Source organism: Rattus norvegicus, chromosome 1 (genome assembly GCF_036323735.1).
Source record: "Rattus norvegicus strain BN/NHsdMcwi chromosome 1, GRCr8, whole genome shotgun sequence".
In the NCBI taxonomy this organism is placed as follows: Eukaryota; Metazoa; Chordata; class Mammalia; order Rodentia; family Muridae; genus Rattus; species Rattus norvegicus.
The window spans coordinates 89,796,125-90,073,250 of NC_086019.1; the positions used below are offsets into that span (position 1 = coordinate 89,796,125).

Consider the following 277,126-nt stretch of genomic DNA (forward strand, 5'->3'; position numbering starts at 1 on the left):
AACTACCCAAGGCCAAGGACAGGGAAAAGCCAAACATAAAAAGCAAGCCACATGAGGACAAGAGAACAGCATATAGGACACAGAGGTGTCTGAAGGTGGGGAGGCCAGAGACAGAGGTTAGAAGACACAGAAAGGTTCCTCAGAATAGGGAGTCAGCCATACACAGAAGGGGCAACCAGGAAGCATACACAGAGCCCAGAAAGCAAGGAGAGGTCTCCTAATGGAGATGGTCCCATGGGTACAGGAGACCCACAGACACCAGAGGCCCACTGAAGCAGGCACAGCAAGCTGGTGGAAATGGAACTGGAAAGAGAGGCTGAAGATGCTGAGGGGAGGAGGGTGGGGATTCTTCTTTGTGCCCAGAGAACTCCTGGGGACCTGTGGTGATGAGTAGGAAGCTAGAAGAGGCCCTTATCTTCTAGTCACCTGAGCAGTGAGGCAGTGGGAAGGGGTGACAAAGTGGCAGAGCTGAGAGGAGCCCTCTCTTAAGGAATACTGCTGTCTCCCTGAGGGAGCCCAGAAGGCCAGGGGGATGGAACAGAGAATCGACACAGATCTTCAAGTGGGGGTGGGTGGCGCAGGGCTGGGGGTGAAATTTGGGGGGGGAAGGAACATGACAGTTGGCGCTGAAGGCTGAGCCCGTGACTCACCACCACCCCCATGCTCGTGATGGGGAGGAGACACTAACACTCTCACGTGCAGCCCCCAGCACATGTGACCACATGCCTCGCACACACAGTTGGCACGTGGCAACTCAGAGTATAGCAGGTCTAGCTTGGTGAGGCTCTGACTTTGTGGGACATGCAACATGTGACACATGCATCTGATCCTGTAGGACCACCAATCTTGTATATACCTCTTTGTCCTTCTAGGGCTAACATCTACAGTCTCCTTAACACCCACACTCAGCTCTAGCCAAGCCTGAGGCCAGGATTGCATGCCTGCCTCTATATCTTTGCTGATCCAGGGATGGCATCATCTACCCTCTCTAAATATCATCTGTCCCAAAAGGTCCAGTCCAGTGCTACCACCGACACAATGTCTGTGCAGGGAAAGGACCTAGCCAGCCCAAATTAAGTTGGTATGCCCAAACAGGTTTATAGAGAGGAGCCTGAGAAGCTAAGCTGAGACCTCAAGAGGGAAAAGGAGGCCTCAGCAGGGACAAAACACTACCTGCAAGCCCAGAGCTTGCCAAAGCTCAGCATGGTTTGCACTTTGGCTCCTACACAAGTGACTTCACCCCAAGGGCAAACCCAGACTACACTAAGCAAATAGCTAGGCCCAGACCTTAGAGCTCACTACCTCCCACCAACTGGTTTATTTACCTTAATCTTTTATTTTAAAAACTGCTGTCTCGGGGTTGGGGATGTAGCTCAGTGGTAGAGCACTTGCCTAGCAAGCACAAGGCCCTGGGTTCGGTCCCCAGCTCCAAAAAAAAAAAAAAAAGAAAAAAAAACAAAACAAAAAACAAAACCCTGCTGTCTCCCCCACCCCCACCCCCATCCTGTGCTTTGCTCTTCCTAAAGTCAACCATTTACCCTATGACCCCAAACAATCCACCCACCAGGAAATTGAGCATTGGGACCTAGGCAGTCATCTCCCCGGGGTGGAAAGATGGCTTTCTTCTCTTCCCATGGGGACTTGGACACATGACTTCTCTGAACCTGTTTCTTAGCACCTCATGGTAACTGTCTCTAAGAGGATTGGTAGAATTAAGTAATTCATGGAAAACACAAGATAGAACGCCCATTGTCATTTAACACACTCAGATGTCAGCTACCACTAGGCACCTTGAGATACTAATCAGGTACTAAAAATAAGTCCTCCAGCCAAGTGTCCAGCCTGGACTACATAGTTTCAGGGCAGTCAGGGTTACATAGAGACGCTGTCTCAAAAATTAATTTCTATATAAGTGTTTACTTAGTGTCTCACAACCCTGGGACAAAGACTACCTACCAGCCCTTTTTCAGAGGTAAACAAACTGAGACAGAGTGGAGTTGTTTTGCCCAAAGTCACAGCTAGGAAGTGTCAGGGCCAGGATACAGGCTAAGAAGCCTAGTTGGAACACGTAGGCGTACTTGTTAGGGAGTCTATTGAGACGTTAGGACAGGGGTTGGGGATTTAGCTCAGTGGTAGAGCTCTTGCCTAGCAAGCGCAAGGCCCTGGCTTCGGTCCCCAGCTCCGAAAAAAAGGAAAAAAAAAAAAAAAAAAAAAAGAGAGAGAGAGAGAGAGAGAAGTTAGGACAACCAGTTAAGACATCAAAAGGAGGGCACACAAAAGGTGGCACCTGGAGAGTCAGACCTACCTATGGTTCTGTGTTCAATCCCCTCATAATTTTTTGGGCTTCAGTCGGGGAAATGAGAAATGGAGTTTGACCAGATACACCTCTGATTGCTCCCTTAACCTTGGCTTCAAAAAGGAGTTTCCAGAAAACTATAGCGTATTTGTGTGGAGTCCAAATATAGATATGGACATCTTCAGTCACTCAACACCATATTATATTCAGGCGTGTGTGTGTGTGTGTGTGTGTGTGTGTGTGTGTGTGTGTACACACAAATCATGGTATGTGCAGAAGTCAGAGGGCAACTTTCAGGAGTGAGTTCTCTCCTTCTACCTTGTAGATCCCAGGGACAAAACTCAGCACCAGGCGTTGCAAGTGCCTTCACAAGTTGAACCATCTCACTGGCTCTCCACTTACTGTTTGTTCTTTGAAGATGGGGTATGTAACCCCAGCTGGCCTCGAATGCCGTGTAGTCCAGACTGGCCTTTTAACTCTGAGAAATGTCAGCCTCCTCATTATTGTTGGGACAAGGTCTCTCACTGAACCTGGAGCTCACCAACTCAGCTAGGTTGACTAAACGGCAAGCTCCAGGGATCTGATCTGTAGTTCACCTCCACCCCAGTGCTATAACAGAAGCACCATGGGCCTCTTTTACGTGGGTGCTGAGGATCCGAACTCAGGTCCTCTTGGTTTGCAGTCCAAGCCCCTCTGAAAACATGTCCAACGGTGTTAGACAACCAACTCCCAAAGCAGAGACTGTATTTTCCAGAGTCTGTTCTCTCCTTCCACCTTGTGGATCCCAGAGTCAAAAGTCCAGATCAGGCTTAGCATGTGGCTTTACGAGCTGAACCATCTCTTTGGCTCTCCACTTTATTTTTGTTTGTTTGCTTTCTGAAGCCAGGGTCTCTCATAACCTGGAAATTCATGTGTTTCCATGGAGTCCTTCCCATGCCTAGGGGTCCTGAACTAACAGGAGAGGCGGAGTCAGGCAAACCTGAGGCCAGCCTGTTCACATAGTGGGACCCTATCTCAAACAAAACATGAACGACTGACTCGATCCCTACAAATCGGATAAACTTTTTCTTCCAAAGGACCTTACTAATGGAGCTTTTCCCTTTTCCTTCCATTTCCCACTTCTTGTCATGTTCTTTAGGTTTTCTTCTAACATCTTGTTTCCATCCAGAATTCATCCTCATTTTCCCCTTTCATCCTCTTAATAGAAAAAAAAGTCTTAAGCCGTGTTTTGCCCCTTTCACTGTGTGACTGCTGTTGCTTGGTTTCCTCTCCCATTCTCGTTGAGTGGTGTTTCTTCCCCCACCCCCCCACCCCCCACTGGCCCTAGGGTTTCTTGGACTGTAATTCGCCGGCCCTCAGGGAACTGCACGTCTCTACATCCCACACTGCCCAAATCCCCTACGCCGACGTTTGCCAGGCGCCTCCAAGATGGCGCCTACAGCTTCGTCCCGCCTCCCGACGTCATCGCGCCGCTCTCGGCTCAGCACTGCCCTTTCAAGCCATCAAAGGCGGAGTCCAAGAAGAGGTGGAAGAAGAAGAACCTCCAGGGAGGCTTAAGGAGGCGGGCACTATCCACTTGGAGGCCGACCAGTGAGGGAATATTGCTAGAGGATTGGCTAAGTTCTGCATGATTCCGCCCCTCCTTACTATTGGCCGAGGCTTCAGAAATTTGAGCATCGATTGGTCTAACGACAGGGGCAAGCAGTCGATGATTGGGCGCACTGTGCAGTCTGCGCAGCCGCCCAGGCGGAAGGTGGGAGGGGCGACGTTGAGGGCGGTCTAGGGTGAGAGCGAGGCTGTGGAGCAGGCGAGACGACGGGCCCTAGAGAGGACGCGGCGCTAGAGTGGCGGTGCAAAGGGAGCTACAGCCCGCGGCCCGGCCTGGGGCCGGCGAGACAGCCCAGGCGGGTGAGTTCCCGCGGGAGCGCAGAGGTCGGGCCCCACCCGGCGGCTTGCCGGTGTCATTCGGCCTGCACGCTGAAGGCCTGAAGGATCGAGTCCCGGGTGCGGAGAGCGGAGCGGCCGTTGGCCGCCGGGCGCGCGGGCCGGGCGGGGGCCGTGCCGGGGCGGCGGGTGGGATAGGTGAACTGGAGTTGAGTGTGGGGCTGAGTGAGGAGGGGCAGGGCTCGGGCTGCAGGCCGGAGGCCGACCTTGGCGGGAAGGGGAGGTCCCAGAGCTGCCTCGCCGGAGGGCTCTCTGATTGCATGGGGTATCCGGGCCACGGGTGGGTGAGCTGGGATGGGTCCAGGATCGAAAGACGGTTAGAGGACTCTTGGGTGCCGGGGTGGGGAGCTGGCCCGAGAAGGGAGGCAATTAATGCAGGGAGGAAAATCGATTTGTGCCTGGAAAGAACTGAGGCAGAGAAGAGGTTTTTGAGGTATCTTTAGAGCGAAGGGAGAGATCGAGTGTGGAAAACGGAGTTATGCTGACATGAAAGGCCAATAAACGCGTGAAAGTTGGGGTTCCAATACCCTGGAAAGTGTTGACAGCAATCTTTATATTCTTTATTATTTTATCTTTATTTTTATCTTTATATCCTATAATTCTCCAGAGGTTGAGTTGGAAGGGAGGGATTGTTTTGTCTTAGGTATAGGTAAGTAGGCCAAAGTGAATTTTTGGGCAATCCTGGGTGTAGTTGGAGAGACCAAGAGACGTTTGCTACAGAGTAGTCTAGGAATTTGGGGTGTACTATTACTGATAACTTTGGGGGCCTGGGTATCCCCAAAGTTGAATGCTGGTGAGAAGTAGAAGTATGAAAAGGGTCTTTTTTTGCAGTGTTCGAGTACAGATGGGGCTTCCAAGTGACAGGCCTTGGAAACCCTGAGTGAGATAGGTGGAAGGTTAAGCTTTGGTGAAGGATGGGGCTGGCTGTTCCTGGACAAGAGTACCACAAAGGAGAAATTCAGTTTGTATGGAATAGGGATCAAAGTTCCTGGAGTGGGTTAGGGTAGATTTGGGTCTGTTCTCAGAGAAAAGGTTTAGGTTGATATTCTGAAGGGGGGTTTTCAGCTGAATTCATTAAAGCTGCCCTGCAGCCTTTATGCAAAAAGGGGTGGTGTGGTTGGGGAGGGGGCACACAGTCATTCCTAGATAAGTTATGGTGGCCTCAAGAAAGGAGTCAAGTCAATGTGAATAGATGACAGGGTGCTCGGAATTAGCACAGCATACTCAGTCTTGATGGAGAGAAAAGGTGAATACTCTAGGTGCATGTCAGAAGGGCGGGGATCTGGCTGTGAAGGGTTAGGCTTTGGTGGAGATCTCCCTTCCAGGTAAAGGTTAATGGTGTGGTAGGTCTTTTTCCTTTTTGGTTTTTCAAGGTAGGATTTCTCTTTGTGACAGCCCTGGCTGTCCTGGAACTCACTCTGTTGACCAGCTTTGGCCTTGAACTCAGAGATCCTCCTGCCTCTGCCCTAGAGGGCTGGGATTAAAATAGTGAACTGCCCAGCTGAGGAGGTCTTGATATGCTTAGTTTGAACCAGTTTTAAGAGTCTGAGTATCAGGAAGCAGCTAAGGTGGGACAGTGTGGAGATGGGTTAGGTTGGTGAGAGAATATTTGGTAGCCGGGTAATGGGAGGATTGGGTAGCAAGAGGAGGGCTCAGACCACCAGTGCTTGGACACTGGTCTGAGTGTGAAAAGGAGTTTGTGAGCCTGCGAGAAGGCAGAGTCTGCAGGAGTGCAGCTGGAGGAGCAGGCCACATGAGTGTTTGATGACTCTGAGGAGCTTGGAAAGGAATACTGTCCTGTGCAGTGTAAGGAGTCAGAGGAAGTCTGTTGGAAGGAACAGGCTCCTGTGGTGGACGGGGCCTTGGGGACCTGTGCTGAGGTATGGGAAGTGGAGAGGATCAGAGAAGTTGTAGGATCTGCTGAGTGGAGTTCGATGCAAGTTAAATGAGCTGGGAGGTTTGGAATAGAGTCCCTGGAAGAGACCATTGGAGAAATTTGTGTTGGCTGCCCTATGTTCAGGAAAGGAGGATTAGGTAGGGCATTGGAGCAGAAAAATGCAATCAAGAAGTGAGAGGAAAAAATATCTGAGGTATTAGGTGGCAGTGAGAAAGGGATAGGCCTGCCCTGGGGGAATTGACTTGTCCCTGCCTTCCCTTCTCTCAGCCCAGGGCCTTGCTGCTGCCATGACTGAAGAGAGTGAAGAAACGGTCTTGTATATTGAGCACCGCTATGTCTGCTCTGAGTGCAACCAGCTCTATGGATCCTTGGAGGAGGTGCTTGTGCACCAGAACTCCCATGTGCCCCAGCAGCACTTTGAGCTGGTGGGCGTGGCTGACCCTGGAGTCACAGTGGCCACAGAGGCCACTTCAGGTACAGGCCTATATCAGACCCTCATACAGGAGAGCCAGTACCAGTGTCTCGAGTGTGGGCAGCTTCTCCTGTCACCCAGCCAGCTCCTGGAGCACCAAGAGCTGCACCTGAAGATGATGGCACCCCAGGAGGCAGTACCAGCTGAGCCACCACCCAAGGTGCCCCCCTTGAGCTCCAGCACCATCCACTATGAGTGTGTGGACTGTAAGGCTCTGTTCGCCAGCCAAGAGATGTGGCTGAGCCATCGGCAGACGCATCTCAGGGCCACACCCAACAAGGCTCCTGCCCCTGTTGTCTTGGGGTCTCCAGTTGTCTTGGGCCCCCCTGTGGGCCAGGCCCGAGTAGCTGTGGAACATTCGTACCGAAAAGCAGAAGAGGGTGGGGAGGGGGCAGCTGTCCCATCTGTGGCTGCTGCCACTGAGATGGTGACAGAGGTGGAACTGCTCCTCTACAAATGCTCTGAGTGCTCCCAGCTCTTCCAGATGCCAGCTGACTTCCTGGAACATCAGGCCACCCACTTCCCTGCTCCTGTCCCAGAGGCCGAGGAGCCTGCCACCCAGCAGGAAACTCTGGTCCCCTCACCCACTGAGGCGGCAGTATCTCAGCCTGACCCCCTGCCAGCCTCTGATCACAGTTATGAGCTGCGTAACGAGCTGAGAAATGGGGAGGCCATGGGGCGAGATCGCCGTGGGCGGAAGCCCCGGAGGAGCAGCAGTGGAGAGTCGGGTGCCACCCAGGAACTGTTTTGCTCAGCCTGTGACCAGATCTTTCTCTCACCCCACCAGCTGCAACAGCACCTTCGGAGTCACCGGGAGGGTGTTTTTAAGTGTCCCCTGTGCAGTCGTGTCTTCCCCAGCCCTTCTAGTCTGGACCAACACCTTGGTGACCATAGCAGTGAGTCACATTTTCTGTGTGTGGACTGTGGCCTAGCTTTTGGCACAGAAGCTCTCCTCCTGGCCCACCGTCGAGCCCATACCCCGAACCCTCTGCATTCATGTCCCTGTGGGAAGACCTTTGTTAACCTCACCAAGTTCCTTTATCACCGGCGTACCCATGGAGCAGGAGGTGTCCCTTTGCCCACAACACCAGTTCCACCAGAGGAGCCTGCTATCAGCTTTCCTGAGCCGGCCCCTGCAGAGACTGGAGAGCTAGAGGCCCCGGAGCTCCCTGTATCTGAGGAGAGTTCAGCTGAGCCTGCAGCTCCAGGCACTTACCGCTGCCTCCTGTGTAGCCGGGAGTTTAGTAAGGCATTGCAGCTGACCCGGCACCAGCGTTTTGTGCACCGGCTGGAGCGGCGCCATAAATGCAGCATTTGTGGCAAGATGTTCAAGAAGAAGTCTCACGTGCGGAACCATCTGCGTACACACACAGGGGAACGGCCCTTCCCCTGCCCTGACTGCTCTAAACCTTTCAACTCACCAGCCAACCTGGCACGGCACCGGCTGACACACACAGGGGAGCGGCCCTATCGCTGTGGGGACTGTGGCAAGGCTTTCACTCAGAGCTCTACTTTGAGGCAGCATCGCCTGGTGCATGCCCAGCATTTCCCCTACCGCTGCCAGGAGTGTGGAGTACGTTTTCACCGCCCTTACCGCCTGCTCATGCACCGCTACCACCACACAGGCGAGTACCCCTACAAATGTCGGGAGTGCCCCCGCTCCTTCTTGCTGCGCCGGCTGCTAGAGGTCCACCAGCTTGTGGTCCATGCTGGGCGACAGCCCCACCGCTGCCCGTCCTGTGGGGCTGCCTTCCCCTCGTCACTACGGCTTCGTGAGCATCGCTGTGCGGCTGCTGCCGCCCAGGCCCCACGGCGCTTTGAGTGTGGCACCTGCGGCAAGAAAGTGGGCTCTGCTGCTCGCCTGCAGGCACATGAAGCTGCCCACGCTGCTGCAGGTCCTGGAGAGGTCTTGGCTAAGGAGCCTCCGGCTCCCCGGGCCGCAAGGGCCACTCGCACACCAGTTGCTCCCTCTCCAACAGCCCTTGGTGGTACAACCTCTGCTGCCCCTGCAGCCCCTGCCCGGCGCCGGGGTCTGGAATGCAGTGAGTGCAAGAAGCTCTTCAGCACGGAGACATCACTGCAGGTCCATCGGCGCATCCACACAGGCGAGCGGCCATACCCGTGCCCAGACTGTGGCAAGGCCTTCCGCCAGAGTACCCATCTGAAAGACCACAGGCGCTTGCACACAGGCGAGCGGCCCTTTGCTTGCGAAGTGTGTGGCAAGGCCTTTGCCATCTCCATGCGCCTGGCAGAACATCGACGCATCCACACGGGTGAACGACCCTACTCCTGCCCTGACTGTGGCAAGAGCTACCGCTCCTTCTCCAATCTCTGGAAACACCGCAAGACTCACCAGCAGCAGCATCAGGCAGCAGTGCGGCAGCAGCTGGCAGAGGCCGAGGCTGCTGTGGGCCTGGCTGTGATGGAAACTGCAGTGGAGGCTCTGCCCCTTGTGGAGGCCATTGAGATCTACCCTCTAGCTGAAGCGGATGGGGTCCAGATCAGTGGCTAACTGGCCCCCATTTTTCTCTTCAGCATCACCAAGCCCTGGTGCTGAAGGCCCTCCAACAGCCCCTGAAAACCTATGTACATATTGTAGCCCTCTCTCCTCTCCACCACCACATGAGTTCTGTAACTGATTTTTTTTTTGAGGGGGTTGCTCTGGAGTCCTTGATATGTAAAGGACCCTTCTCCCCATCTTCCACCTGTTTGGTGGTCTCCAAATGAAGCAGTCAATAAAGACTGATTGGACATTTATGCTCTTTGTCAGGTAGCTGTGTAAGGTAGATTTGGAGGGTCATGAGGCCAGGCAATAGATCTGACTTCAGGCTGCATTCCTAGTGCCCAGATAGAACTTGGCAGATAGTAACAGTTTGCTGGATAGAAGAGAGGGCAGCCTGAGTCTGGGGCATGGATCTTTGAAACCAACCTCTTTTGGCAGATGAAAGCAGTGTGTCTTGCCACTAGAGGTCCCCAAAGCCTGAGGAAAATCTTGAAGCACTTTGTGGCTTTGGGGCTGGGGTGGGTAAAATCAAACTATAGAGAAACATTGGTGTGCTTCTCAGCCTGGCCCTCCAGGTCCATCTGATGTGGGTCACATCTGCAAAGCCATCAGTATTTCTCAAACTAGATCCCTGAGGACAGTCAGACTTTCGTCAGGCACGAAGGGGAACAGTGGCGGAGGGGAGTTCCTGGGGCCTCTACCTAGTAGCTGAGTTTGAAGTTGTGAGTATTAAGGACTAGAGTAGGGGGGCTGGGGATTTAGCTCAGTGGTAGAGCGCTTACCTAGGAAGCGCAAGGCCCTGGGTTCGGTCCCCAGCTCCGAAAAAAAGAACCAAAAAAAAAAAAAAAAAAAAAAAAGGACTAGAGTAGGAAGTTCCTTTGGTGGTTTCCCTGCCACCTCCCCGTACAAAGCTGTATCTCAGCCAGTAGATACTTACTGTAGGAAGAGAGTGATGGACTGAGTATTCTCCCAACTCACCCCACATCTATACACCCTGGATCTCTCACATGTTGAGCAAACACATAACCACAAAGCCGTGTCCCAGTCTTATATTTGAGGTCAGGTTTGCTGATTGCCCAGACCTCAGGCTTACTATATCCTAGGCAGGGTTTGAACTTGGCGGTCCTGTCTCAGTCTCTTGAAGAGTTAAGATGACAGGCCTGTGCCTTCGGGTTATTTTGAGTAGCATTCCAACTTAACCCTACAGAGGAGGCCTCTGGCATGTGACTAGGTGACAGTTCGGCCCAGGGCAGAGCTTGGAATCTTGTTTCATTTAGTTTAAGCATCCATATTCTGTGCTTCCTGTTACAAGGTCTTTCCCAACAAAAGAATGGAAGTGACCTGGTGGGGGTGTGTATTTGTGTTGCCTCTGAAACCCCTTATGCTCCTATACTCATGGAAAGGAACAGCTTGAAAGATAAAAAGAACTTGGGGTCAGAAGGCCTTAGATTGAGCATGCATATTATCCTGTGCCTAGATAGGTTGCTCGGGTGAGAAGGAAGAGATGAGGCTACACAGGCGGTAAGGTTCTTGACCCATCCTCCTGCTTTTTATGTCCTTATTTCAAAAAACAGCTGGAGAGATGGCTCAGCTGTTAAGAGCACTGGCTGCCCTTCCAGAGGTCCTGAGTTCAAATCCCAGCAACCACATGGAGGCTCACAACCATCTGTAGTGAAATATTGGGCCCTCTTCTAGCTTGCAGGTGTACATGCAGATACATTAAATAAACTTTTTAAAAAGCACCTGTTGGGCTGGAGAGATGGCTCAGCGGTTAAGAGCACCCGACTACTCTTCCAGAGCTCCTGAGTTCAATTCCCAGCAACCACATGGTGGCTCACAGCCATCTGTAAAGAGATCCGATGCCCTCTTCTGATGTATCTGAAGACAGCTACAGTGTACTTATATATAATAAATGAATAAATCTTAAAAATCTTAAAAAAAAAAAAAAAAAGCACCTGTTACGACCTGGCAATAGGGTCTTGCCACAGAAAGCTTATGACCTTCCTTGGATTCTCTAGAACTCATGATGGAACTGACTCCCAAAAGTCCTTTGACCTCTGCCCATGCACTGTGCACCATGGCCTGCATGCTCCTGCAGTCACACAGGGATGAATGTTAAAGAAGTACCTACAGGCTCCCTCACAGATCTTACGATTCTCCTATGCAGTTGATTTTCCACTTAGGATTTCTCAGTCATGGCCACCCTCTTGAGTCTGCCCTGCAGGGAAGACATGAGCCACAAACCAAAGTGCTAGGTCCTCCCCAGGAACAAAAGGGTACACGTGACCCAAGCTCCCCTTTGGAAGATCTATCTACTGAACAAGCCATCTCAAGGATTAGGATAGTAAGGTCCTTTATCCTTGCAACACTGGATGAAAAGCAACTGGGAAGGAACAGGAATGGGGAAACCATGAGGAAGCTGATAGATTAAGGCCACAATATTAAGGTGTTTGGGGCAGAGATTAACCCCTGACAGTGGAATGACCATCTTTCATTGGAGCCTTAAAAACAAATCTGGGCACTCCTGAGGCAGAGGCAGGCGCATCTCAGAGTTTGAGGCTACCCTGGTCTACAGAGCAAGTTCCAGGACAACCAGGGTTACACAAAGAAACCCTGTCTTGAAGAAAATACAGACCAAAACAAAACAAAAACTGACCAGAAAGGTGTTCCAAAGGACCCTTGTTGGGTAGCTTTCAACTGCCTGTAACTCCAGCTCTAAGAGGTCAGATGCCCTCTTGCATCTGGGCGCACACAAGTGGTAAACACAGACACGTGTATGCCTAAAAAGACAGTTGACCAACCCCCTGAGAAATACACAAATTGAGCGGATGCATCAACGTTGGCTATGACCCCTGCTAAAACATTGATGACCTTTTGAGTCAGTCCCTAAAGAAAGATAATACCTTTCTACTGGACAGACAAGTTCCCAAACTCAGTGGCTGTTTGATACTCCTCCCTAGATAGCATCCAGCCAGCGCATCCAAGAACAATCCAGGAACCTGTATTGTGCAAGCAACTCTTAACAAAAGTGACCTGGGGCCCTTTTAAGGAAGGCTTACCTAATACTTTCCCTTTGTGAGGAAGGATTGTGTGTGGCCCAGGCTACCTCTGCTGGGATTGCCAGCCTGTGTCATCTCACCCAGCTGCCTTGCCTACTTTAGAAGTTGCAGAAGCAAAGTAAGCAAGGGAATAGAACGCTGTCCCACTGGTGGCTTGTAACACTTGGCAAAAGCCAGCTAAGTAGACAGGGCATGTTGAGAAGAGCCTGCATGTTATTGTGCTCCAGGTAGGTGTGTAGTGGTTTCAAAACCAGAGTGCTGTGTGTGCGTGTGCCACAGGACAGTCTATGGTTCTAACTGCAGCCCCTTGAAGGCTGATGAAGATCTTCCTCCTCAACTATTACTGATTTAAAGGCTTTTTCTTTAATGATTCTGAGGATGAAACCCAGGGCCTGAGCTCATCCACAGTTCTACTTTTTGTCCCCTTTCAATCTTGCCCAAACCATGCACCATGCACTACTTTTCAAAGTGTCTAAGGCTCTCTCCCACTAATTTCTCTGATCTTCAGCCTCTCTTTTTTATCGGACCTCCTGGGTCCCAGCACCTGTGTGCCAGACAGGACATAACAAGGACAAAGGAAACCTAGTGGCTCTCTGCAGAATGTTTAAAGGCCAGTTCTGATTCTCAGTGGTAACATCTAGGAGTTACCCAGCCATGACCTGTGAAGTTACTACTGCAAGTGACATGTTCAAGATGGCAGGATGATTTGAGTTGATGTCCCTCTAAGGAGGTGCATACATTGTATCAATCAGACTTCAGAGTCTGGGGATTGAATCCCAGGACCTTGTACACTCACTAATGATGTACCCTTAGGCCCCTCACCTTTTTGAACCAAGCCTTACTAGATTTGCTTCAAATCCTCAGTCTTCCAGTCTCATGTACTTTTATATTTACTTTTGAGACCAGATCTTATGCACCCATGTTAGTCTCTTACATAGCCAAAACTGATCTTGAACTCCTGTCTCTGCCTCCCCAGTACTAGGAGTAGAAGTGTGTGTCCCCAGAATGGCTTAGATTTACCAATCCCCCCTCCCCTTTTTATTGTGTTTCGTGTTGCATGTGCATGTGGAAGCTTGATGGCAGTCTCAGCTGTTGTCCTCAGAAACTCCTTTGAGACAGGGTCTCTCACTGCCCTCCCCTGAAGTTCACCAATGGTGCTATACAGGCGGCTATCCTCTCCTGAGACATCCACCTCTCTCCACCCTCCCAGCCCCTAATGCTGGGATTCCAAGGTCATCAGCATGCCAGGCGTTTTTACACGAATTCTGGGGCTCTAACTCAGGTCCTTGCACTTCAGTGCAAACACAAGCAGTTTATTGTGTGAACTCTCTGTTCAACCTGTTGTCAACTCTGGTTTTGAAGGTCTTAGTTCCCTTTGGGGAACACATGGGTAGGACATGGGCAGTATTGGCTGGTTTCCTGGCTTCTTGGTTCTTACTGAAGACTGTATGCTAGAGAGCTATCTGTTCTAAGCATTATCTATCTACCCATCCATCCATCCATTTATCCATCTATATATGTATGGCTACAGTGAGACCCAGCTCGTGGTTGTGGGCCACCATGTGGTTGCAAGGAGGAAAAGATTTGAACTCAGGACTGGAGGAGCAGCCAGTGTCCTTAACCACTGAGCTATCTCTCCAGCCCCATCTTTGAAGACATTAAGCCTATGTTGGCCTTGTACTGTAACTCAAAACTAGCTTGGTGCTCAAGGCAGTCCTCATGCTTCAGCCCTTCAAAGCCTGGGCTCACAGGGCCACACAACCATTCTTGATCCTGTATTTAAACAGAGCAGTCTTCCCCTTCCCCACCCTGATCTTAACTCCCAGGACACAGGAGGCCAAAGGACACCAGACAACGTTTCTCTCTGTACAGTTTTTAGTTTTTTATTTTTTTGATGTTTGTGGTTCAGATGAATGACACAAGTTACAAAAACGGGGCCTTAAAAGAAGCACATTGTACAATGAACAAGCAGATTGAAGTTAAAAACACGGAAACACTAACCCGCTACCACAAGAAGAGACAGGGAAGGGATCTGGGAGGGGAGAGGAGGGGCTGCCAACACAGGGGTCTGACAACCAAAAGAGGAGCTACCTCGATGGGCCTGGAGGGAAGGCAGGTCACTCCAGGGCCCCCACCCTGACCCACTACTTACCATGGCTCCCCATTCCTGTCTCCACCTGGGCATTCAAGTGAGTTGGTGGAGGACAGCCTCACCAAAGGGTGGAGCCATCAGATCTTTACAAGGTAGCTGCTCACTCTGCCCTAGGGCCTTGGCCTTGGGAGGTGATTGTGGCTGTGGTGGGCTAATACCAGGAGCCAGGGTAGCTGATCAAAAGACCAGACCCCCAAAAATGCCTGCCCCCCTCCCCTGCCCGGCTATGATCCAAAGGACCTCTGTTCAGGAGAAGCCACTATCACCCTGCAATTACATAAATAAATAAATATTGAGCCCCTAGCCTTGGAGGACAGGTTGGGGGAAGGGCAGCAGGGCTAGAGAAGGGGGGCAGAGGAATGGGGGGTTCACAGACAAAGTAAGTAATTGTCTCCATCCCAGCAACACTTCTGGATTTTTTTTCCTTTGCTCCTTGTGTTTTTTAGGAAGGAGCTAACACCAAAGACAAATACTTAAAAATATACATTATTTTTTTCTTTTTCGCCTTTGTCATCATCGTCTTGCTTTGGAGACTGCTGAGGTCAAAGTTTAAACCGCACAAAAGAACCGCGGTTTGAAGTTTTTTGGGTTTTTTGTTTCTGTTTCCTTTTTTTGTTTTTTGTTTTCTTATTTTTTTTTTGTTTTTTTCTTTTGTTTGTTTTTTGGTTCTTTTTTTTTTAAGTTTTTATTCTAACTTTTTTTTCTTTTTTTTTTTCCCAACGTATAAAAAGGTAGCGGAGTTGTCTGTGGTTTTTTTTTTTTTTAATATTTTTTTTATTTTTTAAATGGTTAAATCTTTGGTTTGTTTCTTTTTCTCTTGGAGGCCTTTATCTCTCGCACTTGCCTTTCCCACTCAGAGACTGGTGGGGCCCGCGTGTCTCAATCTTGCACATTTGCCTCACTCAGTTCTTACTCGGGGTGAGAGGGAGAGAGGGGCACCCTGGGAACGAACTGGATGAGAGAAGCTAAGCCAGGTTAACAGGTTGCCCCCGACTTGACTAGTCCCAGGCTGGAGCACCCCAGGGGGAGGGGCTTGGAGACCCCATACCTCACCCTCCCCTATTCACACCCCCAACCCTTTCCTCCTGCTTCTAGTCCCTACCCTGACCCCCAGAAGAACAGAGACGTGGTTTGGTTGCTGGCATTATTTATTTATTTTTGGCACAAAAGGCCCACCATCAAGGGCAGACCAGCCTCTCTCTCTTCCTCCCTTAAGCAGGGGTCAGGACTGGGAGAGGAAAAATTCAAAGCTTTCTCTTCCCTGGTCCACTCACCTCTCCCTCTGGCCCAGGCCCCTGGTCCACTACCTGTCATCCAAGCTGGCCCAGGGTCTCCCTCCCCACTCTACGTAAAGCTCCCTAGCCTTCCATCTCTCGCTCACACACAGACACACGGACACAGGCTCTGTACAGACCACAAAATAAAAACGATGAGATAGTTTTGTTTCCTGGAGTCGGAGACTGGGGTGACTGAAGTGAAAGGGGCAGCTGGGTGTGGGAGGGACTGGCAGTCCCCCATCACTTAGCCAAACCTGGCTCCCCCCAGCCCCTAGCCCCCAGCCCTGGCTGGCCCCCAGCCAACGATATTTGGTTTCTTTTCTTTTTTTTTTTTTTTTAACATTAAAGTTCTATGAGGTATTTGGTGCCTTATCTCGAGTCCTCGAAGGAGAGGGGCCCGGGGTGGGGGGAGACATGGGGCTCACCTGCCCCTCCCTCCCACCCTCCCACCCCCTTCCCGATATTTGGTTTCACAGCTGTAGTTAAAGCTTGGAATTTGGTTATTTCCTCCACCCCCCACCTCCCAGGAATTTTTTTGTTTTTCATTTCCCAGTGTGGAGGTTGGATGGGGAGGGTCCCCACCCCACCCCCGCTGCATGGGGGCCCCTCCACCAATGTCAGGGCATCTGCCCCATCCCTGCCCCTGCTTCCTCCTCTCTTTGCCCCACTCCCCTACACTATGGTGGGGACTTGATCAGGAAGAAGCAGGATGAATTGGGTGGTGGTGAGTCCCGGATTTTCTTAACTTTTTTCCCCCTTTTTTTTTTCTTTTTTTCTTTGTTTTTGGTCTAGAATCATAGTTTATGTCCGAGTCATCTCTGCCACGCCTTCCAGGCTGCCTGTCTTCTCCGAGGGTTGTTTGTTGTTCTGGTTTTAGTTCCTTCATTCTGCTGTGTTCAAATGTCTTCCTATCAGGTCAGGAGCCCTTGGGCCCCTCTGCACCCTTGGGTTGGGTCCAGGCCCTCTCGCTAGCCGCTTTCCAAGAAATTAAAATGGACAACTTCAGAGGTAGGGAGAGGGCGAGGTGGGGGGTGCGGTTCGGTGAAGATGCTTACATTCCAGCGAGGATGGGTGGATGAGGTGCCCGGTGCCTGGGTAGGAGGTGCAGCCACTCCACCAAGGGCTGGGCATGGCACCCAAGGCCCCGCATTGGCTGAGAATTAGTTTCTGCTGCCTCTGTAACCCAGCCTGACAGTTTTGTTCTGGGTGAGAGAAGGGAGACCAGAAGAAAAGAGAACGCTGAGGCCTGGGGGCTCTGGCTGCCTCTCCTCGGAGTGTCCAGGATGAAAAGGGGGACCCAGCTCTCCCCTTCCTCTGCCCCTGCCCAGCCAGGGGCAGGGGCCACTCTGATTTCAATGGCTCGCGTCCTTCACAGCAACACTTTGGTTTGGAGGAGAGATCAGAAAGGAGGTCAAGAGATATGACAGAAGAACAAAGGAAGAGAGGAGAGGAGAGAAACAAATAAAAAATCAGGGAATCAAACCACCCAACAGTTGGTTTTCCTTCGTCCATTCTTTTTGCTTCTCCTTTTTTTTTTTTTTTCTTTTAAAGCTTTTTCAGTTGATTGGCGGGGAGGGAGCTTGGGGCTCTTCACCCATGTCCCTGACATCCTCTCTCAGCCCCACCCACCCGCTTCCATCCACCCTGGCTGAGGGACAGGCCCCGCCCCAGCCGCACCCCACTCCAGCTTTCTGAAGACAACGACGTCCATGAGGTATTTGTGAAGAGAAAGAAGCGTCCATCATTCCATCCACCTAGGCAACCAAAGGCCTGGATCACTCTGCAGGGCTCATTCTTGTCTTGAAGAGTCCTCATCTTCTTTCCCATATATATATATATATATCTATATATATATCTATAAATTCTTTTTTCTAGTTTTAATTTTATTGTTTGTTTGGTTTTCTGTTTTTGTTGGGTTTTTGTGTGTTTTTGTTTGTTTGTTTGGTTTGGGTTTTTTTGGTTCAAAACTTTGTTGGCCTCCATGATGGAAGGAGAGCATGGCGGCTCCTGGCAGCGGCTCCTCTGTCCACTGCTGAGATACGTCCAGAGCTAGGCAAATATAAGGTCCAGCCAAGACTCCTGGAGGTCTCGTGGGAGTGGTGGCCGCTTGCATGGGGAACCACAGGTCATGGTGATGTCACCACCACGCAGTCCCTGATGGAGATGCCATCCGGAGGAGTCCACCACTGGGCTGTGTGCGAGTGTGCATTGGAGGGTGGGGAGGGAAGGGGAAGGGAGAGGTATCTGCCAGTGTCGTAAGGGGCATAGGGTGGGCAGAATAAGGAGAGTTAATCTTTTTGGTTTCTGGTTAATGTGAAAGAACGTGAAGATCCCACGGGTAGGCACTGGAATATGATTTTTTTTTTTCAGGGAAACTGACAGACAGGATGGGAAGAAAGACAACTTGGATGCCCTCACCTCATCCCCCTTTGCTCGAGCCCACAACCTTCCCACAGGCTGGGGAGGAGGTAGACTCCAGAGCAGAAAGGTGACAGGGGCTGAGGAGGGGGCTTTTGAGAGCTGGAACTCGGCAAAAAAAAATGGCCTAGCCCACCCTTCAAAGGGAGAAAGGAAGGAGCAGAGGACAAAAATGTCCATTCCTAGGCCTTCCTCTGAACTCTCCCCAGGCTGGGGGTGCTGGGAGGGGGGTTTAAAGCAAGACCCCTGCCCTGTTGGGGAGAGCTGGGGGGCTGGGGAGAGGGAACACGTAGAATAGACACACATTCTGTTGAGCGCAACGCTAAAAACTCTGTACATCCTTTGGATGAAGCTACTGAGTATTTGGTGTAAGGTTGTTCGGGTCCTTTCTCTTTTACCTTCTGGAAAAGACCATTTGGTAGGTGGCTCTGGGCCCTGGGCCTCCTGCCCCAGGCAGTGCCTGTCTCTATTGGCCCAGGGCTGGGGCTGGGCCAGCACGCTGGCACATTCTCTGGTTCCTTCTCTGCCCACCCCCAGTGGGGTAAGGTTAGGAGTTGGTCCCACAGCCAGGGCTCTGCGGCATGAGGTCCGGCCTGCTGGAGGCCGCTCCGCTCCTGGCTGAGGGTTCTTATTTGGTGTCATAGCAGTGAGCACTCCAAGATCTGGCTCAAGACTGGTTTTTGGTTTGTTTGGTTTGGGGGTAGGGGTGTTTGGTTAGTTTGGAGGTGTTTTTTTGTTCATTTCTTTGTTTTTCTTCTCTGGTTCCTTTAGGGCAGCTGGTTTCTGTTGTGAACATTTTTTGGTTTTCTTTTTTGTTGGTTGGTTTCCTTTTGTTTGTTTGTTTGTTTGTTTTTGTTTTTGGTTGGATTTTTGGTCTTTTCCTCCTTCGTCACTCCTGCTCCGAGGATCCACTGTATCCCCCACCAGCCTCCTCACCCTCTCTTGGGCAGGGGACCAAGGTCAGGGGACTCAGAGGAGTAGGAGGGGAGGCATGGTGGGCTCTCACTCGGCCTTGGACCCTGCCTCGGGTCCCCCCGGGCCTCCAGAGGTCTGCGCTGCCACTTCACTGCAAGTGGAGGAGGAGGAGGAGGATGAAGACGAGGAGGAGAGGCCAGGAGACTTGCTGGAGATGGTCGCTGCCACAGCTGCAGCCGCTGCTGAGACCAGACCCACGCCTGGTGGGGCACTGAGCAGGGGCAGCCCGGTGTGGTTCAAGAAGAGAGGCGAGGTTACTAGGCTGGGGCTCCCTGGGGCCGCACCGGCTGCCCCCAGCACCAGGTTCCCGCTGCTATCAAGGCTGGTAAGGGGCAGGGTTCCACCAGAGGCCAGGGCTGGTGAGGAGAAAGAGAGGCTGAGCTGGAGGTACATCAGGCCAGGGAGACCTTGGCCTCTGTGGACCCTGCCTGAACAGCCCATCTCCTGTCTGTCCCACTGACTCCCAAGAAGCAGCACCCTCACACCTTCCCCGAAGACAGATGGTGATGAACAGGCGAGCAATGCAGTGAGCGGGAGGGCAGGATGGCATGGCTGGGGCAGCAATGGGGAGGGGGCCTCGAGGCCCAGGAGAGGGCAGGACTGGTGGCAATGGGGTGACATGAGGCAGCACGCACCTTGGATAGTGGCCAAAGGGTTGTTGCCCATGAGGGCTGGGCTCAGCCCCGAGCTCAACCCCACCATTGTGCTTCTGCAAGAGCAAAGCAGAGGCGTTAGCGGAGAGGGGCCGGGGGAGGAGCCCACGGCAGGACTGAGGTGCATCTCCCCACGCTGAAAGCTGCTGAGACCTCCCACTGGCAGCTGCACACTTACCCTGCGCTGGGGTTCAGGCCCGTCAAGCCGATAGCCGAGTGGCTGCCTTGAGGGCTCGGGTTTGTGCTGTTGGTGGTGGCCGGGGGTGGGGGAGTGACAGAGGGGATGGAATTGAGGGGGGGCGCGGCTCCGCCCCCACCGCCACCCCCTCCTGCTGTCCGGCTGGGATGGAGTGTCCCCACAGCTGAGGATAAGGTAGTAACTGCCAGGGAGAGACAGAAAGCAGTCTTCAGCTTCCTCTGGTCCCTTATCAAGAAAGTCAGGGTTATCTCTATTGTATACCCAGTGTCTCCTCCCAACCCTTCCCCAGAATCCTTGTGTCTCCATCCCATGATAGGAGATAATCTCAAAATAATCACGGGCACTGGCTGTCTGCAAACAGTGCCCAGACCATTTTAATGTGGACAAGAAATGGCTTGCCCAAGAGACTGAGTCCTATGACTCCCTCCAGGAGATGGAGATGAGTCGAGGCTACATCTGTGCTGTCGGACGATCAAGAGTGGCCAACTTGAGAGGGGTCACTGAGGGTCAAGTTGTGTCGATGGTGAACACACCAACCTCTCTGACCTTCAGTTCCCTCAAGGAAAATGGGACTAACTTCATGAGGCATATGAAGATTAAGTCAGTCCACATATTGTATGAAGGAGGACCTGGTCCAGTGGGTACCAGCCCCTCATAATTTATAATCCTCCATTTATTATTTCTTAACCTTAAAAGAGTGTTTGCCTTGCGTTATTAATTTTTTTTTTAAAACAGGCTAGAGAAGTGGTTTAGCAGTCAAGAGCACTGACTGCTCTTCCAAAAGACCTAGGTTTTTGGGTCTTAGCACCCACATCACTGTCAATGGCTCCAGTTCCTGGGGATCTGATGCCCTCTTCTGGTGGCTGTTGGGCACTGCATGCTTATGATGCAAAACAAACAAAACCCCCAGTTCATAAATAAAACAAAACGTTTAAAGAAATACGGAGGGGGTTGGGGATTTAGCTCAGTGGTAGAGTCCTTGCCTAGGAAGCACAAGGCCCTGGGTTTGGTCCCCAGCTCCGGAAAAAAAAAAGATCTAAAGAAATACGGAGGCTGGAGATGGACCCCAGAGCTCTGTGTACTAAGCAAGCTCCCTCACAGGGCATGCCCCTGACAGGGGCCAGGGGACAACGAGTGCTGCCTTCCAGCAACTTCCTCACAGGGAACTGAGGAGCTGACTAAAGGCTGCTCTGGCGAACAAATCAAGGGACTACCCCCTGCTCTGTTTGTCCTGCACCACCCAAGAGACTAAGCCTTGAGGTCCACAGCTGTCCAGAGCCACTGCTGAACCTCAGGTTGTAGCCATGCAGTGTGTGTCATCCCGGTCTCCCTCCCGGCCTGCTCCTAACCTGTTGTGCTCAGACTGCTAGAAGCTTGGGACAATGGTAAGGTTCCTGCGCCCCCTTGGGGTGTGACCTGGGAAGAGAAGAAAGTAGGGTAAGACACTACTGTCACAGGCAGCCGCGCTGTGTTTGCTATGCACCCGACTCCCATTGCCCCATTCACAGGGTGGGGAGACAGGGCTATAGGCAGGTCAACCTCCCCCATGTGTACCCCAGTGACCCTGAGCCACAGCAGGAAGCTGAGAGTTCCCCACGTCTCTTCTGACACTCTCCTGTCTGGCTAGTGTCCCCGCAGAGCTGGCCCTATCTTCAGTGATATACACTGCTCTGTGTAGTCCTGCTACTGGCTCTCCTAGAAGAGACTCTCCTGTAAGAGAGTTGGGCAAGCCTGGACTACATAGTAAGTTAAAGTCCGGCCTGGGCTACCTGTCATGAAATCTTGTCTTCAAAAAAAAAAAATTGAAGTTTGGGCACTCAGGAGGGAGAGGCAGGAGGATCACAAATTGGAACTGGACTGCCTCACAGAAGATAAGTGCTGGCAAAGCCTGAGACAGACTCACTCTGCCTAACCGTAAAGGCTGACAGTGTCTCTTCACAGCTCAAAACTCCATGGTTTAGATACTTGGTAAAACGTGAGGTATCCACTGGGCGATGGTGGCGCAGGCCTTTAGTCCCAGCACTCAGGAGACTGAGGCAGGAGGATCACAAATTGGAACTGGACTGCCTAGTGTGTTCCAGGCAACCTTGACTCAAGAGGAGGAGGAAGAGGGGGGGAGGAGGAGGAGGGGGAGGAGGGGGAGGAGGAGGAGGAGGAGTCAGGCTCATCTCTGTGTCTGAGGCTAGCTTTGTCTACAGAGTGCGTTCCAGGACAGCCAGAGCTACACAGAGAAACCCTGCCTCAAAAAAAAAAAAAAAAAAATCGGTGACAGTCAAGGCTACACAAAGAAACCCTGTCTTGAAAACTCAAACCAAATGCCCAACAACAAAAACCCAAGAGCAGCAACAAAACTCATGATGTATCTGCCGCTGCCAACCCTCCACTCCCAAGCCTATTCCCAGCCACACTGCATTGCACTGGGATTCAGTACATCTTAGCATCTAAGCCTTCATGCATGTTGGGCCTGGCAGAATGTGATTCTCTGGGTAGTCCTCCTCCTCTCTCTCAAGACTCCCTCCTTCTGCCCAGCCCTGGAGTTGAAGGGCTTCTCTCTAGATACCACAGCCCTTTTCATAAACAGAAATAAAGGGACAGAATAAAGGATAGCCCGGATGTGTCTGGTAACTAAGCTGCCTCATGTGTGTCTCACAGGTCTAATGATGGCCCTTCCTGCCACTGTGGGTGGGAACCTATGTATCCTGCCTGAACCATACTATATCCTCCTTTATGCTAATGTCCCTGTCACAGCTCTTGTCTAGCTATGTCGGTGTATCTATCTGTGGGAGCTTGTATCCACCACATCAGACAACAGTTTGGGGCCTGGAGATGGTTTAGTAGGTGAAGTCACTCCTAGCCAAGCCTGACGACCTGTGTTTGATCCCTGGGACCTACACGATACAAGGAGAGAACTCACACCCAAGAGTCTTCTGACCTCCACTCAGGTTGGATGGTGTGTTTTTCTGGAAACTGTATCCCTTTGTGATCGCTCTGTATATGACATACTCTCCCCAGAACCTCTGGGGACAACTCTCCTGTGTCTATTCTAGAAACGTTTGTGTTACACAGATGCCTACAGGCTTGTGCTCTAACTCCCGACCCCATTCCCACCTCCAACTCATAGCCCCCCAGCTCTGGGTACCAGGTGCGGGCTGTAACTGGTCGGCTTTCCCGGGCTGGGCAGCATGGGGGCCGCACTGCAAGGGTTGATGCGTTTCTCCTTCTGGCGCCGGTTGCAGAACCAGACGCGGATCACTTCCTTTTCCATGTGCAGCTGCTCTGCAATCAGCAGGATCTCCTCTGAGGTAGGCTTCTGGTTCTACAGGCATACAGGGTCGGTGAGCTGGGTTCTTCCACTTAATACCCTTTCCGGTCGCCAGGGGGCGAAACTCACCGCTAGGAAACTCTTCTCTAAGGCGAAGCGGACATTCGTCTCGATGCTGGTCCTCTTCTTGCGTCTCCGCCCCGGCAGCCCGTCGAAACCCAGGCTGGGGCTGCTCAGCTGGTTTGGGCTGGGTAGGCTTGAATCCACAGACATAGTCTCTGAAGACAGGAGATGACAAGAACGTGAGCAATTACTTCCAGTCCTGCCCCATCACCAGTCCCCTGTTTGGGGCGCCCCACGAGGGCCTCCAGCCAGGCTCACCTGCGTCGTTGAGCCACTTCTCCAGGAGGGGCTTGAGTTTACACATGTTCTTGAAGCTCAGGTTAAGGGCCTCGAAGCGGGAAATGGTCGTTTGGCTGAAGTCGTTGCCATAGAGCTTGCCCATGGCCAGGCCCACATCACCCTGGTGGTAGAGGAGGAGGTAGAGTTTGTAAGTTAAGGCGGGACCTCCGGGTCCGAGGCCAGATGCAAACACTCCACCAGTATTTGGACCTTTGCCTCTTTGTTCCTTCCCCCCACCTCCACCCGCTACTTCATAAAATGGCCCCAGACCTGTGTGAAGCCCAGCTTGATGCGGCGTTGCTTGAAGGTGCGAGCGAACTGTTCCAGCTCCTCCAGATCACTGGGCTCCTCCGGGTGGGATGGTGGCTCCAAGCATTTCGAGGGCTGCGGGTGTGAGAGGTGCGGGTCGGGCAGCGTGGGGCGAGTCATAGCCTGGTAAGGTGGGCAGGTGGATGGGATGCAGGATCGAGGACCCGGATGGAGCTAGGCAATGGTTGTGCACTTGTTTGCATCAGACTCCCCTCATCTGCCCCAGGCGTCCACACTAATCTCTAATCCTGTTAAAGGTTTCACTCTACTGCCTACCATGTTCCTCTCAACTACTCTTCGCCTCCCCTAAGAGATCCGAACTCTCAGAGGGAGCAGCCAGTGTCTTTTGCTGATGGCTCAGTGGGCTCAAAGCTGAGAGCTAGGGACAGTGGGTTCATCCGCCATCATCCTCTGGTACTGACTTGTCAGGCAGCTCAGCCTGAGCCTTAACCCTCCTGGGATCGACATTCCCTTCTGTTGAATAGAAACCATCACTACAACTCTGCCTGTCCATTGGGTTATCAGATTAAGGTTACTGATAAGTAGATTGTCCAAACCCGTAGGCAGAGAGTGACGCTTGAGCTTCCGTCTATAGATGTGGCAATAACATGTAGACGCCTGGACTACAGATGGGTATTATATGGGTCCGAGGATGCTGAAAAGGGGGAGGTGCTGCATGTGGGGGACAGGAGACATATGGAATCTATCTTGAGCTCAGTTTCACTGTGCATTTAAAACTGCTCTTAAAAAAATTACAGGCCTGGTAGCAAACATACAGCTGCTCGGGAGAGCAAGGCAGAGGGATTCTACTTTTAAGGTCAGCTTGGACTGCAGTGTGAGTCCAATGCCAGCCTGAGCAACTCAGAAAGACCATCTCAAAATAAAGCGTGAAAAGAGGGCTGGGGATTTAGTTCAGTGGCAGAGCCCCTGCCTAGAATCCCCCAATGAGGGGTTGGGGTGTGGCTCAGTGGTAGAGCCCCTGCCTAGAATCCCCCAATGAGGGCTGGGGGCGTGGCTCAGTGGTAGAGTCCCTGCCTAGTATACTCAAAATTATGGATCGACTCTCTAATACTACCAAAATATAAATAAAATAAAACAAAGTCTTAAAAATAAGTAGCTTGCAATCAGAGAAAAAGTACAGAAATGAATAGGGAGGTCAATTAGAGGGCTGGACAAGAAGCAACAAACTCTCCACGGTGATTCATGGAATAAAAAAATGAAAGATTGGAAGCCGGTGGTTGGTTCAGGGATTTCTGTCCCATGGATCCTTGGTGATCTAAAATCCTGGGGCAGGTATGTCTGGGAAGCCACGAAGACTTGAGGCTTGCTGGATTCAAGGTGTCGCTCTGTAATCGGTCACATCAACGGCTTGATAGCAGTGGCACTATCATCCCAGGAGGGAGGAAGGACGCCATGGCAGAGCAGGTAGAGCGGCTTGAGCCGCCAAATGACTTCTGATGTTTCTGTCTTGCGAGCACCTAGCCCTCCGGGGCATCTGGAACTTAGCCCTGCCCCTGAGACCTGTGTGGGCCTGTGAACTATTCAGACTTTCTGACAGAGTTCACCGTCGTGTGTGTGTGTGTGTGTGTGTGTGTGTGTGTGTGTGTGTGTGTACACAGGTGCACACGAGTGCATGTGAGTGTGGAGAGCCTGAAGTCACCATCAGGCAAGTGTCTTTCCTTGGATACTTGCTACGTTTTTAAAGTCTTTTAGTTTTCAGACAGGCTCTCAACGAACCTGAAACGTATTGGTTAGGCTGGCTGCCCAAGGATCTACCTGCTGTCAACCTTGGTGCCCCCAGGGTGAAGTGACTGCCACACTCAGCCTTTAACCTAGGTTCTGAGGAGTCCTCCAACTCAGGTCCTTGTGTGTATGCAGGCACTTTACTGAGCCACACACCTTCAGCCTCTGAGCTAAACATTTCATCGGACTTTCAAAGGCTTTGGAACCACTGGTCTGGTTTGAATCCCTTCACTGTACAAAGGAAGGAGCTGACCCAGGCACGGAGCCTAGCTTGTTGTGACTTCCTATGGCCACTTGGTGGCAGAGTAGAGCTGAACCTCAGGTCCCTCAAGTGCTCATGGGCATGAGTTGGGCCTATGGAACAGAGGGGTATGAGGTAGGCCGATGACTTTCACAGCTCCCCACCCCGACTCAGACACTCAGCCCTTGTTCACGCTGCGGCCAGTGGCTTGATAAACGCAGTGGACAGTCTCACCTGTGTAGGAAGCCCAGCCCGGGGCTGGGAGGTCAGGAGAGCTCCCTGGGTTTGCTGAGGTAGCTGGAATAGATTTGGCGTTGGTAGCAGCCCTAGGGAGACAATTAACACAGAAGGTGAGTGGGCGGGGGGGGGGCAGGAGCGGGTGGTGGAACACGGAAAACAGTCGGGAGACGATGTCAGCTGGGCTGAGGTCTCACCTGGCTGACTCTGCTGCGCTTGTGGCAGCAGGAACTGAGCAGGTGGCTGGAGGTGGTGGCCGGGGACAAGCACCAGCTGTTGGAGCTGGAGGAGTTGCTGTATGTCCTGGTAGAGAGGGGATGGACAGAAACATAGACTGAGTCCGGGCTGGACCTCCCCTGCAGCAGGAGGTGGTGGACCCTCAAAGGGTTGAAGCCACGAGCCATGGAGGCTGGTATAGCAGGCTCTGGTCCACTGGGCTTGGAACAGCTCACCGACGGACCGTGGGGCGCCTGAGAGTCCCGTTCTCCCGGCTGCGCCAGGAGGGCTCATTCTTTGCCTTTCCCTTCCTGGTGAAATGTTTGCCCTGCCTTACATTCCCACAGAACAAATAGACTTGTTTAAAAATGTAAACCAGACTAAGTCTTTCCTCTCTTTAAAATGCTCCCGAGGCAAGTGCTATGATGTCTGGAATTATCTCTGATGCGCTCCAGCAAATAGCAGGTGTGTGCTTTGGTGCAGCTGCTTGGAGAAAAGCTTTGGCCCTAATTTATGTGGAAAAGAGAGCTCAGAATGTGAATTGACTCGGAGACAGGGTCTTTGCAGATGATCAACTTAAAACAAGGCCACGAAAGTACATTCTAATGCGTTACGGTTGATAGTGTCATTAAAAGGGAAAACTCAGGCCGGGAGTGGTGCTGCATGCCGGTGGTTAAAAGCTTAATTTAAATGGGAGAGAGGAGCCTAGAGAGATGACCCAGTGGTTAAGAGAACTAGCTACTCTTTCAGATGGACCATTGACATCTGGCAGCTCACAACCACTTGTAACTCTAGGTCTGGAGAAGCTAACATCTTCTCCTGGCTTCCATGGGCACTCACACACATGTGCATCCACAGACACGCATGTGCACATAATTAAAAAAACAACAAAAACAAATTTGCTGTGTGCACGTGCACACGCACGTGTGTGTGTGTGTGTGTGTGTGTGTGTGTGTGTGTGTGTATAACAAGGTTTCTCTTTTGTAGTCTTGGCTATCCTAGAACTCACATTGACCACTACATTGGACTTGAACTCACAGAGACCTGCCTGCCTCTGCCTCCAGAGTGCTGGAACTAAAGGTGTGTACCATTACTACTCAGCTTTAAGAAAAGAATCTTTAAAAAAAGAAAAGGGCTGAAAGTGTTAGCTCAGTGGTACAACCCCTGCCTAGGATCCCCCAGTGAGGGGCTGGGGGCGTGGCTCAGAGGTAGAGCCCCTGCCTAGAATCCCCCAGTGAGGGGCTGGGGGCGTGGCTCAGTGGTAGAGCCCCTGCCTAGGATCCCCCAGTGAGGGGCTGGGGGCGTGGCTCAGTGGTAGAGCCCCTGCCTAGAATCCCCCAGTAAGGGGCTGGGGGTGTGGCTCAGTGGTAGAGCCCCTGTCTAATCCCCCAGTGAGGGGCTGGGGGCGTGGCATAGTAGAGAACTTGCCTCATGTTCATGAGACCAGTGACTTAACTGCCTAGTACTGCTGTGAACAAACAAACAAAAAGGCGTGCTGGCAAGATGGCTCAGTGGGTAAAAGGGCTTGCTGCCCAACCTGACAATCTGAGTTTGACCCCCTAAGTCACCTCTGACCTCTACACATATGCCATGGCACACTGGCACCCTTTATGAAACAGGGGACCATGTCAGGAAACTTGGTAAGGTAGAGTGCGTCTGAGACCCGGGTATCTAGGTATCCACCTGAGAGGGTAAACCCCTCCGTGTTCCCTATCAGATTGTCCCTGAACACGTGTCCACGCTCCCTTCCTGGACATCCCCCCAGTATGGATAAACATGGACTGTCTTTTTCATCGAGAACTGCCCTGGGGTGCATGGAGAAGGCCTTTGCCTTCAGAGCTGCAGCCTAAGTCTTCTGTAGAAGGCCCCTCTGCGCTTCCCGATAACAGTTGCTAAGCTAAGGACTTTCACCCATGAGCTAAGCCGAAGTTCCCCATCCCCCTCCCACTCTGCTTGTCCTCCTTGTCCTCAGCCCGAGGCCCTCCAATGGTCCAGGTCTTTGTCACAGACCCATAGATCCCCAATCCTTCATTCCTGACTCCTCTGTATGACACCCCAATAGTAACTAGATACCCAGGAGTCAGGGAATCCCGACTGCTGCCACATCTTCTTTTTTTTTTTGTTCTTTTTTTTTTTTCCGGAGCTGGGGACCGAACCCAGGGCCTTGCGCTTCCTAGGTAAGCGCTCTATCACTGAGCTAAATCCCCAGCCCCACTGCCACATCTTCGATTGCGTTTTCCCACCCCTTGAGCAGTGTCTTCCCTTAAAGCCCAACACCTAAAGCCTCCCAGTGGCTCTTCTACACCCCAACAGCAGGAGCGGGGCATAATGCGGACCCACAACCCACTACACACATAGAAAACTAATACTTGTTTTAAAGGGGGGCACATTTTTGATATAAATACACATAGAGCAGAGATGATGTAAACAGACTGAAGAAAGAAGACGTCTACAAGCCAAAGGGAGAGGACGAGAGGCGCTGCCCACACTCCTGGCTTCCAGAACAGTGAGAGAATAAGTGTGTACTGCTTAAATCACCAGACGGCAGCTCTTTGTTACCGCAGCACCAGCAAACCGATGCAAGCTGGACATGCACCTGCCTTATCACCCAACAGTTCCACTCCTGGCTGTGAGGCCACCAGAAATGTGTGCCGTGTTTTCCATGCAGGGCCTCCGCTCCAGCTCAAGGGCCCACCAGCTGCGGAACAGATAGATGAACCGATTCCATGGAATCAGCAACAACACAAACTTCCACACACGGCCGTGACACCCTACAGGATCCTGCTTATATTTATTTCCATTTGCACATTACAAACCGCAAAGGCTTCCGAGTGCCATCGGCATGGGGGTGCGTTTTTATTGGGGACCTGGTCTTTGTGCTTGTGATTGGCACGCTTTTCATAATTTGTTCTACGTTGGTGACCTCTCATCCTTCTTCCCCGGATAACCTAAGTCCTATAAAACTCCTCATGGCCCCCTCCCTCCAGCTGAGGATCAGTCGAGAAGCAATGAAGCTTAAGTGTCCATTGATAGTGTCACCTTCTAAGGCTCTGAACCCAGTTCTATGGCCTATGTTCCATGTCTCTCTGTCTTTTTCTCTATCTTTCTCTCCACCTCTTTCCTTTCCTCTCCCCCTCCCTCCCCTTCCTCCTTCCCTTCCTCCCTTCCTATCTTCTTCCCTCCCTTTCCTTTTCTCTCTTTCCTCCCTCCTCCCCTCCCCTCCCTAAGTACCTCTGTCTGGCCTGATACTCCTTGCCTTAGCCTATGAAAGCCCACTGGTCTTCCTCGCCTCCTCCTCCGAAGGGCTGGCATCCCAGGCAAGCACCATCACACCTGGCTGATGGTTCTTAGCAAAATAGTTTTCTTTCAAAGGCTCTCCAAGTGGTGCACCCTTCGGGGCCCACAAAGGCTTACCTATCCTGCTCTCTACCGCCCTTCTTACAAGGTAGCATGTTTGCTAATGGGTGGTCTTCCTCTGCTGGGCCCAGCCTCTAGCAGGCAGAGGCATGCTAAACAAACAGAACAAAAGAAAACAAAACAAAACAAAAAACAAATGAAGCCACACTCCAGTCTGTCTACTCAGACGGAGACTTGGGAGTCAACCTCTACTCCTGCCTTCCTTTCCTCTCTTGTTCCCATGTGTAGCCCTCACCTCCCATTTTTTTCTCTTCCCCCTCCACATCACTACCCTGATCCAAGTCACAGCACATCTACCCCAGCTCACGCGTTTCCTCCGAGTACCCAGAGAGGGTCTGATCGCAACAGACTTCTGCAATTTTTTTTTTCCTGAGTCAGAGTCAGCTTGGGATTCCCCATGTAGCTGAGGACGACCATGAAATCCCCATCCCCCTGCTGCAGATGTCTGGGCGTGGGTTCGGTGTGTGCACATGTATATGTATGTGTGTGGATGTCAGCATGAACACATGGAGGCCTGAGGAAGGAGGCCTCAGAGGGGGAGGGAGTCACGGGTGCTTGTGGGTCATTATGTCTCTTTGAGACGTTCTTGCCCTCTGACCCTTGTCTGGCCACACAACCTCTCCTTGTCACTCAAAGCAGAAAGAAACCTCCAGTGCTTGTCACTCAACCCAGGCCTTTGCTATTTTTGCTAAGAACCATCCCTACCACTTCATTCAAGTCTCCATCAAATGCTCTTCCTCAGGATGGCCACCCGCTCCCCTATTTCCCTTTTCCCGTCCTGCCAGAACTGCTTCCTGTCTGTCTCTCCAGCTACAACAGACACACAAAACCGTCTATTTTATCCTCACTAAGAAACACACCCCCTCATGGGGACGGTCACATACACCCCCACCCCCTTTGCCGAGTGAAGGAATAAATCAGTTAGAAGGGATTTTAGTGTGTATCGAGTAAGCTCGGCACTGGGCTCGACCAGTAGGAGGCCCCATCAGTCTACAATCCAGAGGCCGAGTGGCTCTCTTTAGCCACTTGGGGGTGCACTACTCCAGCCTCAAATTGTGGAGTTGAGTGAGCTGACAGTTGCTGGAGGAGGGCCCTGGATAGCAAATTTTATGTCAACTGCTTTGTCTCTAAGCAGCTGGGAGGGTTACATACCCTACTGAAGCTGAGAAGGGAAGAGACCAGCTCTCTTCTGCGTTGTTTGTTTGTTTGTTTGTTTGTTTAGACTCAGTTTATTATGTAGCCCAGGCTGGTTGGAAACATACTATATAGCCCAGGCTGGCCTCAAACTTGTTACAATCCTTTCTGCCTTGCCTTCCCAGTGGCGGGATTACCATTACCACATGCAGCCTGGGAAGGAACCAATTCTTGCTTCCAGTGCACACGCTGCCCAACAGGTTACAGGACAGTCTGGCTATGCTTTGCTGAAGACAGACCAGGGACAGACGGGCAGATACACGGATAACGAACTACATGGGTGATGAGGTGGGGGTGTAAACGATCACTTTCTCATCAGACCTAGATCCCCACTGGGGTGGGGGTGGGGCGGGGTAGGAAGCTACGTGAGTGACTGGGGAGAGGCTGGGGGCCCAGAGCTGGCCAGCTGCGACGATGGCCCAGGTGCTGTGCCTCACCCCAGTGCACAGAAGAGGAGGCTCTCACCCCCAAGCCTCCCACCCCCGAAAAGCCCCACCACCGTGACTGTAGGGTGTTGGCAGATTGTGGCCAGTTCGAGCTACAGCCTTGACTTGAGCCTAGGCTAGAGTGAGGAGGAAGAGTCGAACTGTGGGAACGGAGTGAGGAACAGCCCTCGCCGAGTTCCAGAGGAGGGTGCGTGGGGGATGGGCAGCAGAGTGACACTGTCAGTGGGTACAGTTTCGGTTCGATAGGAAGGAAAAGTCCTGTCGTTCTGGAACAGCAGGGAAGTAGCTGCAATTAATGACATATTGCATATTTCCAAACAGCTAAAGAGAGCAGGGCTGGGGGGGGCGGGGTTATGCCTGCAGTCGCAGCACCTCAGAGGTGGAGGCAGGAAGTTGAGGAGTTCAAGGTCAGTTTGGGCTACACAGAGACTTCCAGCCCAGAATGGATTACAAGATACTCTGTCTGAAAACATCAACAACTACTACTACTATTGTCAGTGCCAGGGATTGAACCCAGGACCTCAGACACGCCAAACAAGTGCTCCTCCACCAAAGCTGCAACTCCGCTTCCCCTCCCCACCACCCAAAGCCACACAGAAATGTTTCCACCACACAGAAATGACAAATATTTGTGGTAACAGGTGTGCAAAATGCTGGACTCTGGAGTCACAATTACTGAATCATTCCTGCCTCTGGGTCGCAGCTTTCTTATCTGTGAAATGAGGGGAAACTGGGTAATTCTTCCCTAGGTTTCGCCGGGGCCTGAGTGATGTCATTATTCAGAGAGCGCTTTAGAAATCTGAACACATTATGTACACACAGGTGCAAGCCGCCACTGTCCCCTCACGAATCCTACCCCATCGTGAGCTGTCAACGGTGCGAACCCCATCTGCCTTCCAAATCTGTCCTCTTAACCATGGACAAGGTCCAGTGCCCACGCAGGCTCTGTGAGTGTTAGCCAGAGATATCCACCTGCCTGCATGATGGCCCCGACTTGAGTAATTAAGAGACTCTCCAGGCTAGTTATGGAGGTGCACACCTTTAATCCCAGCACTCAGGGCAGAGGCAGGTGGATCTCAGTGAGTTAGAGGCCAGCCAGGGCTACGTAGTGAGACCCTGGTGGTGGTGGTGGTGGTGAGTTCAAAACCCAACAGGTCCAATGAAACACTTGTTTCTTTTCTAACTCAGAAAACGAAGCCAAATATCCCAGGAAATCAGTTCCCAGCCAATATAATCCAAGTTCCAACAGCACATCCTTCCTGTGCGTGCCAGCCTCCCCTCCCACCTGCGTGCCCACTTCCTATGGCTCCTCTGGATCCTACATCCAGATCTAGATGTAGATGGGCCCCTCTTCCCATCAGCCAGCACAAGGAGCCATAAGGGGGGGGGGGGAGGTCAATCAAACCATACCACTCCCATTTAATGCCTGGTTTAGTTGCCTGCCCGCCTGCCCAGCATGTGACAAACCCTAGGAATGGATTCCAGACTGCCCCATCTCACTGTGTAGCTGAGGGTGGTCTTGAACCCTTCTGATCCTTTTAGGAAGTTCCTCCTGCCTCGACCTCGTGAGTCCTGGGATTACAGGTGTGTGCCAGCACCAGAGGTTTATGCAGTGCTGTGGATGGAACCCAGGAACTCATGCTAGCACTCTTACCAAGCGGCCACGCCTCCAGCTAAAACAATTGTGTTTTGTTCTTTTGAGTTAGGGACACACACACACACACACACACACACACACACACACACACACACACACACACTGTAGCCCAGATGATCTCAAACTCAGGGCAGTCCTCCTGCTGCAGCCTGCTGCAGCCTGCTGCAGCCTCTTAAGTGCTGGAATTACAGGTATGTGCTGCCAGCCCTGGCTTTAGATTAATTTCTAAATTATAGACTAAAATCTGTCTTAACGCTCTTCCTTATGCCTGCCTCCCTGAATACTTATCTTTTGTACATGTGTGCCTGTGCATGCCTGTATGCATGTGTATGTACATGCCTGTATACATGTGTATACACATGTGTGCATGCCTGTATATATGTGTATGTGCATGTCTGTATACATGTGTATAGACATGTATGCATGTCTATATACATGTGTGTACATGTGTGCATGTCTATATGCATGTGTGTACATGTGTACATGCCTGTGTACATGTGTATGCATGCATGTAGGAACAGGGTGGCAGTCACTCCTCAATCACTCTCCACTTTATGTTTCGAGACAGGGTCTCTCACTGAATCAGGCCAACAAGTCAGCTAGGCTGGTGGGCCAGCAAGCCCCAAATGTCCTGTTGTCATAGAGCTAGGATCGAAGGTAAGAAAGAACTGTTCAGCCTGGCACTTTCACAAAGATTCTACGGATCCACCTGAGTCTTCCTCACGCTTTCTCAGCATGCTTTCATTCACCAAGCCATGTCCTCAGCCTGTGGTGGTTTTGTTGGTTGGTTGAGAGATTGTCTCACATAGCTAAGGCTGGCTTTGAGTCCTCATTCTCCTTTCTCCACCCCACGGGATGTGCGCTTGGCTTTCCCTCATCTCCTTGACCATCCCACTCCAGCTTCATTGCTTCCCTCTTTCCCTCTCTGCCTCTATCTGACTGTTCCCCGCCCCCCCCCCACCCTTTTTCTTTCAAAACTGACTCACCCAGCCTTCGGTTCTCAAAGGCCATCTTCTCAGAGAAATCTTTCCTAACCACCCATTAGACCAGCCCCTCCCTTTCCCACGAGGCCTTGTTTCGTTTTGTGAATCACCCTTCCTCTGAACCACTTGTTGCTGGTTTGTGTTTGTTTATGGTCTGTTTCCCTGCTAGGGTACACCATCCTCAAGGACAGCCGGTCATGAGTGGGCATGGCATACACAAAGGACTTCATGGATGGCACTTGCCTGGAAGTGATGATTTCAGTCAGTTCTAGGAAGGGTTCAGAGCGGGAAGCAGGAGGTGGGAGCCATGGCGTGTGCATACAATCCCAATATTTGGGGGCTGAGGGAAGAGTAAGTGTCCAAGGCCACTGTGGGCTATAAGTAAGATCAGAGTTAGCTTACACCATATAGATTCAGTTTTAAAACGAAAGAGGAGAGGTTGCGGATTTAGCTCAGTGGTAGAGCGCTTGCTAGCGCAAGGCCCTGGGTTCGGACCTCAGCTGGGGGTGGGGGGCACGAAAGAGGAGGCTGGAGAGAAGGCTCGGCAGTTGAGAGCCCTTGCTGCTCTTTCAGAGGACCCACGCTCTGCAAGAGCTCGGCAGGCATCTCACGGCTGCCTGAAATCTCAACTCCAGGACATCTAGCTAGCCTCCACAGACACCCACACAGACGTGGCATTTGTTCACATAAATACACACAGGTCCACATAAGATGAAAATAAATCTAAAACAACAACAACAAAAACTAAGTTTGAATAGTCAGGGAGGAAATTAAAAAAATAAAGGCAACAGAGGGACGGGGCCAGTGAGGCCCCATGGAGGGGCGGAGCCAGTGAGGCCCTATGGAGGGGCGGGGCCAGTGAGGCTGCACTGCTCAGGAGATCCTGATTGGGTCACCGAACAAACAGATATTCAACAAGGAGGAGGAAAACCTTGCGCTCAGAGTCTCTTGGCACGTGTCACTTTTTACTGGAATTCCAATTTACTGCACGTCCTGACCAGGAATCAGGAGGCGGGCTACCCTGACCGGAACTCCATAGCTCTGTCTATGTGCTGACCCTTTTTAAGACAATCGGGCTCCACTCCTCTATCTAGGCACTTGCATTGCCCCGTGCTCAGAGCTCAGGAGAGGCAGTTCTCCAAGGCTTAGGCACAGATTCAAACGAGGTCGATGGACACATCTGTTCCACCGAGCTGGGAGATGCAAGGGACCTTTTGCTTGCTGCAGAAAGACACTGAGGAGATGTCCCTGGGGCTGGCCCAATACTCCACAGCAGACCTTTCCAATGATCTGAGCCAAACATTCTGCTGCCTTTCAGTCACCTGGGGTCAGCTTTGGCCTGCGTGATGTTCATCCAAGCTCATCTACAGCTATCTCTCCTCACCACCTCGGCCCAGCTTCCAAGGCTGCCGGCGTTCTTATATCATGTCAACGCTTCCCATTGTCCGAAAGCCTATTCACCTGCTCCTCCACCTTTGACCTTCTACCACCTCCCAGTTCCTGGTTCCAGATTTCCACCAGACCAGACCCTGTGGAAAACTCATTCACTGGATCCTCTCGGTCTAGCAGATTTTCTAAGCATCGTGTCCTGTATTCCTTTCCAATTCAACCAATACAAAAACGATGTTTTCACAGTTAATGTTAATGTTTTCAGTCGATGTCAACCCTGCTCCAGGCATTATGAAAGACCCCCCTGAAGAGACACCTTCCCTTTCCTTGATTGAAACACTGTAACAACAAAACATCCCTCATTGATTTGATAAACATCCACATGGCTCCCTCAGTGGAACGCAACACCGGCTAGGCCAATTATCCAACTGTATGTAATATAATCGTCCTTTCAGAAGAACAGCTTAGAAACTGCAGGGAAGCATCCTGACAAACGGTTTACCTGGCAGGGGAATGCTCCCACTTTATTTTATATTATAATATCATTTTAAAGGGGGTGGGGTCATGAATCTTTTTTTTTTTCTTGCTTGTTTTGTGGTACTAGGGTTTGAACCCCGGCCTCATGCAAACCAGGCAAGTATTCTAGTGCCCTACTACAGAGCCATGCCCCCAGTCCCTCACTAGGGGATTCTAGGCAGGGCTCTACCACTGAGCCACGCCCCCAGCCCCTCACTGGGGGATTCTAGGCAGGGGCTCTACCACTGAGCCACGCCCCCAGCCCCTCACTGGGGATTCTAAGCAGGGGCTCTACAGTATGGTATACCCACAGTCTTAAGAGTACTTCAGAACGGATTTCTTAGTAGTTCCGAATTGTGACACATTTTAGTTTCATTATAAGCCAGAAGTCTCCTGGGAGACAAAGATGACTGTGACTCGTTCCTAAGTCCCTAGATGCTGCCAGGGTCCAACACACAGGAGGACTGGGGATGCTAGTGACCTGACTGCAAGGACAGAGCAGAGCAGGCAAAGGAAGTGGAAGTGGGCAGAGGAGATGGGATCTTAAGCCCAGGAGCTGGACTAGAGGGGTGGAGGCCATGGGCAGGAGGAGCTGTACCTGGTTCCTGTGTGCTACCCAGCACACAGAAGGTTGGCACAAACCACTCTGGAGCAAATGAGGCCTCAGGGCAACTCAGCCCAGGAGAATAAATTCCTAGATTGAGTGGGAAGATCCAGGAGGAGGTGGCTAGGAGGGAAAGGAGCGAGAGGAAAGGACTTGCAGGGAGAAGTACAGGAGACCTAGCCATCAGGGAGAGCATGAAGGGATAGCAGATGGCTGAGCATCAGCCTGGCAGTGGTCCTGATGCTGCACAAACACAAGCAGTGCCTATGGCTCACCCATGCCATGGTGGCATGGTCAGTCCTATACCAGGCCACCTAGCTCTCCTCCTTCCTCTACTCTGCTGAAAGATGGCTCCTCAGGCCCATTCAGACACAACCAGAACGGGAAAACCCACATGGAGTACCTGGATTTGAGCTGGGTGTGATGGCAGAGGAGGCGCTGTCCTGGTAAGGACGGGATAAAGAGGAGCCCTAACCCTGCACTGTGTGTGCTACCAAGCAAAGGATGTGCACCTGCTCAGGAGGCTCTGTTGGCCCTGGTGGGAGGGGACTGGAAACCATGTCCCCGTGAAGGATGCCTGAAGCAGGACCCATGACAGACAGGCAGGCTGTGTGGCTAGAGCTCTGAGCTCCAGGCCGACTCTGCCAACCATACTTGCGATATGACCGGAGGCATGCCATCTTGTCACCGCGACTGTCCAGCATTCTGAGGGATGACATGTGTCTTCAGAGGTGTCACCTTTAGACACACTGGCATGGTGTTTGGTACAAGTGCAACACCCACTTATAGCCACACGCTGAGCCTGGCATGGTTAGGGCTATGCTAGGAAGAGCCATCATGGAGCAGAATGCTTACTGAGTCTCTGCAGAGCCAGGCCCATGAGCAAGGCCAGCTCAGTGTTCAGGAAAGTCCCAAAGGGGTGCATCCGTAATGAGATGGACCTCCCAAAATGGGTAAACTCCCTGTGAGGACAGCCCCACAAGAGATGGACAGTTCCCCTTCATAGACAGCTCCCCCATGGGTATGTGGGGGGGGTGAGGGGGGATAGGAGATAGCATGAGAGAAGGGAGGTGAGAAACAAACCCAAGGGCAGTTAAAGGGTTTCTTCCCTATAGGATTTCCCAAAACTTTCAACACCTTAGACTGTGGTGAACTCAAGTGCTTGTAGAAACAAGACAGGCAGCAGTGGGCTGCAGAAGAAGAACCCATCTGAAGGGCAAGCCTGGGCTTCTCCATGACTGCTGACTTCTGTTTTCTTTTTACTGCGGATTTATTTAACTAGACCTCTTGCATGCATATTAGGTAAGCACCCTACCACTGAGCCACGCCCCCAGCCCCTCACTGGGGATTCTAGGCAGGGGCTCTACCACTGAGCCACGCCCCCAGCCCCTCACTGGGGGATTCTAGGCAGGGGCTCTACCACTGAGCCACGCCCCCAGCCCCTCTCTGGGGGATTCTAGGCAGGGGCTCTACCACTGAGCCACGCCCCCAGCCCCTCACTGGGGGATTCTAGGCAGGGGCTCTACCACTGAGCCACACCCCCATCCCCCTCACTGGGGGATTCTAGGCAGGTGAACTACATCTTTAGCCTATATTTTCACTTTTTATTTTGAGACCTAGACTCACCACCTTTTTTTTGTTTGTTTTATGTTTGTTTGTTTGTTTTGGCTGTTCTGAAGCTCACTCTGTAGACACAGTTGGACTCAAACTCACAGAGATCTGCCTGCCTATGCCTCCTGAGTGCTGGAAAAAGGCTTGCTCCACTATGCCCGGCTAAGTCTAACCACCTTTGAACCACCACCACTGTATGGAAAATTGATCGTCACTCTTGAGTCGAACTGTCCAACCCCTGAAAGATAGGTAAAAGCACTGACCATGATAGCGCTAAATACAACTAGGGCCTTTGCAGACATAACAAAGTTAAACTAAGCTCGAGAAACAGGCAACTAGTACCGTGAGTAGTACCTCGATGCGAACAGGAAATGTGGACAGAGACATATGCAGAGATGGAAAAGTCCACGTGGCAACACAGGCAGACTGTGGAGTGAGCCATCTGACCCGCTTCCCCCTTGGAACACTAAGGACCACTGGCGTCGCCAGGGGCTATACAGGAGAAAGGCTTTTCCTAAGCCTTTAGACGGAACATGGCCCTGCCAACATCTTAACTTCGGCAGTGCGGCCCGAGATAAGACATTTCTGGGGTTTGTTGGTTGGTTTTATTCTGACGTTTTCTAGGTTTTGCTAGGTGGCTCAATTTGGATTCAAACTCATCGAGATCCTCCTGCCTCAGCCTCCTGGGTGCTGGGGCTGCAGCTCTGCTCCAATACATGGAGCTCTGTTTCTGTCTTTTGAGACCTGGGTCTCACTAGCCCTGGCTTTCCTGGAACTGGCTATGTAGACCAGGCTGGCCTCAAACCTGCCTGCTTCTCCCTCCCAAGTGCTGGGATTAGAGGCTCGAGCTACCACTGCTCAGCTGTTTGCTTTTAACCACTTGATGACAGGAGCTCGTAATGACGACTCCAGGCAACAAACACAGCCACCAGCTCATGGTTTGGGGTCAATGTGCCGGATCCAATATTGGGAGGATGAAACTGGTTTTAAACTGACCTCTCTCATGGAAGATCATTCACTGGATGAATCAAGGCTCTACCTCTAAGGGGGTTTGGTTACTTGTATTTTGGTTTCGTTTTGTTGTCTGAGGCCGGTCTCCTGTAGCCTAGGCTGACCTCAGACTTAGTAAGTAGCCTCGAGTGTCTGATCCATGTGTCTTCACCTCCTGAGTGCTGGGATCCTAGGTGTGTTGCCATCACACTAGAATTATGCTAGGGTGCTTGGGTTTGAACCCAGGACTTTGGGCATACTGAGCAAGCTCTACCAACTTAGCTACACTCCCAGGCCTGCCTGGAACACTAATTCTGACTCCTGGCCTTTTTGTTTTATGCCCACACAGACACCATTCACGGGAATGAGGGTGGCAACTTCCGGTTATATGGTGAGCATTTGGAAGAGGCACAGAAACTGTGTAGCTCAACCCACCACGAAGAGGACTCGGGAACATGGACTACTTCTTGGGAGCCTTGCTTTGACCATCTGTAGAATGGGAAGGCACACTCTCCCAAAGCTTCCGACAGCTGAGGAACTGCCTAGCACACGGTTGGTGTCAGAAGGGCCCTCAGGAACCAGTTACCCCTTCTGCGTGCACACTCCCTGGCTTCAGCCTTGCTCTGGGGAGTGGGGTGTGGTGGCTGCCCTTACCTGTGCTGTGAGCTGGATGGGTTGGGACAAGGTGAGCTGTGGGGTCCCTGGGGGCTGGCTGGTAGGCTGTGATGGCGGCAGGTCGCCTCCCCCAGAAGAGGCTGGGGTCTGCGAGGTGGAGGAGGAGGCAGAAGAGGTGGAGGAGGAGGTGGAGGCGGCAGCGGCAGCGGCAGCAGCGTTGGCGGCAGCGGCGTTGGACTGCTGGACCGCGGCGGCCAGCAGCTGGGCCTGAGCTTGCTGAAGGAGAAGCTGCTGCTGGGCAGGTATCAGCGCTGAGAGCTGGGCGAGCAGGCAGACACAGCCGGGGCAGCAGGGGCAGAGAAGGCAGAGAGGGTTTAGGATCTGAGTCAAGCCGTTAGGAGACACATCTTTTACAGGACAGAGGAGAAGAGGCAAGTGTGAGAGAGACAGAGAGAGCAGCTGTGGCCTTGAGACTTGTCACCTGCAACAGATGGGAGGGTCTACCCTCCTCACGGTCCTTCCACAGATACTTACCCCAGCTAGCTGGCTGCCCGTCAACATGAGTTGGGCCTGGGGCAGATGAGGCTGAGCCGGCTGGGGGGGCGGGGGTGCTGCTGGGGCTGAATCACCACTGGGGTCTTCAGCCTTGATCTGGGGAGGAGAGAGGCAGGGTCCGGGACCCCAGAATGTTAAGTGGAGGCCAGAGAGAATGCCCACCTGTGAACCAAAAAGAGGGTACGTGTGTGGCTGTGGCAGCCCTAGGCTGGCACAGGGGAGTGGGCTAGAGGAGCGGCCAGGCCATGGCCTGAGGCCTCTGACCACTTCTCTGGCCTCAGGCTTCTCAGAAATCAGTTAGAGCTAACACCCCATCTGTGCCCAAACTCCCTCCACCTTTGGAAAGCACTTTCCTTCCCCTGGGATCAGTTCCTCCACCTGTAAAATGGGAAACACTGACAGTAGGAACCTGGGCAGGTCTCTAGGACTCGCACATGCTCCTCATTTGCTTCAACTTGGGGTACAACTATTTTGCTGTTGTTTTTTTGTTTTTGTTTTTGTTTTTTTGAGATAGGGTTTCACTATGTAGCCCTGGTTGTCCTGGAACTCACAGGCTGGCCTCGAACTCATGAAGAGCCACCTGTTTTTGCTCCCCAAGTGCTAGGATTAAAGGTGTGACCCACAACACCCAGATAGGGGGCTACAGCTCTCATTTGTCCTTTGGAATAAAATTTTGTTGAAGGGACTGGAGAGGTGGCTCAGGGGTTAAGAGCACTGGCTTCTCCTCCAGAGGACCAAGGTTTGGTTCCCAGCAACCACAAGGCAGCTCAGCCGTGGATTGGTAAGTCAAGTTCTGGGGGGATTGGCCCCTGTGGGCACTGAGCACGCACATTTTTCACACGGTGCACAGACAGACACACATAAAAATAATTGTTGAGAAGGAGGGCCATGGAATGGAAAAGTCACCACTGGGAACTGAGCAGAGTGGTGCACACAAGCTGTAATCCAGGCGCTTCGGGGGAGGCAGAGGCAGGTAGGCCGCTGTGAGCGCTAGGCCAGCAGGGTGCACACGAACTTAGGAATATATATATATAAACGATTAATGAAAAAAAGCAGTCGTGAATTTGAAAAAGAACACGGAGCAGTTAGTTTATGGGGAGGCTTTGGAGAGGGGAAAGGGAAGGGAAAATTATGTAATTATAATATCAAAAAATTAAATTAAATTAAGGAGTTTTAACTGAAAATAAAAAGAGCCAAAATAGTTAAACCTTACCAGCTGGAGTGGCTATGGAATGGGTACCTGTAATCCTCAGCACATGGGAGGCTGAGGCAGGAGGATAGGAGTTTGAGGACCAGCCTATGTTACATACTAATACCCTATCTCAAAAAAAAAAAAAAAAAAAATCAAAGAAACGGCTTGGCCCTTCGCGATCACACACCACTGTGGAGACAAGCAGACAATAGCCATGGGGCACATGGGCAGGAGCGGATGGAGCAGCCTGGAGGGACCAAACAGGAAGCTGGACCCCACTCATCCTGCCCTTTCGGGTCACTCATTTCTGAGTAAAAGAGTCCCAGCAGAGAGCAAAGCACGGCTGGTCCTGACCTGCAGACCAGCCAGAGGTGGCTCCAGCCCCTCGTCTCTCTCACTAAGACGTGGACACGGCCTGCACCACACACGTAGAGCCCACCGACGTCATCAAGCCATCCCGGCCCCTTCCCCTTTTCCACAAAAAGCTGAAGAGTGGGGACGGTTGGCTAAAATGATGCAGGCTGAGGGGGCGTGGGGGCGTTTGATAGACGCCGGACGCCGGAGCAGACCGGACATCAGGGACCATCTCTCGCTCAGTGTCTCCTTTGGCAAAAGGAGATCTAGAGACACCGCAGGAGGACAACAGGGGGTGGCTCCTGGAACGCAGAGGGAGATAGACAGACACATGGAGGCTCAGGAAAGGCCAAATGGCAGTCCTGGTGTCTCGGGTTATGGGATGGACGTGCCGGAAATGACACTGTTAGAAGTTGGAGACACGGGCTTTTCCTGGGAAGGATGTTAGAGGCTCGCTCTCCTGCTAGTTGTCGTCAGCTACTAGAAAAACATTTATTTTTATTTTATATTCTTGCATCTGCGTGTGTAGGTGTGCATATGCTGCAATGCACATGTGGAGGTCAGAGGACAAGTTGCAGAAATTACTTCTTTCCTTCCTCCGTGTGGGTTCCAGGGACTGAACTCAGGTCATCCCGGCTTAGTGGAAAGCCTCTTTATCCACTGAACCATCTCATTCCACTTCCCACTAAATTACTTTTTATGTAGCCCAGGCTGGCCTCAAACTCAATGCACTCTTCTTGCCTTACTCTTCCTGGGGCTGCCCACGCGTCGCCAGATCCAACAACACTCCTGGGGCGTGCTTAGTTTGGGAAAATTCAGAATGACACGCTAAAGATCCAAGATCCATATGGGTTTTGATAGGTGTTAAACACTGGAAACTTTTTTGTTTTGATTTTTTTTTTTTTTTAAGACAAGCTAGCCTGGAGCTTGCTACGTAGACCAGGCTGGCCCGGACTCTTTAGAGATAGACCTTCCCGTGCTTCCGGAGTTTAAAGGCGTGCTCTATTATGCTCAGCTTTTGTCTTTTGAAACAGGTCTCAGGCAGACCAGGCTGGTCTCAAATTCTCTAGGTAGTCAAGGATGACCTTCAACTTCTGACCTTCCTGCCTCCCCCTCCTGGAGAGATGTGTCCCTGTGCATGGTTTATAGAGCACTGGGGATCAAATCCAGAGTCATCACGAATGCTGTTCAAGGCAATGAAGTCACATTTCTGGCTTACTGTTTCGTTTGGAAACAGAGTCTTGCTAAGTTGCCCAGGCTAGCCTGGAACTTACTATTGCAGCCTAGGATTGGCCCCTCACCTCGGCCTCTGGAGAGCTGGGATCAGAGGCCCACCCTGTCACACTCAACTGTGATGACATTTTAAACAATTAACCAACGCCAGCTCTCTTCCCTTTCCACCAGTGGAGGAGAGGTTAGACCCTTCAGTACATGAGGGACTCTGGGTAGAGTTTAATAATCGTATTTATTTCCACGGTAAACGATTCTGGTTTTCCATTCATGAAATTTCCATTTAAAAACCCGTTTATTCAAGCTGTTGAAAAAAACCCGAAGCTGGTCGAGATTTGGTAATTGTTGGAACTGATTGATGGGTTCCTGCCGGCTGCTGTTTTTGTAACACGCTTCTATTTTTTTTTTTGTATCACATTTTCCATAATAAAAATGTTTTTAAAAATTGAGTCACTTAACAAAATTATTATGTAAATAATACACCCCAGCGGTGCACAGATGTGTTGGGCGGCAGCACGTATACTGCTGCATCTGGGGAAGCTCCTGTCAGAGGAGGTGGGGAAACTTGCAAGGCAAAGGCCAGGACCAGAGAAGCAGGGTGCAATGTGGGGGGTAGCCAGGCCTGGGAAGGGGAGGGAGGACCCTCACTACCTCTCACTGGCTTTGCAGAGAAGGCTGCTGCTGGAAGCCAAGATGGACAGGCACACACTGCTGGGGCTGAGGCAAAGGCCAAGCCTGAGGTCAGAAGGTCAAGCGCAGGGGCCCTTCTGAAGTGTGCCCCTGTATAAAAGACACCTGCTCACAAAGCATTTTGTCCCCCCAGCACTGGAGACATAGCAGATATGGAGAGGGCCTCAGAGGCTGTCCTGACCACCCTCCCTCCCCACACACTCTGTCCTGGCCCAGTGTTAGAGAAGAGGAAACTGAGAAGCCCAGAGAGGGGAAGTGACTTTCCCATGGTCACACAGCAGAGCTGCAGGGGTTGGGTGAAGAGCACTGCTGTGTCTCACCTCATCCCTCAGTAGCCTCTGGTCAGGGCTCTGTCCACGCCCCCATTCTTGCTTCTCCTTTTAAGCGTCTGAACTTGTCTGAGTCCCTTACTGCCATCAGGCTGAATGGACACAGGCCTCAGAAGCTCTAAGTCCCACAGTGCCTAAGCACAGAGTCCCTTCATCATCCTCTCCTTCATCCCCGTGGCTGTCCTCACTGGGTCTGTCAACGTCTCTTATCCTGCTCCCTGCTGTCTGTGTATCTGTCTGTGTGTCTGTCTCTCTGTGTTGGGGTACAGGGGTGCTTCAGGCCCCCTTTGGCCAGGGAAGTCGGGATGGGGGCGGGGCCTTGGCTTCCTGTTGTTATCGCCCTGGGGCTCTGGGGGGGATTTCCCTGGCCACCCCCACCCCCCTAGGGAAGGGGAAGGAGACTGGGTGAGTCACAAGCCTGGGGCGGGAACCCAAGGGTGAGAAAGGGCAGGAGGAACCTTGCCACCCGGTACCCTTGCAGGACCTCGGTCCACAGCAAACACACTAAAGACGCCCTTCCTCCAGAGTACCACCCACTTCACCTGATGATCCCACCGGTGCTTACCTTGGTGCTGGGGCCAGTTGGGGACACAGAGAATGGGGACGCTTTGTTCTGGGGGTTCTGTGAAGAGAGAGTTGGGGCAAGGGTGGTGGGAATGGGGTCCGGAAAAGTTCCAGACACTTGCCCCCCCCCTCGCCCCCTAACCACTGCTCCGTCCTTCCCTGCCCGCCCTCCTGGGCGTCTGAGCGAGCCTGACCTGATGGTTAATGTCGGGTCCATTTCTTTCAGTGTCTGCAAAGAGAGAAAGGGTGTGATGCATTCCTACATTCTGTTCCCACCCCAATCTGCCCAGTTCCCTGCCTCTGCCCACCCACATTTACCTGTGTGCTCTGACGGGGAGTCCAGACTTTGCTTCTCGGCCTCCAGGGGCTTAGACATTCTTATTTCTGCAACCAGAGAAGGAATGAAAATGGAGGGGAGGGAGAGGCAGCCAGGAGGGCTCCGAGGCCCCTTCTTCTGGCAGCCCCACCCCCACGGAGCTTTCCCAGCCCCACACCTACCCCTGGCGCTTTGAAGCATCTCCTCCAGAGAGTTCACCAAAGGGGACACCTCCAAAAGGTGGCACAGGAGCTGTCACCTACCGTGAGGCACCCATGGGGCGGGGTGGGAGGTGGGATATGGTCACACGAAGGCATCAGCCGGCTGGGAGGGGCCAGTGGGGTTCCATAAAGGAGCCCGTACAACCTCTGACCTCCTTCCCAGGTAGGTAGCCGGGACTGTGGCCTGTGCCTCGTGGGTTTCAGTGATACATGTTTTCCACTCTGAGCAGGGCAGGCTAGCTGTGATGGGGTTGCAGTAGCCCCAAAGTGAGGAGCTGTCAGATCTCAGAGTGTGTGATTCAGTCGTCCCTGACCCACCACTTTCCCTGTCCCCACGTAACTCCCACTGGCCTTCCATCCTGCATGATGTCACAAGCCTGGCAGCCGCGCCCTACCTTTCTTCGACCCCCTACACCACCCACCTCTACCCTGACCCTGCTCTTCAAAGCAATGTCTTCCAAAGCCTGGAATCCGGTCTGTGCTTTCAAATCAACCTGAGTCCTGTAGCTTCCAGACTCCAAGACAGGGGGCAGGCAGGGAGCGTGCTGACACCTGACATCAAAGTCTGCCACCACCCAGCACAGCACCCAACAGTACCCGGGAGCCATTGGTGTAAGATTCTCTGTCTCACATCGAGGAAGCTGAGGCTCCAGGGCTATCACCCCAAACCAAACGCTATGTCGGCAGCGATGGGTGTTCTGACCGAACCTTGGTGCACCCAAATCTAGGGCCCCTGCTTCTAATCTGAATTCCTTGGGGCTAACAGTCCCCATCTTTGACATTTCAGAGCCTGTTCTCATCGCCATCTCCTACCCAGCCTGGGCCTGGGCCGGAGCAAGATCTGGGCTTCTGACTGACCTGAGCTTTAACCCATACTCCAAGTCTTCTGTGTGATTTTGACTGTCAGTGGTCTCAGACCTTACCCACAACGCCCCTCCTGGATTACCCAAAAGCCCCAACAACATCACAGAATCCTGCCTTTCAAAGAAGGCGTCCAGTTGACCATGTTCTGCACCTCAGATGGTCCCAGAAGGCTAACACTCAGAGAGAGAGCTCTGCACAAGGAGAAACTGTAAGCGCCTAGGAATTTCACAGTTGAGGATTACTTGAGGTGAAACACCAGCCTCTCTTGTTTTAAACTCCTAATCCAAAGCTAGGTTGAGGGGGCAGGGGATGGCTCAGAGGCGAAGACCAAGTACTGCTCTTGCAGAAGACAGGGTTCACTTCCCAGCACCCATTTCTGGTAGCTCCCCACTGTCTGTAACCCCAGCTCCAGAGGATCCAAGCCTGCAGACGTGCACGTATTGTCCCCTACGTACATAACGAGAAGGGCAAGAGCCAAGCTGGGCGTTGTGCATGACTTGGGGGTGAGCAACACAGGCACTGCAGGGACAGCTGAGGAGGTGGCCACCCCCTGTGACCTGGCGCCTCCACTTCTGGGTGGCTGATGAGCAGAGGACTCTGAGCATGTGTCTCAGTGGGAGAGGACAAGCCTAGCACAGGGCCCTGGGTTCTATTCCCAGCAAGACAGACAGACAGACAGACAGACACAGACACAGACACACACACACACTACACTTACACACATACACATCAAACACACATACCACACACAACATACACACACACACAGAACATACACACACACTACACACACATATACATCAAACACATACACTACACACAAATACACATCAAACACACACCACGCACACACACCACACCCCAAATACACACACCAACCACACATACACATACCATATACATACCCCACACCCCACACCCCACACATACACACACACTACACATACACACATACACATCAAACACACACTACACACACACAAACACACACTACACACAAATACACATCAAACACACACCACGCACACACACCACACCCCAAATACACACACCAACCACACATATACACACACCATACACACACCCCACACCTCCCACACACATATACACAGGAAAAAGAATAATTTCCCACCAAAGACCCAGGCCCAAATGTTCAGATTTTGTACCGTGGCTCCAGAAAACATTCAAAAGCCCATATGTGAACCAGATAACCAAACTGGGGCCTGCCCATACAACAAACCGCACCACGTCACTGAAAAATGAACCAAGTCCTGCCTCGGCCACAGTGCTGAGTCTCACAGGCAGAGGGAAAGCGGACAAACACGGTGTAAACACGCGCTGGGAACCCGACACTGAACCTTTAACACCCAGAAAAGTAGTCCGGCCACGGTGAGAACTGCTGCCAACCCAGGGTCTGAGAGGTTCCGGATGAGGGTCAGGAGCTGAAAGTCACCTTCAGATACACTGTAGCTTTGAGACCAGCCTGGGCTAAAGAGACCCTGTCTCAAAACAAACGAACTGGAGCTGGAGTGATGGCTGGACCCACCTCGCAAGCCAGGGGAAAGCGAACTCCTGAAAATTGTCCTCTGGCTTCCAGGAACACCACACACATCACGTGCTCCAGTAATAAACAACGACAATAAAACTCACAAAAAGACAGAACAAATAAACGCCTTAGGACCCTCTAGGAGCTCGGGCCCCAGACTCAGGCAACCAAAGTCACGATGGAGCGCTTCTGAAGAGCACTGACCAGGAAAGACTGGAGGGAGTAGGCAGCGTCTCCGTCCATCGGAACTCACCCAGCTGTATGCTTGAAATCCAAGTGTTCTTCTGTTGGTTTGTCTTGCTTTGTTTTCAAGACCCGGCTATTCTGGAACTCACTGTAAACCAGGCCGGCCTCGAGCTCAGAGAGATCTGTCTGCCTCTGTCTCCGGAGTAAAGCTGCTACCGCCCGTTTCTGTTTCTGTTTTTGTTTTTTGTTTTGTTTTGTTTTGTTTTGTTTTGTTTTGTTTTTTGTTTTTTTGACACAGGTCCCATGTTGCCCAGATTGGCCTTGAGGGTCTCTATGTAGCTGAAGATGACCGTGAACTTCTGTCCTTCCACCCCTGGAGCAATGGAGCTGCGGTGTGCACCACCACACCTAGTTTATATGGTGCTGAGAATGGAGCCAAAGACTCTGTATGTTAGGCAAGCTCTCTGCCGGCCAACCGGGCAACATCCCTAGTCCCTCTTTTGTTTGTTTGTTTGCTTGTTTTTTGAAGCAGCTTCTCACTCTAGCCCAGGCTGGCCTCAAGCTCATAGCAATCTTCCTGCCTCAGCCTCTGGAGTGCTGGGAGTGCAAGGGTGAACCACACAATACTTGGTTTGTACACTATATCTCAATTAAACCCAGAAAGGATAGCCTGGGCTATTATCTCTGTGGGACTATCCTGGGCTTATCTCTCAATGGTATATATGGTACTTGCCTTTTGTGTGCACGGCCCTTGATGTAATCAATATCACTTCCAAAAATAAACAAACAAACAAACAAGACTGGGGAGACTATGTCAGTAAAATGCTCCCTATGCAGGCATCAGCACCCATGCGGAAAGCCAGGTGTGCGGTTTTAATTCTAGCACCTCATGGAGGGAGAGAGAGAGAGAAAAAAAAAAACCAAAAAACCCTAGTTCTAGCCAGTTAGACCAGCCTAATCCATAAGCCCCAGGGCTCAGTGAGAGAACCTGTCTCAAGAAACCAAGAACCCACATGGTGGGAGAAGAGAACTGAGTACCACAAGTTATCCTTTGACCTCTCCACATGCATGGATGGCATATGTGCACGCACACGTGCACAGACACACAGACACACACAGACACATAAATAGAAGTGGAAAAACAAGCCACTACATGTTTCCATAGCAGCATAGACTCGGGAGGGCAGGGGAAGGCAGGGGAGGGCTGAGGAGGGAAGGGGAAGGTGGGGAGGACTGAGGAGGGTCGGGAGGACTGGAGACAGATGTAGATGCTCAGGACCTTCCCAGACATGCATAGTGTGTGTGTGCGTGTGTGTGTGTACGGTATATGTGTGTGTGTGCGTGCGTGTGCATATGTGTACATGTGTGAGTGTGCGTGTGTGGTGTGTGTGTATATGGTATGTGTGTGCGTGCGTGTGCATGTGTGTACATGTGTGTGTGGTATGTGTGTGTGTATTGTGTGTGTGGTGTGTGCGCATGTGTGTACATGTGTGTGCGTGTTTGTGCATGTGTGTGCGTGTGCATGTGTGTGCGTGTGCATGTGTGTGCGTGTGCATGTGTGTACATGTGTGTGCCTGTGCATGTGTGCATGTGTGTGTGTGGCGTGGCAGTGCATGGATGACTTGCATATATACATAAGTGCCTATGTGTATGGAGGTCAGAGGTAAACTTCGGCGTCACCCCTCAGGAACGAGTTCTCCAGCTCAGGTCCAGTGCTCGGCTGCCAGTGAGAGACGCAGAAAGAAGCAGGGGCCAGGCACGGACCAATGCTAGTCATATCTCAGCCACCCAGGCAGTTCCTCACCCTCCCAGCCCCAGAATCCCACCCTGGTAGCATCCCTGAAACACAGCGCTCCCAATCGCCAGTGCGTATGCCCGACTCAGCAACCTTCCACCTCGCTCCGTCACTTCAGAACACACCCATGTCCCCTAGCCTGGCCACCACCCTTGGCACCATGCATGTGTCCAGCCCCTGCTCACTGTTCTTCAACACGGAGAACACCTCTCTGTGCTTGGGGAAATCCACCTGACGGGGCCACAGCTGGCACGTTCTGTGACTCCCACCTGCCAAGCGCCTCTGTCGCCCACAGATGGGGCAGCCTCTGACCTTGCCACCCCAGAAGTTCCACACGCATGCCCCTGCCTTCTGCTGTGAGGTAAGTTTGCCCCCCACCCCACCCCCACACACACCAAAAGCCACATGTCTGGTCTACTCTGAAGGTAACTGTATTTGGAGACAGAATCTTTTTCAAAACTGTTTTCCATTTCATAATATTTAATTATTCACATGTGTGGTGAGTGGAGGTCAGAGGGCAACCTGTTGGGTTCTCTCCGTCCGACATGTGAGTCCCAGGGATTGAACTCAAGTCTTTGGGCTTGGCTGTGAGGCAGCTTGCTGGTCTTATTTATTTCTTTTTCTGTTTTATTCTTTTGGGGATGAGGGGTTGTTTGCTTGCCTTTTTGGGTCAGGATGCCATGTAGCTCAGCCTAGCTCTGTAGCCCAGGGTGCTTTTTAACTTCTGATTCCTCCTGCTTCTACCATTGCCCGAGTGCCAGGATTCCTTGCAGCAACACAAGTTAGGAGGGGCTGAGGATTCAACCCAGGGCTTCACACATGCTAGGCAAGTGCTCTCTCTACCCACTGAGCTACATCTCCAACTGGATTAAAAATTTTTATAAAAAGACAGTAGCCCCAAATGGCTTCAAAGTCATGATCCTCCTGCCTGATCTTCCCCTAGACTGGGATTACAGGTATGTGCCACCCCTGATTTGAAAAGTAGGGGTCACTGATGAAATACATAAGATAAAGCAAAGCCATTATAAGAGAAAGAATTTCGCCTGCAATGCTGATGCCAAGAAAAGCTAAGGCAGGAGGATTGCTGAGAGTTGAAGAGGAAGGAGAGGGGATGGCAGAGAAGGAGGGGAGATTGGGAAGACACAGACACACAGACACACAGACACACACACAGACACACACACAGAAACACACAGAGAGACAGACAGACACACACAGAGACAGATGCACAGACACAGAGACACACAGACACACATGGAGAGACAGACAGACAGACACACACACACAAACACACACACACACACACACACAGAAACACACAGAGAGACAGACAGACACACAGAGAGACAGATGCACAGACACACATGGAGAGACAGACAGACACACACACACACACACACACACGCACGCACACACACACACACACACACACACACACACACACACACACGACCATGCAGAGCCATAAGGAGAATAGAGTCACTGACAGACACAGGCCTTGAATGGGCCCGGCCCTGCCAAAACTCCATCTTGAATCACTCACTAGTCTCCAGAATTACAGAACACACCAGCCACCTGCTCGGTGACACTTATATCAGCCCAAACCTCCCGTGGTTCCTGCCCTCTGGCTGTACCTCCTTGAGTCCTGGGACTGAGGTGTTTTGTTTAGGTCCCTCTTTCACAGGTGAGGACCTGCCCTGCCTCTGCCTCGTTACCAGCTCAGAGTAGGTCTTAGCTATCTGCTGGGGTCTTTCCCCTATAGACTATTTCTTCCTGATCTCTGTCCCTTGCTGCCTCCCCACAGCTCTCCCCTGAGGCCCTGATGATCTCATACTGGTACCTCTGCCTGGAACCTTGTCACTCACTCTGAGCACCCGTTCTACCCATTCATGCTGCAGGATCCAGCACAGGCTGGCCTCTAGGACAGCATCCTGATGGCCTGGCTCAGAGACAGGAGTCTTCCTATTATCTGTGCCCCAGGTCCCTCTGCCCCTTCATCTCCCATCACCATCCAGAGGCTGTGGCCTTCTGGGCCCCACAGGTCTCTCACATCATCCTAGAAACTCCTTGAAAGCAAGTCTGGTTTGATCTTGAGGTTGTCATAGCTGATGGTAACCCCAGGCCATGAACTCCCTCCAGGTCTTTCCCTCTGCTCCTCCCTATGCAAACCTTTCCTTCCTCCCCCAGCAACTCCAGCTTCTCTTTGAGGAGCTCAGTGTCTGCTCTTCTGCAAGCCCTCCCTGTGGTGAAAGTCAGCTACCATCAGGCAGTTAATGTCTCTCTCCTACCGCGGCTTCCGCACTGCAGTCCCCCTCAAACCCTGTCTGCTCAGGAAGCGATCCTGACTCTGCCTTTTGAGGGAACGATAGCTAAGGACAGAAAGTAATCTGAAGGAAAAGGCCACCATTCTGCTTGCTTTACTCTTTCTGAAGTTTCACCCCATGACCCAGCAGCACCCCACACCTGACAAGGAAAGGGTGCAGGTAATCCCATGGAGGGTAAATAGGGTTCCTTCACTGACCATTGATCAGCTGGAGTCTCCAACCACTCGGGACAAGCAATTTACCACTCTCCCCCTTTTGGGGACAGGATCTCATGCAGCAAAGGCTGACCTCACAACACACTAGGTTCAAGGGGTGACCCTGGACTCTTGGGGTCCCCTGCCTCTCCTTTGAGTACTGGGATCGGCTGCATGCACCAATGCTGTGTTTTATGTGGTGTTGGGGTTCAAACCCATGCTAGGCAAGAACCCTGTCAAGCTACACTCCCAGCCCTGGCTTTCACTTTTCCTTTCCAGATAGGGTTTTGATAATTTGTCCAGGTTGGCCTTGAACCTGTGATCCTCTTGGTCTCACCTCCCGGGTAGCTAGGATTATGGCCTGGGCTGCTAGTCCTGTCTGTCTTTTTTGCACTGTGTGTTGTTGTATGTTTGCTTGTCTTGTTTTTGGTGGGGGAGGATGGGAGGAGGTGTTGAGACAGGATTTTTCTAGGTAGCCATGTCTGTCCTGGAACTCACTATGTAGACCAGGCTGGCCTCAAATTTGATAGTCCTCTTGTGTTAGCCTGCTGAGCACTAGTAAACAAGCAGGAAGTAACACATGGTTAGAGCTCCATCTTCACGGTAAGCCAAATGATGCCCTGTCAAGGCTGAAGGGCATCAGCCATTGAAGGCTCTGCCCCAGCTTTAGTTCAGGGCAGAGACAGCTCAAGTCATAGCTTGGGGCTTTGTGCAAGCTCAGCAAGGGCTTGACCACTGAACCACATTCCCTTCCCTGGGCACTCAGACTTTTAGAAGTCCCTCCGGGCAATTTTAAGGTGCTCTAAACCCCTGGTACCTCCTGAAGCCTCTATCATATGGAAAGGTTGGGTAGCTATTTATGGTGGCCCCTCCCTGTCACCCCAGGGTCATGGGTGACTTTTTGCAAGGAAAAGTACCAGCTTCTCTCAGAGCTGCCGTGACCCTTAAATCCCACCGCACTCAGACCAGATCCAACCCAGCCTGCCCAAACTCTGAGTTCACCCTCACTTGCCCCAAATGGGCCAGGCCGGGGACCCTCAGTCCCTTCTACCCTCCCCGGCCCTCCCTCCCTGACTTTCACTTCTCCTCTGCATTTCCCCCAGCCAGTTTTTAGCAGGCTTAGTCTAGCTTCTCGTTAGTACTTACCGAAAACGGGGCTAAATATAGAGAGCCGGAGGACTGCCCCTCACCCTCCTGGCCCCACTTGGCCTGTCCCCTGGGTCCTCTGCCTCCACAGCCGTCATTGAGCTTACAGCCTGGGAGCCCCCACGGGCAGGGTTGGGTGCTACCGGGAACCTCTGTGGACCCAGTTGGCCCAGCCCCTTGTCTCTTGAGGAGTGCCACCTCATACCTCCCAACCCTATAGCTGTCCCAGGTGACCTGAGGGACCAACAGTGCTGTGCTGTCAGGACGGACGGATGGAGAGGGGATGGAGACACAGCAAGAGCGGCGGCACACAGCAGCTACAGCCAGCAGCACCAAACTACCCCCATTGGTGTGTGCAGATCCCAAAGAGGTGTAAGTGTACGCCCAGGGCATCATCCTTCACAGTCTAGGAATGAATGAATGCATGAAGGGTAGGCTAGGGTCAGTGCCATCCAAGGCAAGCTTCCACCTGCCACTGCCCTGGACGCCATACATACGTCCTAGGTTGCAAGGTTTGGTCCTGTCTATAACACCCTGATTTTTCCACCTGACATTCAAACGTCCACCCTATCCCCTAAGCAGTGCTTCCTTAAGCTCATAGATGGAGGGGCTGGGGAAATGGCCAAACACCAGAGTCTGAGTTCAAGTCCCTAGATCCCCATTATCAAACGTGGCTGCAGGGATGTGCGCCTGTAACCCCAGTACAGACAAGAGAGATGGCAAGAGATGGAGCAGACCAACCCAACCAGCCTGTGTCAAGGCAGAAGGCAAGGCCTGACATCCTGAGGTTGACCTCTGACCTCCACACAGACTTGCCCACACTCACATTTGCATGTCCTTGCACACACACTCGCACACAAAACCAACAGGGAAACACACTCAGATGATGCTATAGGCTGGTGTATGAAAAAACCCATCCAGATACGTGCACACACGCATACACTTACTCATATCCAGAGTGGCTCACAGACACACACACACGCTCGCCTGTTCAAAGGCACAGGCAATCTGATATGCATACACTCATGTCCAGAGTCAGTTCATTGTGAGAACCACACAGACCCTATGGGTGGATTGCCTGAGACCAGGCGGTGAGTGATCTGCCCAAGGCCACACGATGTATTAATCACATCCTGACGATGTATTGATTCTTGCCAAAGCTACACGGTGAAAACCCATAACAGTCCTCCTGGGTAGGACTTTTTATTTTTCACCCTGGAGAAATCCCCAGTAAAGGGACTAATGTCTCGTCCAGTGCCTGCAAGTTCTCACTTGAGATGAGTCGGGAGTGAAGCCGCAGAACGCGTGCAGACGGTGTGGACCACATATGTACACTGGACATACACACACACACATACATGTGTATACACACGTGCATACATGTGTACACATACATATATGCATACATACATGTGTACACGCATACATTCACATACATGTGTACATACATGTGCACACACATACATATATGCATACATACATGTGTACATACATACATACATGTGTGCATCCGCGCAGTCACCTTGGTGAGTGAATACCTGTTAGTCCCATCATTCTTTACATCCCAGCTCAGACAACTCCTCCAGGAAGCCCTCTCCGTTACCATGACAGCAGAACTGGATAACTTGTGGACTCCATCATCCCTGCTCCACCCCCACCCCACCTCTGACCATCACAGGATTACCCTTTCCACTGAACTCTCGGCTCCAGAAAAGCAGGCTTGAAGCTGCCTAGCCCTCATATATTTTCAACACCAATATCAGCATAGAACGGTCCACTAACCAGTGGTTGCTGAGGGGCTTGGCGATGCCCCCCGCACTGACTCACGTCGGAGGGATGCACGCTAAGCCATACTCACACCGTCAGTCACCCGGGAGCTCGACACACACTTGGTCAAAGCTTGAGAGCCACAAGAAAAGCAGTCATGAAGTACTGATCCTTGCCATATCCCAGCGTTGGGCTGAGCCGCACCGGTATCACCTTACAATTCCCAGCACACTGCTGAGGCATGCTAAGTCTGGGCAGAGATGCATACCTTCTACGAAATGAGTCCCCAAGTGCAAACCACCTGATACTGTGCCTGCATAGCATCCAGCTCACCCAGGCAAGCATGTACTAACTCAAAGGCATAATGCATGCGCCACGTAGAAAGTCAGGGCAGGATAAAGAGGCCGAGGGACATATAAGATTAGTGCCATTCTGCAGAATAAATGAAGTGAATCACGAAGAAATCGATGCTCCGGGCACACAGGAATGCCACACACAACAGCCCCCTTGCACACCCAGGAGCGGTATGATAAGCAGGGAACTCAAGACACCACACCCACACGCACACTTATGCACACTTGTACCACCCAAACACGACTGCTTGGCCTTCCAACCCTGTTGCAGCCCTGTGTCTAGAGGATCGCCCAAGCTGTCCAGCCTGCCAGTTCCCCATGGTAAAGTCCAGCCACCAACACATGACCTCCTCCTCCCTTCTCCTGTCCCCTCAGTGGAGAGACGGATTGGAAGCTCCCCGTGCCTAATGCCAAAACAGTCTGGAAGAGGAGCTGAGGAGGAGGAGGAGGCTAGGTGAAGGAAGAAAAAGATATTCCTAAAGCACGGGGCCGCCCAAACAAGGAGGACAGCTGAAGAGGAGGTGCAGAAAGGGTCTGCAGAGGTGGCCAGGAGAACGGCCCCCGATGTGCTATCTGTCCTCCCCACCCATGAGAAGGTATCAGCCTCTTACCTGGAGCCCCCATGCTGGAATGAACCATGCTGCCCGCCAGCCAGGGCTGGGGAACAACTTTGTCATCTCCCCGCCCTCTCTGGGGGCCAGCCCTCCCTGCCGGAAGTTCACCCCGGGAGGAAACCACAGGGCCGGTCCGCCCCCTTCAGAAGGGAAAATACCCTGGCCCACAGACCCGACCCCAGCAGCCCAGTCGACCCCAGATCATGATTGTATTTGAGAGGAGGGGGTTAGTCAGGTGGAAAGCCAGGATGCTGGAAGAACTGACTCTTGCAGGGGTCACACCAGGAGGTGTCTAGGCAGTCCTCCTGCCTCCTTCCCCCGCAGTACGGGGGCGAACACATCTGGAACAGGGCGTTTGAGGCTGCAAGAGAAGGTGAGGCTACACAAAAACAATGGCAAGCACAATTTGGGGTTTGTCTGAGGAGGGCTCTCTCACCTGCACCTCCCACGTAACAAGTGTCAAAGCTACAGGACAGTATTTTGTGCTTCGTTTCACGAACGACAAGACTGAAGATCAGAGAAGGGAGCAGCGGCTTTCTCAAGGATCCAGGGGCAAGAAACATCAAAGTAAAAAGCCAGGATACTCAGGATGCTGTGGACAGACCAAGGCCTGCAACCTGTGCCACAGGTAAGGCATCCCGGGCCACTACTAGGACGAAATAGTGCCCATGGGCAGTGACAGTTAGGGCGAGGGGTCGAAGTCTAAGTCAAGAGACAGCTAGAAGCCTGTCAGAGGGTAAACGCGTGCGCTCGGGGCAGTGGAGCTGAGCTTGAGTCCGCGAGGTTCCTGTGGAGCGCTTTCGGCCTGGCGCTCCGCTCTCAGCCCTGCGGTTTTCCTGAAGCCCGCCAGAGGGCGGCAGCGTCCAGTCAATGGGCGGGAGGGCGGGGCCGGCTTCAGAGGAGGGAGCCCCGCCCTCCGTTCCCTCCCGGCCCGCATCCTCCCCCCGCCCCGCGCGCACACCTGCGAGGGTCACACAAAGGCTCAGGACTCCAGCGCACAGTGGCGCAGACAAAGGAGGGCGCGAGCCAACTGCCCTCTTCTTCCTTCTCAGCTCCAGGGGTCCGAGTTGCTGGGCTGCCTTGGTGTCTCCCAAACAGCTCTCCTATCCACTAGGGCCATCCAGGACACTCTACACCCCAAATGGAGGGGTCCCCAAACCACACACGTGTACACGTACATAGACGGCCGGATTAATCCTTCCATGTACATGGGTACACTGAAGTATTTCTTCTCAGACCACCCCGCAACACTTCACACGATTGCACACAGATTCACTAGTTCATATCTCTGCAGATGGCCCCGACACCACCCCTCCCCGCAGATCAAGGTTCATCCTCCTTACATGCTCCTATTACCTCACACAGAGGGCACATCTTCACATATGGCCAGCCCAGGCCTGGCCACATGTAACCACATTCCCGTGGGCACAGCCAAGAAGGACACAAAGAACTACAAGCGGTGCTGTCTGCCCCCAACTCCGTGCAGGTGGACACCCCAAGACCTGGCAGATGGGCCTGGCCGGAAGGAACTCAGCTCTTAAGCTGCACACAGAGGGGACAGTTCCGAGGCATCTACACTCTATAACATCCCATTATCGGAAAGGCCATTTCGGAGGACATTTGCCGACCACACAGCGGCTGGCTGCAGATTTTCTATACACAAGGGTCTTCCCAGCAGAAGTCAGGGGGCAGGAGGGTAGTGGATTCTTGTCTTGAAGCCCGATTTGCTCAGTAAGCTCCATTTTCATTTAGGATTTATCTTTTTGAGGGGCTGGAAAGTAGAGTGGTGGTGTTACTTGGGACGCTATGGAGGGATAAAACCCAGAGGGGGCCCCTCCCCCATGGTCCACCCTTTACCAGTTCAACTTGGTGCGGGCCAGAAGCGCATGCACCAGGCGGGGCCCCAGATGGTGATCTAGGGAAAGAAGGGACACCCATTTCCAGCGAGGCCCTCCTGGGTCTTCAAGTGAGGCCAGAGTGGGAAGGCCTCGATGGTCCCCTAAGGATAAATTTTACTCCTATGGTCTTCCATTTGAACGCTGAGTCCGAGTCTCTGGCCAGTGCAGGGGACTCTGCAGAAGGGGTGAACCACAAAGGGGTAGAGTTTGGGACACATGTCTGGGGCGGGGGGAGGGGAGCTGGCTGATTGGAATGGGATAGGTAGGGTATGGAGAGTGTCTTCCCTGCTGAGCAAAGGGTCTGGATCCTCAGTGAGTAAGGTTGGTAGGGGACAGACATTGGGGAGCAGCGGGGGGCCACATGAGGTGCGGGGAGCCTGCAGGGAGGCAGCACAGGGGAGGCCAGGCTGGGCTCAAGGCTGAGCGGTAATTAAAGGAGACGCAGGGGGCTCCCCAGGGCCAGCGGGGCCGGTAACTGACACGCGGGCCCCATTGCTCCGCTCATATTTCTCGCCGGATCGATACGTTTGACTCCCGACAAGACAATAATCGCTTGTACGCGGCCGGCGAGTCGATCAAATACATTATTAGAGCGAGGTCCCCCGGGGGCCCGCCAGGGAGCCGTAGGGGGGAGCAGCCAGCCCACCGGGGACAGAAGAGTGAGATTCTTCACCCCTCAGGGCCCCCTGCCATGGCCTCTTCCTCCTGGCCACCCCTGGGGACCCTCTCCATGGCTCCGGTTCCTTCCCCTCTCTCTCTCTCTCTCTCTCTCTCTCTCTCTCTCTCTCTCTCTCTCTCTCAGCTCCCTGTGTCATTAACAATCTCGTCACCTAGCCATGGCCTTATCCTTGGTCTGCCCAGGGAACCAAAAGATCTGTCCCCACAACCCCTTTCAGTAGGGTTGAGGCATGTGGGTGTTCAGAGAGGCTCCTCAGATCCCCAGCCTGGTGAGAGATACAGAAATGGGGTCTCAGGCCAAGAATTTGGTAGTTGAGAGAGATGAACCTGGGCCTAAGAGTCAAGAGTAGCAGTCTTCAGTCCGGCCTCCATTCTGGACACAAACGTGGCAGACTTCAGGAGGGCCCGGGTCAAGGGGCAGCCTCTGGGGCATTAAGGACACTGACTTAGGGGCCTAAACAAAAAGGAAAACAGAATGTTAGGGGTGGAAACAAACTCACAGATAGAGGGATATGTCGCTGCTCTCGGTGCCCCAGACAGACACTTCCAGCCGTACTCTCCCTCAGCTCTGGGCTGTCTGTATCATGTGCCCATCTCTCGCCCACTCCTTGGCTTCTGGGCTCAAACCTAGCTCTTCTAATTTTCTGAAATATTTATTTTCTCTTACGAGTATGAACGTTTTATCTCCCTATCTGTCTGTGCACCAAGTGTGTGCCTGGAGCCCACAGAGGTCAGGAGAGGGCACTGGATTCCCTTGAACTGGAGTTACAGTCAGTTGTGAGCTGCCACGGGGGTGCTGGGAACTGAACCCAAGTCCTCTGCAAGAGCAGCCACCGCTCTTAACCACTGGGCCAGCTCCCAGCCCCTTAAACGTATCTCTAGTTTACATGGTTCTTTACCTCTTCGATGTGGGGCTCCCTCAGTATTGCTTCTCCAACGGCCCCAAGTCAATCATGCTCTGGAGCTGGGTATGCTATGCCCGCTCGGCATGGGCAAACCCCAGCCCCTCACAAAACTAGGCATGGCAGCACATACCTGCGATGCCGGCACTGAGGTGGTGAAGGCAGAGAGGTCAGAGGCTCAGAGTCTGCACAGTGAGTTCAAGGCCAGCCTGGGCAACATGAGACCCTATCTCCCTAAACAAGCAAACAAAAAGTCAAATGCTTTAAGGACTATCTACCGGCTTAAGATTCGGCAGTGGGCAGTGATGGTGGTGGTGGCGGTGGTGGAGATGGCAGCAGTGGGAGGAGGTGGTAAGCGCATTCCTGCAATGTGCTATTCCTGTGTCTTTATGACCGTCTAAGGATATGAGTTTGCTATCTCGTTTTCCAGAGGAATTAGTGCACAGAGAGGTAACATCAGCTGCCCCAAGTCACACAGCATGCGGCTGGTGGAGTGAGGATTCAAACCCAGGGCTTGCTCTCTCCGTGGGCTTCCTAGAGCTCCTGGGATTGAGGGATTAGGATGCAGCATTCACTCTACTATGGGCCTCTTTGTTAAACTCTGAAATCTTCCTGTCACCCGACAGCAAACAGGGTGCAATGCCCTCTGCCCTCTTGACACTGGGGTCCCCTCCCCTACAGTCGTAAGCATCTGTGTCTTTCCTTTCCTTTTTCTCTGGTTGGGGAAGCAGAGTTTTGCTATGTGAGCTCACTGGCCTCGAACTCACAGAGGTCCACCTGCCTCTGCCTCCTGAGTGCTGGGATTAAAGGAGTCCACTGTGGTTCCTGGTTTATTGTCTGTCTCTTGATAAGTAGCAAAGCACTAGGCTCCATCTGACCTCGTCGGCTTCCATGGAGATGGGGGTGTGGTTCTCTGCCAAGTGTTTCCAACCTGGTGATGGCTGCCTCTGCTGCCAACTCGGTTAGAGACAGAGGCAGGAGGACTTCAAATTCCAAGCCAGCCTGAGCGAGTGAGACCCAGAGTGAGACCTTCCCTAAAACTTTTTTTTATAAAGATGAGGTGGCTCAGTGGCCAAGAGCGTCTGCTGCTCTCCTTGAGGACTAGAGTTCAACTCCCAACACCCACATCATGTGACTCACAAACACCCGGGACAACAGCTCGAAGGGATCCAGCTCCTCTGGCTCCCATGGACACTGGGACACACCCATATCTCACACACACACACACACACACACTCACACACATATACACACACACATACACTCTCACACACACATACACACTCACACATATATACACACACTCACACAAATACATACACACACTCACACACACATACATACACACACTCACACACACATACACACTCACACACATACATACACACACTCACACACACATACACACTCACACACATATATACACACACTCACACACACATACACACTCACATACATACACACTCACACACACATACACACACTCACACACATACACACACATTCACACACATATACACACACTCACACACATACATACACACACTCACACACACATACACACTCACACACATACACACTCACATACATACACACTCACACATACACACTCACACACATATATACACACACTCACACACATACACACTCACACACATATATACACACATTCACACACATATACACACATACACACTCACACACACACACACACATGGTGTGCTGGAAGAAAGTAGCCCTGACGAGATAAATTTACACAACAATTTGATAGACTTCAAATTGGATGGACTCCAGAAGACAGCACATGGGAGGAAGGACTTTTCAGGCAGTGTGAACAGAAGTGGTGGTGGCCCCAAAGCAGTGGGGCTGAAGCACTCAGGCCTGGCAGCCATATTAACTCTGAAAGCTGGAGAGGTAGCTCAGTGGTAGAATCTAGTTAGGAGCTGGAAATGTGGCTCAGACACAGGGCACTTGCTTAGTATACACACAGCTCTGGGCTCCAAGCCCAGCAGCAAACAAGGAAGAGAAAGAAAAAAATTTAAATTTTAATCCAGGTAGAGTAGGAAGGGTTTTAAGTGGGAAGTGGCGTGATTCTGTGAACAGAGTGTGTGTGTGTGTGTGTGTGTGTGTGTGTGGTGTGTGCGGGTGTGTTGGCATTCTTCAGAAGCCATTCGCCTCAGTGTTTTAAGATGAGGTCTCTCGCTGGTATCATTTGGGTAGACTGGCTGGCCAGCAAGCCCCAGGCATGTCCTGTCTCCACCTTCCAGCACTGAAGCGCTTGACATCTGTACTGGGAATTGAACTCAGATCCCTGAGCTTGTGCTTCGGGCACTTTACAAACGACTTCTCTCCCAGCCCCTCTGTCAACATTTTTAAGACTTTTAAAAAGTCATTTTATGTGGATGGGTCTTTTCGTGCCTGTGTACGTGTGTGTGTGTGTGTGTGTGTGTGTGTGTGTGTGTGCACGTGCGTGTGTGTGTTTGTACCAGGTACATGCCTGAGGATTGGTGAACTGTGATGTGGTTGCTGGGAATTGAACTTGGGTCCTATGTAAGAACAGCCAGTGTTCCTGCGTTCCTAACCTCTGAGCCACGTCTCCAGCCCTTATGTGAACATTTTAATGAGCACTTATGGGTGCTGTGGAGGGCTACACTAAAAGGTACTATGAGGGCTATCCGGTATGACTGGGAAGGTCAAGGTCATAGCAGCAGCAGAGGAAGGGGGCAGGTATCCCTAGACACAATTTTGCCAGTAGGCAAAGCAAGATTTGGAAAGTGGCAGATGATGTGAGTTGGGGAGGGAACAGAGTGAAGAATAAACCCCAGGTACCTGGGAATGTCTTCCCATCATCGGTGATAACAAAGGAGAGACCTAAGCTCATTAAAAACTAGAACCAACAAAGATCACAACCCTGCAGGAGACGTAGTGACCCAGGAGAAGCTTCCGCACTCCCCCACCATCTTCCTCTTCTCCCTCCTCCCCTTCCTCCTCCTCCTCTCCAACCTCCTCCTTGTTCCCCCTCCTCCTCCTCTCCTCCTCCTCTCTTTCAACCTCCTCTCTCCTTCTCCTTCTCCTCCTCCCTCCTCTACTTTTGAGACAGGATCTCACCATGTAGCCCAGGCTGGCCTTGAACTTTTGATCCTCCTGTGTGCTAAGATTACAGGCATGTACCCCCACACTGAAGTCGATGGAAGTCTTCCACTAGATATTTTGAGTGAAGAGACCCCTCGGGAACTGATTTGGGTGAACTGGAGGTGAGATGGCTCGTGAGAAGCCTGGGACGGTGGCCCAGGCCGGGGAAAGATAGGGCCATGAGGATAACATGAACAAGTTCAAGGCAGGGTCCAGGGGCCTAAGAGGCTGACATGGGCCAGGTTGTCTCCAGTGGACAGAGGGGAAAGGAGGAGATGTGGAGGGGAAGGGCAAGTTAGCAGGAGCAGGGGATGATGCCAGGCAGTGGAACGGACTCCATAGTCCACAGACTCAGGCAGGCATTCCTCTAGATGCCACTGCCATTTCCAAAGCTCCAGTTTCTAGGCCACTTCAAGGAAAAAAGTAAAGTGCTGTAGTGTGGCCCAAAAATGATAATGTGGCTGGTTCAATCCCCAGAAACCCACATAGCAGCTCACAGCCACCTGTAACTCCAGTTCCAGAGGCTCTGACACCTTCTTCTGGCCTCCATGGGCACCAGGTGTACATGTGGTGCACAGACATACATGCAGGCGAAACACCTATACACCCACAATATTTTAAAAAAGTCTCAGTGAGTTGGCTGCTCCAGAACCGACCATGTGATGATTGAGGACAAGTTCCCCTGTGTTCAGTTTCCCTGTCTCTGGATAGGACAGAATCGTCTAAGTTCATTCTGTGTTCCAGTCTAGCCTTGAACTTCTGGCAATCCTCCTGCCACAGAGTCCTAGGATTACAGGTGAGAGCCACAGGTGTTTACACACCTGAGCACTAGGATTACAAGTGAGAGCCACAGGTGTTTAGACACCTGAGCACTAGGATTACAGGTGAGAGCTACAGGTGTTTAGACACCTGTGTACTAGGATTACAGGTGGTAGCCACAGGTGTTTAGACACCTGAGCACTAGGATTACAGGTGAGAGCCACAGGTGTTTAGACACCTGTGTACTAGAATTACAGGTGGTAGCCACAGGTGTTTCATTTGTGCATGTGTGTGGGTATGTATGTGAGAGTGTATGCTGAGGTCAACATCAGGTGTCTTCCTCCATTACTCTCCATTCATTTTTTTTTAAATAAAGAGAGGATCTCTCCCATTTTCTTCCTATTAAAAATGTGGTGTGTGTATGTGTGTCCATGCAGGCATGGGAGTGTATACATATGTCACACATATGTGTGGAAGCCAGAGGATGACCTCAGGCATCATCCTCAGAACATCTCATTTGAGACAGGATCTCTCCCTAGTTTGAAGTTCACCAAGTAGGCTGGACTGGCTGGCCAGTAAGTCTCAGGAATGCTCCTGTCTCTGCCTCTCAGACACTGGCATTATAAGATTGTGACAATGTATCCAGCATTCATAAGTCCTAACTCATCGCCTTTGTCTAAAAACCAAGCATTTTACTGACAGAAACAAGACCAGGACCCCTTTTGTTAATTTTTCCATGGGTTTTGTTTTGTATTATTCCCATTTTAATCACCAGAAAACTAAGAACAATCACGGAACAAAATCTCAGCGTCTTACTGCCCACAAAGATGCCTTTTGCTGGCCTGCTGGACTCGGACTATTGTTTCCTGGACAGAGTGAGCCCTTGGCACCCAGACTCACCAGTCTTCCAGGGAGCAGGCACCTGGCCCTGGGCCTTCCCTGGAAAAGGCATCATGCTCATCCCAAGGACCCCAGCACCTCCTGCTACACCAGACTCCTAACAGCCTACAGTGGCTCCCTGCTCTGCTCCAACAAACACTAGGTTCACACCGTCAAACACTAACGCAAAGGCCCAAAGGCCGGGAGGGCTCACCCTGGGCGGGGAGCTGTCCAAATGCTGAAATGTATTTCCCTGGACCAGGATGCTCACACGTGCCATTCCCTCCAGAATCTTCTATGAACTCCCCAGCGTTCCCACAGACAACCCCAGCCGCTTTGTCATGGTCTCAAGGGCCCTGTGGGATCTGTCTTCTTTTCCCTCATAGGCACCACACTCCCCAGTCACACGGAAAGAAGCCAAGATCAATCCCACAGTAGAGCCTGGTGCAGCCCCTGGCTACTGCCTGCTTCTTCCCAGGGTCCTCATCCCCAGGACTCATCTCCAAGGCCACAGCCTCCTGTTGCCACACACCCTGTGAATCGCTTTTGTGTTTTCTTCACAGCATCATGGAATTAGCCACTGCCTAGTCATGCTACTGCCTCTATGTAAAACGCAAGCTCTCTGAAAGCAGGTTTCATGATTTGTATGGCGGCTTACTGTGGGGTTCCTGGGAAATTAACTATGGCAGACACATAGTGGACACCTGAATCCCAAGGTTGAAGGAATAAATCTCTCCAAGCTCCCATGTCTGGTTCCAAGTCCAAGGCTGGCTCCCCAAACGAGTGTTATAGCACCTGTCAACCTCACCAGTCATTTGTTGTCAGACTTCCCTTTCACCCTCTGTTTAAGAATGGGGATGGGGCACGGCTGGAGAGATGGCTCAGCATTTAAGGGCATTGCTGCTCTTGCTGAGGATCCAGGTTCGAGTCTCGCATGCACACACACAAACACACACACACACACACACACACACACACACACACAGGGAAGCTCACAAACATCTGCCTGTAACTCGAGTTCCAGGGCATCTGAGGTCGTCTTCTGGCCTCCCCAGGCACCAGGAACACACATGGTATACATACATACATACATACATACATACATACATACATACATACAGAAAAACACTTGTACACACAAAAATTGAAATTAATAAATCGTTTTTAAAAGAAATTGGAGGCTTGTGAGACTCCAGTGGGTGAAGCACTGGCCATACAAGTGTGAGGGCCTGAGTTTGAATCCACGCCACCCTCCAAAGCCACATAAAGCCAAGGACTGTAATGTGAAAGGCAAGCCAACCTGGAGGTCTCCAGAAATAAAATAAGTTCTGTAACTTCTTCAAGTGCTCTGTGATACACACACACACACACACAGTGAGGATAGGGAGACAGACAGAGACACAGAGAGACACAGAGAGACACAGAGAGAGACAGAGAGACAGAGAGACAGAGACAGACAGAGACAGAGACACAGAGAGAGACAGAAAGAGAGAGAGACAGAGATGGACAAAGACAGAGATAGACAGAGAGACAGAGACAGATACACAGACACACAGTGAGAATATATGTGTCCTAAATCCCTCCAGCCTGCTTGGTCAGCTACACAGACTTTACAACTCCCATCCCATCTTTATAGAAGCCTCCCCTGGCCAGTGTTTTGTCTGTCTGGTTTTTTTAAAATTTATTTATTTATTTTATGTATGAGTACACTCACTGTCTTCACACACACCAGAAGAGGGCATCAGCTCTCATTACAGACGGTTGTGAGCCACCATGTGGTTGCTGGGAATTGAACTCAGGACCTCCGGAAGAGCAGTCAGTGCTCTTAACCACTGAGCCGTCTCTCCAGCCCCTGTCTGTCTGTTTTTTGAGACAGGGAGACAGGGTCTCTATATAGCTCTGGCTGTCCTAGAACTCTCTGTGATGACCAGGCTTTCCTCAAACTTATGGAGATCTGCCTGCCTCTGCCTCCCAAGTGCTGGGATTAAAGTCATGCAGCACCTCACCCAACTAATCACTCAGACTTGGGCTTGCCTGGTGGGCACTCGTATGGAGCAAACACCAAGGCAGAAGGATTTTGAGCTGTGAGCCCACCAGTGCACAGGAAATGTAGATAGCAAAGAACTCAGTGTTCACGCAGCCCCAGGGAACACTCAGGTTCAGTGGAGTCTGCACCAGCCAAAGCCACTTCCCAGGGAGGTTGTGCCTGGAGACTGAGCACGTTGAGGACATGGCTGGGCTTGGCTCATTAACCTCCAGTCTGGGCCCTGCACTGGGCTCACATAACAAGGCTTCCAGTACTTTGTTGCAGGAGGACACCTGCCCCACAGAGATCTATGCACAGGTGCATGATGACTGATTCAGAGGGTCATAGATGAGGTGTGGAAATGGGTTCCTCTATGCGTTTGCTACATACCCAAGATTCCCTTCTCTGAGCCTCCAGCTCTTCTGGGAAATGGGGGCAGTAACATGGGCTGATGGGAACGTCACTGAACTTCAGTAGAAACATTCCCACTATGCCTAAGTAAAAGGGGGCTTATAACATAAAGGAATGGGGTGTGTGTGTGTGTGTGTGTGTGTGTGTGTGTGAGTGTGTGTGAGAGTGTGAGTATGTGTGTGTGAGGAGTGTGTGTTATAAGAGAATGAATGTGTGAAAGTGTGTGAAATTGTATATGTGAGTGTGTATATGTGTGTGTAAGCATGTGTGTATGTGAGAGTGTGTGGGGGTGTATGTGAGTGTGTGTAAGCACTGAGAGTGTTTCTAAGTGTGTATGAATATATGTGAGAGTGTGTGAGAGTATTGTGTAAGCATGAGTGTGAGTATATGTGAATATGTGAGTGTGTGTGAGTGTATGTAAGAGTGTGTTGTGGTAGTATGAGTGTGAAATTGTATGTATAAGAATGTGTATACATGTGAGTGTGTGAGTGTGTAAGCATATGTGAGTATAAGTGTATATGTGTGTACTGTGAGTGTGTAAATGTGGATATGAGAGTACATGCAAATGTGTGGGTGTGTAAGCATATGTGAGTGTAAGTGTATATGAGTATATGTGAGAGTGTGTGAGTATGTGTGAGTGTATTGTGTGTCTGAGTGTGTGTGTGTGGTATGTGTACATATTTTGTGGCTGTGTGGGCCTGTGCACATGTGTGTGTTGAAGGCCAGAGAAGGATGTCGGGTGTTCTCCACTATCATCTCCCCCCTATTCTTTTGAACCAGTGTCTATCTCTGAACCTACAACTTGTTAGCAAGACCCAGTGATGATCTTGTCTCTGCTTCCCACAATGCTGGGGTTCGAGGCATGTGTGAGAACATACCAGCTTATCATGCAAATTCTTGGATCTGAACTTTGGTTCTAAGGTTTGAAATTGAGAGCACAGTGTGGTGGCACACATGTGTAACCCTAGAAGGCAGAGGTGGAGGAGCGTACCACAGCAGCCAGCCTGTGCTACATTGTGAGGCGCTGTGTCAAAGAAGAACTAAAATCCAAAATAATCTGAGATTAAGAAAAATCAGGAACAATCTTGATGTTACCAACAACACAGTGGCTAAGAAAATATAGTATATTTGAGCTTAGGAATCTGATGCAGCCATGAAAAGATAGCTTATCTCAGAGCAGATTACCACTCCCTCACTCCAGAAGCAAGAGGGTCTGTAGTTCAAGGTCATTATCTTCAGCTATATACTGAGTCCAAGGCTAGCCTGGGCTATATGAGATCCTGTCTTTTAACGAGGAGGAAGAGGAAGAGGGGGAGAAAGGGAACACCAGGCAAGGCAGTGTTCCCTTTAAAGGGTTGCTTTAAAGCACCCCTTTAATTCCAATGCTGGAGAGGCAGAGGCAGATGGATCTCTGTGATCTCAAGGGCAGCCTGGTCTACATCCAAAGTGAGTTCCAGACCAGCCAGGAGTATGTAGTGAGACCCTGTTTATTAAAGAAACAAATCAAACTAAAACCAAAGAAAAGGAAGGAAGGAAGGAAGGAAGGAAGAAGGAAAGAAAGAAAAAATAAGAAAGAAAAAAAAGTCCTGTAAATTAAAGTCTAAAACAGAGCTTAAAAAACAGAGCTAAAATGGAAGCTTTTGCTGTGGTGTGCACACAAAGCATCCTGTCGATTGGAGAAACCATGGTGGGGTATCACTTGAGTTGAAGATTAGCCCAACTCAAAAAAAAGTCAATATAGTAAGTGATACATTTTACTACAATAGCAAAGAAATGATCATTCCAAAGGTGGGGATCGAGGCTATTCCAGCAGGAGAGAGAACACACGCGGCGTGTGTACGGAGGGGGGCGCTTTTGGAGCCGTGAAGACACCTTTCCTCAAGTGATGGATTGCTATGTCGCCCAGGAACCGCTGTGGTGAGAGGTCAGCCTTACTGTAGGGGAGTATGGGAGCACTACCGTTCTCCCATGCCCTCTCAACATCACTGTCGGGAAAGAACGTTACTGAGTTGGGTAGGGTCCGCCCCAGCGCTTGGTACGCTCGGCGTCCGCAGCCGCGGCCGCGGCTGCTGTCCAAGGTACTAACAGGAAGGCTGCCCAGCACCTTTCTATGTAACTCAGGAGGTGGAAAGGACAAGGGTCTCCTTGGCTACACAGTGTGTTTAAGGGTAGCCTGGGATACAGGGCACCCTGTTTCAAAATAACGACCCTCTACATGCCCATAAAGAAATTGAAAAGAAAAAAATTACTCTCTCTAAAGGCTTGCCACAAAGGCCTGCCACTCTGCTGCTTGCCCCCAGTTTCCCTAAATCCCTGATTACAGTCACAGTGTGAACTGACCATCTCTCTCTGCAACCCAAACCAATGTTCTATCACTGTCTTATTTGTTGAGATAGGGTCTCACTGGGCTGCCTCAGCCTCTTGAGTGTTGAGCTTACATGAGTCATCACTATACTCAGCATATAGATTAAGATATACTTTATATACTATATGTAATTCATAATATATATATATATTTGTGTGTGTGTGTGTGTAGGGGTGCACACATGCCATGGCACACGATGGGCAGAGGACAAATTTCTTTCTGTTTTTTCCTTTCATCTTGTTCTCAAGGTGTCTCGTTTCTGTACACTTCTTACTCCAGACTAGCTGGCCTGTGAGCTTGAGTATGTGGGTTACAGATGTGTGCCACAACACCCATCCTCTTTGTTTAGTGTGCATATGCAAGGAGAGAGAGAGAGAGAGAGAGAGAGAGAGAGAGAGAGAGAGAGGACCTCCATACGTGCCACAGCAGTGTGAGTGCCCTGGTCAGAGGACATCTACAGAGATAATTTCTCTCCGTCCACCATGATAGTCCCAGGGATCAAACATATGCCATCACTTAGTGGCTGCACCTTTGTCCTGCCACCTTGATAGTCCAGCACCTGTCTTTTTTCATATGAAGCCCTGGGGATTGAACTAGGGTCGTCAGGGTTGTTCAGTGAGCACTTTTACCCATGAAGCTATCTCCCAGCCCCTATCCTCAGATTTTTTTTGTTTGTTTGTTTATGGACAGCCCCTGTTCTTTCCTTCCCTCCCCTGTTGATTTATTTATAGAAAGACCCTCACTGTGCATACAGCCCAGATGGCCTTGAACTTGAGATCTCCCTGCTTTGGTCTCCTAAGCACTGGCATTACAGTTCTGTGCTGTAGTACCTGGCTTGTTTTTGTTTTCGTTTTTATTTTGTTTTGTTTTGTTTTGTTTTTTTGAGGCAAGATTTCTATAGCTCAGGCTGGCCAGGAATTCCCCATGTAGCCAGTGACAGTCTTGAACTTCTAATTCTTTTCTCTCCACTTCAGTGCTAGGACTGCAGGCTTGTATCCTGCCCTTCTCACCTCCTCCCCTACTTAAACACTCTGACCGGTGCCTTCTCCTCATGCAGCCCTCCTAGTGCCTGCCTGCAGCATACACTGTATTTACTAAAGAAGCACACAAAGGGACAATGACCTCTATGCCGGTCCCACTCAAAATAGCCAATGGGAGTTCCAACCTGACCCTAATGTAGGTAGGTGGAGATGGAGGAAAAAAATCCCATGTGGTAGTGGTTCTGACCAAGAGGAGGAAACCGAGGCAGTGAGGATAATGCACCTGCCACCATGCCAGAGCAGAGCCCGTGTGTCTGAATGTCATGCACAGTCCGTTACCCCGTGGGCTCTTGGCACATGGTCTCCCAGCATCAGTGGGTCTGATTGGCAGCTGTGGGCTGACACTCACTGGATGCTGATCAAGCCACTTGCCTACTCTGACCCTGGGTGTCACCACCTGGAAAACAGGATAATGACTGCGCCTCCACAGAGGGCAGCGGGACGCAGAAGAGCACGCAAGGCAGGTGCCATCATTGAGCCGCAGCAAAGACTGCCACTCGCCTACATGGTGGAACTGCACAAATAATGGACACCACTAGTGGAGAGAGGAGCCTCGGCAGGAGCTGTGTGTGTGTGTGTGTGTGTGTGTGTGTGTGTGTGTGTGTGTGCACTCATTCACGTGCATGTGTATGTCAGCCTTGTTCACAGGCCAGCCTTCCCCAGGGCCAGCCCTGAGCCCTGAGCCTCCTCTCCTAGGCAGGCCCTTTACTGATAAGAAATACTCGATGGAAGGAAGAGTTTGCTCAGATCCGATGTGGGCTTGAGGGTGCACGCACTGGAGAGGCTGGGGCGTTCAGCCTCACTACATACTGAGTTCAAGGCCTGGAAAATACAGAGCAACAACAACAACAACAACAACAACAACAACAACAACAACAACAACACCAAAGAACTGACATCCGCTGGGGCTGGGTGAGGCGCTCGAAATCTCAGCCACGCAATCCCTGCTACTCGGAGGCTGAAGCAGGAAGATCACAAGGTTTGCAGCCAGCCAAGCAACTTAGAGACTCTTCTTTTTAAGATGTCTGAGGTTCAAAGCACACACGACTTTTGTTGTTGTTACCTTGTTGCCACTGTTGTTTGAAAGAAAGTCTCCTGTAGCCCAGGCTGGCTGAGAATGCAGTATGTAGCCAAGAATGACCTTGAACTCCTGACCTTGCCTCCCAGTGCTGAGATAACCACCAGGCTTAGCTCACCCGTAGTCTTTCTTTAATACAGTGGTCCTATCCATGGAGTCAGAGAGACCTCTCCACCACAGGACTCCTCCCTCCTCTGAGGTCAGGAAAGCAGTGTATTGCTCTAGTGAGGATATTGGGAGGGGTGAGATTTGGGCAAAGAGCAGCTTGGGAAAGATGCCCAGAGTCCTCTTCCCATGTGCCCCAGCTGTCAATTCTAGATCCTCTCACACTTCCAGAGTGCCCTCCTCCCCCTGCTTTCTCCACACATGGCCCCTGGACCCTTCCTCCTGATGTCACAGCCCCGCCCCAGGGACCTGAGTATGGGGGTGGATGCGGGGTCTTTCATTTGTTTTGATTTTGTTTATTTATGTGTATTCATGCTGTTTGACTGTGCACATGTTCGTGTATTTATTTATTTTGGATAGGTTCTCATGTAGCTCAGGCTGGCTTTGAAGTGTAATTGTAGTCAAGGATAACTTAGAACTTGTGATTCTCCTGCATCCACCTCCCACGTATGGGATTACTCATGCACATCACCATCCACACCATCTTTGGGGGCAGAGAGGAGGGGACCAAGGCTCAAATGAAAGGATGGAGTTGAGAAAAGCCCCACTTCATGTCTGTGGCAGACACAGGGACATCTCCCTTGGGATGTGGCTCTTCCTCTGCCTTGGAGTTCTCAGAGAATAAGAGAGGAAAGGGTTTTTTTTGGGGGGGGGGGACTATGACCATCCTATCTTCCGACTGAAGTTGGAGGCTTCAGGTCTCTGTTCATCCTTATGGTTGTGGGAGGGGGCTGAGGAGAAAGGTGGAGTGAGACGGGAATAGGAAGACAGAGGGGAAGGCAAAGCAGAGCAAAGCAGAACACACAGAGAAAAGAATTGGGGCGGGGGGGGGAGTCGGACGCTAGAACAGAGGGGTGCGTGAGGTCTTTAAATCCCAGAGGGGAAAAGGCTGCAATAAAGGAGAGAGTCGGAGTCAGACGGAAGGATAGAGGGGCAGAGAGAGGAGAGACAAAGCGAGGAAAGGAGGAGGGTGGGGAGGGAGCGTGCCACCCACTTGACACGGGGCTCGGATCTTTTGTAAACTGCTTGCCCAACACTCTCCTCCTGGCCCCTTCACACCAGCAGTCCTTTGAAGGGTTGTAGAGTTGTGCCCGGTCCTGGATAGACCCAGGGCATACGTGGGAAGCTGTATCAACTTCCTGTCTCTTCGTTCTCTCTTCACCCACCTGCTTCCCGGAAGAAGAGGCCCCATTCAGTGGAGAGGGGCAGAGGCAGGACCTCGGAGGTATGCAGAGGGCCGAGGAATGGGGCACCTGCCCCCTCAGATGCCCAGGCCGCTGCCACCCACCTGTTATCGTTCCTGTTCTCTGGTGTCCTCCTGACTTTGGTCAGCGGCTCCCTCACTGTGGCCTGCCTGCATCTGTGGTTGCCAACACCCTCCTGCCCTGCCATTGCCTCCTAAGACCACTAGCCAGTTTCTGCTCCCCGATGGGTTTGGGGTTAGGGAGGGGAGCAGAAGCCTAGGTGAGGATGGAAGGCTTGGTGTATGGTTGAGTATGTGCTAGGGACCTGCTGACATGGATGAGGAAGAGGAGGGGGTCTTGGTGATGGATGATGCTGATTCTTTGGTGAGGGGATAGTAGCAGAGGGGGTGAAGGCAGGTTGGGGGAGGGGTGGTGAGGAAGCAGGGTTGGGGGGGAAGCAGGACTCACATTTGCCATTCAGGGCAGCTGACAATAAAAATGCTTTATTGCCAAGAAACTGGATCGATCGGGGCTGGAGGGGGCCGGCAGGGGGGACGCGGAGGGCTCAGCACAGAGGCCGGCGGCCGGGCCTCCGCAGCGACCAGGGCCCCAGCCGCCCTCCCCCCTGCACCCCCCTCCCCGCCTCCTGCCCTTTCTCTCTCCTGCAGCCACCGCTTAGTTCTTATTATATTTTTTCTTATATATTTTCCCCCAGCTTCTCCTGCTCCTGTTTTTTTTTTTTCTTTTAATTTTTTTTAAACTCACTGTGCTCCCGATGCTGCAGGCTGGGTGGGGGTGGGGTGGGGGCATCTGCCCAGGCCAGGCCCTACCCATTGGCTTCTAGGGCCGCTGTCTATGGGATGAACCCTCGCTTTAACTTCATAGCCCTAGTCCTGGTTCAATCAAGCTCCCCCAGGGTCTGGCCCCACGTGTACCATCCTCCTTACCCATCCCTCTTAAGGGCTTCCTTCTGACTCAGGGTACCCCCACACCCACATTATGGTGGGCTCTCGGCCCTGGACAGACCCTCTTCCCCTCCCCCCTACCTGGCCCCTTGCTTCCTCATGGAGCCATTTGGCTGATGGTCAGAACTGTCCGTCACGGGGGCTCTGAGCCCCTGAGGACTCAGATGGGAGGGAGGAGGGGGAGAGGTCGAGGGTCAGGCCACGTCCCCTCAGCTCATCCCTTTCCCCTCCCCCTGCCTAACAAAGGGAACAGCAGACCATCGCTGGGGGTTGGGGGGCTGCCTGGTAGTCAGAGGGAAGCCAGAGAGGGGTTGTGGATGGCCATGGGCAGGAGGCAGGGTGAGGGCTGCCTGCCCCTCCTCTGCCCGCCCACTCGGGTCAAGGCTAAGGTGATTCCTCAGCCTCTCTGAGCTGGGAGGGGAGGACGGGTCTTCGAAGACAAAGAACCGGAGCCCCAGGGAGTTGGGGGCTGGCAGGGAAGCACCTGGGACCCACAATCTTGGCTTGGGGAGGGACAGCAAGCACCCTCCTGACTTTCCCGCCCCAGTGGCCCCGCCCCCATCTGCAACAATCCCTTTAGATCTCAGAGCTGAGGGAGGATTTGGTTGGGGCTGAGGGGGAAACTGAGTCACAGGGAGAATGTAGGGTGCAGGTGTCACCCTAGGGTTCTCAGCTCCACGTCTGCTCTTCAGCCTCTCAGCCTAGCAAGGGAGAGAGACCATCTCTCTTAGGCCTTTCTCTTCCAGGTCAGGGTTGGCCCTTGGAGGGGGCGGAAAACATAAGGCTGGTGGAAGAGGGAAGGGGAGGCTGAGGGGCTAGAGGGGTTGTCCTCTGTGTTCCGGGACAGTCAGAGAGGTATCGTGCTGTCTCTGGCCTGGGCTTGTGGTGAGAGGCAACTGGAAAGGACACCCCCCCTCCCCAGCACCAGAGAGGGTTCTCTCCCTCCCATTGTCACACAGCAAAGGTGGACCCCACAGCCTGGTCTGTCCTAACACACCTGTCCAGCCTGACTGCAGCTGGCAAGGAGGAGTCATGGCTGGCCGCCATCCTGACTATGGGAATAAAAGGCCACTGGGGAAACAAAAAAGAAATGTTCAAACCCTGGGTGTTTACGCTTTTCTACCAAGACTGAGGGGGCTCTTGAAGAGAAAGAGGGCTGCAGCCAAAAGGGAGTGGGGGGGCAGGGCATACATCTTTTCTGGGGAGGGGGTCAAATATGTTCACAGCTTGCCCAGGAGACCCTAGATGTACCCAGGACTAAGGGGTCCTGGCTGCCCTCCCCCAAAGCTCCCCTCCCTTCTCTCCCTCTCTTTCTCGCTGGCTATCGACCGACCAGGCAGTGACATGGTGGATCAATACAGCGGGGATATAAAGCCGGCTGCCTGCCTGCCTCTCTCTCCCCCTTGCTTCTCTTCCTTTCTTTCCCGGAGCCGCACCCAGGCAGGCCCCCACCCCATGTACCCCTTACCTCTACCTCCGAGGGGCCAGCCTTCACCCCATACTCCCCTACTGCAGGAGCGTTTAGGGGGGCTGAGAGCTTGGAGAGCCAGGAGAGGGGGTGAGTATGGGGGTGGACAGGGAAGCAGATGGGTGTGGGGGGTCACATTTGCAGGCTAGGTGGCTGGGATACACTGAGAAACAGTCCTTCAAGAAGAAAGGGGGCACCCCCTCAGTTGGGAGCAGCTCAGAGGGATGGGGCCCTTTGAGGGTAGGTGAGGGTGAGAGATGAGCCTTGGGGGTGGGCAGGGGGATGGGGAAATGCTGTCCTGAGAAGGGAAAAAAAAGGCCTGGATACCGGATATGGAGGGTAAAATGACATGAGAAAGAGGGGGCACCCTGGGCAAGCCTGTCGCCTACCACAGGACCTTGGCCTTACCCCAGAGCCTGGGCTGAATGTGTTGGGGTGTGGGTGGGCTTTCATAGTGTGGTAGACAGGATGTTCCAGCCAAAAGGCTGTGGAGTCTGAATGGATGCCATACGTGGAAGGTGGACACAGGTCCTTAAGCTGTGTTAGGGGACTCCACATTTGTCTTCTGACTGTCCTGACCCTTGAGCCATGTCTGTGTGACTGTGAGTCTGTGGGGTTTGTCCTGGGGACACTAGGGGTTGTGTATATATATCCATGGTGCCATGAGAGCTGGGTGTCCTCAAACAACCGTGTGGCCCTTGGGGAGATGTGGATGAATCCCACGAGGATACTCTCCGTCCCTAGGAAGGGTGGTGGCTAAGCGTCCCTGTGTGCTCTAGTGAACTGGATTGTAGTGAGTGTGTCTGAGTGTGGGTGTTTCGGTGTGGGTCTGTATGTGTCCCTGTGTCTGTGTCCCCGGGCTTCGGGACATGGCCTCTCTATGTGTATCGAAGGCTCTCCGGAGGGCTCGCTGTGTGTCTACCTGCTCCAGATGACCCTGTGTGTGGATGGCCAAGTACATTCCCATCAGTGGGATGGAGGCTCTGGGTGTGTCCCTGTGTGTGTCCATGGTGACTCAGTATACGTGAGGGGGACAGAGGTCACATCCTTGAGTGTGAGTGGGGGAGGGGTTGGAGCAACAGAAGCTGCCACCGAGACCCTGGCTAGTGAGGTTTTATGGCTGTATCATCTCCACATAGAATTTAAGGAGTAGTTCCCCTTCTTTCCGTGCCAGGATGGGCTCAGGCTCCCACCCTTCCTTCTCCCACCTTGGGTGGGGTGCGCCTCTGTCCCTCAGCACCCTCAGCTTTGGTGGACACTACCTCAACTCCACCAAGCGACCTCCGTCCCTCCCAACCCCCCCCAGCGCCACCCGCTCCCCCCGCCCTCCCCCCACCACAAGTCCAGTCCAACCCAGACAAAAGCAATTACTCCTGAGGTAGGATGTGAGTGTGGGTGTTAGAAACAGAAAAAAAATAGTGGGGGGAAGGGAGGGGGAGGGAGACACACACACAGAGGCAGGGATGGTCAGCCAGAGACCCAGAGAGACAGGACTGAAGAAAAAGACAGAGTGAGAAGGAAGGACATCCAGAGCTCTACAGGGGCAGAAGCTGAGAGACGAGACGAGAATGGACACAGATCCAGGAGACAGAGGCAGCAGGGAAAAGCCATGGAAGGCCAAGTACAGAGACCAGGCAGAGAGACACAGTAAAAGAGACAGGGGACACAAGGATGGGAGAAAGAGGACAGAGTTAAAGCTCTGGGATGAGGCACACAGGGAGAGGACACATGGGGAGCCCCAGTCCAGGACAGCCAGAAAACACAGAAAGGGAGAAACACAAAGAGTAAGAATGAGATCAGGCAGAGACAGATGAAAGACAGACACACGGACAGAGGCGATGGACACTAGTGAAGTAGTGAGGAGCCCAAGTCAGCAGAGACAGAGAGCGAGTTCAAAGCCTTCTCCCGAACACACACACAGACACAGACTCAGACACAGACACAGACACAGACACAGACACAGACACACAGACACTCTCTCTCTCTCTCTCTCTCTCTCTCTCTCTCTCTCTCTCTCTCTCTCTCTCTCTCTCAGCTTTCTCTCCACCCCCTAGGCCAGAAGTCAGGTGCCACCAAGCCCTCCCCATAGCCCTTGGTCCCCCAGAGCCAGACTGAGGAGGGAACAGGGTAGACAGATGCTCTCAACCATTAGACGAGAGCTGGGCTCTCACTGAGAGACAGTGCAGCACACCAGCCAGTTACTGTCACAGGACACGGGGAGCCCCCACAAGGCGCTTCCTTCCTGCCTCACAGCTGTGCCCTGGGCTCCCATCTTCCCTCCTTGATACCAAGCCAGTGGCCTTGTCCTACCACCTGCAGGGTGTCTTCATGGGCTCCAGCTTGGGGATACTGCTCCTGCCCTTCCTACTTGTCTCTACTTTCCTGTTCCCTACACCCCGTTTCCACTGCTTCCCTTCTCTTTGCTTTTCTCAAATGCTCCCCAACATCCTTCCGAAGTCAGATGGTGACCCCTCTGGAGCTCCTGTTGTCCAGGTACCTCAAGAAGAGTGTTTCCCCTTGGCTGGGGGTAAAGAAGACTACCTCCAGTTCCTTGTTTCTCTCCCCTCAAGCCCCGTACCTCTTTTCTTCTTCCTGTTCTTCCACCCTGAGCCCTGCCAGGCCCCACATTTCCATGTGGTCATCTCTGAGGCCAGAAGCTAAAACTCTATTTATACACCTCCAGGCTCAGGGGAAGAGAAAACACTCAGGAAGGGATGGAGAGGCGGACAAAGCTGAATGAAGAGTGCCTGCCGGGAGCACTGAGAGAAGCAGAGGACTGTGGAGGGAGCACTGAGAGAAGCAGAGCATTATGGAAAGCCAGGAGCAGGAGACCAGTGGGGCCCAGTGAGCTGGACAGACCTCTGCACTTGGTGGGATTCCCAAAGCTCCCGGGGTTATCCTGAGGTCTGCCTCTGTTGTGGATCAGAACTCTAAATTTGCAGCCTGCCTTCACTTGCTGCGGGACTGACTGTCTGGGATTCGGGGACTCAGGATCCTAGCCTGCTAAAAGAGGTTTCTATTTCTCCCCTCCCCCACATCTGTGAGCCCCACCCTGTGGGAAAGAGAGACTCCCAAACTACAGCACCCTCCACCCGCCCTGCTTGGAGACACCGACCACAGACAAAGGCATCAAGCCATCACTTGCTACCTCTTAGAATCCCGTCCTCAAACCTGGACTTCATATCCAGTAAGGAACGCAGCCCGCAGCCCGTTCACACAGTGTGGCTGGTACACAGCTAGCTAAGGAGCTGTCCCATCCCCCCAAACCAAGAGAGCTGTTCCACCACTGAAGCCCTGCCTCTGGCCCCTCCCTAAGCCACAAGCACACACCCTAGCTAGAACTAAAGTCGAGACTCCACCCAGCCCCATACCGCAGATGCAGCTCAGGAGATGGCTGAGTGGACCTGGGGGGTCTGGAAAACCTGTTGGCCTGCCTCCTGGTTCAGTCTTATCTCCACCCACCGCTCTCTGGTTTCCCCATCGAGGAAGACATCCCTGCCCAGTCACTGAAGACTCTGCCTCGTGAGGGCCCTGGGTTGTTCTTCCTTAGACCCAGCGATGCAAGGCTTGTCCCGCACAGCTGAGCTCCAGCCCCTGAGATCTTCGGGGCTCCTACACCCGAGTATAGAAGTGTGTCCTCATCACCTACAGATGTAGCACTCGGAGGGCATCAGGCCCAGGGGACTGCAGTTGGCCTCAGAGACCGCAAAGCCAGAGCAGGTTCATGGCTCCCACAGCTCATCCACCTGTCACCGTCACCACATCCAGAGCTAAACCTATGCTGGCTTCTCTGAGCCCTTCAGGAACACATTCCCAAAGTTGTCCTGGAGGAGGCCCTGCACGTTCAAGCTGATGAAGCTTTGCCCTGATTTGGGGGTGCCTCTGACGCTTCAGAAGTTCTCCTACTCCTCAGCTCCTCCTCCAGGCCTCACATGGGAGGACTCCCAGGGTGGGGCAGGGTACTGCAGTAATAAATGGATGGATATGGATTTGGTTGTGTATGTGTTTGCTCATTCATTTATTAGCCCAATAAATGTTTTCTAGGCACCAAGAACGACTGCAGGCATGTAGACAAATGGAGAGGCCTCCTTCCTATGAGGCAGGACAGATGGGGTGAAGCAGCTCAGGGATGGGGGAGGGGCTGCCCAAGAGCGCCTTAAAAGGCAGAGAGAGGGAGGGGGCAGGGAGTGAGCCCCAAGAAAGAACTAGTGATGAGCTAGAGGGAGCCATGCCTCAGTTAGGGAAGCCACAGTAGACCCAGGTCTGGGTGTCTCTCATTTTGGGGCTCATGGGGAGCACTGAGAAGGCCTTGGGACATATTTGGGGAGCCGGCTGCCTTCCTGGTAGAGCTAGAGGAAAGAGAGTGAGAGTGGGCACTTTGTGGTCTCCTTAGGCACATCCACCCTGCAGATGGGGGTGGGAGGCGAATCTCATCCTTGAACCACTGGGCATTGTGGCGACAGTCTTCAAAGCCAGTTGGCAAGAGACTCCAATGGCTGAATGCCTCTCTAGCACATGCCTGTCCCTAATTTTACCCAGTGAGCCTATGCATAGACCAGCATTAGCCAAGCCCTTCCACTCCAGTTAAACACAACTGTTGATAAATCAGATTCTGTTTTCCTGAAAGAAATTCACTCCCGTGGTTTCTAATGCTGGGGTGAGATTCAGGGTAGAGGATGAGAGCATTTGTTAAATTCAGGCAGTTCTGTGTTCAAATTGCACCTCTGCTGAGCGACTTTAGGCAACAGAGAACTACTTCAAATAAAAGCCAGCTCCTAGCAGCCCTCAAAGCCCCCTCTAACTCCTAACGTAGCCTAGAAGCTCCTAGAAGCCACCTTCAACATCGAGGGCACCTGAGGGCATGAGAAGCCGGGGAAGGATGTAATTTGACTCCTTAAAGAAGGCACTAGAGAGGCTCTGAGCCTGTGATCTTAGTAGGAACCTGAGGCAGGAGGATTCAGAATTTGAGATCAGCCTGGGCTACAGAACTGACCATGTTAAGGAAGGAGGAAGAGATGGATGGATGGATGGATGGACGGACAGACAGACAGACAGATAGTTTTGACCCTGTAACTAAGGTACCCATATAATTACCAGCTAAAATAATAGCGCATGAATGAACTCTGTGTGTGTGTGTGTGTGTGTGTGTGTGTGTGTGTGTGCCTGCGTGCATGCATGCGTGCCTGCGTGCATGTATGGGGGGACAGTGAATATCTCTGAGTCACTGAACAACTGGGTTAACACGGGTATGTGTTTTCCTGGGTCCCAGTCTGTAACTACTATAAAACTACACAAGGAAAGTAAAAAGTGGTTTGGACCACACAGAGATCTTTGAAATTTTACATTAGTCATTAGCATTTAAAACTGGGAGATGTCCCATATAAATGTTTGTTTATCCTTCCTTTCTTTCCTTTTCCTCTTTGAGACAGGGTCTCATGTAGCCCAGGCTGGCCTCAAACTCACCATGTAAACAAGGATGCCCTTGTCTTTCTGCTCATTCCGCCTCCACCTCTCGGGTGCTGCGATGGCAGGAGTGCCTATTCCGTGCAGTGCTGAGGACGGAACCCAGGGTGTGGCGTATTCTGAGTGAGCAGAGCGCTGGATTAACCAAGCTGCCACCCTAGTCCTTACCTTATGTTCCTAGTCCTTCTGTTTCTCTTGAAAACTCAAAGCCTAGCGACTCAGGGCTGTCTGTACAGCCTGGAGCTGCCCCTCCCCACTGTCCAGTGCACCATGATCCCTGCCTTGGATGACAAACATGGGCTACAACTGTCCTTAGCTTCCCAAAGTGCACCTGGGGTGATTCGGGGCCTGCAGACCAGGAGGCCCTGAAGGGTGACAGGTGGCTCTCCAGGACCCTGAAGCTGGGGTTCAGTTGCTCTAGTTAAACAGGGCTGTTAGCATGAAGGGGGGGTCCCCACATCACAGACCTCACTACCCACCACCCCTGCCACTCATTGCCAGGAGAAGGGATGACAGAGGGCGGAAGGTGTCAGAGTAGAGCCTGCAGCAGGGCGAATACCCAGGCCTGCGGTCCCCACAGTACTGAACCCCCTGGGAGTTCGGGCTTCATTCTGGGAGCCTTGCTGGGCTCTGAGAATCCTGAATTGTTCAGGGGTTGTTTCCAGCTGTGTCTGAGCTTCTGCCGCCTGGGTCTCCATGCTTTGGAGAGTAACCTCCTTCATCTTCACACACACCTCACCATGGAGGGAGCTGGGAACCCCTCTCCTCTGACTGGAAGAGGGAAACTGAGACACACCTGCAATCCCTTGACCTATCCGTCTGTCTTTCCTCTACCTTCTTCTGTCCTCACAATTTTGCATGAGATGGGCACGCTTTGTTACCTTGATTTTAAAATATCGAGATTTATTTACTTACTCTTATTTGTGTCTGTAGTGGGGTGCACATGCTACGGTTTGTGTGCAGAGGTCAGAGGATAACTAAGAGGAGTCGGTTCTCTCCTTCCACCATGTAGATCCAGGGATTGAACTCAAGTCCCTCAGGCTCGATGGCAAGCACCTTAAACCAGCACGCCGTCTTGCTGGCCCCTTGTTCTCATTTATAGATAACAGCACGACAGCACTGACTTTCTCAAATCCCTTGTCACCATCCACACCCGCCAGGGATGCAAAGTAAGCCACCACAGTCCGCGGTCACTGACACCCAAAGTCTGTCCAGGAAGCCACGGAATACGCCGAGGAAATAAAATGCCAAACAGAACATCACCTCTGGGGAGCAGAAATGGCACAAGCAATGGTAGCCACCCCCAAGGGGAGGTCAGGGGTGGGGATTCAGGAAAGCAAGAAGCCCGGAGCATAGAAACACACAACTTGCAAGCCACAACTCTTACCTCTTGGGCAGACGGAGCAAAGCTAATACATTCAGGCCACCAACCCGGTCCAGCCGAGAACCTGGAGGGAGAGGAAAAAGAGTGAGTATCCCTCTGCACTGGTCTGGACCTCGTGTAGGCTGAGGCTCCCCCTTGAGTCGAGAGGGTCTCCTCCTATATCCCCAACAGCAGCTGTAAATCCACACACCATGGGACCAAGCACCTGAGACTTAGGTCCTATTGGCTGCTCATTGGTCTCAGTGGCCACTCATAGCCTCCGAGACTCAATGTTCCCACCCTATAATGGGCACACTGGTACCTGCCCTTGTTGAACACCCGTCCTCCCATCAGATGGGAAGCTTTTGCTGTTGTCTTGGTTTTAAATTATAATTGTGTATTTTGGGTATGCCCCCCCCTCTGTGTGTGTGTGTGTGTGTGTGTATGTGTGTGTGTGTGTGTGTGTACAGCACACATGTCAAAGGACACACAGTACAGATCTAAGAACAATGGCAGGAACTTTCTCATTCTACCGTGTGAAGCCCACTGAACCATCTCTGCTGTGTGTCCTGATTTTGAGACAGGCTCTTACCATGCATCTCCAATTGGCCTGGAATTTGTGCATAGATCAGGCTGGCCTAACTCAAAGAGCGTCTGTTTCTGCCTCCCCAGTGCTGGATTACAAGTGTGAGCAACCACATCCAGCCCTATTAATTTTTTTGAGATCGCCTTTCTGTGTTGCTATGTAGCCCAGGCTGGCCTCAAGCTCATGATCCTCCTGCCCCAGCCTCCTGAGCACTAGGATTCCAGTGTACCACCAGGATCCCTGGTTCAGGAAGTCCCTGGGCGAATGAGAACTCCATGCTGCAATGTTAGCATTTGGCAGAGGACCTGGCAAGTTTGAAGCGCTCTATAAGATCATAAATGGATGGATGAATTAATTAATTAGAAAACCATCTTAAATGAGTGCTGGCAAGATCTGTGGAGAAGTAAATCTGAGAGGGTTGATTATTATGAAGCACCTATGAATATTGGGGACATGAAAATATAAGGTTGCAGTATTTCTGACGTGGATGGATGTTTGTGTATTCAATTGTTCATTTGCGCAACATATATTTCCGTTCCTTTCTTTCCCTCTCTCCCTTCTTCTCTCCCTTCTACCTCCCTTCTTCTCTTAGAGATGGGACCTTGATTGTAGCCCAGGCTGGCCTGGAACTCACTGTGCAGTCAGTCCACAATGACCTCAAACTCATGATCCTCCTGCTTCAGCTTCATTGGCGGTGGGAGGGACTACACGCTTGTGCCACTGTATTTGGCAAAGCACTGAGGTTTTTCTAAAGCATCTCTTACCCAAGTGTGGAGTCAAGACATGGATTAGACAAAGTGTCTGTCCACCCCCCCCCCAGGGTTAATGTACAGATACAGAGAACGGAGCTGTCACAGGTGTGATACGGTGAGCAGAAGGTGCCAGGGGACGCTAGTATTGCCTGAGGGAAGACTGAGGAAGCAACAGCCAACCAAATCTAGAAGATGAATGAACTTTGGTTCAGGTGGGCAAACCATCCCCAAGGAAAACCAGCTTCTAAGCCTCTTCAGTCCTATAGGCTGGAAGACAGAGGCTCCTACCTTCTCCACTGTGCAGGTGAGGCAACAGGGGCCATGTCTTAAAGCCAAAGTCCTATGTAGTTTGTTGAGAGACAGATGCAGTTCTATAGCTTGGGTCACCCTGCCTGCCACCGAAGCCTCCTGCATATGCAGGCTTCTCGGGAGAGCTGCCCAAGCCCATGGGAAGATCATTCCCTCCCGCCCCTGTCTGCAGGGGCATTTAGGGAAGGGGCAGGGACTGTGGGGCACAGGAGGTCTCATTGGTAACAGGATTTCTGGGAGGCGTCCCTCACATAGAGACTGAGAAACAGACAGTGAGCCATGCTGAGAGAGATGGGGACTAGCTGGGCATGAAAGTTCTCATGTTAGCATGTGGGAGCCTAAGGCAGCTCAAACCTAAGGATCATGAGTTCGAATCCAACTAGGAACATAGAGCAAGACTCTCTCTCAGAGTTAGAGGCTGGGGGAATCGATATGTGCTGACCACAGGAGCATCCCCCGAACCCACATTAAGAATGCTTGGTGTGGTGCTCACAATCCCAGTACTGGGGAGGCAGAGAGGCAGGAGGATCTTAGGGCTGCCTGGCCAGGCCTCAGATCCCAGTGAGAGACTACTTCAAAAAACAAAGTGGATGGCTAGTAAATGAATGACACCAAAGACCTCCACAATCACCCCATACACATACACCTACCTATACATGCCCATTCCACAAACAAACACTCGGTTACATACATATGCACCCATCCTCCCAACACACACTGTTGTGTAACAATGTCCTCTGAAAGAGAAGTATTCTGTACTGCTGGGGAGCTCCTTAAGCAGGAAAGTGAACAACTCAAAGTAGTTTCAGGAAGTTCCTAAAACCAACCAGACTCACTAGACCCCCTCCCTGCCAGAGTAAGCAATAAAAGCTGAGAGACCCTCTCAGAAAAGGGAAGCCAAACTGCCAAGAAGACTCCAAGACTAGAACAGCTGCCTAGAAAAAGCAGGAACCAGTTGAGCTGCTTGGGAGAGGTTTACAACAACTGAGGCACCTGCAAAAACACCTTCCAGTCTGCTGATCTGCCCAGCTGCCTACAGGCTGTGTACACATCACACACACACACACACACACACACACACACACACACACATCTGGACATAGTGGCTCGTGCCTGTAACCCTAGCATTTGGGAGTCTGAGAAAGGATGTTTAGTCTCAAGTTTAAAGACAGCCTGGAGTATATAGAGAGCTCTAGGCTAACCTGGGCTACAGAGTGACATTTTGTCTCTAAAAAAATAAAGAGAAATAACACAGAGAGGTAGAGACTTGAGAACCAGACACAAAGCCCAGACCCATGTGTGAACCTGTGGGTGTACTCCCAAGAAGGGAGGGGAGAGGTGGGAACCGCAAAAGAGCGGGCAAGACTAGCCGTGTGGGCTTTTATAGACGACTTTTCTAAGTCATGGCAGACAGGGCGGCGCAGATGCAAGACTGAAGCCCAGGAGATCAGAGGACGATTTGGGAAATTGGGAGAGGCATGGACTTGAGAGAGAGAGAGAAGAGAGAAAAAGACAGTGATGAGAGAGATGGGAGAGAGAAAAGACAGCAGAGGAGGGGTATAACTATACAAAGAGAACAGAAAAATCCCAAACAGGAAAAAAGGGGTCAAAGGAGCTTGGGGTCCCCCAAGTTCCCCATTCCCTCCTTTCTTCCTGAGAGTCTGGTCCGGCCTCTATCCTCAGGGGCAGGGAGTTGAGGGTCCCTGGGGGGAGGGAGGGATGGGGTGGCTCCCCTTGGGGGTTGTCCCCCCCCCACGTTACACACCCCCCCACCCCAGGGCTAATCAGTGGCTGTCATCTCCACGGTGAGGTCTTGGTTAAGGAGATTTAGGGCTGGGATCAATAGGAAATTTAAAAATCGATGCAGCGCGCAGGGCAAAATCGATGGCGTTTAATCGCCTTGCCGATTCCCAGTCAAAACAATTAGCCGCGCTGAGTGTTGAACACGGTGGCGACACGGCATTAACCGTCAATATTGGTGTAAGTGATGGCGGGCGGGAGGGGAATCCCCAGTCTCAGAGGAGCCCCCCTCAGTCAGACAGAGCCTTAGGGCTGGGGTCTTCCCCCAAGGCAGCTCGCAGGCCCTACCTGTGTTTCTCAGCCCTCTGCCACCTTCACCTGCACAGTGCCCCATGGTCAGCACCACCCTGGAGGGCCAACTCCAACTCTGCCATCCCACTTTTCAAGTTCAGGACTCCCACCTGTCCTCCGCAGCGGGGAGAAAGACCCTTTCCAAGCAGCTATCTGCAGGCAGAGCCTAGCGGGCCGTGCACTATCCTCTAACTGGTGCATGGATGAGCCCCTCTCATACACCTTGGCATCGTGAGAAACAGAGCTGGCTGTCACAGGCACAGGAAGCAGCAGAGCCAGGACCCGAACCTTGTCCCCTGAGGCTGCATCACAGAAGGCAGATTCCAGATTTCACAGGACAAAGTCAGGTCAGGTTTGGGTCCCCTTGCCCCTCAGTTTTTCTCCCAGTCAGTAGCTATACAGCTTGGCTGTTCCTGGGGTCATCTACCGTCCATCTGACGTAGAATGAGGTACCTGAGGGCAGGGCGAGGTCAGGTATGAGCCTCAGCATCGTCCAGAATAGGATGTGGCTGCACACTGGGACTTGAGGACAGACCTATGATGATGGTGTCACTTCTCTCCCAGGAGACAGCCTGCCCATATACATCTCCACTGAGGGACAGGGCAACACAAAGATATGACCACGCATGTCTCTATCAGTGCGGTGGATACTGCCTAACACAGTCTATACACCGAAGATTGTCGGATGTTCTGCAAGTGAGGTCGCAGACTGCTCTAAACTCCCGGTTTCACTGCAAACACACGGCTGAGGACCTGGAGACTCAGAAAGGTTAAGGCCCTCTCTCCAAGGTCACACAGCTGAGAGGAAGGCAGCGCTGACTGCCTGAGCATAGGACATAGTGCAACTGCACAGCAAGGGAGGGGTGGGACAGGCAGCCCATACCTAAAGAGACAGCCAAAAGTGGCTCATCTGGCCCAGGCTCCCAAAGTGGGGGTCCCGTGTGGGGATGGTCGTTGTTCCTACAGCCAGCTGCTCCCAGGCTCTGAAAGCAAGAGGGGACACGTGGGCTAGGGAGGAGGCCCATGAGATGAGCGGGGATTGAACTGACAAGGTCCTAATCAAATGGTCAATATCGCTGACCTGACCACTTAACCTATTGATAAGCTGGCAAGGATGTAGCAGGCAGCGAGTGGGCTTGGGGAACGCGGCAGCAAGAGAGTGGAGCGCTGGATGGGGTAGATAGAGTTCAGTCATCCAATGAGCATGGGTCTGGGTCTCGAGGCCTGAGCCAGGATGGTCTTCTCAAAGGCCCCTTCCCGCCCCTAAGAGGAGGAGTTGGTGGGGTTTGCTCTCTCCATGCTCCCTCCCCTCTGTTTGAGGCTAACTCAGGAGAACTATAACCATGCTATCCCTGTGTGCTCTCCATGGCGCTCACACTTGGGAGAGGACGGAACATTCCAGCCTCAGTCCCCTCACCTGTCACCTGGGGACCATGACAATTGGGACATCCGTGAAAGAACTCAGATGTCTCATGAGTGGCTGGGGGTCGACACAGTAACCGATGTCAAAGCAGCCACACAAAGGAATGCTGTGGGGCTAGGCAGAGAAACACACCTGAAATAAACTTACCAGCACAGACTTGTCAGTCAAAATCCATTTGTTGGGGAGAAATGTGATGTATAAATGTGAAGTATATAATCCCCCCCTTTTTTTGAATGAACACAGATACAACCTAAAAGAAGGAGGAGGAAAAGAAAAGGTCTGGTGCAGAAATCAGGAACCTGAGTTTGGAACCTAGAATTTGCATTCCAATAAGTTTTAAAGATAAACTATGCAGTGAGGATGGGGTAGGGAGTGCTAATGATTTGAGGCAGGGGATGGAATCAAAGGCTTCATGTATCCTAGACAAGCACTCTACCACTTAACCACGCCCCCAGCCCCTCACTGGGGGATTCTAGGCAGGGGCTCTACCACTGAGCCACGCCCCCAGCCCCTCACTGGGGGATTCTAGGCAGGGGCTCTACCACTGAGCTATACTTCCAAATTTGCTCTGATTGAGTTTGAATTCTTCATCCTCCTGTCTCTCCCTCCTGGGACGTATAAGTATAGCTGTGTATACACTCCTATTTTTTGTTTTGCTTTGTTTTTGTTTTTTCTTTCTTTCATTGAACTAGGCTACCCTGGTGTTTTTTTTTTTTTCTTACCACTAAGTCTGTGTCTTCTCCTTCTCTGCAATGCACACGCGTCACAGCTTGTTAAGTAACCATCAGAAGCAGAGTTTGAACACTCTATCAGCTGGACTGCAGCCAAGGGAAGAAGTGCTCCCCACCCCAGCCAGTCAGGGTCTTCTATGCCAAACCCAGCAGAGTTCCAGAGGTTTCAAGAATGTGGGTGGGGCCTTACATAACGGTCCACATCTTTAATCTCAGCACTCCCGGAGGCAGAGGTGAATGGATCTCTGTGAGTTTGAGGCTAGCCTGGTCCACACAAAGAATTTCAGGCCAGCCACGGTTAGGTTGTGAAGCACGATCTCCAAAAGAAAACAGAACATGGGTGACTCTGAAGTTCAGAGATCACCCTATGACTTTGGCTATGAATAAGTGGGCAGGATAGGACCAAGCTCGAGTCTGTCCCGCTTCCTTATCAGGAAACTGAGGGCTAACAGAAAGTCCCCCAGGTTTACACAGCTGCTCATTACAGAGCCAGAAGCAGGAACTGGGACTCCTGGCTCCTGCCATCCCAAGGCCATGAGGAAAGAACTATAAGAGTAAATGCTCACACAGACCATGGAGGGTGCATGCGCTCTCCAGCTGCAAGACCCCGAGTTAAAACTGATCCCATGACATGGCAGCATCTGACTCCAACCTCATCAGCACTTGAGCTGGAAGCAGAGGCATCAAGGCTGAGAGGCCATGGGCTGGGGGAGATGGCTCAGTGGGGAAAGGACATGGAGACGTGAGTTCGAGTCCCCAGCACCCACATGAGAAACTCGGCATGACTGTGTGTGAAACCATTAAGTTGGGGCTTTCACTCCAGTGAGAGACCCTGTCTCCCATCACCCCTGAAACAGGTTTTCTCTGTGTAGCCCTAGCGATTTTGGAATTCTCTCCGTAGACCAGACGGGCCTCGAACACAGAGATCCACCTGTCTCTGCCTCCCCAGTGAAGGGATTAAAATCGTGCGCCACCACGCCCAGCCCAGAGAGACCCTGTCTTCAAGGAATAAGGTAGAGAGTGACAAAGGTGTGTGGCCTCTTCCTGTGCCTTCTACACACACATGGGCAGACGCTGGTACACACACCCACACAGCACACAAATTAATCAACTGGTTAACTAATACTTAATTTAAAAAATTCCAGGCCAAACTGGGCTACAAGAGTTTCTGAAGCAAACACAACAAACAAAGACAGGAGATCTCCAAGCCCCTCACTGTGTGGCCGTGACTGAGTCGCATCACCTCTCTGAAGCCAGTCTGCTCGGGTGTAACGTAAGGAGAGTGGTACTTGTCTCGGAACGCTCCTGCGAGACATTGCGTGGGCAGTCTCTGCTCAGGAACTCAGCAGGGCACAGACACAGAGAGAGTAGCGAGTGCGTGGGCAGAAAAGATGATTTGCCGTGTGCCCCCGGGGGCGGGGGGCTGAGAAATGGCGGGGTAGGGAGGTCTTTGGTAGCCTGAGCAGGTGAGCAAATGCAATAGAGATACCTGGCTTAATATGCCCCTGTGTTCGTTCGTTCATTCATTCATTCATTCATTCAGCATTTCCCAATTCTGATTCTAGGCTAGACGTCCCAGCATCTGCAATCCAGATGTAAATAAAAAAATAAGGAACATTCCCGGTGTTGATAAGAAGGAAACCCAGACGACTGAAGCTGGCCTCTCATCTCTGAGAGTTGCTGTCTCAATGGCCCCTAAAGTCACCCTTGGGGCCTCTGCTAAAAAGTGCCGTCCCTCCCCGACCCCAGGCCTGACCTCTTTGCTGTTTCAGGTGCTGGCCGTTGTGGGTGTTCACCTTTGCAATGCACAGGGCCAGCACCAGGTCTGACTCTCTAAGGATCCCCCATGCCTGCATTTGTCCCTCCCTTTTTCTTCTTAAAGAACAACAAAACTGAATACTATAAAGTCAGGGGCTGGAGAGGGTTAGGGTTAGAGCACCATCTGCTCTTCCAGAAGACCCAGGTTCAATTCCCAGCCCCTACATGGTAGTTCAAAAGCACGTCTAACTCCTGTTCCAGGGGCTCCGATGACTTCCTCCGACTGCTAAGGCCCCTTGGCATACTTGGTGCACACATGCAGGCAACACACACACACACACACACACACACACACACACACACACACACACATCACACACACATAAAATAATAATAAGCAAATCTAAGTTTTTTTCTTAAGTTAAAAGCACTCAAGGCTAACAGTGATGGCACACACCTTTAATCCCAGCACTCAGGAGACAGAGGCAGATGGAGCTCTTTGAGTTCGAGGGCAGCCAGAGCTACACAGAGAAACAAAACAAACAGGCAAACAAGTTCAAAGCACCCAGAATAATGCTTAACCCCTGGCCGGCATTGAATAACAGTTGCTGTCAGTGTGGGCCCCAAACTGTGGCTGCTCACCAACCCCATGCAGAGGCCTTGTGTTCTCCATGAAGAGGCTCCTGACCTCCCTATAGTCTCACAGCCAAGACACAAAAGCAGGCATCTTAAACACACACGGAGAATCCCAGCACTGCGAGGCAGGGATCTGGAGTTCAAGGTCATCCTTAGCAATGTAGTTTGGGCCCAACCTGGTTTACATGAGACCCTGTCTCAGAGCAAAACAAAAGAAAACAGGGCTGGGGCTGCAGCCCTGTGGAGCACTTGCCTAACATACACGAAAGCTCTGAGCTGTACGCCAAGAACCACTTATACTCAACATGGCAGGGCACGCTTGTGATCCCAGCATTTAGGAGGCTGAAAGCACGTGGATCAGAAGGCAGGTCTGAGGATGTAGCTCAGCTGGCCGAGTGCCTGTCTAGCACCCACAAGGGACCTGGGTTCAATCCCTAGCACCCCATAAAGTGAGGGTGGTGGTGTACACTTGGAATGCTAGTACACAGGAGGTACAGGCAGGAGGATCAGGTATTCAAGGTCAATCCTTGGCTACTTAGTTTGAAGCAAACCTGGGCTACATTAGACACACCATCCAAACAAAGCCGCTTTGAGTCTCCAGCAGACAGGACACAACCGGTTTGTCGGTGTCTTCCGCAGCTTATAGACTATTATTCCCCCGGAAAGTGAGCCCCCTCGCTCGTGTTTGACATTCTTCTCCTGTGTGACATCGCTTGGGCACACACCACTGATAGATTGTTGAGTGTGCTGAACTGGGTGCTGAGATGCGGCCGTGAACAAGACAAGACCTCACCCTATGAATTTCTAGTGGAAGAAGAGATAGGGCAGGAAGAAAATACACGTGAGGACTACAGAAGGAAATGAGGCGGGCGGGGGTGGATCGAGAATGATATTTTAGATCGAATGGTCAGTAGTGCTGTCATTTGAACAGCTTCCCAAATGAGTGGAGGAGGTGAGGGCTTTCCTGCTGATGTTCACAACTGCAAAGGCCCTGAGGCAGAGGATGGGTTTAAAGAATGACAGGGAAGTATGTGGCTCCATCTCTGGGAGCTAACATAAAAGGAGTAAAATTCAAGCGGGCAGGCAGGCACCAGCTCACATAGGGCTTTTGTATGGGAGAGGGGTCCCATGTAGCCTAGGCTGGCCTTTAACTTGCTTTGTAGTCCAGGCTGGCCTTCAACTCCTGATCCTTTGGTGTCTACATTTTTGTTATTGATGTTACAGTCCTGGTCCACAGTGCCTGGGTTTTCTTTCCTCCTCCTCTGCTTTTGTTGCTGTTGTGTGTATATATGTGCATGTGCTGTATATGTGTCCATGCGTGTACACATATGTACAAGTGTGTGTGCATGCGTGTGTAGGTGCATGTGGAGGCCAGAAGTCGAGGTTCGCCGGCTTCCTCAATCTCTCTCCACCGTATTAGTTTTCCTTTATGATTATCTCGGGCAGGAGTGTGTGTGTGTGTGTGTGTGTGTGTGTGTGTGTGTGTGTGTGTGTGTGTGTGTGTGTGTGAAACAGAGCACAGTAGCATGCATGTAGACATCAGAGGACAACTTCCTGGAGTTGAGTTCTCTGTGGGTTCCAGGAATTGAACACAGGTAGGCAGGCTTGGTGGCAAGGGCTTTTACCCACTGAGCCATCTTGCTGGCCCCTTTCACCTTATATTTTGAGACAGGTCTCTCACTGAAGCTGGAGCTCAGTTCAGCCAGACTAGCAAGCTCCAGGGACCTGCCTGTCTCTGTCTCTCCAGCCCTAGACTGTAAGCATGTACCTCTACACCCAGCTTCTTAGTGGGTACCTGACATTACACAACCAACACTTTACCAACTGAGCCATTCCCCTGAGCCATCTCCCTGGCCTGTGGGTAGCTTTTCTCTGTGTGAGGAGCTGACAGCTCCCCCTAACTGTGGTGCTCCTTTGCCCTCAAAGCTGGAGTCCTTGTCTCTTCCCCATATAGACTATGGGGTGTCTGATCCACACAGCTCCAAGAGTCAGCCCCCCAAAGCTTTGATAAGCCTCCAATGTTCCTAGCAGGGCTCTATCAAGGCCCACCTCCCCATCCCAGGGATCCCTTCTGAAACAGAAAGGGGGCTGACTTCCCTCAGCCCGACCACCAGAGGCCTCAGGAAACTGTGAAGTAGCAGTAGCTGCTAGAGAGGATCCCAACTCCCATGCCCTGGCAAGTCTCCATTCGAGGGCAACTGACACCAGTTCGTCTCCAGCTGGTGGCCAAGAGTTGTGGCCAGGAACAAGGAAAGACATGAACACCACCAGGAAAGGCCTTCACCGGGGATCCCTGCACAGACAGGGACAGCAGAAAGGCGTGGATCTAACCCCTCTTCCCCACCAGGCTCTGAGCCAGCCCTGCTAGGCTTACTCCCTGGACCTTCTTCAGGTGCCAAACATGCCATCAGGACTGAATCCCCTTAGAGCTGTGTGAAGTCTCTTCCGTTCTCATGATCTTCCTGCTGTTAGTGGGACATTCCACTCTTCTGCCACCTCGAACCTCTACCTACCCACCTGTTCCCACGCACCTGTAGCTCTCCACCTGTCCCCACAGTGCCTCGCAGACGAGGCCTCCTAGAGTCTCCTTCCACGGTGCCTCTTGCGTTTTGTGTATCTGGTCACAGTCCCCAGACCTGGACCACAGCTGAGGGACCCCATAATCCACCTAGGGACACACCCAGAGCAGTCTCCCAGGGACAGATGTGCCACAGTGGGGGAGGCATGTCTGAACCTTGAGTTATTTATGCCTGTGTGGCTTTGAGGACGAGAGAGAGAGAGAGAGAGAGAGAGAGAGAGAGAGAGAGAGAGAGAGAGAGAGAGAACGAGAACCTACAACTCTTGGCTTGAACAGCCTTTCCTCCTCAAACCAGTGGTCCTCAACCTTTGGGTGGTGATCCCTCTGAGGTCAAACGACTCTTTCTTAAGGGTCACCTAAGACCGACAGAAAACACCGATATTCACATTACAGTAGCAGGATTACAGTTATGAAGTAGCAGCGAAAATAATTTTATGGTTGGGGGGGTCAACACAACATGAGGAGCTGTATTAAAGGGTTGCAGCCTTAGGAAGGTTGAGATCCGCTGTTCCAAGGTGTTACACATGACCTGCTTCCATAAGGTCCCTCCCCACCTCAATCCTGCAGCTTCCGTTCCTCTTCCCCTCTGGTTCCGGGAGGCCTGTGGGCACAAGTGTGCTCTCTAAACCGCTGGTTCATTTCCCCGTGATCAAGGATGAGACCTGGCACACGCAGGCACTCAGCATGTGAGCAACAAGCAAATTAACTCCAGAAACATTTTCGGACTTAAGCATCGACCCAGATTCGTTTCACTGTAATGGATCGAGGGCCAAGCAACCATGTTCTGTCACTCGGTGTGTCTGGTTTGGTCACCACAGGTGCCTTCCCCATGGCTTCGGAACTAAGCGGTGTGCGCTCACAGGCACATGGGCTGGGGCTTCACCATGTTCCAGTATTTGCCTTTTACGATCTCCATGGGAAAAGCCGTCCACAAGAAGAGCATCCTGGCATTTTGGTATTAGTCTTGTCTTGCTTGCCTGCATAGACGTCTGGCTTGTCATAGCCTTGTACAGAGGGTTACCCTTGTTTCCAAATCCTATGTGTCCATTTCAGCATCTCTGTAGACACACGCACCTATGTCTGTGTGGATTGGCTGCCTTAGGACTTACAAGCACGGCTTATGTATGACTTACTCATTTTCCAAGAGCCTCTCTGACGCAAAGCACCGGTAACCTGGGTCAGGGCCCGTGGCTACATGTGTTTGCTGCAAGAGTTGCTTTTCTATCTTTCCTGTTTTGGAGATGTGGTCTTTCAACTGACCTTGAACTCTCTGGGTGGTCAAGGGTGCCGATGAACTCCTGATCCTTGAACCTTTACCTCCTGCGTGCTGGGATCATAGGTGTGAGTCCCTGAGCCTGTCTTATGTGACACTGGGGATCAAACCCAGGGCCTTGTGCAGTTAAAAAGCACTCCATTGACTGAACCATGTCCCCAAGCCTGTCATATGGTCTGGAATCCAGGTGTCTCTATTTCAGAACCCATGCCTACATCTGCACGTGTGTCTGTACATGCATTCATGACTTATGAGTGTGTGTGGTGGGGGGACGCACGCCCGCTCGTGTTTTACAGGCATGTGTAACCTGTGTGCCTTTCTTCCTCTAGCTGCTGCCTGCCGTCTGGATGAAGTGCCTCCTCTCTATCTTGCTCACACACACCCATGCTCATATGCCCTGTGTGGATGGGGAGGGGGCCCCCCCGGTGTCAGCAAGCTCCCATGTCACAAGGTTAATTTCTCTGCAGCCAGGCAGGCTGGGCCCTGAGGGGAGTTGTGGGGGAGGGGCTGGTCCCCACAGCCCCTCTGATAAATATGTATTTGGGACTGCTGTGCTCAAAGGTCATGGGGGTGGGGAGGGGAGTGGTCTGCACTGTGCTGGGCTACTGGAGCCCAGCCGAAAGCCCAGTGTGGGTTGTACTGACCTCCCTCCAGAGGGATGAGGAGATTCAGGGAGATGTCCCCTTCATTCTCGTCTGCCCCACATCACCCTTGGCCATAGCCAGAGGGAGAGAGTTGTGGACACAGATATTCAAACTCTAAAACAGGAAGGCATATAAGCCCCCACCACCACCACCTCCCGCTATCCAGAGATGGGGAGACGAACGGATGCACAAAGCCGGCCTCGTGGACCACCAGATGCATGGAGAGTTGAGGGTATGGAGCCAGAATCATTCTTTCTCACAACCGTAACCTTCCCACCAGTGCAATATACGTAAATGTATATTCTACACATAAACATTTATGTAAGAACACACGGTATACAGTGAGAGCCGTCCCTGTACACTCAGCACACCCAGAGAGACACAAAGGTGCCCTGGTTTCGACCTAAAATGTTCCTCCGAGCACTCTGTGGTTGGGCTTTGCATACATGCAAGAGTGCACACCAAGAGTGCCGACGACACCAAGTTCTGCTGAGGCGGACACACGGGACGGCCGCAGTCGAGGGTATGAACACCCATGCACGTAAGCAAGCACCCTCAAACATACAAAGACCCCAAGACACCTACGCCTGCCAGGTTGCAGCACGCAAGGTGGAGTCAGGTCAGGAACCCACCCTGCGGCATCAGAGCCTGTCTGGCCCTTTCCTCACAGAGGTGAGAAAGGCTGCCTGGTCTCTGGTCTATGCAACACACACACACACACACACACACACACACACACACACACACACACACACACAAGCTTCAGCCAAATGCGCCATCATTTGTCCAGCTCTGAGTCACATCAATTGTAGAGCCTTCCCTCCTCGCTGACCAGCCATCTCGGCCATCAGCGGCCTCGGCCATTAGCTGGCTTCTGCTTTTGGCCTGCATTTGTTGAATCTCTCTTACCTGGCAGAACCATCCGGACCATCGGAGCCCTTTCAGGGTCTGCCTGACTCTTTCCTCAGGGGAATCCGATGTACCCTGTTGTGTGACCCTCGGCCCATGCCTCGGGGTGATCCCCCTCCTCAGCACACCGCTCAGCCTGTCATCCTTCAATGACCGCTAGCCAGAGTGGTTCTTGTGTATCTGAGTGTATGCGTGTGTGAATCAGCTTCGAGGTATGTGTGTACGGTTGGTGGGATGGTACTGCTGTGTTTTAAGTCAAAAGGAATGTGTGCGTGCGTGTGTGTGTGTGTGTGTGGTGTGAAAGAGAGAGACAGAGAGAAAGAGAGAGAGAGAAAAAGAGAGAGAGGGAGGGAGGGAGGGAGGTTAGGATGTCAGCAGTTGTAGTTAAAAGTCAAAGGGTGCATGAGTGCATGGTTTTGCATATAGGAATAATGGCTATAGCAGTACTCCACGTGTGAATGTATGAATCTGCATGTGTGTATGTTCACAAACGCATGCACAAGTACTTTAGTTGCAGGAGTGGTTTGCCACATCTGTCTGTGCGCGATGTGAGGACTGCGAGGGGCTCTCTGTCTTAGGCATGGAGGGGCAGCTCAGTATAGATGCCGGCTTCTTGAGAGGTTGCGGACAAGTGGAGTGTGTCTCTCAGACTCTGTGGCCTGTGTTTGTGAAAGTGACAGATGCCGCCTCCCTGGCCTCACTGCGGCGGATTAAGTCCATGAATGCCACATGAGTCCACACCCAGGGTGGGGGAGGGTCCCTGGCCTATTCCGATGCTCTTGCAAGTGTGGGCCACAGCCCGGCTTGTTAAAGGATGCAGGGGTAAAGGGCGAGCCTCCCCCCCAACCCCCACCCACACACTTCATCTCTGGAAGGGACGCTCTGTAGCTGTTGGCACACACATGAGCAAACTCGTGTTCACACATGACAGTTCCTGAGTGTCCAAGAAACACTGTCGTGAGCTGCATGTGTGTGTTTGTGTGTGTGTGTGTGTCTGTGTGTGTGTCTGTGTGTGTCTGTGTGATTATTCATGATTTACTCCCCTTCTAAGCCTCCATAGAAGAGGCTTTGCCATAGGAGACCAAATTCAGGTTCCACGACCCGACCTGGCTCCCGCGCCGGCAGCTTCCTCCCCACCTCCTTTGGCCATCTTGCTGCCCTCCCACTCTCTCCCTTCCTGACCCTTAAGCATCCTTTTAACTCCCATCCTCATAGCTGGAACCCATTTGTTCTTTCTTTCCTGTGCTCACGGCCAGGCGCCGGGCTGGAAGTTAGTGTTGGGCCAGGGTTGGTCCTGTTTGAGCCCAGGCCCAGGACAGTCAGTAGTTGGTACCTAACCATTATTTTCAGGTCAAGAGTAATTATATTACAATCCTAATTACCTCAGGGAACTTGACTTCACTCACATACCGATTTTTGCCACGGCAACAAATACCTATTAAATGCAAGGCCTTTGTATGGGGAGGTGGGTACCTCCAGCCTCCTTCTGAATGTGTCAAAGCTGGGGAAACGACCTGCCTCGGGGATCGAGTGGCATGGGGAGAGAGCACAGTGAGGAAAGGCATGTTTGCTACCCAGTACCACCACATGCTTCTGAAAAAGTGACCCTGGGCTCATCAGACAGGACCTAGGTCCTCCTCTGTACAGCTGTCTTTGAACAGGCCCAACCTAAACCATCTGACCGAGCAGGTTCAACCCACTCATTTTCCAGCTTTCCCCTCATGATGGAAAGCAAGACACAGGTCTTCAAAGCCCCCCACCCCAGAGTCACATAAGGCATCCATCACCTGACAGGTCCTTGGAGACAGGTCTGTGGTCTCCAGGCACAGGGAGGAGTTGGGGGAACGGTCCAGAACGTCACTGGGACAGCTGAGGAGGACTGGCAGTGGATTCCTGCACACAAAGCTCACCACCGGGAACCAAAAACCCCTTGACTCTGGCCCCAGCTCGGGGGAGGGGGGCTCATGGACTAAGCTAATCATGTGTCAGAGTCTTCATCTGTAAAAGAGATTACTGTCCAGGCTCCTGTGAGAGCCAGGGGATGTGGAGGGACCCATTGTTGTTAATAATAATATATGGAGAAGAAACCAAAGGAAAACAGTAAGGGACACACTTAGGAGAGCAGAGCTGCACGGGGGAACCCCACACCCTCATTATTTCTCCATACCCAGGCTTCTCAACCAGTTCTATCCTGATAAATCCTGGAAATTAACCGGCACACACTGGAGAGGAAAACTGGTCCCTGGCACCTATCAACAACATCTGGCCAGCTCTTGGCGTGGACATCTGTCACTAGCCTCCAATGGGTCCTCATTGTGCACCAGGGCTACAGAAAAGCTCCACCAGTAGCTGTTATTTTCGTGGTTTCGCCACCATAGGCCCTGAATGTAAGGAGGGGGTGACTGTGAACCGGGTGGGAGGTGGCCCAGAGTGGCCACTGAAAAATATCTGACCAACAACGACGATGTCTAGGATACGAAGGCTAACAACGCAGGACTTGTACGCACAACCTAAGTACAGGTGTGTCCATAAATATCCACGCAAGCACACGCAGTGTGACCGAGTCCTTCGCACCGCAGTACCATGGAACCCTCTACTTTCTATAGAGACGACCTACAGTGAGGTCCGAAGTGACGGCACGGCAGCCTTCCAGACGGGCAGTCAACAGCACCAGAAAGCCAGGGTCTAGATGGCTCCAAAATTCATGGCTGGGCCTCTGCCTAGAATTATCTACAAATCCGGTAGAAGACTGATTCTGGTTCAGCTAGAGCTACTGTCTGAGCCCCTGATCCATTTCTGTCTTTGCAGGCCACCGGCTTCAGTCTCCACAGAAGAGGATACTTTGTTACTACAGAGAGGCTAAAGGAAGGTTGTGAGGGGGGCAACTGTGGGAGGGTAGGTATTTTCTTGTTTTGTTTTCTTGAACCCAGCTTCATGGATGCTGGATGCTGTGCAAACATGATGTCCAAGCCCACCCAGCCTCCCACCTTCTTGAGCAAGCGAGGCACCTGTCCGCACTCCACCTAGACCTTGCTTTGAAAACCTGCCTACCCTCTTATCCAGGACCCACGGGAACTCCCAATGACAATAACAACAGTAACAGGCTGTGCAGAAAGGACATTTTCACATTCGTGACTCTGACATGCATGCCACATGTCCAGTAACCGCACATAGGAGCTTTACTCAAGCACAAGAGTCTTGTGTCCACCGCTGATGCCACACTTAAAACATGGCCCTGCACACTCACAGACACTGCCACACATGAGCCAGAGAGGGCCTCCCCCATGCACATAAAACGGATGGCACGAAAAATATAAGGGGAGAAGAAACCCGTCCAAGTACACACCAGACTCCCTCTTGTATGTGGATCATCCACAATAGAGGTATTAGGCACTTGACCCTCACTACAAACATCTGTCACCATTCTACACTCTCAGCTCACCTCTTCTACGACTCTAGAACCCTTCCTACAGTTAGCCTGTCCTGAACACCTCTTCGTTACTACGAAGACCTTGAATACACGCATGCTGCAGCCACGACCTGATTCTGTACACACCAGGCCCCCACCGTGCCACGGCTCTTCACTCTTCCTTTATAGGCTGTAGACTGGGAGAGAAATCCGTCTGTCAGGATGGCAAGAGTCTATCTACAACTGTGGAGCTTAAGTAGCTGACTGAAATTTCTTTAAATCTAAGACTTACGGTACTCTTACGCATAAATAAAATAAATAAATAAATAAATAAAAATCTAAGACTTACTGGTTCTAGTGCCCCAGACTCAATGGTGGAGGGAGAAAGTGGGGAGTGGTCAGCAGGCCAGGGCCTTTCTCTTGGGATCTCTCACCTGAGATGAAAAAGCTCTAAGGACCCTCTCAGACAGATGCCCTCACACCCCCAGTTCCTCCCGGGCTCCCTCCTGTGTGGTTTTCTTCTCTGTCCACACCCTTCTCTCTCAATGGGGCCAAGACCACAATCATGAGCCCTCACTTTGGTTCTTACACACACACACACACACACACACACACACACACACACACACACACACACACACACCAGGGAGGCTTCAGCAAGACTTTCCCAGAGGCCAGAAAAAGATAAGAGGTGGTCCCAAGACCCCAGGACAGCCCCGAGCCCCCACCACTGGTAAACTCAGCATGGCGATCTGTGGGATTTGGTGGTAGAGGTTAGAGTCTGGTGGGAAGTTAGGGGGCCCTTGCCTAAGCATGGAGCCCCTCTCCCTGGCACCCTGTTCAATGCTGAGGCTGCAAAAGTGTTGGATAAATGAAAACTGAGGGAGGGGGAGGGGATGGGATAGGGGAAATGAGTGGGAGGGGGAGAGAATGAAATAAAGGGGGGGAAGCTGGTAGAAAGAATGGAAAGAGAAAGGAAGACAACCTGGGGGAGGGAATCTGTCAGTGAGAAGAGGAAGAGGAAAAACTGGGGGAAAGAGAAGACATAAAAGAGAGAAAAGAGCATGAAATGACAAGAGGGAAAGAAAGGAGCAGGGAACAAGAGGCCGCCAACGGGGTTCCCCAAGTTACAGACTTGGCCGAGAGAGCTGAGGGGTGCGCTGCGGCTCCCTAACCTCACTCTGGGGCCCCTGGGCTCCGCTTTCCACATCTCTTCACGCCTGAGAAACACCACCGCCTCTCCGCGTCCCATCCCGGCTGCTTCCACTTCCCGTTCTCTACCCTTTCTGCTGGCCGAGGCACCCCATTCCTTTCTCTCACACCCCCATTCCCACCCCAAGCCTTTTCTTGTTCCCAGTCCCCTTACCTCTCCCCCCCATGCACCCTGCTTGCTTCCGAGCTTCAGACAGCATCACCAACCATCGCCACACTAAACCGGCCCCCACACCCCCAGGAAGGAGGGGGGAGAGGAAAGAAAAAAAAAAAAAAGCAAGCGATACCGCCACCAGTCCTGAACCCTCTCGTCTCATTTTCTTTACGGTTACCCCTTCCTCAAATGCTGGTTAAAATAGGGTATCCCACCCAGCCCTGGGAGCCTCTCCGAAGCCACGACCAGCCAGGAGCGGATACCACCTCGCCTCGCGTCTCCAAGCTCACTCCTTTTTGTGTTCGGTGGCCCCAGAAGCGATGTGTTTTGTTTTCAACACCTTTTTATTGGTGTGATTGTCCCCCCCTTTTTTCCCCTTTTCTTTATTTTTTTGGCTTGGGGGGCGGCGATGATGAAGCGCCCGCCGCCTGCCTCTTTCGCCAGCTCCGGGGCTGTCTCCGGCTCTTTCTCTAGTCTGCGCTCCCCGCCTCCCTCCCTTTTTCTTCTCTGTCTCGGCTCTCGCTCTTCCGTCCTTTCAGCTCTGTCCTCCGCCGGCTGCCTTCTCTCTCTCTCCCGCTTCCCCCTTCATGCCTCTTCTTTCCCCATCCTTTTTGCCTCCTCTCTTTTTTTTTCTTCCCTCTTCAACCTCTCAATCCCCATTTTCCCCATCCCAACCCCCCTTCATCTCTTCTTTGGTTCCTTCACTGCCATCAACAGCAAGCCGATCTCCCACACCACTCTCGCCCCCAAATAATAAAAATACCCAGCCGGGGGCAAAGCCTGGGTGCGAGCGCCGGGAGGGAAGCGAGAGGGCCGGGGCCGCAGCAGCGCGGGCAGCCGGAGCGCGGTGCGGAGCGAGCGGCGCCCGCCCGGCTCCCGCCCGGAGAGCTCTCTGCAATAGGCCGAGCCGGCTGCATTAAGCTTCTTGCAATCAATAAAGCGCGGGTCAGATTATGCAAAGCGCAGATATTAATATGCAAAGTTTTAAAGATTTTTAAATGGAAGGGCGAGCGCGGCGCGGGCGGGCGGGCAGGGGCTGCGAGGGGAGAGGGAGGAAGGGAGGGCGGGCGGGCGGGCGCGCAGGCGAGCTGGGGAGAGGAGGAGGCTGCCCGCCGCCCGCCCGCCCGGCTGCGCCGCGCCGCCTTGCCTTACCGCTGCTCCCATCGGTAGGCGCCGCTGTCTTCGCCATGCGCGTCAGCTGCACGGCTCCGAGGGGATGGCCGAGGAGGAGCCGCCGCCGCCAACGCTACCCCCGCTCCCGCTCCCGCTCCCGCGCCCGCTCGCTGCCTGCTGCTGGCGCTGCTCTGGCCGCTGCTCCTCGCCTGAGCTGCCGGCGCGAGCCCAGGCGCGCGCCATCCCCGGCTCCCACCTTGTCCCCATGGCAACCCCGGGCCCAAGGATGCTCAGAGAGAGAGCGCGAGCCAGAGAGCGAGGGGGGGAGAGAGGGAGAGGGAGAGGGAGAGGGCGGGGAGCGCAGGGGACACTTAGGCAGGGAGAGGCCCGAGACCCACAGAGACACAGAGACTCAGAGATATGCAGAGATACGCTGAGATAGAGACACGGAAATGGGAAAGGAGAGAAAAGCAGAAGGGGACACCGACACAAGGGGAAACCCTGACACACAGAGACACACAGAGATATCAGAGATACGGAGAGATACAGAGACATAGAAAAAGGAAGAGAAGTCGTGAACAGAAAGGAACTCACTCAAAGACAGGGAGAGGGAGACCCTCAGGCCCAGAGACACACAGAGACAGAAACAGAGACGATGCTCAATGACAGAGACACAGAGACACCAAAAAACAAATAGATGCGTTGGAGAGAGAGAGAGAGAGAGAGAGAGAGAGAGAGAGAGAGAGAGAGAGAGAAGAGAGAGTGGAGACTCAAAAGCAAGAAAAGGCCCTAAAGCCGAGGTGCAAAGAGACACCCAGAGACAAAGAGAAAGAGAAAGGGAAGAAAGAAGAGCGAGGGTAGTCCAAGAGGTAGAGAAATCCAGAAGCAGAGAGAGGTCCAGAGATGTACAGAAATACACAGACCCAGGGATGGAGGCGTGGGGAGCAAACGGGGCATAGAGATAGAAGCACCAAGAACCACAGAGACACCCAGAGACAAAGAGATAAGGAAAAGAGGTACACGCAAGGGAGAGATGAGAGACAGGAAGTCAGCACTGAAACGGAGCCCCACAGAGACAGAAAAGGGCAGACTGAGAAAGAGGGAGAGATAAAGGCAGAGAGATAAGGGTCAGAGGCCAACGAGAGAAGGGAGGTAGGGACAGAGCACTCCGAAGACGAAGGTGCAGAGATGATGGAGTTAGACCTGGGTAATGAGAGATGAGGAACCAAGGAACGCAAGAAGAACGGGCAGTACCAGAGGGACCCCAACAGAGACCAGAAGATCCAGAGACACGGAAAATGGCAGAGTGTGGAAAAGTGAAAGCTAGACGAGGGACAAGTTAAGATGAGTGTGTGTGTTGGGGAAGGGGGCCAGAACTATGCATGGGATGAAGAGTCACGGAAAGACATGGCGGGGAAGACACAGAAAGTAAGGTCTCAGCCGCAAAACAGGTCTAGAGACAGACGCTGAGAAACACAGACCTTGGCACTCCCGAAAGGAGAAGGCCTAAGGAGACACAGGGAGTGCCCGGTGGAGGCTGACCCTGGACGGGGGCTCTCTGATGAACAGAGGTGTGTAAGGAGAGTTGAGGTAGAGACAGGGAGAGTGGCAAAGTCCAAAACAGAGACCTGTACAATGCGGGGAAGGGGGAAGGGACACAGGGACAGAGCCCAAAGAAAACTGGAACGGAAAGGGTGGACTGGGATGACAGCAGAGCCTTGGCGGGGGTGGGGGGGTGACAAGCAGGGGGACACCGAAAGGGGGAGAGCGCAAGGGTGTGGGGAGAGCGAGAGTAGAGGACCCTCTCCTGGGGAACAGTACCCGACTGGGAGAGGACCAGGGGAAGGTCCTCACTGGGTCAGCAGAGGGCTCAAGGCTTCCACCCCCTGCTGGCTGGGGCGTGGAGGTGCAGAAAGGAAGATGGGATGTCTTTGGTGCCCAGACCTGGGAAGGGATGCTGCTGAAGGGAGGAGGAGGCCAGGACCGCACGTGCTGCAATATCTTGCTACTAGCCGCAGCCACCACCCTCTGCTTTGTTACTGAGGTTTTCCTGTTGCCCCATGTATACCGAGTGTGCACACTGGATCCTTGCGATACGAGAAAAATACCACACCATCACCCCCATACTGCCCACGTGTACAGAGAAGCCTCCCGGGACCAACACTGCAAGCGCAGTTCCTAACAGAAACAAATACAGGAAATACCTACCCCGCAGGCGAGCAGAGTATCTGGGACCGGTTGAGCGTGTGCAAAAACGAACACGGAGCTACTCACTACTCCCCGATCAAGCGGCCCCGTGGGACTCACACGGTGTGCGCGAAACAAACGAACTATCTACCCCTTGCGTATAAAGTAGGCACCGCGTCTTAGGCAGTATATGCCCAACCACCTCGCCATCACTTAAGAGCGCCTGCAGAGGGGACTCTGCGGTTTGTGCACAGCACAAATAAATAGAGAGGTTTCCCCACCCCACCGGCACACAAATTAGTCATATCGGGCCCTCAGAGAATAACTGTAAGGGACATGGAGCCACCTGGTATGTTAGGTGTGATAGTGCACTCCTGCAATGCCAGCACTTTGGGAAGTGGAAGCAGAGAGATCAGGTGTTCAAAGCCAGTCCCAGCTACCTTGCAAGTTCAAGACCTGCCTGGACTACATGATACCCTGTCTCAAACAGAACGAAACAGCTCAAACAAACAAAACAAAAAATAAAAATACCACAGGAATTGGAAATATAGATTGCACAAAAGCCCTGGGTTTCAGACCCAGAACTAACAGGAGTGATAGATTATATTCGTAATCTCGGAATTTCGGAGAGCAGAGAATCACCATAAATTTGAGGCCAGCCTGATCTACATAGGGGCTAGCAAGATGGCTTATCTGGTAAAGGGGATTGCTGCCAAGCCTGGTCACCTGTTTAACCCCCAGAATTCTCATAGTAGAAGATGGACTCCCAAAAGTTGTCCTGACCTACACTCATTCACACACACACACACACACACACACACGCGCGCGCGCGCGCGCACACACACACACAATAATAAACAAACTTTTAATCTAAAAAATTTAAATTCTTTTAAATAAAAAAAACTAAACAAACAAAACAAACTCCACATAAATAGGCCCTGATGATTCCCGAGAACTTTGTTCACAGACAGGAGCACCTGGAGATTCCAGAGGGAAGTTTCGAGCCACAGAAGGGGTCAAGGGTATATTTGCATCTGCTGACCCTTGGCATCTCCAGAGCAAGTCCTGATAATCACATATACAGCAAATGGATGCTCAGTACACAAGCCCTGGAGCTAGGGATAGAAGAAATGTCACGGGATACGTGCTAAGCGCTGTAAGCTTTCTGGACGCTTTCTGGACAGTGTGTGCACAATTGCTTTGGGAGGGTGTTAGTGTCTAAAAGTTGTTTAGTGTGTGTAGGTACATATGTATGTGAGGGTGTGTGTGCATATGTGCACGTGGGGGACAGAGGTCAACTTCCTGTGGCTTTTGAGGGCTGTTCATCTGTAACAGCGTCTCTCATTGTCCAGGAACTCCACAGTTAGGCCAGGCTGGATGGTCACCGAACCCCAGGAATGCACCATGTCCCGGAGGCTGGGGTTGCAATGCAGCCATACATATTCCACAGCACCTGGCCCTTCTAGAGGTTGGAGGGTCACATCCGGAATCCTGTGCTTGCAAGGCTAGCACTTCACCAACCCAGCCATCTTAGCCTGGGGGATTTTTGTTTTAAGTTGTTGGTTTTTTTTTTTTAATTTATCTTTATGTGCATTGGTATTTTGCCTTAATGTATGTCTGACCCCTTAACGGTGTCAGATCTTGGAGTTACAGACAGTTGTGAGCTGTCATATGTGTGCTGGGATTTGAACCCCAGTCGTATAGAAGAACAGTTATTGGCCTTGAATCACTGAGCCCTCCAGCCTTTTCTGCTTTTTGTTGTTGTTTTAAAAGACAGGGTTTCTCTGTGTAGTCCCGGCTGTCCTGGAACTCAATCTGTAGTCCAGGCTGGCCTTGAACTCAGAGAACTGCCTGTCTCAAGTGCTGGGATTAAAGGCATGCACCACCACGGTCCTGAATATGCCTTATTCATTGTGTGTATGTGCATGTGCGTGTGCACAAGACCAAAAGAAGAGGTTGAACCCCTAGGAGCTAGCATTTCAGGCAGTTGTAAGTTGTCTGATGTGGGTACTGGGAATCAAAGCCAGGTCCTCTGGAAGAACAGTCAGTGCTCTTAACAGCTGAACCATCTCTCCAGCCCCAGGGGTTAGTTTTGTTGAAAGCCTCACACAGTAGTCCAGCTAAGCTAGCCTGAATTCATGTCAACCCTCTTGCCTCTGTCCCCTGATTGCTGAGCTACTTGTGTGGCTTAGTATGTCCGCTGGTGTTTGGCCTGCATGTATGTCTGTGTGAAGGGGTTGGATCCCCTGGAACTTGAGTCACAGACAGTATGAACTGCCCTGTGGTTGCTGGGACTTGAACCTGGGTCCTCTGGAAGAGCAGCCAGTGCTCTTGTCTGCTGAGCCAGGGTCCAATATCTCTTAATTATCCAGAATGTCCACATCTAGCAGACACAGCTTTCCTCACTTACAAAAGAAGATTCCACAGGAGATTGAAGCAAGCCCTGGATACCACTTGTCCTACGTAACTTTCTAGGAGTCCTCTTGCCCTGAGTTATGATTCCAGAACACGCCAGGATGTGCAAGGCATGCTGGCCACAACACAGAGATAATGAGTGCGCCCATGCTTCTGGGAGAGCCCTGTTTCTAGAAGTACCATATCCTCAAAGGATCATGCGTGTGTCTGAGTGAGCACACTCCCTGGACACTCCTTAATCTGTACGTTCGTATTTCAGAAGCACATGGAAAACAACCATGTCCCGGGCAGCTGAGTTGGCTCAGCGGGCAAAGGAGCTTGCTGTAAAAGTCAGGTGATCTAAATTCCGTCCCCAGAACCAACTGGACAGAAGTTATCCTCTGGGGCTGGAGAGATGGCTCAGTGGGTAATGCTCTTCCAGTGACTCGGGTTCTATTCTCAGCTTCCACACGGTGGCTCATGACCATCTGTAACTTCAGTCCCAGGGGATTCAGTGCCTTCCTTTGACCTCCTCAAGCACTAGACACATACATGGTGCACAGACATACATGCAGGCAAATCATTTAAACGTGTAAAATGAAATAAGTTGTCCTCTGGAATATACAATGTACACTAGCCTGCAAGCTGTGTTCTTTTCATTTTTTTAGGTGTGTACTTATGTGTGTGAGTGTGTGTGTGTGTGTGAGTGTGTGTGTATGTATGTGTGTGAGTGTGTGTATGCGTATATGTGAGTGTGTGAGTGTATATGTGTATATGTATGTGTATGTGAGTGTGTCTGCATGTGTGTGTGTGTGTGTGTGTACACAACTTTCAGGACACAACTCTCTTTTCCAACAAGTAGATGCTAGGAATTGAACTCAGGTCATCAGATTTGGCAGCAAGCACCTTTACCTGATGAGCCATTCTGACAGCCTTTCCTTCCTTTTCTTCCCTCCCTTCCTTTCTACTCTCTGTTCTCTCTCTCTCTCTCTCTCTCTCTCTCTCTCTCTCTCTCTCTCTCTCTTTCCACAAATATATATGTTATATATGTGTGTGTTATTTATATATGTTATATGTAAATAAATACATATTCACACACATACATACACACACGCCTGTGTCTGCCTTAAGGGCAGGTATGTATGTATAACTAAAGTTCCAAGCCAGCATGTTCTGCAATGTTCTATCCAAGAAAATAAGCCCGCTACAGTGGCGCTCACCTGTAACTCCAGCACTTGTGAGGCAAGGTTGCCGTGAATTTGAGGATAGCCTTGGCTACATATCAAGTTCCTATCACAAACAAACAAGCAAACAAATCAAAATCCTGAGGGAAGCTGTGTGTAGGATTACGTAATGTCAAACTGTATTCACACGGAATTCTAGGCAGTAAGCACTGTGGTCACAGAAACGCAGTCAGTGCAGAGGGCCAGAGTGGAGGGACAGGACCCAGAGCAGGATGGTGAGAGTCCCAGGTTCATGGAAATATTTTGTATCACGATCATGGCGGTTACATGGCTCTGTGGGGGGGGGGCATGTCAAACTATACCCCTATCAAACAAATTAAAATTTGTGAGTTTGTGTCTGTCACGGCATTGCACGCCATCCCGGCACTTGGATGACAGAGGCCGACTGTTCACTGTGAGCGGCTAAGCGTACCCACCCTCTCTACTCCATTCTTTCTCTCTCCATACATATTTCTTCCTGTGTATGTGTTACATGTATTAAGTAATACTTTGAAACTTGGAGAGTTCTGGGCTCGTGCGATGGCTTAGTGGGTAAAGGTACTGATAACCGGAGTTTAAGCCCCAGGGTCCACATGGTGACAGGAGAGAACCATCACCTGCACATTGTCCCCAGCATCCTCAGGCACACCATAAGTTAGAAAAGAGCAGTCATTTTCAACTTGCTGACACTGAATGCACAGAAACCATACTGGGTGCTGGAAGCCTTCTGGAAGGAGATGATGCCTGAGGTAAGACGTGAACAAGAGGGAGAAGGCTGAGGCGTGTTCTCCAGTAAATAAGAGCACTTGCAGACATGGTGGAAGACACTGTATTTCCAGCACTTGGTGGGTAGACGCAGGAGGTTCGGGCCCGAGATCCAAGCTGCTTAGGAAGTTGAAGCAGAAGGTTTATAAATTAGTCCAGGAGCCTGCTTCAAAACAAAGTGTGGGGAAATGGCTGCAGGAAAATGCTGAAGAATGTGTATTGTCTTTGTGGAGGATCTGAGTTCAACTCCCAGCACCCACCCCAAGCAGGTCACAATCCTCTGTAACTCTAGCTTCAGGGGGGTCCAACAGCTCTGGTCTCCACAGTTAGCCCCACATAGTGTGCACACAAAACAACACACAAACACACAATTGGAAATAATAATACAATAATAAATGGGAGAGATGGGACTGGGGATTTAGCTCAGTGGTAGAGCACTTACCTAGGAAGCGCAAGGCCCTGGGTTCGGTCCCCAGCTCCGAAAAAAAAAAAGAACCAAAAATAAATAAATAAATAAATAAATAAATAAATAAATAAATAAATAAATAAATAAATAAATGGGAGAGAATGAAGTTCAAGGAAACAAACAAACAAAGTTAAATCTAAGGATGTAGCTCTTGGCTTTCATTCACAGGGTCCTGGGCTTTCTCTGTGCACCAGAAGGGAGAAGCTAAAACAAGAGAGGCTTTCTTAAAATATCCTTGACTACGTGCTGAATTCGAGGCCAGTTCGGGCTATGTGAGTTGATATCAAAGGAAAGTCAGGAAGGAGCGGCTGGAGAGTCAGCCCAGCTCTTCCGGATGACTCCCAGCGCTTCACATGGTGGCTCACGACCATCTGTAACTCTAGCTTCAGGAGATCTGGCGTCCTCTTCTGGCCTCCGCAGGCACCAGGCCAACCATGATACATACACATGCAGGCAAAAGCACCCATACACATCGAATTTTGTAAAAATTTAATTTGAAAAACAAAACCAAAAAAGGACAGGAAGAAAAGCAAAAACAAACAAATCGGGCATAGGGATTGTCTACAGTCCCTGCGAGGCTGAGGCAGGGGGATGGAACATATAAGGTTATCCTGGGCTACATAGACAGACCTTGTACTAATAATATTAATATTGATTAATATTAATTGTTAATTAATTAATATTCGTGTAGAAAGATGTGGTTAGTGCACACCTTTAATCCCAGAACTGGAGAAGCAGAGACAGGTGGGAGGTGGGTCTCTGTGAGCTCAAGGCCAGCCTGGTCTACATAGAGAATTCCGAGACCAGCCAAGGCTACACAGTGAGAACGTTTCAAAACAAACAACCAACCCCCCCCCTAAACTTAAACAAAACGAAAGTAGAGAAAACCAAGAGACAAACTCGGGGCTACTGAGGCATGGTGTTAAATAAGCTATCTTCATCCCCAATGGTCCATGGGGACAGGAGTGGGAACTGTCGTCAAAGAGTCTCCAGACATCTTTCTCGGCTCCCTTTACTTGGGAATGTCATCCAACTACCAAGCAGCCTCAACTGCGGAGGAGCTCCCTAAGTCTCTGCCCACATCCTCCAGGCTGACTGGTCTCGGTCAACGCTCTGGATTCCATGTGGCTGCTGCCCCCTGGCGACCAGAGTGATACATTACCAACAACTCCGTGGCCTGGCCAACCCAACTTTGATCGTTCAGGAGCCCAGGCCAGACCACTCCCATCACGAGCGTGCTCAGGCTACAGGCCAGCCCACTTCTTAAATCCAACTGGAGCTTTTCAACCCTACCTGGCATTCCTTCTTTGCAGCATACAACCTCAACCGTATTCAAAAGTACCCTCTCCGCAGCCAAGAAGGCCTGCTTTCTCGGTTCTCTGCAAGCATGAATCATCCCGTCCCACATCTGCTGTCTCCACGAAAGCGATCCTAAATTTGTCTACAGTTTAGCACTCCCTCCCAAAGCCCCTCCCGAAAGCATTTCCAAGTTAACACCTCAAATCTGTGCATGCAATACACCCAGACTCAGGCTCCTGCCCTCCCTCCTCTAACCAAGTTAATTCAGACAAATGACCCCCATCCTTGACCTGTTTCTCTTCCTCACATCCCGTCAGGCTTGAAGTTCCAGCCAGTTCTCCAAACGCCTTCCTTAATAGTAAAACGAACTTTAGCTGTCCGTGCCTGTACTCTTCACATCGGGAAGGCTGAGACGGGTAGATGGAGAGTTCAAGGCTAGCCTGAGCTACACAGTGAGACCCTGGAGCACGGTGGCTCAGGCCTGTAATCCCAGGAGGATGAGGCAAGAGACTGGAAACACAAAGCTTGCCTGGGCACTTCCATGAGAATATCTCAAACATAGAGGTGAGAATGAATATCGCCTTTGCCTTTAGTCCCTGCACTCGGGAAACAGGCAGAGTTTCGTGAGTTCAAGGACAGCCTGATCTACTTAGCCAGTTTCAGGCCAGCCAAAGCAACACAGTGAGACCCCCGTCTCAAACAAAACAAAATGATAACAATGAAAAGGGAAAAGGAGGGCCAGGTGGGTGTGAACACCTTCACACCTTCAGGGGGCTTCAGGAAGATCATTCCTTTTTCAAAAGGCGTGTCTATGTTATATTTATTTATATTTTATGTTTATTATTTTTTTTATTTATTAGGCAGCAAGAATATGGCAGTTAGAGAGCAACCTGTGAGAGCCAACCTCTGCTTCTTGCTGTCAAGGTTTTACAGTCCAGTAAGAGAGGAAAATGCATACAAAATTCCCAACAGCAGAGTTGGCAAGATGTCTCAGCAGATAAAGGAACTTGTCTCCAAACACAATGATCTGATCACCAGGACCCTCGTGATGGAAGGAGACAACCGAGTTTCATGAGGCGTCCTCTAACTTCCACACATGCACAGTGACATACTCACACACCTATAAATATGCTCGCGCGCGCGCGCGCACACACACACACACACACACACACACACAATATGTAAATTGTTTTTTCTTCAGTTACAGCAATAGAGTCTTCTGGCACACAAAACTGACCTGGAGAATTTCCTTGAGGTTTTTTGGTTTGGATTAGGTTGGTTTTTTTTTTTTCAAGACAGAGTTTCTCTGTGTAGCCCTGGCTGTCTTGAAACCAACTCTGTAGACCAGGCTGGCCTTGAACTCAGAGATCCACCTGCCTCTGCCTCCTGAGGGCACCACCACTGCCCAGTAGGTTTTCCTTGAGTTTTAAAAGGGAAAAAGTCTTCCAGCAATGAGGAGAAAAGCGTTGACATTAGAGAGAGCATCGTGGACAGCATTCCTGCGAGGATCAGTTGTTTCTGTGCCTTCCGCAGGGTTCCTGAAGCCTAACTGTAAGAGAAAGGTGCTAAAGAGACTGCTTGGGGCTCAAACATTAAATATCATTGGATATTAGACGACACGGAGGGGAGTCTCTGAAGTTTAGTCTTGTATTCCTCTTTTAAAGATTCACTTATTTATTTCATGTATGTGAGCACACTGTCACTGTCATCAGACACACCAGAAGAGGGCATCGGATCCCATTACAGATGGTTGTGAGCCACCATGTGGTTGCTGGGATTTGAACTCAGGACCTCTGGAAGAGCAGTCGGTGCTCTTAACCACTGAGCACTGGTATCAGTGATTGAGTCTAAGAACCCACACATTCTGAACTGGGGGCTCTACCACTGAGCCACGCCCCCAGCCCCTCACTGGGGGATTCTAGGCAGGGGCTCCACCACTGAACCACACCCCCAGCCCTCGTTTTACTTATTTTAAGGCAGAGTCTCACTGAATCTCCCAGGCTGGTCTTGAACTCACTCTGTAGGCCAGGCAGTCCTTGAACTTGCAATCTTCCCGTGTCACCTTGTCAGGTAGCTTGGATTACAGGCCTGTATTATCAGGCCTGGAACCCTGTAGGACCTAGTTCAGGGAAGCTTAGGTAAGAAAGATCCGTTTCCTGTTTGCAGTGGCCATTGCCAGTGTCAAGAACCACAGAAAACACAGGTATATGCAATGCATACCTTAATTCATAACAGTAGCAAAATTACAATTACAAAGTATCAATGAAATAATGTTATGGTTGGGGGTCACCACAGCATGAGGAACTGTATTAAAGGGTCCCAGAGGGGTTGGGATTTAGCTCAGTGGTAGAGCGCTTGCCTAGCAAGTGCAAGGCCCTGGGTTCGGTCCCAGCTCTGAAAAATAGAAAATTTAAAAAATAAATAAATAAATAAAGGGTCCCAGCATTAGAAAGGTTGAGAACCGCTTCCCTGTCTCAAGAAACGGTAAGAAGCATAAAGTTAATAGGTGAAATCCTGTAAGTTGATGATGTCTTTCAAGAGAAAGTGTGGGGTTGGGGATTTAGCTCAGTGGTAGAGTGCTTGCCTAGCAAGTGCAAGGCCCTGGGTTCGGTCCCCAGCTCCGAAAAAAAGAAAAGAAAAAAAAAAAAAAGAGAGAGTGTGTAGATCGTGGGCCTAGAGGATGGCTCAGTGTTAAAAGCATTTGCTACATCCACATAGTGGCTTACAATTACCTATGACAAGTTCAAGGGGACCCAACACCCTCTTCTGGCCTCCACAGACACCACACATTCACACAAGGCACATGCATACATGCAAGCAAACTCCTCGTGTGCATAATGAAAACATAGATCTAAAAAGAGAAATAGGGGCCTGCCGAGGATGTGGTTCAATTGTCAGAGCCTCCCTAGCTTGCACAACACCCTCCCTGGGTTTGATCTCCCTAGAAACCGGGTGTGGTAGCACACGCCTGTCATCTCAGCACTTGGGAGGTAGAGACAGGAAGGTCATCCTCAGCTATATATGGGGACCTAGGCTAACCTGGGAGACATCAGACCCTGGTGGAGGAGGAGAGGGAGGAAAGGGAAGAGGAGAGAGGGAGGCAGGCTGATTATGGGAGATGGGTGTGGTGGTACCCTATAGTCTAGCACTCGGGGCGGAGGGGGCGGGCGTTGAAGTAGAATAATGAAAAGTTCACAGCCATTCAGGACGGCAGAGCAAGCCCCTCCCGAAGGAAGGAAGAGGGAAGAAAGGAGAGACAAAAGAAGGGACAGGGAGCTCTTTGCTCTTCTCTTGTCTGGTCTCTTGCCCTCTTCCCCTTTGTCCCTCTCCCTTTCCCCCCACGTGGTCATGGCCAGCCTTTATTCCTCTCCTCCTCTACTCTTCTTCTCTCGTTAAACCTTTCCACGTGGGGAAAAAAAGAAAGAAAGAAAGAAAGAAAGAAAGAAAGAAAGAAAGAAAGAAAAGGGACAGGGAAAGCAAGATGGGCTGGTGAGATGGCCCAGCGAATAAAGGTGCTTGTCACTAACTCTGACAACCAGAGCTCAATCCCTAGGATTCATACGGTGAAAGGAGGGAACCCGTTTCTGCAAGTTGTCCTGACTTCCATGTGAATGTCTGTGTTCCCAACACACACACACACACACACACACACACACACACACACACACACACACACCTGCAAACCAAGGCCACGCTCTTTTTAAAAATAATAGTATATTTATTTCGAGGTGTAAGTGGGACTGTGTGTGTGCCCTCTTTCCCCTCCCATTAGTCACAGATCTGTGGAACTGCCCAGCACCTAAAGGCTTTGGAAGAAATGACAACCTCTCAGTCAAGCTGTTTCTGAATTCCTGACCCATAGGCACTAGGAGATGGTGTTTGTGAGGTTGAAATGAGACTTTTGGGTTGGTTCCTTATACAAAAGCCAAGGAAGGAAATATTTCGAGAGAGAGGATTGGTGGGGAGAATTAAAGGCTAAATCGAGCATGGGGTCATTGGATGTCTCACATTGAGCCGTAGGGAGGTGGAGGACCGGGCGGTGAGGAGATATGGGCTGTCCAAGACATCCATTGTTTCTCCCTTTCCAGCTCGGCTCGCTCGTTGATCACAGCTCCCCGGCTTCTCCCTTAAGTCACCACCAAGGGCCACTGAAAGCCATTTCCATGAGACTGTCCATCAAGGAACCCAAGCCATCTACAGGCCAAGGGGAGACCACATGACTCGAGTTGCACCAATCAGAGCCTCTCCCTGGAAGGGGAGACCACATGACTCGAATTGCACCAATCAGAGCCTCTCCCTGGAATTTGAATCTTGAGCTTGCGTGACAGAAGGCCCGAACCTGGCTGAAGCTGATTCATGCTGCAGTGACGACCCTAAGGGGACTGCCATTCCTCTTTGATCTACCTGGCCTCCATCCAGCCTTCCCTGTAGTCTGCTTCCTGGGTACCATTCTCATTTTATCTAATAGATAATGTCTTAGTCAGGGTTACTCTTGCTGCCTTGAAACACCATGACCGAAAGCGAGTAGTGTTTATTCGGCTTACACTGCCACATCACTGTTCATCATCACAGGAAGTCAGGGCAGGGACTCACACAGGGAGGGAACCTGGAAGAAGGAGCCAGTGCAGAGGCCATTGGGGAAATGCTGCTTACTGGCTTGCTCGTCATGGTTTGTTCGGTCTGTTCTCTTACAGAACCCAGGACCACCAACTCAGGGATGGCCCCGCCCACAATGGGCTGAGCCCTCCCCCATTAATCACTAATAAGAAAATACCCTATCCATACAGGCCTGCCTACAGCCCAATCTTATAGAAACATTTTCTTAATTGAGGCTCCCTCCTCTCAGATGACTCCAGCTTGTCAGGTTGAGATAAAACTAGCCAGCACAGAAATATTTGTTTGTTTTTGTTTGTTTAGCAGGAGTCAGTCTCTATGGCCTGTAGCCCAAGAGCCGTACCATACATATATATCACATATAGCCATATATCATACATGTTCTTTTAAGAATTAGGGATGAGAGGCTGGAGAGATGGCTCAGCAGTGAAGAGTGCTGACTGCTCTTCCAAAGCTCTCAAGTTCAAATCCCAGCAACCACATGGTGGCTCACAACCATCTGTAATGGGATCTGATTCCCTCTTCTGGTGTGTGTGAAGACAGAGTACTCATGTATGTAAAATAAATAAACAAATAATTTTTAAAAAGAATTAGGGGTGAGGCATACACCTAGCTGAGAGCTTGCCATCCAAGCCTGACAGCCTGACAGTGTGAGCTCCCATCCTAGAACCCACAAATTGTGCAGAAGAACAGATTCGTTCCAGTTGTCCCCTGACCTCCGCAGGTGCCCTATGGCACATCCTGCTTCTCTCCACCCCAAACTAATAAAGAAAAAAAAATATTTTAAAGACTTTGGGAGCTAGGTGTGGTGACATTCACCTTTAATCTCAGCGGGAGACAGAGGCAGGTGGATCTCTGTGAGTTCCAGGCCAGCCTGGTCTACAGAGCAAGTGCCAGGAGAGCCAGGGCCACTCAAAGAAACTTTGTTACAAAAAAAAAAAAAAAAGCTTGGGATGAAGGCAAAGTATGACAGCTAGGAGAACGGGACAGCTAGGAGAACGGGACAGCTAGGAGAACGGGACAGCTAGGAGAACGGATGAGGGGTGGGTAGGGGTTGGGGAAGCCCAAGTGTCTGGAGCTTTTATTTCTCTTGTTTTTGTTGTTGTTTGTTTGTTTGTTGTTGCAAGCTTTGGGGTTTCTTTGTTGCAAAGCTACATTCCCAGTTGACTGTGGTTTTTAAGATGGTAGAAATTTGCACACTTTTACCCACTGAGGAGAGAGAAGAGGGAGGGATTCTGAAAGAGGAGGGAGGAAAAATAGAATCCCGGATTCTAGTGGTGGAAAGAGGAAGGCTCCGGGCCTGAGCAGAGTCCTGGAGCTGAAGAAGAGGAGATGTGGACACCTTTTGGGCTGAAGTCCTTAGGAAGCTGAAGGAGTCTGACTGAACTGTCTGGACTTCATTTGTTAGGACTAAAATAGTGGGGCAGGAATGACCAAGGCAGAAAAGTGACGAGAGGGGTGGCTAAGAAGTTCAAGTAAGGGGTTGGGGATTTGGCTCAGTGGTAGAGCGCTTGCCCAGCAACCGCAAGGCCCTGGTTTCGGTCCCCAGCTCCGAAAAAAAGAAAAGGAAAAAAAAAAAAAAAAGAAGTTCAAGTAAACATTTGCTTCCGTTTATTTTACTCCCTGGACCAGAGGACCTGTCCGTGCTGCTAAGTGAGGCAGAAAGCTGTGGGAATGAGGGAGCATGAACTGGTCATTTCCATTTCCCCAACCCCCCTCCTCAGGGTCTCACCATGGGCCAACCTCCAATCCATGTGGGTAGCATCATATGGATAGCATCTTTTTTTTTTTTTTTTCCGGAGCTGGGGACCAAACCCAGGGCCTTGCGCTTGCTAGGCAAGCGCTCTACCACTGAGCTAAATCCCCAACCCCATGGATAGCATCTTATGGGCTCCCTTGACTTGTTTTTTAAAATGAGGTTTTAAATATATGTGCATGAGTGTTTTGCCCCCATGTGCGTCCGTGTGCTACAGGCATGCCTGTAGAAGTCAGAAGGTGTTTGAGCCCCTGGAACTAAACTGTAGATGGTTGTGAGGCACAGCTTCCTGTGCTGAGAACTGAAGCTGTGTCCTCTGGAAGAGCAGCCTGGTCCTTTAACTGCTCGGCCATCTTTTCAGCCCTTACCCATTTCATGGTAATGGAGATTGAATTTTCATATTCTATACAAGTGCTCTGTTGCTGAGCCACACCCCCAGCAACTGGGATATTCTAGGCAGGGGCTCTACCACTGAGCCATGCCCCCTCAGCCCCTCACTAGGGGATTCTAGGCAGGGGCTCTACCACTGAGCCACGCCCCCAGCCCCTCACTGGGGGATTCTAGGCAGGGGCTCTACCACTGAGCCACGCCCCCAGCCCCTCACTGGGGGATTCTAGGCAGGGGCTCTACCACTGAGCCACGCCCCCAGCCCCTCACTGGGGGATTCTAGGCAGGGGCTCTACCACTGAGCCACGCCCCCCAGCCCCTCATATCCCAGTCTTCCTTACACTTTGTAATTTGTGTGTGCACACCCACTGGAAGTTGACTTTGGAGGGTTCGTCAATCACTCTTCACAGCATTTTGGGGTTTTTTGTTTTTGTTTTTTAAGATTTGTTTATTTATTATATATAAGTACACTGTCGCTGTCTTCAGACACACCAGAAGAGGGCATCAGATCTCATTACAGATGGTTCTGAGCCACCATGTGGTTGCTGGGATTTGAATTCAGGATCTCTGGAAGCACAGTCAGTGCTTTTATCTACTGAGCCATCTCTCCAGCCCTCACGGCATTTTAAAGCCGAGGTCTCTCACTGAATCTGGAGCTCGTCTGCTTGGCTAGACTGACTAACCAGCAAGTCCTGGGATCTACCAATCTCTGCCTCTCCAGAAACTGGGATTGCAAACAAGTCTCCCGCTTTTGACACGATGCTAAGGTCTCGAGGAGCTTGTATGCCAAGCACTTTACAGACAACTGTCTCCCAGCCCCTTGCTTCTATTTTGAGACAAGGTTTCATCATGTAGTGCAGACAGGCTTTGACTTCTCAAGCCTCCTGCCTCACTGCCCAAGAAGCCTGGCGCCACCCCTCTAACATTTCCATCTTAGCATCCAATTAGGTTTTCCTTGAGAAGCGCCAGCAAGGCCTTAAAGCAGGAAGAGTGTGATTTTCAAGCATCCCTCCTACTCCCAGCTCTGCTCAGTCCCTCGGCTCTGATGGTAACTGTGTGGTGCCTTCCACAGCCCCACCTCCTCCAGGCAGGCTCATGGGTTCCAGTGATAGCATTTCATGCACCGTCCTGCCAGTCAGACTTAAGGGCAGTGTGGTCAGTTTCCTGTGGTCCTACCCTCCCTCCAGGTTCCCTCAACCATGTCTGCACCTCTGTCAACAGTTCCTTCATTAAATTATCTTTGCTAGTCAAGTCCAGCTGTGGTCCCTTCTGTTGCTGGGGTTCTGACTATACAGAGGGTTAGTGAGAGAGATCAAAAGGTTTGCCAGAAGACGGTAGCTGTGTGGGGGAGAGAAGCCAGAGGGATCTGGCCCACTGGTACACAACAGAAGGATCATGAGAGGAACTGTCACAGATGTGACATCTAGGAAGACCTGTCAAGTGGAGATGGCAGATGCTAGGATCAGAGATTGGGATATTGGAGTTGGAAGACATGTTAGACTGTATAGCATTGGGATCAAACTCAGGAATTTGGGGTCGGTGAGAAGGCTTGGCAGGTGCTTGCTGACAAGTCCAATTACCTAAGTTTGATTTCCAGGACACACACACACACACACACACACACACACACACACACACACACGCACGGCAGGAGTGAGTGAACTTTTACAAGTTGTCTATAGACTTCTACATGTACACTGTGGCATTCATATACACATCCACACAATGCAACACACACACACGCACAAACAAATGTGACTTTTAAATTTTAGGGACTGGAACGATGGTTCAGCAGTTAGAGTACTTTCTGCTTGGTGTCAGCACCTCATGACAGCTCGAAACTATCCAGAACTACAGTTCTAGGGGAACCAATGCCAGAGGCCCCTTCTGAACTCTGTGGACTTCTGCACATATGTGGTGCCCTCACATACACTCAGGCATACACACATACATAAAATAAAAATTAAATATTAAATATTAAGAAAATAGCTGGGCAGTGGTGGCACTGAGCCTTTAGTTCTAGCACTCAGTAGGCAGAGGCAGGTGGGTCTCTAAATTTGAGGCCAGCCTGGTCTACAGAGTGAGTTTCAGGTCAGCCAGGGCTACACAGAAAAAAACCTATCTCAAAAGAGAAAGAGAGAGAGAGAGAGGGAGAGAGGAAGAAGGAGGAGGAAGAAGAGGAGGAGGAAGAAGAGAAAAAAGAGGAAGAAAAGAAGATGAAGAGGAGGAAGAACAGGAGGAAGAAAACCAAATATTTTTTTAAATCTTTTAAATTTTTGAAAGTTTTTTTTACTGTATGTACATGGGTGTTTTGTCTACATGTAAACCACATGTATACCTGATTCCTACAGAGGCTGGCCACCCTTGAAATCAAAGTGACAGTCATGAACTGCCTTGTGTGTGATAAGGCTCGAATCTGTGTCCTCTGGGAGAGTAGTCAGTATTCTCAACGCTGAGACCAAAGTCCAGTCCCAAACCCCAGAATATCTATGTGGCCCTGGGTCCTTGGACACACTCAGCAAGCATTCTATCAGCAAGCGACATTCACGCCCCTAAGAATTTAAATTTGGCACTCGGACAATCCTGCTTGTCACTTCACTGTGTCATTCAGACAAGTGGCCTCGCCTGTGTGTGTCTCATACAGCTTAAATGATGAGGGAATTAATGCCAGCCTTGCAGGTTTGTGTGAGGGATAAATGCACGCAAAGCCCTTGGCACAGTGCCTGGCACACGGTGTAAGTATGCAGGAAATGTCCCTTTGTCTGTTGTACACTTCCAGGTAATGAATGACTCAGTCCAAGGTGTGGTCCAGGGAGTGGATGGCTGAGGTGAGACAGAGGCTAGTCAACAGATGAGGGGGAAAGAGAATGTGACGCTGTGTAACAAGAAAAATAGGTCATCACAGGGCGGTCGAGTGTGCAGCAGGGTGCACAGGCTGGGGTGGAGGGGAGTGTGGGATGCATGCCTGCTCTGCCCACTTCACTCCCTCACACTCTCGACTCAAGCACAAGCAGAAACCTGGTTGGTGAGATGGCTTCGTGCTTACCAGACAAGTGTGTTAACTCTGAGTACAATGCCAGGCACCTACATTATAGGTAGAGAGAACAGACTCCTCAAAGTTGTCCTCTGGTCTTCTCAAGTGCACTGTGCACACGTGACCAAATATAAAACAGACCCTCTCTGTCTCTCTCTCTCCGTCTCTCCCTCTCCTTCCCCTCCCCCAAAATATACTTTAATTAAAGAGTAAGTAGAAATTAAACCAGGCAATAGTGGCACACACACACACACACACACACACACACACACAAGTTGAGCAGTCAAGAAATGGAAGAAGGGCTGGACTTCAGGGCCAGTCTGGGCTACATAAGACTCAGACTGCTGCGCCCTACCTACTCCCCCTGAAAAAGGACAGGCAGAAACCAGCTGGGCATGGTAGCACACTTGTAATCCCCGTACTGGGTAAAACTAAGGCAGGCAGACAATGATAGCAGGCCAGCCTGGACTACAGAACAAAACCCTATCAGGAAAGGAGGAGGCTGGAAAGATGGCTCAACAGCTAAGCTCTTGTCTTTTGAGGCTGTTCTTGCAGAGGACCAGAGTCTTGTTCCCAGGAGCCACTTGGGTAGGTCACAAACTCCTGAGACTCTAGATCTAGGGAATTCAATGTCCTTTTCTGGCCTCCAAACACATGTACACACACACACACACACACACACACACACACACACACACACACACACACACACACACACCTTAAATAATGCAAAATATTTTCTTAGAAGAGCAGAAATTAGTCACAGGAGAGAAGAAAAGTAAGTCAGAATGATCCCACTACACACCCAACAGATGAGCAAATGAACACATCTAACAATAGCAAGAACTGGTGAGAAAGAAGCAGGGAATGGCAGCGTTGGTGACAATGTATCTGTATATCCACTTTAAGGGAAAGGTTCCAAAGAGAAAACAATGTAGCAGGCAGAAAAAGATGCTCACTGTAGGGGCTGAGAGATGGCTCATGGATTAAGAGCACTGGCTGCTCTTCCAGAGGTCCTGAGTTCAATCCCAGCACCCACATGGTGGCTGATAATGTGTTAAATCACTGTGTCTGTGGGAGCCTACTCAGGATTATGGGGTGCTGGGTTCAGATGGTATCTACCAAAGCCGAGTCTATTCATAACCATGACCAGCAATTCTACCTCGAGGGAGATCCCAGTGGGAAAGAAGGATGCGTTCACACACCATCAAGTAAACGAATACGCTTGACAATGTTCATAGCAGCTTCAAATGGGGACAACTCAAAATACCCACCCAGCACATGAACTAGCAGTGTATCCACAAACTGGGATAACACATAGCAATACAAACACACTGACTCCCTCGCAGCATAGCAGTGAGCAAAATAAGACACGACACAAGACATATGAAAAATAAAAATATATTGTACCAGCCAGCTGTGGTGTGCCGTGCCCTTAATCCCAGCACTCAGGAGGCAGAGACAGGTGGATCTCTGAGTTTGTCTGAGGCCAGCCTGGTCTACATAGGGAGTTGCAGGTTAGCCAGGGCTACATAGTGAACAGAAAAGCTAGTAGGGGCCTTCTGAAGAGATGGCTTGCTTTTTCTTTTCCTTCTTCCTGACATGGGTTACACAAGAGATTTACATTACAGGTACTGTCTTCTGTACTCTTCCCAATGTTGTATTTCATAACTCAAATGTTACTCAGTGATGTGGTAGTTTTTTGTTTTTTTTTTTTTCTGTCACTGTTGCTTTTGAGGCAGGGTCTCCAGGAAACCAGGCTGGCCTCAAACTTGCTGTATTTGAGGATGACCTTAGACTCCTGATCCTCCTGCTTTTTCCTCCAAGCTTGGGGGGTTAAGAGCCATGTACTGTGTTGGACCTAGTAGTGTTAGTAACAGGCCATAAGTCTCCGTTCACTAGCCTTTGGGCGTCTCCAACTGCTGTCATAGCTGGCTGGTCACTCTGGCCTGTGAGTCCCAGGGTGCCAGTCTGGGGTATCAACAAAGAAAACAGGGTCTCTTCTAGAGCCCAACCTGGGATCCCCTCAGGTCTTCAGTTCTGCCCAGCTACATGGAGGTTTCATAGAACAGTTGCTGTCAAGCTCCATGTGCACTAGGGCCACCTCAGTCACTTTTTGTTATCGTTCCAAGGGCTCTCATCCATCTCTGACAGTTCTCTGATCCCCCATACAGAAGGTGGAGGCAGGTAGACTACAGACGTCTCCTTTGTTGTCTAGTCACTTTACATCTAATTCAGGATATTCCGAGGCCTTGGTAAGGACCATTCTACCCCTCAACCCCGACATACTGGGATCATTCTGGGGAACTCCTCATCCCAGGGCCAGCCCTCGGCTTTGTTCCTTTGTGGAGTGATGGGCCACTATCCTTAAGTCCCAACAGGGTCCTATCTCCAGAGCTAAGACCCCGTCTGCATTCTGCCCCCCAAAATCCTGATTCTGGACTTTTGAAGCTCTTGAGCTGTCTTCATGGTCCTGGTGTATTTGGAGATCCTCTAGACCGCTTTTGTATTCAAAACTCTCTGACAAGCCCAGGAGGGACCCATGGTAAGGTTTCAGGTGTGACAGGGCAACACCTCAGGCCCGTGCCACTGTAGACTTCTGGGAAGACACTCCACCTGCACAGGTCCCTTCCCTCCAACCTAGGTTAACTTCCTCCTGGTGCACATGATAGTGAGAGCTGATGGGGTGAGGTGGGGGTAGGGTGGAGAAAACAGGCAGGAGAGGCCTCCAGAATATGTTGGGGGAACCGTCAGAGAGAGGACTGGAGAGAACTGGCCTGGAGTGGGAAACCTGCCCAGTCAGAAGCCTCAGACGGTAGCTGAGGGAAAAGGAGAGCTTCCTCAAGGCTTGAACAGAGCCAGACCTGGGCTAAGGACAGTGGCAGCTTCACCTCCAGGTACACTTAAAACTCACACAGGGGAGAGCCTCAAAGCTAAACTCTGGTGGGAAAACCTAAGGGTGTGGTGGCGCACACCTTTAGACCCAGAGCTCTGGAGCAGGAGGCAGTCGGACCTCTGAGGTCAGCCTGGTACACATTGTGTTTCAGGGCTACAGGGTGAGACCCAGTTCTCAAACTAACAAAAGAGCCTGTGCTCTTCCTGGGTCAGACAGGGAAGGGCTACTTAAGCAAGCTTCACCACTGGTCCAGCCCACCTGCAACTACTCATCCCCCAGGGCGTTCTCTTCGCTGAGCCCACGCAGTGCAGTACTGTCAGACCACCTAGTAGAAATTTGCCCCAGACTGTAAAAGCAGGCTCTGAGGACACGGAGGACCATGGGACCCGCCTCCACTCCTTGACAGAATTCAGCCCCTACATCTGCCATTTTCTTCCCTGTCTGCCAACCTTTAGGGGTCCAGGAAGGGCGCTTAGGCCTTCTTGCCCCACTAAAGGGCAGCCCTTGGAATCTCTACCCCCACCCCCATCTCTCCAGTCCTTCCCTAAGGTGGAAGACTTGATTTTGGGTAAAGAGCACTCTTGAGCCTTTGCCTTCCAAGGGGAGAAGGTAGCCGCGTGCTCCCCTTAGGCCGCACAGTGGCAAGTAGTGCTTTAACTCTGGACCCTGAAACCCAGGCCAGAGCGCGAGGGTTGGGAGCCCCAGGGGAAGCAATTGCAGGCTGAGAATCCCTGGTTGTCTCCTCTCCTTTCCTGTTTCCCATTCTGGTTCCAACAGTTTTGGAAACAATCAGTTCCTCTCACTGAGAGGGCTAAAACTCCCAGCATCCTCTTCCAGAGGACCGGGGTTCAGATCTGAGCTGCCATGTCAGACAGCGCACAACTTCTGGAGACTTGAGTTCCCTTGGAGGGGGGAGGGGACGACTCACGACTCGGGCATTCACGGGCACTACACTCAAGTGCACGTGCCCCGTGCCCCCTCCCCCCATCTGACCAATTGAAAATGGCTGGAGGAACGGCTCAGTCGTTAAGATCGCTGTCTGCACTTCCAGAGGACCCAGCACCCTCACAGTGACTTGACTGCTTCTCTCTAGATCCAGTGCATGTAACACCACCTTCAGGCCTCCTTGGAGGCCAGAACACATGTGGTGCACAGAAGCACATGTGAGCAGAACACCTGTACACATGAAACAAGATTTCCCCCCATGAACACACAGACTTCAACAGAGCACACATGTGCAGGCTGGGGGTCCACGATGCTGAGGTTAATGGTTAAGGGAAACGAGGCCCAAGGAATGGAGATGCCCGCGGCAGATGTGACTGGCAGACGAGTTAGCATCATGCTCTTCTCCAGCCTTTCCCCTCGTCGACCAACAAAGGTACCGGAGAGCCTCGACGCCCACCTGTGCCCTTTCCAGGGCAGGTTTATTGGCACAGTTTGTGAAACATCTTCCCATCAGCCTGAGTCCTCACCTCCCTTCACGAGGTGGCTGGGTCTGGTCCTAGCTCTGTACGAAGCAGCTGCCTTTGACCTGATGTGGCCTCAAAGCCCACATGGGATAGTCTCTGTTAAAGGGCCCAAAGGCAAGTCTGTCTAGTTCCAGGGAGCAGGGGAAGGTGACGAGAGTTGGATATCTGTGTGTGCCTCAGGCAGAGCCCTGGTTGGTGATGAATGGGCAAGGTGTGCAAGCCCCATGGGCACCCCTGCTCCAGAGCCCACTGCTGTGGCTGAAACCCACGTGGGGACAGTAAATCTGAGATCCTGAGAAAGTAGCCTTAGGCTAAAGTGTGTGGGGTCAGACAGCATCAGCCCAGGGTGACAGACATGATGTGCAGGGGGTTATGCCTCCCTACTTCAGGGCTCTGTGACCCTGGGTCCCCAAGGCTGAGGGAATCCACCTGGGAGTGGGGAATTTGGGATGGAAGCAGCTAGAAGTGGTTTATGCCTCAAAGCCCACATCATAGGAGAGGCTATCATGGAACCTGCAGTCCTGACGAAGTCCTGATGCAGTCCTTGTGCGGCTGAATCACAGTCATCTGGGGGCAAGATGGTCGCCTTTCGGGTGGCCTGGAGACTTGGAGGTGGGGTCAGTCCTGCCAGATCCAGGATCAAGAAGCCTCTGTCCCACGCCGCCCCTCTTCCTCCTCCATCAGCAACAGGCGGCGCCGGCCAGCCTCATAGTCAGCCTCGTCCACACTGACCAGCAAGCGGACAGCCTCTCGGCCTACAGCCTCCCGCAAGGCCTCAGTCAGGAACACGCCCCGAAGAGCCTGCAGCAGGGCACCGCTCAGATAGTCACCCCAGAAGGCGTCCAGATAGGAGAGCTCTGAAAATTTGATGTCACACACCACAGAGCCCAGGTCTCTTGACCGCAGCACAGCAGTGGCCTGTCCAAACACATCCAGCTGCCGGGCCAATGCCTGAGGTCTCCGGGATGCCACGCCCTGCTCCAAGGCTGGTCCATGCTCGCAGTACTCTGCCCGAACCCGGAGCCGGATGTCTGCAGGAGAAGGAGGGGCTCATCAGCAGGAACCTCATTTCCCCTCCCCTTGCCCCAAAACCCCTTCCCACAGCCACACCGAGGAAGTCCTGTCACCTCCTCCTCCCTGCTACTTCCGATGTACAGCATCCCCTCCAATCTCAACTCCTTGCTGCTCCCTTAATCATAAGGCAGGCTCCTCCATCCAGTTCAACACCGCCTCTCACCACTCAGGGTTATTCCCTCCCCAGTTCCTACAGCCCTTTGTTCCGATGCTCAGTTCCCAGTGAGGCCCACTCAGATCCAACCACCACTCTCACTCTCCGGCAGCTCCCCAGCTCCCCAAGCCCAGCTTGGTTTTCCCCAAGGTACTTGTCATCTTCTAACCTACTCCAGCAGCAGCAGCAGCAGCAGCAGAATCCCAAGTTCCCCCAGTAGCAACACCCTGAAGGCCTTTGAAGGCATAAGAACTTGGTATTTGTGTCTGTGAATGAACCAACACATAAGCCAAGGGACCTGGTTTCCGGCAGCCAGCCTCATACCCACCTCTCACACAGAGAGACTCTCAGATCAAACACAGCCCATCCTCCAAGCTCAAGGGTGCTAGGGGCCTCAGCAAAGCCCAGGAGACCAGGCTCTGCTGAGCGTACAGTATTCTAGGACAGCAGGGTGAGTCTAAGGCTGCTAAGTGCTACCGGGTCACCCAGGGAAGAGAATGAAGCCCACACAGGGTCGAATGCAGAGGGAAAGATCCCTGAGTTCATCACGTATCAGGAAGAAACCATCAAGACCAGCAGGCACCACCATCAGACTAGCAGGCACCACCATCAGACTAGCAGGCCCCACCACTGGTTCTCAATTTCCCTTAAACACTTTAAGGTAAGTTCCTGTCATTTAACCTCTACTTGCATCTGCCCAAAGGAGGTAGCAGCTCTGTTCAGGGGACAAAGATGGTCCTCTAAGAGTCACTGAGAGCATGGGTTTGGGCTTGTCACCTCTCTACTGGGGCATGGTTGTGCTAGGTCCAGATATATGTAGGAACCAGAGCAGCCAACACTTTTATAACACCAACAACCGCCAAACATCCCAGACTCCAGTGTGAGTGACAGAGCTCAAGCCACAAACAACCCTCTGAGGCAGGACCCTGTAACCCCATTACAGCTCTGAAGCAGAGTCCAAGGTCACACAGCCTGGCAGGGCCTCTGGGCCAGACAGCAGTACCCCTGGGCAAATCAGAGCCTTTGTAAACAGCTAGACCAGGACGTAGCCCCTGCCTGAAGGGCTGGTAATGAGAATATAACAAAGACAGAGGGGACAGGGAGCACTGAGCCAGCAAGGAAGCTGCAACTCAGGGGGTGTTCCTGAACCGCAGTGGCCAAAGACAGCTGTGACTGACCCTGGGCATGTCCCAGCCCTGAAGTCGGGAGCCACCTTCAACCCAAAAGAAAACCGGAGCCCTGAGTAGATGGGTCTACCACAGTGGGCGCCCGTCACCTTTCACAGCCATCCACAGAGAGCAAAAAGTAGAAGGAAGGGCCTCGAACCCCAGACGACTTCTTACCACACTCACTTCCTCCTCCTCCCCCAAAGCCTTCCTCTTTCTACCTTGAGGGGAACCCCATCCTGTCCACTGGAGGCCCAAAGAACTCAGCCCAGAGGGGTCGGCCGCAGCTCCCAGGGCTGCTCGAGGACCCAGCCACCTTCATCCTAAGCCAGACAAGCCCTCTGGGCTCCCATCCTTCCCAACTGAGGGTGGGTACCATGCGAGTGGGGGAATCAGAAGCTGCCCAAGGCCACACAGGGCTGGGCAGAGGCAGAGGCAGCTGGTGGGGTCCCACACACCTCAAAGCGAGTCCCAGCTCTGCCACACTCTGGCTGTGGGGCCTCAAGCATGTGACCTCACCTCTCTGAGCCTGTTTCCCCATCTGAAAAACACAAACAAGAGGTCCCTGCTACACGGTAGTCACGAGGATTAAATGAAGCAACTGGTACAGTGCCAAGGTCAGGGGCTCACAGCACATGAAGGCCACAGAATCAGGAACTGTGATTTCAAAACCCACCTCTCTCCCCACGTGACCCCTACTCTCCACTGGGTCCCTAAGTCAATCTCCTTCTTTACCAACTCTCCCAACCACCACCCCACCTTTCCACGCTCTGCCTTCCCTCACACCCTCACAGAATGGTCTGCGCACCTCCTCTGCCCAGAACAGAACCAACTGACCCAAAGCGCTGCAGAAGGCACCCATGTCCAGCCCGGCCAGGCCTTCCTGACCCTCTCCCACAGCACACAGAACTGACCAGCAAGCATCCATCTACTCAGAGTGCTTGCCGAGGGAAGGTGGAAGAGACACCCAGCAGTCTCTCACCAGGTATTTACATCGGGGATGAAGAAGGGCATGCCACAGGTGGGCAGGGGTGAGCTGCCCAGTATTAACACTCTCCTCCCAGGCCGGGCCCACCCCTGGGGGCTTTTCCTGTCCTACCCCATCTAATTCTAAGGGTCCCCTCATCACTGCCATTTACAGAGGAGGAAACACTCCACCTACCAGCGCACAGTCCACCTCTGACCTGGAAAAGGATCACAGGAAAGGGAAGGACAAGAGGCTCTAACAATGAGCTCCGCCCACCACAGTTCCACCCTGGCCCTGAATCACCTGCTCACCACACAGCCTCTCCTTTACCCTGAGCCCGCATGAACAGGTGATACTTGCGTGGACTGTCTTCCAGCTGCCCCGGACGGACGCATGAACCTTGCCCTGAGCCCTTTGATCATGCTACAGCTTTACGAGGCGATACTGAGGCTCCTTTTTGTGGATGAGGAAACTGAGGCCCAGAGGCTGAATCACTGAGCTACACCATTCCAGAATTCTATCCCAGGTGCCCGGCTCTTTTCAGAGCCCAAGTTCTTCACTGTCGAACCCTGTCCGCTGCCGCTCACACGAGCACATACAAACACGCAATCAGAAGGCACTCTAAGGCCAGGAGGGAAGACAACAGGCGGGGACTTTCAGTTAGGGTTCCGTTCTAGGAAATGCACTTGAAGTGAAGTGTGAGGAGTACACTGGATTAGCCAGGAAGACCAGAGAAGTGGGAAGGGTGCTGTGTCTGGGAGAAAAGAGCTTAGGGCAGTCGCCAGCCAAGGGGACAGTGCTGCTAGAAGGCGGCAGAAGGTCACTGGCAGAGGGGTTGGGAGGTCTGGTCTCATTTAACAGCAAAGCATCTGCTGTGGACATCTGGAGGTAACCACACCTCTCCATAACTCAGTGATCTCTGGTGAGCACCGAGGCCCAAAGCATGAGTGATGTGAGGACAAGGCCACCCGACTCAGGTCAATCACCATAGCTGCTGGGCGACAGTGGCAAGCTGGCATGAGCCAGGACAAGACAGCCAGGACACTCAGAAGGAAAGACAGGCAGAGAGAGAGAAGGGCGGGCCCGGCTCAGGCTGCCTACAGCTCTGTTTTGGTAGAGCTGAGGATATGCAGCTACCCAACGGGCTCTGCCTTCCTAAAAAAGGGAAGCTGTGTCTGCTTCCTACACATATGGACCGGAGCACTGCCCTGTTCCCATCTCACTTTGGGGACAGAAAAAAATGCAGACGCGAGAGGGACTTCTCAAGTGGGCATCAGGTTGATGGAGGGAGCAGGTTCCAACTGGAGGCTCACGTTGGTGTTACGGTGGTGAGCATAGCTGCCTTCCAACTGGAGTCTCTGAGAGCCCTGGGATGAACCTCCCTTGGCCTTCCTGGGTGGGCGTGCTGAGGGCTCTCACAGCACTCAAGATCCCAGCCCAAGTGGCCTCCGGGGAAATATACACCACAGTAAGGGCCAACCTGGATAAAGGTCCATCTGGAGTCAACAGTGGGCTCCCGCTCCAGCTGCCTGGCTCTGTGCCAGCCAGTCTCGTCTTTTCCTAACTCTATCACCTGAACTAGACTAGAGAGGCTGCCCCTAAGCTTCAGAGAGTGTTTAGTGGCCATTGCCTCCTGATGACTGAACCACTGAGGCCCAGGAAAAGAGCCTGAAAACTTCAATCAGCAGAGTGCTGACATATGCCTGCAATCCTGACAATGTGGGCAGCTGAGGCAGGAAGACTGTCACAAGTTCAAGTCCAGCCTGCTATCCTGTCTAAACACTTTTTTGAAAAGGACATTACATCTATCTATGAAATAAGACAACTGAGATAACTGTAAAACAACACGGCACACGGAGATGACATCAGTCACCACGACAACTGGTATCAAAGGGCCCAGGGTTATCAGGTCATTCCTTCTGCTATTATGTAATTTTCACTACAAAGTTGTAACCTGGGCATGGTAGTACAAAACGCCTGAAGACAAAGGCAGTTGAGTTCAAGTCCAACCTTGGCTAGGTACCAAGTTCTAGGTCAGTTTGGGCCACATGAGAGACACTGTCTCAGAAAAGCCCCCTCCGGTCCCCCTGCTGCACCCACAAAATGATGTGGAGCCAGACGATAACTCCTGCTCAGGAGGCAGAGGCAGGGGGATCTCCAGAAGTTTAAAACCAATTTAGGTACAGAGCAAATCTCAGGCTAGCCAAAGCCCCAGAGCAGGACCCTGTTCTTGCCTGGCCTCCCCTAAGCAGTCTCTCCCATAGCTCCACCAACCCATCACGGCCTCTGAGCCTCCAGAGACCACACGGGCACATGCGCACTGAGATGCTTCCTGCCCCAGCTGAAACCTCTGACTTGGCTTTCCTCATACCAGAAAACAGCTCACTGAGAACAGTGGCCCCTGAAGGCTCTCTGTAGACACAACAAGTCTGTTTCCTGCCAAACTCTGGTACTGGGGACTTCCTCCCCTTGCCCTTAAACACATTCACACCATGGTGAACACGGGCCCTACTTCAATAGTTGTCTTGAAAAGTAGAGGTCAGTAACACGCCCAGCATTGCCCACTGGATGGCCTTGAGGTGTGCAGACTCAGGGCCCTGTGTCCAAACCTAGGGCCCCCAAGGGTTTCTTCTTATACCCTCAAGGGCTTGGTAGTGGGGTCTGTCTCTCAGTGGGGTCAAGCATTTTGGGTTTGTAGGAGCAAGAGTAGCCCTGTCTTTCCTTTGTCGGACCAGAAAAGATCACTGCCTTGTTAAAGAAGTCATCCCTACTTTTCTGAGGGAAAATGAGGGCCCAAGTAGGGAGAGCCTTGGCTGGCCACACCCCGCCTGGTGACTCAGCAGTCAGACTGGCAGTTCATGGTCCTTCAAGTACCAGCCACACCTTGGCTAACAACCTCCTGGCCTCAGGGAAGACACTTGAAGCCTGGATGCTCCCCAGTCTGCCCAGGCCCTCAGGGCAGTGACTCCCTAACTTACCCAGCCAGCCAGATGACTGGTAATTGCCTGACTCCCCGCACCCGGCAGCCACCCCCTCAGTCAGCAGCGCCTTGTGAGGCCAGGGGCTGGCTATGCTGCCGGTTGTACCCAGCACAGGTATCTGCCATCTCATCTCTGAAATGGGCAACACCCACTGCCTGGGAGGCCACACAGGCAATGGGAGGGGCAGGTGTATGCAAACTGTGCTTGCTTGTACAAGAGAAGAGGAGGCACCCCCCACCCCTGGCCAAGGCCTCCGTGCATCCTATAGACTCAGAGGAGCCCAGTACCTCCTTCTGCCCTATCTGTCCCCTAACCTCCAGCTTCTAGGAGCCCCTTTGCTGTGCCAGTTGCTCGACTGACAGCATGCCACTGAGGGCTCCTGCAGCTCCTGGCTGCCATCGTGACACCTCCATCAGGGTGTCCCTGCAGGCCCCCCAGGCTTTGTGCTAGCTGAGATCACATGACACCTTGGTACTGTGAGTTATTTACTTCACACACTATCACGTAAACTCCTGGGGGCTGGGGAAGGCAGGGACTTCCCTACCTGGTCTCACTTGTGTCCTCAACACCTACAGTGCCTGATAAAGAGATGCTCCAAAGGGAAGAATTATATGAAATGGTAAGTGGACCATTCTGGGGCTCTGCAGCCCCAGAACCACCAGTCCAGCGAAGCCTCTGCTTCCAGCACTTGACCCCGCTGGACACTCTCCACAGAGGTCACGTGGGGACCCCCGCCCAGCTCCTCTGCAGCACCCCTACACCCACTGACTGTCGTGTCAGCCTGGCTACCATGTCCCTTATCCAAGCTCCCACAGCCTACAGACTCTGGAGTCTGAGACCGTACCAGAGTCCCTTTGTGTCCCCAGGTCTACCTGTTCCCCAGGGACAGAAGGACCAGCGATGGCTGTCAGACCCAATCCCCCAGCCCACCCCCCAGAACACAGCGCAATATCTCATGGGCAAAGACTCATCACCAGAGACAAGGATGGTGGTTACATGTCTACATAATTTAGCACTAGGGAGGCTGAGGCAAGAGGATTCCAAGGTCAAGGCCAGCTTTGTGACTATATATTGAGTACCAGACAAGCCTGGGTCACACAATAAAAACCTCCACCAAAACACACACACACACACACACACACACACACACACACACCGCAAAAAAGAAAGAAACTGGAAGCATGGGCAGAGACCCTCACTCCAGCCAGGTTGCAGCCGCCCAGCATCCAGCTACGGTCCGGCTGGCTTCCCTACCAGCCCTTGGCAGTGCCCATTATGGTCTCCGCTCCAATGGATTGTCACCCGACTGCAAGGTCAGCTCTACAGCGACACAGTTTCCCTGCACAGACCTCACCCGGCACGTGTCCCAGCCAGGCACTATGGTTGACTGTCTCTTCTGACAGCAGCAGCTCTAGGCAGGAGCACTGGCATCTTCCTGTACAGATGCAGGACATGACCCCGTCCCCCACCCCTGTCACCTGCCCGAGGCTGGCAGTTCTTTAAATGCCACAGCTGAAGGGGAGAGAGAGGTGGTGACGCTCGCCTTTAAATCCCAGCACTTTGGAAGCAAAAGCAAGTGGAACTCTGTAAATTCAAGGCCAGCCTGGTCTTCTACAGAGTGAGTTCCAGGACAGCCAGGAATACAAAGTGAGACCCTTTCTTGAAAAAACGAAAACAAAAGGAACAAAAGCCAAGGGTAAGACCTAAGGAATGTGGTGTGGCTCACCCTCCAGCCCCTTGGTCCACCATGGGCACTATAGCATTCTCAAGGCCCTCGGGTACGTACCACAGGTCACCTTGCCTTCTGAGGACGACCTGCCCGGCTCCTGTTGCTGCTGTTGCTGCTGCTGCGAGGCTGCCAGGCCCGCTCTCCGCCGCTGCCTGGCACCACTGCTAGGGCGGCCCTGACTCCGACGCTGCCGCTTGGTTGGTGGGGAGCCTAGGAGACAAAGAGGCAGCTCAGGACCAGGAAGGAAGAATGCCAAGGTGGGTGCTTGGGAGAAGGTCTTAGTGCAGTGAGCCTTGTGGGGGGGGGGGCTTCTAAAAGAGGAGCCACTCACTCCATCCATAAGAGTGAGTGTGCATACACCACACAGTACACCCTCGTGGGTCTGACCCCAGAGGACAGCGACGCATTCACGAAGGAGACAGGCTTGACAACTGCCACCAGGGTATGGTGGCACACACCTGTAATTCCAGCACTTGGGGTACAAGCAGGAAGATAAGGAGTTCAAGGCCAGACCAGCTCTAAGAGATCCTGCCATAACTCCTTATCCCCTGGTTCATTCAATCTCTGTGGGTGTGTGTGTGTGTGGGGGGGGGGGAGACAGACAGACAGACATCGGCACGTGCACACCCACACATATGCACAGTGGCTCAGTGGGTAAAGGTACATTCTACCAGGCCTAAGAACCTGTATTTGATCTCTGGGATGCTTTGTTTTTTAAAAAGATAAAATGGACAACATAAGAATGCAACAGTCGGGCTGGGGATTTAGCTCAGTGGTAGAGCGCTTACCTAGGAAGCGCAAGGCCCTGGGTTCGGTCCCCAGCTCCGGAAAAAAAGAACCAAAAAAAAAAAAAAAAAAAAAAAAAAGAATGCAACAGTCTATCAGGGAGGAAAAATTTCCATGTAAACTGTTGAACCCAGTAAGGAAGCAGGAGCCAGGCAGAGTCCCCCGCGCCTGCATTCTCTACACTCAGGAGAAACAAACAATCCCAGGCTAGGCTGCTCTACACAGCAACCTTGCCTTAGAACAGAAATACAGAGAGTCTGGAGACGAAATAAATGTGTAGAGTTTGCAACACTTTGTCTAAGAGAGGAAACCTGAACTCTCCTGACATTTGTTACTTTTGCTGGAAGCCCTGAAAGGACACATTAGAAAGAACTGAAACGGCTGCTTAAAATGCTTTCAGTTTTGCTTTTCCGGTCATGTAACTGTTTTATACACTTCAAGACGTAAACTGAGGGGAAGAGGAGGGTAAAGTCGGGAGGGTAAAGTCAAAAGGCACAAATGAACTCAGTGCACACATGATTGGTAACACCAGTATTCTGATAAAGAAGTAGGGCGGGTACCTTAGAATAGGGTTCTCAACCATCAGATGTCACACGACCCTTTCCCATGGGTCACCTAAGACCATCTGAAAACACAGACTCCACATTACCATTCATAACAGCAGCAAAATTACAGTTACAAAGTTGCAACTTTTAAGGTTGGGAGTCACTACAACACAAGCACTAGGAAAGTTAAGAACCATTGCCTTAGAACATTTGTGACTGCAAACTAGGCTGGATTTAACCAAATACATACAAGAACAAATACATACCACACATCTTTAATCTCAGCGTTTGAGGCAGAGGCAGGTGGATATCTACGAGTTCAAGGCCAGTGTGGTCTACATAGTGAGTTTCAGGCAAGCCAGAGCTACCTAGTAAGACCCTTTCTCAAAGGTTCTTACACACACATATACACACACACACACGCACACACGTGCACACACACTCCAGCAGTAAGATTTTAAAGAAAAGCAGAGCTGGAAAAATTTACAAAAGCTGGAAAAAAAAACAACTGTAACAAAATACAGTTTACAACACTGCAGGAGAGGAAATCGGAACACTCCAGAACACTCCTTACATGTCTCTTCTGTTGCAAGCCCTGAAAGAATACATTAGGAACAAATGAGTCTCTACTGATAAAATGTGGTGTTGCCTCACTACTGTTGTAAAACAAAGGAAGGAAATCTATCTCAGAACCAATAGCCAAGACTCCTTATAACAGAAAACAGTCAGCAGTTAGCCTGCACATTGCTCTTAAGCCAAACCTGAGTTCAGCTCCCAGCATGCCCACCTAAGGGGGCTCACAAGTGTGGTAGGTAACTCCAGCTCCTGGGGGTGTTGGGGAGGGGATCTGACACCTTCTTCTGGATTCCCTGGGGATGAGCACCTAAGTTATAAACCCAAACACACACATACTTAAGAGTAAACTTAAGAACATCAACCTCCTGAATGCCCAGGGGAATGCAGGCCCTAGAGAGCCATCAAACCCGGCTCTTGAGAACTCTCTCTCAAAAGCAGGCATCCGATTTCTCCGTTCAGCCCAGAGAAGCTGGTGCCCTACACACCCAGTGTCAGATATTTGGTGTCTTAAGTATCGAGGTCCCTAACAGAAAGAAGCCAGGCACCTTGACAAGCAGATGACTTTGGGTGAGTGTGGGACACTCTGGAGCATCGTAAAGCACAAAGCAGGCCAAGAGTGAAGCTTAAGTCCAAAGGACAGAGTCTTAGCAATCCAAAGCTTGGTAAGAATGACAGACTATTACAAAGTAAACAGTTAAGTAGCTATACAGTGATACTTGGAAGTAAAGAAGGGAGGGGAGATGAGGAAAGAACTCCACCTCAGGCACAGAACAAAGGGGTGGGGGTGGGGTGACTCACGCCTGTAATTCCCACACTTGGGAGGCAGAGACAGGTGGGTCTTGTGAGTTTCAGGCCAGCCAGGGCTACTTAAGATACTCTGTTGTTAAATTAGAAAGAAAAAAAGGAGCTGTAGACCAAACAGCTCAACTGTAACGCTCTGGCCTCAGGGGACACCGCCTGGTGAAAGAAGCCCCTGCTGAGCTTGCTCGAAGCCCTAGGTTTAATGTCTAGTACCTTAGGAACAGAGAAATAATGAAAACCAACAACAACAAAAAACACATTTTAGGAGCTGGAGAGATGGCTCAGTGGTTAAGAGCACTCACTGCTCTTCCAGAGGTCCTGAGTTCAATTCCCAGCAACCACATGGTGGCTCACAACCACCTGTAACGGGATCCGATGCCCTCTTCTGGTGTGTCTGAAGAGAGTCGCAGTGTAGTCACATAAATTAAATAAATAAATCTTAAAAAAACAAAAACAAAAAAAAAAAAAAAAAACCCGTGCTCGCTTCGGCAGCACATATACTAAAATTGGAACGATACAGAGAAGATTAGCATGGCCTCTGCGCAAGGATGACACGCAAATTCGTGAAGCGTTCCATATTTAAAAAACAAACAAACAAACAAGAAAACCCACGTTTTAAAAATTACTTTGTTCCAGTCTCATGGCACAAGCCGGATTCCAGCTACTACATAAGGCTGAAGCAAGAGGACACAGGCAACTGAGAACCTGTTTAAACTTGCCCATTCATTCATACACACACACACACACACACATCACATACCAATACACCCACCCCCCCAAAGGAGTCTCTTCCCGATGTATAAATCTGGCCAATGTGACCATAAATGCTTCACTGCACTTCCCTATTCATGGTGAAAATGTCAGCACAGGCAAGGTGTTCATGGTAGATATCTGGATGCTATGGGGGGAGAGAGGGACAAGTGACAGGATACACCATCATGTAACGCCGTCACATGACAACCAGAAGCAGTCAGAATGCTGCACACACTAATCAGCCCTGTAGGGTAGACAAAACCAGAGGAGTCTGGGCTGGAGAGGAGGGCTGTGAACGCAGTTGTGGTTTGGTGGTATAGAAGCAGTCGGTACACAGGAGGCCCAGCCCCACACAGAGGGAGCAAGGTGGGTCTGTCTGTCAAGAAAGAAGTTTCTACTCTACAGAGATCACAGAGATAAAAAGTCCTGAATGCCAGTAGGCATAGGGGCTCACGTCTCTAATTCCAATCCTGGAGAGGGGAAAGTCGGGGGATTACCTCTAGGTCAGTGGTTTTCAATGTTCCTAATGCTGAGACCATTTAACATGGTTCCTCGTGCTGTGGTGACCCCAACCATAGAATTATTTTTGTTGCTACTTCGTAACTAATTTTGCTGCTGTTATGAATCATAATGTAAATGTCTGTGTGTTGTGGTTGGTCTTAGGCCACCCCATCACGCGGTCTTGATCCACGGGTTGAGAACCACTGCTCTAGTTAGAGGTGAGTCTGGGGTACAAGGTGAGTTCCAGGTCAGAATGAGCTACAGAATGAGATTCCACCTCAAAAGAGTAATAATTATTATCTTTAAACTGCATGCACAACGAACAATATAAACAGACTCTGAAACCCCACAGACCTTAAGAAGTCTGAAAGTGGACCATGAGGAGATCAGAGAACTAATATCCATTTTCTTAGGGGTGATAATGGTCTTCAAAGGGTAGAGGGACATCTCATTCTCAAATTGTGCTAGCTAATTCAGAGGCAGATCTAATAATATCTGTAATTTACTACCAAAGGGCTCAACGAAAACCTCAGAATTACACACACACACACACACACACACACACACACACACACACACACAGCACAAGTCACAGAAGGTTAGCCATCCCTGAATCCAAGTGAAGGCGTTCTCTGTACTATCTTTTTTTTAAAAAAGACTCATTGATTTATATGTGTATATGGATGTTTTGTCTGCATGGCTGTCTTCATACCAGAAAAGGGCATTGGGCATAAATAGTTGTGAGTCTTCATGTGGGTGCTGGGAATCGAACCCTTGACCTCTGGAAGAGCAGCCAGTGCCCTTAACCACTGAGCCATCTCTCCAGGCCTTTGCTGCTATCTTTTAACTTCTCCAGGTGTTTGAAATTTTATGTAATTAAAAATCAGGGATTTGTGTGTGTGACTACACTGAGTAGAATACAGTAATTTAACAAGTTGAAGAAGGCATCCACCGTAAACTACATCCAGCCACAACTGCCGGGTCATAGGCCATAACGTGATGCTACCTGAGTGAGTCCTTGTGACCCAGCCCTGTTGCTTCAGGACACACACTTCACAATTATAAACACAGGCACACTACAAAACACGACAACCCTTCAGGCCACTTCCTTGATGGACCAGGATGCAGGTTAGTCACAGTGTCGACTCACCTGTGTCCCACTGACTCTGAGGAGAATGGGAAGAACTGCTCGCCCGTCGCCGACACCGGCCACTGTCCTCTGTCCTCTTGGAAGACGAGCTGGAATTGCCATAGCTGTATCGCTCAGGGGACACTGGGGGAAGGAGAACAGAAGAAGCTTTCACAGCTTCCTTACCTCCCAGCCCAGCATCCTAGAAGAATGCCTGGACCACAGGGTGCCTGACCCAGTCACTCAGAGGTCACACCCAAATACCCACGCCTCCTCAAGCACCTCCCAGGACAGAGTACTCATGGGACTGCCCAACCCGTGCCAACAGCTCCAGCTGCCAAGGTTACTCTTTCAGTAGCCCAGGTCCCTGCAATAGCCCCTGACACCCCCCCACACCCCAAGCTCACTCTGGAGCCCCCACAATATATAAGTAGGCCTTTCTGCTTCTAGAGTCTGACACTCAAGACAGTATTTTTCCAAAACCAGACAGCCTTATCCCTACAGATGGCCATCTATCTGCTCACACAAATCCCACAAGCTTATTTTGGGACAGGAAAACTCATAAGCCCCCTGCCCCCAACTCTGCACTGTATCTCTCAAGAAAGAAGCCAACAGCCTAACCTACAGACAGGCTCCTGGCCTACAGACAGGCTCCTGGTAACCTGACCCCTCCCAGCTCCTCCCTTTTTACCGAAGAATCAAGAGCCTCAACCCTGGAGACAGGCCAGTCAGGTTTGAATCCTTGGTACATATGTTAGGTGTGTGATCCATCTTCAGCCCTCCCTTCCTCCCTCCCCCTTCCCCTCCAGGCCCCATTTCAAACGCCATCTTCTTAGGAAAAAGTATCCCTTCCTTGTTACCCAATTTAAGGTTACCTCCCCTCATTCTGGAGTACTTTACCCCTCTCAGTCTAGGGCCATATCTAAAGCTAAGTTCCTTATTTACTATGGACTCCTCCACTAATGCAAGTTTTATAGAGTTGACATCTTGGCTGTCATTTCTCTGCGGCCTCACATACAGCAAGGTACTCAGTACTCTGAACCTGTTGTTTTCCCTGGAGGCGAGTAAGAGAGGGCTGGCAGGTGACAGTTCATATGAAAGGCTTACCTCTGCCTAGCATAAAAAGTTCCACAAACAGTGGCCACAAGTCATTACTGATATGGCCGAATCCCACAAGCTTACTCCTACCTAAGCCATGTCCTCTCACTTTTGGGTTTCTCGCTGTGGAATAGGGGAGACTGGAATCCTTATCATTGCACTACAGGAGCCCAGAGGGAGCAAACCCTACCTGGCCGGCGCCGCTTGCGAGCCAGATGTGGCAGTAGGTCGTGACGGGCTAGCACGCGCAGAAGTTGGCTCAGCAGCCGCAGGTTGCTCTCGTCGCACTGCCCGCGGCGTTCCAGCTCCAGAAGCAGCTCCAGGCCGCTGCGGGCGCGGGCCAGGCCGCCGGGGGCGCCGGGGGCCTCATCCAGCAGGAAGGCCAGGAGCTCCAGTTCGCACTCGGTCAGCTGCCCGCCCACTACCTCGAACATACGGTGAAGCGACAGCATGCCGTAGTAATCCAAACACTCATCCTCCTCCCAGCTCGGGGCCGGGGTCGACCCGGACAACGCCATTCCCAGGGGAGGGGTGCGGAACAAGCTCAGAACCAGGGCCTAGAACCCACACGGCGGGGAGGAGGTCGTGGTCAGCGACACAGTGGCCCAAAGACCACAGAGGCCAGCGCGTGGGCACCGCGAGGTGTCTCCGGGCAGAGTCGCCCCCAAACCCTCAACGGTCTCAGCCTCTCTCCCTCCCACGGACAGGAATGGTATCGCCCGAGATCCCATAGTAACAGGTCGAGACGCTAGACCCCACCGGTCCACCGACTAGTCGGGAGGGCCAAGCCCAGATGCCCCTCTCTGGGTAATACGTTCCGAACTTGCCACCGACTGACCTAGGCGATCAGCTGGAATGAGCTACATGGCCCATTGCAGGGCACCTTGTCCACTGCCCGGTGACTTTGGGTGGCAAATGTCCGGACGTAGCCCTTGGGTTCTGTCCACTATTATCTTCCAGCTAGCTCCTACATCCCATCCAAGTGATACCTTTCAGAAGTGACCCTCCGCCCCCTGCTAGTGAAACCGACCAAGACAACCCTGAGCGACACACAGGTGGTACTGTCTGAACCCGACCCCTCTCCCTGGAAGGGCGATCGGTCCTGCTCTCATCCCTGCTCTCACCCCAGCACCCAAGTGGTTCCAGCTACCCTCCATCAGTCGCCATTAGGCCTCTCTGATCCTCACCAGATTCCAGCGTCCGATGACTTCTGGGCGACGGCCGCAGCCACTTGTTTTGGATCTTTCTGGCACCTTCTCTATTATTACGCCTGCGTCACCTCGCTCCTCCTCTTTCGCCCAACTCGCGCAGGTGCGACCGCCACGCCCCTACTGCGCAAGCGCAGAATGAGACCGCCAAAGCCCCACCCCTTTCAGGACTCCTGATCCGCCCCTAACCTAAGCGTCAGGACGCGCCCGTGCTGCGCTTGCGCAGGGGCAAGTTCTCGCTGTGTCTTGCTCTTGATGGTGATTTGATGCTCGGTGTGTGTACCCTGAATCTCATGACACGACCTGATGGAATTACTCATGGCCCCACAGACTACATCTTCCTCCTGATCTCGACCTAAACACCCACGTGACCAGTGCCACCAGCTGCCAGCACAAAGTAAACCAGTCACGAGGGTCCCGACTCCCAGGGGCGCTCAAGGCTCTTAATCAGGACTTGTAATACAGTACACCCCATTCTTAGGTCGCAACCAGGAACTACAACTCAATTCTGCTGTCTCAGATCCTATATGGAAATTCTTACTCATACAGCTCCCCAGTCGCAATTTATAAATTCTCCAGTCGCAGAATGATACATCTTCCCAAATCACCCCTCTGTGCCCATTCAAAAGACGTCCATCAGCACCTCCTATCGTAGACACCCACACCCACGGTTAGAACAGCCTTTCTACAATCGCTTCTGTGCCCTCCTGAGTCTTGGAGCCACCTAGATGCTCCCCCAACCTGCACTTATGAGAGCAATCCTGTCACAGAAGTGGAGGCTAGGGTGTCTTCATGTCCCCTACACGAGGCCTTGAGCGTGACGGTCGCTCCTCCTCCCCACTTAGGTGATTCAAAGTCAGGGCCAGCACGTGCCTGAGACAGGTCTCTTCTAGGACTGGTTTCCGCCCCCGGAATTGTCTCCCTGTGGGGCGGAAGACCTGTGTGGGAGGCTGTGGCTCAATACTGGCTGTTTGTTTCTCTTTTCTAGGCCTTAGCTTTTCCACCTGTGAAACGGATGGCAGTGGAGTCCTCGGTATGGGCCTTCTGTGTGAATATCATTAAATCAGACAAAGAAGGAGAGGAAGGGAACGCTATTTATAAACGGGAAAGCTTCTGTGTTGGATGTGTTATAGTAAGTATTGCGGTATATCAGGCCTCGACCCGAACATCTTTTACATGTATGATAAAATCCAATGCCTTCAACAGCCTTTCGGGAGGATGTGATTCCAGCCCACTTTGCATGTAAGCAAAAACTGAGGCGGCCCGCCCAGGAAAAGTACCTCAACTGTGTCTGGCTTTTTAGTTACGCTGTCAGAGACGCTCAGTCTCTTCTGCCACGAGATAACACCTGTCAAAGTCTCGCGCCACCAAGTTCATTTATGTGACCTCGCTCTATAAGGATGCACACCTTCTCCGCTGAATTTTCAAACAACAAGAGAGGAGCGGCACCGGACAACTGCGCAAGCGCCTCTCCTGGCCCTGGACACCGCCTACAGGGTACTGGTGTCTGTGTGGAGAAACTCGCGGAGCCCCGCCTGAATCTCAACACGCAGGCGCAAGGGCGCGTGCCCTGCGCTACCAGCTTTGATTGGTTGCCTAGCCTGAGAGCACCGCCCAATGGGAGGCGTGGATAGTGAAGGGTCCCACACTCCTGAAGCGGAGGGTCTGTGTCAAGAGCGGCAGGGGCTGCTTGGAGGTAAGAGAGATGGGTGAGGGCGCCGCAGGGTGGGCAGGGAAGACAGCGCTGGGTATAGCGAGAGAATGGAGGAAGAGGGAAGGACACGCTAAGGGTCGGAGAGCCTTGGGGCCTGCGCTTGGGGCTGGAGCTGAGCGGGATGATCGACAGCTCCTTCCTGTGTGCCCTAGAGGCGTCGGTGGAGCCCCTGCTGTGTGCTGGACTCAGCTTGAGCTCTCTTGCACACCCCACCCCTGCAGGGGGCTCTCACGCTGCGGAGCAGAGGAATCTGGTAGGAGGAAAAAGGAGTGTAGCGGGAAAGTTGAACTTTCAGGCCCCTGGTGGAGGTGCTTAGATATATCTACTTTCTGTATACAGAAGTAATAGCTAAATTCCACCTGCCCCTTGACACGGTGTAGGATTGGGGGACAAGGAATGCAGGTGGAAAAGTGCCCAGTGCTACTTTCTAGAAAGTCAGTGTTGTTAGAATTGTGTGCATATTAAGTGAGTTTTGGAAGGATTATGTTGGATGAGATTCAGTGAACACATGGTGGATTGGGTCCTCTGCACCGTGTTTTTTCTGTGTCTGAATTCATCCGTACTTTGTCAAGTTTGTGTATCCACTCCTTACCTGCCCCAAGCCATGTAGCATGTTCTGATCCAACCGAGGGGAGTTCTCTCTTGTCAGTGGAGCTGTTACCAAGGCAGAATGCTATCCACCCCCACCGCCAGCCCATTTGATTGTTTGTAGGAAAATCCTTTATGGAATGGTTCAGACTTAATGACGGGCCAGGTGTAGTGGTACTTGCTTTCAAAGCAAGCACCGGGGAGCTAGAAGCCAGCAGAGTTCTGTGAGTTTGAGGCCAGTCTGCTCTACGTAGTGAGTTCTAGACAAGCCAGGGCTATATAATGAGTGCTTCAAAACAAACCCCACTTAATGGTGTGTTAGGAATTGGTAGATAAGGAAAGTTTGGTTCCTGAGCTTTTAGCAACTCATTTATCCATGGATCATTTATTGGTCAGCAACTAAAAAATAGGGCCTTGTACTGGGCTGCGTCGTGAAAATGCATAAATGGGAGAGTTCGGTGGGTAGATGAGTAGTGTAGTGTGCACAGGGATGGTTGGTTAAGGTCCCAGGACATCACTTCTACAGGAGCCTTAGTCACTACGGAGTCTGTGTATCTGCTGTGTGCTGGGCATCTTGGCACTGGAAACACCTCAGTGGTGAAGAAGCTAAAATTCCTGCCCTCTGGGAGCAATATGAGCGAGCAGCTTGTATACGAGGGCTACCAGCATAAAGTCCACATGCTCCTGGCATGAGCGGAATAAAAGAGGTAAAGACGGTGGCCATCGGCACGTGGGAGGCAGAGGAAACAAGACTGAGAACCAGACTTTCCTGTGGACTTACTGAGGTCAAGGCCAGCCATTGTATATAAACTCTGTCCCCAAAACAGAACCAACAGGGTGGTGGTGGCACACTTGGGAGGCAGAGAGGCAGGTGGATCTCTGTGAGTTCAAGGCCAGCCAGAGCCACACAGAAAATCTGTCTCAAACATCATCAACGAAAACAGGCTATCTTGCTGGCCCAGAATGTAAAGGTGTGTGCGGTGCTGCCCTGATGACCCCAGTTCAATCCTCGGAACCCACATAACATTGGGAGGAAAGAGGGAGCTATGGACTCCATAAAGATTTCCTCCATGCGCTACACGTGTGCCTGACTTGAACTCACGCATGCAGGCACACAGTAACATAAGCCAAAAAGTGGTGGGGGCTCAGTAGGTAAAGGCAACTGGCACTGAGCCTGATGACCTGAGTTTGACCCCAGAAACCCCATGGTGGGAGGAGAACCAGATGCAGCAGTTATCTTACCTCCATACACATGCTCCCTCTCCATAAAAAAAAAAGGTGTAATAAAATAAAATCTCCTCAAACTCTAGGTTTGGAGAAGGTTTAAAGGAGGGTTCATGGGATGGACTGTGGCTCCTGTTGTGTGAAAGGGGTTGGATTAGGTTGAGACCAGACCAAGAGCCTAGGACAGGGACTGACAGATTGGAGAGTTTTGTGTCCCAGGTGCTAAGTGTGGTAGTTCGCACACAATCCCACTGCTGGGAGGCGAGGCAGGATCACTCTAAAGCTTCCCTCCACTGCGTAGTGAGTTTGAAGCCAGCCTAGGTTCTAGGTTGCCTACAAACCCAAGTGTTGGTGTTTGTTAACCAACTGCCCTAGGCCTTGCGGTCAGTCTGACTTTAGTTCCATTTTATAGGTGAGAAAACTGATCTCGAGAGAAGAAGTGGAAGAGCTCAGATTCAAGCCGAGGGAAGTCTAGTTCCCACTGTTCTCTTAAATACTTTGCTGTGGGAATACAGGAGAGAAGAAAAGGTGTTGCACAGAGAGAAACCTGCCTGGGTAAAGGCTGAGGGACCAGAGGGGAGGGAGAAAGAGTGCGTGCGTGTGTGTGTGTGTGTGTGTGTGTGTGTGTGTGTGTGTGTGTGTGTTCAGAAAGGGCGTCACTGGGCCTCTGAGAGACGGCAGAATTAGAGGCCAGACTGCAGGGTGTCCATACTCTCTTGCAGATACCTAACTATAGTGGCTACACAGGCTCAGAGACATGGGACCATGAAAGGCTGAGGCATAAACCTTGAACTAAGACTTGATTGACAGACAGGTGAGTAGTGGGATGAGCTAGGGAACACCTGAGACATCCCACACTCCACTTGGGTTCCTGCTGTGCCACTGGCTTCTGCCCTTCTTTCCCCAGGCACTGCCTGCCCCACAATGGCAGAGATGGTGGCAGAGGCTGAGATGCCCACACAGTCACCGGGAGCAGTGGAAATTTCAACTGCGGTGTCAGGGGAGCTGGCAGAGATGACAACAGCAGTGACTGAGATGACCTCTGGGGAGGCCCTCGCCTCCTCCCTCTTCTTCCAACATCACCAGTTCATGTGCTCTGAGTGTGGCAGCCTCTACAACACCCTGGAGGAAGTCCTCTCCCACCAGGAACAACACCTGCTCACCATGTCAGAGGAGGAGACGCTGACCACCCAGGACACAGGCCTGGAGTCTGAGCTCGTGCCTAGCACTGGGGAGGGGCCCTTCCAGTGTGGTGAATGCAGCCAGCTCATCCTCTCTCCCAGCGAGCTCCTAGCCCACCAGGATGCCCACCTGCAGGAGTCTGCAAGCCAGATCCAGTACCAGTGTGGAGACTGCCAGGAGCTCTTCCCCTCACCCGAGCTGTGGGTAGCTCATCGCAAGACTCAGCACCTTTCCAGTGCAGCAGACGAGCCACCACCTCCTTTGCCTCCCCCAAACCCCCCACCCCCGCCACCAGAAGTCAAGATGGAGCCCTACGAGTGCCCTGAATGTTCCACCCTCTGTGCTACCCCTGAGGAGTTCTTGGAGCATCAGGGCACCCACTTCGACTCCCTGGAGAAAGAAGAACGAAATGGGTTAGAAGAGGAGGGGGAAGATGAGGAAGAGGAGGGGGAGGAGGAGGAGGATGATGATGAAGAAACCGATGAGGAGGAAACATCCACAGAGCTCACTGCTGATGACACAGAAGGTGACAGGTCCACAGCTGACCCGGCTCGGAGCTGTGGAGATTGTCCTCAGCACTGTACCTCTTCAGGGGCACGTCGCAAACACCGAAGGGCATCTCATGGCCCAGCATCAGCCACCCACCCCTTCCACTGCAGCCAGTGTCAGCGCAGCTTCAGCTCAGCTAACCGGCTGGTGGCTCATGGCCGGGCCCATGTGGGTGGGACCTATGAGTGTACCACGTGCTCCAAGGTCTTCAAAAAGGCAGCCTCTCTGGAGCAGCACCAGCGGCTGCACCGTGGGGAAGCCCGCTATCTATGTGTGGACTGTGGCCGTGGCTTTGGCACTGAGCTCACACTGGTGGCCCATCGGCGGGCCCATACTGCCAACCCACTCCACCGCTGTCGCTGTGGCAAGACCTTCAGCAACATGACCAAGTTCCTATACCACCGACGAACTCACACTGGGAAAAGCGGAACCCCCACCAAGGTAGCAACTGTCTCCCCAGCTCCAGCTGAGCCCACACCCATGCCCCCACCCCCACCTGCCCAACTGCCCTGTCCACAGTGCCCCAAGTCCTTTGCTTCAGCCTCCAGGCTCTCCAGGCACCGGCGCGCAGTGCACGGCCCCCCTGAACGCCGACACAGGTGTGGGGTCTGTGGCAAGGGCTTCAAGAAGCTTGTCCATGTGCGCAACCACCTGCGGACCCACACAGGCGAGAGACCCTTCCAGTGTCACTCGTGCGGCAAGACCTTTGCTTCTTTAGCCAACCTCAGCCGCCATCAGCTGACCCACACAGGAGTGCGTCCCTACCAGTGCCTGGACTGTGGCAAGCGTTTTACACAGAGCTCCAACCTGCAGCAGCACCGGCGGCTACACCTACGGCCTGTTGCCTTTGCTCGTGCCCCTCGCCTTCCCATCACCGGTCTCTACAACAAGAGCCCCTACTACTGTGGGACCTGCGGCCGCTGGTTCCGCGCCATGGCAGGCCTTCGGCTGCATCAGAGGGTCCATGCACGGGCCAGGAGTTTGACACTGCAGCCCCCAAGATCACCCTCTCCAGTCCCACCCCCAGCCCCAGAACCTCAGCAGACTATCATGTGCACGGAGCTTGGGGAGACCATCGCCATCATCGAGACATCACAGCCGCTGGCACTCGAGGACACACTGCAGCTATGCCAGGCGGCACTGGGGGCCAGTGAAGCGAGCGGACTGCTGCAGCTGGACACCGCCTTTGTGTGACAAGCGTAAGAGCAATGATCAAAGGGGTTGGTTATAATCTTGAGTCTAGGCACCTCAGGGGAGAAGAGGACCCCTCCTGGCCACCTAATCTGGCACCCACATGGCAGGGTCCACCCTGCTGGCCTCTTCTAACTGCTGAGTCCTCAGGGTTTCTCCTGTCACCTTTCCCTGCCCCCGGTGAAACTGAAGCTCTGAGAAGTGATGTGATCTGTCTCAGCCCTACAGCTGCGCTGCAGAACGGGGTCTGCCAAGGCTCTTTGCACGGCATCACCCGGTGCTCAGCAACATCAGGTAACCTTTCCTGAGCACCAACCACACGCCAGGCCTGTGCCAGACACTCCCATGTACCTCTTCAGGTCTCTCGCTTGTCACTCCCCACCCCCATCCCCATCCTTCTGGACCTTGGGTTGCCTGGTATAGGAAGGCACTTAGTTTCACGGGGCTTTTTTCAGTTTTGACAGTATGGAAGGAAATCTGTAGGTAACCCCAGGACTCAGCTCGGCCTGGGTGACGTTGAAGACCCAGGCATGAGCCAGTCACGCTGCACACTCAGGCATGCTCAGCCCAGTGGGCAAGGGACTGAAGTCCAGACACCTTCCCGCACACACAGCTGCCTGCGGCGCATTCAGCCCAGAGCTCCCCTCACATGCCCTGGTGCTGCAGGCTAAAGGAGAGTCAGGTCTGAGGATCCCTGGGCCGAGGCGAGGATGTGCAGGGACAGTGGACCTGAAGAGACTTTCTTGTGGGCCAGTTCCTGAAGTAAAAGTGGTAATCTATCAGCACAAGAGGAAGATAACCCTTCAGGCAGGCCGTCCAGTTACAACTGCAGTACACACCCAACTGCCCAGCAGTATCCGGCAGGACATTTAATGTCCCTTAGGCCTGAGGTGGACCTGTGTGCACATCCTGGTTGTATGAGGAAGGACAGCACAGAGAACTGCCCAGGGTCTCAGGCTGTGAGATGGGAATCAGTTCTTAGGCCATCTCTGCTGTTCTGAGTAAGACCTGACCCCTCAGTGACCACAGAGAACACTCAGTCCATCCCTTGACGCAGAGCAGCCATGCTCACCCTGCTTTGTAACATGTCTGAGCAAGGAGGATGGAATCAGTCCTGCAGGGCAGAAAGGGACCTCTGGGGCAGACGTAAGCATCCAGCAAGGCCCAGAAATCCTGGACTCCCCTCAAGGATATGTTCAAAAATTACTTTTTCTGCATCAGTAGAATCTATCAAGAGGACCCAAAGTTGCTCCGTCCCAGGTCCCCTCCCTTTCTGGAGCGTCCTGCCCACTCACTGCTTGGCACCATGTAGAGACAGCATTTCCTTCTGCCCATGGTCCCCGCCATCTGGCTCCAGTGTATTTTAAAAGTCAAGGGGAACAGCCAGGCAGAGTGGCACAAGCCTGTAATCGCAGTGTTTGGGATCCTAAGGCAAGATGATCTTGAGTTCCAGACGAGCCTGAGCTATACCGAAGACCAGCTCAAAACCAGAGAGGGAGAGAAGAAAGGCTAAACTCTCAACCTCCACCTTCCCAAGGTTGCCACTTCCCAATACCCCCTAAGAAGTAAAGCAAGTGGGTCCCATGCTTCAGACAGGGTACCTTAAGCCTTGGGAATCTGCCTATGCACATATATACCTGTGCCACCAAGTCTACAGGCAATTAGATGTGCAGCCTGAGACTCGTCCCCCCAGGTCTTGCACTGAGCGCCCAGGTGTGCATCATTTCTGCCACTGACAGATAGTTTGTGCCAGGAAATGGGTGGGCTCCACATCTGTGGTTGACAAGTCCCCCTAACTGAGGTGGAACTCATTCCAAACCCTGAACCCCCACCTCTGTGGAAATAGGCAGCCAGACAGGAAGAAGGGTTTCATGCCAATAATTTATTGAACGGAGGTCTGTACACAGGCAAACCTTACTGTGGAAACTAAGACACCAGGGGCTCTCCCTACTCCCCTCCTTGGGATGGGGAGAGGGAGGAAGCCTTGGGAGCAGAGGACAAGAGGGGGGTACAGCTGAGGGGGAGGGCAGGTTGGATGGTGTGAATCGACGTTTTCTTTAAGAAAAAAATTATAACAATCTATTTACACCCAAGGGGCCAGGAAGAGGATACGGGCTGGGCTGGTTCTATTTACAAGGGACATGGGAGGGGGGGGGGGAGGAGTGGTAGCCTGGGGGAGGGGAGGGGACCACGGGGGTAGAAGGTCCTCATACCCCCAAACCCCGTCCGTCCTTCTCTTCCCTTCCCTCCCCCACAAACAGTTAAAATCCTCTTTAAAAAGCCCACCACAAAGGTGAGGCTGGTGAGGGAGGCCTAGATGCTGGGTAGTTCATTTACCTCTGCCCTCAGTCTAGGGGCCCAGCCAGGGCAGGAGCTGGATGGGCTATGGCCCCCTTCCCAGCCCCACTTGAGCCTTCCCAGATGGACGTGGAGGGGTAGTCGGTAGGGCCCTCAGGAAGAGTTAGTGAGGGTAGGTGTGGCATCAGGTGCCTGCCAGTCTTGGCCAGTCTGAGTCTCAGTTAAAGCTGAAGGAGGAGAGGGAAGGAGGGACAGTTGGCCTTTGCATCACACCCCATGCCCACGAGAATAACTTGCTTCAGAACACTATGCAAGAGTGACAGCTGTCACTCTGGGCTCAGGGTTACAAACTGATGCCAAAGGACCAGCTTGACACTGAAGTGGCTTAACAAGGAGCCAGGCTCCATGGAGGGAAGGGGCACTGGAAACAGCTCCAGCTGCTGTCAGGAGAAGGGCAGACCCATGGCTGCCAAGCCTGACCTTCTTTCCCCTAAGAAACAGGAAATCTGGGTTTTTACCCAGAATGGCCCAATCTTTAAATGTGGGCAACTTTTTGTTTATTTGTTCAGACCAAAGAAATGTTTGGACTTCCAGCTGGCATTTAAACACAACTGTGGGCAATATCACCCTATAAAGCTGGTTGCTGACATACTGTAAAATATGCCTCTTATGCTGTCAGATGTCAACAGCTCAGAACCCACAGAAAATGCTAGAAGCCAAGAACAACCCCCGCTCGACCCCTCTACACATGTTCCCCAGCTTACCTTGTGAGGACGAGGTGAGGGTAGCAGGGCCTGATGGGGACCTCAAGTGAGGAGGGATGAGAATGGCATTGAGAGACGGTTGGATGGAAAGTTCTAGAGACAAAATTGACATCCCCAGTTAAGGAGAGGCAAGGCTATGGAAAGCCAGTTAAGGTTAGGATGAGGAACCAAACAAGGACCCAGATACTGGCAAGGCCAGGTGGAGGAATCTTTAGCCACAGGACTCTTAGGTGGAAAAGTAGAAAAGGCCTGGTATGCAGCCACAATGTGGAGACACCTAGCTGAGCCCAGGACCACCTTGTACCCTCTTAGCTCCCCAGTCTTGTTCAACACCAAGCCTCTCCACATCCCCAACACCTCCACTGGCCCCAGCTATGCTCACCACCAGGACTGAAGTTGAAGAGGGGGGGAAGCGGGCGGTTGTTGGGGAGCTGGGTTCCGAGACTCCGCAGTTCATCAAAGAAACTGTGGGCACAGGCCTCTAGTGGGGAGAGCCTTGAGGATGGAGTGTACTCCAGCAGGCTAGAGCAGAGTGCGATGGCCTCAGGTGGTGTCCGAGATTTGAACACCTGTGGGTTAATGCAGAGGGGCGAGGTGCTGTGACACCGTGTCATGTGCTCCCCTGTGGCAGCCTGCTTCCCAGACACCCACCTCCCTGGTAAGGAGACCGACACAATGAGATGGGTGCTGGCTCAGGGTCCATGACTTGTGAGTCCTAATGCGTACGTGCCACCATATAAATGGGAATCTTGTATTTACCTCTGAGTTCTCAATTTTTAAAATTCTATAAACTTCACAATCTCAAAGTGTTGACTGCCTCCCTGGATAACTTCAGAGACTACCCCCACCATATTTCTATTTTTCAATGTTTACCTATGTATATGAAAGCTTTGCTTGTGCACATTTGTGTTAACACATGCATGCCTGTAAGGATCCCCTGAAACTGGCTTACAGGTGGCTGTGAGTGCTGGAACCCAAACCCAGGCCCTGTGTAAGGGTAACAAGTGCCCTTGGCCTCTGGGCCAGCTCTCCAGCTCTGCAAACCATGGTTTTTATTTTATTTTATTTTTTTTCAGAGCTGGGGACCGAACCCAGGGCCTTGTGCTTGCTAGGCATGCGCTCTACCACTGAGCTAAATCCCCAACCCCTCAAACCATGGTTTTTAAACCAGGTCTCCAGAGCAGTTGGTCTACAAGGGGATCCAACCTTCAGCCATGCCATGCAAGCCCGTATTTCTGCCCCTACCTTTGTCCAGGGGTGAGCTTTGATCTGGGGGAACTTGAATTCTGTGTAGTTAGGGTTCATCTCTCGGATTTGCTCCCTGGTTGGCGTCCCTAGTACCTGGAAAGGACAGTGAGGGTTTGAAACAAAGGCCCTTTCCTTAGCCCACCCCTGCTTTCCCTCGCCCTGGCCCTGCCCCGTCCTCACCTTGATGATCTCCACAAGCTGGTCTACCCCACTGTCCCCAGGGAAGATGGGCTGGCCAAGAAGCAGCTCAGCCAGTACACAGCCAGCTGACCACACATCTGAAGGGGAAGGAAGAATGGAGGTAAGCACTAGACGGCCAAGGCCAGCAAGCCGACCCCTTCACCAACACCGCTTCTCACAGCTATCCCAGAGGCACTGCAGCAGCGCTGTCTCACAGAAGGTGCCTGGCCCAGATGTGCTCTCCAGTCCAGATACGCTCACATCCTCATGCCCTTGGTGAGTGATCCCGAGGAATCCTTTGAACATTCTTTACTTTTCTGGACTGGCACAAGGCCTGGCCCTGCCAACTGGCACATGCGTGCTCTGGGCCAGAAGGAAACCACCTATCCTGAACTAGCTGTTACCACCTGGCCTCTGGCCTGCTCACCCCTCCCTGCTCTGTACCTTGACCTGCACTGGTACAAGTTCACACCTGAGGACCTCACCAGCTCCTCAGACTGACTGACATCCTCCTTCAACCCTTCCTTCCATGTACACACTCCCATCTCAGCCTTCCCCTCAAGCTTGGAAGAGGGTAATGCCATGCTCGGAAACAGAAAGGACAGGCCCTGAGAGCAGGCCATGCCCTTATGCTACTTACTGCCCACCCCTTCCCTCGAACTGAGAACAGAGGCTCACTGGGAGTCTCTAAGTGGAGGTGGACTCTGGAGCCAAGTCAGATATGGAGTCCCAGCCCTGTCCTGAGCAGTGCTCTGTCCTTTCTACTGTTTAGCTGCTCTAAAGAGATGCGGCAGTTCCAGCCTCAGCCTGGGAGGACCAGTCAAGGACAGAAGGCAGGCAGGGCCTAATCGCCAAGCCTGTCACTCCCCAGCCCCTCCCCTAACTGACCGATGGACGAGGTGTAATCTGTGGCTCCAAAGATGAGCTCCGGAGCACGGTAGTACCGAGAACAGATGTAGGACACGTTGGGCTCCCCCCGAACCAACTGCTTTGCACTGTGGGAAGAGATGGGCAGGGTTAAGCATGAAACCAAACTCAAGGATCTTTGATCCCTTCAGGCACTCCACAGGCTGCAGGTCAGACCTACCTGCCAAAGTCGCAGAGCTTGAGGACAGCAGTGTCAGGGTCCACAAGCAAATTCTGGGGCTTGATGTCACGGTGACACACACCTTGGGAGTGGATGTAGGCCAAGCTCCGGAAGAGCTGGTACATGTACACCTAGGAGGGGCAGGGCACAGCTCAACTCCAGCCCACGCTTCCCACAGAACACATTGTTGGCCCATATTATGCCACTGTCCAGGCTGGCTGCCCCATGGCCTCAGCTCCTGAACTGTTGTAAATCCTTGGCTTTGGAACTCTAATGCCTGCTACAATCACAGACTTAGGAAGACAGGCCACTGGGCCTGGCCACACATGAGGAACTGCTGCTCCAGTTAACCTAGGATGACTGACACTAGAAGGTCTTGCTGTGACGCAGGCTGTGGGCCAAGTACTCTGCTTCCCTTCTCATCAAACCCGACAGCTCTGGAGGGCCTCAGCCCCCAGCCCACCTCGCTGACGGCAGCTCCCTCCCATGCACAGGTCTTCTCCAGGTTCTTTCTGCCTCCCGCTCCCACTGACCAGAACCAAAGTAAGGTTTTCAGTTCTGATTTGTTTTTAATTTATGTAACAGTTTGGTTGTGTGTACACGACTGCCTCTGGATTTAAAGGGGTTATACATGTGCCATAGACCACAAGTGACAATCGGGACAACATGCTCTACAGGTTCATCATTTGTGGCCCAGGAATTGGCCTCAAGCTTAGCAGCAAACACAATTACCAATGGAACCTTTCTAGGGTGAAAGACTGGATTCCAAGCTGGTCCTGGACTTGAAATCTTCCTGCCCTAGCCTCCCTAGTGCTGGGATTACAAACATGCACCACTACACACAGCCAGGACCTTGGAGTTGTAGCTCCTGAGTCTCCTGGGCCTAAGCCGGTACACGATGTTCATTCATACATTCATACATGTATGTACACACACACACACACACACACACACACACACACACACACACACTGCTCCTTGTGCCTCCATGACACTACTACTCTCCCAGCCTTGTCACCTTGTCACTACTCCTCTCCCACCATTCCTTCATCCTTGTCACTACTCCTCTCCAGCCTTGTCATCTTGTCACTACTCCTCTCTCATCCTTGTCACTACTCCTCTCCAGCCTTGTCACCTTGTCACTACTCCTCTCCCAGCCTTCCTTCATCCTTGTCGCCCCGGAGCCAGGCAGATAGGGCTCTGTCTCCAGCCCTCACTGTGGCCTTTCCAGGGCAGCAGCTCCTAAGCTTTGTCATTTCCTCTGATGGCGCCTGTAACCTCACCAAACACAACTCTTTTGTTTTAAAGACAGGGTCTCTATGTAGCCCTGGTTGTCTTGGAGCTTACTATGTAGACCAGGCTAGCTTTGAACTCAAGAGATCCTCCTGCCTCTGCCTCCTGAATCCTGGGACAAAAGGTGTGTGCCACCATGTCCAGCCAAAAATCTCTTCAAAGGCAAGGCCTGGGTCTCAGCTGTGTCTCTGGACCTGCTCTGCACTTGGCTGAGCAGAGTAACAGTCACAGCATGGCCCTTACAACTGAGAGTTCAAGGCCCTTCCCAGCATGTGAGCAGCAGCAACCACAGCCCAGCCCACAGCAGTGTCCGCTCGCCCAGGTGCAGGGCGCTGAAGCCACACAGAGCCAACTGAGAGGTGACACGGGAGAGAGGCCTGATGGCTCCCCTGGCACATCTTTCCTGCCACTATGTCTTCCCAGCCACCCCAGCCCCAATGACACTGGTCCACTGTGGAGCAATTCCTTTTCCACCCCTTTGGCCTTGGCCCTCTCCCAGGCTTAGCCAAACCCATTTGTAAGCTACAGAGCAGAGGGTAGGGAACATAAGCCTCCAAGACCAACTGGGAAGAGGAAGGAACCCATAGGCACATTGGCCCCCGACTCCCTGGCCGTGGACCTGTGCTCCAGCAGCCCGCCCACCTGCCCGCCTACCTTGACATAGATGATAGGGATGATCAACTTGGCCTTGGTAAAGTGACGGGCCACTCGGTACACCGTCTCGGGCACATATTCCAGCACCAGATTTAAATACAGCTCATCTTTCTGATGAACAAAGGAGAGATGTGAGCTATTTTAAGAAAAGAGGAAAGTGTGCAGGAACAGTGAGGGACACAGAGGACCGTTGGGAAAGACAGGCAGGAAAGTGGACAGCATCACAGTGTGGGGGGCTACTACACACCTTAGATTCCCAGTGTCTCACCTTCTCCCCACTGGAGTAGAAAAAGTACCGTAGCCTCACGATATTGCAGTGGTCCAGCTTACGCATAATCTGCAGCTCTCGGTTCTTGAGGAAAAAGGGAGAATCTCAATACATCCAATCCCCTGCATCCTCCTCCCCCCAGTACCCTCACCGCCACCCTACACTTAATTTCTGCTAGTAGAGCAGGCAACTGTTCTGTATCTGAAACTCAAGGCTCCAAGGCCTGTGGGAGGGTGATTTCTTCAGCCCTGGCCCCTCCCCCCATATGGAAGCTGCAGGTCTATGCAGGTCAGGTGGGTCAGTCCAGGGCCACAAATGCCTTTACTACTTCAACCTGCTTTTTAGAGGTTCTCTGACTACTAGAGACATGGAAAGACCAATTATTTCCTTCATAACGCCAATCCTCAGCATCTCTTGAAAAATTTGCTGAAGTTAGCCTGATGGTTGCTGGTCTATAATCTCAACCACTCGGAAGCATAAGGCAGGAGAGTTGAGTTCAAGGACTGCTTGGGCAACTTAGGACAGCTCTGTCTCAAAAGTAGAGAGTGCTAGGAATCTAGCTAGCTCAATCCCACATACTATCAAAACTAAAGAAATCAGACCACATAGACATTACCACCTGACACTGGCACAGGCAGCAGCAGACGGGCAGTGGCTGCCTGGCTTACCCCGACCCCTGTCACCTTCCCTGGAAGTACAGGGGGCTCACAGCTCTAGCTTAGATCTGAGTCTCTAGACTTCCAATCTCATCTTCTACTCCACACCAGGAACTCTTTCCAATGTCCAGTTCTCTAGGGCCTCAGAACTCTCCTCAGATCCCTCTCAGTTCTCAGCTCAGCTTCGTTCCACCAAGGTCTGATGCCCCGGAGTTCTTCCTGTGCAAGAGCATTCACTGCCCAGGTCCTGGCCAGTTACCTCATCTGGTCTGGCAGAGTTCTCCAATCACCACATATCCCCCCACTGCCCTCTCTTTCTAAGGTTCCCTAGGCCTCAGCTAGCTTACAGAGCACCCTTCCCTCCAGGGACAGCCCTGCAGCATGACAAGTGGCTTAGTGAGCCCTGGAAGGGCTGGACTCCATTCTAAACTACCTTCAGAGCTGCCAGCAGCAGCCTTACCAGTTTTTCTCCTGGAAGAGATGTGACCAAGGGGCTGAGGAGGACTTGTGAGTCACACAGGCCAGAGCCTCCTCCAGAAGGGGCCTTACTATGCGGCTCCATTTCTGCTGACTTACAACAGTACCTGCCCTCAGAGACTCCTCAGGTGAATTAAATTAGAAACTTGCCTGTCAAGCACTTACGCTGAGGAAATGCCCAGTAAACCTTAGCTCTCGGCTGTTCTGGAATGTGCATCCCCTCTTCCCCTGTTCATTCTCTTCCTTCCCCTCTCCTTGGGCCCAGCTTGAACCCCAAGCTCAAGCTGCCGAGGGCTTCAGTAGGTAAAAGTGCTTGCCGTGCAAGCTTGAAGATCTGAGTTCAGTCCCTGGACTGCAGCGGAGAACCACCAACTTCCAACAGCTGGGACTTCCACATACAGACCATGGCATACGCATGCCAGCCACACTTACATACAGACAGCATACATATGCACACATTAATAAATACTGAGAACATGAAATTCCTGGCTCCAACTCTATTGCTGGGCACACTCAGCAGTCACTCCCAGTGCCCAACCTCCAGTCTACCCAAGCTACCTTGAACCTTTTGTCCTGAAGAACCTTCTTGATGGCCACCAGTTCCCTCGTTTCTGCCAGCCGTGCCTGGTACACTACTCCGAATGAGCCATTGCCAATCACTTTGATGTCGGTGTAAGCCACCTCTTGGGAACGCTCTGGGCCTTGGCCTAGAGTGGCTACCACTGTGGTCACCTTCCCGCTGTCACCTAAGGAACAAAGGGAATACAATCCCTGATCTTTCCTCTCTAGCCACCATAGCCCAGGGAAGGGAAGCTGTCAGCCAAGTGTAGGGATGCGACAGTGATTACCCCATGGTAGAATGACTGTCTGGCACACACAGGCCAGTACCTGGGGTTTAGTACCTAAGCATGGGGAGGTCACGTCCTAGAGCCTCCTCCAAGAAACCCCAACGTCTGCCTTCCATATAACACCAACATCAAACTCACTCTCCGTCGGTAGGTAAAGCACCTACAGATTTCTACTTCTAGCAAACAGCGAAATCATTTGGATGGGGGGGGGGGGGGCACCAATACCTCAAGTGTAGAATCCAGCCACACTGGGTTCCCCAGCCTTTTTTCCCTTCTGCAGGGCAGGTACAAGGTGCCAGCTTCCACACAAAGGAGCAGAAACTATGGGGGTGTTCCTTCTTCAGGAAAACACTTATCAATCCTCACAGCCAGAGAGCTCTGGCTTCTAAATCCTTCCTGGCAGAGCTTCTAAGTAAAGGAAATGAACTGGTCTGAAGAGCCCTTGCCTTGATCCTCACTGGGTAGGGGCTGGAGGGTTGTGGGTCTGTTGTGACTCTTACCAACTACTTTGCATTGTTATGAGCACTGGCCTGGCCTCCATGTGCTCCAGAGTGGTACCTAGCCTGAGAATGAACAGCGCAGCTAATTCCACAACTGCTGAAGTGTATTCCAGCCTGATGCCTTTGGAGGAAACCTTTGATTTCCAATTCCCTGTCTCTTGAGTAGCAGCAAACCTACATGCCACCCATAGGGCCCCCGCTACCTTTGGGAAACTTATCAACAAATTCAATTTGAGAGAGGGGCAACTGAGGGTTATTTGGAAAATAGTCCACATGGCTGTTAATTTTTTCCAGAGCCAGTACCAGCCACTTCAAAACCTTTATAATAGGTGTGACCTGTGTGAAACCCCCACCCCAATTCTATTTTTGCTAAAGAGCCCTGCTCCCCGACCTTGTTTTAAAAGAAAACTGGCAATGAGCTGGATTAGATGTCCATATTGATTTCCAATCTGTTCTTATTTATAAACAACAGTGATTATTTACTGCCACTATTGAGGACTGACTACAAGTCTACACGTTTTCAGTGGGCTAGGTGGTAATGTCAGGCCTTATGGTTTAAACCTGGCCCTGTTCTGGGAAACATTAATAATCCTGAATCGGTGTTTCTAAAGGATATTCAATCCAAATGCCCATTTTTGATGGAAAGGAAATGAATAGCCCCTTTTCATACAGGATGGTGGCAGCAATCATATTCTTGTCTCTTAGGGGACAGCAATCCTAGATCACGACTGGCAAGTAACTATGACCTCTGATCCTATTCTCCAGTGATGGCAACGTCGTCAAGTACTCGAGACCTTGATAACTGGAAGAATAGGACCTGTGACCTCTGTTTCTCGGGTGCTGGTAATTCTGATTCTAAACTCCAAGTGATGGTAACCCCCAAACTCCTTTATCTGGGAAACAGAAAGCTCAGATCCCGGCTTGAAGAAGCACGGTGACCTCGAGTTTCTATCTGGGTACATGAAAGAATCTGATCGCCGTTTGATGCGCTTGGGAAACCCAGATCACCACCCCACAGGGCGCCCCTAAGTACTCACGGCCCAGCTTCACTCCGGGCGGCGGGAAGCTAGTGCCCGCGCCGGGGCCACCGCTGCCTCCTCCGCCGCTGCCGCTGGGGCCACCCCCAGAGCTCGAGGCTCCCACGCCCCCACCCATAGCCCCGACTGACGCCTTCCCGCCGCCAGTGCCTCCTGGGCCGGAGGCCGAGCCCCCGGGGCCGCCGCCACCGCCTCCGCCTCCGCCGCCTGGCTCCGCGAACGAGCTGGTCCGCGCCCGGCCCGAGCCCCCAGGGCCACCTCCCGAAGGCCCGCCGCCGCTCATGGCGCCGAGCGCAGGCCCAGGCCGCGGGGCTCGGGCTGCCTGGGCTGCCCCCGCCGCTGCCTCTACCGCCGCCTCCCTTGGGCTCCGGCCTCTTCCAGGCCGCGCCGTTCGGGCTCCGGCTCCGGCCCAGCGCCCGCCGCGGGGCACGCCGGGAGATGAAGTCCCTCTGCCGTCGGCTTCGTTGTCACCACCCTCGACTCGCACAGCACGCCGGGAAATGGAGTTCTCAAGACCTCAGAGTAGCTGACCGCTGGGGGCGGGGTGTGACGGCTCGCGCTGCACACCGGGAAATAGAGTCCTGGGTAATGTCACCCGACTCTGCCAAAAGCCAACTTGGAAGCACTTTGAAAAACATAGTCAGAGCTACACACTCACTACACAGAGGCAAAAGCAAGTCCCTTAGGGTATTTCAGAAATGAAATCTTAGCCACTCCAATACTGAGCGTCATTCAAGCCTAATGCACACCGGGAAATAGAGTCCAGCCACCCGCCTAGTCTTTGGGCGGTCGGTGACTTCCTGCACGCGTGCATTCTGGGAAATCGAGTCCGCACCCGTGATTACTTAGTACTCCGGTTGTGAGGCACTCTGGGAAATGAAGTCGTCACCACGCCCTCACCGCATTGCAGGTATAGAACGGTTGATAAAGCACGATAGGAAATGAAGTCTCAGGTGGTCCTCAAACCTTAAGTAGGTACTGTAACTGGAAGGCATAGGATAGGAAATAGAATAGGCATCGTGCTCTCTCTAGCCAGTTAGCGGCGTCGCAGTTCCTTCCGGGAAATGTAGTCGACACCAAGAGTTAAGCGCGTCGCTTCTGTGAGTCTGGTGTCTTCTGGGAAATGAAGTTCAACACTGCCTCACCATTGACGAAGCGGAGGGGAGCTACCAGCAACCAGAAGCATGCTGGGAATAATCCACAGTGGACTCTGACTTTTCGTGAAGCTAAGCTCTGGGGCTTGGTGGGAGCTGTAGTCTAAAGGGAGTACAGTGGCTGAGAATGTAGGTGAAAGGTTAAGAATGACAGTTCCCAGGGGGAAACTAATGTGTTACAATGTCTCCTCTGGTCCCTAGGACTAAGACCTAAACTGATAATTGAGTGCTGGAAAAAAAAAAAAAAAGTCCCAAGTGGCCACATAAAGAGAAGAGAAAAAGGTCGGCTTGCATTCTCAAAGGATTTAGTATTGTAAACAGTCCAGACCGTGTCTCAGAACATCTGTTTTCGGATAGTCTACCTTTCCCTACCAAGAAGATGAGCTGCAAGATTTAAAGAGAGAGAATTTCTATCCTGAACCCCAACTCAATTTTTTTTTTTTTTTTTTGCGTCTACCCTCTTCCTAAATTACAGGATTCCAATGACACAAGAAGGAGCTTCAGCTTTCCTGAGTATGAATCTCCCGTTAACCAATTAATACCCCGGGAGATCGCTCCAAAGTAGGAAATACACTGTCACCACCACCACCACCACCTCCACCACCACCACCGTGAGGTAGGGGTGTGTGTGTGTGTGTGTGTGTGTGTGTGTGTGTGTGTGTGTGTGTGTGTGTATCAGAGACAGAAACACAGAGGCAGAGATCAAAGTGCTGTCAGCTCTCCTGCCTCCGGAACGGAGTCTCTGTGCTCTACTTTACTCGTAGCCTGTGTTCCGTCTAATTGTTAGGGCTTTTCTGAAGCCTAAAGTCTTGTCACTCGGTCATTTGCTGACTGTGGACAGGGAACGCAGTCTAAAGACTACGTTATCCAGAAGGCAAAGCGCGTGTACTTCCGCCCTCTCTGCACAGCCTCCAGACTCTTCACGCTCCATTGGAGAGGGAGTTTCTGGAGTACCGCAGTCGAATGGTGGCTGCCGCCCTCTGATGGCTGCTCAGAGTTGAAAAAGTGAAGTCAAGCCCTAAGGTATAGGAGCAAAGAATCTCACTAGGGTGTGTGTAGGAGGATAGAACAGATTATTTAACCGCCGGAACCCGTGAGACCTCCCGTGAGGCCTTGAAAGCTGAGGCACTGGAGGGCAAATGTCAGAGATCTGTGAAGTGTTCCCTGAGCATCTAAGAGAGTCCGAAAGATGTTTGGAGAATTGATGGGGATCCATGAAGAGATGAAAGACTTTGATAGGCTATGAGCAGTGCAAAACAATTGGGGCATTATGGAGAAATCCCAAGGGGTATTTGTGAAAGGTATGAGGGAAAATCTCTAGCAGCCTGTATTAGTGGGGATGGCTGAGAAACGCAAGGAAGAGACTTCGGGAGAGTCAGCTGTGTAGGTACTTGGGAGGAGGGCTGTTGCAAATGGGATTTTAGTTGGAATGAATTCGTTTGTAAAATGCGAAAGGTCCGCGGAGGATTTTCTGGTTGGAAGCAAAGATCTCAGGACCAAAGTCATGTGTCTTGTTTATGTTTGAGACCAGGTGTCATGGGGCCCAAACTGCCCTCAAATTCACTATGAAGCTGAAGACATCTTCCTGCCTGCCTGTATTGTGCTTGGGTTACCGACTAGTACCACCAAGACAGTTTTATGGTGTTGAGAATTGTGTGCTAGGCAAGCACTCTACAAACTGAGCCGCATCCATCCCCAGCACACACACACACACACACACACACACACACACACACACACACACACACACACACCCCTTTAGTTCTAACATTTAGGAGGCAGAGGCAGGCAGAATCTCTGAGTTCAAGGCTAGCCTGGTCTATAGAGTTCCAAGGCTACACAGAGAAACCCTGTCTTGAAAAACCAAACTGGGAGAGCAGCAGTGAGGAGGAGGAGCCATAGTTCTGGACCAAGGCTAGCCTCAAACTCACAACAATCCTACTTTAGCCTTCCCAGCATCCAGGAGGACAAAGGCAGGAGCCACCACACTAAACTCGGGCATCTTTTTGCAGGAAATGTTCCAGACCTCCAAATGGATTTAGGTGGGCGATTAAAGACTGGAGGAGCTGCTGTTTTTAAGGCCAAAAAGCACCCTCTGACATCCCACACGGCCAGAATCTGGGTCGACAAGTCTGATTAGATCATGACCTGTCCTCTGGAAGGGTTCTGAGGCTGAACGCTTTGATTAGAGTCACATGATTAGAGGTGCTTTGAAGGCCCAGCGGTGACTACACGTGCCTTTGATCCCAGCAGGCTGGGGCAGGCAGATCTGTGAGTTGGAGGCCAGCCTGGTCTCCTTGTGTGAGTTCCTTGACAGCCAGAGCTACATGGAGGAATCCGGCCTTTAAAAAATAAATAAAAATAAAATAAAATAAAAAAACACAAGACTTTGAGGAGTTCTGCTGAGGGAGGATACTAGCCAGTGCTGCTTCTTTCTTGCAATGACAACATCCGCCTTTCTGTATCACCCCACTAGCAACTCAGCTGCATCTATGTTGCCAGGAGATATGTCTCATCCCAACTTCCAGAAATAACCCAGTGGTTCCCACCCCAGGGAATGTGGCTTACATCACCCAGGAGAGGGAGCAGTTGCCCACAAGCTGCCACAGGCGCCTGTTTCCTGCCAGTCTCCCGGTCCTGGGCAGCAGAATCCTGGAGCACCCACTCCAGGGTTCACACACACTGACATTTCAGTGCAGGGGTGCGAAGCAGTTGCCAGCTCCATGTCCCGTCCCCCTTGGGGCTGCACAAGGTGGAGTCTTACAGTGAAGCAGTGGGCCTCAAGTCCCACTCTTTATCTCTCAGCAACTGTATGGCCTTGAGGGAACCCCTTTCCCCTTTCTGGGCCTAGGGCATCACACCTGCACTGCCCAGGTGGGGCCTGTATCCTCCAGCAACCAAAGCCTGAATTCTTCCTGATTGTTTTATCTCCTTGAGGACTCAGCTCTCCAAACTCCTGGTTTCTTAGCTCTATACGATCATCATCATCATCATCATCATCACCATCACCATCACCATCACCATCATCATCAACCAAATTCCAAGATTCCAGATCCTTTGATCTGGACTGGGACATCTTGGCATTCCACTGGAAAATCCAGTTAAGACATTAGATTAAAGGGCCACTTTTATTGAATAGCTCAACTCTTAGGTCCACAGGCAAGTTTAATGAAGGCCTTTGTTGTTGAATGCTTAAGGAACTAAAACGACGGGCGGGGGCGGGGTGAGTGCACGCAGGCCTTTTAATCCCACTACCCAGGAGGCCCAGGAGGCCGAGGCAGGTGAATCTGAGTACGAGGCCAGCCTGGTCCAACAGAGTTCCAGAACAGCAAAGGCTACACAAAGAAACTGGCTGGCTGGCGGGGGTGGGAACCTGAAATGTTTACCTTGCACAAAGCAGGTCAGTCACCATCTTAATGCAACAAATCCCTCTCAAACCCTGCTAGGTGGGAGGGAGGCTCGGTGAGACAAAGACTACCAATTACTTTCCAAGGTTCCTTTAAGACATAAGTTTTATTGGGGCTGGAAAGATGGCTTGGTGGCTAAGAGCACTTGCTGCTCTTGCAGATGACCCAGGGTTGGTTCCCAGCACCCACATGTCGGTTCGAAACCATCTTTCTGTCCTTCCAGGACATCCGACGCCCTTTTCTGACCATCTTGGGCACAGAGCACATGATACATGGATATGCATACGGACCAAACGTTCATATGCATAGGTATAAATTTCTTAAAATATTTTTGTTAATGTGTCTGAGTAAATGTATGCCAATTCTGTGTGGGTGCCAGAAGCTGGATCCCCTGGAACTGGGGGTGCCAACTGTCATGAGCCACCCCACGTAAAGTACTCTGAAATGAACTGAGGTTCTCTCAAGAGTGGAAGCACCCTTGAACACAGAGCTGAGCGGCGCTCCAGCCCAAGGGCTGCATTTCAAGACACTCCAGGCCTCCGGGTCCAAGGCTCCGAAGCAGGATCACACATTTCCCTTTTACATGGTCCAGGCAGGCCATAACCTTAAACTTCCTAACACCAGTGCTGGGGGGATTACAGGTGTGGACCACTAAAGCCTCTTCCGTACATTTTGAGGGAGATGAGCAAGAAGCTGGCCTTGGTCCAAAATACACGACCCTTCCTTCCCTGGGGCCCTGACGGGTGTGGCTTAGCAGCCAGAGCTGGAGGGCAAATGCGATTCAGGTAGGAGAGCCAGGAACAGCAGGGTCATGTTAAGGGTCCAAGAGGCAGATGAGATAAGGAACCAGTCAAGGAAACACAAGACTAGAGAAAGCCAGAAACCTTAATCATCCGCTCCGAGGTTTGTGACATCTGAAAGTAGGCCAGTAACTCCCCAGGCCTAGCTGACCTGTTCAGGTGGAGTCAGACCTTCTGGCCACAGATAGAAGCAGGTGTCTAGACCTGTCCAGAAGCAAACCAAGTCTGTGTTGATACTGTGGCTGTACCCAGCACCTAGGATGCATTACCACATGCAAAGGTCCAAAGTTTTATTGTTTTGAATACATTCTCCAGCAGCCCCCTCATGTCCCACCCCACCCTCCATTCCCAATACAGAATAAGGCTTGACCAAAACCCTCCAGCCCACCCCTGGGGCCCCAGCTGGGAGGCAGAGAGGGGCTTCCAGTTTGGTTTTGAGGGACCCCCCCTTCCTGTCCCTTGACCCACCTGCCCATGGGCCAGACCTAGGAGCAGCTGGGAGTGGGTGTGAAGGGACTGGACTAGTACTGGGGTGGTGTAGGGAACAGGCACTTGTAGAGATTTGTGGCCCATAGGCGGCACCCCTCACCTTCCTCTGCCCCCCACCCCACCACCCCCCACAGAATTTTTGGTTTATAAAATTTGTCCCTCCTGCCTCTGCTGCAACCTTATGGGGTATAAGAAACCCAGGCACTCACAGCCCCTGGAGGGGCAAGGAAGGCAGGGTTAGGGCTGGGGGAGGGGCACGAGGGGGGGAGAGGCAGGACGAGGTAAGAGGCAGAGAAGAGGGAGGGAGACAAGGCTTTACTTCCTACGATTGTAATAAAAAAGTTCCTGGGTTTTAAGGCCAAAGCCTCTGTTCAAATAGAAATCCCCAGAATGGAGGTGCCCCCCCTTTAAGACCCCCCCTCCCACCCCCCACCACCACTTTGCCCAGAACTTAGAAACCCAGAGAAGAGGAGATTAGCCCCCAGCTCTGGGCACCCACCCACCCTACCATTAAAAAAAAAATTCAAAGTTTTATACAAAATGTGGGGGAGGAGAAAGGGAGGAGGCAGGGAGGAGACTAAAGAGAGCTGCCCTCACCTCCAGGGCTGGGGGGGGGGGGGTTAAGGCAGCAAAAGCTCAGGGGGAGTGGGGTAGTTGGGGGTGGCGCACCGGGCCCTTGCCCACGGCTCTCAGGAATCTCGGTGCTCCAGGGAGAGCTGGGCTGTAGCGTGCTGGAGATCAGAGCTCACTCGCCGAGGAGTGAGGGGTCCCCCAGGCTCCCCAGGGCCCATGTCCCCACGCACCTTCTTGTCCTCACCCTCATCCTCAGGGCCCCCAGAGAGGCACCCGCCCCCCTCCAGGCGACAGTCTTCACTCCAGCGCCTTTTAAAGCGCAGTTTAAGAGGCATGCACTGGGCTGCCCCTGGTGCCTCTCCAGGCTCTGGCTTGGGGGGAGCGGGTGGGGCACGGGGGGTCTTGAACACCTCCCCATCTTCCTCATCTTCGTCACTGATGTCAGTCACCTCCACCTCCTCCGACTCGCCCTCTGAGATGGGTTCCACCTTAATCTGGGGTGGTGGTGGCGGTGGGGGGGCTAATGCGCCTGCCCCCTCGGCCAGCCCACCAGAGCCACTACCATCACTGCTCTTGTCAGTGCCCCCTGGAGCCTTCTCTCCAGCTGCCCGCTGCCGGCGTCCTAGCGGGGGTGGCTGCAGCTTAAACTTGAACGGGGATGAAGAGGAAGAAGAGGAAGACGAGGCTGAGGAGGGAACCGGCGGGGTCTCCGGTGCCATGGGCGGCAGTGGGCACTTGTCAGGGCGCTGAGGCTGGGGCACCACCAGCCCTGGATAGTGCAGGAAGGCGCGGGGACTGAGGTGGTAGTTGTAGACGCTTTGGGTGTGGGCCTGCAGGTACCGTTTCATGTCCTCCGGACTGAAGGAGAAGTGGGAACCCCCCCCTGAGCCACTAGGGCCCCCGCCACCACTGGGGTACATAGGACTCAGCGTGGGTGAGGGTGTGTAGGCCAGGTGGGTGGGAGTCATGGGCAGAGCTGGGGAGAGTTGAGGGGGTAGAAGGGAGCCAGGCCCAGCCAAAGGTGACACAGGGAAGGGACTTAGGGGTTCAGGACCACCCCGAGGCCGAGGATAGACACGGAAGACACCAGGATCATGTGGGAGGCGGGCCAGCGGGGGCCCTCGGAAGGCACCCAGCTCCGGAGGGCCAGGTGGTCGTGCCCTGGGGTCCTCCCCCAGAGGCTCCTCCAGCTCTGAGGTGCCATCACTGCAGTCGCTGACAGAGCCTCGGCCCAGGCGTCGAGCAACCACAGCGGAGAAGAGAGAAGAGGACGATGAAGAACAAGCTGGTGGAGAGCGGGGATCCTCGGTGGGGGACAGCACCTCGGAGGGCGTCGAAGGAGGGAAGCGGAAATGGCTGCCGCCCGATGGCACTGGAGGGGCACTCTGGGGAACAGCGCCCCCTGACAAAAGGAAAGAGTTGCATCATGATCTCCACTCCACTCTGAACACAGCAAGACCCACCTCTTCACTCCCTTCATTCAGGCCACTCGACCGACCGACCGACACTCACCGGCCAGCCCCACATCGATGAAAGGGTAATTAACCAGCACCAGTTTGTTGAAGTTGAACTTGTAGGTGAACCGTTTCCCCTTGGTCTTGTGCAGAATGCGCTTGTTATAGTAATAGCTGTGGGCATAAAACACCATTGGAACGTGAAGCTCCCCTCCAAAGGGCCCAGGCGCCGTGATGTGGGGCTGGCTGTCACGCATAAAGGGCAGCTCATAGCCTCGAAATCAAGTAACCAAAGAGTGAGGACCACACCAGAGCACCAGCGATCACTACGTCTCTCTGCCTGGGACACCTCTGCATGACCTATGGGTTCACAAGACAGCCAGAATTTGCCCTTGTTCACACAGCTAGAGGATCTAACAGAGCTAGCTAGACATCGAACCCAAACCCTGTCCGCACACACCAGGAATTTCCAACCATGGGGACCTGTCACCTGTCCTCTGGGGCCCACAGCCCCTTCTCACCGCAGGGCCCGGCTCAGCTTGTCGTAGTTCATCTGGGGTTTGCACTTGCGGACCCCCCAGAGTCGGGCCACCTCATCAGGGTCCTTGATGACAAATTCCCCGTAGTCTCCCTGCCAGGCGATGACGCCCTGGTACTCCTCTTTCCGAAGCAGCTCCAAGATAAAGTGCCACAGCTGGATCTGCCTCGAGCCAGGGGATGACTCCGGCTTGTAGGCCCAATCTGGGAAGGCAAACCCTAGGGACAGGAGACAGGGAGTTGCCTGGGGTCAAGATGCCAAGGTGGGGTGTCTCTGGCTTCTACCCTGGAGTTTACGATCTGCCCCACCCCTCAGACTTCTACCATTAGGAAAGCCCTCTTTCCTCAGCCAGATGAAGACCCAAATCAAAGAGTAACAGTATGTGCATCTGCGTGAGGGGGCTAGACAGGAGCTGGGAGGAGGGGAAGCTGGAGCAGACTCCAGCGACACCGGGAGAAACAGGAAACCAACGGCGGCGGGTCCCGGGGCCAGTGCCAGGGGGCCAGGCACCAAGCCAGGATGGCGGGCAGGGCTGCCAGTGAGGGAGGGGGAGGGGCAGAAAAGGGTACACGTGGCCAGCAGGATGAGGGCATAGCCCCCTATGTGTACCCCAACTTCCATTCAAAGCTAACAGTGCCCCTCAGCGTCTGTGGTCCTCTCCTCAGAAACATATGATCTTTCCTCTCAGGTTATAGAAGCTCCTACTCCCACCCAGGACTGGAGAGGATTTTTTTTTTTTAAAAGGACCAGGCCGGGTGGGGTGGCTGGTTGACGATGAGGTCAGCGCTTGCACACACAGAGGCTTCTGTCTTCCCTTGAGAGTGAAACCCAGACTGTCTGAGAGGCCCCCCCAACCCACACAGCAATGTACCCTCTGAACCATAATGCCCTCCTCCCCAAGTCCACCCTTAGGACCTGGATGGAGGGGACCTGGCCCAGACAGAGCCCAAGCAGGCTCAGAACTGTCATCTCCTTGCCTCTTCTGTCTTCTCATTCTCTGCTGACTCCCAGCCCACCTGCTGGCCCGCCCCCAGCATTAACCTTGGGTGGAGGTTGGTGGCGGGCTGACTTGGTCCCAGGAGGGGGTGGGCAGCCTGGGGTGGGGGGGCTGCGGTTGTTGTCATTTCCCAAACCCCCGGGTAATCAGGGGCCATCAATAATTCAGCACTAGGCAGCCGGTAATGGAGGGGTGGGAGGAGGGAAAGAGGAGGAAGGCAAGGAAGGGGGGAGGCAGATGAGGGGCCCTGGCCACTATAGAAGGAAGACCAAGGTATATGGTTAAAAATGGGCGGGGTCCAATTCAAACAGAAAAGCAAGCAAGACTCTGTGCAAGATTCAGCCTCCCTAAAGCCTCAACCTCAATCTGAAATCCAAAGGTGGTTCCTTTGCCTCCTTCAGAGAGCATCTTCCCCAACGAGTAACTCAGCATCCTCTGCACAGGCAGAGTCAGTCGGTGGGTCTGTGGAACCCTGGGCCTAGGTAAAGTGATGGCCTGCTCAACGCTCCCCACCTGGTCCATAGTCCCATTCAGAAATCCCCATCTCAAACCAGTCAACCACTGCCAGCTTCCAGAAGAGGACTTCCAGCTGTGTAGGATGCTGGGCCCAGAGTCCAACAGCAGCAGTCCTCAGCTTAGCAGTGACAGCCCCTGACAACCCCTTGCACGGACCCCAGCGTCCATAGCCTTATCCTTCTCTTGGGAACCCAGGTGTTCATCGCATTATCTTTGTCCTGATATAGAAAACCAAGGTCCCGGAGTCCCCTTGGGGTCCTGAGGTCTTTGGGAACCCAAATCATCAAGTCACCCCTCCATATACCCTGGAACCACCTCCAAAAAAAAACTCCTGGCTCCCTTCAGGGCATGAAGCTCTACAATTCTATCTCAGTTCCAATCTGGCTCCCTGTCCCAAGAGGGGGGCTGAAGCCCCTAACACATCAATGTGGAGGTGGAGGGGTGTACTGACTTCCACCCTCCCCCCAAAACTAAAGCCACCCTTCCCAGCCCACCAGCCCCAGCCTCCGTGTCCCGGTAACCAGGCAACGTGTGTGCAGCGACAGTCCTGGGAGCGGGGGAGCAGGAGGCTAAAAATAAACTTTGCAGAAGAGAGGGAGTGAGAGAGAGAGACTACATGCAACACAAAGGGAACTCGGAAAGGAGGTGGGGGGGCTCTGGAAAGGCCTCAAGCCCGCATTCTGGGAGCTGTCCCAGGCCCCCTTGCTAACCTTCTTCCCTGAGAAACACCACCCCCAGGGCCTGGACCCTGGTTGCTACTTCTGGCAGAGACCCCTCCTCATGCCAGGCCCACCCAGCACCACCCCAGTACCGGCTTTCCTCATCGGACACAGCATACACGAGGGCCTGTTCCCAGCTTTGGGGAGGGGACGGAGTGGGGGTGACGTCAGGGTGTCTCAATGGGGCTCTGTTCCCCAGGCCTTGGAGCCAGGAGCCAGGCACGGGCAAGGAGACCATGTGTGTGTTGTATACGGGTCCACGTGCTTAAATCACGGAAACACCAGCTCTGCAGCAAGAAAGCTTGAGGGTGCAAGACCTCTCCAGCATGGGGGGTCCAGAGAGGCTGGAAGAAAGCAGCTACACTGAAAGAGGGCTCCAGAAACGCAGACAGGGTGTAGAGGTGGCTGCAGACAGGAAGGGCTATGATGGCTGGGTCCCAGAAGGCACACCTGGATATCCCAGACTGTGCAAGCCTGGGTCGGGGCATAAGTTCTGGGAAACAATCCCCAACTCAACATGACTGCCTAAACTTTTTTATGGGAATATAGGGGTCAGATAGGAGGGGTGGTGGTTGAGGAAAAATACGTCTGCCTCCCGGGGGGCCTCAACACCTCCCCCACTCCAGGCAGACCTCGATGGCGCCAGAGCCGGGAAGAAAACAGGAAGTGGGAAACAGCCACGGCGGAGCAGAGAAACGCCGGGATGGAGGATCGGATGGAAGGGCGAGCAGTGGCCGGCAGTCAGGAGAAACAAACCGACCTCGAGGCCGTTCTGGTCCCCCGCCTTCCCATGAGAATCTACACATGACCGGGACCCCAGACAGGGTTGCAGTGGCCTTACAGGTCCCGTCAGGCCAAGGCCCGTAACATAGAGGGAAGACAAGGCGGGGTTGTCTGAGCGCCTTGGTCCCCTCCCCGGGTGAGGCGAGGCTCCTGCTGCCCCCAGGGCCCCGCAGCCCCGGAGCCTGTGAGAGTCCGGGAGTGGGGGACTAAGTGGGACGCACGTGACTGACCCTACGGCACTGCGCACCCCTACCCCACCCCCGACCCCCTCCTCAGCCCCAATCCTCTGGCGCCTGAGTCCTGCTCCGAGCCCTTTAAGAGCCGCCCCCACCCGCCGAGCAGGGAGGTGGGGTGGGTGGGCCGGTCGGGGCACACACCCGCACATAGGAGCCGGAGCCGCGGCCGCCGCCGGGGGAAGGAAACAAGTTTGAACAGCGGCGCCCGGCCCCCTTCCCCCTCCCTCGTCCCCGCCCCGGGCCGGATTCCGACGGGGCAGACGGGCAGGGGGCGGCGAGGCCCCCTCCCCCCCGCGCGCCCGGGCGCAAAGTCCAGCCTGTGCAAGCCCGGGGGCGGCGGGGGAGGGGAAGGGGGAAAGTCCGAGTGGGAGGGGGGGGTTAATCCTGCTGCCCCCCGCCCAGCGATCGGGGGGGGAGGGGAACCCTGGCCCCTTAAGGAGGAGCAACTTGGCGGGGAAGAGAGGGGCGGAGGGAAAAGACGGCCCGCTGAAAGAGGCGCAGAATCGGTGAGGGGGGGAAGGACGAAGAGAGAGCCTCTGCATCCCCCCCCCATCTTTCCCACCCTCCTCAACTCCCAAGCCTCCGCCCGCGTCGGAGGAGAGTACCCAAGTCTCCCCTGAGCCACCTTAAAGCCGCGCGTTCTAAGGTCGGAAACAAAAAGTTCCTTTTTCGAACGTTCGGGCTGCGCTTTGGAACTTTGCGACTCAGTCCGGGCGGGGGAGCGAGGAGACGGACGGGGGAGGGGCGGTGCAGCCCGGACCCCGAGTCCCGTGTTCCCCACTCACGCCCAGCTCCAGGCCATCCCGTATCCCGCTCACCGGGTGCTGGGCACGCGCCGCCGTGAAGGTCACGGGCCGGACCGCGCAACGCAGAACCGAGCATAGCGGGTCCCTATGCAGAACCCCCACCTCGCCCCGCACACGTCCCGGCCCCCGGAGTGCAACGTGACAGAACGACAGGGAGGGGACTCTGCCACCCCAGTGATCCCGGGAGAACCCAGGTTGCCCGGTCCGGGCAGGGAAAGAACAGCACCCGCAGCACCCACACCATTCCGAAAAGACCCACGGAATTGGGGCTTCCAGGCAGCACCCCAGCTCGCGCCGCGAGAAGCAACAGGTCTCGAGTGCTTGGGGGTCCCCAAGAACTGGGTATCAATCGGGCTCCCCAGAACCCCTTCAGCCCCCACCCAAAGTTTTTCCTCCCGGTTTCCCGGGGCAACAAGTCTCCCCCACACGTGCTGCCCCCGCCCCCACCTGTGTCCGCTGGGGTCTTCATGCTGGGGGGCCCGGGGCAAGGCGCCCCGACTCCGGGCCGCTGCTCCAGGCGCCCGCGTTGCCCCGTCCCGTCCCGCGCCCGTTGGGACGCCCTCGCCGCCGCACCCGGCCTCGCCTCTCAGAGCCTCTCCCCTCCCCGCCGCCGCCTCCCGGGTTAATATCGCACTCCGGGGCCGGGACGCCCACGCCCCCCGGCCGGCGACGTCACCACCGCGTCGCCATGGAGACACTGTGCCCGCCCCCTCCCGCGCACTCACACACGCTTGCCGGCGCGCAGCCACTGAGGACCGGTCGGCTCTAGGCTTAAAGGGCCCGCGCGGCGGGGGGGTTGGGGGGGCGGAAGGGGAGAAGAGGGCAGAGAGGGGCTGGGGGGTGGTCCTGGGGGTCACGACCCTTCTTGGAGTCTCTAAGTCAGAAGAACTTAAGTCTTCAGCGCTCAGTACCTGCTGCCTCTCTTCTGCCCTTTCCTGGCTCCAGAGTTTCTTTTGGGACCTTTTGGAGGAAAGGAATTTTATGAAGGGGGACGATTAGAAATTTTTGTGGGGAAGGGGCAGAATCTTCTCTGCAGGGGGGCGGAGTCTGGTTCTTGGAGGATGATCAAGAGCAGAGCCATTTCCCAGCCTGAGTTTACCCAACCCCCCTCAACCCCGAGCCTGAAAGAGGGCAGCTGTCCAGGGGTGGGGTGGAATGGGTGGGAAACATTTCCCAGCATCGGAAATGGGGAGGCGGTTGTACCCTCGACTCCTGTGGAGATGGGGTCTTGGCCTTCCTGATAGACCCAGTCCAGCTGCGGAGGAAGTGACCAGAGAATGCATTCGGGAGCCCCCACAATCACCACGGTCCCTAGGCTGCAGCTGTCCTGGGAGCCCGGCCGGAGGTACCCCACCTCCACACTGGAGCAGGGGGTTCCGGAGATAGTGCCAGGATGCTGGGGGCGACCCAAGTCTGAACAAATGTGCTCCGGAGGAGCATTGGGGGTCGCCAGGAGAGAGGAAGACAGGGCTTAAGACCAAAGGCCTGAGCGTAGGGGAAGTGTTAAGTCTGCGTTCGCTGCAGCAGATGGGAAGAATGGATGGAGCCTGAGGCTCGGGAAACAGGAAATCGGGGTACCGATCGGATGCAGGTAGGCAGCCTGCTGCTGCTGGGTAGAGGGGAAACAGAAGCTATACTCTCATAAGCTAAGCCTGAACATTCTCAGGGAAATAATGAAAAATAAACCGGAGTGGCCAAAGGAAGAGATATGGGGCTAGGAGACTGAAAGGATGATGAATCAGAGACGCAGCAGGCAAGAGGGAAGGCCTATCTGGTTCAGGCTATAGGTGCTTAAGGCTTCAAACCCAAACTTCTCCATTGCCGGTTTCCTATTCAGCCTTTAAACCAGCTCACGGGTGCCGCAGAGAAGTCTCTTGCCTCCTCCTTAGGGAGACCATGGCCTCCAGGGAAGTGTCACCCCTTTGGGGAATTATGTAACCTTGCCTACGGACAGTGCAGCTCCCCACGGATATTGTAACCCTCTGGGAGCAGCGTGGTCCAGCAATAATCATCATTGTTACAATAACAGCTCTCAATCCTGAGTGCTCACGATGTGCCAGGCTGTGAGCCAAGCATTGTCCGTAACATCTTCATACTCATAAAATCCCAATGAGGGGCCTTACTATTGTAACCCCTACCACAGATTTAGAATAAAAGGCTCTTTCTTCCAGGGGAAATCAATCTGCCAAAAATCTACTATAGCAAGGAAGTGGTGGGATCAGTAATAGAGGCCCGATCCGTACAATTCCAGTCTCGCCATTGTACTGCGCTGTTTAAAATAGATTCCTAACACACCCCGTGTCCCCACTTCCTGACAACAAACACAGCCTTGAGTGGCAACTCTACTTCTGCTACCCACTCTCTTACCTTAAACAAGTGAAATCACCTCTTTAAGCCTCATCTGTAAAAATGCTATTTGGTATTTATCTGAAAGATAAAATCATTATTAAAAACCAGGTCTCGATGTAAACGCACAGTAATACTTGGGGTGGGGTAATAGCTCAGTGGTAGAGTGTGTCTCTGGCAGGCTTGGGAGTCTCTGTTTCCCTGCCAGCACCAATAATTAATTAAATAAAGCTCTGCAGGCTAGCTCACTCCTGTAATCTCAGCACCCATTTTAGGACCAGCCTGGGCTACATGAGAGTTCAAGGCTAGCTTGTGCTACAGCATGAAACACTGTCTCAAGAAACCAAAATAAGGAGGGTAGAGAGGTGACTCAACAGTTAGGAGCACCTCTTGCTGACAACCCTAGTCAGTTCCTAAGGCAATATCTGGCAGCCCACAACTACTTGTCTGTGCATCCCACTTCAGGTAAATGTAATACACTCTCCTTCCTCCGCTGACATTCTCACACACACACACACACACACACACACACACACACACACACGCACATGCACAATTTTTTTAATTGAGTATGTTTTTAAAGATTTATTTATTTATTTTATGTATGTTATGTATGTGAGTGCACTGTTGCTGTCCTCAGACACACCAGAAGAGGCATCGGATCCCGTTACAAATGGTTGGGAGCCACCATGTGGTTGCTGGGAACTGAACTCAGGGCCTCTGGAAGAGCAGTCAGTGCTCTTAACCACTGAGACATCTCTCCAGCCCAGGTATTTATCTATCTATCTATCTATCTATCTATCTATCTATCTATCTATCTATCTATCTATTTTAAATCATGTCTCCTTGATTTATACTTCTAGCCGGTCTAGAACTCACTATGTAGAACAAACTGACTTGGAACTCACAACACTCTGGCCGCCTCTGCCTCCTGAGTGCTGACAGTAACAGCGTGTGCCACCCAGCTAAGTATTTATTTATTTAGTTAGTTAGTTTTTGTTTTCTTTTTTTTTTTTTTTTGGTTCTTTTTTTCGGAGCTGGGGACCGAACCCAGGGCCTTGCGCTTCCTAGATAAGCGCTCTACCACTGAGCTAAATCCCCAGCCCCTTGTTTTCTTTTTTTAATATGTATTTATTTTATGTATATGGAAATACCATTGCTGTCTTCAGACACACCAGAAGGGGGCATCGGATCCCATTACAGATGGTTGTGGGCCTCCATGTGGTTGCTGGGAATTGAACTCAGGACCTCAGGAAGAGCAGTCGGTGCCTTTTTTTTTTTTTGGAGCTGGGGACCAAAGGGGGGGGGGCGCTTGCGCTTGCTAGGCAACCGCTCTACCACTGAGCTAAATCCCCAACCCCACCCAGTCGGTGCTCTTAACCACTGAGCTATCCCTCCTAGTTTTTGTTTTCAAGACAGGGTTTCTCTGGGTAGCCTTGGCTGTGCTGGAACTCACTCTGTAGACCAGGCTGACCTCAAAATCAGAGACCTGCCTGCCTCTGCCTCCAGAGTGCTGGGACTAAAGGTGTTCTCCACCACTGCCCAGCTCAAAATATTTTTTTTCTTTTCTTTTTTTCAGAGCTGGGAACTGAACCCAGGGCCTTGTGCTTGCTAGGCAAGCACTCTACCACTGAGCCAAATCCCCAACCCCTCAAAATATTTTTTAAAATAACAAAATACATATACAAATGAGATCTATAGTGGTAATAAATATAAATAGTAAGAAACATGTATATACATGCTTTATAAGTGTATATAGTATGTGTATATGCAAATATATCTACCTCACTGATGTGAGCACCCTATGCCTTACAGACACCCAACTATAAATAACACACATAACACACATTACTGGCACTGTGAAGTCGATGATGGTTGCTGGTAATCCTGGTATTTGGGAGGCTTGAGACAGAGTACCCTAAGTTTAAAGCCACTTTGGAATATATAGCAAAACCCTGGGGGTTGGGGATTTAGCTCAGTGGTAGAGCGCTTGCCTAGCAAAAAAGAAAAAAAAAAAAAAAAAAAACCAAGGTAACTGGCAAGACCCTACCTCAAGCAAACAGAGAGATTGGTGTTGATTAACTATCCTGCTGACTGTACTCTTGCAATGCACTAAGTTAAATCCTTTTAAAAATAACTATTATTATTACTATTATTGTTGCTATGATTTTCTATGTATCAAGTGTTTTGCTTGCATGTCTGTCTGTGTGTATGACATGTGCCTTGGAGCCAAAACACCAGAAGAGAGTGTCATACACCCTGAACCTGGATCCAGTTAAAGATGGTTGAGAGCCACCCTGTGGGTGCTGGGAATTGAACCTGAGTCCTTTGAAAGAGCAGCCTTTGCTCTAAACTCCCCAAGCCATCTCTCCAGCTTCAAAAGGTATGGCTAAAGTAAAAGGAGTCAGGGACAGGCTGAAGATGTAGTTCCGTTTTGATAATGCTTGCCTCTTAGGCACAAAAACCTTCATTCCCTCTCCTGACCGGAGTGAAACAGGACATACATTCTCCTCTATTTCCTGCACTCAGGAAGTGAAGACTGGAAGATCAGAAGTTCAAGGTCATCTTTAGCTAGATAAGAAGAGATTTGAGACCAATCTGGGCTATCTCAGGGCTCAGGCAGGGTAATATGCATATGCAGTCTGAGCTCTTGGAAGGCTGAAAGCCGGAATAAATAAATACTCAAGTGGCTGGTAAGATGGCTCAGTGGATAAAGGTACTTCCTTGCCACTAAGCCTGATAACCTGAGTCTTATTCTGGGACCCACAGAGCAGAAGGAAAAAGTCAAGTCCTTAAAGTTAACCTCTGACATCCACATAGGTTACCATGGATTCAGGCATACGTAGGTACAGTTTATGCAGTGTGTGCAGATTTCCTTGTGTGGCCTGGAAGGAGAGCAGTTCGTCTCTCCCTCCTGAGTGGCTGTGACTAAAGGCATGTGCCACCACTGCCTCGACCAGAGAATGGGAGCCAGGGGCCGAAAATGTCCCCAGGTTTTCTGTCTTCTGCGGTAACTTATTTACGGATCTTATTGTAACTTCTTTCTCCAATCCATGTGACTGCCGTGTGATTCTCAGCCTAAAAGGTGGTAACAGTTGTGAACCCAACCATCTCTAGGAGAGACACCCACATAGTCAAATTTATAATCAAAACTACTGTTGATCAATGGCCATTTCTTGCAAGGAGGCCATTGAGTCCTCATGGGCCAAAGGACCCTCCGATGCTTCACTGGTACCCTGTACAAACCTCTGCCTTTTTCTTTCTCTTTCTGTTTTTTCAAGACAAGGTTTCTCTGTGTAGCGCTGGCTATCCTGGTACAGGCCGTCCTGGACCTCCTGGATGCTGGGACTAAAAGCATGTGTGGTCAATCCAGGGAAGTGGCCCACACTTTTTATCTCAGTACCCGGGAGGCAGAGGCAGGTGGATCTCTTGAGTTCCAGGCTACCCTGTTCTACAGAGCGAGTTCTAGGACAGCCAGGGCTACATGCTAAGACTCCGTTTAAAGATGATGAGAAGGGAGAGGAAGAAGAGAAAGGAGCTTTGCTTCTGTTACCATGAAAACCAGTGTAAATAACTCTGTCCAAATGACAGAGAAGACAACCTCCTCTCATGGGCCTGGCACACTTCATTCCATTACCACCAGGACACAGATGACATCCTCTTATTTTTTTTTTTAATTTTATTCATTGATTATATATAAGTACACTGTAGCTGACTTCAGACACACCAGAAGAGGGCATCAGATCCCATTACAGATGGTTGTGACCCACCATGTGGTTGCTGGGAATTGAACTCAGGACCTCTGGAAGAGTAGTCAGTGCTCTTAACCACTGAGCCATCTCTCCAGCCCGACATCCTCTTATTGTCAGGGCATGGACAAGAGTTGGGTGGGATGACTCACACCTGTGAGGTGTAACGGTTGAGAAACCGAGACAGGAAAACTACCACAGTTGCTTATACGGTGATTTCAAGACAGCTTAGGATTCAATACGGACTCCGCAAAAAGAATCAAAACAAACAAGCAAACAAACAAAAACAGGTGGTGGTGGCAGAGGAGGCACAGGTCTGACCTTTAATCCCAACAGTCTGGAAGCAAAGGCAGGAGGCCAGCCTGGTCTACAGAGCAAATTCTAGCCAAGGCTACCCTGTCTTGAAAAACAAAAAAACGGGGCCGGAGAGATGGCTGAGGTTAAGAGCACTGGCTGCTCTTTTGAAGTCCTGAGTTCAAATCCCAGCAACCACATGGTGGCTCACAACCATCTGTAATGGAATCCGATGCCCGGTTCTGTCATGCACACATCATGAAAATGTTGTGTGCACTCACATAAATAAATACATCTTAAAAAGAAAAACAAACGTCAACAAACTAGACCAAAAACATGAACAGAAACCCTGCCTGGAAGTGCCCAGCCAGGACAAGATAGACAGCAAGGTCAACGGTTCGGTTCCTCAGTAGTCCATTACGCTAACACTGTGTGAGCCGCTAGATTCAGTCTCCATGACCACAAAGAGTAGCGAGAGAAAGACCTATTAAACCCAGTGAGACCCAGGACACTGCAGAGCGTAAACAGTGAGATAGACTGCAAACCACATGTTCCCCACACAGTTCTTTCCTTAGTGTGATTTATCAAGCAGAGTGACTCCCACATTACTTGGATTCCTTTGGATTTGGGACCAACTCCCGAACAACATATACATGACTACATATAGACAGTCATGTAACTAGGCTCACTCTCAGAAGCTGTGTGCTTCCCGACCAGAGAACCCCATGATCAACATGCCTAGGTGGCTTCAAGGTAACCAGCCACACGGCAGAATGTACGTTAAAATAGATGGGCTGTGTTAGTTAGGATCTAGTCAGAGAAGAGCCTAGCTATATAGATAAGGTATTTGTAAATATATTTTGACCCTGAGTCTTATTTCTGGAAGCATGGAGCCACCAGACCTAACTTTTTTTTTCTTTTTTCTTTTTTTTTCAGAGCTGGGGACCGAACCCAGGGCCTTGCGCATGCTAGGCAAGCGCTCTACCACTGAGCTAAATCCCCAACCCCCAGACCTAACTTTTACACTGAACCTCAATCAACAGTGGTTCCGGGTTGGGGATTTAGCTCAGTGGTAGAGCGCTTGCCTAGGAAGCGCAAGGCCCTGGGTTCGGTCCCCAGCTCCGGAAAAAAAAGAACCAGAAAAAAAAAAAAAAAAAAACAGTGGCTCCAATAAATTCTAGTGAGAGTATTGTAGTTTCATTCCAGTCTTGATTAATAGATACCTCATGTTCCAGTTAAATTCCTTGGGCCTTCGAAGATTTTTATTTACTTATTTTATGTATATGACTACACTGTTACTGTCTTCAGACACACCAGAAGAAGGAAGAAGGCATCGGATCCCATTACAGATGGTTGTGAGCCACCATGTGGGTGCTGGGAATTGAACTCAGGGCCTCTAGAAGAGCAGTCGTGCTCTTAACTGCTGAGCCATTTTTCTCCAGCTCTTCATAGGCTTTTGTAACCATACAATTATATGATCTGTTCATCTCCACCAATTTTAGTTCTCCCATTAGAGGTAACCCAACCTCTCTTCTATACACACGCAAGTTAAGACACTAGGATTCCCCTTGAAGGTGAAGTATCCTGTTATTTCAAGTGAGCTCTCCCATAAAGGTGAAGGAGGTGTCATGGTTACACACAATAAGCAACACACCTGAGAGTTGGAGGCAGGACGATCGATCAGGAGTTGAAGGTCATCCTCCTCATTATATCCAGTTCGAGGTCAAGAATAGCAGACAGCCAGGCAGTGGTGGCACTCACTTTTAACCTCCAGGGTTGCCTGGTCTACTGACAGAGTTCCAGGCCAGTCAGGGCTAACCCAGAGAAACCCTATCTCCAAAATAATGATGGTGATGATGGTGGTGGTGGTGATGATGGTGGTGGTGGTGATGGTGATGGTGGTGGTGATGATGATGATGATGATGATATGATAGATGGGATGGCTGAAGAGATGGCTCAGTGGTTAAGAACATGTCTTGTTTTTCTTTTTTTTTTTTTTTTTTGAGATGGGTTTTCTCTGTGTAGCCATGGCTACACATGTCCTAGAACTCACTCTGTAGATCCGGCTGGCCTCAATTTCAGAGATCCACCTCCCTCTGCCTCCTGAGTGCTGGGATTAAAACTGACTGGTTGTTTTCGAAGAAGACACAGGTTTGGTTCCCAGTGCACAGAGGCGGCTGGCTCACAACTGTGAGTGACTCGTTTCAGGCAATCTGATGACATCTTCTTACTCCCTCCATAGGCACCAGGCACAGACATGGAGCACTGACATACCTGCAAGCCAAACATTAAAAATAAGTAGAATGGGGCTGGAGAGACAGCTCAGCGGCTAAGAGCGCTGACTGCTCTTCCAGAGGTCCTGAGTTCAATTCCCAGCAACCACATGGTGGCTAACAACCATCTCTAATGAGATCTGATGCCCTCTTCTGGTGTATCTGAAGAGAGAGACAGTGTACTTATATATAATAAATAAATAAATCTTTAAAAATAAATAAATAAAATGTTGTTAAAGAGGGTGTGTGTGGGAAGAAGGGAGGTTAAATATCCTATTTTATCATTGCCTCACCTTGATGATAGGGTCACTTAGTGACCTGTATCCAATACCACTTCCTGATGGGTGAGTTGACTCATCACGCAGATTTTCTCGGCCCTAGAATCCCTTCCCCAAGACTCATTTCCAGAGCACACACAAAGCACGGACAAGATTACTAATTAGATCCTGACGGCATAAACTATTTGAGACAGTATCTCACCGTGTAGACCAAGCTGACCTCAAGTCAGAGCGATCTGCCTACCACAGCCTCCTGAGGGCTGAGATTACAGATGCCTTTGTCTCACGGCTATGTGTAGACTCCCTAAAGTGTTAGGCCATTCAGGCGTGATGAGGCATGCTGCAATCCCAGTGCTTAGCGGGCAGAAATAGAAGAGTCATGAGTTCAATGCCAGCCTGGTCTATGTAGTAGTTTTAAGGCCTGTGTCACAAAACCAGGAGACTTTCTTCTTTGAAAAAAAAATATTCAGAGGCTGAGGGGTTGAGCAGTAGAGTACATGCTTAACATGTCTGAGACCCTTGGCTCCCTCCCCACCACCATACTTGAAAAAAAGAAGAAATTGAAAATGGGCATCATTGTTCGGGTCTGGGTTGCCTGGAATCCATCATGTAGACCAGGCCAGCCTCCATTTACAGAGATCCTGCCAGCTGCTCCCTTCCCTGTGTTGGAATTAAAGGCATGGATGACATTACCCTTGAAAATATTTTTTTAGAAATATTTTATTTGTGTGTGTGTGTGTGTGTGTGTGTGTGCGCTCGAGTGTGCTTGTGTGTGTGTGCATGAGTGTGCGGGCACATGTGAATATATTCACGTGGATGGGTACCCAAGGAGACAAGAAGACAGCATTAGATTCCCTGGAACTGAAATTACAGACAACTGTGGGTTGCCTGATGTGGGTGCTAAGAACTGGACCCAGGTCCTCTTTGAAGAGCAGTAAGTACCCTTACTATTTCTTCAGCCCGAGATTTATTTTTAAACTTATTTTAAGTTACATGCGTATGTTTGTGCATCTGTGGGGTTGTGCGTGCCTGTGAAGGCAGGTGCTCTTGCAGACGCGAGGGGTCGGATCCTCTGCAACTGGATTACAGGCAGACGTGAGCCTCCTGATCTGGGTGCTGGGAACCGAACTTCTGTCCTCGGGAAGAACAGCAAGTGCCGCTAGCCACCATGCTTCATTTCCATCCCACCCTCTAAAGATTTTCTCTTGCTGTTCGTGTATGAATCTTTTCCTGTGTTTTCGCAAGTGCACTGTCTGTGAACAGGAAGGCGCTGGGCCCCCGCATCTGGAGATTTCAGACTCTTAGTTGTCTCGGTGATGGGAACCAGCTCTGGGTTCTTTGCAAGAGCAGCAAGTGCTCTTAAGAGCTAGGCCTAGGCCGTCACTTTAACGCTCTGAAAATACTTGTAAGCAAAGCGCAGTGGGTCAAGCCACCTCTAATCCTAGCACTCAGGAGGCTGAGCCGGGAGGATTTCAGGTTTGAAGTCAATCTAGGTTATCTACTGAGGTGAGGCTAGCCTGATACAGCGTGAATCCCGTGAATCCCGTACAAAAGAACAAAGGGAAAGGTGGCCGCAGAGGCAGAGGCTGCCTGGTGCTTTCCGGGCACTGTAGGGATTTGGGTTCAGTTCCAAGCGCTCACATTGAGCCTCGCAACCATCCATGTCCTGGGAACCCAAAGCCCTCTTCTGACCTTTATGGGCAATGTACACACAATGCACACTGCCACGCATATACATAGAATAAATATATCTGATAAAAAGGTAAAGGGAAAAAAACAGGTCGAGCCCGGTATCCTGGCGGCACATACCTTTAATCCAGCCTACACAGAGGAGGCAGGTGTAGGAGGATCTCTGTGAGTTTGATGCCAGGCAGGCTTGTCTACAAAGCCAGTTGGAGGACAGCCAGGGCAGCACACTGAGACCCTGTGTCCAAAAGAGAGAGAGAGGAAAAAAAAAAAAAAAGAGAGGAAGGAGGGGAAACTACAGTCAGGAGGTAAAATGATGATGATTTAAAAATAAAGTAAAATTAAGTAAAAATTTCAGCTGCAAAAAAGAAAAATAACACGGGATTGGGGATTTAGCTCAGTGGTAGAGCACTTGCCTAGCAAGCGCAAGGCCCTGGGTTCGGTCCCCAGCTCCAAAAAAAAAAAAAAAAAAAAAAAAAAAAAAAAAAAGAAAAGAAAAGAAAGAAAGAAAGAAAAGAAAAAAAACCCACAAAAATGTATATTTTGGTGTTTCCTTCCACCCTTGGGTTTTGTTTTGTTTTGTTTGCATACTTTTTTTGGGTTTTGTTTTTTAATCGTTTCATTTATTTATGTTCTAAATGTTGCCCCCTATTCCTGGTCCCCCCCTCCAAAAGTTCATCACCCCTTCCCCCTCCCCTTTGCCTCTGAGAGGGTGCTCCCTACCCCACCCCTTCCCTGGGGCATCAAGTCTCTACAGGATGAGGCTTATCCTCTTTCACTGAAGCCAGACAGGGCAGCCCTCTGCTACTTACTTGCTGTAATGGGGCGGGTGGGGAGGGCTAGGTGTTTGTTTGTTTGTTTGTGTGTTTGTTTGTTTTTGACCAAGTCTTGTGTTGTCCTCGTTGAACTCACTGTGTAGCTGAGGCCAACTTTGAACAAACTCCTAGTCCTCCAGCTTCCAGCTCTGGAGTAGAGTGGGATTATAGGTGTCTACCACCACGTCCTGTTCTTATTTTCACTCATTTGTTTTGTTTGAAACTGTCACTGTGGTGTAGGCCAGGCAGGCCTCAATCTCATTCAGTCTCATGGCGGTTCTGCCTATGTCCTAAAGTGCTTTGTCTGTCTGTCTCTGTCTCTCTCTCTCTCTGCCTCTCTGTCTCTCTCTCTCCTTTTCCTCCTCTTCCTCTTCTTCCTCCTCCTTCTCTCTTTCTCTCTCTCTTACTTCCTCCCCCCTCCCCCCGCCACACACACACACACACACACACACACACACACACACACACACACAAGATTTCTCAGTTCTCAGTGTAACCAGTCCTGGCTGTCCTATCCTGGATTCCCACTGTAGAGCAGGCTGGCTTTGTACTCCCAGAGATCTGCCTGCCTCTCCCTCCTGAGTGCTGGGATTAAAAGGCTTGCATCACCATGCCTAGCTGTGTGTTATAATGTTCGAAGTCTAACACTTTAAGCAAAGTATTCTTTTAAAAATACTATTGGACATGGTCCATCCCATTAATCCCAGCACCTGGGAAGCAGAGGCAGGTGGATCAATGTGAATCTGAGGCTGGGCAGCCTGGTCTACCTATCAAGTTCCAGGATAGCCAAAGCTATAAAGTGAAACCCTGTCTCAAAAAACAAAAACAAAACTGTCACCACTGTCACCTCCAAAATTATTTAATTTGTATGTTTTGCCTGCATGTTTGTTTTTTTTTTTTTTTTCGGAGCTGGGGACCGAACCCAGGGCCTTGTACTTGCTAGGCAAGCGCTCTACCACTGAGCTAAATCCCCAACCCGGCCTGTATGTATTCTTATGTATCAATGTATCATGTGTGTGCCTGGTGCCCATGGAGTTGAGAAGGAGTTGTCAGATCCCCTGGAACTAGAGTTGCAAGTGTTTCTGAGCTGCCTGGCAAGTGCTGGGAATTGACTGCTGATGCCCTGGAAGTCCAGTCAGCACTCTTAAATGCCATCTCCCAGATTCTGCTCTGTTTTGTTTGTTTTTGAGGAGGGTGTTTAAAGGGTGTTGGGACCAGTCTCATTGTTAGCCCTGGCTAGCCTAGGACTCAGAGAAATCCATGCTGGGGACAAGACATGTATGTGCCACACCAGCCAAGTGAAGTTTAGAAGACAGCTTTCAGGGGATGGAACTCTGGGACTCAGGCCTGGCAGCAAGCATCTCTACCTAGTAAACCCTCTCCCTTGTCCTCTTTTCCTTTTTTCTTTCCTTTTTTTTTCCCTTGGAGCTGGGGACCGAACCCAGGGCCTTGTGCTTGCTAGGCAAGCGCTCTACCACTGAGCTAAATCCCCAACCCCCTTGTCCTCTTTTCTACTGTTGTAAATTTATTTATTTATTTATTACAGTGTTGGGGATGAAACGATGTCCATGCTAAGCGTGAGCCCCTGTACAAAGACACATTCCCAACGCATTAAATAAATAAACATAACTGGTGATAGATCGGAGTAATATTCTGAAATATTCATACATATATATCACAACATACGAATCAGATTAAATAAATACTGTTTCTCAAACGTTTAGCATTTTTTCTTTCTCTTTTTGCTTCTTCAGATAAGGTCTGATTATGTAGCCCAGGTCTCGATGATCCCCCAGCACCAGCCTCCCCAACGCTGGGATTACTTCCTGCCTTAGTATTTCTTCATGATGAATATGGTTGTTCTTCTGGTTTCCTTGTTGTTTCCTGAAATAGGGTCTCCTTTAGCCCTGGCCGACCTCCAGCTGGCTCTCTAACCAAGGCTTTCCTAGAACTCCTGACTATCTGGATCCTCCCACTTCCACCTTCTAATACTGCTATCGCAGACGTGGGCCTGGGTCTCCTTTCTTCTTCTTAAAATTGAGGAACTTCATCCCGCTGTTCAAAACGCACTGGCTTGAACTGCTCTAACTCGTTATGCCTTCCTAACAAAGCCATCAAGGCCTTTTGTGCCTTTTTCTTCTTTTCTCTGCCGGGAATTGAACCCAGGACCTCAAGCGGAGGTTTTGCAAATGCTCTACCACTGAGCCACACCCTCGGCCCTATTCCCATTTTAAAAGCGGTGGAAATCAAGGCACTGGGGGATTAAGTGACCTTCCCCATATCACAGTTTGGGAAGAAGCCCAGCTGCGATTTGACCCGGGGCAACCTAAGGCAGGACAGTTTTACCTCGGGGAACACCACCCCTCCCCCACAGGACAGTGTAACTGAGTATGTAAATTAACTGTAGTTTATGTAATTCTCTCAGCCGCAGGATTCAGCTCCCTGAACACACACCTTTCCTCCAATAAGCCTTGGCCTGTGTAAATGCCCACTAACAGGTCTCCCCGCATGCCTGCATGCTGTAACATTCACGAGCCGTATGGGAGGGTGGGGGAAATCCCCTCCATGGACATCATAATCACACTAGAGGCAGAAAGTCTTTGGCACTACAGCAGAACATTTCCTTGGCAGGATGTGTTTGTTTAATCCTCACACCTGATGTGAACCGACAGAGGAAGCACACCTTCACTGTGATTCTATTGAGTCTCTTCCACAACACAGGCTTGTATGCACAGTGGGAACTGTGAACTGCCCAGCAGTCGCCTCCCTGCGGACAGCATAATCTTCTTTGTATTCAAACCTACCAAGGCCAGTTTGCATTTGCAAACTCTTAAGAAGTTTCTGTAGCTGTCCTGAACCCAACCCCCGCCCCACTTGGCGACCACCTGGAACCACTCGCTAGGGGGCTATCTAAGTGTATTTTTGTTTGTTTGGACGACAGGGTCTATATAGTCCTGCCTGTCCTAGAACTAACTCATTTACTGTAGACCAGGCTAGCCTTGAACTCAGAGGGTCCTCCTGCCTGTGCCCCAAGTGCTAGAATTAAAGGCGTGTGCCACCACTGCCCGGCTGGTATGTGCATGTTTTTAAGTTTTAAATATGCACGGCTGTTTGCCTGTATGGCTGTGAACGACCTGTGTGCTTCATTATGCCTGCAGAGACCAGAAGAAGGTTGAATCCCTAGAACTGGAGTTGCCCCAAGCTTATGAGCCGGCACGTGGATGCGTGGCATCAGATCTAGGTCCTTTAGATTAGGTCCAGCGCTTTTAACCAGCCCAGGCGTGGCTTTAATGGTTTTATTTCTAGCACTTGGGAGACTGAGGTAGGAAGATTAACTCCAGTTTGTGACCAGCCTGGACTACATAGTGAGGGCAGAGTTCTACAATAGCATGGGTAATAGACTAAGCTCTCTGTGAACTTGTAAGGACCTGCCAAAAATTCTTGAGTCCCCGTGGACAGTGGGGACTTCCTATAGATATTGAGAAATTGCCTCACGGTCAGTGCCATAGATAACCGGTTCTTTTCGCTTGCTCTGTGTGAAGCAGCCATATACCACAGAACATTCTTTTACGGATAGTGCAGACATTAGGACAGTGTCTTACTGCTGTAGTCAAGCAAACCAAAAGCAAGTCCATGAGGAAAGCATTTATTTCACCTTACATTTCATTAAGCCCATCTGAAGGGAAGTCAGGGCAGGAACTCAGGCAGAAGCCCTGGAGGAGCCTTACATAATGTTTGCTCTCCATGGTTTAGCCTGCTTCCTTATACATCCCAGGACCACCTTCTCAGAGGTGGCACCCACCCACAGTGGGCTGGACCTCAATCACTAAGATAGCACTGCACTGACTGACTGCCTACAGGGCAATCTTTTAGAGGCAATCGGGGTTCACACTGTCTCAGGACTTGGTATTTGCCTCAACTTAAAAACTAGCCAGCACTGAAAGTAAGATGCGCTACAATAGGCCGGATGTGTTTTCTCACTATTAGTCTTGAGTATCCATTATATGCAAGAGAAACCTTCCTTAGAGCCGGTGTATATCATTCTCCATTACCCTTTGATCCAGGGGAAACCTGATGGGTAGAGTGAAACTAGGGATAGTCACACCTGGTGTAAATTTGGCATTGGGGCAACAACCATCTAGGCTCAGAGGGTATGTGGCACAAGCTCTTCTCCTCACCTCTGGTGTGACACCCACCCCTGGTTTTTACACATCTTTCCTCAGGTGTGAACAACCACTGGGCTTTTCACCTATGGAATAAAGTGTGAAACCCCAGGAAGTGCAGCATTTTCCCATCTTATGCCCCAAAAGAAAGTTTGGAGATGGGAGGGTGTGATCAGAAAAGTGCGCCGTCCTAAAATCAAAAAGTCTTGGAGTTGACACCACGGCCTGACGGCCTCAGGCCACGCGCGTTGCCTGTACTGCAGAGCGCATTACCCTACAACCTCAGGTCCTCTCTCCTTCTGGTGGCAACAGGGCTTTCCGCGGGGCCGCGCCAGACTTTTTGAGACTGTTGATTGGCCGTAGTCCGGCCACCCAACAGCCAATCACGCAGAGGAAAGGTGACATCACTAGTTCTCCTCCCATCCCCCTACCCCAAACTTCTCTACTCTGGTTTACCAGCACCAACAACCACGTGGGGGAGGGGTAAGAGAGTAGAACCGGTGAGGTCATTGCGCCGCCCCAGCCGTTGCTGATTGGCTGCGGAGCTCGCGGGTGTCGGTTGGCTGCTCTTTGCACCTCCCCCTCGTGCCGCTTCAGCCGCCACTGCGAGGAGCCACTGGCGACGCCAGAGCCAGGAATCCGGGTGAGTCGGGGCCCTGGGTCTAAGATGTTCCCAGTGTCCAGCGAGACTCAGGAGGAGCTGTCCTTTCCGACTTTTTCTCTTCGCCCGGGTTCTTTGGAGCTCCATGCACTCCGTCACATGGGAGTTGTAGTCTGCCTTATGCTTTCGACTACGGGCCGGATACAGAAGACGACTACTATTCCCAGCAGGCATTGCGATCAGCTGGTCAACAAACCCTAGGGCCACGCCTCCCGAGCTTGTTCATTGGAGGTCATATCCTTTAGCCCCGCCTCCCTTCATTTCATTGGTTACTGTCCCACACAGGGGCTGGTTTCTTGCCTAACATGCATGGTGATTGGGTACTGTAACTGTCATTCGGCACATAAATAGTCTGTTAATTGGTTAAAGCAGATGTCCATTACTTGTTGTAAGGTAGAGTTCTAGGCAGATCAGGCAGTCGTAGGCTTAGGTTGGTGTCGGTCCCGGAGGGAGGCCGGTCTTGAAATTTGGCCCCGCCTCCTGGCGCTGCCGGAAGAGCGCAATTGGTGGTAGCGAGTGTCGCTTGCGGACAATAGGCGGAGCCGACTAGACTGAGAATATCTATTGGCCTAGGTTGGCGCCGGTCACCGGGGTTGTGGCCGTTTATTGGCTGGTTGCTCCAGCTGTTGCAGGTCCATTCACCATTTTGTGTGTTGGAGTAAAAAAAAAAGGGAGAATCGAGAGGGAGAGCCGGAGGGGGGGCGGGGAGGGACCGGACCGGACTGAGCCGGGGCCACGGCCCCCCGCCCCGAAACCCTGCGGAGCCCGAGGTGAAGGGCGGGGCCAGGGCTGACACTGCGTGGGGGTGGAGGGGAGCTGGAGGCCGAGAGGGGACAGGTGGCAGGGACGGGAAGGGGTACAGGGCAAAAGAGGTGGGTGGAATGGTGTGGGAAGGGGTGACAGAGTGGAGGAAGTGGTAGGAAGTGGGGAGTGACAGAAAAGAAGTGACTGGGGGAGAGTGCTGATAACAGGAATGGAGGGGTAACAGGACCAGATCAGGGTGACAGGGAGAGGAAGGGGACGGAGTTGGAGGGGGTGATGAAGAGAGGCGATGGCAGAGGTGTCAGATTTGGAGGTCTAGAGATGGCTGACAGAAGAGTGACTGGGAGGAATAGGTGATAGAAATAAATGGGGTGACCAGCAGGGGTAACTGGAGGGGGCCTAGTATCTGAGGAAATAAGGTAGAGGTGGTGACAAGATGGGAGAGAGTGGCAGAGAAGATGGTGTCAGGAGGGTGGATGGAAGTAGAGGGTATGAGACCCTAAAGGACATGGGGGTGGCCTCAGCTTCAGAAGTTTAACGTTCTGAAAGGGAGGTGAGGGCCCACAGGACCCTGGGTAGTAGTTAGCTATGGTGCACAGGAAGCGAGTAGGCCCCAAGAAAGAGAGGTTTGGCTCTGGGGTAAAGAGACCAATCCAGGTAACAGGGTTAAGAGATGTTGGTTGGTGTACTTGTCGGCCCTGGGTGGGGTCTAAAGGTTTATGTTTGGGCATTGTTTGTACCAGATCTCAGGCTCCAGAATGGTGTCCTCGCAAGTCAGTGGAGAGATGGCAGTGGAGTCTGCTTAGCTCCACAGCACTAGGGTGCTACTCCCAGGCCCTTCAGAATCTGCCTATGAGAACCCCAGATTGTCCCACAGAAGAAGGCCTCAAGTTAGAGAGCATGAGATCTGGGATCCCAGTCAGCCTGAAAACTGTCAGAGGGGTCTCTGATTGTCTTTGGGGTAATCTAGGACAACTCATGTTTGGCTTCTCAAGTTTTCCAAGTCACTTTGGAGTAAAGTTTTTAGGGGTTTTGTTTTGCCTTTTTTTTTTTCCCCTTCTTTTCTCAGGGCAGTGCGAAAGGGGGCGGGCAGAGTGACTGTTCAGGAAGTGGGGGAGGTTGCCTTGCTGGGCTTGTCCGGCTGTCTGTGCCCTCGTCCTTCTTGTCCCCACCTGGAGCTGGAGAGCATATTTGGGTATCTGAGGGTGCTGACCATTTCAGACACCCTGCCCAGCCTGCCCAGTCTGGGTGAGGAGACATGCAGGCCACAAGTGGGGGCTGGGCTTGCAGGCATCACGCTGGGTGCTGTTGGGGGAAGGGGAAGGCTCCCGTGTAGTGGGACAGAGAAACCCTGGGGTGTGCAGTTCTGTGTCCCACTGTGTGATGACGTGTGCTGCATTTGTGCGCGTGCCTGTGCTCATGTACAGTCCTGTGGCTGTGCTGGTATGAGCTCTTGCCACAAACGTGCCCCTGCCTGCTCCCTGCCAGGACCTGAGAAGATGGTTGTACCTGGCAGACCTGGGATACTGAGCAGAGTGGGCAACCATCCCTAGGGATTCTCAGCTGCCTACTCCTTCCCACAGTATCTGGCCATGCATGACTGCCTGGAGGGGTGGAGGGAAAGTAGAGGGAGGAGAGAGGCTTATATCTCAGCCATGTCACCTCCCTTTCTGTGGCTTGGTGCTTATGTGTGTCTCTGTGTGCATTTGTGTATGTGCACTATGTGATGTGAGAGCAAGCAAGCATGATGTGTAGATCACATGATGGGCAGCACACAGCAGTGGTTAGGAGCTCAGATTCTGGAGCCCTAGAGCACCTGGGTTCAGGTCCCCCCACCCCTTGCTTTGTAGGTGAATGATTGTAATCAAAGCACTTTTGTCTCTCTGCACCTTGCTTGATAGTAGCACTCACCTCTTAGGGCTGTTGGGCGGGGAAATTAGGCAACTTAGCTGAGGGCTTGGGACAGTGTGATTGCTCCGCAGTGTGAACCCTCAGGGATCCTCACACTCCTTGGGGGCACCTGGAACCTGTGTGTGCATACTGCATGTCCCCTGCAGAAGGAGCAGGGAGCCAAGGTTGTATATGCTCAGGAGACCCAGGTGCCAGTCTGCGTCTGAATGCTTGCCATAACTCACCTGATGTGGTCTTGTGGGTCGTGGAACTGAGACAGTCAGCTCAGCAAGTAGGAAGACCCTGGGGACCCTGGGTCTGTGGGTATTCACAGTTGCTTCCGATGATCTCTGCTGCTCTCCTGCCTCACAGGTGGACAGACGATGAAGCCAATGAAGAAGGTGTGCCCTGGCCTTGCAGGTTCCACCAGTGGCAGCAAGTCCCCACCAGCTACCAGGGCCAAGGCTTTGAGACGGCGAGGGGCCGGGGAGGGTGACAAGCCAGAGGAGGAGGATGAGCAGGCACAGCCACAGCAGCAGACAGGGCCAGAAGAGGCTGAAGAGGGTGAGGAGGCAGAGGCTGAGCGGGACCCTGGAGCTGAGGGATCACATCCAGAGCTGCAGCCCAATGACCTTACTGCAGGCCTAGCCGAGGACCCTAAGGGGGATGGGGAGGCAGGCCGCTGGGAGCCCTCACTCAGTCGCAAGACAGCCACATTCAAGTCTCGAGCGCCCAAGAAGAAGTATGTGGAGGAGCATGGCACTGGTGGTTTGGTCGGAGCCCCTGAGGAGCGCGAGCGGACCCCTGAGGACGCCAGTGCCCTGGGTGTGCCTCCTCAGCCACCCACCTCCACTAGGTCCTCCTCTACTGACACAGCCAGTGAGCACTCAGCCGACCTGGAGGATGAGCCCCCTGAGGCGTGTGGTCCAGGCCCCTGGCCCTCTGCTGGCACTAGTGGAGGCTATGACCTGCGGCAGCTAAGGTCTCAGCGGGTACTGGCTCGGCGTGGTGATGGCCTCTTCCTGCCGGCTGTCGTGCGCCAGGTGCGCCGTAGCCAGGACTTGGGTGTGCAGTTCCCTGGGGACCGAGCCTTGACTTTCTATGAAGGAGTACCAGGTGGGGGTGTGGATGTCGTGCTGGATGCCACACCACCTCCAGGTGCCCTGATGGTGGGCACAGCTGTCTGCACTTGTGTGGAGCCTGGCGTGGCTGCCTACCGAGAGGGTGTAGTGGTGGAGGTGGCCACTAAACCAGCTGCCTATAAGGTCCGCCTCAACCCTGGCCCCAGCTCCCATGCAGGCTCACCAGGCACTCTGCCACAAGCACAACAGCCACTGCACCGTGAGCCCGAGGAGGCCATCTGGGTTACCCGCTCCAGCCTGCGCCTGCTTCGGCCCCCCTGGGAACCTGAGGCCTTGCTGAGGAAGCACCCTGCAGGCCCAGAGGAAGAGCAGGCTGAGCCTGGGGCCACTTTGCCTCCTTGCTCTTCTTCCTTGGAGCCCAAACAGCCTGAAGATGCTGAGGTCTCCAACATCAGCTTTGGTAGCAACCTGGGGACTCACTGTGAGGAGGGTGAGGAGAGGCACCCACCAGCCCTGGGCACCCCAGTCCTGCTCCCACTGCCACCACCCCAGCTCCTGTCACCACCCCCAAAGTCCCCAGCCTTTGGTGGCCCTGGCCGCCCTAGCGAGCAGCCTTCACCCTGCCAGGAAGGGAGCCAGGGTGGCAGCCGCAGTAGCAGCGTGGCCTCACTGGAGAAGGGAGCTGCACCAGCAGCCCGTGCTCGCACGCCATTGACTGCAGCCCAGCAGAAGTACAAGAAGGGCGACGTGGTTTGCACACCCAATGGCATCCGGAAGAAGTTCAACGGCAAGCAGTGGCGCCGGCTGTGCTCTCGGGACGGCTGCATGAAGGAGTCCCAACGGCGGGGGTACTGCTCACGCCACCTGTCCATGAGAACCAAAGAGATGGAGGGCCTGGCAGACAGTGGGCCAGGCGGGGCTGGGCGGCCTGCTGCTGTGGCAGCCCGAGAAGGAAGCACTGAGTTTGACTGGGGTGATGAGACTTCGAGGGACAGTGAAGCCAGCAGTGTAGCGGCCCGGGGAGACTCCCGCCCACGCCTGGTGGCGCCTGCCGACCTGTCACGCTTCGAATTTGATGAGTGTGAGGCGGCGGTGATGTTGGTGTCATTGGGCAGCTCCCGCTCAGGCACACCCTCCTTCTCGCCAGTCTCCACACAGTCGCCCTTCTCCCCGGCCCCCTCACCTTCACCCTCACCGCTCTTCGGCTTCCGCCCTGCCAACTTCAGCCCCATAAATGCCTCACCTGTCATCCAGCGCACTGCTGTTCGCAGCCGCCACCTGAGTGCCAGCACCCCTAAAGCAGGTGTGCTGACACCACCAGACCTGGGTCCCCATCCACCGCCACCTGCCCCTCGTGAGCGCCATTCCTCTGGCATCCTACCCACCTTCCAGACCAACCTAACCTTTACTGTGCCCATTAGCCCTGGGCGGAGGAAGACAGAACTGCTGCCCCACCCTGGGACATTGGGGGCCTCTGGAGCAGGAGGTGGGGGAGCCGCACCAGACTTCCCCAAGAGTGACAGCTTAGACTCCGGAGTGGACTCAGTGTCCCACACACCTACCCCCTCCACACCGGCTGGCTTCCGAGCTGTGTCACCCGCTGTGCCCTTCTCTCGCTCCCGCCAGCCTTCTCCATTGCTGCTGTTGCCCCCACCTGCTGGACTCACCTCAGATCCAGGGCCCTCTGTGCGGAGGGTACCTGCTGTGCAGCGGGACTCACCTGTCATTGTCCGCAACCCTGATGTGCCGCTGCCCTCCAAATTCCCTGGAGAGGTGGGCGCTGCCGGTGAGGCACGGGCTGGGGGGCCTGGGCGGGGTTGCCGTGAGACCCCGGTCCCCCCTGGGGTGGCCAGCGGGAAACCCAGCCTGCCTCCACCTCTGCCTGCCCCCGTGCCCATCACTGTGCCTCCAGCCGCACCGACTGCTGTGGCCCAGCCGATGCCCACCTTGGGCCTGGCTTCTTCACCCTTCCAGCCCGTGGCCTTTCACCCTTCACCTGCTGCCCTGTTGCCAGTTCTAGTGCCCAGCAGCTATCCCAGCCACCCTGCCCCCAAGAAGGAAGTCATCATGGGCAGGCCCGGAACAGGTAAGAGGGTAGGTGGCTGGGCTGCCATTGGACCTGTCTGTCCTAGGAGGGCTGTGCGGAGGTTGATCTTCTCTGGCGGATTCTGTAGAGCCCACATTCCAGGCAAGGGACTCTGCAGATGTGGTGTGGCATTATCTCAGGGTGCTTGTTGGGGAAAGTCGGCAAGGCTGTGCTGAGAACACACTCCACAAGCCAGGTCCCTGTGGGGCTAAGGGAGGCACAGAGTGCTAGCCATGATGGCATCTCCTGTACCTCCAAGAAGACAAACATAGCTCGGGGTTATCTCATTACACTTCACACCCAGCCCATAACATAGCAATCAACCACACACCCCGAGCTAACGCTTTCAGATGTTAGCTCATTTTGTCTTTACGTCACTGCTAGGTGGGTGCCAGGAATGTGTTTGCTTGGAAGAAACTGAGGCCAGGTCAGTAACTTCACACTAAGGCAGGCTGGCTCTGGTGTTTAGTGAAAGATGGGGAGACTGAGACTCTTAACAGGTGCTTTTCTCACATGTGGAAGGCCAGGATTGGAGGGTGGGTACCGGGCACGCCTCCAGCTGTGAATCTAGCTTGGCCATCCTCCGGACAAGGTGCAGTAGACAGCTGTCTGTGAACAGTGGCAGTGTACAGTGGTTGGGGGTGGCTGGTCAGTGCTCAGGAAGCTGTACTGTGCCTGTCTTGAGAAGATGCTGATCCAGTCAGAAATGTCAGAAAGGGCTTGGAGAAAGGGCCTGGGGCCTGTGGGTTGCTGCTCGATAGGTATTGTAAGATGATAGCTAGGCAAGGCAGAGAGAAGGGAGAGTGTGTGCAAAGGCACCGAGGTAGAAGCAGTTAATTAGAAGACTAGAGACTGTAAATCAAGGCCCCTGGAAAGTAGGGGGTTGTTGAATTGGTAAGCAAGAGTTAGATATCAGAGGACTCGGTAATGTTACCCTGAGGACAGTGGGGAGTTGTGGAAGGTTTTGAGATGTGACCATAGCAGCACTATGGAGGGAGGTTTAAGCCCTGAGAGCAGAGGAGATGATGGTAAAGGAAGGAGTCTGGTTTGTGCCTGTGGGTAGGAGTTGCTGTGGCTTAGGCTCGGGGTGGAGCCGCTTGACAAAGGAGCCAGGCCTTGCCCTTAACAAAGCACCATCTTAGGCTTGTCTCCAGCACCAGGACATAGGGACATGGGCTGTGCGTGTCCCCTGTGCTCATTTACTGAGGTTATGAGCTGTGTGCCTCATGCTTCTCCCCAGCACATTTTGCATTTGTCACTATAGTTGACCTAGACCTCTTGTGAAGTATGAGTATGCACAGGAGGAGTTTCCGTTTAGGCAGATCTGTAAACTGCAGGGCAGGTCTCTGGTTACCCTCTGCTCTGAGCACCTATTTCTTACATGCCCATAGCCTCCACTGCTTACCTGTGCATCTCTTGACACACGTGTACCCACTGCTGGGTGGGTAGGGTGGGCAGGCTGGCAGCATTACCACTTGCAAATAATGCTGCAGCCTGCTAGAACAGGCCCGGGAGGGCTAGCTCTCTGTCCTGTCCAGATGAGGGAAACTGAGGCTTTGACCAGAAGAAGGTCCTGATGTCACCTAGCAGGGAAGGCACATCTCTGCCTTACCCAGGTCTTGCAGCTTCCAGATTGTAAGACTGCCAACCAAGAGTTCCGGTTGGAACACCTCATTGGGCGCAGCAGTGCTGTCCTTGTCATACCATGTCTGTGAGCCCCACTAAGTACTCCCTCAGAATCCTCACAGCACCCCAGGACATCAGTGCAATGATAAGTCCATTAAAACTGAAGGAGCCTGCTGCTCAGAGTTGTAAGTCACTTACCTCAGGTTACCTACATAAGACAAGAGAGAGCCAGAGCCAGGATTTGAACACTGACTACCTGACTCCACATACCAGGCATTTAAGTCCTATCAGTGAGACAATGATGATAGCAGTGATTATGATCACCCTTTATTGATCACATACTCCGTGCCTAGCCCCGGGCTAGGGGCCGTCTCATCAAATCCATCTGATATGTACAACAGGATTCCTAGCCCTGCTGTCCAGATGTAGAACTAAGGTTCAGGAAAGGGAGTGCTGGAGGCCACCTGGTTGTTAGAACTTGTCCAGCGCCTGTCCTGGCGGTTCTGAACAGTGAGTGAGTGACTCCCTGACTACGCCCATACTGAGGCATCTGGGCTGCCCTCAGGGTTGCAGGCAGGCAGCCTTTCATTTTCCTCCCAGAGGCCTCTCTAGCCTCTGGGAGGCAGGTGCCTGGAGGCCTACTGCCTCCAAAGTTCAAGTAGGGCTAACAGTGTCTAGTGGCATAAAAGGGTCACAGTCCTGGCCCCTTTTGCCCTTCCATGTCAGGGCCTGACCTTCTAGGGCAGCAGGTGTGAGGGGGTGGGCCAGGACAGCCTGCCCGCTCCTGTTCCCTTCCACCCCCACCCCCCGCCCTAGGCATTTGCTTCCTCTGGGGGACATGCTGGGGCAGGCTGCCGGCATTCTCTGCATTCTGATCATGGCATAGCCAGCCAGCTGCCATTGCCACCTCCCTTTGACTCTTCCCGCCTGTTCCCTAGGAAAGGACCCCCCCCCCCAATACCAACCTGTAGTCCCCACCCAGGAGGCCAGATGTCTCAGTCCCACTGCTGGCATGGCCTCCTTGCCAGATCCCAGCTCTCTACATGGCTTTGCAGTGTTGACACTTATGGCCCCTCCTGGGCTTCTGTCCAATTGTCCTCTCTCTCTCTCCCAACCACTGGACATCCATCTTTCCCCTGGGCTTTGGGTCTTTGTATCATTTTCTAGGCCTCTGACCTCTACCTGTCTGTCTCAGGACTGGCTAGATATAATATACCTTTATGGTTTTGTCCTTACTTGGGCTTCAGCCCTTGTCAAGCTTCCAGCCTAGCTTCTTCTGTCTTGGCTTCCAGTCGAGGGGCTCCTGTGTCTGCCATGGCCTCCCCTGGTCCTCCCTTTCGTATATTTTCATTTCACTATGCCTTTGTTGTTTTTGCTGTTGTTGCTTTTCTGAGGCAAAGTTTCATATAGCACTTGCTGGCCCTGAGTCTTTTGTTGTTGTTTGTGGGTTCGTTTTTTGTTTTTTGGGGTTTTTTTTGTTTTGTTTTTTGAGACAGAATTCCTTTGTGTATCCATGTCAGTCCCTGAACTCTTTCTGTAGACCAAGTGGGACATAAACTTACAGATTCCCCTGTCTTTCCTTCCCGAAGGCTGGGACTCTAAGCATGTTCACTTTACCGGTGCCGAGGATTGAACCCAGGGTTCTCCCCATACTCTTTCTTTTTGAGACCAGGTCTCATTTGTAGGCAGACTGATCTTGATCTTATGGTAGTCTCAGCCTCTCAAGTGCTGGGATTACAGATACACGTGTGCTGCCAAGTTCCGTTCTCTCCCATTTACAGATTCTTGCTGCCTCTGTCCCAGCCTCATACTCCTGGTCTGTGCCCCCTCCCCCGCTCAATGTTCACATATTTAGAGAATGTGAGAGAATGTACATGAGTGTGTGCCAGCGTTCCATGGTGAATTTGTGAAAGTCGGCGGACAAACTCGTTGGAGTCGGTTCAGTCCTTTTAGCTTTATCATGTGGGCTGTGGGAATCAAACTCATGTAGCAAGGCTTGGCAGCAAGCTACTTTACCCGCTGAGTCATCTCAGTGGTCCAGGTTCTTCAATCTTTTAAACTAGTGGGCAGTGGCCAAACACTACTCCTTCTCCTTCCTTTCTTTTTTAAACTATTAGTGTGTGAGGGAGGCAGAACCCATTGTGTAGTCAGTTCTCTCCTTGCACATTTATGTAGGTTCTAGGAATGAAATTCTGGTTGCTTGTGCCTTTACAACAAATGCCTTTACCTGCTGAGCCACCCCCACCCACTTACTTCCCTATATCCTAGAGTGTAAGGAGCTTGTACAGGCCTGGGAGCTCCCTCTTGGTCCTTTACAAATGAACAGTTTGTTGTTGCCCCTGTAACCTGCTGAAAAATGTCTGCAGGTCTAGCCTGTACATCCACCCACCATACACCTGTTCCCCACTGGCAGGGAGATGGACAGGGGGCAAAGCTGGAGATCCGGCTAGAGTGGGTGGCAGGAAAGCAGGTCTCATGCTCACCCACCTACCTACTAAAGGGCATGACCCAAACACCCCCACCCCAGTCTTCCAGGGGACACATTTTGGTGTTAGCTCAAAAGACCAGGTATTTCACTATGCCATGATCAGTGGGTAAATGAGTCCTAGAGAGGGGCTGAAGGGGTCGAACCTGAGTCAATCTGAGTCCCTGTGGAACTCAGGTTCTTCCTACTAGAATGTCCACTTTCTCTCCAACAATGACCTGGTATCGATTCCAGTTCATCTTTCTGCCAGTCCTGAGACAAGTGCATGGAAAAGGCAGATACAGGATGGGACAAGAGAGAGCCAAGAGTTAATGTATCAGAGGAAGCTAGAGATCAGGACAACTCTAGTTCTTGTAGACTTGAGAGGAAAGTTCAGGTAGGGTTTTCATTAGAAGTAACATATGAACTGAAGTATGAGGAATGAATGAAGTATGAGTTCAGGGGCGTGAATGAAAGAATGAACGTGCACAAACTATCCGGAGCTAGCCAGAGCTGGAGCTATCTTATCACTAGATTTGGATGGTTGCATTGGAGAAGCCTAGCCATGTCGGGCTTGAGACAAGGCTGAAAAGCTGGGGCAATTTAAAACTTAATCTCAGTAGATTGTCTGAGACAGGAAGAACTGTGGGAAGGGCATTACTTGGGGGAGATGATAAGGAACTTTTCCGAGCCTATACGAGCCTTGGTTAGAGACCCCCCAAACTCTCCAAGCTTAAAAGCCTCTAGCATCCGGCAACTGAGAGGGGTCAGGCTGCCTCCTCGTGGTAGTTGGTGGTGGGGCAGCAGACGCACGCATGCGCAGCGAGGGGGAGGCTTGCATCCCGGAGACCCTGGCGCCCGGGCATTAATGGCTCCATTAGTGGCCGGGAGGGAGGCGCATTAGCGGCGGCGACGGCGTCTGGCTCCCATTACCACCGGCGGCAGCGGCTGCACCGCAGGCGGCTGGACCTTAGCCCGGCGCGCCGCCTCCTCCGCCCGCACTTGGTCCCTGGTTCCTGCTCCGCACGAGGGCGCGGGTAGGGAACCCCAGTCTCTATTTCGGCTGAAAGACTGGAGTCGGACAGGTTTGGGTTCAGATGTCGTTTGCGGCATCTCCTGAAAGCAAGGTGTTCCCCCGCCTCCAAGCCGGTTGCTAGCGAAAAAGACAGGAAAACGGTGCACCTGGGGCTTTGTGGACACAGACAGGCCGCGCCCAAACCCGTCTGCACCTATGGGTGCGGGTTCCCGCGCACCCTTGGGGGTAGATTACCACCTCCACCACCCCAGCGGCGGGTCTCGGTCTTTTCCATTGGTTACTGTCGCACCTTCCGACCGCGGATTGGCAGAGGCTTCCCACCCACCCCCCACCCCCGCCCCTCAATTTAGTTAACCCTTACATGGCCAAATCCTTCGGCTGGGTGCTCCCCCCACCCCCATCCCAGACAGACTGGGTGCCAGCTGGCCTGCGCCCCGTCGCGGCCCGCGTGGGTGTCAGGCCGGTCGGGCACTCGCCCGCCTTCCAAGCACAAAGCGGCTTTGTAGGGCCTGCCGGGGACTGGCTGGAGGCCAGGCGGCTAGTGGAAAATCTCGTGAGCGCTCAGAGAGGAGAACGCCGGGCGGCGCCCCCTCCTCCGCCGGGCGGTGGCGCCTTCATCTGTTCACGCAGACCAGCCCGGGAGCCTGCTCACAACCACTCCCCGCTCTCACACCTTTCCACCTCCAAGCCCCCATCCCACACTCCACCTGCAACCTGCTCTTCTCCCAATCCCTGGAGAACGCCCCCCCCCCAACTTCTCCCCTCTCTCGTTTCCCCTTTTTCTCCCTGCCTACCCTAGCTTGGCTCATACTGACTCACCCTGACGCTATTTTTAGCCCCCCATCCCTGTGGAGTCTTGCCAGCCCAATCCTAGGCTTGTTCCCCAGGCAACCTTGGCCGTCGCCGACGCCTCCTGGGATGGGTGGGTGGGTAGGTGGGTGTGTATGTTGAGAGCGGGTGAGGGGAGCTGGGGACACCGGGTGGCGAGCCGAGCCCGGACTGGGGTGGGGAGCAGCCAAGGGCGGCTGGCAGGGCGCGGTGCCTCGCGGGCTCAATAATTGGGGCCATGAGTTCGGAGTGAGTCGGCCAGTCCCTAGGTCTGTGAGCATCCCTGGCAGCTTGCCGCGGGCGTCAGGGCAGGTCCTGGCCTGCACCATCCCAGGTGGCTGTTGATGTGTCTGGGCTCTCTGTCCCCAGGCCAGGAAGGTGTGTTTTGTTGGGAGCTACTTAGTTTTGGGCTAAAGCTTTTGTAGAGTTGATGAGGGGTGGTGCAGAGGGTGGCTCCCATCATTGCCCTGCCCAGTACCTGCGGTGAGTGAAGTATGGCTGTGTATCTTCTCTCACATAGGGCTGGGGCCCTGGTTTAGGGAAACCCTCAGCCTTTTCCAACTTAGGAGGCCCCAGTTAGGGTTCGGTATGACTGGAGAGGGGGAGCTGTTTGGGGGATAGGATCTACTCTTTCCCTTTCACTCATAATCCACCCCCACCCAGAGTTCTTCCACCCTGAACAATAGAAGCTAAGTATAGGGCTGGCCCAGTGCCCAGGGCAGGGGGGCCCTTCCCGCCCGGATTCCAGCCCCTCCCTGCTAGGCAGGGCCCCCACTTGGTTGTACCCTGCCCTGAAAAGGGCCTCTTCCTATCCTTTTTCCATGGGTACTGTGTGTTCCACCAGATGTGCAGTCTTCCCAGATGTGAGGCCCTCTTTTCCTGCTGTGCTTTGCTATGCTGTGCTTGGCTTTTTCACACAACAGAAGTGGGGGAAGTCAGCCTTCTCTGAGCTTTGTCCCTGGGTTCCAATGTAGTGAGGAAGGGGTTAACTTGCCAGTAGGTGACTCACTAAGACTCACGGTTGAGGAGAGGAGGGGGCAGCCCGGAGAGATAGTGGGCCACATTGATTTAGCCTCACATTGCAGTCCCTAGGGCAGTGAGGTAATGGAGGGTCTGAGTCTGGGGCTTCATAAAGAGGAGGGGGCAGTCACCTAATAGTCCCTCTGATAACTCCTCTGGGCTGTTGGCCAAGTGACTGGCCCTCTGGAGGTCAGAGGGCCACAGACCTTCCTATCCCCTTGGGATCAAGTTACGTGTACTCTGTCTCTGTGTCTGTCTCTCTCTATGTCTCTCTCTCCCTGTCTGTCTGTCTGTCTGTCTGTCTGTCTGTCTTCAGCTTTGTAAGTGAACAGGGCAAGTTGAACAGGAGGGTTGTCTGCTCTTGATCAACCTGACCTTGTGTGACTATTACTTGTCAAGTGTGACCCCAGGTCTCTGAGATACCCCAGACCCTGTCCTGGGTGCTGCTTGCTTTCTGTACTATATTACCATTGTTTGATCTTGTTTCTGAGCCTTTTGAAATTCCCTTGCTTGTGTCCACCCTGAGTAATGATGAGCACTTGGAGTCTTGAGTCCTTAAAGCCCTGACTGTGTGATCATAATTTATTCAGTCTCTTGGAATTTCATCTTCTCACTTCAACACTGGGCATAAGGCTGATCTCCCTCCCTAGATGGCTGTGAAACATCAGTGAACAGCATACAAGCTTCACCACAGGGCTGCTCCAGCATTAGCTCCCTTTCTTTCTCCTGGTCCTTTTTCTGGGGGCCATAGAGGGTGAGGAGTGGTGTTACTCACTGCCTTACACTACTAAATACAAAGTCCAGAGTGCCTGGTAGCTTTATAATGGGATAATGGTCGAAGACCATAGGACTTTGGATACCTGATGGGCCTGGGTATTGAAGAAGGTGATGCCCTGGAGTGTGGGGTCAGCATGATGGTGTCTGTGAGTTGTGTCCTGGTGTGGGAGTATTGAGTGGGTGCTTAGGAAGGCTGTGTGAGAGTGAGTGTGGGCTTAGTGGACAAACAATGTCTGCTGAGGCTGGCCTAATTCATGTGGGCTGGTGGAAGTTTGATGTGTTACTAAGGCATGCACATTTTGGTGAAGAATAAAAAGCGATGGCGGGTAGGATTAAGGATTGTGTGTACTTTTGAGGTGGTACATCTATGCTAGCAGGTGTGTGAAGTATGACTTCGCGTGTGACCGTATGGGTGTAAGATAGAGGGCGTGCAGTGCCCGTAGCGGTGTGTAAGCGACAATGGGTGTGGCATGGAAATTTATCTGTGAGGAGTCTGCGCGCGCCTGTGTACTTGAGTTAGGGCTCAGGGATGATTTACCCAATCCTTCACCGTTGGTCCTCCCAGCAAGACCCTGCGTGCCAGGTCGGCCACACCACGAGTGAGAGTGTTCCATGCGCACACTGGGCACAGAACGACACTCAACTTCGGGCCTCTGCAGCGCAGCACCCTGAACCGCCCCCCTGGCTTGCTGCCTTTGCTGCAGTGCGCCCTCCCTGCCACCCTACTGCGGGCCCGCCCCCGGCCGGCTTGAAGCCAACCGTAGTCCGCCCCGCCCCATCCTCATTTGCATATGACTGACGTTCCCTCGGGGCGGCCAATGGGGGCGGGCGCGGCGGGGCCTGACCCGCGCGCGGCGGCAGCAGCCAATAGGCTTAAGCGCAGGGGGCAGGGCTTGCGCGGAAGGCCGCGGGGGAAGCGGGGAATGGGCGGGGGGAGTGCTGAGGGGGGGAGGGGAGCGCGTAGTAGTGGCGGGGCGGGGAGGCGGCGGTGGTTCGGCGCGGGGCTCGCTTGGAGCGCACGGACGCTAGCACGCTAGTCCGCCTATTCGCCGGGGACCCGAGGTCGACCTGGTGTCCAACCGGCGGCCCAGGGCCCCGGAAGGCGGGGCGGCGGCTCTGACTGCCGGGCGCGCCGGGCCAGAGCCGTTACCCGCCGGAGCTTCGAGGGAGGGAGGGAGGGAGCAAGCGAGCCAGCAGAGAAGGGAGGGGGCCGCCCCCGCGCACGCGCGCCGCGCCCCGCCCCGCCTGCCCCGCCTGCCGGACTCTGCGAGGGAGGAGGGAAAGGGAGGGGGCGGCGCCGATGGCCCCCAAGCCGCGCGCCCCGTGACGGCCCCCGCGCGCGCCGGGGGGCGGGGCGGGGACGGCTCGCGCTGACCTCCCCCGCCCCCTGGGCGGCGGGAGGCAGGCGGCGCTTTGCGCAGGCGCGCCCGGCGAAGACCCCCGCGTGGGGCGGCCGGAGGGGGCTTGGGGGGGGGCATGCGGCGACGGCCTCCCGCTCCCCCCGGGCCGGAGCGGCGACGGCCAAGGAGCAGGTTACGGGCAGAGCGGTGTCGGCCGCTGAGGAGGTGCGATCCCCTGTCGGGTTCCCGCTGCTCCGGACCATGTACTCGGCCCACAGGCCCCTGATACCCGCGTCTGGCGCGGCCTCCCGTGGCCTCGGCATGTTCGGTCAGTAGCGTCTGGCGCTGGGATTGCAGGGGTCAAGGTGTCGGGGTGCTAAGTGCGGAGTATCGGTGATGGGATATAGCACCTGCATGGTAGAGGAAGAGTAAAGGGATGGCTGAGAAAGTTTAGAGTCAAGCGGGGCCAAGTGGTTAGTGATGGCAGGTGTGAGTGTAGCCTAGCGGTGGGAGTGAGGAGTGGGGCGTACATACATGGAGACAGGTGTGGTGCTTAAGTGACGGGGTGGAACAGATCCACTCTGATTGGTGGTAAGGGCTACAGAGTAACAGGCTTTGGAGGAGTAGACTGAGACCTGCTGGTGGAAGATGTGGAATGACAGGGAGGGGGCTTACAGTAGTGGTCTATGGACAGGGAGGGGGCTTACAGTAGTGGTCTAAGGACAGGTTTGGGGGACCCCTGTTGGCTAAGAACGGACTATGGGCAGCAGTATTTATGGTATAGTTTGCTGGAGGGTAATGCTCTAGGATGAGGGTAGGACTTACCCTATTGTCTGCTTGGCTTCTTCACCCCTCTCCCCATTTCCAAGAAAGCTAGCAAGTCTTGATGAGAAAGATCTTTGTGGAGGTAGAAACCTTTCCAGGGCCTTGCAGGCTGTCTTGGGGTTGGAGTCTCTAGCTGGCTTTGGGGGCCCTAGGGGTGGGGGCTAGGGCTGTTAGGAATCTTGAGTGCCTTCCAGTTTTGTTTCCCTGCTTTCCCCTTCTTTCTTTCCTTTAGGGCTCCTTTCCTTTGTCAGTCCCTCAGACTCAGTTCTTGAAGCCAGTTTTTTCATACAGTGCTCCCCCCAGACTAGGTTTCAGAAAGTATTGGGGTGAGGTCACCTCAGGTCAGGATGCTCTGGAGCAGGGGGAGGCAGGGAATGATGGATATCAGAGATAGGGCGGTTCCCTCCTTCCCTCTTCCCCCTGAGCAGGGGCCTCTCTCCTCTGCTCGTTCCACTTCCCCAGAAGCCTGCGGCCTGCCAATGTGGGGAAGCTCACTGATAGCCTTGGTGCTCCTCAGTTCCAGCAGGCGTGGTCCCAGCTCAGGGATTACCCACTTTCCCAACCAGTTCTCAGGTGCAGCTGAGCCTGAATGTCGAACCTTCCAAAAGCCCACTGGTGAGGGGATTATCTTCCTGTCCATCACCTCAAGGGAAACACCTGGTACTTTCGTGTTCTCTGGGCAGCTTATAACAATTCTGTCCCATTGTCCTGCTCTTTCTTCTTCTGAGTTTACCACACCCTCCCATCTTTCTGGGCAAGGAGACTGGCTACTGGCCATGAGATAAGCCCAGGGGTTTACACGGAGGGAAGCTTCCTACTGGGTGCTGGAGTCTGTTTAGGAGACAGAGTAGGAGGCGCAGGAGAGCCACCTGGACCCCACCCAGGAAGGGGCAGGTCTGGCTCTTCTGGAGACTGGTTGTTACTCACTCTGGGGCTGTTTGAGATTCCAGGCCCTGGAAGGGAGTAGAGACAGGGAGGGGAAATTGAGCCATTAACCTCTAGAGTAGAAAAGGGGAGTGTGAGGCCAAGGTGAGGCTGTGTCAGATGGCAGCATAGTTGCTGAGAATGTGATGACATGGTTGTTGGGAGGAATGTCCAGCCTTGCAAAGGTCTTAGGACATCAGAGTGGGGAATGGCAGCTGAGAGTGACCTGGTTTGTGGCAAGAGCCAGTTCCTCTGGCTTGGTCCCTGGTGGCAGGGCTGGTGGAGGTTGGGAGGAGGGGTGGGATATGATTACTTTTCTCTTTCCTGAATTGCTTGCTTGCTTTAAATAAATCTGAAGGTCTTTTAGGGTTTTTTGTTTAGTTTTTCTTTTCTTTTCCTGAACGGTGTCTCAGTGACCGTCTGAAAAGGCCCAGGGGCTGGGAGAGTGGCTGTAAGGATTGGGTGGAGTTACTTCACACAGGTTAGGGCTGAGGAGCTTGACGTGTGTAGGTCAGGGCCAAGCTCTCTGCTGCCCAGCTCACATGGCTCCTTCCTACAGTGTGGACAAATGTCGAACCTCGTTCTGTGGCTGTGTTCCCCTGGCACTCCTTAGTCCCCTTCCTGGCACCCAGCCAGCCTGACCCCTCTGTGCAGCCTAGTGAGGCCCAGCAACCTGCCAGCCACCCTGTGGCCTCCAACCAGAGCAAAGGTAAGGGGTAGGGACTATGGGAATGTCTGGGGTGAGGGTCCAGGAGCCCAGGAGCCCGCTGATTTAAGTGCTCTCATCCTAGAACCTGCTGAGTCAGCTGCTGTTGCTCATGAGCAGCCACCAGGAGGGACAGGGGGTGCTGACCCTGGGCGACCCCCTGGAGCAACATGCCCTGAGAGCCCAGGGCCTGGACCTCCACTCACTTTGGGTGGTGTGGATCCTGGTAAAAGTCTCCCTCCCACCACTGAGGAGGAGGCTCCTGGCCCTCCGGGAGAGCCCCGGCTGGACAGTGAGACAGAGAGTGACCATGATGATGCGTGAGTCTTCCAGGGCCTGGCATAGGCTGGGGCAGCTGGGGGTGGGGGTGCATTGTCAGACTTGTGCTCCTCATTGTTCCTGATGTCTCCATAGCTTCCTCTCGATCATGTCTCCTGAGATCCAGCTGCCTCTGCCACCTGGAAAGCGCCGCACCCAGTCTCTGAGTGCCTTGCCCAAGGAACGAGACTCATCTTCTGAGAAGGATGGACGAAGCCCTAACAAGGTGCTTTCTTTACACCTAAGCTCTCTGTCCTGCTGTGGGCACCCAAGCCAGTCCCAGTCCCAGTCCCAACTGTCTTCTGGGTTGTGCTATTTGCAGCGGGAGAAGGACCATATTCGTCGGCCCATGAATGCCTTCATGATCTTCAGCAAGCGGCACCGGGCCTTGGTCCACCAGCGGCACCCCAACCAGGACAACCGGACTGTCAGCAAGATCCTGGGAGAGTGGTGGTATGCTCTGGGGCCCAAGGAGAAGCAGAAATACCACGATCTGGCCTTCCAGGTAACTTCCCTCTCTTGGTTCTTCCCAGCGTCCTCTGGTGGGCAGTGAGTGAAGGGTTGCCCTGCCCTTTCCTGCCAGGTGAAAGAGGCCCACTTCAAGGCCCACCCAGATTGGAAGTGGTGCAACAAGGACCGAAAGAAGTCCAGCTCAGAGGCCAAGCCTGCGAGCCTGGGTCTGGCAGGAGGGCACAAGGAGACGCGGGAACGGAGCATGTCGGAGACGGGAACTGCTGCTGCCCCTGGGGGTTAGTCAGCTCCTTGGCTCTCCCCCTGCCACCTCCCCCTGAGGGCTGCCAGCCTTCCCCTTGCTTGCTCAACCCCTGCCTGAGCAACTTCTCTCCTTCATTGCTTTTGAGGACTCATGCAGAAAAGAACTGGCAGTTGAATTATGTGAATGAGCCAGGGAGATGCAGACAAAGAGACTGAGACACAAGTCGTTGCCTACTGTCATCTAACGAGCATTTACTACAGACTCAGAATCAGATCCCTTTTCCAGTGAGGAAGTAGCCTGAGAGAGGCCAGGTTACTTGGTGAAAGTCCTGGGCTAATAAGCACCATGGCCATCATTTAAATCCCACGTGGTCAGCTCCCCAGGCACAGTCGGAGGAGCCGTTGCTGGTCACTATGCCCTGGAGGATCGGCTGCCTCCAGGAGTTTCGGGTACCTTGGGGGTATAACAACTGTGGATATGGTTTTCTACGAAAGTGGGGATCTTACTGCTTTTCTCATCCAGGAGCACCAAGGCTCAGACAGGCCAGTGGTTAACCTACCAGCCCCATGGGCTGGTGTCCAGGCTTTGCATACTCAAGAGTGTCTGCTTCCGGGAATGGGCTGGCTCCCTACAGGCCCACAGGACAGAAGCTATGGGAAGGACATGCTGGACTGGAGAGTGGTGTCTCCCTTCTACCAAGTGGCGTGCTTGTTAGAGGTTTCCTGACTGTTACAGCATGGGCACCTTCTGCTTTACAGTGTCTTCTGAGCTCCTGTCCGCTGCTGCCCAGACGCTCTTGAGCTCGGACACCAAGGCTCCAGGGAGTGGCCCCTGTGGAGCAGAACGGCTACATGCAGTTGGGGGACCTGGCTCAGCCCGACCCAGAGCCTTCTCCCACAGTGGGGTACACAGTCTTGATGGTGGGGAAGTAGACAGCCAAGCACTGCAAGAACTGACCCAGGTTTGAGGCTCAGGTCACCAGGGAGGTGGGGCAGGGAGGGCTGCATAGGGCAGCAGACCCATCTAAACTCTTCCCTGCCACCTGTCCCACAGATGGTTTCTGGCCCCACCTCATTCTCCGGCCCAAAGCCATCCCCCCAGTATGGCGCTCCAGGATCTTTTGCAGCTCCTGGTGAAGGAGGTAACTTGGCCACTAGTGGGCGGCCTCCACTGTTGCCCTCTCGAGCCTCTCGTTCCCAGCGTGCAGCTAGTGAAGACATGACCAGTGATGAGGAGCGGATGGTCATCTGTGAGGAAGAAGGGGATGACGACGTCATTGGTGAGTAGGGTGGCTTATGATCCTGGTAGGGCCCTGTAGGCAAAGGCTCAGAGGGTAGCTGAAATACCTTTAGTAGTTTTTCTCCATGTTTGTGACTGTACACTGTCAGTTTTACTTCAGAGAAGCTCCCAGCCATGCAGGAACCCAAGGATATGGATGTCATTAGCAGAGCACTGGGTGCTCTTCCTAGCGTACATACGTTTCAGGTCCTTCCTTGGTTAGAGCACGTAACCCTGAGCCCAGGACTAGCTTTCATAACCCTGCTCCCTTTGTCCCGCTCTGCTGCCCCCATGGTCACCATCCACTTATTCACTTGGCACAGAGCTGAAGCGAAAGTTCAGAGTCTATTTTAGACTATTTCCTCCTGGGTAACTACTCAGTCCCTTCCTCACACTGTTCCTTCTGCTCCTTCAGCTGATGACAGCTTTGGTACCACTGACATTGATCTCAAGTGTAAGGAACGGGTGACCGACAGCGAGAGTGGAGACAGCTCTGGGGAGGACCCAGAGGGCAACAAGGTGAGGCTTGTGGGGAGCTGGACCACGCTGCTGGCCTGTCACTTTTAGAAGAGAGTGCTCCTGGACTGCAGACTCAAGGGGAGAACTGGGTCACATCCAGGATAAGTTGGCTTTCAGCTGGCAGGTGTGCTTTTGACTGCACTGTTTACAAGGAGGCAGGGTCCCTGGGATGGGGCTCAGCTGTCTACAAGGCTTACAAGGAGGCAGGGTTCCTGGGATAGGGGTCCAGCTGCCTATATTCCCTGACTTGGGCTTCTCTTTCCTTAACCCAGGGCTTTGGCCGTAAGGTGTTTTCACCTGTCATCCGCTCCTCCTTTACCCATTGCCGTCCAACCCTGGACCCTGAGCCTCCAGGGCCCCCGGATCCACCTGCAGCCTTCAGCAAAGGCTATGGTCCCACCCCATCATCCTCCTCTTCACCTGCTTCCACCTCAGTCTCAGTCTCCACCTCCTTTTCACTGGGCTCTGGAACCTTTAAAACGCAGGAGTCTGGTCAGGGCAGCACAGCGGTGCCACTACGGCCCCCACCTCCTGGAGCTGGGGGCCCAACAACACCTTCCAAGGCCACTCGGTTTCTTCCTACGGATTCTGCCACCTTTCGGCGCAAGAGACCTGAAAGTGTTGGTAGCCTGGAGGCACCAGGCTCTTCAGTCATTGCAGCACCTCCCAGTGGGGGAGGAAACATTCTGCAGACACTGGTTCTGCCTCCGAGTAAGGAGGATCGAGAGGGTACACGAGTGCCCTCAGCCCCAGCCCCATCACTGGCCTATGGGGCTCCAGCAGCCCCTTTGTGCCGCCCTGCTGCTACCATGGTCACCAATGTGGTACGGCCTGTCAGCAGCACTCCAGTGCCCATTGCCTCTAAGCCCTTTCCCACCTCTGGCCGGGCTGAGGCATCTTCAAATGACACAGTAGGTGCCAGGACTGAAATGGGCACTGGATCTCGGGTGCCTGGGGGCTCCCCATTGGGTGTCAGTTTAGTGTATTCAGATAAGAAGTCAGCAGCAGCCACCTCACCAGCTCCACATTTGGTAGCTGGACCCCTATTGGGCACTGTGGGGAAGGCACCTGCTACTGTCACCAACCTACTGGTGGGCACCCCAGGCTATGGGGCTCCTGCATCGCCTGCTGTTCAGTTTATTGCCCAGGGAGCCCCAGGCAGTGCAACCCCTGCAGGCTCAGGAGCAAGTGCTGGGAGTGGCCCCAATGGGCCTGTACCTCTGGGCATTCTGCAGCCAGGTGCCCTAGGCAAGGCTGGGGGAATCACACAGGTGCAGTACATCCTGCCCACACTGCCCCAACAGCTTCAAGTGGCACCTGCCCCAGCACCAGCCCCTGGGACCAAGGCAGCAGCTCCCAGTGGCCCTGCACCCACCACCAGCATCCGTTTCACTCTCCCTCCGGGCACCTCGACCAACGGCAAGGTCCTGGCTGCCACTGCGCCCACTGCTGGCATCCCTATCCTGCAGTCCGTACCCTCAGCCCCACCCCCTAAAGGTGAGGCCTGAGCTGGGCATTGTAGGGATTTGGGTCACAAGCCTGTTTGGCTGTCTTATAACCTTTTCTTTTGTTGCCTCTTCTAGCCCAGTCAGTTTCTCCTGTCCAGGCCACACCTTCAGGTGGCTCAGCCCAGCTGCTGCCTGGGAAGGTGCTAGTCCCCCTGGCTGCCCCTAGCATGTCAGTTCGAGGTGGAGGGGCTGGTCAGCCACTGCCCCTGGTTAGCTCGCCTTTCTCAGTACCTGTCCAAAATGGTGCCCAACAACCTAGCAAGGTAAGGCACTCTTGATAGTTGCCTCACCTCTTCTCTGCTCTGTTGGGTGTCGTCATGTATTCCACCTGTGTCACTGTCTGCCTCCCCTGTTTGCTTTTCCATTTTTTCCTCTGGGACTTGGTGGTTTCTTCATCTATATATTTATCTGAAGCTTGATGGGGGTCAACATTTATTAAGAGTTTAGGAGAAAAACAATAGAGCAAACAAGTTGTAAATCCTGGTAGTTGCTGGGCAGGAGAGAAGAAGGTCATGCCTTTTTTGAGTGAGGCTTAGCAATGGAAGTCTGTAAGCTGCTGAGAGAATGAATTGGGTCTGGGCACGGCGGCATACCCATTTAGCACTCAGGAGCTGGGCAAGCGGACTTCTGGGTCAGTTTAAGGGTTGCTAAATAATGAGGTCCACCAGGGAAGACACTGTTTCAAAAAGGGAGTGGGGATGAGGGGAAAATGGGAGAGCACTTACTGTTCTTGCAGAGGACCTAGATTCTCAGCACCATGTACTTAACCTGGAGGTGCATAGCCACCTGTAACTCCAGTTCCAGGGGAGCGGATGACCTCTTCTGGCCTATGCAGGCACTGCATACACAGTACACATACACTCAGACATTTAAAAAAATGTTCAAAAATACAAGAAGAAAAATGTTGGGCATGTTCAGGGAAAGCAATGAGAAAGCCCAGAGTGTCAGGGCTTTCTTAGGAACATGCTTAGAAGTTGGGCTAATATTTTAAGTGAGAGAGATGTGAAAAGGAAACATAACATTTTAGTTAGAGCTCAGAAGAACAGGTTAAGCTCAGCAGTGCTCAGAGCAACTGTCTTTCTAGTAATGGTTCTGTGCAGCCTACTGTCGTCAGTGATGAGGGTCTCTATACCTGTTCATCATCCAGATTCTCCTTAGTCTCCACACTGGCTTATCTCGGGCTCTGAGATCCCTGTTCTTGCTTGGCCTGTAATCTAGACCTTAGCCCTCCCTGACCTCTGGGGTCATAGCTTTCCCTAGCCTGTGGTACTTTTACCCGCAGATTATCCAGCTGACTCCTGTTCCTGTGAGCACACCTAGTGGCCTGGTACCACCCCTGAGCCCAGCCACAATGCCAGGACCCACATCACAGCCTCAGAAGGTCCTGTTGCCTTCTTCCACAAGGTGAGTCCACTTAAGCCCTTTTCCTCACTCCAGACCAGACCAGGGGTGGGGTAGGGCCAGCCTACCTGACTTCACTCCTCCCCGTTCCTTCCTGTGGCAGAATCACCTATGTACAGTCAGCAGGTGGGCATACTCTGCCTCTAGGCACCAGTTCTGCATGCAGTCAGACTGGAACAGTGACCTCATATGGGCCCGCCAGCTCTGTAGCTCTGGGCTTCACATCGTTGGGGCCCAGTGGTCCTGCCTTTGTTCAGCCACTGCTCTCAGGTGAGAGGTGGCCTTGGGACTTGGGGTGGGGTTAAGACAACTCCAGACCCTAACTTGGTTCCATGCCCCTCTGTCTTCCTCCCAGCAGGCCAAGCTCCATTGCTGGCTCCTGGCCAGGTGGGCGTGTCACCTGTGCCTAGCCCCCAGTTGCCTCCTGCCTGTACAGCCCCTGGAGGTCCTGTCATAACAGCATTTTACCCTGGTAGCCCTGCACCCACTTCAGCACCCCTGGGCCCACCTTCCCAAGCTCCGCCAAGCCTGGTCTACACTGTAGCCACCAGCACCACCCCACCTGCTGCTGCCATTCTTCCTAAGGGCCCACCAGCCTCTGCCACTGCCACTCCAGCCCCTACCAGTCCTTTCCCTAGTGCCACAGGTAGGTGTCAGGGCAGCTCAGGGGCAGGGTTTGTGCAAGCTGGGGAATCCAGGGAATGGGCTTCAGTGAGGTCTTGCTCAGTAGATGCTCTTTTCCTTCACCAGCAGGCTCCATGACCTACAGCTTAGTGGCTCCCAAGGCCCAGCGACCCAGCCCAAAAGCCCCCCAGAAAGTAAAGGCAGCCATCGCCAGCATTCCTGTGGGGTCTTTTGAATCGGGTACCACTGGGCGGACTGGACCTACACCCCGACAGTCTTTGGATTCTGGTGTAGCCCGAGAGCCAGCTGCCCCAGAATCAGAGCTTGAGGGGCAGCCCACACCCCCAGCCCCCCCACCCCCAACAGAGACCTGGCCTCCCACTGCCCGGAGCAGCCCCCCACCCCCCCTGCCTGCTGAGGAACGACCTGGCACTAAAGGCCCCGAGACTGTAAGTATCCAGCTGGCTGTGGGACTCCTATTCTTTTCCCTCCATCCTTTTTACATATGTCTCCTGCCTGTCCGCTGGACTTATTCCATTCTCTTTGAGTTACACATTCTGTATCCTGTCTCATCTTTCATCTCTCCTCATCTTGTTCCTGGATATTGGTTCATGATCTACCCTACCCCACTCTGTACCTCCCTCTGATCTACCCCAGTACATCTAAGCTCAGTGTTCTTGCTTGTCCCTACCTCAGGCCAGCAAATTCCCCAGTTCATCTTCAGACTGGCGGGTTCCTGGGCTGGGCCTGGAGAGTCGTGGGGAGCCTCCCACTCCTCCCAGCCCAGCTCCAGCTCCAGCCACAGGCCCTAGTGGAAGCAGCAGTGGCAGCAGTGAGGGCAGTAGTGGGAGGGCAGCTGGGGACACACCTGAGCGCAAGGAAGTGACTAGTTCCGGCAAGAAGATGAAGGTGCGGCCCCCGCCCCTGAAGAAGACCTTTGACTCTGTGGACAAGTGAGCAGGGGCTGGGATCTTGGCCGAGTGCCAAGGGCTGGTGGGAGAAGGGACAGCTACAGGTAGAGACAAAAGAGGTGACCCTGCTGGCACCCCAGCAGGGTCCTGTCAGAAGTGGACTTTGAAGAGCGGTTTGCTGAGCTGCCCGAGTTTAGACCAGAGGAGGTGCTGCCCTCACCCACCCTACAGTCTCTGGCCACCTCTCCTCGGGCTATCCTTGGCTCCTACCGAAAGAAGAGGAAGAATTCCACGGGTAGGTAACTCTGGCTCCTAGGTGGGGGGCAGGCCTGCGGCCACCTCTGCTAAATCCGAGCTCGCTTGTTTGGCTAGACCTGGACTCGGCGCCTGAGGATCCCACTTCACCCAAGCGTAAGATGAGGAGACGTTCGAGCTGCAGCTCAGAGCCCAACACCCCAAAGAGTGCCAAGTGCGAGGGGGACATCTTCACCTTCGACCGCACAGGTGCCAGTGTTTAGACTGAGGGCTTCCAGGATCAGTGCTGTCATGATGAGTGTAGTGGGGGAGGCTCAGTCAAGACTGATTCCACTGAGACAGTTGGCAAGTCTTGGGCACTTGATGGCGGCATGAAGTATGTATGGGGTCTCTGCTGCAGCCTTGGCTGAACTCCCTGTGCCTGGGCAGGTACTGAAACGGAGGATGTGCTTGGGGAGCTGGAGTATGAGAAGGTGCCCTACTCATCACTGCGGCGCACCCTGGACCAACGGCGGGCCCTGGTCATGCAGCTCTTCCAGGACCATGGCTTCTTCCCCTCGGGTCAGTAAGTCAGACACTCTTGGGACTCACTCATGGGGACTTGCCCGCACATCTCACTATCTCTCTATCTCCAGCCCAGGCCACAGCAGCCTTCCAGGCCCGCTACGCAGACATCTTTCCATCCAAGGTGTGTCTGCAATTAAAGATCCGAGAAGTCCGCCAGAAGATCATGCAGGCAGCCACTCCCACAGAGCAGCCCCCTGGGGCTGAAGCCTCCCTCCCTGGACCACCCCCTACTGGCATGGCTGCTACTCCTGTCCCCACTCCCAGCCCTGCTGGGGGCCCTGACCCCACCTCTCCAGGCTCGGACTCTGGCACTGCCCAAGTTGCCCCGCCACTGCCTCCACCCCCCGAGCCTGGGCCTGGACAGCCTGGCTGGGAGGGGGCTCCCCAACCTTCTCCCCCTCCCTCTGGCCCTTCCACAGCTGCCACAGGCAGGTGAGGGGCCCTTGAATAGACCCCAGGACCCACAGTACCTACCCCCTCAGGATATGGACAGTATATAGATGGCAGGAATTGGGGGCCAGACAGTGGGATAGTTGCCTCCTCTCCAGGAAGCCATTTCGTCCTTTCCAGTTTGGTGCGGAATGTGGCCTGTTTCCCTTGTATATATCCCTCCCTGTGCTGGAGGGCAGCAGGGGCAGATACCCTCCACTGAGCTCTTGTATATATAACCTGAAGTGTGTGACCTTCAGAGCTTTTCACTTGTACTTTATGCAGAATGGCTCCTGTGAGGGCTGCAAGCTGGAGGGTAGTATGAGCCTTGGGCCACAGGGAGAAGATGCCTGTGGAGTAGTGGGGAGTTCATGCACCCCCCTTTTTCCCCAGAGGGGCTGGACTCAGGTTAGTTTGGGGTGGGGGGGCTCCTGCACTTTGCCACAGGCATGGGGAGGATTCTCCCCACCCTCTGCCCTCCCAACTTGGGTTGTACTTTCTAAGAAGGTGATTCCCCTACCATTGTCCCCATTCCCAGAACAAAACATGTTGATCATGTGCAATATTTCTTACTGTGCCGAGAAGCCGCAATGACCGAGATTAAAGCTGTTTAACACAGGTGTGCGCTGCTGACTTGTTCTCAAGTGCTGCTTCCACGCCTATCCCCACGTGGGCGGAGGGCAGCTCCACACTGCCACTGCCCCATCATTGCTTGGGGCTGACAGCTCTGCCTCTGTGAGTGAGGCAGCCAGAACAGTCTGGGGACTGTCTGCCGATCCAGTAGGCAGCAGCTTGAGTAGACGGAGACCTTGCACGGAGAAGGACAGTTCATAGCTATTGGACCTAGAATCAGTTTTACTCAAAACACTACAAGAGGTAGCACTCAAGAGGCCAGGTCAGGGCCATGGGCTATCCTTAGTGACTGACCCCTACTAACCTCCACATAGTCTGAGCCAGCACTGCTGCCAGGGGAGGAGTTTACCTGAAACTTAACCTCCTCGTGCAGAGTTGTGGAAAGGGTAAAGTCTCAGGATGCATCTAAACAAGCCAGAGCACCAGGAAGTTGGCTGGGACAGCTTCCTGAAGGGACAGCTTGTGGCAGGTGAGACTTGATAGGATTTGGATACTGTTCCAGAGATTACAGATTGACCTTGATCCTAACTGGTTAATAATGGCAAACTGGTTTCAACCAGAATTTGTCCAAAGCGCACTACTGAAATTCAACTGACTTCAAGCTAAAATGTCTGCTGTAGGTACAAACAGAAATGCCCTGAGTAACAACGGGTCAGGGATCTGGCTGGTGGTGGGACTCAGACAAAACTAACCATAACACAGGAGGCAGAGGTAGGTGGAAGAGGAGAATTTAATGTCAAGGGAAGGAAGGAAAGATGCTTAGGGTGCTGTCTCTGGCAGAGGGATGCCTTGGCCCTGATCTTGGGCCAGGAGACGAAGCAGCAAGGAGTGCAGGGCCCGGCAGACAGGTGTGTACCCCAGGCGGCTCAGGTGCAGGTAGTCATACATGTCATGGTGACTTATGGTACCGTCCGAGTGCACAAAGCCAGGGTCTGCATCTAAGAAGTGCGCTCGGGGGTAGCCAGCTAGTGCTGCCCGAACCAGCTCGTTCACCTGTCGGTTTTTCTCTCGAAGTGGGTTGGGGTGCTGGCCTCTTGGAAGCAGGCCCTGAGGAGGCACGCCAATAGTAAGTAGTCAGATCAGCATCTCTGGACCAAACTGTCCACCTCCACCACCACCACCCTACCAGGGAATCCTCAGCTGTAAAATGGTTTAGGGATGGGAAATAAGGGAGGACATTCATTAGGAATCTTCCGGGTTCTGCCTGTCTGCAGAGATCACTCATTAGGATATAATGCCAGTGGGTCAGGGGTCTCTTTCAGAGGTGGAAACGTCTTAGCTAGAATACGTCTGACAACTTTCTGAGATTTTCAACACTCAAATTACCCAGGACTCCCTTGGTCCCTGAATATGTATCTTTAACTGCAGCCACAGTTTGTACACAGGGTCTCTATGTAGCCCTGGCTGTCTTCACTGTGTAGACCAGGCTGGCTCTGAACTCTCAAGAGATCTGCCTGCCTCTGCCTCTGGAGCACTGTGATTTAAGGTATGCGCCACCACAACCGCTTCCCCTTTTCCTTCACCATCCTTCCAAAGCTCTCACCAGCACAACCACCCGGGCCTGGGGCTGCAGCTTGTTCACCAGTTGTACAATGGCTTTGATGCCACCTGTCACTTGTTCTGCTGTGTGGCTGTGGTTGTTGGTGCCCACCCAGACCACCACAATCTGTGGAAAGAGTGACACAAAGTAACAGTAAAGAGGCAGGCAAAAAGAGGGTTTGCCCCCCAACCGGGCCCTACTTACCTTGGGCCGGATGTGCTCCAGCTCCCCATTCTCAAGCCGCCAGAGTACATGCTGTGTGCTGTCACCGCCAATGCCAAAGTTAAGTGCATGCAGAGGTGAGAAGAGCTCCCGCCAGATCTGGATCAAGAAATGATGTAGGCACTAGCCACCACCCCCCTGTCCAGGCAGTAACTACGGACATTATGAATTAGCCTTACTTCATGGACACGGTCTGGTTAAATCTCACCTTGAACAAATCCTGAATCTTGGAACTTGTCACTGTCTCACTGGTGTCTGCTTGAACTATACAGAGCTAACGGCAATACAACTGAACCTCCTTGTGAGAAAAAAGCCATTGTAGCTAAACTTCTTAGGGAGAGACTTGACTATTGATAGTCTTTGCAGAATACCATTACAATCAACCTTCACTTTGTGTAAAGCCATTACAACTTCCTGTAAACCCAATAGGGGCTGTGCTCCACTTTAAACAAACAGCCTCACCTTAGGCAATCTCAAAGGAACTGCTCAATTTAAGTTGATACTGACAAACCCAACCCGACAATTTCAGGGCACACACTTTATTTTCAGCAGAATGTTGCATGTACACGGGGTTCTTAGATTCCTGCTACCACGGGCATTTTTGTACCCCTTTATCCTGGGCCTGAAGTACCAGTAAGAGTACATGCCTGAATGAGGAAGGAGAAAACTGGTGGACCCTCACCTCACACTGATGCATTAGCTGAACCAAGGAGTCCCCGATAAAGACGACTTCGGGTTCCTTGTCTTTGCTGTCTGCCACAAATCGATGGTGCTGCAGGGAAAGACAGAGTCAAAGGCACGCATGCTCCAGGCCCCGCCCCATCCCGCTTCCTTCAGGCTGAACAACCCAAAACAACTCAGAGCTGGTTACTCACCTAGGTTAAGAAGAGGATGTCACGAAGCAGGGATTCTCTAGAAACACCCGCCCCCAAGTCCCTAACCCTGGGGACCGCGCGGGGTCACTCACCAGAGACATCCAGCGTCCGTCGCCCTGCACGTCCTGCACAGGCGTGGGCTTGCTGGCCGGGTTCTCCCCTTCCCCGCTCATCCTCAGCACCGCAGCTCCTGGGGATCAGAGTGGAGTCCGCCCGGGAAAGCTCCGCGCGGACGTGGACCCGCCACGCCCACCCCTACCTCTCGGGCCAACACAATGGACCGTCCCGCTGCGCTCACTCGCACGCAGGGCGAAGGCCGAGCCCGGACGCCGCCTTTCTCAGACTAGAAACCGTCACATAGGAAGGAATCCTCGATCCCCTCCCCCGACGGAGGCCGCACAGTGGGCTCGTCTGCCGCGCTTCCCGCCGGGACCCCTTAGTGCCACAGCGACCGAACGCAGGGGGGAGGGGCAGACGAGACCACGCGGCACGCGTGGCAGGGGGCGGGGGGAGACAAGAGAGAGACAACCCTGAGAGGACGGGAAGGGGCAGGGTACCTGAAAAGCCGACAGGGACCAGAGACAATTTAGCGCCCTCCCTCCGAGGAGGAAATGATTTGCTGCAAGGCCAGAAAACTCCGGAAGAGACCACCTATGTGTGTGTGTGTGTGTGTGTGTGCGTGTGTGTGTGTGTAACCCATTCACGTGGGAGAGGGAGTGGACGGGCTCATTCTTGGATCTGCGGAGGGGTGGTTCGTAGGCACCTGGGAAGGGACTCTCCCATTTCTTACTGGTGTGGTGGGGTCTTGAAAGGAAGCTGCCCAAGCTGGGCGCTGGGCGGTGGCTCACGCCTTTAATTCCCCCGCACTGGGGGGGAGCCAGAGGCAGGTGGACCACCGAGTTCGAGGCCAGCCTGGTCTACAGAGTGAGTTTCAGAACAGTCAGGACTACACAGAGAAACCGTCTTGAAAACAGAAACAAAAATGAAAGAAGTGAATCTGTAGATTAGAGGCAGCACTAGAGAGTGGCTTTGAGGGGACTTCCCTATTTAAAGGTTTTTTTTTTTTTTTTATTTGTTTTGAGATGAGATTGCACTGTGTAACTTTAAGTTCTCCTGGAACTTGCTATGCCCAGCAGGCTGTCCTTGAATTCACAGAGATCTACCTACCTCTGACTCCTGGCCCCACCGTGCCAGACCCCACACTAGGGTTTTGTTTTTATTTATTATTTATTTGTCATGTATATATACATATATATGTGTGTATATATATTTTTTCTCTTTTTTAAGGTAGGTTTTTTTTTTTTTTTTTTTTTTTTTTCTGTATGACAGAGCCCTGGACTTGCTTTGTAGACCAAGCTGGCCTCAAACTCACAGAGATCTATCTCTCTCTGCCTCCGGAGTGTTGGTGTTAAAGCTATGTGCCATTCAACCAGCTTCAACATTAGGCTTTTAAAGGTATAAAAGCTCAAATGCATACCTCTATGCCTCCAAGGCACCATCAGATCTACGTGGAAGAGGTGCAGAAAGATCAGAAATTGGAGATGGCTGCAGGGCCCAGCCCAGGTCCAACTTGGCATCCCTCCTGCAGATCACCTTGCACCTCCTTGGCCTCTGCGCCTCTCTCTAGATACAAAGTTCCATCACCAGCTTCAGGTGGGTGGCTCTGGACTCTAAAACTCCTATCTGTAGCCAAGGCCACTTTCTGTCATGTTCTTTCTTCACCTGGCTCACACTAATCCCAAACCCCAATATTTTCTCAGATGCCCAGGGTCTCACTCACCCCTAAATGGCCTGGTTGTTTTCTGGCAGCCCCACCTACAGGCTGGTCTCTGGAACCTATCCATTCCTTCTGGTTAGGCGGATACTAAAGTAGTGAAGAGTTTTATTTACTGTGCTCACATTCTGTCTCCTCCGTCTACTTCCCTAGATCTGGGCCCGGCAGGAAGTTGTGAGGGAATGAGTACAGTGCTTGAGGAATGAATGTTAATTACACTAATGGGTCAGACCCTGGCTTTTTCTACTTGAGCCCTAATTTTGCCTGAGAAAGTGTTTTGGTTTGTTTTGATTTCTTTTCTTTTCTTTTCTTTTCTTTTTTTTTTTTTTGGAGCTGGGGACCGAACCCAGGGCCTTGCACGATTTTTTTTTTTCTAAATAGGAGGTTTTCTATGTAGCTTAGGCTGACCTAGAACTCAGTATGTAGACCAGGCTAACTAAACTCACAGTTATCCAATCTACCCTAGTGATGGCAATAAAGGTGTGCACAGCCTTTATCCACAGCCCAAGAAAGCGCTCTCTCTCTCTCTCTCTCTCTCTCTCTCTCTCTCTGTGTGTGTGTGTGTGTGTGTGTGTGTGTGTGTGTGTGGTTATGTGCAGTTGAATGCAGGTGACTGCAGAAGCCAGAAGAGGGCGTTAGGTCTCTTAAAGCTGGAGTCATAGGCAATTGTGAGCTGCCCTGTGTGGATGCAAAGAGCTGAACTCAGTCTCTTAACTAATGAACCTCCAGACTCTAGTCTGAGAAATTTTTACATGACCCTGTGCTTATAGGTGTATAATATGGACATAGAAATCTAATATTTCCTGATAATGTAAAGAGGATTTAAAAACAATTCTTTTGTACAGATATAATTGTATCACTTATTAGAAACAAAAGCAAACTTGCATACTAATAACCCGGGTGTACTTGTTTTGTTGTTGTTATTTGTTTTTTTGTTCGTTTTTTTTGATCCGTGTAGCCCTGAATGTCTTGAAGTTTACTCTGTATGTAGCTCATGCTGGCCTTGAACTCACAGAGAGCCATCCGCCTCTGCCTCTGGAATGCTGAGATTAAAGGAATGCGCCACCACCGTCTGGCAGGAGAAACTTTTTATGTACAGCCACGGTCTTGGAATTCATAATATATTGTCCCCGAATAGACTCTGAGACAGTGCTCTTTAGCATTGCAGAGCATGATGTGTGCAGTTCAAATGACGCACTCTACGTTCCCAAAGCTGCACGAATTTATTTGTTTGTTTTTGTCTTTGAGACAGAGTCTGTGTAGTTAGGCCTGCTTGTTCTGGATGTGAGTCTGCTATGTAGACCAGGCTGGTCTTAAATTCACAGAATTCCTCCTCCGGAGTGCTGAGATTAAAGGCCCACGCCACCACGAGTTTTGAATGCAAATTTTGGTGAGCACCTTAAATTTATTAGTTCGATTCTGTTGTACTTTTGGAAACCTTTAACTCGTGCCAAAATTTTGATGGCATCCCCTCACTGTTTTGTAACCCAGAGCTGGTTTCCAGAAGCGGTATATGGGCAAGGTTCGAGAGCTTCTAAGGACCTGGGAAGCACAAAGAAAAGACACAGGTCAAATCATTACTAACATTTGGACCAGGATATACGCTGGGGTAGTTTGAGCTGTAATCCCAGCGTTTGAGAAGTAAAGGCAAGAGAATAGTTCCATACTACCCTAAGCAAGCTAAAGGGGTGAGGGGACATGTGCAATAAAGTTGGGGGTAGAGAAAATTCTGAAGCACGCCAAAGAATCAAAACTCGCACGCATTCATTTACATGTGTGTTGGTTCATTCCCCCCTTCTCCCAACCTTATGGGGGAGGTACTATTTCCAACCTATTTCACAGATTAGGAAATAGGCTCTGGGCAGTTACAAAGTTTTCTAAAGTCACAGGGCTCAAAAGTGCTGGTTCAGGCGTGTCTCCAAGGGCCATCTTTGTGTGCATGGAACCTGGCGCCTGGCTCTAGGGCCAGTCAAATGGTTGGCCAGTAGCCTTAGCCAATCAGCATTGAGTAAGGTGGGTGGGCGGGGCCTAGAAACCCTGGAAGCCAATCCAGTGGGGCGGGGGGGGTACTCTAGGCAGGGCTGGGCAGGGCTGTAACTGTCAATCTTGGTGCCTCGTGCTTCTCCACGCAAGGGGCGTGGCAAGGGAAGCGCATGCGTGAGGCATGCTTACTGGCTTAATCCGCACTCGAGGCCCGGAAGTGCGCGAACAGCTTCGAGGCTTGGGTCTCTACAGGAAAGAAGCCACCGCTCTCCACAGCCACGTGGAGTCCAGGGCGGGGGTCCGTTAGGAGAGAAGAGGGTGAGGCACCCCTCCCCCACCCTGCCCCCACCAACCTCTTCATTCAGCCTCCTGGGTCCACCTCAACTGTCTGAGCTGCACCCCTGCCTTATGCCTCCTCTCAAGAGTAGCCCACTCTCTGTAGGCTCTTGTGAATTATGTCCCACCCAAAGCAAGCCCTTCGACTTCTCTGGGTGCCTTCTCTCCTGCCTTACGTCTTTAATATTTTAAGACCTAGTCTTAAAGACTCGGGCTGGCTGCAACATGATTATGAAGCTGAGGATGACCTTGAGTTCCTGATCTTCTTCCTTCCACTTCCTAAATTTTGGGATTACACACTTTCACCACCATGCGTGTTCCTCTTTCCCGCCTTCACTTACTATTTCCGTTTCCTATATCTCCCCAGCCCTGGATTTCCCACCTGTTCCTTCTAGTTCCTCAGAGCTTTCCAGTTGCTCATAGCCTGTCCTCAGCTTCCATTTTTTTGTTTTGTTCTTTTTGAGTCTTTTATATTCTAAGCCACTTCAAATTCATGATTCTCCTGCCTCAGTCTCCCAAAGAGGGTACCACTCTGCCTGGACCATCTTCCATCTTTTTTATTCATCTTAATATATTGTAAAAACATGTATATATTGGCCTCCAAGCATAGGGACACAAGTCCATGTAATAGTTAAGCAAGTACTTTTATCACTGAACTATATCCACAGTTTTTATATTCTCAGTGCTTAGGGTACATGTGTACAAGAGCCAGACTTTTTTTTTTTTTTTTTTGGTTCTTTTTTTCGGAGCTGGGGACCGAACCCAGGGCCTTGCGCTTCCTAGGTAAGCGCTCTACCACTGAGCTAAATCCCCAGCCCCTTTTTTTTTCTTTTTAAGATTTATTTAAAATGTGCCTCGTGTGTGTGTGTATGTGTGTGTGTGTGTGTGTAGAGGTGCTCACAAAAGCCAGACAACACCAGATCCCATGGAGCTAGAGTTGGGCTGTGTGTCACATCTGAGATGGGTGTTGGGAACTAAGTTCAGTCCTTTGATCGAGCTGCCATGTGCATGTTGGGAATTGAACCTTGGTCCCCTGGAAGAGCAGCTGGTGCTCTTAACTGCTGAGCCATCATCTCTCCTGGCCTGCTGAGCCAGCACTTTAGGCTCCCAAGACACAGACTCTTTAGAATTGTATTTTTATACAGGATCTCACTGCATTACCTAGGCTGGTTTTGTCTTCTGTAGCCCAGGTAGGCCTCTTTAAACTTTTGATTTGTCTGCTTCAGCCTTCTTGAGCAGATGGGATTAGAGGCCTGCACTGCAAGGCCTGGCTATTGTCTTTTTTTTTTTCCCCTCGGAGCTGAGGACCGAACCCAGGGCCTTGCGCTTGTTAGGCAAGCGCTCTACCACTGAGCTAAATCCTCAACCCCCTGGCTATTGTCTTTTAACTTTTTCCATGTTCTTACTCTCTGTTACCTTGTCCCCCATTTCCCGACATTTTTTTCCTATTAACTGCCTGAAATTCATGTTGGACTTCTTGTGTAGCCTGGCCCTTTCCAGTGGCTGTCTGTCCATGTCTTTCATTTCTTTAAACAGTAGTCTCCCTTTCCCCTGCTCATCTTTTCCCTCTCAGTTACTGTCTTTGATTTATTTGCATCTGAGGACCACTCTGTCTTCTAGGATATCATGGACCCTCGGGGTCCAGCCCCTCAGCCTTTCCAGCAGCTTGAGAAACCTGGTCGAATTCGCCGTCGCAAGACCAGGAGGGAGCGAAATAAGGCCCTGGTGAGCAGCCACAGGCCATTGGCCCGTCAGGATCCTCCCATATCCAGCCGGGATCCATGTGTGATCTTCCAGGAACCTGCAACCTCCACAGCCCCCAAGCTCGTTGTGATAACTCAGGGCAGGTTGAGCCGGGAGCACAGGGGTCTCTTCAACCATGAGGTGAAGTCCCTGGATGTGGCCCGGCTGCTTAACAGGGGCTCCTTGGAATCATGTACCCCTCTGCTACCAACCAAGTCCTCCTGCAGCCCAGTCAGAGTTCAAGAACCAGACCTTCAGTCAAAAGGCAAGGAGAACAAGGTACCAGGAGGCTCAGGCCCAGGCCCACCAAATTCCCCAGATCTCCCTGTGTTGGGGCAACTGCTGGAGGAGCTGCAGTGCCAGCTGGTTGTGCCACAAGCCTTCCCCAGGAGGAACCTAGTGCAGGAGGCCAGAGATACCATCATAAGAACCTTACAGGGCTGCCATGGCTGTGTGCCTGATCTTGCCCTGGTGCTCCGAGGTTGCCAGCTACCCTTGCCTGGTGAGTCCACCTCCTCCCCTTCCCCCTCCCCCCCCTTCCGCTACTCTGTTGTAGTCCACATGATCTCCTTGTTCTTTCTTCTGCACCAGAAGCCAAGCGGAGGGCCCCTGAGAGACAGAGGATGGCACCTTCTTGTATCAACGCTCCTGAGCATGCTCCACGGGAGGGGAGGCAAAGGACTCAGCAGGCAACAAAGGGGTGCAACTTTGCCCTGCCGCACACTTGCAGCAGCATCACCCCTGCACACAGGGTCAGCCAGGTGCAGCCTCCAGATCGACAACTGCCATTCCTGTCCTCAGCATCTTCACCATCTGGAGCAGCTTGGGGTCCTCCAACAGCTTTTGATATGCTGAAAAGCATCTGGCTCATAGCCACACCACCCCCTCCCCAGCCCTGGGATGTCTGCCCACCTCAGCCCCTACCTCAGCCATCCTTACCCTTGTTACCCAGAACATCTGCCTTGGACTGGAGCCCCAATCCTCCTGCCCCACTGCCCAGTCTCTCCTGGGTGGTGACTCAGAGCAGTCCAGAGGCTTGGTCCTTCCCCCCAATGAGACTGTACTGAGGAGATTAGGTAGGGCTGGGGGCAGGTATCCCACACTCCCAGTCACCTCAATAAAACACCTTCTTGGTCCTCTTGATTTTCAGTGAGTGGCTGTCTCAGGAGAGTAGCTTTCTTTCTTCTGTTTTTGTTTGTTTTTTGTTTGTTTGTTTGAGACAAGGTTTCTCAGTGTAAACTTGAGGGTCCTAGAACTTGCTCTGTAGACCAGGCTGAGCATGAACTCAGAGATCTGCCTGACTCTGCCTCCAGAATGGGAGGGACTTTGTTTAGCTCTAAACTCTTAAATCCAAGATGAGTATATCACCTGTTAACTTGTTGGAGCTGAGGAGCCAATAGGAGACAATACATGTTTGTTTGTGGTGATGGAGACAGGAGGATTAAGAGTTTACAGTTATCCTCTGAGCCAGTCTGTACTCTATGACCCCAATAAACCCCAACAAAACAAAACGTAACAACTCTCTACTAACCCCACCACCACCACACACACACACACAAACAGTAAAATTTCTCATCATCCGTCTTGGTAACAACTGGCCACAGGGTAAAGAGTTCACACTCAAAAGTTTTTCATGCATTCATTTATTTTTTCTTCTCAGTTTGTATGGTTTAATTTGCTTTGGATTTTTTCTTTCTTTTTTTTTTCTTTTTCTTTCTTTCTTTCTTTCTTTTTTTTTTTTTTTTTGGTGATAGTCTCCCTATGGTAGTCCTGGCTGACCTGAAACTTGCTATGTAGACCAGACTGGTTTGGGATTTGGGGCAATCCACCAGTCTCTGCCTCCCAAGTACTGGGATTAATTGCTTGTAGCAATTAATCTCACTTCAGCAATTGTGTTTATTTGCTCCTTCAGGAATATAATTCAGAGCCTTGCACATGCTAGGCAAACATGCTGTCACTGAGCTGCATGCCCAGACAGAAAGCTTTCAGTCTGTATTTCTTTCATTTTTTTAAAAACAGATTCTCACTTATGTGGTCCTGGCTGGCCTGGAATTCAATGCAGAAACCAGTCTGGCCTTGAACTCACAGAGAACTGCCTGCTCCTTTCCCTCCACCCCTACCCCAACTGTGTCCAGCCAGCAAGCTTTTGAAATGGCATTTTGAGCAGCAGTGAATTTTCTGCAGTGGAGGGTGGAGGATGAAGCTAGGAAGTTTGTTGGAGTCTGATGCTGGAAGGCCTTCCCAGGACTCTCAGTTGCCCTATGGGAAATGACAGAATTAATAGCCGCATGGGTGGGGGATAGGAAACTACCCTAGGGGATAAGTGACTTGTCCTAGGTCTTCTGGTGGGGACATGGCAAAGCCAGCCCCAATAACTGGAGTACTATCTCCTTGATATCTCGCCTCTGTCTCAGCTCTCAGCAGCTGGGGTTCACACCCTAGAGGTGGGTCAGGATTGATTGTTTTGTTAGAAGGTTTTACCTCGTGTATATGTGTGTGTGTCCCAGAACACCTTACCCTCTGTGTCTATGGGCACAAGGTTTGCCAAATCTAGAGAATGGGTAAAAATAGAATAATTTGGGGTCAAAATTGGGGGTCAGTGGTCAGGACAGAGCTAAGTTTTCTCGGTTATGAGCATCCCGGACTCTGCAGTTCAAAGGAGGCCCTTGCTTACTGGTATGTGAGTTCAGTTTAGGACACATACGCATCCTGAGGTATCTGAGACTCCTGTAGAAAAGAACCGCAGCTGGATAAGGTGACAAAAGAATGGGAGAGAATGTTCTTTCTCAGGTGGGAAGGGTAGGAGACAGTTTAGTCCATTCCAGAGGAGGGGGCGGAGACCGCTGCGTCCAGCGGCCCCTTTAATCGGGGGCGCGCGCTGGCCAGCCTGCGCGCTCTCGCCTCCGTCACCGGGCCGGAGCGGGAGCCGGAGCCGTGCCGAGGCCAGAGCGGGAGGAATGGAGCCTTCGCGCGCGCCCGCGCTGCGCCGCCTGCTGCCGCCACTGCTGCTCTTGCTGCTGCCACTGTACCCCCGCACCCGGGCCAAGTACGTGCGGGGCAACCTCAGCTCCAAAGAGGTGAGCACACCGAGACGTCTCCTAGCGTTCCCTGGCCCGCGGGACCCAAGAGGGGATGATGCCGCCCCGCCCCCTGCGCCCCTCCCGGATTGGGGCGTGAGTGGTGGGGGCCCGGACCAGGGCGGAGGCCGTGGGTTGGGGGTTGCATTGTGACTGTCGAGGTCAGCCTGGGTGGGGAGGGTCGGTAGGGAGTGTGGTAGTTATAGGGAACCGAGCTGCACCATGGTGGTGCTGAAGGGACAGCACCCCTCACTCCACCAAGTGGAGGTCGCCTGGCCTGCTCAGAACCAGCAAGGAAGGTTTGGAAGATTTCCCAGGATGGCATGGTTTGCGGGACCACCTTGGAGCTGCCCCCCGCCCTGTGTGTGTGTGTGTGTGTGTGTGTGTGTGTGTGTGTGTGTGTGTGTGTGTGTAACTGGGGGAATGCGGCTGAGAAAAAGTCCAGGACAGATGGTGATGGGGCTGTGCACCTGGCCATCCATGGTCTTTTTCAGTGTGTCTAGAAGATGGGGAGGAGGAGGAAGAGGAGGAGGGAAGGAAACTTGAGGGACATCTGAGGGAAAAAACCAGAGCAGCAGAAAATTGGACACACAGCAAAAGAATCTGGAAAGAATCCTAGAGGTGACTTAGCTGCTTTGTGGTGTTTGAGAAGCCAAGTAGCTTTGGATAGAGAAGAAAAGTTGAGGGTCCGTGGGTAGGGTTGAGCTGCATTCTTGAAGGACTCAGATCTCACTGGATCCTTTTGCCAGGACTGGGTGTTCCTGACAAGATTTTGTTTCCTCTCGGATTATGGCCGACTGGACTTCCGATTCCGATACCCTGAGGTGAGTCTCCCCAGCCACTCTCCTTAGCTGAGGCTGGACACTACCTTGGCCTTCCAAGGCAAAAGCTGTCCAACTTCTGTAAACACCCCAACCACCAAATCTCTGGGTCTTCAGGCCAAGTGCTGTCAGAACATCCTCCTCTATTTTGACGACCCATCTCAGTGGCCAGCGGTGTACAAGGCAAGGGACAAGGTGAGGGCTATGAAGAGTGTGTATATGAGGGGTGTGCAGGGGCAGAAGGCCACAGTCGTTCAGAGGGTGACCATGCCTCTGCCTTGCCCTAGGACTGTTTGGCCAAGGAGTCGGTGATCAGGCCAGAGAACAACCAGGTCATCAATCTCACCACCCAGTACGCCTGGTCGGGCTGTCAGGTGCGAGGTAGTGCGCAGGTGCTAAAGGTCTAGGGCCTGGTGTCATGGAGGATGAGGCCTCAGCCTTTTGGCTTCTCCCCAGGTGGTGTCAGAGGAGGGAACCCGCTACCTGAGCTGCTCCAGTGGCCGCAGCTTCCGCTCTGTGCGTGAACGATGGTGGTATATTGCGCTCAGCAAGTGTGGGGTAAGGGCCTGGGGCAGCCACCTGGCTTTTCTCTCCTTTTCCTTCCTGTTGACTTCCCCTACCTGCCCAGAATCCACCTTGAGCCTCACCACTCTCCACAGGGAGATGGGCTACAGTTGGAATATGAGATGGTTCTTACCAACGGCAAGTCTTTCTGGACACGGCATTTCTCAGCTGATGAATTTGGTGAGCAGATATTGGAGGAACAGGGCAGATATGGAAGCCCCAGCAGGTAGAGATGCCCACTCCAAAAGCCTTCTCCCACCCCTTCTGTTGAATTCTAGGGATCCTGGAGACAGATGTGACCTTTCTCCTCATCTTCACCCTCATCTTTGTCCTCTCTTGTTACTTTGGATGTGAGTACAGCACATGAGGGAGAGGGTTGGGACAAGCGGGAGAGCAGAGATGGAGAAACGCCCCTCCCCAACCTGTGTATGCGTTCCCATCTCCTTCTTAGACTTGCTGAAAGGCCGTCAGCTACTCCACACAACTTACAAAATGTTCATGGCTGCAGCAGGAGTGGAGGGTGAGGTTTTGAGTGTCCCAGATTTTGAGTTCTCTTAAGAAGAGGGCCTTGGGATCCTGACCCCAGGGTCTGAGGGAGGAGGGCTGGGCATGGACTCCTGGATCTACACTCCCAGGTCTGAGGAAAGTAAGGTCATGATCTGGCCTGATGGGTCCTGAGGAGGAGAGGCTGGGGCTACGGCCTCCAGAGTTTTCCTAGCAGGTTGTCCTAACAGATATCCTGGGCTTCTGATGGGGGTGGCAGAGGGTTAAACGTTTGGATCACAGTGCTAGGCGACAGTGGTGTCCCAAAGCTGGTTTCTGTCTTTTCTCGGTCTCTCCTCCCTCCCAGTCCTGAGCCTCCTGTTTTTCTGCATCTACTGGGGCCAGTACGCCACAGACGGCATCGGGAATGACAGCGTAAAGATCTTGGGTGAGAATAGATGAACCACAGAGGGTAGGAGCCTCCCCAGGGGCCTGGTGATCTGAGCCTGAGCCCGAACCATCCTTTCCTCCCTTTGCAGCCAAGCTACTCTTCTCCTCCAGCTTCCTCATCTTCCTGCTCACACTCATCCTCCTCGGGAAGGGATTCACGGTTACACGGTGCCCGGGCAGGGACTGTGCATTGGGGTGGCTGGGCTGGGGAGTAGGGCAGGGAGGTGGAGGTAGGGGGTGTGGCAGCTCCCTCCTCCCTGACAGCATCCACCCTGCTGTCTCCCCCACGGCCTGCTTGCCAGAGGCCGCATCAGCCACTCAGGCTCCGTGAAGTTGTCTGTGTACATGACCCTGTACACCCTCACCCACGTGGTGTTGCTCATCTACGAGGCAGAAGTGAGTGTCCAAAGCTCCTGCCAGCCCCTCTCCTTCCTGCCCTGTCTACCGCCCCTCCCCACAGAGCGTCCTCTTTCTCGCCCTGAGTTTCTGCCTTTCCCATCTGTCTCTCAGTGACTCCTCTCTCTTCACCATTTCTGAGTAGCTTTCTTCCTCCTTGTCTCTCACTTGTCCCCATGTCCAAGAGTCAGAGACCTAGTTCTGTTTAAGCTCCCCCACTTCCTAGATGGCCATTCCCACCCTCGCCCTGAGCTTGTTTCTGCTGGTGGGAAGTTAGGAGGAGCTTGGCCCTATCTTCAGGACTCTGTTAGGGGCTTTCCACCTCTTGTATGGGATGATAGTAGGGCTTCTCTCTGTGTCAGTGTGGATGGATGAGTTACGCAGGGTGTGAGTGATAGCATTTAGTCCCACAGTGGGCACAAAGTAGTTGTTGTGGGCTCCTTATATACCTATTATAATTCTAGCCCCATCCCTAGCGGTCCCACCACTTCTGGCCTGACCCTTTTCTCTGTTCCAGCCCTTGGTGCCTGAGGGTGGGGTCCAGGGTCAGAGGCCAGAGCTTTGACCACCCTTGTTTTGTGGGTCCAGTTCTTTGACCCAGGCCAGGTACTATACACATACGAGTCTCCGGCTGGTTATGGACTCATCGGGCTGCAGGTGGCGGCCTATGTGTGGTTCTGCTATGCAGTGCTGGTCTCCCTGCGGCACTATCCGGAGAAACAGCCCTTTTATGTGCCCTTCTTTGCTGCCTATACCCTCTGGTGAGACATGGTGGGGTCCTAACTTACCTTACCCCCACAAGCTAGATCATTCAGAGAATGTAAAATGAGCTTTCAGGACAAGTGGTTGTTGTCTGAAATCTGCCACTGTCTATCTAGCTTTTATGATCTAGAAGAAAATTAAACTACCCACTCAAAATAAAATGGTGGGAAAAGTCCCAGAATTTGGGAGGCTAACTAGTAAGGATTGCTAGCCTTGGCTACATAGTCAGCATCTCAAAACAAAAACAACAGAAAGGACAAAAGCAAAATCCAAAGAAACAATTAAAAAAGTCTCTCAGGGAGCTAGGCAAGTCTGTAACCATCTTATTCTGGAGGTAGAGACAGCTACATGAGAACCCTGTCTGGAAAACGAAACCAAACTAAAGCAAACCAGACGTATGTACAAATCTGTCATATTGTTTCCTAGCACAGGGTTGTTACTAGGATCTTCTTCAGCATTCACGAGATATGAAGGGCAGACAGTGATGCCACAGGACTTTAATCCCAGCATTTGGGAGGCAGAGGCAGGTGGATCTCTAAGTTGGAGACCAGACTGGTTTACAGTGAGTTCCAGAACAGTCAGGACTACACAGAGAGACCCTGTCTTGAAAACAAAACAAAATGACATGAAGATTTAATGTCACACAATAAATGTTTAATAACATCTCGGTTAATAGCCAGGCATGCTAGTGAATGTCTATAATGTCAGGCCTTGGAAGGTGGAGGCATACACATGCAGTCATAAAAGGAATTCTTCAAATAAAACTCCAAACCGACCGACTGACCGACCGTGTTCATGTAAAGGGGGCAGATTCCGAGCCAGACTGCCGGGGTGTAGAGCCCAGCTCCGAAGCTTCCAAACGGTGCAGTCCCAGACCAGCCCTTGGCCTTCTCACCTGTTATAGGGAATGGAAACCACATTCGTTTCCTGGACTCAGTGTGAGAGTTAAACGAGCTCACAGATGTAAAATGTTTTGGAGACATCCAGTCAAGCCCTGGTTGCTCGCCAATCCGACCATGGGCTATCTATTGAGGTCCGTGAGGTTGATAAGCTGCCAGGGTTGGGGTGAAGTGGAGCCGAGTTAACCAGCCTGGTCTTTATCCACTGAAATCTCCCAAGCCAGCGGACTTCGGGGTCCTCTTTCAACATCTGGCTTTCAAAGGCTACAGTTTGGGAATCTGCCTGTGGCCTGCGAGTGACGCAGCAGGGAGGTGGGGACACGGGATAGGGTGGAGAGCAGTGGCAATCCACTTTAAACCTCCCCGCAGGTTCTTTGCTGTCCCTGTCATGGCCCTGATCGCCAATTTTGGGATCCCGAAGTGGGCCCGAGAGAAGATCGTCAATGGTATCCAGCTGGGGATCCACCTGTATGCGCATGGCGTGTTTCTGGTGAGAACGGTTGTCGGAGTGGGGTGGGAACTGAGGGCTGGAGGACGTGTGAGGTGCCTGTTACGTGCCTGGATGTCCTGTCCTCTGTAGAGCCCTGGACCTACACGCCTTTGTTTCCTTTTGAGCTGGGCAGTTCAGTCTCACTGATGGGCAAGCTGTGACATCCTGCCTCAGTTTCCTGAGTGCTGGGACTGTGGACCCAAGACACCACACTCGGTCCCCTCCCTCTCGCATCTACTCTGTGGTCTCTGGAAGGCACTGTCTGAAAGCCTGCTGGGTACTCTACCATGTCCCCCAGAGCTCTCCTTCTCTGCCACTTCTCTGACCTTGTCTCCTGGCCTCTTCATACAATCCCTCTTTCTTTGTACCCCTCCCCCCATTTCCATTCTTGACTCTGTGTCCCCAGGTTTTCACATTTCTGTTTGCACCATCACTACCCACCCAAAGCCCTTGGTCACCCTTTCCCCCCATTTCCCCATCAAGAGCTATTGTTCAAGCATCAGTTAAATGGGACGAATTGGGGCTCTTGGGAACCTAGCTTTGAATGGCGTTTTTATTAGACCTAGGCTTGAGGGAGATCTTACTCTTCTTAGTTTTGTTCTTAGCTGGTATTTGTCCTGGTTTACGTCCTCTCCTTCTGAATTGGTGGCAACCCTCATCTACACTTACTTAACGGTTTGTGTGCATATGTGTATGTGGAGGGGATTTTTTTTTAACGCATGTACTCACTAGGTTGCCCTGGCTGACCTGGAACTCACTATATAGACCAGGCTGGCCAAAGGTTTGTCACACCATATCCCAGTTGGAGATTTTTTGTTTTTGATTTTAAAGATTATTTATAAGTACACAGTAGCTGTCTTCAGACACACCAGAAGAGGGCATCAGACCTTATTCCAGATGGTTGTGAGCCACCATGTAGTTGCTGGGAATTGAACTCAGGACCCCTGGAAGAGCAGTCAGTGCTCTTAACCACTGAGCCACCTCTCCAGTCCCGTCCCCCCCCCCCCGCCCATCTCCTTGATGCAGAATCTTCTATATTGCCCCTACTGCCCTTGATATCACAGCAATCCTCCTGTCTCAGCCCATTGAGTTCTGGGATTCATCAGAACACCAGGCTTTAGCCTGGTTCTTGCTAGAAGTATTCATACACATCTTCCCCCCTGGGTTTCTTGCTCAATTGCTGGACAGTTTAGGAGTCATTGACTATGCTCTATAGGAGTAGAAGCTGAGTCTCCAGGGATCCATGGCCTTTGGTGGCAGACCATGCACTCTGAATCCTGCTAGTCTCTGGCAGATAGTCAGGGCTCACATGGGGGATGGTGCACAAAAGGAAACAAGTATTAAATTTGTCGTGATGTCTGTAATCTCATTACTTCGCAGGTGGAGGCGGGAGGGTCGGGAGTTCAAGTCCTCCTCCCACAGAAATAGAGCAGGAAAAGTTATACAGAAAAATATAATTTTTGCGGTCAGCCTGGCAATGTGAGACCTTGTCTCAAAAGCAAAAGAAAAAGAGAAAACAAAAAATTAGTTTCACTAAGGGTTTTAACTTTGTAATCCGGGGGACCTACAGTCTGCAACATGCCCAGCCCCCAGGGAAGGGACCAGGTCTGCCATGCTCTACCTCAGGACTTAGCTTACTCATCTTCCTTGAATGGTGTATCTAGAAGCTCAGCAAGAAGTCAGAAGGGGATAGAAAGAAAAGAAACACCAAGAACCCACCACACAGGAGACTCCGCATCAGTGGCTTTCATTTCCACCCTCTCGTCTTTCCAGATAGGCACCGTAATCCTTTTTGGCTGGTGAGACTCAGGTTGTTTAATCAACGTGCCCCAGATTCAGCACTTAGTGAGAGATGGAGCCAAGAGTGGCGACACCAGCAGCTCAGAATTCGAGACAAGTGTCCTTGATGCTTTTTTTTCACCTTCAGCCAGCTTCTTTCTGAAGCAGCAGAGCTCGATGCACCCAGCACAGCCTTAGTGAAGTTGCACTGAGCTACTGGGCTATGGCTGCAGAGTGGGATCTAGAAACATCACCTGTGTTCTGGAAACAGTCAACTGGTATTTATTGACAGCCAGGCACTGTTAAAGATCGAGCTTGGGATTTAACAGGAAGTTGAAAAGTCAAGTTCTGCTGGGCGGTGGTGGTGCAAGCCTTTAATCCCAGCACTCAGAGGGAGAGGCAGGTGGATCTCTGAGTTTGAGGCCAGCCTGGGCTACAGAGTGAGTTCCAGGACAGTCAGGGCAGTTATAGAGGGAAACACTGTCTCAAAAAAATCAAAACCAAAGCAAACCAAAAAGCAGTCAAGTTCTAACTCTGGTGGTAAACGCTTATAAGCCAAGCACAGGAGGATGTTATGTAGACTGTCTCCAAAGAGGAAGCAAGATTGAGTTCTTGCCTTCAAGGAGTTGACATTCTAAAGAGCCTGTTAACTAATGTTTAGTTGAACTTTGTGTGTTTATGAACACATTCTAAGATTGGGCATGGGGCTGAACATCTTCAGTCCAGCACTAAGAAGGTGTGTGTGTGTGTGTGTGTGTGTGTGTGTGTGTGTGTGTGTGTGTGAGAGAGAGAGAGAGAGAGAGAGAGAGAGAGAGAGAGAGAGAGAGAGAGAGAATCAGGAGTTTGGGAGAGGCTCAGGAATTCAAGGTCATTCTTCGCTATATAGCAAGTCTGAGGGCAGCCTGGACTACACAGGCCCTCTCAAAAACAAAGCAAAGCAAAAAAGAGCAGTAAAACGATTCTAATTTGTGCTCTCTAATAAGGTCCCTAATGAGCTTACTAGATAAGGCAGTGTGTAACTGAGAAGCAATTTTACATTTAATTTTTATTCAATTTAAGCCATATGTGGCTAGTGGCTGTCATACTGGGCAGCACAGGACACTGCCCATAACCAATCAATTGTGACATCCAGTAGTCAGGTTTATGATATTGGAAACACCACTAAGCACAGTAATTAGAAGAGGAAAGCTAAGGGAAAAGGTCAGAATGCAGGGAGACACCCTACTCCTGGTGTCTAAGGCAGTCTGAATGGTTCAAAGACAAGGTAGAGGTCAAATGGAGAGGAATCATCTAAGTCTAAACTTTATAGATACATTCTGGGTCCTGGAGACTGCTTCTCTAACCTGTGTCTGACTTCTTTCAGATCATGACCCGCCCATCGGCGGCCAACAAGAACTTTCCATACCACGTGCGAACTTCGCAGATCGCCTCCGCTGGGGTCCCTGCGCCCGGAGGGAGCCAATCCGCAGATAAGGCCTTCCCGCAGCACGTCTATGGAAACGTGACGTTCATCAGCGACTCGGTGCCCAACTTCACGGAGCTCTTCTCCATCCCCCCGCCCACCTCCTCTGTAAGCCCCGCAGCCCCGGCGCCCGAGGAGCTGCTGGCGCCGCCCCTGGAGTACCTGACCCCGCTCCCCGCCCCGCCGCCACCCCCTGCGCATTGGCGTCTAAGCCCACCCCTGGCCTTCCGTACTCCCGGTGCCCCAATTCCCCGCCTAGACCGTCCCCCAGCGCCCGCGCCCACCCTGCCAGACTGGGTCCTGGCGCTGTTGCGCACGCCCCCGAGGACACCCCGCGCCGTGCTCCCGCCGCCTGCCTTCCGAGGCTGGTCCCCATCTCCCCCACCGCCTCCAGAGTTTGCCAGGCGCACCCCGACGCCACCCCTTGAGTACCTGGCCCCGCTGCCCAGGCGCCCAGTCACCCACTCCTTCCCTGACTGACACGTGCGTCCATATCTGGGGTGGTGGGAGTCCTCTAGGGGGAGGGGGACGGGCCTTCGGGGCCGCATTTGCTCCCCGAGGGTTCTGGGCAGCCTCTGACCCTGACCCCCCATCCCAGGCCGGGAAGCAGGTGGAGGAGACAGCGGTGGCGGCGGCAGTGCCCCCAAGGGGTCGTGTGGTGACCATGGCCGAGCCGGGCGCAGCCTCCCCACCCCCACCCGCTCGGTTCCCCAAGGCGGTCGACTCGGGCTGGGATGGCCCGACGCCGTCCTACCAGCCGCTTGTGCCCCAGACGGCGGCGCCGCACACCGGCTTCACCGAATACTTCAGCATGCACACAGCCGGGGGCCCTGCACCCCCGGTCTGAGCATCCCTTTCCCGCCTCTGCCCCACAGGCGGCGCACCGGGCCCCGGCTGGGCTCCGGAACCCCTTCTCTCTCCTGGCCCAAGGGCTCGGCCTTGCCAGGCACCCCCACCCCACACACACACCCCGCGCCCACGTTGGGTGCGCTGCGTCCTGCCCCTTTCCCTCTTGTGCCAAACGGTCCCGCGGGAGCCGTTCTCCGCGTCCCCTCCCTCAGCCCCTGCCCCGAACGGCTCCGGAATCTGGACTCCCGCTGTTCCGTGATCTCCGCCCCCCTGACCCCCTCCGAGACCTCTGACCCTGCTGGACTCCGGAACATCCGTGACGACCGCCTGGACCCTGCCTGTGACCCTCCAGGACCCTGCGACCCTCGAGCCACTGTTCAGGGACGGATATTGTGAAGTTGGTCTCTACTTTGAAACCCTCTCTGGGGTTTGTGACCTCGGACCTGTGCTTTGTCCGTCCATCTGCATGCCAAGGACCTTCACATGGTCTCTGGCAGAAAGACGTTTTCTCTTCTTGCCAAAATAAAGAGGATTCGTTGAGTTTTTAATCTATAACATAGTTTCTTTTCTATATTAAGTGAAAAAAAGAAAAGGTGCTCCTGAATGTATGTCAACGTACTATTCTCGCACACCGTGCAGAGGCAGGCCAGAAGAGAGAGTTGGATTCCCACGATATGGGTTCTGGGAATCGAACCCGGGTCAGAGCAACAAGTTCTGAACCGCTAAGTCCAGCTTTTATGTATTGATGGTGCTTTAAGTCACACGGGTCTCATTATGTCCATCTAGGAAGTACTATTTTGGGTCTGGAGCCCCGTGCCTTCATAACCCGATATGCATGTTGATCCTGAATGTAGAGCACAGAAAATAACCATCTATCACAACTTTCTACCGCTCCTTTATTTTTGGCTTTCCTTTCCCTAGCAGAGATAGAGGCGCCCTCCAGTGGCAAAGGCTTTGCTCAGTCGATGACTGGCACATACTTTCTTTTAACAGGATTTTGGGTTACAATCTTAGCAATACGCATGCGTGATTCTCCCTGGGTTGGATTCCTATTCACGCTGCGCAAGCGGCTGGGAACAGATGGGAGGGAAAGTTTCCGGAAGTCTTCCACTGAGAAGGGGTGGAGCCAGGCGCTCCTTAGTCCTCCCAGGGCCTCTCTGACCCGCGACTCGCCCACCTCTCGCCTCCTCCTAGCCTGTCCTTCCCTTAGAGACTGCGCGGCTCCCCGCCCCCTCGCGCTCTCCGCGGGTCTTCCTCGGGCCGCTCTGGCCCGGGAGTCCCCAGGTCTCTCTGATCTAGCCCATCCGCCTCGGGTGGGAGGAGCGGGTGGGTAAGCATTGGAGTGAACCCTGGGGATCCCGGCTGGGACCCTGAAAGCAGGCTCCGCCCCCGCCTGGAGGGGTCTCCTCAGGAGTCTCCCGGCCAGGCGGGTTCCAGCTTGCAAGCTCCATGGACCGCCCTGCTGGGCTGTAGCGCACGTCGCCCTGGAGACTGTACGGTCTGTTTTGGCCTTGCAGCAGCCTGAGTCTAATCATTAGACACCGTTTATGGGGTCGGCGCCCCTATGGGGGCTCGTGTCTATAGGGGACCCTTACGGTCCCTAGGGGTCAGCCCTATCCATAACGACTTCATATCCAGGGCCTTCCATGGGTCCATAGGGCCGGCCTCTCGGTTTCAAAAACCCATCAACAGCGGCCCTTTCCTTGGCCGGGACTGCGTCGCTGGTACCTCCTTGGACTACAAGGCCATGCTACGCCTGTAAAGGTTGCATCTGCAGGGCCTCATTCCCGTAGAGTGTCCATTCCTGGTCTTCAGGGCCTTCCCGTCTCTTAGGACCAGAGCCAAAGGCGGCGATGGCCTTGGGCGGAGCTCTGGCCGCGGCCCTTGCACTGGCCTTCGCTGTGCTGGGGCCGCTGTCCCACAAGGTCCTGGCCGGTGACTGCAAGGGGCAGCGGCAGGTGCTACGGGAGGCACCAGGCTTCGTGACGGATGGTGCGGGCAACTACAGCGTCAATGGCAACTGCGAGTGGCTTATCGAGGGTGAGTGGGGCCGCGTGGGTCACTCATTCGGTTGCTGGTTCATTCATTTGTGCGTTCATTCGCTGAGCACATTCCCGGCTCCATTCCAGGACTTTTGCTGTAAAATGCTGAACACCCAGGGTTGCAGCCAGCCTGGGCCCTAACTCTGATGGGAGGGAATGTGCCAAGAGTCACAGTAACAAACTAGGAGTATAGAGCACAGAAAATAACCATGTAGCACATCTTTCTACCACTCCTTTATTTTTGTTTACTTGGATTGTAAGCCCACTCAGGACTAGGACTAGGACTGGCTTAGGATCTAGGCTCTATTTCGTATGAGTTTTGTGACTTTGGATGTATTAATTTTGAAGGCTCAATTTCTTTTACTCCCAATGGTCATAGCAATGGTACTTGGTTAAAAGGAGTCAGATATTTAACACATTTGATGTATAGTGTATTACTCAGGGTTCTTTAGGGAAACATAACTTACAGAATGAATCTTTATAGAAACAAGATTTATTAGAGTGGCTTACAGTGCAGTGGTGATGCACGACTTTGATCCGAGCACTCCAGAGGCAGAGGCAGGCAGATCTCGGAGTTTGAGGCCAGCCTGGTCTACATAGTGAGTTCCAGGACAGCCAGAGAAACCCTGTTTTGACTTCCTTCTCCCCAAGTAAAAGAATGGCTTACAGGCTGTGGTCCAGCTAGTCCAATAAAACTGTTTACCAAAAAAAAAAAAAAAAAAAAAAAAAAAAATCCAATAGTGGTTTTTCTGTCCACAAGGCCGTATGTCTCAGTATATGTCAGAATGCTAAAGAAGTTGGCTCTAATGCTGACAGGAATTAGAGGATGCTTTTGAGCAAGCCTATGTGCTAAATTCTAGTATGCGAAAACAGAATAGAAGAAGCCAGAACTGGTGCCAGAGGCAGGAGCGGGAGGCTTGTGAGTTTGAGGCTGGACCTTGCTAGTTAGAGTGAGAGCAAGCAGGCAGAGAGCGAGTTTCCTTCTTCTGTGTCCTTTATACAGACTGCCAGCAGAAGGTGTGGCCTCTCACCTCAAAAGAGCTGGATTAGAAGTGGGTCTTCCCATTTTAAGTGATTTCATTAAAAAAAAAAATAGAAAAAGGATCTCTCACAAATGTGCCCATCTGTTTTGGTTTTAGTTGGTTCAAGATGTAGTCGAATTGACAACTGTGAGGACCCATCACATATAGTAAATGTCCATGTCCATTAAGTGCCCTTAGAGCTATTGCTCTATTTAAACACTTCAATAAAACCATAGTTTCAGCCACTCATGTGCCAGAAATTACATATGCCACCATGACATAGCAGAAGAGCAGGGACCTTCTTCCCAGCAGTCTTTGTGGGGGAGACAGATGTACTAACAGTCACATAGCAAAGTGCTCCCCTGGGAGAGCCCAGAGGAAGAACCACGATCTGGGAGAGAGGAGAACAGAGAAGCATTCTGGAAGAGATGTCAAAGCTGAGACCTAAGGGATCTATGTCTATCAGCCAGGAAGAGAGAGGAAGAACATTCTAGAAAGCCTGAACAACCTTTTCTTACGGGTGAAGCCCAGGGAAGACGCGTCTCAGGAGTCTAACACAAGGCGTGGATGGGAGGGAACAGGAATGTAGGATGCTTTTGAGCAAGTGTATGTGCTAAAATTTAGAATGCTAAAACAGATACAAGGAGAAGCCAGAGGCAGGAGGGGGAGGTTTGTGAGTTTGAGGCCAGCCTGGGCTACCAATCGAAAATCTTTTTTTTTTTTTGTTCTTTTTTTCCGGAGCTGGGGACCGAACCCAGGGCCTTGCGCTTCCTGGGTAAGCGCTCTACCACTGAGCTAAATCCCCAGCCCCCGAAAATCTTTTTTAAAGTTTTATTTACTTTTGTTTTCTGTGTATGAGTGTTTTGCCTGTGTTGCTGTAAAATTATATATAAAATTTTATATATGGGGTTGGGGATTTAGCTCAGTGGTAGAGCGCTTGCCTAACAAGCACAAGGCCCTGGGTTCGGTCCCCAGCTCTGAAAAAAAGAAAAAAAATTTTATATGTAAATATATATGTATTATATATATGTATATCTTTTACCCCCACTAGATCTGGCACCTCGGTACCCCAAGATGTCTGGTGGATGTTTTCATCTCAGTCAGCAAAGCAGTCACCCGCTTTGCCCCATCCCATATCACACTGCCGATGGCTTCTCTCTGAGCCTGGCAACAATCTCTCTACCCATCCAGTTCCCAAGGCAGGTTGCCACCATGCCAGAAATACACATCTCAATTCCGTGATGGTCCAGTGTCTCCACCACCACAGATTCTCTTAAACTTAAATCGCCACATGAAAGAACACACAACACAATAACCTCTGATCCAATTGATAAGATCTAATTGCCCACCTAGACACACAAAGCCCTGTACACATCTGTCCCTTAAGAACATTCATAACAACCTGCAAAGGTACAGAATGAAATCTTAACGTCAGCCTCCATGTTCTCTTGGCAGCTTCTCTCTCTTGGCAGCTTCTCTCTTCCCGTTCCAGTCTCCTCAAACTTCTCTCCCGCCCATCCTTCCTTCTCATCCAATGACAGGCCTTGTTCTATCTTGTACCTGCCTTCACCTGTATGACATCCTACATGTCTGCATGTACATATGTGCACGATGTGTGTGCCTGGTGCTAAAGGAGGCCAGAGGAGGCCTCAGATCCACTGGTACTGGATGAATGTAAGCTGCTGTGTGGCTGCTGGGAATTGAACCCTTATCCTTTGAAAGAGCTGCAGCTGCTCTTAACCTCTGAGTCATCTCTCCAGCTTGCAGGGTTTTTCTTTGGTTGGTTGGTTTTGGTTTTTGTCCTTCCTTCCTTCCTTCCTTCCTTCCTTCCTTCCTTCCTTCCTTCCTTCCTTCCTTCCTTAAGATAGAATCATCTTAGGTATCTCAGGTGGCTTGAACTGGATGGATATAGGTCCTCCTGCCTCTGCCTCCTTAATTCTGGGATTATCTGTATGAGCTGCCATGCTTCATATGGTACTTGGCCTTGAACCCGGGGCTTCATGCATGCAAGTAAGCTGTTTACACTGAACTACTCCCCCAGCCGGAGACCCTGTCATTACCTCCTCTTCCTCCTTCTCCTCCTTGGAGGGGGGGGAGAGACACAAGTAACAGCATGTGGGGGTCAGAGGACAACCAGTCCTTACCTCCCACCTTGTTTGAGGCAGAGTTTCTTGCTTTCCGTTGCCTTCCTGGCCCAGGAACTTCGGTGCATTCTCGTTTCTGCTCCCTGTTTCAACGTAAGTGAGCTGGGGTTGCTGCCCTGCACCACCCTATCTAGCTTATGCAGATTCAGGGGGATCTGAACTGTGGTTCTTTATCCCCTAAGCTATCTCCTTAGCCTTGAAGGTTTTGTTTTGTTTTTGACAGACTCTTACTGGATAGCTCAGGCCAATGTGTAGTTGGGCACGGTGGGCTGTCAGCCCCCAGTGTGCAGAATGTTCAGGGCTGAAGTAGAGGCTAGAAATGGGAGTTGTGTCTGGGCCTAGGGGAAGGATAGGACTCTGCTAGAAGGTTCAGAGGAACAACCATTGAAACTCATATAGGAGTTCCCTGGGGTGTAAAAAGTGGCCAGCCTCTGTGAAGACACTAAGGAGGTTAATGTCTTCGGATCTGTGTCTGTGTTTGTCTAGTAAGTCTATACACTAGACGGGGAGGTGAGGAGCTGGAACTGGTCCTCGAACGTCACATTGGCAGTTTGGCTATTTCCTTGGGGGTGCCAGGAAGCTACCGAATGGTTTAGAGCAGGCATTGTTAGCTTGAGCCTGAGTAGAGGGTGACAGACTAGAGGCTTGGTATGTGGAAACAGTGAGTTCTGAAGTGGGGCAGAGGTCGAAGGGGGTGAGGTATGAGCCATGCAGGGAGATGTTTGTGGATTTTCCCCAGTGGGATGGGAGCAAACTGATTAATGTGGGGGTGTGGCATCTGTCACCCCAGGAACCAGCATCTTAGCTAAGGGTGTTGGTCCAAGCTTGTAATCTGAGTACTTGAGAGGCTGAGGCCAGGGGATCCCATCTTAGAGGCTATCCTGGGCTATAGTAGACCCTGTTTCAAAATTACCCAAAAGTCTGAGTGGGTTGGCTGCTTTTGTTATGGTTTATAGCCCAGTCTGGCCTTGAACTCAAAATTCTCCTCCCTCAGCCTCTCTGGTGCTGGGATCGCAGGAGTGCGTGCCATGCTTGGGTACCCACTTCTTGTACCATGATTATGTTCTGTCTGGTCCCAGACTTCCCAACCTCCTCTGGAGTAAGAGTCCCCCGGCTTCCTCCAGAGGCAGGGCAGGAGGTGGGGCTTGGGTCCCATTTCTTTCTGGAAAGGGGTAGGGTAGAAACCAGAAACCTTGAGCTTTGGGAGGGAGGCAAATCTCCCAGGCTTTTGCACTTGTTTTAAGTCCTTGATTGGAACAGGGTGTTTGATAAAGGCTGGCAAGATACTGGAAGATCTGGATTCTGGTTCTGCTGAATGGTTCTTGTGTGAGCTCCAAACTGTGGGTCAGTATATTATATCCTTGGGTTCTGGTCAGTGGAATCCAGAGCAAAGTAGTCAGCTTCTCTATCTGTCTATCTCTCCTCCCCTCTCTCCCCTCCCCATCCTCCTCCCCATCCTCCTCATCCTCCACCCCCATCCTCCTCCTCTTTGGTTTTGTTCTTTTGTCTTTTGAGATAGAATCTCTCCTAGCCCAGGCTGGTCTGGGACATACCAAAGATGACTCTTCTGATTGTTTCTAACATGTTGGGATCATAGGGGACCTCACTACGCCTGGCTTTGTGGTATCATTTTATTTATTGATTTTTAGACTTTATGTATGTGAGTGTTTTGCCTAAAAGCGTGTGTGCCTGGTACCCAAGGTCAGAAGAGGGTGTCAGATCCCTGAAGCTGATGGTTGTGAGCTCCTGGGAATTGGTCATCTGCAGGAGCAACAAGTTTTCCAAGCTGGTGAGACATCTCTCTAGCCCAGAACTTTTTTTTTTTTTTAAATCATATTTTTGAGATTATAGTATAATTACATCATTCCCCTGTAATGCTTCCTCCTTCCCGTGCCATATCCCCTCCTTTCTCCTACCATATACCCCTCCTTGCTCTCTTCCAAATTTATGGCCCCCTTTAAAACTTAATCGTTGTTAAACACACACACACACACACACACACACACACACACACACACACAAATCTATATTGCTCAGTACAACTTGCTTAGTCTATATACATGGTTTCTTGTTTTGTTTTTGCTTATGAGGCAAGCTCTTGCTATGTTGCCCAGGATAGCCTTGAGCACTAGTCCTGCCACACCTGTGATGTAATTGTATGTGTCACCATGCTTTTGCATGTCTCTTCATTCTGTCACCCAGTAACTGCTCAGCTTTTGCTCATGCCCAGGCCTTGTGCCAAGGCAGTGTTTGAGAAGAAAATATGCCCAGGTCCTGTGTCCTGTGACCCTCCTAGACTGCAGGAGAGTAACCCTGGACACAGTCCTGGCACAGAGATGGAAAGTTATACTGGGATATTCAAATCCCAAAGAGGCTGCTAACTCAGCCCTGAAACATCAGGGTAGGCTTCCTGGAGGAGGCCTGCAAGCATATAGCAGCTGGTGCAGAGGCCTGGCTCCCCATGAGCACGATGCTCTAATGGCAGTTTGAGAGATGAGGTCAAGTTCCAAACACCAGCTGTTCTCCTAGGCTGGGAGAGCCAAGAAGAAGACTTTTTACCAGAGGAGCACCAGGCCAGGTGTCATATTGGAGTCAACTACTAGAGACCATATTAGGGCAAGACCTCAGATCACATGGGGAAGGTGTCTGTGTCACTGGTCCTGGCTTGGCAAGGCTTAGCACTGAGCATCCTGACTGGGTGCTAGCAAATTATAGTCATCTTCTTGGCCATTTACACCAGCCTAGTCGGTAGGGAGAACTATTCCCATTTTATAGACAAGGAAGCTAACTAAGGCCTACAAGGCAGGATAGGTAGTTAAGAGAGAGAGGAGTCGAGAAATAGAGAAATAGAGCACCCCACCATACCCCTAGCCCTGTTGTTGTTGTGTTGTTTTTGAGATGTCTAGTTGTGCGGCTCAGCAGGCCCAGACTCCAGAGTGCTGGGATATACGAAGGACATCTCTCAACTCAGCATCCTCCTGCTGCACCTCCTGATACTGGCGCTGCAGGTGTGGGCAGCCAGGCCTGGTTTTGTGTGGTTGGGAGCCCAGAGCTTTGTGCACACTAGGCAAGCACTCCACCCACTGAGTCACATCTCCAGCTAAGCAACAGGTGCTCTCCAGCCTATTCACTGGCCTGTGCTCATGCCCTTGCTGGTAGAACGCCCCTGTGTGTGACAGGCAGGGGTTCTACCATGATGCTGCATTCCAGGCCCTGTAAAAATCTCCCAGTGCTCCAGAGGCAGAGATCTCTGTGAGTTCGAGGCCAGCCTGGTCTGCATAGTGAGTTCCAGGACAGCCAAGGCTACACAGAGAAATCCTGTCTCGAAAAGCAAAGTGACAAAAAAAAAAAAAAATTTTTTTTTTCTTTTCTGATCTCATCGACTTCACCAAGGGACTGAGGCTGGCCTTGAACTTGCACTGATCCTCCTGCCTTCTCTTCCTCAGAACTGGATTAGAGGTGTGATCCACCATGCTTGACCATTCTCCTGCCTCTGATTTCTACTTTTTGCTGCTTGATTTCTAGAAACTTCAACACAACTGACCAGACCTGCAACACACACACACACACACACACACACACACACACACACACACAGAGAGAGAGAGAGAGAGAGAGAGAGAGAGAGAGAGAGACGGAAGCCAGTTTCCCACAAATAAAAAATAATTTAAGGGGCCTGGAGAGATGGCTCAGCGGTTAAGAGCACTGACTGCTCTTCCAGAGGTCCTGAGTTCAATTCCCAGCAACCACATGGTGGCTCACAACCATCTGTAATGGGATCTGATGCCCTCTTTTGGTTTGCACTCAAAAATAAATTAAAAAAATATAAAAAAAGATACATACATACATATATATATGTATATAAAATTTAGTTTCAGATTAATAGTTTCAAAATTACATACAGGTCTGTTAGCCCCTTTCATTACTAATACCCAGGCGGAAACAGTTTTCCTCCTCTCTCTCAGAAGAGATGAAACCCAGGACCTTGGCATGCTATGCAGTCACTTTACCACTGAGCCACGCCCCAGCCCCTTGCTGGAGGATTCTAGGCAGGGGCTCTACCACTGAGCCACACCCTCAGCCCTGGCCTAAAGATCTCATCTCCTTTAATCCTAGTACTCTGGGGGCAGAAGCAGGCAGACCCTCTCTCTGAGCTTGAGGCCAGCCTGGTCTACAGAGTGAGTTACAGGACAGCCAGGGTTACAAAGTGAGACTCTGACTCGAAAAACAAAAAAACCAAGCCAAACCAACCAACCAACCAACCAAACAAACAAAAAACCCAAACCAAACAACAACAAAACAAAAATAAGAGAAAGCTTTTGTCTGAGCTCCACCACAGTATCAATAGATCAATATCTCACAGCTGGGAAGCCCGGGCCTGAGAGAGCATGTGGCCTGCCCAAGGTCACACACGAGGAGTGGCTCAGGAGCAGAGTGGAGAATGAAGACTGATGACATAGTGTTCTTGTGTGAATGTCGCAGCAAAGTAACCAGCAACGGCAGAGTGTGTGCGGGGATGGGGAGCTGTGCTGCTCTGATAAGCTCTTTGTTGGTAGGGAGGAGCCAGGGTTCTCCTCCTACACATCTGGCCTGGGCCCTGGGCCGCTCTCACTCACATTGTACTGTGAGTGCTGAGAAGGGTTTTGTGAGTTCCTACAAGTTGACAGTGGATGACAGCCCCATGGCAGAGCGGGGGCTGCGCACCTCGGACCAGGAGCTCCCTCACACCACCCAGAACAAGGTGTGGTGGTTTCTGTGGGTGGGCTTCCTGGACCCTCGAGAAGGTGCATGTGAGAGAGCCTGGCCCTGTGCTCCCTTCCCAGCACCGAGCCCTCAGCACCGGATCCTGCTGGACTTCCTTTTCCTGGACACAGAGTGCACTTATGACTACCTCTTTGTGTATGATGGTGACTCACCCCAAGGCCCGCTGCTTGCTAGTCTGAGTGGGAGCACCCGGCCCCCACCCATCGAGGCATCCTCAGGCAAGGTTAGTGTGGTGGGGTGTGGGACCATGGTCTCTGGGTCTCTTGGGAGGGAGCGGTCTAGGAGTACACGCCTAGGAGGAAATGAAAAAGATTGGAAGGAACGGAAAAGTCCAGAAAAGCCGGGCAGAGGGTATCAGAGAAGACCGTGGAAGGCGGAGAGGCAGAGCGCTGGGTTCCACTCGGGAGGACCTGTAATCCCCGTCTTAAGAGCCTGAGGGTTGAGACCCGCCTGGGCCCCATCCTGAAACCCTGTCCCAAGCAGCAACAACAACCAAACAGATAGCTCCACAAACACACAGAAAACAGACATCAGACGGCAGGGTGGGGCCGGGGATGCCCCTCAGTCAGCGGAGTATCTGCCCGGTATTCACAAATGCCGGGGTTCAATCACCAGCAGCCTATAAAACGGGTGTGGTGGTACACACCTGTAATGCCAGTACTGGGGAAGTGGAGGCAGGAGGATCAGCAATTTGAGGTCATTTTCAGCTAATGGGTTCGAGGCCAGCCTGGGCTAGATGAGATCCTTTTAAAAAGATTCATGAGTGGTCTATCTGCATGTACACCTGCGTGCCACAAGAGGGCATAGATCCAATTATAAATGGTAGTGAGCCACCATGTGGGTGCTGGGAATTGAACTCAGCACCTCTGGAAGAGCAGCTCTTCACCGCTGAGCCATCTCTCCAGCCCCCATGAGATCTTTTTTTAAACAACAAAAGGAGACAGAGGAAGGCAGGGCGAGGGGTGGTGTGTGTATAGCTGCAGCCGGATGCAGCCAGGTGCAGCCTGCCCAGTGTACCTGGCCTCTCATCTTTAGATGCTGCTCCATCTCTTCAGTGATGCCAACTACAACCTGCTGGGCTTTAACGCCTCCTTCCGCTTCTCCCTGTGTCCTGGAGGTTGCCAGAACCACGGGCAGTGCAAGTCTCCAGGAGTGTGTGTCTGCGAGCCAGGCTGGGGGGGTCCAGACTGTGGCCTGCAGGAGTGCTCAGCCTACTGTGGTAGCCACGGTACCTGTGCCTCGGTGAGTGTCTCCCACTGAGACTCCCTGGGGTTCCGATCTGTGACCACAGCTGCCACATCTGACTTAAACAGGGCCTTGTTCCATCCTGACAGTTCCCTCCCCGCTGCCAGTCCCCTCTCCTTCCCAGTCCCCCTACCCCAACTTCTCTGACTTCATCCCAACCCCACCTCTACCTGTTCCTCTCCCTTTGAGACCTCACTTCTAGCTCTGTCTTCATGTCTAGCCAACCTTCCCCTAGGGGTAATGGCTTCTGCCCTCTTTCGGGCTGAAGTCCTACTCGCATCTGGCTATTCTAGGTCCCTGTCATGGTAGTTTTTTAGACAGGGTCTCATTTTATAACCATGGTGGCCTCCTTTTCCCTCAGCTTCCTCCTGAGTGCTGGGGTTACTGTCATGTGTCACCACACCTGGCTTCCTGCCATGACTTCTGTCCTTTCACCCCTGACCTTATGCCTCAGATCTGCACCCCCAACTTGGGATCTGTATTATGTTTGGAACCCTCCTTGCCTCAGTCTCCCCAGTCGGAGCTCATTCAACCCAGGTGGACGTGGGCCTCACTAATATGTCCTCTCTAACTGTTCTTGCCTTTTCTGTGGGTCTTTCTGCTCTGCTCCACCTCTTTCTCCCTCAGGTTGTACCTTTGTGTCTCCTGTTCCTCTCCCTTGTCCCATCCTTGTCCCCTATCTTCTCTCTGTTTCTTTGAACATTCCCTTCCTGTCTTTCTTTTTCTATCCCGTTTGTCTTGACTCTGTTTTTTTCTGTGTGTTCTACGACCCATATCCCTCTCTTTTTCTCTCTCTGCCTTTTTGTCCCCTTCTTCCCAGACCCTGGGACCATGCCGCTGTGAGCCTGGATTCCTGGGACGGGCCTGTGACCTGCACTTGTGGGAGAACCAGGGGGCTGGCTGGTGGCACAGTGTGAGTGCCGGGGACCCCGCCTTCTCTGCCCGAGTTGGGGCAGCTGGTGCCTTCCTGTCTCCACCAGGGCTGCTGGCTGTCTTTGGAGGTAAGCAGATGGGGAGAAGGTGAGGGTGGAGGGTCTGGAGGCTGTCAGCCTGTCAGCCTGTGTGAGAGCGCTCACCTCATCTGCAGGTCAGGACCTTAACAAGGCCCTGGGGGATCTTGTCCTGTACAACTTCTCCACCAACACCTGGGAATCCTGGGATCTGACGCCTGCTCCGGTATGGACCCTCCTGTGCCCTGGCTGGGGCCTGCCCACTCTTGACCCTCATCACCCTGCCACCCCCAGACCGGACAACTGCATCTGGACACCTGCTTCTCTGTCTGTGTCTTTGCTCATTCTGAAATCCCTTTCCTTGCCCACACCCCTACATCTTCCCAGATGCTGTTGTCCTCCCTCCCTCTCCCCATAGTCCCCTCTTCTCTTTCCTTCCCTCCCTCCCTCCCTTTCTCCCTCACTCTTCCTTTCTTTTTCAGACAGGGTCTCAGGACAGCCCAGGGTGGCCTTGAACTCCTGACCTTCCTGCCCCTTGTGCTGTCTTAGAGGCCTGTCCTGCCGTACCATTTGCCGTCCCCTTCCCTCTGCCTCCTTTCCTGACTGATTTCTTGGTCTCCTGTTGTGTCTTGGTCTCCATTCCTCTGGGTTATTTCTCTTGTTCCCTTCCATGTCTGTCTTCCTGTCCCTCATTCTCTCACTCTGTTTCTCTGAGTCACCATCTCATCTCTGTTTTGTGTCTCGTGTCTGTCCTTCCTTCCCTCCCTCTCTCCCTCCCTCCCCTCCTCCCTCCCTCTTTCCTTCCTTTTGAGTTAAGGACTTAGGCTGATATGGATCTCAGTCTGTAGCCTAGCTGGCTTGAATTCATGGCAGTCCTCCTGCCTCAGCCTCCCAAGTGTTGAGATTACAGCTGAGTACCACCAAACCTGGCTTTCTGTCTGTTTGTTCTTTATTTCCTTTTTTTTTTTTTTTTTTTTTTTTTTTTTTTTGTCTGCTTAAAGAGCAGGGTCTCATGTAGCCTAATCTGGTCTCAAGTTCACTACATGGCCCAGGCTGGCCTTGAACTCCTGATCCTCCTCTGTCTCTGCCTCTCAAGTCCTGGAAATCCAGGTCCACACCAGTTGGCTTGTCTTCTATTCCCTCTCTGCACATCTGCTTTTTTCTTTTTGCATCTCTGCCCTGTCCCTCTCCAGTGTGTCACCATCTGTCCCCTTGTCTCTTCCCCACAGGCCGCCCGTCACTCCCACGTGGCCGTGGCCTGGGCCGGCTTCCTGGTGCTGATGGGTGGTGAGCTGGCCAATGGCTTGCTAACCAACGATGTGTGGGCCTTTAGCCCCCTGGGTGGAGGCCACTGGGAGCTCCTGGCACCACCTGCTTCCAGTTCCTCTGGGCCCCCAGGGCTGGCAGGCCATGCAGCAGCTCTGGTAGATGACATCTGGCTGTATGTGTCCGGTGGCCGCACTCAGCATGACCTCTTTTCTTCTGGCCTCTTCCGCTTCCGCCTGGACCACACCAGCAGGGGCTACTGGGAGCAGGTGATCCCTGCAGGTGGGCGGCCCCCTGCTGCCACTGGCCACTCTATGGTGTTCCACGCCCCGTCCCGTACCCTGCTGGTCCATGGTGGACACCGGCCTTCCACTGCCCGGTGAGTAACCTGTCCTATGCTCCTGTTCCTTGGCCACAGCAGCCCAGGACTCCGTGACCTTAATCTTTAGAAGTCTTTGCTCATTGGCAGCCTCCTGGGCTCAGGCGGTTACCTCTGTCATGGTCCATTTGTGTATCTGTCGCTTCTCTTTATCTCATATGTATCTATTCCCTCACCCTCTTCTGCTCTCTGAGCCTCTACTCGGGCTCTGAGTAGTTGTTTTCCCCATGCTTCCACCCGTCTTCTAGCTCTCGACAGATTATGCAAGATGGCAGACCCTGCTCAGACCTGGGTCCTGCCCACAATGAACATCTAGTCAGGATGGGACAAGACATGGTCATGGGTAGTCTCAGTCCTGGGTGAAGCTAAGGAGGGAGGAAGCCGTCCTTGCCCTGGCCCCTGGCCTTTCTCGTCCCTGTAGGTTTTCCGTGCGGGTGAATTCCACCGAGCTCTTCCACGTGGACCGCCGTGTGTGGACCACGCTGAAGGGCCGGGATGGGCTCCAGGGTCCACGGGAGAGAGCCTTCCACACAGCCAGTGTTCTAGGAAACTACATGGTGGTCTATGGTGAGGTGGTTTCCCTAGATGGTGTCTACTTTCCAGGGGCCTGAGCCCACCCTGAGTTGAAACTGAGCCTGGACATCCCTACCTCCCCCAAGGCTTGCCTGGGGCCTCCCGGAAATGAGACTTAGCCTGGGTCTCCTCCCTCTGCTGAGGCTTGCCAGCTGCGCCCTTTCCTCTTCTCCCAGGGGGCAATGTGCACACCCATTACCAGGAGGAAAAGTGTTACGAAGATGGCATCTTCTTCTACCACCTTGGTTGCCACCAATGGGTGTCGGGGGCCGAACTTGCCCCACCAGGGACCCCTGAAGGTGAGTCTCCTGTGTTTTCCTGAGGGCTTTTGAAGATCTCTGAGTTTTAGCAGGAGCTGCCCAGTCATTACCTTGGCAGGCCAGGCATCCTGTTGGCATGTCCTCTGGAGGCAAGTTTGGGTGAGGACAAGGTGGGTGACAGGAAGCAGATGCAGCAGGGGCACTGGACCTTGGTCCTGTTTTTTATTTTTACATGTACACGTGTGTGAATGTGTGTATACACACACACATGTGTGCAGTGTGCACATGTGGAAGCCTGAGGACAACCTGAGGTATTAGCCTCAGGAATACTGTCCACCTTCCTTGAGTCAGGGTCTCTCACCAGCCAGGCCAGTCAGGCAGCCAGTGAACCCGAGGCTTCTCCTGGCCCTACCTCTCCAGTGCTGGGGTTATAAATGTGCTGTCATGCCTGTCTTTCTGTGACAGTTCTGGGCATGGCACTCTAGTCCTAGTGCCCTGAGGTAAGCACTATACCGACCGAGCCATCGTCCCAGCCCCAGAATCCTAATTCTCATTGGAAGTTTGCCAGTTTGCAGCTGTCCTAAGAAGCAGTGACTTCATGGTCATAGTGGACCAGAGGTAGAACCAAGATGGCTACCTTCAAACAGGCATCCATTCAAGACCCCGCCTTCACACTGGCACCTTGTTCTCCTCCGTGGGGTGGGGTCCTGATGTTGCTGTGCAGCTGGGCTGCTGGGACAGTAGGTTGGATGGGTGAGTGATGGGAAATAGCACAGTGGAGACCTCAACACCTTGTCTTCTTGTCTTCTTCCAAGGCTGTTCTTTTAACAGTTTTGTGATTTTGTGGGGGGTGGGGGGTGCTGGGAGGTGGTACACGCCTTTAATCCCAGTCCTCAGAAGGCAGGGCCAGACGGATCTCTGAGTTCTGGACTAGCTTGATGTACAGAGTGAGTTTCAGAACAGCTAGGGCTATACAGAGAAACCCTGACTCAAAAAACTAAAAACAAAAAACGTAAACAAAAAAAAAAAATGATTTTTTTCCTAGGCTGGAAAGATTGCTCAGTGGTTAAGTACTTGCCATGTAACATGAGGACTTGAGCTCAGGTCCCAAGCACCCATGTAAATGGTAGACAGGCCACACATGTATGTAGCTCCAGTGTTGGGGGGCAGAGATAGGTGGAGCTTGCTGGCCGGCTGTACTCACCAAAACAGCGAGCTTCAGGCTTAGTGAGAGATTTTGCCTCAAAACGTGAAATGGAGAGCCTCCTCCTTTGGCCTCCGAGTGTGCACACATGGGTGTGTACAACATACACCATACACCACATGCATGAAATAGTAAAGTAGAAAAGACTGCAATTTTCTGGTGGACATGGTGTACACACTATATCCCCAAGACTTGGTAGGCGGACGCGGGATGTAGAGTCTGAATCTGGACAGGACTGTGTGCGATGGCCCTGTCTCAGAGTCCAACAAAAGGTTGGGAGTGTGGCTTAGTGGTCAACCTTTGCTTAGAATCTACCGGGAAGGGGCCGGGGCGGGGCTCACAGGTGGCACTTGCCGGGCACGTGCAAGGCCTTGAAGTAGCTCTTTAGCATTGCAGAAGTACATGTGTACATACATATGTGCAAATTTCTGATTTCTTGGACTAAGACCCATGTGCTTTCAAAGTGTAGGAGTCAGTAGAAGGTCAGGGAAGCCATGATTAACTTTTCATAAGCAGAGGGGAGGTGTCTTGGTTCACTCCTGGTGAAAGCACCAGGCTGGGTTGGATCTAGGCGCTCAGTGTGGGTGCCTTGGCCACTTCTGTCCCAGTCCCAGCGGGGCCCTCCCTCCTACCTGTTTGCCACTTTCCTTTTGTCTTGTTCTGTGTGCGCCCGTGCACTGGGGCCCAAGCCAGAGCTTGTGTGGAAAGCCTGACAGCCTGCAGGAGTCCGTTCTCCCCTTCCACCATGTGGGTCACCATGTGGGTTGAACTCAGGTTGTCAGACTTGGTGGCAGGTATTGTACGTGATGGACCGGCTCCCTGGCTTATTGCTTGCCTTTCGTAGATGTCACCAACTACTGTTGAACTGTATGTACACACTTCACATCCTCAGAGGGGCTGAATTTGAGACCAGTCTGGGGCTACAGATTGAGATCCTCTCTCTCCCTCATTGCCCCCTCCCTCCCCCACTCCCTCCCTCCCTAACTCCCCCTCCCCCCATCTCATCTCTCAATGGGCTGGTTCAGTTTAAGGCAAAGAAACCCAGACTTGGCAAAGTTGAGTCTTCCGCCCAAAGCCATACAGCTCATAACTGATGTATGATTTGAATCCGTCTGTCACAGAGATCATGCTTTGTTTGAGATGCTTTGTACAGGGCCCTGGGCCTCTGAGAGAAGCGAGAAAATAAGCAAGTGCAGAGCCAGGCAGGCCAGGAGGATTTCCTTGGCTAGGTAGGGGCTAAAGCTGGCAAGGGCGGGAGCCAGGAGGACAGAAGCTGGGGAAGGTCTGATGCTGTGACTGTATTCTAGGTCGAGCAGCGCCCCCTAGTGGTCGTTACTCACATGTGGCAGCTGTTCTCGGTGGCAGTGTCCTGCTGGTGGCTGGGGGATACAGTGGCCGGCCTCGTGGGGACTTGATGGCCTACAAGGTGCCCCCCTTCGTGTTTCAGGCACCCGCCCTGGATGTGAGCACTGGGGTGATGGGGAGCGGTGGCTGTGGGTAGAGGCAGTATGGACTCTGCAAATGAGGGGTGATTGGAGAGAATTGGGCAGAGTACGGGGTTCTCCAGGGCTGAGGGAGGAGTGGGGTAGGGCCCTCAAAGTGCTGAGCATTTGGGGTTAACTGGACAGTACAGGGAGCAAGCCTTGGCAGATAGCTCCAGGTCTTGGGCAGCATCTCCTCATGTGTTCTGTGTCTCTGCAGTACCACTTGGACTACTGTTCCATGTACACAGACCACAGTGTGTGCTCCCGGGACCCCGAATGTAGCTGGTGTCAGGGTGCTTGCCAATCCGCACCCCCTCCCGGGACTCCCTCAGGAGCTGTGAGTGACTACCCCAGCCCGTCCATCCACCAGCACAGAGGCCTGCCTTTAACTCCCCCTGCCTAAGTGGTCAGCCACCCAAGATCCTCATTCCTGCCTCCTGACTGTCACCAACCCAGAGCCTGTACCTCTCCTAACACTTGAGTCTCTTTGAGTTTAGGACCTTGTGCCTGGATCCCTGAGCCCTTGTTCTTGTGTTCCTGTAGGCCAACCCCGCTCATTTCCTGATGGCTGCTAGTTATGCTTCCCCTCCCAGCCCATCTTCACAGTTCCTCTCAGGTCTCCTGGGTCCCGGAGGACAGTGCATATTGACTCCACTCCTCCTTGCAGTGTCCCGCAGCCAGCTGCCTGGGCCTAGGCCGCCTACTGAGTGACTGCCAGGCATGCCTGGCCTTCAGCAGCCCCACGGCTCCTCCCCGAGGACCTGGCACCCTAGGTTGGTGTGTGCACAACGAGAGCTGCCTTCCCCGGCCAGGTGAGTGGCAAGCAGCAGTGGGGGAGCGGCTCAGACGACCTCACATTGACCCTCCATACCCCTGTCCTCTCAGAGCAGGCACGCTGCCGAGGGGAGCAGATCTCAGGCACTGTGGGCTGGTGGGGGCCAGCACCCGTCTTTGTCACTTCCCTGGAGGCTTGTGTCACCCAGAGCTTCCTCCCTGGCCTGCACCTGCTCACCTTCCAGCAGCCACCCAACGCCTCTCAGCCTGACAAGGTGGGACCAGATGGCCCTGGGGATGGAATGGAAACTTACAGACCTGGAAGTAGACAGTACTGGGATGGAATCTGGGGCTTTGTGTAAATGTCCATGCTCCCCCACGTGCCCAAAGCTGAGCCACACCCTAACCCTCACTGGGAGTCTTCAGTGCTCAACTGCCGGGTTAGAGTTAGAGTTCTTTCACTTCTTTTTTTTTTTTTTTTCCTTTTCTTTTTTTCCGGAGCTGGGGACTGAACCCAGGGCCTTGCGCTTGCTAGGCAAGCGCTCTACCACTGAGCTAAATCCCCAACCCCTCTTTCACTTCTTATTTTGAGACAGGGTCTCCTAAGGTTGCTCAGGCTTGTCTAGACCCAACAGACCTCACATTTCTCTTTCTCCCTAGTCTCCTTGTAGGTAAACTGGTAATCCCGTGTTATGAGGCCCTACAAAAAGTTTTTTAGAAAAAGAATCTGGGGGTTGGGGATTTGGCTCAGTGGCAGAGCGCTTGCTTAGGAAGCACAAGGCCCTGGGTTCGGTCCCCAGCTCCGAAAAAAAAAAAAAAAAAAGGAAAAAAGAAAAAGATTCTGGGTGAAATAACACATAAAATCAAAAGCTTGTAGAACAAGCTGGGCGTGGTGGTACACACCTTTGATCCCAGCAGTCAGGGGCAGGGGGAATCTCTGAGTTTGAGGCCAGCCTGGTCTACACCATGAGTTCCAAGACACCCAGAGCTATGTAGACAAACCTTTTCTCAGAACAAACAAAACAAAACAAAACAAAACAAAATAGATGGTTGAACAATATTTTTGCCATTCCTAAATCAAGTCTAGGTTTGTGTACCAGTTACCCCATCTCCCTCTTCTCTGACCCCTTGACCACGGATTTGCCAGCTCTGGGCATTGATGTAGATGGAGTTGTGTGATCTGTGCCTATGGTGTCCAGCTTCTTTCACTTAGCGTAGTGTCTTCAGGGCTCCTTCGTGCTGTAAGTTCACTTGGAAATGGATTTCCAGCTGGATGTGCCAGTGCGTATCTGTGATCCCAGGACGCCGGAGGCTAAGGTGGGAGAGGAGAATCTTGAAATCCAAGCCACCCTGTACTATAGTGAGACTCTGTCTCAGAAACAAAACAAAAATCCCAAGAGCTTCACTCCACCCTGGTGGAGAAGGCATGGTGGCCGCAGTGGGAGGCAGCCAGGAAGCAGAGAGATGAATCCTGGCGCTCAGCTTGCTTTCTTGGCTTTGTTCCGGTACCACTCAGGTTTCACGTGGGTCTTTCCACCTCAGTTCACTCAGTCTAGCGCTTCCCTCACACACACGGTGATTGTGAACCTCGTCACTGTAACCGCCACAGTAAACTTGGCAAGCCTCCTGCCTCTGCCTCCCGAGTACTGGTGTTAAAGGCCTGCTTTTTCCTCAGTCTGTCCAAGCACACTCCTGAGTTACAGAGCATAGGGAATATGTTTGCTCTTTTCGTTAGCTGGTACTGTTCTTAGACAGAGCCTTGATGTATTGCCCAGGCTGTGATCCTCCCTGTCTGCCTCCTGGGTAACTGATACTGTAAGGCACATGGTCCTCCGTGCCCCGCTTCTCTGTCTGAAACAGGCGCTCTCGGAGTCGAGGCAGGCCTCGAACTTGCTTAGCAGCTGAGACTGGCCTTAGATTCCTGATGTGCCTTCCTCTATCTCCTGAGTTACCAGCCTCTGCCACTGTACCATCCTGCCCTTCTTATTTTGAACAGTTATGTAATGCTCCATTTACATTTAAATGTTACACTGCTGCGCATTTATTTAGTTACTTATTTTTGGATGTAAGGTTTGGCTGTGTAGCCCAGGTTAGCCTCAATCCTGTATACACGCCCAAGTGCTGGATTTATGGGTGGGCCAACAAATCCAGGTCCCTAATGTAAATTACATAAATAGTGTCCAGTGATGAATTCTTGGGTTGGTCTGTTTGTTATTCCAGAATCATACTGGAGCAAGCAAATAAATCTTGTACTGTGTGATCTTTGGGAATGTTGGGCTAGCTTTAGAAGGGCATGCTGGGGAAGAAGGGAGCTGTGAACAAAGGTGCCAGAGGTTGCAGTCTTCAAGCTTAAAGGACGTGTTTGTTAGGTTGGGGTTTTTTTTTTTTTTTTTTTTTTGAGACAGAGTTTCTCTGTGTACCCCTGGCTGTCCCGGAACTCCATCTGTAGGCCAGGTTGGCCTCAAATTCATAGCTAACTGCTTGCTTCTGTCTCTCACATGCTGGTATTATGGGTGTGTGCCACCATACTTGGCTAGTTTTGAAGCATTTATAAGTATAAATTATTAGTGTGTGTGTACGTGTAGGTCAGAGGACAGCACGGTGGAGCTGACCATCTTCTTCCAGTTCTTCTGGTTCTGGGCTGAACTCAGGTCTCTAGGCCTGCATGACAGGCACCTTTGCTCCTGTGGCAAATTTCTGGCCCCTCAGTCCTTTGAGTTTTACTATGACTGAAGATGAGGTTGGGTTGGGCCCAAAGTAGACCCTGTTGATATTCTCTGGATTTGTTCCTGAGAGGGATGATGGGCAAGTCCCCTTAATTCAGTCCTGCCTCAGTTTCTCCTTTGGCGAAAGTGGTTTGGCTGTCCTGCCTCCTCTGGTTCCCTGAGGGGTATGTACTTAGGTACAGTCCACCCATAAGCACAGGGTCTTACACATACACCCCATTCCCGGATGGTACAGGTCTCCATTGTCCGAAGTACAACTATCACCTTGACCCCCAGCGCGGAGACAGATGTGTCCCTGGTCTACCGAGGCTTCATCTACCCGATGCTGCCAGGAGGACCAGGTGGCCCTGGGGCCGAAGATGTGGCTGTGTGGGCTCGGGCCCAGCGCCTCCATGTCCTGGCCCGGATGGCCAGAGGCCCTGACACTGAGAACATGGTGAGGGATTCTAGAACATTCTGAGGTGATTTTGGTAAATATGAGCATGAGTATGATTCAGGGCATCTATAGTAACAACAGGGATCTGGGGACAGTGGGGAGCATGGAGACATGGGACCTACCTTTAAAGGAAGAAGGGGCTAGGAGGTTTCAACTGAGCAGATGTCCGAGGAATTGTGGGTAGGGCGAGAAAGGTTTGAGTGACAAGCGAGATTCCCTGAGGAGGGTTCATAGGGGCGGTGACAGCTTCCCCAAACCCAAGGATCCCTTAGGCCCTCTTCCAGGAGGATCTGGGGTTCTTGGAGGGGTTGGGAGTCTCAGAGTAGAGAGCTCTGAGGCCCTGTCTGCTGCTCACTCCACTCCAGGAAGAGGTGGGACGCTGGGTGGCTCAGCAGGAGAAGGAGACACGGCGTCTGCAGCGCCCCGGCTCTAGTCGCCTCTTCCCACTGCCCGGTCGAGGCAACAAGTATGCTGTGGAGATCCGAGGCCAGCTCAATGGCTCCGCAGGCCCTGGGCACAGTGAGCTCACTCTCCTGTGGGATCGGACTGGAGTGCCGGGTGGCAGTGTGAGTGTCTAGCCTCCAACTCTGTTCCTTGGCTTTGACCTCAGATCCTCTGGGCTTTCCCAATTCTAAGCACAACAAAATTTTAAGTCACTTGATTCTTCTGACTTCAGCTTTGGACCTTACCTTGAACCCATTAGACTCTAACATTTGACCCCAGGTCCTGATAAGATTTCCATATTCTTTTCTGGAACGTACTAGGATGGAACCCAGGGCCTCGTGCGTTCTAGTAAGTGCTCTACCACTGAGCCACGCCCCCAACCCCTCACTGGGGGATTCTAGGCAAGTGCTCTACCACTGAGCCACACCCCCAGCCCCTCACTGGGGGATTCTAGGCAGGGGCTCTACCACTGAGCCATGCCCCCAGCCCCTCACTGGGGGATTCTAGGCAGGGGCTCTACCACTGAGCCACGCCCCCAGCCCCTCACTGGGGGATTCTAGGCAGGGGCTCTGCCACTGAGCCACGCCCCCAGCCCCTCACTGGGGGATTCTAGGCAAGGATTCTATCCCCAAGTCACTTCCCTCTCAGTCTCTCACTTGTGGGTCCTAGGCAAGTGTTGTACCCCTGAGCTGTACCTGATCTCTACCTATATTCTGTCTTCTGTCATGTCTGACTTCTCCCTTGGCTCCTGCTCTGCATATTGCATACTTTGACCTCTAGACTCTAGAGTCCTTCAGACTCTGGCCCTTTTCTTGTGCTGATTTCCTGACTCCCCATTGTAGCTGCGTGGTGTCTCCAAACCTTTAACTGTAATCCTCATCTCCAATGGACTGTGCCCCTAACTCCTGTCCTACGTGACCTGCCCTAGGAGATCTCCTTCTTCTTCCTGGAGCCCTACCGCTCTTTGGCCTGCTCCTCCTACTCCTCCTGTCTGGGCTGCCTGGCCGATCAGGGCTGTGGCTGGTGCCTCAACAGTGCCACCTGTCACCTGCGTCAGGGCAGGGCCCACTGTGAGGATGACGGGAACGGCGAGTCCTTGCTGGTGCTGGTGCCTGCCCTCTGTCCACTCTGTGAGGAGCATCGTGACTGCCATGCCTGCACCCAGGTGTCTACTGGACCACTGGAGGGAGTAGGGCATTCATGAAGGAGGCAGCTAGAACAGGGCCTGGGGTGGGTCCCTTAGGCTTAGCATGGTCAGAGTCTATTGTCCTCGGTCTCTAAGGCTTGCGTGGGGAGTAGAGGGAGCTAGGTGGACAGATGGGCACCTGGAGTCAGAACATGCCCTGAGGCAGAGGTCAGACAAATCACCAGGGGGAGCTGGGTGTCTGTGCACTGAAAGCAGATGAGCGTGGAGCAGACTGTCAGGCCTGCTAGCTCCCTGCTGGTGCCACTCCTCTCCCTCTGCTCAATGCCTGTTTGTGGGCAGAGTTTGTTCCGGTGACCTGCAGGGCAGCCATGGGCCCCAGACTTGCCATTACTCAGCCCCAAGCAGAGCCTTGTTTTACTGGTGTCAGACCCATCCCTTTCTTTCCAGTATTCAGTCTTGCCACATAGCATGGGCCGGCCTCCAACTCATGAGCTGCTTCTGCCTCAGCCTCCCAAGTGCTAGGACCACTGCCATGTGGCACGAGGTTGGGCTTCCGGCTGGGCTTTGTGTAGGCTCCTGGTCTGGTGCCTGAGGCTGGGAATAAATCCCTGTTTGCCCTTCACTGGATCCAAAGGCTTGTAAATCCACCTGCCCCTCACTCCTGACAGAAGTACTGTTGTCCTAAGGGGTAGACAGACAGATGGCTGTGTGTGAAGGTGGGCTGCAGGCAGTGTGCACTGGGAGGAGGTGGTTGCAGGTAGCCTAAGGGCAGGAGGGGAGGCAGCTGGGGTTTGGACAGGCGATGGACTGAGTTCTGACCTTGGTCCTCTGCCCTAGGACCCCTTTTGTGAGTGGCATCAGAGCACCAACCGCAAAGGTGACGCAGCCTGCAGCCGGCGAGGCCGGGGCCGAGGCGCTCTGAAGAATCCCGAGGAATGCCCCCCACTCTGCAGCCAGTGAGCCCGGCTAGGTCCAGGGTGGGGTGGGCATGCATGGGGCTGGGCTGGGGTGACCTGACCCTGCTCTTACCCCCAGACGCCTGACCTGTGAGGACTGCCTGGCCAACTCTAGCCAGTGCGCCTGGTGCCAGTCAACTCACACCTGCTTCCTGTTTGCTGCCTACCTGGCCCGGTACCCACACGGGGGCTGCCGTGGCTGGGACGACAGGTATATACTCCAGCACTGGGCTGATGACATGGGGCTCCTGGCTGGGGCGGGCCCTGGGCGCTGACCCCACCACTATCACTCTGCAGTGTGCATTCAGAGCCACGCTGCAGGAGCTGCCACGGATTTTTGACTTGTCACGAGTGTCTACAGAGCCACGAGTGTGGTTGGTGTGGCAATGAAGACAACCCCACTCTGGGACGGTGAGGACTTGGCTGGTGGGTGGGCCTTCTGCCTCTCCCTCTGTTTCTCTGCCCTGTTGCCCTGTCCTGTGCTCTGTGGCTGCCCTTCTGCTTCCTCACTGCCATCTCTTGCCAACCCTCTACCTTCCCTGTCTCTCTTTGCTGCTGCTGGTCCTCACCTGTCACTGTTTCCCTGGGTGTCTCCTGTTTCTATATTGTACCCACTTTGATCTCTCACTCCACAGGTGCCTACAGGGGGACTTCTCCGGACCCCTGGGTGGGGGGAACTGCTCCCTGTGGGTGGGAGAGGGCCTGGGGCTGCCTGTGGCTCTTCCTGCTCGCTGGGCTTATGCCCGCTGTCCAGATGTGGATGAATGTCGCCTGGGTCTGGCGAGGTGTCACCCACGGGCAACGTGCCTCAACACGCCTCTCAGCTATGAGTGTCATTGCCAGCGCGGCTACCAGGGTGATGGCATCACACACTGTAACCGCACGTGAGTGACATGTGGGTTGCCATGGAAACATTGTCAGGAAACATTGCTCAAGGTAGAGGGAGGAAGTGATCATGGTAGTGGGCTCTCACGAGAACCGGTGTCCCCAGTTAGCAGGGGATTCTCACCTTGCAGACAAGGACCTCAGTGGAAGGACAGGGTACCCAAGGTAATTCTAGTAACCATAGAAACAAGATACTCCTGGACGGTGGGCCATAGCCATGGATGGAAGATGGAAGCGGACGTAGTTGGAAGCGAGGAAAGGTTTTCATAGTGGTGCTATGTAGTTTCTATGGAGACAGGTATCACCACGTGCGAGAGAGTTGCCTTGGAAACACATTTACTTGCACAGCACAGGACCATTGAAAGAGGCAGCCGGTTGTGAGAGTGTTGCAGTGGGTGGAGATGGGGTGCTTTGACGACTCTGGGTCCACCCAGTCTCACCCCCACCCCACCCCGCCTCCTCATGGTCCTTCAGGTGCCTGGAAGACTGTGGCCACGGTGTGTGTAGCGGTCCCCCGGACTTCACTTGCGTGTGTGACCTGGGTTGGACCTCAGATTTGCCACCACCCACACCTGCCCCAGGACCCCCTGCCCCACGCTGCTCTCGAGACTGTGGCTGCAACTTTCACAGTCATTGCCGCCGGCGGGGACCTGGCTACTGTGATGAGTGCCAGGGTAAGCCACCGTGCTGCGTCACAGCCAGCCTTGGGGCCCTTCCCTTTTCAGGGCCCTAGTGTCTTCCTTTCTGAGACTCCCCTCAGGTTGTGCTGTGAGCCCCTGCCCCAGTCTCTGCTCCTCTGTCATCTCTGTCTTGTCCTCACACCCTGTTGGGGTTTGCGCTTTCTTTCCTGGCCTAGGACTTGTGTGACTCTTTGAAGCAGCTTGGGAGGGGGGTCTGGGATCAACTGAGTCAGGTGGTCTGGGCTCCTTTCTGTCCTTGCTCCTGACTTGTGTTATACCTGCTGGGACCTCCACAGACTGGACATGGGGGGAACACTGTGAACGGTGCCGGCCTGGCAGCTTTGGCAATGCAACGGGCTCTGGTGGCTGCCGACCCTGCCAGTGTAACGGGCATGGAGACCCACGTCGTGGCCACTGTGACAACCTCAGTGGGCTCTGCTTCTGCCAGGACCATACTGAAGGTGCCCACTGTCAGATTTGCTCTCCAGGATACTATGGGGACCCCCGGTAAGTCAAAGAACTTGTGGGGTTTGGCAGAGAGGGGTTAGGGATCCCATGGGGTAAGACAATGTCTTTTATCTCCTTCTGCAGAGCTGGTGGCTCCTGCTTCCGGGAGTGTGGGGGTCGTGCCCTCCTCACCAATGTGTCCTCAGTGGCTCTGGGCTCTCGCCGCTTTGGGGGACTTCTGCCTCCAGGTGGTGGGACAGCAAGAGCTGGACCCGGCCTGTCCTACTGTGTGTGGGTTGTCTCAGCCACAGAAGCGCTGCAGCCCTGTGCCCCTGGGACCCTCTGTCCCCCACTCACCCTCACCTTCTCTCCAGACAGCAGCACCCCTTGCACAGTGAGCACTAGGGGTCTAAGACTTGGTGTATAAGCCGGAACCATGTCCCCTTCCCAACCTGGTCCCCTAAATAGATCCCCACCCCTTGCCACTGGTTGGTTTGTTTGATCCTACATGTCTGAAGCCATTGGTCAGGTCATCCAGCCCTTTGTACTGGGTCTTAGATCCTCCTGCTTCTCAGTTCTTTTCCTGTTTCCCTGTCTGTTATTCTTCCTATCCTCAGGCACCTCCTCCTAGACCAGGCATGGGCGCTTCTTAGATCTCGTGTGCACACCCTGATTCATTAGTAGGGGGTTCCACTACTAAAGTACTAAGTGCTTTTAGAAAGAGCTTTGGTGCCAGAGGGCCTGGTTCATTAGCCATGTCTGCTTTGGATGCAAGATGGGAGGGGTAGCCTCCCACGCTGGGAACTAATGATGTACACAGTGTTTTCAGACAGCCCACCCTAGACTCAGGTTGCCTGACCACCCCCACCCCCCCTGTGTGTGTGTGTGTGTGTGTGTGTGTCTGTCTGTCTGTCTGTCTGTCTGTCTGTCTGTCTGTCTTTGGTATAGGCTCCTACTGTGTAGCCTAGACTCACAGTGAATTCACAGACCTACCTCACCATCCCATGTAGTTGAGATCTGAGGGACATTCCTCTACACTCTGTTCTCTCCCCTTGAAGCCCTCGTCTCCCAGATTCCAAGCAGATCCCAAATTCTTAACTCTGTATCCTTTTCAGCTGAGCTATGTCCTGGCCTTTGATGGATTCCCACGCTTTCTGGACACTGGGGTCGTCCAGTCAGACCGGAGCCTCATAGCTGCCTTCTGTGGTCAGCGGCGGGACAGACCTCTCACCGTGCAGGCTTTATCTGGTATGGGAGCTTGAGGGAGTGAGACTGGTCAGTGTTAGGCTTCTACTCATCCGTCAGTGTTGGGGGTGGAATCCAGTACGGGTTCCCTTCGGTGCTAGGTAGATCCTCTCCTGCTGACCACACCTCTAGCCCTCAGTGGTGGATCTAGACACACGTTCTCCCCAAGCTACAGTCCAGCCCTAGTTCTGAACTTTGTTAAACTAGGCTTTGTATCCCATGCTTCTACTCCTGTCATTGACGGGATTTAGGACCCAGGTTCTAGCTCAGGGGATGGCATGGGTTTCAGGTGACACGGTGCTTTTCCTGAATGACATAGCTTCTCTCCATCTCTGGACTTTAGTTGAGATGTGTAGGTTGGTTTTGGAGAAAGGGATGGATAGGGCGTCTCTGAGGCACTGGTGTGGGGGACCCTAAGCCATTCCCTCATCCTTATGGTTCTCAACCAGGGAGTTTTGTCCCATGGGGACCTTGGCAATGTATAGAGACATCTTGAATGACAATTAGAGGTTCTTCTGTCCTCTGGCAGGCAGACAGAGAGATGGGGCTGTTCGTAGTGTACACAGGAGTGTTCACACCAAAGGGTTGTCCACCCCTCAGCATCCACCTGGCTGAGAGAATGGGACACTTAGGAGATGGGGACATGGGATGAAATGCCAAGGACAGACTGGCTACATGGGGTGCTTTAAGCAAGTTTTGGGAAGTGCTTTTCTGTGTGTAACTCAGTTCTGAGGCTGGAGGCAAAGGGTTTCGCTTGTGTGAAACACAGGCCATGAGGCAGCCACTGAAACCGAGGGGCTCAGAGAGTCAGACATGGGTACAGCAATGAGCCAGGGCTACATCTGCTGCCCTCTGGGCTGGGGAGAGGGACAAACTGCCTCTTTTACTGAGGCAGTGGAAGGGAATGGGCCCGACCTTGCCTCAGGAACTATGGCCAGAGATGTCTTTAAGGGGGGGAAATCGGCTAGAAACAGAAGGTCAGGGGATGGGGAGTGCAGCTTCTCCAGGCAGAAGAGTAGCAAGACCAGGCTCTGAGAGCAGGCCGACTGGGGTGTACAGATGGCAAAAGTGGGAGGTCATGAGTTCAGAGGAGTCTGTAGGGCCCTATGGGTACCAGGAAGGGAGGGGTTTTTTTTTTTTTTATTTGAAAGAAGGTCTCGTTGTGAAGCCCAGGATTCCCCCAAACTCATGCAATCCAATTCTCTCAGTCTCCCTAGTTATGGGATTATTACACGGTGAGCCACAGTTTCTACTGTGCCCACCCCCTCTCCCTCCAGCCCTTCCTTTTAGAGCCAGCTTCTCATAGCCCAGGCTAGCCATCAACAGTGTAGTTGAGGATGACCTTGAAATCCTGATCCTTGTGCTTCCAGCTCCCCAGTGCTGGGGACCGAACCCATGGCTTTGTCCCTGCTAGGCCAGTGCTCTACCAGTTGAACTATGTCCTAGCACCTGTCACCTTCTCTCCTGAGAGCTAGTAGCATCGCCAGTGTGCGCCCGCACCACAGCACTCTCTCAGGAGTACTGCTGTCACACAGGAGCGCAGGGAGCTGGGAAAGCTCTGCAGTTGACCATAGCAGGGTCAGAGTGGCCCTCACAAGATCACAAGGGTCACTGGAGGGCAGAACATAGGGCAGCCAGGAGACAGTGGGAGGCGGTGCTAGTGTCCAAGAGGAGGCTCTGCTTTGCTTGGCAACCTGGAAGACGGCGGGCGAGCAGCGGGCAGACAGAGGAACCTAGGCTTGAGTATTCGATGTCCTTTACAATGCAGGGACTGAACCCATGGCCTTGCCTGTGGTAGGCACATGTTCTACCGTAGATCTAGAGCCCTAGCCTAACTAAGATTTAGGTAGAAAATGGCTGGAATTAAGAGCCAGGTGTGGGGCTGGAGAAATGGCTCAGTGGCTTCCAGAGCACACCAGTTCAATTCCCAGCACCCACATTGCAGCTCACAACTGTCTACAACTCCAGTTCTGTAGACGATCTGCTACCTAATGCACATAAAAATAAATAAGTCTTTAAAACAAACAAACAAACAAACAAAGAATAATAATAAAAGAGGAGCCAGGCGTGGTGGCACATTCATGTAATCCTAGCACTTGGGAAGGAGAGGGAGGACAGGGGTTCAAGGCCATCCTCAGTGATATAGGGAGCTCGAGGCCAGCCCGAGCTATTTTGTCTAAAAAAACAAAACAGCCTCCCCACTCAAAACTGAGATGTGTGGAACCTGAGGTGTTGGGTAAGGGGAGGGTACATTGCGAATGGCTGGTCTCTGTGGTTTTTCTCCACAAGCATAGGAGCAGCGCCCAGAGTAGGGTTCTGCCCACCTCTACCTCTCTCCACAGGGTTACTTGTGTTGCACTGGGAGGCCAATGGCTCCTCCTCCTGGGGATTCAATGCTTCCGTGGGCTCTGCCCGATGTGGATCAGGAGGCCCTGGCAGTTGCCCTGTCCCTCAGGAGTGTGTGCCCCAGGATGGGGCTGCAGGTGCTGGGCTCTGCCGATGTCCTCAGGGCTGGGCTGGGCCTCACTGCCGCATGGCTCTGTGTCCTGAGAACTGCAACGCCCACACGGGGGCAGGGATTTGTAACCAGGTACAGGTGGGACAGGAGCTGCCAGGGAGGGTAGGAATGGTGTTCGGGGCTCCTCTGAGCTGCTTTCTGATGTCCTCAGAGCCTAGGTGTGTGCATCTGTGCTGAGGGCTTTGGTGGCCCAGACTGTGCCACGAAGCTGGATGGTGGGCAGTTGGTCTGGGAAACACTCATGGACAGCCGCCTCTCAGCTGTGAGTTAGGGCAACAGCTTTGTCCTGTGGGCATCCTCTACCTCCATTCTTGGGACTACCATCAAACTCTCCCCTTTGTCAGGAGACATGGCCTTGGCCTGACCTCTGACCCCCTCATTTCCACTGCAGGACACTGCTAGTCGCTTCCTTCACCGCCTGGGGCATACTATGGTAGAGGGACCTGATGCTACTTTGTGGATGTTTGGGGGACTGGGTCTGCCGCAGGGCCTGCTGGGAAACTTGTATAGGTAAGGACTACTATAAAAAAAATTCGTTTTTCCTCTTTCATTCGCCCCTGTTCCCAGAATGATGACTCTGAGGCTAATTATTTATTAATAAATGCCTTGGTCATAAGTGTTTGCTCATTCCCTGACAAGCTTGTAACTAATTTAACCCATTCAAGCTTTCCTGTGTCTTCCACATGGTTAGTCACTTCTCCGTCAGTCCTGACCTGCTTCTTCCTCAGTGTCTCTCCCAGAGTCTCTTCCCTGCGTCTCCTCTTATTCTCTCACTATTTCTCAGAGTCCTCTCTTCCTGCCAGTGTCCCACCTCCTTTCTCCTGCTTCAGCTCATTGGCCATTGGCTTTTTTATTGACAAATGATGCTTATAAGAGATTCTCTGTGCAGATTACTCTAGTGAGATGAGATTCTTATGTAAGAGATCTCATTTTAGGGACTGCTGAGATATCTCTTATCTGAGTTACTGCAGAAAACCACTCAGGATTGTTTAGGAAAATAACCAACGGACTCTAGGACATCTCTAAAGATGCGGGGATGACTGCTTAATGAGACTGATTCTGTGTTTTGGCTCCAGGTATTCAGTCAGTGAGCGCAGGTGGACACAGATGCTGGCAGGAGCTGAGGATGGGGGCCCAGGCCCATCACCCCGCTCCTTTCACGCAGCTGCCTATGTACCTGCTGGCCGTGGTGCCATGTACCTGCTGGGGGGCCTCACAGCTGGGGGCATCACCTGTGACTTCTGGGTCCTTAACCTCACTACCCTACAGTGGAGACAGGAGAAGGTGAGCATCTGTCTCCATCCTAGCCCTGTTCCTCACAACACATCTACTGATGTCCACTGCAGTTCCTTTGAGTTTCGTCACTAGAGGAATCTAACTTCAGGATACCAACAGAAGCACAGGAATATGACCTGGAGGTGTATTTTAGCTATAGGAATGCCTAGAATCCCCAGTGAGGGACTGGGGGCGTGGCTCAGTGATAGAGCCCCTGCCTAGAATCCCCAGTGAGGGGCTGGGGGCGTGGCTCAGTGGTAGAGACCCTGCCTAGAATCCCTAGTGAGGGGCTGGGGGCGTGGCTCAGTGGTAGAGCCCTGCCTAGAATCCCCAGTGAGGGGCTGGGGGCGTGGCTCAGTGGTAGAGCCCCTGCCTAGAATCCCCAGTGAGGGGCTGGGGGCGTGGCTCAGTGGTAGAGCCCCTGCCTAGAATCCCCCAGTGAGGGACTGGGGGCGTGGCTCAGTGATAGAGCCCCTGCCTAGAATCCCCAGTGAGGGGCTGGGGGTGTGGCTCAGTGGTAGAGCCCCTGCTTAGAATCCTCCAGTGAGGGGCTGGGGGCGTGGCTCAGTGGTAGAGCCCCTGCCTAGAATCCCCAGTGAGGGGCTGGGGGTGTGGCTCAGTGGTAGAGCCCCTGCTTAGAATCCTCCAGTGAGGGGCTGGGGGCGTGGCTCAGTGGTAGAGCCCCTGCCTAGAATCCCCAGTGAGGGGCTGGGGGTGTGGCTCAGTGGTAGAGCCCCTGCTTAGAATCCTCCAGTGAGGGGCTGGGGGCGTGGCTCAGTGGTAGAGACCCTGCCTAGAATCCCCAGTGAGGGGCTGGGGGCGTGGCTCAGTGGTAGTTCCCTTACTTAGCTTACACCAGGTCCTGGGGTCAATACTCAGCACCATAGTAGGATAGGGAATTATAAAATTGAATTTGACTGGTTGGCCTAGGTTATACATTTGTAGCTCTAAGCTGATCCTTGGACAGGGGTCTGTAACACTCTCATTGGCCTGATGGGATGCAGTTCCACCCAGCAATAGAGCGAGCACAGGGATAAGGACTCTGGGATCCCTAAATAAGCGGGTGTGTAGTGGCCCTGGCTGGCAGGCGGGGTCTAAGCAGTCTGTAGAACTCTCGAATCCGTAGCTGGGGCTGATTTTACTTCTGTTTGTACAGTGAGCCTTCCTCTGCTCCCTTGGATGATATTAGCTCTCTGTCTTACAGGCCCCTCAGAGCATAGAGCTGCCAGCAGTCGCTGGTCACACCCTTACTGCCCGTCGAGGCCTGTCTCTGCTCTTGGTGGGTGGCTACTCCCCTGAAAATGGCTTCAACCAGCAGTTGTTGGAGTACCAGCTGGCAACCGGCACGTGGGTGTCTGGAGCCCAGAGTGGGACGCCCCCAACAGGTGAGGAAGCTGCAGTGGAAGCTTTCCTTAAGTCTGGGCTTTCCCTAAGCTTCCTGCCCACTGCCACAGTCAGCCACTGCCCAGTCTACTTAACACAGACTCTCCTGCTGTCACCTGAGTGCAGCCAGCTTTCCAGAGGACCTTCACCGCTCCCTCTCAGTGCAGCTGCCATTTCCTTCCCCGACTACTAAGATCCCCACCTTTCAGGGGCGCTTCATTCTCTTCCGTCCTCTCCTCCTGTGTCCTGTGTCTCCCCCACGTGCCTTGGGCACCTCCTGTTAGACATTCCTCCACCCTGCCTCTCCCGGCTGCTCTGCCACACCTTCCCGGCCATTGGCTATTCTCTCTGCAGTTGTCTTCTAGACCCTAAGGAGAGGGGAGGAGTGAAGGGCTCCCCACACCTCTGGTCTCAGAGCCTTTTGGGCAAGGGATGTGGTCATTAAGAAGAGGAGCCCTGGAAGTCAGGGGTCACTGCTGGCTGTCAGCCCTTTCCTGCATCTCTGTGGTCCTTCTGCCCCTCTAGGTCTCTATGGCCATTCTGCGGTCTACCATGAGGCCACCGACTCCCTCTATGTGTTTGGGGGTTTCCGCTTCCATGTGGAATTGGCGGCGCCTTCTCCGGAGCTCTACTCCCTGCACTGTCCTGACCGCACCTGGAGCTTGCTGGCACCTTCTCAGGGGGCCAAGGTTAGGACAGCGGCTGTAGCCACAGAAGGGGGTTCCCCAGGGACTGGCCCCACCCACCCAGATTCCTGTCCCCTCCTTTCAGTCCCTTTAAATGAACCGTGAAAATGCCAATTGTTTCTTCTTCCATCCCTGGTTTGAAGAGAAGAATTCTTGACAGGGAAATGGGAGGCATGGTTTCTGCCCGCCACCACTCTGACAGATCCCTCCCCTTCCTGAGCCCCGTCAGTGCTTTCCTGTCCGTGACTTTAAGGCCAAGGACACGGGTGTGGGAGAGCAGGGACCTGCCTGTGCTGGTAGGGACAGTCGCATGTGATGTACACATCCCCAAGCCCCTCTGAGGGAGGGGTGCAGAAGAGACCACGTTTTACAGGGAGTGGATAGTTCTGTGGGCTGCTTTGTAAGACCCAGAGTTTCCTTCCCAATCGGGTGAGGATGGGATGAGCTGGTTGAGAGGATGGGATGAGCTGGTTGCGGCTGGGAAGGAAGTTCATGAGTGGCAGGTGGGTTGGGGAGGTGTGTGGAGCTGAGGCTGGGTCTGACACCTAGGCTTCCCTACGCGTGTCTCCCCGTGTGTCTCCACAGCCCCGGCCCCGGCTCTTCCATGCCTCAGCCCTGCTGGGGGACACCATGGTGGTCCTCGGGGGGCGCTCGGACCCCGATGAATTCAGCAGTGATGTCCTGCTCTACCAGGTCAACTGCAACACCTGGCTCCTGCCTGACCTCACCCGTGAGTCCCTGTCCCCAGCCATGACTCTAAAAGTCACTCGGGTCTCTTAGGACCCATCAGCAAAGTCCCTTTCCTCTCCATACAGCTAGAGACCACGGACTTCTTTTTAATTTGGTTGTTCAAGACGTAATTTCTCTTGAAGGTCAACCTGAAGGAGTCCGGTCTGTCCTTTCATGTGTGGGTCCTAGGGTTTGACTCAGCTCATCAGACTCAGGGGCAAATGACCACTCTCTGAGCTATCTCATAGCCCCTTCCTTTTTACCTAGAATGTTTGTTTTTGTTTATGTATTGCTTTGTTATTTTGAGACATAGTATCATTATGTCAGCTTGGCTTGCTTGGAAGTCACTCTCCAGACCAGGGTAACCTTGAACTCCTGGAGATCCACCTGCCTCTGAACCTGAGTGCTGGGATTAAAGGTGTGGGCCACCAGAGAAACATGTTTTTATTCTAGATATAAAAGTAATAGGGATCATTGTACATAATTTATAAAATATGAAGAAAAACAAAACATCTGTAGCAAAAGCCACTTTTGAACGTGGGAAGTGCCCAGGTTTTCTGCCAGGCTGGAGACGGGCTTAGAGAGGGAGGGGTGGCTCAGCAGCTAAGAATGCTTCCTGTGTACTTGTGAAGACTGGGGCTTAAATCACAGCACCCACACAGCAAGTCGAGTGTCCCACCTGTGCGTGGAACCCCAGCTGTGAGGCAGGCAGAGACAGGAGCTGCTGGTGCTTGTTGGTGTTGGCTAAGAAGCCTCAGGTTCCAAGTCCAGGGAGAGACCTTGCCTTAAAGGGGTAGGAAGAGAGCGTTAAAGGATGCATAACACCTGACGGGGTGCATCCCTAACTCTCTTTACTCTGCCTTAACCTCTTTAATATTCATTCTGTCTGGGATTAAAAATAAACATTAATTTATGTAATATGAAATTAATATTTTAAACATTAAAAGCCAGATGTGCGTGGCCAAGTGGCAGCACACTTGTTTGGCATGTACAGCGCCCCAGCTTCAGCAGCACATGCACGCACACACACATGTAACTTTAATTTTTTCAAAACCTATTTTTAATGATGCTTCTAAAATGCTCTAACCTCCCTTGTAGCCCACCCACCCACCAGAGGTAGTGGAAAAGAAAAGAAGGGAGTGGGAGGAAGTGGGAGGAAGAGCGACTCCTGTCTGTGTTGTCAGGACATCAGCAGTTCAGTCACAGGTCAGCAGCGGCAGCTCGATCCACTCACACACACTTCATGGATGCACCCAAGGTGCAGCTTGGGCGTGTTAGGCCAGCACTCGGTCACTCAGCCACACGCCCAGCCCATCTCTCCTCCTCCTCCTCCTCCTCCTAACCTGTTTAGATATGTTTATTTTATTTTACATGCATGTTTGTGTTTTGTACATGTTTGTGTACATGTGCCTTCAGAGGTCAGAAGGAGGCACACAGCCCCTAGACTTGGAGTTGCACAGTTGTGGTGCTTATTTATGATATATAAGTACACTGTAGCTGTCCTCAGACACACCAGAAGAGGCATCAGACCCCATTACAGATGGTTGTGAGCCACCATGTGGTTGCTGGGAATTGAACTCAGGACCTCTGGGAAAGCAGTCAGTGCTCTTAACCGCTGAGTCATCTTTCTAGCCCCCACCTCTCTTCCTGTTCTTTTTTCTGTTTGCCTGTATTTCTGTCCCTGTCTTTGCTGCCTGATTCTCCTGTCTGTCTGTCCGTCTGTCTCTTTCTGTCTTTATCTGCTCCCTTCTACTCTGTGCTCTCTGGATGTCCCTACTGACCAGTCTTTCGATGGGTCTCTTCTTTGTGCTTCCTGCTTTCTACCTCTCTCAGAACACCCTCCGTTTCTTCAGGTCCAGCCTTTGTGGGGTCCCCGATGGAGGAGTCCGTGGCTCACGCAGTGGCAGCAGTGGGTAGCCGCCTGTACATCTCTGGAGGATTTGGGGGAGTAGCCTTGGGCCGCCTGCTGGCATTAACCCTGCCCCCTGACCCCTGTCGTCTGCTGCCTTCACCTGAAGCTTGCAACCAGTCTGGGGCCTGCACCTGGTGCCATGGTGCTTGCCTGTCTGGGGACCAGGCCCACAGGTAACCATAGTGACTGGCAGTTCACGGCACAGTACACTCCGGTGTCCTCAGGGCTTTAGGAAGTGAGCTGGACTTGAGGAAGGGTCTTGAAGTTTGACTGTCAGGTTCTGCTTCACACATGGGGGAGAGAGTGATCATCAGAAGTGGAGGTGGTTGGGAATACTCCAGTATGAACCCAGCCTGTACCTCAATATCTCCCCCTTTGGAGGAACTGGTTTAGACCAGCAAAGATTGAGAGGGCGCTGCGCTGAGGGCATTTGAAATGCCCTCTGACACCAGAAGGGCAGCTCAGAAAAGGCTTCCAGTACCTGGCTGGGACCAGGCTTTGATGAGTCTGCAGTCTCCTCAGCTGCAGGAACGAAGACCAGGCCTCTGGAAACCAAGTAGTCCCTGGGTTAACTCATTCATCTGCCCTGGTGCCATGACGGAAGCCTACTTAGGGTTTCTGTTTGTCCTGTGGTAGGCAGCGGGGCATGTCATCCTGCATCCTGCAGTACTGTTAACGGATTTGATTATGGGATACTGACCCCCCCCCCCATACACACTTGTGGGAACCTATTCCTTTCCAGGGGATTTCAGCCCTATGCTGGGGGGTGGTGGGTGGGGTGGGGGAGGATAGATGTTGGAGACCTGAGCAGATTGATTCCTGGAGTGCTTGTGGGGGCAGAACAGCGAGGAGGGGGCACAGAGAGGCTTGACCTCTGGCTGGGTGAGGGGAAGAATGCTGTTTTGGGTAGGGGTAGGAAGGAGGAGGAGACAGTTGGTGATACCTCACATCACAAAGGGGTGGGGCTAACCAGGATCCTCAGGTACAGCTTGGGACATGGTATACAAGAGACCAAGCATAAGTCCTAGATGCAAGTGAGTGAACTAACCTTGTGTCCTCCAGACTGGGTTGTGGGGTGCCCCCTTGCTCCCCAATGCCTCGCTCGCCTGAGGAATGTCGGAGACTGCGGACCTGCAGTGAGTGCCTGGCCCGCCATCCTCGGACCCTGCAGCCTGGAGATGGAGAGGTGAGTGGTGGATGAGGGACAGGGACAGGGACTCTGGTCCTCACTGTGCTCCATTGTCCCACCACCCCTGCATCTCAGGAACCAAGGCACTCGCGGTTGGCTGGGTAGGAAGAAGGGGTGCCCAGCCCCACAGAGGTCCATCTTCCTCCACCAGGCATCCGTTCCCCGCTGTAAGTGGTGCACTAACTGCCCAGAGGGCGCCTGCATCGGGCGCAATGGGTCCTGCACCTCCGAGAATGACTGTCGAATCAACCAACGAGAGGTCTTCTGGGCTGGTAACTGCTCAGAGGCCGCATGCGGGGCTGCCGACTGTGAGCAGTGCACACGGGAGGGAAAGTGCATGTGGACTCGGCAATTCAAGAGGACTGGTGAGCCTTGAGGTTTGCTTTCCAGGGGGTTAGAGGCCTGGGTGCCTGCATATTGGAGGAAGGACAGGGATAGACACAGAGTCTGAGCCAGCAGTGCTAGGGCTTAAACCCTCGGGACTGGGGAAGAAGGGCTGGCATCTCAACTCCTCTGAAGGAGGAGCGTCTGGGAAGCAGACTGGTTACTGACCCCGTATCCCCACCACCAGGGGAGACTCGGCGTATCCTGTCAGTGCAGCCCACCTACGACTGGACTTGCTTCAGCCATTCTCTGCTGAATGTGTCTCCTATGCCGGTGGAGTCCTCACCCCCACTGCCCTGTCCCACCCCCTGTCACCTCCTCCCCAATTGCACATCCTGCCTGGCCTCCAAGGGTGCAGATGGAGGCTGGCAGCACTGTGTGTGGAGCAGCAGCCTCCAGCAGGTAATGCCCATGTCCTCTGCCCAGCCTCGGCATCCTCTGCACAGCCCTGGCATCCTCTGCCCAGCCCCGGCATCCTCTGTGCAGCCCTGACATCTTCTCTCCTCCTTCTTGTCCTCTTTTCCTTCCCCATATTCCATGCCTCCTGCCATTATGATCACAACCCTGTGTCCTTTCCTGGATGTCTGGGCCTTATTCAGGGCCCAGTGAGCCGCCACGAGGGAGGGCTGAGAGGGCCCAGTTCAACAGGGTGGGCAGGACCTTGCTTGCCTGTGGGTTGAAGATGTGACTGGTGCTGGATGTATTTGACAGGCACAGGTGGCCGCCTACCACGTTGTCCACTTCTGGAAGGTCCAAATGTGTCCACCTAGCATAATTTAGTTGTGCTGTGCCCCAGTGGAAGGCAAGTCAGATCCACCCTCCATTGTCGTATTTAGCAAGGAATGTCTGATTCCCACTGTTACCTATTCCTTGTGCGTAGGCTAATAGCCACAGCCCAGTGACAAGTGACAAGTGTGCCAGCTCACCAAACCACTGGGGACTGACTGGGTCAGCCATCCCTTCACCCTTCTCCCAGTGGATCGCAGTGTGCGGTGGGAGGCCCATGCCACTGGGACTTCCATTCTAAAGGTGACATTGAGGGGAGCCAGCAGTGCTTCCTGCACACCCCAGCATAGGAGGTTGCCGGCTTCTACAGCTAGAAGCTTCACCTAGGAGCAGCGTATTGGCTTATGTACTTTGTAGTCAAACTCGCGGGCTCTGGGCCTGAGAAGATGGCTCACTCAGTAAAACAGCTGTCCTTCAAGCAGGAAGACCTGAATTTCATCCCCATAACCCCTGATAAAAAAGTCCAGGTGTATAGGTCCTGGTGTGTAACCCCAGTGCTAAGGAGGTAGACACAGGCCGGGCCCTGGAACTCGGTGGCCAGTCTGGTGACTTCAGGCCAATGAGAGACTGACTCAAAGACAAGGTGGACAGCGCCTGAGGTCACTCACTGACCCCCCTGTGTGTGTACAGAAACTCAGTGGGTTTGGATCTAGTGTGGGTGCCGGAGCAGTGCGCACGCACCTCACCTCTGAGCTGGCTCTCTAGCCCTGCAGTCATTCCAACACAGGAAAATGATACCACAGGCTATCTCATGCCTTGTTCTCCAGGGTTCGGGTGGCTGAGGCAGGAGGGCTGCAAGTTCCAGGACATCATGGATACATAGAGTCCCTGCTGGGGTGTCGGGGCAGGCAGGGCGAGAGCAGAATTTATGAGAACTTATTCGCAAGGCCAGAGCACAAAAGTACTGGATGCCCGCCTTGGCAGGGCTCTGCTCCCAGCTCTGCTCGCAGCCAGCCCAGGTCTCGGCAGGCTCAGAACTCTGGCCACAGCCATGAGGGTTTCTATTTCAGGACTGCAGATTGCTTTATTTCTCCCTAATTGCCCTTGGGCAGCCAGCCCAGATCACTCGCACCCTCTTACATTTCACATAAGGCCAAACACTAAATAAAACGCTCTTATACCCCATGGTATGTTCCCAAGGGCCCAGACCTCATTCTATAAGCAGTCCGAGTCCCAGCCAGCAAGTGATAGCTCGTGAATTGTAGGCTGGCTTCTCACCCAGGATGCCTCCATCAGCTGGCTGGGTTGGGAGTAGCCTGTTTCCCCCAAAGCCAGGCCTAAGTTTGTTGTGAGAAGTTGTGACTTGTGGGCTGGAGGGATGACTCACAGCTGTCTGTAACTCGAGGGTTCAACACCTTCATACAGACATATATGTAGGTAAAATACCAAAGCACATAAAATATATTTGTAAAAAGAAGAGGAAGCTGTGGCTTGTGACACCCTGTCTTGTCACTGCCTTCTTTCAGGTACAGAAACTGGGGAGGGAAAGGAGACTTTGCATCGATGTGATAGGACTTACGGGACATGGGAGTTAAAGACATTTTCTCTATGTAACAGCCCTCGCTTTCCTGGAACTTATTGTAGGCCACACTGGCCTCAGATTCAGAGATCTGCCTGCATCATGAGTGCTGGGATTAAAGGCGTGCGCCACCTCTGCCATTGTCCAACACTTTTTAAAATATGGTTTTCCTCTGTAGCTCAGGCTAATCTGGAACTCATATAGCCTAGGCCAGCCTTGACGACTACTACTTCTTCTTCCTCTTCTTCCTCTTCCTCTTCTTCCTCTTCTTCTTCTTCCTCTTCTTCCTCTTCTTCCTCTTCTTCCTCTTCCTCTTCTTCCTCTTCCTCTTCCTCCTCTTCTTCTTCTTCTTCTTCCTCCTCCTCCCCTTCCTCCTCCTCCCCCTCTTCCTCCCTCCTCCCTCCTCCCTCCTTCTTCTTCTATATCCTCCCCCTCCCTCCCCTTCTTCCCCCTCCTCCTTCCCCTCCTCCCCCTCCTCCTCCCCCTCCTTCTCCTCTGTCCTCCCTCCTCCTTCTTCCCTCCTCCCTCCTTCTTCCTCTATCTCCTCCCTCCCCCTCTTCCCCCTCCTCCTTCCCCTTCCCCTCCTCCCCCTCCTCTTCTTCCTCCACCTCCATTTTATATACTTATTATTATACTTATTATACTTATTATTATTATTATTATTTATTCATTTTGGGAGGGGATGCGTGTGTTTAGAGGTCAGAGGACAACCTGTAGGAATGAGTTCAGTTTCTCCCTTTATGGGTCCCAGGGATCAAACTCATGTCATCAAGCTTAGCAACATTGACCCCCAAGCTGTCTTACCTGCTGTCCTGGTCTGGAATCTCTTGTTTCTCCTGTTTCTGCCTTCGAAGTACTGGGATTGCCCAGTTCCCTTTGGGTCATGGGCAGAAAGTTCCTAGGGGCTGGACACAGCCCTGGCTGCCATGCTGCGGCTCCCTTCCTTCAGGTGTGACTGGTGACTGACACTGCTGCCTGCCTGTTCTCTTCCTGCACTCCCTGTACCTTCCTCTGCTCACCATCTCATGCCAGTGTCCCCTCAGCCCAGGGCTCCACGAAACCCTGACCCCAGTCCCTTGTTCTTAAACATCAGGGCTCATGTGGCCCAAGCTGCCCTTGAGCTCACTATGTAGCTGAGGGTAACCTTGAACTCTTGATCCTTTGCCTTCACCCCTGTCTTCTGTGATTGCAAGCATGGGCTGGTGTGCTGGGCTCATCCAATTCTAGTCTTGATGTCTGGTTGCAAAGGCTTGTGATAGCCCTGCTTGTACCCTGAGATAGCTAGAACCAGGGAGGGTGGGGCCTGGGAGGAAAGGGTGCAGTCTGAGAAGCATATTTAACTTTCTTTCCCTGTCTCTCTCTTTGTCCCTTCCCCTCCCCTGACCCCCAGTGTCTGAGCCCCTCCTACCTGCCCTTACGCTGTATGGCTGGAGGCTGTGGGCGGCTGCTTCGGGGGCCAGAGAGCTGCTCCCTGGGCTGTGCTCAGGCTACGCAGTGCGCCCTGTGTCTGCGAAGACCCCACTGTGGCTGGTGTGCCTGGGGGGGACAGGATGGAGGTGGCCACTGCATGGAAGGTGGTCTCAGTGGCCCCCGAGATGGTGAGAGAGGTTCCGGGGGCTGGGCAGGTGGTTGACCAGGGGCACAGAGAACAAAGTGGGGGGCGGTTCTGAGGAGGGATTCAGAGGAGGTGGGAAGGGCCCAGGTGTCTGGGTCAGTGGTGAAGAGACCTCCTAGGTAAAGCCCTGTGTCCTCTGGGGTCAGGGCTCACGTGTGGACGTCCTGGGGCATCCTGGGCCTTCCTGTCCTGCCCCCCTGAGGACGAGTGTGCAAACGGGCACCATGACTGCAATGAGACTCAGAACTGCCACGACCAGCCCCACGGCTACGAGTGCAGCTGCAAGACAGGCTACACCATGGACAAGTGAGGCTTAGTCGGGGTGACAGGGGAGGGCTGAGCAGACAGGGTAGGTTATGGGGACAGTGAGGATGGTGACATGAGTCATGTGGAAGGAAACAGCCCAGGCTTGGGGGTGATGGAGCCGGCCTGTGAGACCCAGAGCTCAGGGGTGATGGAGCCGACCTGTGAGACAGGAGGACAGTTGACTGACCCAGTGTGCAGGGGACAAAATTGCTAGAGAAACCAGGAAAGAATGAGTCTCCAGAAGAGCAGGGACAGGCAGACTCTGGGTGAGCAGCCTACTGAAAGAGAGTGGGGCCATGGATGAAGGCTGGGTCCCTGCCCTCATCGCTGCTTGTCCCTGCAGTGTGACTGGCGTCTGCCGCCCTGTGTGTGCCCAGGGCTGTGTGAACGGCTCCTGTGTGGAGCCTGATCACTGCCGGTGTCACTTTGGCTTTGTTGGCCGCAATTGCTCCACAGAGTGTCGTTGCAATCGCCACAGTGAGTGTGCTGGCGTTGGAGCACGGGATCACTGCCTGCTGTGCCGGAACCACACCAAGGTATGGGTCCTGCCTCAAGCCCGAGCCCCTCTGTCTGCTCTTTATTGGTTTCTGAAGTATATTTTGGTGGTGCTGGGATGGAGCCCAGGGTGTTTGACATGCCAGGCAAGTGCTGTGTCACCGAGTCACCCCAGCCCTCCTGCTGAGGCATCTTGAGGTTGGGCATCCCAGTCCTGAGAAGCCATGGGCAGGGAAGGGATGGGAGAACCCTATTCTGGGGAGATGTGAGAAGACTTTGGGGGCTGAGTGGTAGTGGACAGAGTGGCTGGGGAAGCTGGGTGTATGGAAGGCTTTGTTACTCCCGACTTAAGGGCTAGGGGTACGTGAAGATAGAGGCTAAATCGCAGCCCAGCTTGGAGAGCTGGCCCATCGGTCCCCAGCTCCGGAAAAAAAAAAAAAAAAAAAAAAAAAAAAAAAAGGAAGAGCTGGCCCAGGTGCCTGGCCCTTGTGTCCCCTGCCCCATGTCCCCTAGCCCTTTCAATGGTACTGTTCTTTGTTACCAGGGTAGCCACTGTGAGCAGTGTCTCCCACTGTTTGTGGGTTCGGCTTTGGGTGGCGGGACCTGCCGGCCATGCCATGCCTTCTGTCGAGGGAACAGCCATGTGTGTGTCTCCAGGAAAGAGCTAGAAATGGCCAGAAGGGAGCCAGAGAAGTACTCACTGGATCCAGAGGAGGTGAGGAGTGAAGTCCGCACTCAGGAGTCTGAGGAGGAGGCAGGGCCTGGACCTCTGTGTCTCAGGGAGAAGACAGGGCCTAGACTCCTGTATCTGAGGAAGGAGGTGGGGCCTGGACCCCTGTGTCTGAGGGAGGAGAGTGAGGCCTTTGACACCTGTGTCTGAGAAGGCTGGGCCTGATAGAAGAGGCTGGGCCCTGGATCCTTTGTCTGAGGGAGGAAGACTGGACCTGGACCCTTGTGTCTGAGGGAGGAGGCTGGGCCTGGACCCCTGTGTCTGAGAGAAGAGGCTGTACCTGGACCCCTGGGTCTGAGGGAGGAGGCTGTACCTGGACCCCTGGATCTGAGGGAGGAGGCTGTCCCTGGACCCTTGTGTCTGAGGGAGGAGATTGGGCCTGGACCCCCGTGTCTGAGGGAGGAGGCTGGCCCATATCTCTCTCTGCCTTGTTGACCAGATTGAAGCCTGGGTGGCAGAAGGGCCTAGTGAAGATGAAGCTGTGTGTGTGAACTGCCAGAACAACAGCTACGGAGACAGATGTGAGAGCTGCCTGCACGGCTACTTCCTCCTGGACGGGAAATGCACCAAGTAAGAGGAAGAAGCCCGAGCCTTGCCCTTCTCACCAGCAGTAACCCCGGGAACTAGACCCCTTGCCTAGCCCTCTATGGTCAGCCAGAAGCAAATGAAGCTTAAGAAAGCTGGAGGCCAAGCAGTGGGTGAGGAACGTGAGTGGAACCCAGTTAAGAGGTCCCCACATCAGAGGTCAGCAAGGGCTGCAGAAAGACCTGGAGGGAGACTGGGCTCCTGAGTCCACAGAAGGCTGCTGAGGAGGGAGGCCTCAAGATCACCCCCATTTTGTGCCTGCCCTTCTGAAACTTGAGAAAACTGGCGACAGTCCAAGCAGATTGTTACTTAAGGACCGCATGGCTGGGGCGGTGGGCTGGACCTCTGAGAGTCTGGAGGTCAGGGCCTTCACCCCATGCTCTCTTCCATTCTCAGGTGCCAGTGCAATGGCCACGCTGACACCTGTAACGAGCAGGACGGAACAGGATGCCCATGTCAGAACAACACAGAGACAGGCGTCTGCCAGGGCAGCTCTCCTAGTGACCGCCGAGACTGCTACAAGTACCAGGTGTGTCTCAAAGCCAGGCACGGGCCAGGTGCCACAGGAGCAAAGGGCAGACTGGGCCAGGGGACTCAGGACCAAGATCGGGCTGTGAACCTGGTTCGGGATGGAGATCATCCTGTATGCTTGCTAAGCCCTGGGCAGTGGCCCAGAGTCCAGATGTAGGACCTCAGGGGGCTCTGACTGTGACAGTCACAGACTGTAGGCTGCAAGTGCTAGAAACCAACCTCAGAGTAGCCTAGGGAAAAAGCAAATGCTTTGACTCAGGTGCGGTGGCCCATGCCCGCTGTTCTAGGGGCTGAGAAGGCCCTGAGTTCAAGGCCAGCCTGGGCAATAGAGGGATGCAGTTTTACACACAGTAGTCTGAGGCTGTGGCTCAGCTGCTGGAGCGCCTGCCTGGCACGCGTACGCAGCCCGGGCTTTCTCTCCTACACTGCAGAAGCTGAGTGTATGTGACCCCAGCATTTTGGAGGCGAGGCGGGAGGATCAGAAGCTACACAGAGATTGTCATGCCAACCTGTGCTAAATGAGACCTGTCTCAGTACGACAGCCACGGGGGGGCGGGGCAACAAGAGCCTGTGTGCTCTGGGCCTGCATGTAGGAATGGCTGCACCCAAGAAGGCACAGTGACGTCAGAAATGTCACTGACTCGACTGCCCTCCCCG

General features: G+C 52.5%; 11 protein-coding genes, 3 long non-coding RNA genes and 1 other non-coding gene across 86 annotated transcripts in view; 9 read left to right on the forward strand and 6 right to left on the reverse strand.

Moving 5' to 3' along the window:
• Positions 1 to 2,287: 2,287 nt before the first annotated feature.
• Zfp574 (zinc finger protein 574) lies at positions 2,288 to 9,366 on the forward strand. 6 transcript variants are annotated; one of them, XM_039111384.2, is made up of 3 exons: positions 2,288 to 2,719; positions 3,435 to 4,204; positions 6,405 to 9,366. In XM_039111384.2, the coding sequence occupies exon 3, from the start codon at positions 6,425 to 6,427 to the stop codon at positions 9,119 to 9,121; it is 2,697 nt and encodes an 898-aa protein (XP_038967312.1). In that variant the 5' UTR covers positions 2,288 to 2,719; positions 3,435 to 4,204; positions 6,405 to 6,424; the 3' UTR covers positions 9,122 to 9,366. The 6 variants fall into 6 exon arrangements, with proteins under 6 accessions (XP_038967312.1, NP_001019429.1, XP_008757152.1 ...); NM_001024258.1 differs by lacking the exon at positions 2,288 to 2,719 and having other exon boundaries at positions 4,103 to 4,204; XM_008758930.3 differs by lacking the exon at positions 2,288 to 2,719 and having other exon boundaries at positions 4,127 to 4,300.
• A 4,662-nt stretch (positions 9,367 to 14,028) lies between these two features.
• Positions 14,029 to 101,436, reverse strand: Pou2f2 (POU class 2 homeobox 2). Of its 30 annotated transcripts, none has more exons than XM_017588679.3 (16): positions 101,311 to 101,436; positions 81,718 to 81,778; positions 44,910 to 44,975; positions 44,786 to 44,820; positions 44,593 to 44,649; positions 40,212 to 40,394; positions 39,717 to 39,995; positions 26,237 to 26,342; positions 26,037 to 26,128; positions 23,780 to 23,992; positions 23,489 to 23,630; positions 23,237 to 23,385; positions 22,985 to 23,161; positions 21,195 to 21,261; positions 19,825 to 20,026; positions 14,029 to 19,702 (listed from the first exon to the last, which is right to left on the reverse strand). In XM_017588679.3, the coding sequence occupies exons 3-16, from the start codon at positions 44,965 to 44,967 to the stop codon at positions 19,021 to 19,023; spliced, it is 2,442 nt and encodes an 813-aa protein (XP_017444168.1). In that variant the 5' UTR covers positions 44,968 to 44,975; positions 81,718 to 81,778; positions 101,311 to 101,436; the 3' UTR covers positions 14,029 to 19,020.
• LOC103691054 (uncharacterized) lies at positions 56,039 to 78,856 on the forward strand. 4 transcript variants are annotated; one of them, XR_005493774.2, is made up of 3 exons: positions 56,039 to 56,290; positions 56,424 to 56,545; positions 77,551 to 78,856. It is a non-coding gene; the product is annotated as an uncharacterized LOC103691054 (long non-coding RNA). The 4 variants fall into 4 exon arrangements; XR_590093.4 differs by having other exon boundaries at positions 56,039 to 56,545; XR_010059749.1 differs by lacking the exon at positions 77,551 to 78,856 and adding an exon at positions 64,062 to 64,909 and having other exon boundaries at positions 56,039 to 56,545.
• A 19,345-nt stretch (positions 101,437 to 120,781) lies between the features above and the next one.
• On the reverse strand, positions 120,782 to 138,539 carry Dedd2 (death effector domain containing 2). 2 transcript variants are annotated; one of them, XR_005493775.2, is made up of 5 exons: positions 138,212 to 138,539; positions 136,945 to 137,067; positions 131,890 to 132,042; positions 126,614 to 126,696; positions 124,735 to 124,792 (listed from the first exon to the last, which is right to left on the reverse strand). XR_005493775.2 is itself a non-coding variant. In XM_003748789.4 (4 exons), the coding sequence occupies exons 1-4, from the start codon at positions 138,537 to 138,539 to the stop codon at positions 124,401 to 124,403; spliced, it is 996 nt and encodes a 331-aa protein (XP_003748837.1). In that variant the 3' UTR covers positions 120,782 to 124,400. The 2 variants fall into 2 exon arrangements, 1 of the variants encoding a protein (XP_003748837.1); XM_003748789.4 differs by lacking the exon at positions 126,614 to 126,696 and having other exon boundaries at positions 120,782 to 124,792.
• LOC120100137 (U6 spliceosomal RNA) lies at positions 135,017 to 135,123 on the forward strand. Its single transcript, XR_005499930.1, has one exon. It is a non-coding gene; the product is annotated as a U6 spliceosomal RNA (small nuclear RNA).
• Positions 138,540 to 139,479: 940 nt separating the features above from the next.
• Positions 139,480 to 149,545, forward strand: Zfp526 (zinc finger protein 526). 4 transcript variants are annotated; one of them, XM_039093560.2, is made up of 5 exons: positions 140,790 to 140,925; positions 142,058 to 142,238; positions 143,168 to 143,310; positions 143,478 to 143,569; positions 143,663 to 149,545. In XM_039093560.2, the coding sequence occupies exon 5, from the start codon at positions 143,680 to 143,682 to the stop codon at positions 145,678 to 145,680; it is 2,001 nt and encodes a 666-aa protein (XP_038949488.1). In that variant the 5' UTR covers positions 140,790 to 140,925; positions 142,058 to 142,238; positions 143,168 to 143,310; positions 143,478 to 143,569; positions 143,663 to 143,679; the 3' UTR covers positions 145,681 to 149,545. The 4 variants fall into 4 exon arrangements, with proteins under 4 accessions (XP_006228576.1, XP_006228579.1, XP_038949488.1 ...); XM_006228517.5 differs by lacking the exon at positions 142,058 to 142,238 and having other exon boundaries at positions 140,789 to 140,925; XM_006228514.5 differs by lacking the exons at positions 142,058 to 142,238; positions 143,168 to 143,310; positions 143,478 to 143,569 and adding an exon at positions 139,480 to 139,626 and having other exon boundaries at positions 140,218 to 140,925.
• Gsk3a (glycogen synthase kinase 3 alpha) lies at positions 147,545 to 157,390 on the reverse strand. Its single transcript, NM_017344.2, is given in 11 exon segments — positions 147,545 to 148,202; positions 148,740 to 148,832; positions 149,122 to 149,308; positions 149,985 to 150,080; positions 150,168 to 150,265; positions 151,056 to 151,162; positions 151,255 to 151,385; positions 153,202 to 153,312; positions 153,470 to 153,553; positions 155,161 to 155,348; positions 156,988 to 157,390. Coding segments are annotated over 11 exon segments (1,452 nt in total). The 5' UTR covers positions 157,271 to 157,390; the 3' UTR covers positions 147,545 to 148,128.
• A 185-nt stretch (positions 157,391 to 157,575) lies between these two features.
• Positions 157,576 to 161,732, forward strand: LOC134482971 (uncharacterized). The gene is made up of 3 exons (XR_010059751.1): positions 157,576 to 157,897; positions 158,617 to 158,757; positions 160,154 to 161,732. It is a non-coding gene; the product is annotated as an uncharacterized LOC134482971 (long non-coding RNA).
• Positions 161,636 to 170,089, reverse strand: Erf (Ets2 repressor factor). Its single transcript, NM_001170335.1, has 4 exons — positions 169,907 to 170,089; positions 165,386 to 165,620; positions 164,923 to 165,038; positions 161,636 to 164,812 (listed from the first exon to the last, which is right to left on the reverse strand). Exons 1-4 carry the CDS (start codon positions 169,926 to 169,928, stop codon positions 163,527 to 163,529), a joined length of 1,659 nt encoding a protein of 552 aa, NP_001163806.1. The 5' UTR covers positions 169,929 to 170,089; the 3' UTR covers positions 161,636 to 163,526.
• Positions 170,090 to 184,535: 14,446 nt separating this feature from the next.
• Cic (capicua transcriptional repressor) lies at positions 184,536 to 212,233 on the forward strand. 16 transcript variants are annotated; one of them, XM_008758933.4, is made up of 21 exons: positions 184,536 to 186,494; positions 188,749 to 191,544; positions 202,944 to 203,093; positions 203,176 to 203,410; positions 203,505 to 203,634; positions 203,731 to 203,913; positions 203,992 to 204,157; positions 204,882 to 205,084; positions 205,177 to 205,402; positions 205,817 to 205,920; positions 206,193 to 207,417; positions 207,504 to 207,691; positions 208,711 to 208,832; positions 208,933 to 209,099; positions 209,185 to 209,475; positions 209,580 to 209,902; positions 210,150 to 210,406; positions 210,505 to 210,659; positions 210,737 to 210,868; positions 211,049 to 211,180; positions 211,255 to 212,233. In XM_008758933.4, exons 2-21 carry the CDS (start codon positions 188,760 to 188,762, stop codon positions 211,620 to 211,622), a joined length of 7,542 nt encoding a protein of 2,513 aa, XP_008757155.1. In that variant the 5' UTR covers positions 184,536 to 186,494; positions 188,749 to 188,759; the 3' UTR covers positions 211,623 to 212,233. The 16 variants fall into 16 exon arrangements, with proteins under 16 accessions (XP_008757155.1, XP_008757158.1, XP_008757159.1 ...); XM_008758936.4 differs by having other exon boundaries at positions 210,508 to 210,659; XM_008758937.4 differs by having other exon boundaries at positions 209,583 to 209,902.
• Positions 212,234 to 212,960: 727 nt separating this feature from the next.
• On the reverse strand, positions 212,961 to 215,487 carry Pafah1b3 (platelet-activating factor acetylhydrolase 1b, catalytic subunit 3). 4 transcript variants are annotated; one of them, NM_053654.3, is made up of 6 exons: positions 215,443 to 215,487; positions 214,978 to 215,075; positions 214,693 to 214,782; positions 213,993 to 214,109; positions 213,792 to 213,914; positions 212,961 to 213,295 (listed from the first exon to the last, which is right to left on the reverse strand). In NM_053654.3, exons 2-6 carry the CDS (start codon positions 215,056 to 215,058, stop codon positions 213,008 to 213,010), a joined length of 699 nt encoding a protein of 232 aa, NP_446106.1. In that variant the 5' UTR covers positions 215,059 to 215,075; positions 215,443 to 215,487; the 3' UTR covers positions 212,961 to 213,007. The 4 variants fall into 4 exon arrangements, with proteins under 4 accessions (NP_446106.1, XP_006228427.1, XP_063118429.1 ...); XM_006228365.4 differs by lacking the exon at positions 215,443 to 215,487 and adding an exon at positions 215,184 to 215,362; XM_063262359.1 differs by lacking the exon at positions 215,443 to 215,487 and adding an exon at positions 215,145 to 215,362.
• A 695-nt stretch (positions 215,488 to 216,182) lies between these two features.
• On the forward strand, positions 216,183 to 221,864 carry Prr19 (proline rich 19). Of its 5 annotated transcripts, none has more exons than XM_063273759.1 (3): positions 216,183 to 218,049; positions 220,599 to 221,223; positions 221,313 to 221,864. In XM_063273759.1, the coding sequence occupies exons 1-3, from the start codon at positions 218,038 to 218,040 to the stop codon at positions 221,786 to 221,788; spliced, it is 1,113 nt and encodes a 370-aa protein (XP_063129829.1). In that variant the 5' UTR covers positions 216,183 to 218,037; the 3' UTR covers positions 221,789 to 221,864. The 5 variants fall into 5 exon arrangements, with proteins under 5 accessions (XP_063129829.1, XP_006228542.1, NP_001166899.1 ...); XM_006228480.5 differs by lacking the exon at positions 216,183 to 218,049 and adding an exon at positions 218,783 to 218,960 and having other exon boundaries at positions 221,316 to 221,864; NM_001173428.2 differs by lacking the exon at positions 216,183 to 218,049 and adding an exon at positions 218,847 to 218,960.
• Positions 221,865 to 223,602: 1,738 nt separating this feature from the next.
• Positions 223,603 to 233,308, forward strand: Tmem145 (transmembrane protein 145). Of its 4 annotated transcripts, XM_002728703.6 has the most exons (15): positions 223,605 to 223,798; positions 224,548 to 224,622; positions 224,737 to 224,814; positions 224,907 to 224,993; positions 225,076 to 225,177; positions 225,279 to 225,363; positions 225,462 to 225,533; positions 225,635 to 225,703; positions 226,034 to 226,114; positions 226,206 to 226,284; positions 226,419 to 226,512; positions 227,101 to 227,273; positions 228,543 to 228,663; positions 231,806 to 232,012; positions 232,503 to 233,308. In XM_002728703.6, the coding sequence occupies exons 1-15, from the start codon at positions 223,679 to 223,681 to the stop codon at positions 232,749 to 232,751; spliced, it is 1,692 nt and encodes a 563-aa protein (XP_002728749.1). In that variant the 5' UTR covers positions 223,605 to 223,678; the 3' UTR covers positions 232,752 to 233,308. The 4 variants fall into 4 exon arrangements, with proteins under 4 accessions (XP_038949510.1, XP_002728749.1, XP_063133734.1 ...); XM_039093582.2 differs by having other exon boundaries at positions 223,603 to 223,798; positions 231,806 to 233,308; XM_063277664.1 differs by lacking the exon at positions 223,605 to 223,798 and adding an exon at positions 223,953 to 224,097 and having other exon boundaries at positions 231,806 to 233,308.
• LOC134482973 (uncharacterized) lies at positions 227,907 to 231,909 on the reverse strand. The gene is made up of 2 exons (XR_010059752.1): positions 231,786 to 231,909; positions 227,907 to 228,169 (listed from the first exon to the last, which is right to left on the reverse strand). It is a non-coding gene; the product is annotated as an uncharacterized LOC134482973 (long non-coding RNA).
• Positions 233,309 to 233,932: 624 nt separating the features above from the next.
• Megf8 (multiple EGF-like-domains 8) overlaps positions 233,933 to 277,126 on the forward strand; it is a 49,367-nt gene continuing 6,173 nt past the window's right edge. The window contains exons 1-40 of one of the 6 annotated variants that reach the window (XM_039106569.2): positions 233,935 to 234,793; positions 242,785 to 242,948; positions 243,761 to 243,967; positions 244,791 to 244,971; positions 245,058 to 245,146; positions 246,150 to 246,565; positions 246,987 to 247,132; positions 247,315 to 247,437; positions 249,910 to 250,064; positions 250,304 to 250,423; positions 250,754 to 250,898; positions 250,972 to 251,135; positions 253,822 to 254,022; positions 254,388 to 254,588; positions 255,395 to 255,631; positions 256,451 to 256,569; positions 256,649 to 256,780; positions 256,867 to 256,980; positions 257,205 to 257,453; positions 257,929 to 258,128; positions 258,431 to 258,641; positions 258,726 to 258,975; positions 259,697 to 259,829; positions 262,169 to 262,416; positions 262,496 to 262,606; positions 262,736 to 262,854; positions 263,421 to 263,628; positions 264,824 to 265,004; positions 265,528 to 265,691; positions 266,274 to 266,418; positions 268,271 to 268,502; positions 269,392 to 269,515; positions 269,670 to 269,883; positions 270,090 to 270,304; positions 273,598 to 273,805; positions 273,969 to 274,128; positions 274,472 to 274,664; positions 275,168 to 275,338; positions 275,793 to 275,923; positions 276,335 to 276,467. In XM_039106569.2, the coding sequence (XP_038962497.1) occupies positions 234,607 to 234,793; positions 242,785 to 242,948; positions 243,761 to 243,967; positions 244,791 to 244,971; positions 245,058 to 245,146; positions 246,150 to 246,565; positions 246,987 to 247,132; positions 247,315 to 247,437; positions 249,910 to 250,064; positions 250,304 to 250,423; positions 250,754 to 250,898; positions 250,972 to 251,135; positions 253,822 to 254,022; positions 254,388 to 254,588; positions 255,395 to 255,631; positions 256,451 to 256,569; positions 256,649 to 256,780; positions 256,867 to 256,980; positions 257,205 to 257,453; positions 257,929 to 258,128; positions 258,431 to 258,641; positions 258,726 to 258,975; positions 259,697 to 259,829; positions 262,169 to 262,416; positions 262,496 to 262,606; positions 262,736 to 262,854; positions 263,421 to 263,628; positions 264,824 to 265,004; positions 265,528 to 265,691; positions 266,274 to 266,418; positions 268,271 to 268,502; positions 269,392 to 269,515; positions 269,670 to 269,883; positions 270,090 to 270,304; positions 273,598 to 273,805; positions 273,969 to 274,128; positions 274,472 to 274,664; positions 275,168 to 275,338; positions 275,793 to 275,923; positions 276,335 to 276,467 (7,101 nt within the window). In that variant the 5' untranslated portion in view covers positions 233,935 to 234,606. Of the gene's footprint in view, positions 234,794 to 242,784; positions 242,949 to 243,760; positions 243,968 to 244,790; positions 244,972 to 245,057; positions 245,147 to 246,149; positions 246,566 to 246,986; positions 247,133 to 247,314; positions 247,438 to 249,909; positions 250,065 to 250,303; positions 250,424 to 250,753; positions 250,899 to 250,971; positions 251,136 to 253,821; positions 254,023 to 254,387; positions 254,589 to 255,394; positions 255,632 to 256,450; positions 256,570 to 256,648; positions 256,781 to 256,866; positions 256,981 to 257,204; positions 257,454 to 257,928; positions 258,129 to 258,430; positions 258,642 to 258,725; positions 258,976 to 259,696; positions 259,830 to 262,168; positions 262,417 to 262,495; positions 262,607 to 262,735; positions 262,855 to 263,420; positions 263,629 to 264,823; positions 265,005 to 265,527; positions 265,692 to 266,273; positions 266,419 to 268,270; positions 268,503 to 269,391; positions 269,516 to 269,669; positions 269,884 to 270,089; positions 270,305 to 273,597; positions 273,806 to 273,968; positions 274,129 to 274,471; positions 274,665 to 275,167; positions 275,339 to 275,792; positions 275,924 to 276,334; positions 276,468 to 277,126 lie in introns of those variants that run through there. The other 5 variants (XM_039106490.2, XM_006228364.5, NM_053628.2 and 2 more) reach the window with 5 other exon arrangements.

Bases quoted from the DNA above. Each gene is read 5' to 3' on its own strand.
- Zfp526 (XM_006228514.5), top strand. From the start codon at position 140,847: ATGGGAGGCGTGGATAGTGAAGGGTCCCACACTCCTGAAGCGGAGGGT. The intron at 140,926-143,662 runs GTAAGAGAGATG...TTCTTTCCCCAG, and splicing joins GCGGCAGGGGCTGCTTGGAG to GCACTGCCTGCCCCACAATG.
- Pou2f2 (XM_039112962.2), bottom strand. From the start codon at position 55,942: ATGGTTCATTCCAGCATGGGGGCTCCAG. The intron at 39,996-40,211 runs GTAAGTATCTGT...CTGCTCGCCCAG, and splicing joins CGGGCAGCCAGCTAGCTGGG to CTCTCAGCGCTGATACCTGC. The intron at 23,162-23,236 runs GTGAGTTTCGCC...GTATGCCTGTAG, and splicing joins TAGAGAAGAGTTTCCTAGCG to AACCAGAAGCCTACCTCAGA.
- Tmem145 (XM_039093582.2), top strand. From the start codon at position 223,679: ATGGAGCCTTCGCGCGCGCCCGCGCTGCGCCGCCTGCTGCCGCCACTG. The intron at 224,815-224,906 runs GTGAGGGCTATG...GCCTTGCCCTAG, and splicing joins TGTACAAGGCAAGGGACAAG to GACTGTTTGGCCAAGGAGTC. The intron at 225,704-226,033 runs GTGAGGTTTTGA...CCTCCCTCCCAG, and splicing joins GGCTGCAGCAGGAGTGGAGG to TCCTGAGCCTCCTGTTTTTC.
- Erf (NM_001170335.1), bottom strand. From the start codon at position 169,928: ATGAAGACCCCAGCGGACACAG. The intron at 165,621-169,906 runs GTGGGGGCGGGG...TCCTGTCCCTAG, and splicing joins GAAGACCCCAGCGGACACAG to GGTTTGCCTTCCCAGATTGG. The intron at 164,813-164,922 runs GTGAGTGTCGGT...TCCTTTTGTCAG, and splicing joins CATCGATGTGGGGCTGGCCG to GGGGCGCTGTTCCCCAGAGT.
- Dedd2 (XM_003748789.4), bottom strand. From the start codon at position 138,539: ATGGCGTTGTCCGGGTCGACCCCGGCCCCGAGCTGGGAGGAGGATGAG. The intron at 137,068-138,211 runs GTAGGGTTTGCT...TCCTTCCCCCAG, and splicing joins TCGCAAGCGGCGCCGGCCAG to TGTCCCCTGAGCGATACAGC. The intron at 132,043-136,944 runs GTGAGTCGACAC...TTTGTCTCCTAG, and splicing joins TCAGAGTCAGTGGGACACAG to GCTCCCCACCAACCAAGCGG.
- Cic (XM_008758933.4), top strand. From the start codon at position 188,760: ATGAAGCCAATGAAGAAGGTGTGCCCTGGCCTTGCAGGTTCCACCAGT. The intron at 203,094-203,175 runs GTAAGGGGTAGG...CTCTCATCCTAG, and splicing joins GGCCTCCAACCAGAGCAAAG to AACCTGCTGAGTCAGCTGCT. The intron at 205,403-205,816 runs GTGAGTAGGGTG...CTGCTCCTTCAG, and splicing joins AGGGGATGACGACGTCATTG to CTGATGACAGCTTTGGTACC.
- Prr19 (XM_039090655.2), top strand. From the start codon at position 219,051: ATGCCTCCTCTCAAGAGTAGCCCACTCTCT. The intron at 219,081-220,598 runs GTAGGCTCTTGT...TCTGTCTTCTAG, and splicing joins TCAAGAGTAGCCCACTCTCT to GATATCATGGACCCTCGGGG. The intron at 221,224-221,312 runs GTGAGTCCACCT...CTTCTGCACCAG, and splicing joins TTGCCAGCTACCCTTGCCTG to AAGCCAAGCGGAGGGCCCCT.
- Pafah1b3 (NM_053654.3), bottom strand. From the start codon at position 215,058: ATGAGCGGGGAAGGGGAGAACCCGGCCAGCAAGCCCACGCCTGTGCAG. The intron at 214,783-214,977 runs GTGAGTGACCCC...CTTTCCCTGCAG, and splicing joins ACGGACGCTGGATGTCTCTG to CACCATCGATTTGTGGCAGA. The intron at 214,110-214,692 runs GTGAGGGTCCAC...TTCTTGATCCAG, and splicing joins AGCTAATGCATCAGTGTGAG to ATCTGGCGGGAGCTCTTCTC.